General features: G+C 39.7%; 14 protein-coding genes across 21 annotated transcripts; 6 read left to right on the top strand and 8 right to left on the bottom strand.

Moving 5' to 3' along the window:
* Positions 1-43,844: 43,844 nt before the first annotated feature.
* Positions 43,845-53,280, top strand: LOC137296418 (uncharacterized). Its single transcript, XM_067828212.1, has 4 exons — positions 43,845-44,256; positions 49,597-49,717; positions 49,955-50,199; positions 52,545-53,280. The coding sequence occupies exons 1-4, from the start codon at positions 44,187-44,189 to the stop codon at positions 52,598-52,600; spliced, it is 492 nt and encodes a 163-aa protein (XP_067684313.1). The 5' UTR covers positions 43,845-44,186; the 3' UTR covers positions 52,601-53,280.
* A 748-nt stretch (positions 53,281-54,028) lies between these two features.
* LOC137296417 (uncharacterized) lies at positions 54,029-67,287 on the bottom strand. Its single transcript, XM_067828211.1, has 6 exons — positions 67,153-67,287; positions 65,351-65,464; positions 63,124-63,371; positions 61,487-61,619; positions 58,840-60,729; positions 54,029-57,547 (listed from the first exon to the last, which is right to left on the bottom strand). The coding sequence occupies exons 2-6, from the start codon at positions 65,421-65,423 to the stop codon at positions 57,315-57,317; spliced, it is 2,577 nt and encodes an 858-aa protein (XP_067684312.1). The 5' UTR covers positions 65,424-65,464; positions 67,153-67,287; the 3' UTR covers positions 54,029-57,314.
* Positions 67,288-69,991: 2,704 nt separating this feature from the next.
* On the top strand, positions 69,992-82,215 carry LOC137296735 (uncharacterized). 2 transcript variants are annotated; one of them, XM_067828570.1, is made up of 6 exons: positions 69,992-70,067; positions 71,938-72,063; positions 75,010-75,251; positions 76,303-76,438; positions 77,623-77,958; positions 78,999-82,215. In XM_067828570.1, the coding sequence occupies exons 2-6, from the start codon at positions 71,964-71,966 to the stop codon at positions 79,895-79,897; spliced, it is 1,713 nt and encodes a 570-aa protein (XP_067684671.1). In that variant the 5' UTR covers positions 69,992-70,067; positions 71,938-71,963; the 3' UTR covers positions 79,898-82,215. The 2 variants fall into 2 exon arrangements, with proteins under 2 accessions (XP_067684671.1, XP_067684672.1); XM_067828571.1 differs by having other exon boundaries at positions 69,994-70,067; positions 79,002-82,208.
* A 1,544-nt stretch (positions 82,216-83,759) lies between these two features.
* LOC137295784 (DNA-(apurinic or apyrimidinic site) endonuclease 2-like) lies at positions 83,760-92,235 on the bottom strand. The gene is made up of 6 exons (XM_067827326.1): positions 91,904-92,235; positions 91,102-91,185; positions 89,395-89,575; positions 87,967-88,113; positions 87,486-87,555; positions 83,760-85,374 (listed from the first exon to the last, which is right to left on the bottom strand). The coding sequence occupies exons 1-6, from the start codon at positions 92,013-92,015 to the stop codon at positions 84,319-84,321; spliced, it is 1,650 nt and encodes a 549-aa protein (XP_067683427.1). The 5' UTR covers positions 92,016-92,235; the 3' UTR covers positions 83,760-84,318.
* On the top strand, positions 92,179-102,047 carry LOC137295785 (emerin homolog 1-like). 2 transcript variants are annotated; one of them, XM_067827328.1, is made up of 6 exons: positions 92,179-92,306; positions 94,760-94,869; positions 95,359-95,499; positions 95,788-95,806; positions 99,986-100,117; positions 101,128-102,047. In XM_067827328.1, the coding sequence occupies exons 2-6, from the start codon at positions 94,779-94,781 to the stop codon at positions 101,270-101,272; spliced, it is 528 nt and encodes a 175-aa protein (XP_067683429.1). In that variant the 5' UTR covers positions 92,179-92,306; positions 94,760-94,778; the 3' UTR covers positions 101,273-102,047. The 2 variants fall into 2 exon arrangements, with proteins under 2 accessions (XP_067683429.1, XP_067683428.1); XM_067827327.1 differs by having other exon boundaries at positions 92,205-92,306; positions 99,983-100,117.
* A 3,394-nt stretch (positions 102,048-105,441) lies between these two features.
* On the bottom strand, positions 105,442-123,060 carry LOC137295750 (N-acylglucosamine 2-epimerase-like). 5 transcript variants are annotated; one of them, XM_067827281.1, is made up of 12 exons: positions 121,686-121,760; positions 119,088-119,136; positions 118,782-118,843; positions 116,856-116,962; positions 116,126-116,201; positions 114,715-114,790; positions 113,463-113,632; positions 111,845-112,069; positions 108,125-108,206; positions 107,268-107,575; positions 106,473-106,560; positions 105,442-106,192 (listed from the first exon to the last, which is right to left on the bottom strand). In XM_067827281.1, the coding sequence occupies exons 3-12, from the start codon at positions 118,782-118,784 to the stop codon at positions 106,119-106,121; spliced, it is 1,209 nt and encodes a 402-aa protein (XP_067683382.1). In that variant the 5' UTR covers positions 118,785-118,843; positions 119,088-119,136; positions 121,686-121,760; the 3' UTR covers positions 105,442-106,118. The 5 variants fall into 5 exon arrangements, with proteins under 5 accessions (XP_067683382.1, XP_067683381.1, XP_067683383.1 ...); XM_067827280.1 differs by having other exon boundaries at positions 121,663-121,747; XM_067827282.1 differs by lacking the exons at positions 118,782-118,843; positions 119,088-119,136; positions 121,686-121,760 and adding an exon at positions 122,998-123,060.
* LOC137295749 (PX domain-containing protein kinase-like protein) lies at positions 121,922-142,899 on the top strand. The gene is made up of 15 exons (XM_067827279.1): positions 121,922-122,149; positions 126,105-126,293; positions 126,721-126,817; positions 127,565-127,642; positions 127,923-127,996; positions 128,856-128,930; positions 130,512-130,755; positions 131,634-131,758; positions 132,082-132,199; positions 132,878-132,956; positions 133,988-134,114; positions 134,428-134,511; positions 135,033-135,162; positions 136,820-136,866; positions 140,625-142,899. The coding sequence occupies exons 1-14, from the start codon at positions 122,045-122,047 to the stop codon at positions 136,828-136,830; spliced, it is 1,536 nt and encodes a 511-aa protein (XP_067683380.1). The 5' UTR covers positions 121,922-122,044; the 3' UTR covers positions 136,831-136,866; positions 140,625-142,899.
* A 6,397-nt stretch (positions 142,900-149,296) lies between these two features.
* On the bottom strand, positions 149,297-159,700 carry LOC137296891 (uncharacterized). Its single transcript, XM_067828777.1, has 3 exons — positions 159,631-159,700; positions 154,279-154,542; positions 149,297-152,353 (listed from the first exon to the last, which is right to left on the bottom strand). The coding sequence occupies exons 1-3, from the start codon at positions 159,674-159,676 to the stop codon at positions 152,130-152,132; spliced, it is 534 nt and encodes a 177-aa protein (XP_067684878.1). The 5' UTR covers positions 159,677-159,700; the 3' UTR covers positions 149,297-152,129.
* A 3,614-nt stretch (positions 159,701-163,314) lies between these two features.
* On the top strand, positions 163,315-169,796 carry LOC137295686 (polyglutamine-binding protein 1-like). 2 transcript variants are annotated; one of them, XM_067827167.1, is made up of 8 exons: positions 163,315-163,501; positions 163,987-164,185; positions 164,495-164,611; positions 164,874-164,974; positions 165,178-165,257; positions 165,810-165,969; positions 166,609-166,666; positions 169,505-169,796. In XM_067827167.1, exons 1-8 carry the CDS (start codon positions 163,414-163,416, stop codon positions 169,659-169,661), a joined length of 960 nt encoding a protein of 319 aa, XP_067683268.1. In that variant the 5' UTR covers positions 163,315-163,413; the 3' UTR covers positions 169,662-169,796. The 2 variants fall into 2 exon arrangements, with proteins under 2 accessions (XP_067683268.1, XP_067683269.1); XM_067827168.1 differs by having other exon boundaries at positions 163,354-163,501; positions 163,987-164,189; positions 164,499-164,611.
* A 701-nt stretch (positions 169,797-170,497) lies between these two features.
* On the bottom strand, positions 170,498-199,392 carry LOC137297189 (P-selectin-like). Its single transcript, XM_067829203.1, has 7 exons — positions 199,191-199,392; positions 198,700-198,870; positions 197,795-197,965; positions 196,047-196,107; positions 176,526-176,701; positions 175,190-175,227; positions 170,498-170,536 (listed from the first exon to the last, which is right to left on the bottom strand). Exons 1-7 carry the CDS (start codon positions 199,390-199,392, stop codon positions 170,498-170,500), a joined length of 858 nt encoding a protein of 285 aa, XP_067685304.1.
* Positions 199,393-225,912: 26,520 nt separating this feature from the next.
* LOC137296162 (amidase-like) lies at positions 225,913-236,510 on the bottom strand. The gene is made up of 11 exons (XM_067827864.1): positions 236,441-236,510; positions 235,424-235,531; positions 233,793-233,916; positions 233,222-233,394; positions 232,292-232,431; positions 232,015-232,215; positions 231,563-231,637; positions 230,261-230,420; positions 229,011-229,073; positions 227,224-227,511; positions 225,913-226,770 (listed from the first exon to the last, which is right to left on the bottom strand). The coding sequence occupies exons 1-11, from the start codon at positions 236,448-236,450 to the stop codon at positions 226,577-226,579; spliced, it is 1,536 nt and encodes a 511-aa protein (XP_067683965.1). The 5' UTR covers positions 236,451-236,510; the 3' UTR covers positions 225,913-226,576.
* A 3,322-nt stretch (positions 236,511-239,832) lies between these two features.
* LOC137296369 (glutathione hydrolase 1 proenzyme-like) lies at positions 239,833-258,100 on the bottom strand. The gene is made up of 13 exons (XM_067828153.1): positions 257,921-258,100; positions 251,000-251,221; positions 250,390-250,487; positions 249,269-249,385; positions 248,450-248,657; positions 247,471-247,631; positions 246,580-246,726; positions 245,481-245,617; positions 244,052-244,242; positions 243,292-243,391; positions 242,629-242,769; positions 242,265-242,378; positions 239,833-240,965 (listed from the first exon to the last, which is right to left on the bottom strand). Exons 1-13 carry the CDS (start codon positions 257,965-257,967, stop codon positions 240,795-240,797), a joined length of 1,854 nt encoding a protein of 617 aa, XP_067684254.1. The 5' UTR covers positions 257,968-258,100; the 3' UTR covers positions 239,833-240,794.
* Positions 258,101-260,503: 2,403 nt separating this feature from the next.
* Positions 260,504-263,019, top strand: LOC137297188 (citrate transporter CitP-like). The gene is made up of 2 exons (XM_067829202.1): positions 260,504-260,567; positions 260,927-263,019. Exons 1-2 carry the CDS (start codon positions 260,504-260,506, stop codon positions 263,017-263,019), a joined length of 2,157 nt encoding a protein of 718 aa, XP_067685303.1.
* Positions 263,020-279,236: 16,217 nt separating this feature from the next.
* On the bottom strand, positions 279,237-287,872 carry LOC137297187 (kelch-like protein 18). The gene is made up of 9 exons (XM_067829201.1): positions 287,431-287,872; positions 284,979-285,948; positions 284,481-284,592; positions 284,037-284,232; positions 283,438-283,554; positions 281,513-281,693; positions 280,890-281,093; positions 279,833-280,050; positions 279,237-279,400 (listed from the first exon to the last, which is right to left on the bottom strand). The coding sequence occupies exons 1-9, from the start codon at positions 287,870-287,872 to the stop codon at positions 279,237-279,239; spliced, it is 2,604 nt and encodes an 867-aa protein (XP_067685302.1).
* Positions 287,873-288,358: the final 486 nt, after the last annotated feature.

Below are 288,358 nucleotides of genomic sequence, written 5' to 3'. Positions count from 1 at the left end.
CCTAACTAGCTGGTCTGTTGCTACAACAACCATCCTGACTGTACAATCAGGCCCTAGCACGGAACCTACTCCACAGTACCATCGGCGGGGGGCTACGCGAAAGCGGAGACACTGTAGAGCCACCATCAGACAAAACTTATCCCACAGGTCACTCGGAAAAGTAGTGTACTGAAATCCGTGTAGAAGGGGGTGGAGGGACGTAACACCAAATCCAGAATACGCCAGGGTTCCTGCGTCTGAAAGAAATGAGTCGTGCATAGGCATGAGGAATCACGCTTCAAATGCGTTTTCAATAACAATGTAGTGTGGGTGGTTTTAAGCTTTCAGCTATATTCCTACCGGCCGCATCAGAAGTGGGCATCACACATAGTACCTAAGTGGAGAAGGGAACCCTGACATTCGGCATGGCGAGCCAACATTGGACTACATCACCTCTCCATTTACATGCAGGAAATAGTATCTACCTATCCCATCTATATTTACGTTGCTGTAACTGTGAGGGAATGAGTGTGCACAATACATTCAAAAGTCATTATCGTAAACAAACATGTTTTCTTCAAAGTAGAGTAGAGTTTGAAGATGTTACCTGCCTGTTAATCTGTCTTCTTGACAGCTGTTCTGCTCCCAGCACCATTGCGTCCACGGTCCTAAGAGACGAGGTAATGAATATTTCACATCACTGACGCTCAATCACTCATCATTGACACTTACTACACGGTTTACGAATGCGAAAAGGTATGCTGCATTGTGAAAATAACCACTAACCTGGTGTATTCTTGGTCGTCCTCGGAATCGGTCGCGTAGCCCTTTGAAACCTGGCTGAGAGAGTAAGTACATCCGCGATTTGTGCAAGAGTCGGTGCAAGCGACTCCAAGCGTGGGTCGGTCACTCGCTTACAACAAAGAGTGCAGTTGTAGATCACAAAGGGCAAACTAAACATCTTACATAACCTAATCCCAGTTGCCAAACCCGAAACAAAGGGCAACAATTACTGAAAAACACCTCAGTGACAGGCGTCTGCACAGACATTTTTTTCCGATTTAACATGAAGCCATGTAAGATCTGATAACAATTTTCCTTATTATTAAAACACAAGAAAACAAAAAAAAAAACCCAATGAATTCATGAATTTATGTAAGCAAATGTAATTAACACATAAGAAACAGCTAATAAGATACAGGTGTCATGTATTCAAAATTTAAATTACAAGTCAAAACAAAACTGACATAGATGTATTACTGATTCAATACGAATGAAATAACGGTATCTGCGCAGAAATGTCGCACCGAATGCAATAAAGCCGTTGACTGTCCATAGAACTTAGAAATGTAGCTTTTCACTATTTCCTGTCAAATACTAGTATATAGTCCCAAGACCGGTTTAAGAATCACGGTGAGTTTAGTTTCACGCCACACTCAGCAATATTCCAGCGATACGGCGGCGGTCTGTATATAATCAAGTCTGGACCAGACAAGCCAGTGATCAACATCATGAGCATCGATCTGCGCAATTGTTAATCAATGTCAAACAGGTCAGCGAGCCTGACCACCCTATCCTGTTAGTCGCCCCTCACAAGCAGAGTCGCCTTTTGTGGCAAGCGTGGGTTGCTGAAAGCCTATTCACACATAGTACCTAAGGACCTTCACGGATCTTAAGAATCACAAATTGATTTTCCCCCAAATAGACATCTAAAAGTACATTTTATTTCATTGTTAATAACACTGCAGAAACAGAGTTCATCGAAAGTATTCGTGGTGGTTACGGAAAGACGCGAATGGTGACGAATGATGGAGTGCGACGAGACTTCTTGGGGGTTACAGTAAAGGGCGAGTGATGCCGAATGCGCTCGTTGCACCATTTCCTACCTGGGGGGCGATGGGGTAGCCTAATGGTTAAAGCGTTCGCTCGTCACGCCGAAAACCCGGGTTCGATTCACCACATGGCTACAATGTATGAAGCCCATTTTCTTGTGTCCACCGCCGTGATATTGCTGGAATATTGCTAAAAAGCGGTGTAAAACTAAACTCACTCACTCACTCCTACCCGGAATAACACGAGTTGGTCACGAATGTTCTTGGAGGTTACAGAAGGGGGCGTGTGATGACGAATGCATGGCGTGCGCGCTTGCAGAAACGAGTTCGTGTTGTTCCAGATGAGATATTTGACATATTTTAGTCATTTAGTACTTAGTCTCGTCATTCTTGTATTAAGGTCACAATTCACACAACACACATTCGCTTTTTATACTTGAGGAACTGGCAAACTAAGAGTGAGTGGGTGAACACTGCAATTGCATTAGCAATCGTGCAAATTTCTCGGCGCGTGCAAACTACGAGAAAATCAGGATATATGACGGTTTCATTTGTGGAAAGGTTTCCTTCATTACCAAAGTTACATACAGGAATACAAAAGTACGCATGCGCACGCATATCGACAGTAACCCTGTAGGGTTTTCAGAAAGCAAGCCCAGGGCTTCAATACGCCTAATTGTGCTTTTGACAAGCGAACTTCGATACCAGATAGAAGCCCGGGCTTGTACCAGGGATAATCTACAACACTACAATCTCTATTCTACAGTCTCCCTGCTTATACTCAAGTGAATATGTATAACGGTTATATTTCAAGACCACTGTGGGGTAAATCCGAACGTCATTTATCACTTGTATAGGCAGATCGCCATCTCTCTTCAGAAAGAAGTTACTCACTTGGTTCTGTGCTTTAGGTGCATGTCCAGCTATGAGATGACCACATTTTAGGTCTACAGCCTAATGATCTGCATAATTTAGACAGTCACGTTCAGTATTAAAAATGGATATCGAGGATGCGATTCATACAGAGGGGTTATTAAAAGGGACGACAATGTTGTGAGTGAGTTTAGTTTTACGCCGCTTTTACCAATATTCCAGCAATATCACAACGGGGCAACAACAGAAATGGGCATGACATATTGTACCCATGTGGGGAATCGAACCCGGATCTTCAGCGTCACGAGTGAACACTTTAACCACTAGGCTACCCCATCAACCCTGACGACAATGGCAATCGCATGTAAAGGTAAAACGCCGTTTTTGACCCTTTCCATGAATTACTGTCCCTTGGAAACTTCTTAACCTGCCGCACGTACATTATACAGATATCAGGATACATACACGCATGTTTAAGAGCTTTTTCTGTTTAGGATGTTTTGCGATTGTTATCCTTTTATACAGCTTTGACATTCAAAATATAATTGGTTGGCTGATCGTTGCCACACTCGGTAATAGTTCAGTTATATGGCGTCGGTCTGTAAATAACCGAGATACATAATTGGGATACGATGACCACCTGATCCTATTAGTTACCTCTTACGACTGAAGGGTTAAACTGGACCTTCACGGGCTCACTGAAGGCTTAACCGTAGCTTCACGCGCTCAAATTTCTGTAATGTATTCTAGAATTGGCGTATTGTTGTGAATATAATATAATATCAAAATCTACAATATACATGAAACCAGAGAAGACCGACACTGGCAGAGTATAAACACTGATTGAAAGTTTGTCTTGCTAATTAAAATTAAATCAAACATCAGTCTGCTGGACATTGTTTATGATGATTACGTATCAATAGATGACTAATGATCACTTCAACGGGAAGTGACGTCATAGGCGACCCTGCATAGTTACTGCCGATGTTGAAGCTCCAATCTCGACTGATGGATACAAGGTAGGTGAAAAGTCTTGGTACATATGTATAAAGCGAAACATGAGCATAGGGCCATTTATTTTTTGTTTATGCAAGTTAAAGCAGTCATGCTAGGCTACACTTACATCCTGGGGATTTATGTCAAAATAGTAAGCTATCCAAATATCATGTATGGTGGGGTTTTTTTATCCTAAACTTGAAAATGATATCTATATGTCAGATTTATTTTCCCAGAACGCATTATATTTATGAATGAGAATCATTCCTCATTATATGCTTTGATTACATGTTCTAGGTGATTTCCCCCAAACAGGATGTCTCACTTATGAGAAAGTAGTGTAAGTGTTAGAGTTGACGCACTACAATAGTTAGTGAGTTTAATTTTACACCCTTCTCAACAATAGCGAGCCAGGACCCTTATCTCGAAACCTTCCTAGCCCTAAGGATTCTTAACTTTGAGCGTAGTCAATGTGTTAAGAATGGGCTTAAGACGTTCGTAGGGCTACGAACGTTTCGAGAATAGCTAGCCTGATCCCGTTGTTCGCCTTTTAGTGAAAACCACAAGGATAAGACACATCCTGTTTTCCCCGTATCATTTGAGAAATATCGGAAGCTTAAACTTTATTATAAACACCAACTTGCGAGGTAACGCAGAAACGTACTAAAACAAACAAGGCTCTTCGCTCCCGTCTGTGTTTCGAGTGAGTGACTATAGTTTTACGCCGCTTTAGCAACATTCCAGCAATATCACGGCGGGGGACACCAGAAAATGGGCTTCGCACATTGTACCCTCTGTGTTTCGACTGATTGTATAGTGAAATAACAAGATGGTGGATATTGACAGAGACACAATATTATTTGCAAATAATAAAAGCCTGCAAAACAGCACTGAAAACAAGGTGATTTTTCTGCACGGTCTGGCTTTAGCCGCATATGAATTTGAGAGATACCTCAAACACCGAGATGGCAGATATTTGATACATATATGCTGTTTGTAAAGAATATATTTATATTTCTATTGTTGATAGTTTAACACCGCACTCGGCAACATGCAGCTTCGTAATGGTGTTCAGTGATTAACCTGATCAATTAAGCATCTAAAAGTGAGTGTGGTTTCACGACGTTTTTAGCAATATTCTGCAGTGTTGCGGTGGGGGACACCTGAAATTGGCTTCGCACATGTCACAGCTGACCATCTACTATGCTGTTTTCAATGTAACCAACACCTGTAGTTCCTCGCGATGTTGGGTGGACGTGAATAACCCATAGAATAGGGTCATTTGTTGTTTTTGTGAGATGCGTAAAATCCATATAAGTTGCCACATTATTCGTATAAGAAAGAGTGGAAAAACCAAAACAATATGTAGGATTATAGTTTAATTCAAAAGATATATAACAAACTCTCAGTCTGACCTTATTCTGAGTAAGTGTTAGCCTGACCTACAATCGTTCCCCCAGCAGATCAGAGATTAGAGATGCTGAAGCGGGAGGCAGATCGGCAAGCTGCCGAAAAATGGGCTACTCAAGAGAAGCTCTTGATTGCTGAAGCAATGGAAGCTGAGAGATCAGCTGTAACTGCTGCTGTAGAGCACGCCGAGGCTGCTACTGCTGCAGCAGACGCTGGGTATGCCGCCTAGAAGGAGGTCCTGATTTTTGCAGCATTGTAGGCTGAGAGAGTGTCTACATATTCTTCGAAGAACTTTAGGACGCCTGCAGCGTTGATGGTCCATTGATTAGAAGCAGTAGCTCTGAAGAAGGCCTATATTCATGCATCACTGGAGGAGGAGAGAGCAGCTGCAGCTGTTGAAATGGAGAGGATCCAGGCTATTGTAAAATGCAATGCTCAGAATCTGTCTGCAGCTGTTGCCATGCTAATGATGACGACAATGACACTGCAGCTGAAGTTGCAGCCTCCGAAGCCGACTCTGCACTGAACAATCAACAGACATCATAGAGTCAGATACCTTAACATAATACTTTGAGTATCGATGTCAGGGACTTCCCGATCCCGGTAATCGCTTTTTGTGGCGAGCATGGGACGCCTGCAGCGTTAGAGGTCCACAAATTAGAAGCAGTAGCTTTGGAGAACGTCCATATTTATGCAGCTCTGGAGGAGGAAAGAGCAGCCGGGATGGGCAAAGTTCTAGATAGAGAGGTGCTGGATGGGAGGTGGTTGTTGTAGACAAGGGTGGGTGAGGTGTTAGAGAGGGTTGTGTGAGGTGTCAGGGAAGTGGTGTGTGAGGTGCTAGAGAGGTTTTGGGGAAGTCATGTTCGAGGTGCTGGAGAGGGGTTGGTGAAGTGTGAGGAAAGTGGTGAGTGACGTGTTAGGGTATTCGTGGTTGTGGTGCTAAGGATGTGGTGGGTATGGTGTTAGGGAAGTGGCGGGAGATGTGTTAGGGTAGTGGTGGGTGTGGTGCTAAGGATGTAGTCGGTGGGGTGTTAGGAAGTGGTGGGTGTGGTGATAAGGATGTAGTGGGTGGGGTGTTAGGGATGTAGTGGGTGGGGTGTTAGGGAAGTGTGCCCAAACTCCCTAGTGTCACCTTTCTAGTGCTATGTAACAAAGACCCCAGTATCACCTCTCGTGTTGTGTTCCAAACCACCAGTATCGCCTCACTTTTGTTGTGTAACAAAGACCCTAGTATCACCTCTAGTGCTGTGTAACAAAGACCCCAGTATCACCTCTAGTGATGGTTAACAAAGACACCAGTTTCACCTCTAATGATGTGTAACAAATACCCCAGTATCACCTCTCGTGTTGTGTTCCAAAACACCAGTATCGCCACTCTTTTGTTGTGTAACAGAGACCCTAGTATCAGCTCTAGTGATGTGTAACAAAGACCCCAGTATCACCTCTCGTGTTGTGTTCCAAAACACCAGTATCGCCACTCTTTTGTTGTGTAACAGAGACCCGAGTATCAGCTCTAGTGCTGTGTAACAGAGACCCCAGTATCAGCTCTAGTGCTGTGTACCAAAGACCCCAGTATCACCTCTAGTGCTGTGTACCAAAGACCCCAGTATCACCTCTATTCTCCCAGGCACGTCACAGGCGATACCTGTCAGGTTAACAAAGACCCCAGTATCACCTCTAGTGCTGTGTAACAAAGACCCCAGTATCAACTCTATTCTCCCAGGCACGTCACAGGCGATACCTGTCAGGTTAACAAAGACCCCAGTATCACCTCTAGTGCTGTGTACCAAAGACCCCAGTATCAGCTCTAGTGCTGTGTACCAAAGACCCCAGTATCACCTCTATTCTCCCAGGCACGTCACAGGCGATACCTGTCAGGTTAACAAAGACCCCAGTATCACCTCTATTCTCCCAGGCACGTCACAGGCGATACCTGTCAGGTTAACAAAGACCCCAGTATCACCTGTATTCTCCCAGGCACGTCACAGGCGATACCTGTCAGGTTTCAATACATCAGATATGTCACATATGTCATTTTGGGGATGCACCTATTCAGATATTGTTTGTTTGTTTGTTTTGTGTTGTTGTTGTTTTGAGAAATTTGTTTTGTGTTTTTTTCACCTTCTGTGATTATCACATGTGTTGTTTTTATGTTGTTGGTTGGATGTGTGTGGTTGAACACCTCGTAGAATACATGTATGTATGTATGTATTGATGGATGGGTGGATGGATGGATGCGTGGATGGATTTGTGAGTTTTGTTTTCCTCTTTTTCTTTTGCGCTTTAAATCAAAATGTATCGGGTATACTAATCCGTGTATGAAGGACTGTCCACCTACGGGCTTGTGACATGCATGTACACAGAACAAAATTCTTTCCTCTTTAATCTTTAATCAGCGACATGACGACACTAGGGAATGGCTTGGTTCATCGGTTTGTTGTTTAACGCCGCACTCGGCAATACGCCAGCTATCGAACCCGGGAAACACGAAATCTTTAAAAAGGAAATTGATAAATAATATACCCCACAAAATAAGTCTAACGATTTATGCTCTAAGCCTGTCCTTGTCCGCTGCAGATTTGCAGTTCATGTGAGTCTGTTTAATGGACGAAGATGGAACTTTTGTGTAATTGTTTTAAAGCCGTTTCACTGCGAACATTACTTCTTGAACAGAATACCAAAAGAGCCTAAATCATCGAAGGTGTTGGGTAATGTATAACAATAGTCTTGTTTTTCATTACCGCACGATCTAAACTTTCGAACCGACTCTAAGACTGTATTTTTAAAAAAAGCCTGAGAAACTTCAACTTCGACTCTCAAAATGTGCATGAATTTTTCATTTTCTGTCTGAGAACATGTGTAACTTTCCACAGAAATAGAAAGGTTTGGGACATAAAATAAAACAGCCCAACTCATACACAGACAACCCTGTGCCTACTTACGTTTTCGTATATCTAATTTCAAATGAAGTTAACTTTACCCTAAAGGTTAACAAGAAGACAAAGTCATCAATATCACCCGCAATTGCAAAATACTCTTCATGTATATGTCTACTAGTTATCATGATGTCAAATGTTTTGGCAAAGTGAAAGGAGAGTACTGAAACTATTTCATTCAAAATTCCAAAACTACCAAAAGATCGATACCAGTAGACAACAGGCCAATCCGTGCCAAGTTATGTGAAAAAATAGTGAACAGGTTTGAAGTTTTGGTCCGAAAAAGAGCACGCCCACCAAATTCAGTCAAAGTCGACCTTGTTGCCATGGAAATGCAAAAAGTCTTTTATTCAGAATTCCAAATCTACCGGTTTTGAACGGCTTTGAAATTCTGCTCCGGAAAAGACGTGCACAAACGCTCAGACTGACGCGTGGACGGAGTGTATATTAATATCCTCAACAAAACGCATTGCGGGGGATGAAAATGCTACTCCCTACTCCAAAACTAAACTTTCCCTACTCCAAGAGCAAATGTCACAGCTTGGCCCCGTCTCGCAAGCCGTTACAGGCCAAAGAAACGATGGCTCTGAATGCCTACGAAAGAAACATTCGTAACTACCCGTCTCTTTCCGTGACCTATAAGAAGCGCCATCCGGCTTGCGGGAATGACACGAATAGTTACGAATGCGAAAAAAAAAGAAAACATTGCAAATGTTCTGTCATTTTCCATTAGTTGTTATTTTTAGCCAGCCATTTTCGACATTTATCGCGAGTCATTTTTAAAGATATCACACTTACCGTTATACACAAACACACAAACTTACTTCATTTATACTTATATAGTTCAGATATCAGGCAGTATTTTGTTCGCCCACACTTTCCATAAAGATGACAAATGTGAAAATGGGTCGCACAGTGCTTTTATTAGTGCACGATAAAAGGCGGAGGTCTATATTTACTGTTTTTGTAACGCATAACAAAAATTCTCACATTTCGCTAAGTTTTTTTTCAAACCTCCTGCGAATTTGCACTTGAATCTATGTCATCGGCTTGGAAATTCAATATTGTACATTTCTGTGTAATTTCATAGTCATACGTAAATCCAGGACCACGCAATCGTAATTCTCGCTCAACGTTCACTTTTTTAAACCTTAAGAAAATGTGACCAGGGGTTAACTGGTTCCCAGATCTTTCAGTATACAGACAGCTTGACCAATCTGGATGTGACTTCAAATACACGAGCAGCGCGTCTACGTGGCTCCTTCAGCCAGGAGTCAAAAGTTTTCCACCAACGACAGCCGCCGCAGAATAGCGAGTTATGAGGGGATGTATGTTTAGAGGTGCGCTTGTAGCAGTAATTATCAGTCACTTACCTGTGAACATCAGATCGTTGTAATACATTCATTTACTCTCAGATCCTGTCACATTCTGAGGTGCTAACTCAAATATCGGTAGCGAATATCCCACTCATCAATCAAATCATTATTGTTTTGAATTTCTCGCAAGATAATTTTGATATTTTTCCTACACATTTTCAGTTATATAATGCTAGGGCTTTGGGATGGCCACATCATCGTGGGTACGAATGGTAGTCCACTGCATCGTGAACATAGACGTGTGAGGGTGTCACATTATCATACTGAAAAATCCACTGGCCTTGTGCAAAAACCCTTGCAACCACAGACAGACAGACAGACAGACAGATTTTATTCAGTAATATTGGCCAACTGGCCCATGTTACAATTGTTGTTACAACACGTTTGTTGTCACGTGGTAAGAAAGTAGAAAGGGTACATTTAGGCACTGTTTTGAGCATTTTTTGACAGTACACATTTCAAAAATTCTGCTATTGCTTTGACGGTATGTCTATTTTGTGAATTAAGTAAATTTACCATTTGAGATTTACATACATATTTGCCATCGAGAAATCTTAAATACTTTATTCTCAGATCATTAAATTCTGGACATTGCAGTAACATATGAAATTCATCATGTCCTGTGTTACAGTGGTTACACAAAGTGTGCTGTCTTTCTGCATCTTTGTTTCGTCTGGTTGCATTCACATTCAAATTATGCAAGGAGATTCGAAATTTACAAAATACCTTCAGTAACGTCTTATTATGGAACAGGTATGTAATATACGATTCAGTGTAAAATCCTAATTTTACAAGACTATAATTACTCAAAAAATGTGATGCTTGTACATTGCCTTGCCAATTTTGAATGTAAATATCTGTTAATCTTTGCTTGAACATATACAGGAACAATTTCTCGTCTCCAACATTTTGATATACCCATACGTGAGAGTACCCAGAAGCAAACAGTAAAAGACGAATATCTGAAACCCAATTCCTTTTACCTCTGTCGTCTAGATCTTTCAACATGTTATAACACTGATGTGGATACCTATTTGCACTCATTCTAACCAATTTAATCCAGTATTTAACAGCTCTGTATCTACTTAAAACAAACATATTGGTACGACCAATTTCGCCTAGTATAGCCTTATTCGCTGCGAATTTACCAACACACAGAAAACGTTTGAAATAGGATGTCTGCACCTTTTCAATAGAGTCGTGATATTGAAGGCCCCATATTTCCGATGCATACAATAAAATAGGTGCAACTTTACCATCGAAAATGTTACATGCTGATGAAAAAGACAAGAACTTGTTCTTATAAAACAATCTGTATGTGGGGAAAACAGCTTTAGAAGCCTGCAATGCAAGAGTACGACAAGCTGTGGACCAAATCAGCCTGGATGAGAACATGATACCTAAATATTTATAATATGATACAATTTTTAATTTTACACTACCAAATGTCCATTGTTCATTTTTTGCAACTATTCCCCCGTTTCTGAATACGACTATATTTGTCTTATCAAGATTTAACTGGAGTCCCCATTTTAAACAGAATAAATGCAGGACATTTAATTGCCTTTGCAAATTTACAACTGTGTAAGAGAATAAAACCACATCATCAGCAAACAGAAGCAGCATAATATCCATTATATCCTGGGATACAAATATACCGTGGGAACATTTTTCATACAATTCGTGTACTAATTCGTTTATAAAGAAAATGAAAAGAATAGGGCTGAGGATACAGCCTTGACGCACACCACTGGAGGTAGAAAATGACTGTGTTTGACAAGTTCCAATCTTGACAGAAGCTTTAACAGATTTGTACATACTTTCCAAAATCCGGAACATATTACCATGGCAACCTTTACTCAATAGCAAGTACAATAGCTTCTCCCTGTCCACATAGTCAAAGGCTTTCTTGAAATCAACAAAAGCACAGTAAAAACGACCTTTCGGTTTAGACAAATATTTGGTGCATAAAGCTTGCAAAGTAAAAATATTATCAACGGTAGCATAATTCGGTCGGAATCCAGCTTGTGCTTCTGAAATTAAATTATTTATATCTATCCATGTCCTTAAACGCCGCTCCAGAATCGTTGTAAAATGTTTCCCAATACTGTCCAATAGTGAAATGCCTCTGTAATTTGATGGGTTGCTTCTTGATCCAGTCTTATATACGGGAAGAATAATAGCCTGATTCCATGCTTCAGGGAATACACCACTGTCAAATATTTCATTAAAAAGTAAGGTTAAATATGGAATAATGGTTTCTGATGAAATCACATACAATTCTGCCGGTATGCCATCTTCTCCAGGTGACTTTCCTTTTTTTAAGATTTTTAATTTCTTCCTTTATTTCTTCCTCAGTGATATTTTTACTAAGCAGATCATTTGCCCAGGGAGCAAAGGGACAAGTGTCACAAGAATGGCTTTGTATAAATTGTTTAACAGTGAGATCAAATTCTGTTTCTTCTCGTTCCAGAGCAGGATTTAATAGTTCTTTAAAATAGGAAAACCATTCGCCAGGTATAATATCTCCTTGATTGCTCCTAGGGTTCAGTGCTTGTTTAACAATACTCCAAAAAGATTTACAGTCTCCATATTTAGCTGCTAGATTTATCTTGTCGCTTTGGTTCAAATTGTATGCAGTTCTCTTCTGGTCACAGCATTTCCTGAATTTTGATTTGGCAGATACATACTGTTGAAGATTAAAATAAGTCTTGTACTTTCTAAAAAGATTTAACATTTTATATTTCTCCTTCTTCATTTTCCTGCACTCAGAGTCAAACCATGGTGATTGCCCCCTTTCCTGTTGTACGTTTCCTCTTGTTATATTCCTCTCAGTTACATTGAAGTAACAGAACATAATAACATCTAATAATTTCTTAACCGCCATATTTACATTTTCCCCCAACACTGTTACAAAATCAGTTAACATTCGTTGCACTGTTACACTTTTCATTGAATTCATATAGTCATTTACTTCCGTTTGTCTTAAATTCAATTTAGGAATTTTTGTAAGACTGACCTCACTGTATTTGGTTGTATGAGCTACAGCATGGGGAGTATTAATATCACACAGTGTAACAACTAGTGGCATGTGATCAGACTCTGATCTTGATATTACTTCCATGTCTTTCACATTGGCAAATAATTCACTCGAGATGACAAAATAATCAACAACACTGCAGCCAGAATGTGAAAGAAATGTGTAGTTACTAGGTGTATCACTCGGAGCACGGCCATTTACAATATGTATATTAAGTTGCTTACAGGTTTCAAGCAAATAACGACCATAGTTATTGAGAACTGTATCACATGTGGCTCGGGGCTGCGTAATATCATCAGTCTTGTACTGAACACCGCAGGGGAGATAATCTACAGAATCATCAATCAAGTAATCAAGTTCATTACCGGTTCTAGCATTAAAATCCCCACAAAAGATAAACTTGGTTTGTTCGCCATAGTCATATATGATTTGCAGTAAACGACTCTCTAGTATATCAATTCCACTTTCTTCACTGCTCATATATATTGGTGATCCTTCAGGGTGGATGTAGAGAAATCCCAAGATAACAGGGTCTGTAGAAAGGGTTTTGCTGAGTCTGAAGAACAGGCAGTTGTCCCATTGTGAATATATTCTCTCAAGCAATGTTGTAAGCTGATGTTTTATGCATACACACATTCCCCCAGAATACCTTCCACGCAGTGTTAACCGCTTAGCATCACACACATGTATATCGTAACAAGTAAAAATGCTATCTAAAACAGATCTGGAATCGTAACACATGGTTTCTAGCAAGCAGAACATATCAAAGTTTTGGAGAAATGTTACAAAGTCTTGGCAAATTATTTTAGACACAAGTCCATTTACATTCCAGACACATATTTCGTTAGCATCTGATTTTGCCGTATGTTCATGTTGTTTAACATCGAGGCCATGGCCGGTGTCCTATGCGTGCTGTGTCTCTGATTGCGCATACGAATCCTCATTATCATCATTAGGCGGATTGCGTGAATCACTAACGTTCCTGAGCCAGTTTCTTCGTTGTCCTATTTGTCGAAGTCCATCAGCGTCACCGTCCAGCACAAACACCTTGCCATCTATAACAAGTTTGTCATAACTCAGGTAAGCTATCTTACCACTGTCTCGGGCCTGTTTCATGAACGGGAAAAGCTTATATCTGACTTGACGCACTCTCTCAGTGTAATCGTCAGAGACCCTAAACTCTTTCATACCCTTAAAGATTTTACGCGCGTTTTCCATCACTGCGGCCTTGTCCTTAAAGAATGAAAATTTGGCAATTAAGGGTCGACTTCCAGACTTGGAATAAAGTCTGTGTGCTCTTTCAATTGAAATATCATCTGATGTTTCCATTTTTAAAGTGTTTTTCATGAAATCTCTGAGACATCGTTCGCTTTCCTCCCATGACTCCCCGCGTTTATCTGGCAGCCCATGGAATATTAAGTTACATCTCCGGGATTGGGCCTCCATCTTATCATTTCTGAGTTCAAGCTCACTAAGACGTTGTTTTAGTGAAAGATTTTCAGACTGAACTGATTGGAGCCTTTCGTTAAATTCGCTGGTAAACTGGTCAAATTTTGTATTAAGGGAGGTAATTTGAGTTTGAATACCTTTCAATGTTATGGCGAGGTCTGCAAGTGTGACAGAAGTGTCTCTATCAGTATCGGTAGGTACAGAGTATTGCCCTGATACATTTTGTGACGATAGTCTTGTCTGCACTCGGTCCTGTGCAGTGGTCCTGTTGCCAGGTCCCGGGTTGGACTCTACGTCCCCAGCGATGACCAGCAAGGCAAATGTCAACAAACACAGCCTCAAGCCTACCCGTGTACCCCCGGGTAGCCTTATATCGGGGTACGTAGTCCGAGGTGTCTTGACTCGCGGACAAAAACACCCAATTCTCCGTCTCCATATTTCTAATGCCACGCCCATCGCATTCAATCGATACCTGAATGTCTTGTTCAGCTGTCAGTTATCAACAAGGGTGGTCCCGGGTTCTTTATCACACTAGATTTTAACTTTTTCTCGGAGCTGTCTTCACAGTGTCAACATGCCGCCATGATCACGTGACACCTTGCAACCACAGGTCACAAATGTGCCTTTAAAAGTATCTACGTATTCATGTGAATTTATATTGCCTTCAATAGGTACCGAAATGCCAACACCATCGTATGTGATGCAACCCCAAAACATCACACTCGCACGCACTTGTTTGGTAGTATTGACACCGAGGGGCACATGTTTGTCTATTCTCTTAATGTGAACTTTGCTGTCTTTCCTTACACAATCTGTTTCGGAAAGACGGTAGTTTCGTCCGAGAATATCACTTGCCTCCAGTAATACTGAACAGTCCTATGCAGTTTTGAACGACACAATGCACAACGACGAACCCGACTTTGCTTTGATATCTCAATTTTCTTTTTGACAACTCTTCTTTTACATCCACGAAACTTCAAACGTCTTTTAACTTATGAGTTTGATCTTACAGCAGTCTGCGCAATAAATAGTTCACTTATTCTCACTCACCAAAAGTTTTACGGTTACCAGTCCGTCTAAGTTGCCCATCTGCACGGGCGTCACATTTTCGCGGCCGTCCACTTCGAGGTGTGTATTCCTTCAAACCACAGGCTGTGTACATATGAAGGAACTTGGCAATGGTTGATTATTAATTTCTAATATTTCAGAATCTTAGACCATTGACACCATCATTTAACAATTGTATTGCTATTTTTTTCACATCGTCACTCAATTCCTTCCGTCTCGGTGCCATGTTCAAGCAGACGACAAATATGAAGGGGACGTAATTCCGAAACATCCGATGGCGCAAACATACGGTCCTTGCCCAAAATACTAACCCATACAAAAACTGTAATTATTTTCACATTATTCTACGTTACTCTAACTTTGAATACGCAAAGCATAATGAAACCCGATTACGGCGGCTGTTGCAGGGAAGAACTTTTCGACCCTGGGTGTAGCTTTGTCGCAAGGTGGCGCGCTAACGGAGCCGTGAACCAGCTTAGAGCAAATGTGTGCGGCTGGATCGGTTGGCGATGCTGACGTGATGGGTTAGTGAGTGAGTGAGTTTAGTTTTATGGCGGCTATATGGTGGCAGTCTGAATAATCAAGTCTGGACCAGGCAATCCAGTGACCAACAACATGAGCATCGACCTGCGCAATTGGGAACCGATGACACGTTTCAACCAAGTCAGCGAGCCAGACCACCCGATCCCGTTAGTCGCCTCTTACGACAAGCACAGTTGCTTTTTATGGCAAGCATGGGTTGCTGAAGACCTATTCTACGTCTCTACATATCGTTAATGTATGATGAGCCTGTCACTTTGGTAGTTGAAACTCAGAACGAGGACAAATCCAAAATGGCCGCCAAACACCCGTCCTTATAATAAAATATCCATTCTCAGCTTTAAACATGAGTAACGTTCAGCAAACATTCGTAACTACTCGTCTCTTTCCGTGACCTACAAGAAGCCATCTGGCTTGCCGGAATGACACGAGTAGTTACAAATGGTTCAGTTAACAAGTTGGGAATGAAAAAAAGGAAGATACAATTGTAGTAATGTGACGAAAAAAGAGTTATTCAAATTGATAAAATTTTGATATTTGATGCCTTTAAATCATATTTTTGCTGCTGATGATAAGGCTAGGGGACTGCCTCGACCAGACAAACCTGTGACTGATATATGAACATGCAGTCAGAGTGTGGCAGGGGGCTGTTCAGGGGACTGTTTTGCCAAAGCAAAAAAAATTTCAATGTGACCATAAGTCATTTTCAAAATGCTGTCGTTACACCAGAGCTTGCCAGTGTCAACAAACATAGCGGTCACAACTCGGTTTGCTCACAGTGTGACACAGGTTATGGGGAAATCAATAGGTTCAAAACTTTAAAAAAAATATATATGCAAGAACTCCTATCTCTTTCAGAAAACCTTGCATGGTTTGTGTTGCCAAGTTTAATTGGTTAGATAATTTAAAAGGGGAAAGTGAATTGTCATTGGTTCGCTCAACTTCCCAGTGTAGACAACTGACTGGACAAAAAGCCAGCCACGGGAGGTAATAGTTTTATTGGGCCAACCCGCAGTTGTGTCAAGGGTATAGTGGAGACTTAGTGATCCATACACCCTGGAGATATCAAGGATGGCCACAGACCTATCAATGCTCATGATGTTGATCACTGGATTATCAGATCCTGACTTGATCATTTAAAAATCGCCACCATATAGCTGGAATATTGTGGAGATGCTCACATGGGCTAATTTCAGTCCTCAGCTCCCTGAGACTCATGAACTAGAAAGCCGACATATTGGTACAATAAAACAATAAATATATCACAAAAGAATCTGCCTGATAACTGTTAACAAATAAAACAATACACTCATGTCAGATAAGGATAGTTTAATATAGGCGAAATGTACATGCAGAAGTTGTGTCGATCACTATCTGTCAATGAACACAAACGCATCAAGTGTCGCCACCTATATGTACATACCATGTATTCACAGTGATTGATGCATGTCAGCTGCCTTCTGAATAGTGTTGCTACATGTACAAGCAGGTGCACCCAGTACATGGAGCAAGGTGATCGCATGGAACACATGACCACCATCACCCTGTATTACACATCTATACATCCATGAGGGATGTCTACCTAATACCACAGACAAGAGCAGGGACAAGAAACCATGCTGAAAATATATTTTGTGCTCAATACATATAGGGTAGCATAATAGATTCTGAAGCCTGAATGTACTTGACCCTGTTGATTGAGATTGTCAGAAAATCTCAATGCTTTTATACCAGATTAGATCCCGGCCTTGACTTTCTGGTAAAAAATATATGAACAGAAATGTCATAATTGCAATATTCATTTTTTCTCTCAAAATACTAAATGGGTAAAAAGACCCCCAAAACGAAAACAAAGGCTGTAGAAGAAGAGTTTTGAACTAGCTCCTTATGTCTTAGACACCATAAAAATCAGGTTTTCACTAAAGATATTTTGTCTTATTGAAAATGTGTCCAACTGGCACAACTACTTAGGATACAACAGACACAAGTGTCTGCAAACCCCACGCCCAAAGTACAGAAACATGGTTTAGTTCCTTTCTCCTGTCCTCATTTAAGTGCTGTACAGATGGTGAAGGATAACAAACTTTGTGAGAGGCTGGAAGCTAGGTGAGACAGGACATACACAGTAACTGAACACACTTCTAGAGACCTATATCATGGGATTCTGTCTACAACATGAATACTATGGCTTCGAGGATTGATCACTGAATATTGTCTACAAAATGTACAATCAGGTTCACACTGACCGAAAAAAGGATGAAACTCATACATTGTTAGAGATATGTATTTAAAAGCAAAATGAGATTTGTGAATATAGTGAAAAACTCGACTGGAAAGGCAGACTGGTGAATTAAGTCACCTTCCGAACATGAACAAATATACAATGTGTCAAGCTCCTGTTAGGTTCTCAATAATTATCCTTTTTCTTGACATATTTGAAGTACTGAAAGTAATGAAGTAGCATTGAAACAAAATATTTGCAACAACTAAGTTGAAATATATGGCAGTGAAAGAAAAATAAGCCCTGTTTTGGACACATCTCTATCTGAAACAATCTGTTTATACGTGAATAAAACTGTGAAGACTTGTGTGAAATAAGTTCACATTTTCGTAAAATAACAGTATTGTCCGTAAATTCACAACTGAACTTCAACATGACCCTGTGTGTGGACACTACATGATATGAAACATGTCCGTATAGTCTTTAAGTGGTGGAGTGTCAATACCATATATCTTGCGCTCCAAATACAGTTAACAAAGTAGCAAAATATCAAGATATGTAATAGCTTTCATAAAAAACAAAATTTCATTTTCTGTAACAATTTTGAGAAAAAGCTAATTCAAACATCTGACAAATACAAAAACTATATACAAATGGAAGAGTTTGTAGATTACATATCTAGAGAAAGGAACTGAACTCTTTCCTTGCATGTTTGACTAATGCTACTCAAAACAATTTAAGGATCACCTACAATAGGAGTGAGAGTGTGGGTTTTAAATATTTAGCAATATTCCAGCAATATCACATTTCATTGTGAGGAATCGAACCCAGTCCTTTGGGGAGACAAGGGAACACTTCAACAACAAGGCTACCTCCACAGAACTGGAAGGTAATATCCCAAAGCCATGACAGATTACACAAAAGAAAGCAAAAAAAAAGATTAGAAGATTTGGATGTTTTTCTAAGTTCTTTTGACAAGTAGATCAGAGACACTTTATGCTCAAATCCACAACACCTTATCACATGTAACTTTAAAGTTCAGACTGACCTAACTGATCCAACCTCCAAATGATTCTTTAAAGGTGATTTTATTTTTTTGGGTACAAAATAGAATTTCATAAAGTAACGAGCTGATTAGCGAAGACAGCTACAAGGCGATATTTATATGTTTAATGGTATGAAAGAAGCATATCGCTTTCCTAATAATTTGTTTTCAGAATTTACAAAATGATTTCGTGGCAAAGTATAACAATGCAGGAATGTGACAACAGTATGGGATTTCACACTCGTAAGAGCAAATCAGACAACAAGTAGGTCATGAATGACAATATGTACACGTTATGCTAATAAATATGGCAAATATTGTGATTCAACACACAAAAAATGTAACAAATTACGTTATCAAGTTGACTCACACAGGAACATAGGACATTTACTCAAAATATCCCAAAGAATGTGCAAATGTTAAAACAAGATGATGTTTGCACAGCAAATCTTGAGTAGAAAAATATATCAACAACTGACACTGACTATAATACAAACTATCATGTTCTATTGTGTTACCATGGTTACTAGTGGCAATGACAGAGAACAAAATAACATTCTGCAACTATACTACTGATCCAAACAGAAATGATATCTTTTGTTTTCAAAATAGATTCTACAGAAAACTTAAGTAGGCAAGGAAAGATCTTCATGAATGATGCCAGTTAATGTCTCCTAACAAATAACGAAGATACAACTCAACGTTTCATGAGGGTAATCCAACATGTTCTTCAAACATACACTTAAGAGATTTAACAATCAAGTGAGTGTACATTTGTATCATGGAAAGACATAAGTAACCCTATTTAAAGAGGAGTAATACAGAAGATTGTTAATATTTTTAACTATTTCTGTTAACAATATCTTCACTGAATTTCTTGTTTCACAAAGCTGTCATAAGCCTCAGATCTTGTAACTTTTCTACCAGTATGTTTACCATCCTTATGGTAACATAGGAAATATGAATGCTACAGGAAACGTTGTGAGATCTTAGACTTACGAGTACTCTGTGAAATGGGGCCCTCGACATTACAGTTGGGAATTAGAAGTGATGAGACATTAGAACATTTTCATATGGTCATACGAATGGTTCTGCAGACAAATGAACATTATCCATCCTTAATGTTCCATGTAAACTCAAAACCAAAGGGAGATAACTGATTGCTGTAACATTAATACAATACAAACAGGGTGTACAAGACAAAGGAACATAATCTTTCTTCCCTGTTTTAAGCACTGATTGTCTCTTCTCTGCAGGGAATGAATACAAAACTCAGATATGCCATTTTCAGTCAACTATCACCAAAGGTTACCATCATATTCCCCATCATAAACTTCATCAGTTTTAAGAAAAGTGACAAATGGTGGCACTTGATAGAACCATACATCAGAATAAGTTTGAAACAAAATGGTAGCGAATGAACTCAGTTGCAGTCATTGTTAGGGGATGTACAACTTACAAGGGGTTCTGCAACTGTGTCTCCTGTAAGGGTAAGCCTTTTAAATTAAAAAACAGTGAAAACAATACTGCATTTTCTTATATCACCTGGAGATAGCTATCAGCACGAATACACTACACGTCCTGTGCACTGATTCATTAAACAATGTTCCACTTCGATGGCTTTTTCTAAATACAATTGAAATTAACCCCTTCCTGCATAAGGTCTTAGAGTTTCATTACATTTTGTGAGCTGGTTTCTTTTGGCAAGGAATAACGGGTCATTTTTCAAGAAAATACAGTTTTCCATACTTTTTAACACTGCAAAAGTTCATCCCCAAAATGGGACAATATGCAGATGAGTGAACTTAAACAAGGTAATATATTAGGCTTAGGTGGTAGGAGATGAATCTCTTATATCTTAAAATTGACTCTTTAAAAGCGTTAATGGAAAAGAATCAAAGTGGCTTTTATATTAATCAGTGTGTATTAACAAACTGAAACCTGAACATTTTATGGGCATTCTTGATCCTATGAAATGTTTTCTGATGAACTTAAACATCATAGTTGATGAATGTATCCCTAAGGCCTCAGCTGTTTCCTGGTTTCATGAAAACCATGTGTCCGGGGTTATTTTACAGTGATAGATAGGTGCATTTATACACACATCTGGAGGAAGTGAAGGGCCTTGGGTTAGAATTTGTTGGTATGTCATCCTAAATCATGTAAATCTTTATTTCTGTTTCTTACGTAAACCACAATGGATGCCAGTAAGTAGATTATTGGTTTCTAAGTGTCAAACTAATCAATTACAGATCATGCATTCCATGGCTTTACAAAAGCAGCTTGTTAGTGAAATCTGTTAATACTCTGAAGGATCAGTTTGGTCATGTCCAGGTAAAGGATATGGAACAATGATAGGAACGCCATGAAGAAGGGAATTACAGTGACATTCAAAATACTGTCACAAATATCATAAAGGGCTCCTAAACACGATTCTGTAAGTGTTTCTGGAGTTGATACTATATGGTATCAGTTCCTGTATCAGTTCCTGCAGCAGTATCTTGAGCATGCTTAAAAGCTTTTTGAAGCTCATGAATAGAAAGCATTTCATTATAATCTTCCCCAGCAGAGGACTTTGGGATACATTCATCATCTATGATGTTTAGTTCATCAGAAAACATTTTATGGGATCAAGAATGCTCATGAAATGTTCAGGTTTCAATTTGTTAATACACATAGTTGCATACAAAAGTCAGTTTGATTACATTCCATGAAAACTGTTAAATTAAAAGAATCAATTTTAAGATGAAAAAGGTTGATCTCCCACCACCTAAGCCTAATATGGTACCCATTTAAAGTCACTTATCTGCATATCATCCTATTTTGGGGATAACACTTTAGTGGAAACCTGAGTATGGAAAAAATGCAAACCATTTTTCCTTGAATTTTCTGTTTGAACAACGAAACATATTTTAATGAACTTACCTACTTAAAATTGGGACCAATAAAAAAATCATCGGATGTCACACTTTGCGGAATTGGCAGGTGAACTACCTTGCCATTGGAAGTGGTCATGCTTAAAAAAACGTAAACAGATAATGTGAATGGTTCAACCAATACACAATTTGCTCAGGTCCAGGCTGCAAGTATATATCTTCAGCAATGGGAGAGAAATGCTTTATTAAAGTACCGGTACCAATCCCAAAATGGGACGATGAGCATAAATGGGTTAAAAGACATGTAGCAAAACAGAATCCATTCCAAAACTTGATGCAGTAGAATTTACACAATACACTGTCTATTTCCTGTCAAAAACATTTCATATATAATAAACAAGACTGTGACATTAATGTTCTGACTTGATAAGTATCAGTTTTAAAGATTACTTACAAGATGAAGGTTTAAAGTGCTTACTGGAGCTATGAAAAAATGAAAGTAGACCATGTGTGTTTTTTTCAAAGAAAAAGAATCCTATATAACAGTCATCAATGTTATTTAACTGTGTCTATTCTGTGTCATACTAAACAAGCGTCTTGCTTCATCCAATGTCCCAATTACATTTCCTCTAAATTTACTAATGGAAAAAAAAGAAACTGTTACTTAACACTGTGGAAAAATACTTAGAATTCCTCAACTGCATAGAGAGAGAAAACATTCAGTTAATATAAAAGGCACAAACATCATATCCGTTTGCTTATAATAATATCAATGAAACACTACAATTAACTCGTTAAAGTGTAAAACAGTCACAATATCAACAACATCTGTCTTGAACAGTTAACAAAGTGAAAAAGAATTGTAAAATATATGTAAACTATCACGCCGTTCAAGACAAAACAAGTCCAATGCAGTCAACTAAAACATTCATTTGAGAACTCTAGATTCGAATAGAACAGACAAATGTAGATGTGGCTTAATCAGTGGAGACAAAACTAGTATATGTGTGGAAAAGCTCTAAAGAAATGACTGAACCACATTAACAAGTATTTCTTCTCTCAAATTATGTTTCTCACTTGAACCAAAGCTCATGTTCTTTAGTATTACATTCTCAAGCGTTCTGTATTCATCACATTGGTTCATACACCTATAATGTTTGATAGCCATTTGCTGAATCCAATAGTCCTGATTTATACTTCTACAATATTTTGTATAATATACTCATAGAAATTAATAAGGGAACACATAAAAGTACAAGTGTTCTTTTATTTTTTTATAGAATTCCACACAAAGTGAAATACATACCTTGTGGAGACACCTGGAAGAGAATAAAGTAACACTTGTACTTTCATGAGTTCCCTATTTGTTTCTGTGAGTATATATCACAAGCTTCAGTTATATCACAGCATGCCAGCTGATAGTGAGTCAATCCCAAATTGAGGTATTACGTGTTTGAAACTTGAAACTCACAAGCACCAGTTTACTGTTGTAAAGCATCATAATCAGCATGAATCAAATTCGAGATTCAAACTCCAGATTATATTATCCTTGCATGCGGTTAGAGAATAGTGAGTTTAGTTTTATGCTGCGCTCATCAATATTCCAACTATGTGGTCGCAGTCTGTAAATAATCGAGTCTGGCCCAGACAATCCAGTGATCAACAACATGAACATTAATATATGCAACTACCAAAAAGGGAATAACTACTATCAGCAGGTTGTTGTGAGTATCAAAAAACTTATTTTTCATTTCATGTACACTGATACACCAAACATTCTTCACATACGAATGAAGAATGTTTGTAGTTTTAAATACTCAGAACTTCAGAAGCAGGAATTTCTGTTGCCCAGATTTTGTTATTTACAAGTAAACATGGCATAAGTACTGCTGACTGTGACAACAAATCTAAACCATGACCCACAAAAGGAGAACCATCATTGATTCATTTTTGTTGGTCACATAAAAAAATTACTGACCGCCAAGGACACAAGCACATGCTGTTTGAGTGATAGTGAGTTCAGTTTTATGCGGATCCATCAATATCACAGCAAGGGACGCCAGAAATGGGCTTCACATATTGTGCTCATGTGGGGAATCTAACACTGGGCTTCAGGAGGTTGAAATGAATACATACTATTCAAAAGAATTGTTAAGAACACCAGATTCTTTCAAGTTACATCAAGACTACAATGTCTGCAAAACATACAACAGATGGCTTCAAAACACTAAAGGTATTTAAATAACTGGAATTTATACATCACTGAGAAGAAGTTTCAATGTGTAAATGACAAGTGATCACAAACCAATTGTAGAATTAAGATAATTGCTCCTATCACACATGGACTGAGGTGTCTTTTTGAAACTTGGCCACTGTCACTTGCCCATCAAAACAAACTCTGTTGCTAGTATTAAATCCATGACTGATTTTATCTACGTTTCACCTGAATGTCAGTCAAAAAAGAATTTTAAATATAAATCATGTAACGTAAAAAAAAATTCATGTAAGCTGAACAATTACAATAATTCAGCAGGATATATTGTCGAGAACAAATAAGTATTTGAAATGACAAATCTGTTTTCCTGCTATCATACACGAACATGGACTTAATGAGAGAGTATGATACATATATCATCAAAGTAGGTCATTTCAGGTTTTATTGCTGGTAACATGGCAAAACGTCTACATGTACAACTCTAATCTACAACTCCAAACAGGGTGATAAAATATAAAATTCAACACATATTAACAACATGAATAATGTTTAAAACTAGACGGCACCTGAGGTTGCAAACACATACACACTTTTGTGTATTTTCTGTGAACTGAGTGTGTTGACAATACACTTCCGTGTAGACTTTCATACTAAGTTCAACATAATTTCAAAATCTGTTAAGGTAAATTTTCCATTTCTTTCCTCAAAAAGAAAGCATTTCTAAGACAGATAAATCTGAGAGGAATTTAGGACAGCAGACAGATTTTGTCTTAAAGATTGTCAAAGTCTGATCTTATAAACAGATGATTAAAAACATCTCCAAAATAATATCTGAACTCAAAATTCTCTAACAGACTACAATGATTTATATATATTATGGCGATGTTAAGAAGGTGTGTTGTAATTACCTCCAGAAGTAAAACAGCAGTTGGTACTGAGAAACGGTTATAATATCTTTACAAGAGCCTACATGACAAAATGACACCTCTTGGAAAAGGTGCTTAACATAAAATGAAGTTTTGACAAATTGTGACACTGAGCAGACTTTATGATATATAGATGATACTAAATGAGCTTCCGTGTGATACCATTATTCTTTAACAAGTTAATGACTTGATATCAAGGGAGGACAGCAAGTTGGATACTAAATCTTTAAAGAATTTAATAAAAACGATATTTCACGGAAGCGAATTCAGTATTCTGTTTATTACTCGCCAACGTAAATTGACAGAAACTGCGACAAAATTGCCTACAGTATGAGGACTCTCAGCTTTCTGCCAGTCAAGCAAGGTCTAGTAAAAATTGCAACAGCAACCATTTTGACGTCATACATCTAGCAGTGTTATACTAGTGTAATATTGACGTAAATTTTTACACTGCAGTATCTTTAAAGGGCGAGTAATAAAATGTTCATATTTCAGTGAGTGAGTGAGTGAGCGAGTTTAGTTTTACGCCGCTTTTAGCAATATTCCAGCAATATCACGGCGGGTGACACCATGGCCTTCACACATTGTGTGTCCATATTTCAGAGGCTAAGACAAAAACTGTAAATACACTGCACAACTTTCTGCTGTTCAGTGAAGTGATGTTGAGGAAAGGAGGAAAGCAATATTGGTCGTGGTGTTATCAACGGGAGATGGCAGAGGGGAGACAATCTAAATCTAACTAAGGGTTATTTCCCATGGATGACTACTCCATGGATTAACTTACATTAACTTACATATAAATGGGTCCATGGAGGTGTCAGTTCATTAAATATCTCTAAGTATACAAACAAACATACAATAACATATGTACAACAATAAGTTAGCAATTGGAATGAATAACTTAATTAATCTGACCTGTAATAATCATAATCAGAAACAGGAAATGAGCTACTGACAATTGAAACTAAATACAGGATGATTCTAGGAAATATATATGCACAAGCGCTTTCAGGCATATCATTAATTCATTGTTTCTGTACAAAAAATTTACTTGTCAAATCATTTTGATGGGTGAAAGATAATTTGGGGACAACATCATGTTTTCATAATGGGGTGTGTTCATGACGCAGTCATACAACAGCATCTGCTTATGGTCAGAGGAAATGCCAGAATAACTTGGATCAAAAGTGTAAAATTGGTCAGAGTCTCTCACAGGAATAAAGTGCTGACATGACAAGGACTGCGAATTGTCAAGTCAAATTCATGTCCGCCAGCAATGGGACACAACTCTGCGTAAATATCCCTTGCCCCGCCAGGGCCCACATGCACAAAGGGGTTTTAATGCGATGGTTATTCATGTACACATCCATAAAGTAAATTGACCATAAATATGTAATAATGGTGGATATATACTCATTTATAACCCAACAACCCACATACAACCCACAAAGACACTCTACCACAATGCAATATAATACAATGCAACATAAGCGCCACAACACAACGTAATGAAGAATACAATGCAACATAACACAGCCTATACCAACACAACACATGGCCACAACATCGGAAGGTAAATACATAAACCTTGAACGTATGTTTCAGTGGTATTGTCATCGTTTTCTATATCATACATGTGCCTGTAAATCATAAAAAAACATGCATGAATGCCTACATATTCGGAAAATGCGCAACCCCTGATCCTTTAGATTGCACTATAGCCCAATCGTAACTACACAACCCTCTGTAGTTACTGGCTAGGTGTAAACTACTAAACCCGTGACAATAGTGAAGAATAGGAACGAAAAGCCTTGCCACAGAATCGATCTGCTGACAGTTCACAGGGGCTGTGTTGCCACATGTTCTGACTTGATGCTTAACATATCTCCATTGTCTTATTCAGCATATTAGGACATATCTTATAATAGCTTCATTTTGGATCGAATGACTCTACTATGTGATAGGTAAAGTGGTGGTGGTGGCGTCATTGACCAAATGGAGCCGGTATATATCATGTCAGATTTGTGATGTGATTCACGGGATAATCCAGCCCTTTCCTTTGGTACGGTACGACTGAAGTCCCTTAGATTTGACAGGGAGACAAGCAAAATATAACTGAAGCCCTTTCTTGTGGGGAAACATGTTGTACAAAGTCTGCATATTTAAGCGACATTCAAGTATATATATGAGACACAGAATACAAGTCCTTCAGACAGGAATACACTTAACAACCAGGGTCAGGCAATCTATTTTGACATGGCTATTGGTCAGCTCTGACACAAAACCATGGCGGAGTACTTACAAAATACAATGCATTGCGAAGAAAAAGCAACAAAACTTTACTACCAATACACCAAGAACGATTGTTAGTATCCCGTACCGTTTTTCCGTTCGAATAATTTGATAATTACTTCCTCTCCATACACACCCTGACTAATTTCAGTGAAGCGTAACGTGTGTATGTATGAAATGACACCGATCGATATCCACTAGACTTGTCTCGCCCTTCCTCATCATCATGTTTATATGGTCCAAATACATATACGTGTCCTCCTTGTCGTGATATGCTGTGATGCCCTTGCTCTTGCCACAATGTTTTAAACTAACCGTTTACCATGAACCTTAAATATTTCATTGATCATTGACTCCAGATGACCGAAGAAGAGGATTGTGTGACAGGTGTGTGCTTCAGGTGAATGGTCGTCATTTACGCATCCCCATCATTAATGTTTTGCTTGTGTATACTGAAGAGTCAGTCAGGGTGTAACTGTCCTCTGGGACAGATTACAGCTATAATGGAAGGGTTTAGATTATCACATCATTTCCATTACACTCTTACTTCTTCTCGTCGTTTCACATTACCCCCCTGCTTGTTATGTTTCAGGATGGATGAAGGATGTAGATGTTCCACGTCATTATTTTTCGTGATCTCGTCGTTAATTTTGTTTGTTATTCCAGACTGTATACGGTAGTTTTGCTTCTACAGTATGGTTCAAAATTATTGAGAATAGCTAAAGCATTTCATATTATTAAACGAGAACAAATCAGATAAAATTGAATGTATTGTGAAAGTGAACTGACCTTTTCATGTTGTGTAGGTAACAATTTAATATTTTATCAAGTCTCCTTGAGCTTCACGGCACAGTCTAAGACGGGTAGGCATACTTCCTATCAGAGAGGTTAGTGTCTCGTGAGTTATGCTGTCCCAGTATCGGACCACTTCTCTCTTCATGTCTTCAATTTTTGTCAACCCCTTTTGATTCACACATTCCTTCATCATCCCCCAAATGTTCTCAATGGGATTTAAGTCAGGACTATATGCAGGACATGGTAATGCAGTCACATTTTTCTCCTGAAACCACTGCTTGGCATGTTTTGCGGTGTGTTTAGGATCATTATCTTGCTGCAAAATCCAGTCATTTCCATAAAACACATGTGCACTTGGAAGGAGAAAATTATCTAATATGTTAGTGTAGCGTTGACTTGTCAGATTTCCCTCAAACACACACAGCGGGATCGTTCCTAATAAGGGTATCCCTCCCCATAGATGAAACTTTGGGCTGTATTTATGCCGTCGATACAACGGTGCTGACGCAGACTTTGTCCATATTTTCACATTATCGGGATATACCCATATTGAGCTTTCATCAGTAAAAATCACATTTTCCCAGTCAAAGTTTTCATGTGCCAAACACCACTCAACACGCCTGTCTTTATGTTCTTGTTTCATGAGAGGAGAAGGAATTCCAGTCTTTTTCTCCCATCCAAGATCAATCACATTTCTTCTAACTGTAGATTTTGATACAACTGTTGATCCCCTTTCTATCATTTCATACCTGATGTTGGAGATGCTGGCCCTTTGCTTTTTAGACGCTAAAATTCCCAGCCGGACGCGATCTGATAAGTCCAATTTTCTGGGTCTCCCTGCGCCTTTCTGGTGCCCAAAATCCTTTCCCTCTTTAAAATTCTTCCTAATCCTATACACAGTAGAAAGAGGAGTTCCTGTTCTCTCTGCCAGTGTATTTACATCATCAATTCCTTGATTACACAACTCAAAAATCAACCTTCTTTTATCTTCAGCAGACATTGTTGACAGTGCTGAGGAAAATGACGTCTGCTACAAATTCAGGGGAGGTAACTCTAATTGTACTATACTCAGTAGGCCAAGATGAGTTACCTCCCTTATACCATAACTTAGTTTTAAGTATCAGTGAATCAGTTGAGGTGTTAGGATAGCTCAAAGTAAGAAAAAAAATTCTCAATAATTATGAACCAGACTATATGTTTAAACCAACCCACCTCACCAAGTACAGCCTTGCCAGATACCATTTTATCAATGTTTTGAAAACAATTACTCTGGATGTTGTCAACATATGTACGATAAGTGTAACCCTACACTCAGAAATGCTAAAGTCAGAGAAATATTTAGATAATCCTCCAGAAGGACAAGAACAACACATGAACCCTTTCTTTATTTGTAACTTTTAATACTAATATTTAACCCGCCTTTGACCAAATTTGACCAATCTGTTTATCATAATAAGTCATGTATTTCTCGGACATCCACAAATTCTGAATCAATAATTTATGCCTTTTCTTGGCTAACTTCTAAGCTCCATTTCTTATAACAGCATTTTAATATGTCAAATATTATTTGTAGGCCCATCAAAAGGTCGTCAATCAATGTGACATCATATGCAAAGAAACATGAGATACCTTTCATCCAAACATCCAAAGACATATTGACCAAAAGCTAAAGACTTTTGCTATTTGGGAATTTTGTGAACATGAATTTGTTTCCTGTTTCCATGACAACAAGTTTGACTTCATGCTTCATAGTGGTGTGTTTTTCCCCCCGGACCATATCTGTAAAACTGATAGGTGTTCTTGCATTAAACTGTCCGCATACAACGACCAATGGCACCTACTGCTGCTTAGACTGTTAAGAGTTTATGTTTTGTCCGTTTCCATGGCAGCAAGTGTGATGTTCTGCTTTGTAGAATTGTGTTTGTCAGGACCATATCTCGAAAGAGTACTAGGTTATCTTTCATGAAACTGTGCAAATAAATAAATAAATAAATAAATAAATAAATAAATAAATAAATAAATAAATAAATAAATAAATAAATAAATAAATAAATAAATAAATAAATAAATAAATAAATTTTAAAGAAGTTACAATTTCATGTTACTGTTTTGAAAACTATAACTAGTATTGTATGTGGACGAGCATATTGTCATCAAGAGAGACTTGTCACATGATTTGTTCATTCAAATGTGATGGGGCCGGAGAGATTTGTTATCTTCTGGTGACTTTTCATACAATGGTTTAATCATACCCGTCTTCCAACTATCGAATAAAACACGTGACTATTCAATATAGCATTGAATGCTATTTATGGATTGGACAGAATTGAGTTAACACGTTTAAGACGTTCAGATGTATACCACCAATGTCCTGTATAAGGATCTGTCCAGGGCAGAATAGGCCTTCAGCAACCCGTGCTAGCCATAAAAGGCGACTATGCTTGTCGTAAGATGCGACTAACGGGATCGTGTGGTCAGGCTCGCCGACTTAGTTGACACATGTCATCGGTTTCCAATTACGCAGATCGATGCTCATGTTGTTGATCACTGGATTGTCTTGTCTGGACTCGATTATGTACAGACCGCCGCTATATAGCTGGAATATTGCTGAGTGCGGCGTAAAACTAAACTCACTCACCCTGTTTAAGTCCAGTTTTAGTGACGTTATCCACTTTTCTATCTGGAATATTGCTGAGTGCGGCGTAAACCTAAACTCACTCACTCACCCTGTTTAAGCCCAGTTTTAGTGACGTTATCCACTTTTCTATCTCCTCCCTGGTAATACGCACTGATTTATACTCTAAACTGCTGCACGTTGTGCTATCTTCATCATGATGTGTCATACAATCACCGACAGTACCAAACCTAGGACTGGTGCTACGACGAGAAACCTCTTCTCTTTGCAGTATCACATTCGTCATCAAAACATTTATATTGCTCATGCTTAAAACAGATACAGAAAATGTTATAATGATTCTCCGTCTATTGAAGGAGCTCTAGTACGTTTTCTTAATAGCTGTATTGTCTTTGAAATGTATTAATTGTAGACATGCAGTCATGGTGGTAGACGACAGACATTTCAGTTTCAAATCGTGTCCCGTTTCAGTTGCTGTTTCAACTCGTGTTACAACACTATCACTTACAGCTCTAGTCCTACTTGGAGTTCATTTAACCAGTCAAATGCAAGAGATGGAAGATTATCAGTCACTCCTGGAATGAACAAACATATCTATTACAGACTGAAAACCGTTAATTGTTTGTATACTGTCCGTCAAACGCTTAAGCTCTCTCGAAGTATATGTTGTGTGTATATATGTGGTTACATCGAAGATGAATTTTGCCACTAACTTATAGCGGACCCATATAAACATCTTATGCAGATGTATTGCATGGGGACCGTGTATCAACTACGCGAAAAACGAGCATGTGAACATGTGTTCTGGTGTAAAGGTTTCTTAAGAATTCACCAATGTTCACTGAGTTTCATCATTTATTGAACTCATGACAATAATCCTTTCAACGTTACTAATTTGTTTTATAATCCATCCTGTCATTTGTAAACAGTGCTTTTAAACAGAATGGATTTTTTTTAGCAAAATCTAGTTTAGAACAGTTGACTTAAATGAGTGGCTGCAATTACACTAAAGAGTCGTTTGATATATAGTATAGTACATAGTCAACTAAGCTTCGTCCATTATTTGAGCTTATCCGTCTTTGCAAATTGCTCGGCCGTTTTTAGCTTTTCGCAAATTGCACGGCTGTTTTACAAAAGCGAGTAAGTGAGTTAAGTTTTACGCCGCTTTTAGCAATATCTTAGCAATACCACTATGAAGGACACCAGAAATGGGCATCAGACACTGTACTCACTTCCGGAATCGAACCTCGGACGTGACTAGCGAACCACTAGGCTACCCAACTGACCTCATTTACAATGTGTGTTTCTTCCAATAGAGCTGAGCCATAGTTAAAATACTTTAAGTCGGTATTCGATCTAACCCTAGCATTGAGATTCCTTAACATAAATATGGGTATATGGCCCCATTGAGGAATATACCCTGGAGGGTTCATTAGACGCAACTACGCGCAATTTGTGATTGAAACGTTTTCGGCAAGCACAGACAACACCGCGCGCAACAGTTTTCGGTGCACGGTAGCAATTGTTCACATTCCGTATATGGCAAGTTTTCCTTCCAATGGAGCTGAACCATAGTTAAAATACTTAAAGTCAGCAATGGGATGCTATTAGACTCGAAGTTTCAAGTCGATTTCAGGCAAGTCGTAAGGGATAAAATAGGTATTTTCTTGCATCAATAGGAAGCTATAGTGTGTGCATATGCCCCAAAATATCTATATTTAAACCTAAAACTGCCTCCATTACACAACATATCTCTCCAATAAGGACGGAACAGGAGGCCAGTATCTTTCGTTTATTGGCGACCTAGCTTGGTATATTGGCGACTTTAGTGCGTATATTGGCACCCCACTTTCACATACTGGCGCCCTATTACTGACCCTGTCCTAACGCAGAAATCAGAACAATAATACCCCTGTTATTGAAATACAGAAACAAAAACGCAATGTTTTCAACCATTAATTACACGTCAAATGTCACTCTAGCACCGTCACGTTCCACAACAAAGTGTACAGATTTAGCAGCAGTATAACGGGGCTAACAACCCACTGATCTGCAGTCAAATTGCTCTGTATCCGTCGTCATGTTTTGCTGTTTTGTTTTGTTTTTTCTGTTGCTGTAGTTGGATTTTGTTGTTTTGTTGTTGTTTTTTGTTGTTGTTTTTTTTTGTTGTTGTTGTTTTTATTTATTTCATTGGGGGTGTTGAGAAAAAAACGATATGAATTTCATTTTTTTCTTTCAAATTTATGATTTTTAAGCAATAACCATATTACTTTTGGTCAAGTCTATATGGACAACGGGCCCATTCAAACAAAAAGCGGTTTTAAGCAACACGCGAACACGACTCCTACAATGCATTCTTCTCCTGTGGTGTGGTGACGTTAGTTGGCATATCCTTCTATGCATGCCAAACCAGCCTGTGCCAGTGATTACATGGTTCTTAAACTCCTAAAAGCGACATCGGTGGTTAGCTTTACAACGACCAGTTTGGCGTAAGAATTTCTGTCTGACTTGGTTGACACAATCAACATCGGTTCCCAATTGCGGAGATCGATGCTCATGCTGTCATTCACTAGATTGTCTGGTCGAGATTCGACTATTTACAGACCGCAGCCATATAGCTGGAATATTGTTGAATGCGGCGTAAAACTAAACTCATTCACCCCTTTGAGTCCTTACCTCTGTGACAGACTCAGCGTCCTGTTCAGATCATCAGATATACTTAATATTTTACTGCCTGACTGGGATTCACTCCGACCCTTTCATATTGCCAGGAATCTAAAATCCGCACTGCTCATTGCTTTTCTTTTCTGTACTTTTAGTTTTCATCATCATCATCGGTTCATCATCATCTGCTCACCTATTCATTTGGTCAAATTCCCGTTCTAGGTTTTGCGACTCGCACAGAAAATCCTCATCCACACAGTTTTTGCCCCCATGCAGACTGACATAAAAACTGTCACTCGAAATGCTTCCATTCAAAAGCTTCGGAAAATGTACTTTGAGTGACAGACACAAGCAACCCTATTCGCCTGACATGGTTTGTGTTTGTATCCCTCCAATACGCTGCCTCGTGCACAGTAGAACATGTTCTTAACGTGTGTATCGTGCATACCGTGCTACCCAGATATAGGACGCCAATATTGATATTGCTGTGTTCGGGTGCAAGGGTTACAAAACTAGGGCGCCAGTATGCATGATTTTAGGTTTAAGCGCAATAAACAATAAGCCGCGCGAATATTGGCGAGTCTTCGGAGTTTATTCCTTACATAGTATAGGCCAAAATGTTGTCTAAAATATGTGACATTGTGTATTTAATAATGTCCGCTCTGAAGATAATCAAAACACCCGTGGAATCCTCCTCAGAACCAATGTTGCCTTTTGGATACAAAAGTGGTCTGTCTAAATGCCGTAACTCAAGCACGACTGCCCAAGCTGCCCCAATCTCGCTGGCTCGGTTTATCTGCACGTTTGTTGAGGATATTACATGCATGGGGGCTTGCAACGCTAAAAACTGACATCACGGTAGGTACTGTCACTAACGAGGTCTTAGCGCTGTACAAGAGTAAAGGAGTGTAAAGAGGTCAACGAGCCAAGTCTCAGGGCGAATTCAACAATGATCACTCTGTTTATACCATTAAAGGTATGTACACATTTCAAGCCAATAGATTTACATATAAAATGAGACATACGGCAGAAAAGTCGAAGCAGTACTTTGGGCGTTAGGGTCTCCGGAAGCTAAAAAAATCCCATGAGTTCTCGATTCCGAGCCAAAATCCCTGCTCAGAATGTGTAGCGGCAACTCACCTATTTTTCGCACATATTAACCCAACTAGTACATGCTCGAGGGATTTATTCCCTCTGTCATTAGAGGGATCGTACAAAGACACATCCAATCTCAGACAGAGTGGAGACAACTTCAGTATCAGCAACATCTTCAAATGTGTGAACAAACATGATCCAGATATGATAAATGTTCTAAATAACTGAGGATTGCGTCTACATGGTATAAACAATCCGATATGACCTCACCCGAAAGCGTGTCTCTCAACTGCACCTGAATCCGTTGGTTGGCACGGGTGACTGGTGCGTCACGGCTATGTACAGCTGATTTCCACTGATCATAAACAATTGTTTCCTTTCAATTGAGGCTGATATCCAAGTAACTTTGTTTTGTGTATCACACTCTGGTAATTCGTTGTGATTGTTGGCGTATGTTATTCCGTTCTGTTCGCTTTCTCATTACCTGAACAGGTGAGATCACGCCTGACATCTACGTATACTCGCATACGTAATCACTGATGGGCATATTGTGGATTTAGTGGAATATTGTTATGAGTAGGTGTGTATAATTTCAAACACTTCTGTTAGGGCATATTTGTTTTGCTATGTGTTTCACGTCACACTGATCAGTCGGTCGGAAAAACGAAACAAAATTAAACCTTAATAAAGATAAAATATAATAGTTTTTTTATTCACATTTAATGTAATTGTTATGAAATGCGATGATGGAATCAAAATACAATTATTCGTTGTAATTTATGTTGTTGTTGTTTTTGTTTTTTTATTTATTGTGAGGTTTCGTCGACAATAAAATTACAAGGGTCAGTCGGGCGATGGGAAAGAGAACAAAAATATGCGGCCCTTACTTTTAAACGCTTTCAATTTTATGCATTTGAATGCAAGTTAATCGAGTAATGGTCGAATGAAGAAAATTTGTTCAGTACAACCGTGTAGCGGAAGGTTTCTATGCAAAGATACCTCTGCCATGTTAGTCAAAATCGTTGTTTTTAATTAGTGGCTGTTTTGACCGCTGCACGGAAATATCTGTATTCAGGATTGTAGACAATATATGCACTACTGGCTTAGCACTGGTTCCGACAGTGTTTTAATTTGTCCATGTGAGGATAAGCTGGCGTTTTGTCAACAGGATGTCTGATTAACTAGTAATGAAGATGCATGTTTGGCAAGACCTAGTATCATCACTTTTTCATAGTGATTCATGAAACATGCGTACTGTATTTGGAATAGGAAAAATGAATCCGACATCAAAAGATATACTCATGAAAATATATTGGTACGTTTATACCTTTTATGCAAATTGAAAGTTGAGGTTCCCTTACGCTTTTAAGAGAATGGTTTCATGAATATGAAAATGTTAGTCATTGTAATTTTGCAATTTGTAAGTATTCAGAGTTGACTTTCTAATATGAAAATCGGGCATAATCACAGGTACCAAACAGACGTTGGAACATAAAATTTCACTGTCCTCGGAATCATCGGTCTTAAAATACTTTTCCTGGTGAGTATTTAACAAGCCTATTTGAAATATTTATAGCCCAAGGCAAATGCTTCAAGCCCGATTCAAATATTGTCATGAAACGGTTATAATTTGAAGATGAACTAAATGTACCATGATGTATGTATCTATATAGTCCAGGAGAACCTCAAAAGAGGCCTAGAAATAGGATTTCGTAGCCTCCCCAGTACTGATTTGGTTTGACACTTTTTTCAGTCAGTATGATGTATTGGGCTCATGAAAAGTCATGTTATACTCTCAGATTGTGGTATAAGTATTTTTCACATGCCTTTTTATGTGTTGGGGGTCTGTGAACATTTTTATGACATTTGGTTTGCTCAACATCTGAAAGTTAATTATGGATTGTTTTACTACTATCAATCTGATCACTTTCATTTTGACTTTTGTGTATTGCTAAAGGATGTATACTTGTTTTGACATATTTTTGCTTTTGAAAATATTCAAAATGGCCGTCATTTGGGCCGCCCTCTTGAATTGTCATGTCATGCCTTCTCGGCAGTTAAATTCACATAAAGTTTTTGTGTGTCAATTTACATCCAATGTTGATACTTTTGATGTTTTTTCACACTTGTCTCTTCGAGAGTGGTGACTTGAGCACAAAACAAGTAATTTTGTATGGTCATGTCGTGGGAATATAATGTTCTATAGCTTATTCTTTGAGACATGGGATTTTAGCGATTCTCTGACTTTTCATGGAAATGTGTGGTGGTGATTTATTTATTGAAAGTTTACATTATTATTGTAACTAGAATCAGTTTTTTTTGTTTCCTGTTTACTTCTAGAGTGACAGCATGTTATATGGAGTTATTTCATATTACCCAGAATACAAAATGACCAGGCCAGCAGAGGACTAAGTTTGTACAAACAATTCATTTGATGTCAAATATCGAAAAAGAACAAATTTCAATGGTATGGTTTATGAAAGCTACAATGGGGCAACAATCACCTGCCATACAAAAAGACAGGTGCACAATAAATCAGTTCATGCATCGACATAAATCTGTCTGCTGGCATGCTGACCTGTTGCATTTACTCGACGTCAGTTCAACCAATGGACGGGGAGCAGGACTTCTCGACATCAGAAAAGGGATAAGCTGACCATCACAAATGCTCCAACCAGGGCCAACTGGTGAAGGAATCTTCATGACTGGTTGTATCCACACATGCACATGGTAGTTAACGCGCTCAATAAGACGTTTTAGACTGCTGGATGTTGGTGGGAGTTTTGTCAATACTTCATCTACAAGCATCACTAGAGTATTTGGTACATACATAGCATTAGAATCCTGTCCATAAGATGTAAATTAAGACTGTTTCGTGAACATCAAAGTTGTGATCCATTTGTTGTGTCATCCCTGGGGAACCGTGAAGGTCCCGGGGTAGAATAGGCCTTCAGCAACCCATGCCTGCCATAAAAGGTGACTATGCTTGTCGTAAGAGGCGACTAACGGGATCGTGTGGTCAGGTTCGCCGACTTGGTTGACACATGTCATCGGTTACCAATTGCGCAGATCGATGCTCATGTTGTTGATCACTGGATTGTCATGTCCGGACTCGATTATATACAGACCGCCGTCATATAGCTGGAATATTGCTGAGTGCGGCGTAAAACAAAACTCACTCACTAACTCACTCACTCATCCCTGGGCTTTACAGACTTTTGGGGAATCATTGTAGAAGGGGAGATTTTCAGAGGAGAGAATGCTGGTTCGTCATATAGTTAATGGAATGGCAAAATTGCAAATGTGCTGAAAGGGAACTGCTTCAAAATGTGGAGACTTGGCTGATATGCATTGAGATAAATTCGGAATCGAATACGTGTAATGATTATGTAAATTACGATGCTCGTTTGATCGTAAACAGTTGTCAGTATTTCTATCTCAGCTGTGCCCAATCCCCAGACAGTTGGTATTGCGTATAGACTGGGAAGAAATGCGCGTTCACCCTATGTGAACAATGTTTTCAAGCAGTTCAAACCCGTCTTTAGTCAGTTTATATCCGTTCTGAATTAGACATATCACGTTCTTAACACATGCGCTACCCAGCTCTAACTCTTAACTCAACCAGCCCGTATTCAGACACTTCTTCCCGTTCGTACTACATTCTCACTCTGATTCTAGTGTGTGCAGTGGTGTTTAGCAGACATGTCCTGGCTTGATTTCTTTAAGTACCCAGCCAATTCTTATTTCCTTTATCATTTTCATGATGGAAACATCGACATCACCATGCCTCCACAGAAAAATGAGGGTGGACCATGAAAGACATCTTATTTAATGAAGGGGTGGTGCATTCAAGAATTTCATCAAACATGGGTGGGGTGATTCTGAAGAAATTGTAGGACTCATGATCATCAAGGCGGAGATAATGTGTCAGTTGACGAAATGTTCCACAGCTGTTGGCCTCTCAGGTTAAAGCCTCACCCAACAAGTTCTTGTTCGTTTCCTCATTTCATGCTCTACCAACCCATTGCTCTTCTTCCAATAAAAAATGCAGGAAATAAGCATTCAGCAAGTTGACAGCTGCAAATTTGTTCATGTTTCACAGGCAGAAGTTTTTATCCCAAATGGAGAACATGATAAAAACGCATGTCTGTATATCCTACCGTGTCATATCGAAATGCACACAGTGCTGACATAGTAAGACCAGTGTGAGACCCACATAAACGCAGAACCAGTGGAACTTAATGAGAATCCGCTGCGCTCTTTCAGAACCGAGTAGAAATGTGCTATAAACTTTTTAAGAACAATTCATTTGGTTTTAAGAATATTTACACAACATAAGAACATAACGCCATCATGTTTCGTCTGCGAACGGAGCTGAACCGGTGGAAACTGTGTACAAACGTATTGCAACTGATGTCCAATTACATTATGTCTGCACACATCCCCATTAAGTTTGAAGCAGGGCGATTCCGTTCGTCATATGGCAGTCTTGTTTAAGGTGTGTTATCACTCGGTCCCATTTTAGAACATGTAGAACATTGGACAATGGGACTTGTCTTACTGAAGTCATCTATAACTCACCAACTACATTCACACAATTAGGTGATAATCAGGATTTTGTCGGTCATTATACCTTGTGGATAGTTTGAATATAAAACCGTCCCAAATCAGATCTTCATTACACCCGACAGTGTGTTATTAACACACTTTGGAAAAAGGTCAAAACACGCGTGTGTGGTGTGAGAGATTGTCATAGAATGTTCCAGATTGTATACGCATACAAGGCGGCCATCAAATACCAACGTCCAGAATAGTTGGGTGAGTGAGTGAGTGAAGTGTTTTGACAATCAATTTGGTTCGGTCCCCCCGAATGTTAGTTTTAAAGCCTTTCTCAAGGATTCTCACGTTAAGTGAAGTCCTATAGTATTATGTCTTCATTTTGTGCAGTTGGTCCAGTCAACAGAATATGCCCTTCCCTGAAACAAGACCGTTTATGGATGGATGAAAGAATGCAACATCGACTTAACGTCAGAAATATCGTTATTTGCGGTAATGAACAAATTCCTAATCGAGTCGATATCATAAAGTACAGTTCTCACCCGATTCAGTGCTGGAAAAAGTATGAACACCATACCTTTTGATAATCAAGGAACGGATAGTAACGAAAGGTGTCTGCATGAGATTATCAGTGGTCTTGACGTTTTCAATAACTCAAGGACAGCTGATCTTAGTTTTTACACAATATAGGAGTGGTTTCCCTTTGCATATTATGCCGTTGCCGTGAAATCTGCTATGCCCAAATACAATGTATGAAAATTAAAAAGCGTAAAGTAATAAACATATTGTGGATAAGTATTTAACAACACACACGGATTAATATCGTTTTCATATTACTGTGTCATGCATTTGCCACAACACTCCCACAGTCATGTCACCCTTTCGTATCTTTACAAATCTAATGCTTGTGGGATCATATATTTGGAATTTTACTCCAAATAACACCAACCAGATGCCAAACTAAGTTTCATAGACAGCTATTGACAAATCATGGTACATTTAGGTGTTATATCATAAGAAAATTGTATTTACATGTTATCTTTTAATTTTCATGATTATTAGGTCAATAACTCAGACCCAATATTTTTTTAAAAACTGATATTGCTGTGGTTGCAAAATCAGTCTTAGTTCATAAATCAAATTAGAATGTAGAAAAATGGAGAATAGCCCTCTAGGTACGAGTGATTGTACATGTTTTACATTCCACGTTATCATTTCCTTCTTCCACGATACCACTTCCTTCAGAGATTTGTGGGTGTGTCTTGTGGGCATGTGCCTAAAGTATCAAACAGAATCACATGCTGTTCCCCACAACGTGTGAACATCAGGGTTAGAATGGGTCTTCATCCACCAAAGAGGCCACTAACCGTATCGGGTGGTCAAGCTCGTTTTCTTGAGTGAGACAATCATGTCCCCGTATCCCGGTTGCGTAGATGTATGCTCATGTTGTTGATCACTGGATTGTCTGGTCCAGATTCGAATATTTACAGTCCGCGGTCATGTAGCTTGAATCTGTCTGAGTGCGCCGTTAAACAACGAACCAGCCAACCTGCTGCATAGATCGATGCTCATTATGTTGAGCACTAGGTTGCCTGTTTCAGACTCGATCATTTTCAGACCATTGCGAATGTTGTGTATCAAGTGTGCATTTTGTTCTCTTTGTCTACTGAAAATCAGTTAAAAATATACAGTTTAGCTATACGTTCACGAGTAAAATATTACAGGAATATTCTGATACTTTTGAAACAGCTGTAGTTGAAATTTTGTCATTGATGTTCTGGAACGACAGACTGAAATGTTCTAATTAGCAAGGACATGCGTACCTGTCAGTCTTGTTACACTCGAAATATTGTACCTTGGCCTCGGAAGAAGGCCAATGAATGCGACATTACTGGAGAACACAGAGCTGGTGTTAGTAATTGATCGAAAATTACATGTAACGACATTTGGGTGTATGATTATTGTAAAGATGTGTTTCTTTTTCTGGCGAGGGGATTACCGTTATTTCCATCAACCGTTCATGCGAATTAAAATCCTTGCATTAGTCCACAAGTTAGGGATCATGTAATTGGCATCTCCAAAGCTCACATCGACCGACAAGGATTCAGTTCGAAAACCTTGAGGTGAGGTGAGGTGAGGTGAGGTGAGGTGATGAGGAGATGAGGAGATGAGATGGATTTTATAAAGGAGTAACGGCCTTCTAAAAGTCACCTCCCATGATTTTAAATTATACATATATTATACATTATATTTGTAAAAATCGCAATAAATACTTGTATTGCCGCCTGTCACAGAAACACCCGACAGTGAATAGACAGTGAATATCGCGTGTGGTGGAATCGCGTATACCTATTGCTGATGGCCTCCTCTTAAATTTTACCTGACATCTTGCCAGCGACCATGGATTCTGAACCACTATATGACGTCCTTGGTGTCAGTTTCACATGGATATTAGACCTTATCTGTACGGTCCGATTTTACATCTTTTGCAAGACAAACCTGTGAAGATGAAGAATAAGAATAAAACGAAACGGTTGGACTACTTGATATCAAAATATGTTTTAAAATAAACTATTTGATTCATCAGGAAAGTGATACAGTGGTGTACTCTCGATGTTTGTTTATGTTGCCTTACCGACCACCTCAAGGTCGGTAAGTCAGCCAACCTATGTGAATCAACCGATTCGAATCTTGCACTTTGCTCTTTTTCCCTCAGGTCCATCAGAAAACGATATTTATGAGCGAGGTAAGATAAAGGCTTATAGTACATTTTACATGCAGTGACAAAAAAAAGATGCAGTAGAAATGTATATATATTAAATAACCTCACATATGTGATGCAGAGGATTTGAATTTCATAACATGATATATATATATGCAAGATACTTTGTGTTTGATTTTGAGATGGCACGAGGATACAGAACGTGTATACAAATACAATATGTCTGAAGTGTTCCTTCTTGATATTTACATACAATGAGCAAACAAGCAACAGGTACATATTGCACATAGATGTGGTTCTCTGGGTACACTATTCCATAGGTAAACCGGTAAATTGTGATTGTTTGGTACAAAATTGTAACTGCAATATTGTAGGTATAATTGCAATATACAAACAGCAACAAAATGAAACAAGGTAAAATGTATATTTTTTACAAAACTGATTGACAGGCATCAAGCACTTCAGCTGCACCTGCGCCCCTTTAAGACATCATTTTTTTTCATTTCTTATATCTAAGATTATTATTTCGATATTGAGATTATCCAGTGTTATTTTGATATAATTTTTATATTGAAATTATCCCTTTATTTTTGTTAAACCCTCCAATCTACCATTCTCGTTTCCTTGCTTTTTGACAAGGCGACGTCATATTGCTTTTGCAAACACTGAAAGCAAATCTTTCATATTTGTCTATTCAACTTACCACATTTTTCATCGACATAGTTAGCAATATTGCAGCTGCATGGTGTCGGTCTGTAAGTATTCAAGATAGCCATTGATGGACAAGAGCAAGAGGTATCAGCGGGTTTGTGTGGGTAACTTTGATTACGGAGAGTTGGAAATGCAACCGATGTAACTGTCTCGCTCTCCGCATGAGGAGCTGTCAACAGTGTCGCATTACGTATTAAACACTCTGGTTTGAGGAGATACCGAACTCTACCCTGCCCTGCTCCATGACAGTGAGCTATCGGCTTGCAGACTGCACACAAAGGGGAAAACAATGCCTCGTTATGCCTTACGAAGCATGAATAAGACCGAGGACACAGTATCCAAAGGTGGGTCATCAACTATTTCAGACGTTACAGAGGGAATATTATGATTAGCCGACATATGCCTACCCGAAGGTTCGCAGGGCTTAGTGCAAACATGTAGCGATGTCCTGAAATCGGCACGTATATATACTAGGTATATACCTGTGATGCTTCTCTGCGAAGGATCTGGGGAAGGAGGTTGCTCATCACAGGTTCTATTCCACCTCACCCCTCCTCCCCTCCCCTAGGTATAGCGTCCGTGTCCCTCGTCATGATGACCGACTCCGTGGTGTAGTGGTTAGAGCGTCCACCCGAAACGGAATATTGCGATTTCAGTCCCCGGATACGTCATACCAAAAAATATGGTACGTCCCTGTCTGGCGCTCGGCATTAATGGGTACAGCAAGGAGTGGTCAGCTTTTGAGTCAGCATGATGTGTCTAAAACTAAATGGTCGAAAGGTCAGACTCGCTGACTTTGTCGACACAAGCTATCGTATCCAAATTGCGTAGATCGATGCTCATGCTGTTGATCAGAGGATTGTCAGGTCCAGACTCGATTATTTACAGACCGCCGCCATGGAGCTGAAATATTGCTCAGTGCAGCGTTAAACTAAACTCACTCACTCGATCAAGCCCGGAAATGAAAGCAACCCTGCAAACAGCTTTCAAAATGTAACTGGACATCTGTGAGAAAAAGAATCCCCATCCCCGGTAATAATTCAACGCTAGATGATCTTTCTCTCTGCACAATACACGCTTGTGCCATATGCGAGGCTTTGGTTGCAAAATTGTATATATGTGAAGCCATGGTTGCATTAGTGTACATAAGTAGAGCCTTGGTTGCACGAATATACATATTTGTGGCCTTGGCTGCATGAGCTTATTGTGGAATCGTGGTTGCACGAGTGTACATATGTGTGCCCTTGGTTGCATGAGCTTATTGTGGAATCGTGGTTGCACGAGTGTACATATGTAAGATACTGGTTGCATGAGGGTCCATATGTGGAACCGTGGTTTTGAGAAATCGTGGTAGCACGAATGTATATGTGAAGCCTTGGTTGCACAAGCTCTGGGCGAGGTCATGGTTGCACCAATGTATGTGTGAAACCTTGGTTGCATGAGTGTATATGTGAAACATCGGTTGTACGAGCTGTGGGCAAGGTCATGGCTGCACTAGAGTATGTATATGTGATGCTTCGGTTGCAGAGCATCTGGGTGAGATCATGGTTGCACGAGCTCTGGGCTAGGTCATGGTTTGGTGAGTATGTTTCAGTGGAACACAAGCGCGTATACAGGGACTAGACACCCAACACCATATGTTTGCCTTTGTTGTTTGTCATATTCTGTGGTTGCCTGTGGGGTGATAACAGATTGGACAGATAGCTACATCGGCAGGAGCCGAAACGATCTGGATTACACACTGATGGGCAGTTTTCGGACACAGTCAATGATAGCCACTCAGTCACCCGGCTTTTGAATGACCTTCACATCGGCGAATCACCTCACACCCGCAGGTTTAGCTGCGCTTTTGAAAGCCGTCTGTCTACCCTCGTGTCATTGTGTATGGTGCGTTCTAAAACATTTGAATAATTAAGAGTGGAAGATTTTCCAAATGGCTGTATCAAACAGACTGAGCGCATTTCTTCTCCTGTTCGGTCTTATTCTACTGGATCTAGCTGAAGGTAAGGTGGTTAATTTAGCTATGATGCTGTCTGGATAAGTACATATCACAATCTCTTTTCTTTGAGTATACTTCTCTCTTCTTGTCTAGAAATTGCTCATGTAGAGGGGTGTACAAATATGATCACACTGTGCATGGTTGAGGTAAAGCTGGATCTTGGGAAAATGGGAAATGTTTGCTGTTTACTGTTTACTGTTTACTGTTTACGCTTCATTTTTAAACTTCATACTCATAATACGACCATTGTTCGAACGCATCAGTAACCCCCCAAATGATGACATGGATGACGGCAATACACAATGAAATGGGAAGCAGACCAGCTGCATTCGTTTCACAATAACATCGTTGTGTAGTATTTGACAATAGTGGAAAGCTCTCGAGGAAGTTGTCCTCAACGTCAGGTCACCAACGCATCACTGCGTTTCGGAAAAGTGAGCGTTTCTTTGCCGCGAGATATTTACAAGTTTGAGATCGTTTCCGCTTGACTGATGTCCGACATGTAGAGTCACTGTATACCCCGGACTAATCAGTGGGGGAAAAGTGTCAACAACGGGGATTGTTTTGCTCCGGGAGCGAGTAAGATCTACATGGGATTGTTTCCTGTGACCTTTGACCTGTGGTTGAAGGTCGTGGCAAGGGTGGTTGTTGCTGCCAGTCGTGGAGGGCATGGCAGGCATATTGAACTTTAACCTAGCAAAAGCGTCAAAAGAAGGGCATTTAGAAGTAGAATGCCTATGATAGAGAGATGGTGGACGTCAGCTTTTTATTGTGAATAACACGGCGGTTCGATGTATATACTTGCTCTTTCATCAGGTTATTCACAATAAAGAAGTTGAAGTGTTAAATAAATTCTGAAATCCCTAAATAACAGAACCTTAAACAACGTTTAATTTTATAATCACATCTGAACTTGATTATAAATGCGTTGGGTTCCATGTTGGCTTTAACAGGACATATAATGTAATCACTGAATTACAATCACAGCCATTTTGAATACTTACGTTTGAACATGAACAACACCCTATGACATAATGATGAGCATTCTCGTGTGGGCTATCACATGCGAAGTGTGGGTCTGTGATTAGCCCATCTCTGTACAGGTCGTGACTCAATCTGATCACCCCATGACGTATTTGCTCGTGTAGTATGTTGAGTTTCCTAATATTGTAAGAAAAGTACAGTGGAGTTAAGTTATATGGTGTTATTTGCACGATTTTCTTAAATTCTAATGACTCCTGGAGTCAATGCAGATGTCAGTTACATGATCAAACAATAATTTAAGTAAACGAACTAATTTTACACATATTGTGTATTGATCAGCGTATTTTCTACAGTCGGTAGTCATCCGTGGGTGAAATCCTTAAACAATATGACAGTACTATACTTCATTCCCCATCCAAATACTGGCAACCATAAACGATATGAATATCTTACAACAAACAATAGTAACATGACGAGATATTTCTTCACATGTCTAAACACAGAATGGGGGCTACAAGTCGGCTGAAACTAGATCACCATACTAGAGACCATAAGGACTTTTGCTACCTGCATGGGCCGTAGATGAATTTACACCATCCTTCAGATGCCAACGATTGTCGATAAATCTAGCATGAATCAAAATAGCTTACATTCTGCGGTTAAAACTGATAGCTTTAGAGTTACCTAGAAAACATAGTTGTCCAATTATTTCAAACAATTCTATTTCTTTACCCCCAAAAAATCAAATCAATAAATGAAACGATATCTGACACTTTCATAGTAATAGAAAAATTATCTGATATCTGATATATCATTTTCTTCCAGTCATTTATTCATTAATTAGTTTAAATGTGGTAAAACTAATTCCTGGTGCTTTTGAGGTTTATATTTTCGACTAAAATTGATACAGTTAGTATTGGAGTTTGAACATTTAAATCAAATTTCTAAATACCCTCTATTAATTTTATTCAAGCATAAGTGCAGTTGCCTGTCAACAGTAAAAGTGGAAAGCTTTGAAATTATCATGTACTTATTTCATTAAAATGTTCTGTCAAGATGATTGTGATAACTGATTTAGGAGATGCTAACATCCAATTTACCATGTGGGGAATCGAACACTGGTCTTGGGCATCACGGGGGAACACTTTAACCACTAATCTACACTACCGTTCTGATGACGGAGGAACGTCAAATGGGGGTCATCGGTTTTAGTATTTTGAGGAAATGGCCACTTCCACAGAAATCAAGGCGGGCTGACCATTCAAATTTACAATTTGTATTTCCGTAGGTGAATCTATAATGGACAAAAAGCCAGCACGCAAATGTATATGAAAATAGCCCATCGCGGGACCTCCTCTTACTGCTAAATGGCCAGTAACACATTTCAGTAAACATTTCCAACTGAGCAAAAAACCTTAAAACATCGTGTATTTAAACATTACAATCTTCTATCTCGTGATGCTTGTCGGAATATATCATGTGACGGCTGAGGTTATACGACGGTCTTCATGGCGTTATGTTAGTTCTGTTTTGCAACGTACATTCTCCTAACGTGCCGCTGTACCGTCAAGCCCTCGAATGGTATTTCAGCATGCGTCCTCACATTGCACGTGTAGACAACGACTTGTGCATGACACTATGGAACATCACTCTTCCCTGACCATGTCTGTTTTGATGCAACGCCAACCTGCAAAACTGATCGGACATCAGCAAGTGTTGGAACAGATGCAAAACGTTTGCATGTACTGACAGGGACATAGATGCACGAATTGAGAGACTAAAACTGCACCTTGCAACTGGACAAAAAAACTGTGCTGCAGTTTCTAGAAGCAGTTGGACACTTGGTGAAATTACATTTATTCTGTGACTGGATTATCAGTCACTACTGATGATGGTGTATTTGAATGACTTATGTGACTGATCATGGTATTGGTATTTTAACGCATGTTCCCTTCTTGTTGTAACTCCACTGTGGAGGAATACAAAATATATATTTGTGGAAGAGTCTACTTCTCAAAAGGTAGAACAACATTTACGTGATGTGCAGGCAACCCTGCATTTGTTTTGATAAGAGTTACGCAAAATTTTCCACTCCAGGCAATGACATAGTTGCATTGCTCTCTTCTTTCTTTCTTCTTATGTTTAAACCAAATTTAATTATATATACGGTTGACATTCAAAACATGCATATAAACGATACACATTTCTACAATCCAAATAAAAACACAATTAGTGGGATTCTATCTAATGCACAATAATTCATATTTTCCTCAAAACACAGACACAGACACATATGCGTAAATATATTTATAGTTTTTGTTGGTGTGCGAAATGCATTATCCTGTTGTGGATATCACATGTTCCCTAACAAAATCAATGCGTGTACTAAACGTACACATTTTCAACATCACGACAAGAATCTGCTGAGATGACCCCTCTTCCGAGCGTGTGCTCGGGTGTCAATTTCACCTGTCGACAGGCCGTGCAGCTTGATGACATAATACAGGCAGTTAATGTCTGTATCAAATAACGTTCCACTACTCCTTATTTTTCTAGCGTTGTGATATTTTCATATGTAAAAACACATTTTTGGACATATCTCAAAATTAATTCCCTCGGTCTGCATTAGGTAGATGTTTTGTTTGTTATATAGGTAGATGGTAGATGTTTCTTAAAGTGATATTCGTTATTTAAGTAACTGCAATATCTCTGAATTGTAAATAAAAGTTTAACAGAATTTTTCTAGCATTTCGACTGTACTTTAAGTCGTATATTGTCCCCCATAACCATCTGATACTAACATAAATAAACCATGAAAAAAAATCGTAAGAACCAGCAAATCTAGTACCTACTAAACCGTGCCGAAATTCATCCCCTACAACCTCTGGCCAATTTCAGATTCCAACCCTAACGCCCCTCTTACGATCAATCAAGAAATTGCATAACTGAACCGTGTGCAAAATACGCATTACGTCGTAAAGCGCCTGTTAAATTTCCAAACTTATCATCATTGGCATTATTTTTTCAGGGTAGCCTATATGAAAAAGACCACATTCGTGGCGAAGTGATTAGAGCGATAACTGGGAGAGCGGAAGGTCGCGGGTTCAATCTCCGGCCGCGTCGTACCAAAAGAGATTATAAAATTTGCTTAAATCTGGGCTAGTACAAGCAGCCACACGTACTCACTCATCTGAGCGAAATATGCTCAAGTACGACGTTTAACTCCATTTTGCCTCACCTCACCTCACCTATGGTGAAACTGTTGGTCCATGACGGAGTGAGGGAGTTTGGTTTAATGCAACATTCAACAGTATTCATTTATATGGCGGTTTGATGAGGGGGTAAGTTCAAAGCGTCTCGTTCATAAGCGAAGGTATCTGACGTACAGTTCACCAGACGCAATTTATGCTAGGAAAAAACACGACATACGAATGTGTTTTGATGCATCATGATCAAAGAAGCATTTTTACATTAGTCTGTTTCTTTGTACTTCTTGTACCTAGAACACGTTTTTCAACATGTCACGTGTTTCATCTTACAGAATACGAAATGATATAAAGGTAAACCGTGTTGTCCTTGCAAAACATCGAAATAAACACGGTGGTGAAGTACAATCCGCTGACTATTGATTCTGTGCGAGGAGAAGGGGTGGGGAAGGGGGATGCGGGGACAGACGATGCCGGACAATGAGCTTGACATGACGCATACGTCCCAGGAACAATTTGCGAGGAAGATCGTCGGAAGTGTAAACCCAGTCTTGGTGTTGCTCCTGTTGTGCATGCACATCATTTATAGTAACCTACAGTAATACGTAGGTGACACATGTGATCTGTCATTAGACATGAGTAATTTGACACATGAAGATCCGGTAGAAGTGGTCTTGACCAACCCTTGCTTGTCGCAAGAGCATGATCAATACCGTAGATCGATCTTCACACTGATGATGTGTAACACTGCAATAACGTTGAATACAGAGTTTCCCCGTCTCCTTGTGTACTGGAAGGTCGTGGTTTGTTTCAAGATGGTACTTGTTGTTCACGTGGCTGACGCTAGTTTGAATAGAATCTATGTGGCAGTACCGCATTGGCAGTGAAGACTCTTGCATCGTAAGTGTGAACTAGCTCAACTCAATGAAACCGAGAAACTAAGAAATCACAAAAACCTGTAACTAGCAAAAGGCACCAGTACAGCTTCTGGTTGGTATACCTACCAAGTTTTGCAGAAAAATACTGAACGGTTTCTGAGTTATGCTCCGGAAACAAAATGATTACGGACGGACGGACGGACGGACGGACAGACGAGGCGTCGATTACATGCCGGGGGGATAGTAATGTAGATGTTTATGGCTGTGTATTTTCAGAGACGGGGAGTATATTGTGTCGCACAAAGACTAGCGGCACTGAGCTCTCTCACCGTGACCACATCCAATGCGCCAACAGCTGCTGCGGCCCGAGCGATGACCAGTACTGCTGTGTTGTCAGGTGAGTTCCGTGCTACCTGTGCTGTGTCGTCAGGTGAGTCAAGTGCTACATGTGCTGTGTCGCCAGTTGGGTTCCATGCTACCTGATGATGATGATGATGATGATGATGATGATGATGGTGATGGTGGTGGTGATGGTGGTGGTGGTGGTGGTGGTGGTGGTGGTGATGATGATGATGATGATGATGATGATGATGATGATGATGACGATGATGATGACAGTAACTGTTGTTGACAGCAACACCGTGATTCTGGGATGTGCAGTTGGCGGTGCCGTCATGGTGGTCATCACGATAGGCGTCATATGTTACTTCCTGAGTCGAGGACGACATTGTGTCTCCAGTGGGGGTCACAGCGGAGGGTCCTTGTCTGACAGTGAGCCCCGCCCCTTCCGGCGAACGTCGTCCGTGGGAAATGACCTGCAGCAGATTGACCGCATCTTCCTGGAGTATTCTGTCCGACGTCCGTCAGAACTCAGTCTAGGTAGTTCTGCTTCTATCGACTGTAGTATAATGAGTCAAAAATGAAACTTCACATTCTTTCTTCAGATCACCATGAAAGATGGTAAGATGGTTCAGTTGTTATTATTTCATTGCTGAGATCTGTGTGATGTACTCGATACACTGACAGTGCCACAATCAGTTCCATTAGGCTACACCGCCGTTCGCAAACACGGGTATGCAGAATGTCAAGTCACAAGAATAAGAATTCGAAATTTCTCAGTTCAGTATCGTGTATGGTCGCCTCACGCATTCATCACTGCCAAACACCGGCTCCTCATCGACTGCCTGATGCTTGTGAACACGTGGTTGTGGATTCTGCGTCATTGCTCTTGCAAGGCACCGCCAAGTTCCTGGAAATTCTGAGGTTGGTTTCCAAGACCACGAAGCCTTCTCCCTAGCGCACCCCAAACGTGCTCTATTGGATTAAGGTCAGGGGACCTCGATGGATAGGCCATGACATTGATTCCAGCGTTTTGTAGGAAATTTCGTGTCAACAACGCGGTATGCGGCCGAGCATTACCATGTTGGAACTGCAGATCTGGGCCATTAGCCGCCATGAAAGGAACGAGTTCAGGGGTGAGAACCTGGTCGCGGTAAGCAGCAGCTGTGAGGTTTCCACGGATCACCAGAAGTCGGGAACGCAGATAGCACCCCACATCGTGCAACTTCCGCCCCTAACATTGGGCATACCGTTCACAACGTTGTCTCCAAACTCTATGCCTGCCGTCCGCGAATCTAAGGGTAATTCAGGATTCATTGCTAAAGACGACGGAGGTGACGTTGGGCCCACAGCAGACGTTGACGTTGATGAAACGGCGTAAATATTGGTCCACGATATGGATATCGAGAATGGAGACTGGCAGCCCGCAACCGATTTCGAATGGTCTGTGAGGACCGTCGACCTATAAACATCTCAGCCCTGGTTTGCGTAGCCGACAGAAATCTGTTACGTAGGTGACGTAGGACGATTTGACGGTCTTCTGCTCGTGACGTCACACGTGAACGACCCGACCTTGGGCGATCAGAAGTGGTGCCACTTTGTTGTAGACGACCTCGCAAGTCATACACAGTACGATGGCTGCATCCCATTGTTCTTGCGACGTCAATAACTGATCTCCCCGCTTGCAACATGCCAACGGCACGTTCACGTTCTTGAGGCCAATGCAAACACGTGCAAATGAAGAAAACTTCGATGCGAAGATCACGTGATTAACTGCACGTGCAAAACCAAATTTGGCACTAACGTCATTTGCACGATGAATGGATGGGTTTGAGTGGGTTTTGCTAACGTTTTTTCTAGAATCGAAAGATAGGCATCCCATTTCGGATAAATTGATGTATCATCAGAGAAAAATTATTCATTGTGTTTAAAAATTACATTTTGTGAAGTTTCTCTTTTGACTGAGTATAACAGGCAAAGTATAGTCACGGAAGTCGTAGATCAAAGAAGGTTCCAGTCTGTTTCAATAACACTTGTATAGAGCTACTAACGATCCAGGACACCCACAATAATGTTCCCCACAGACATATTTAACATCTCCCACACGTTACCATCCCCAATATACCCGTGAAGGTCCGGGGTACAATAGGCCTTCAGCAACCCATGCTTGCCATAAAAGGTGACTATGCTTGTCGTAAGAGGCGACTACCGGGATCGTGTGGTCAGGCTCGCTGACTTGGTTGACACATGTCATCGGTTCCCATTTGCCCAGATCGGTGCTCATGTAGTTGGTCGCTGGATTGTCTGGTCTAAACTCGATTCCTTATAGACCACCGCCATATGGCTGGAATATTGGCGAGTGCGGAGTAAAACTAAACACACTCACTCACTCACCCATCCCTAGCCACTAACCTCCTATGGGATATATCCTCTCTGGTTTCCCCTCCTTCACTCTTTCCCACCTCCATGACGTGTCATATGTTGTTGCACCCACGGAGTTATCGTCCGTCCTTTAGCTAAATGTGGTTCCTCTTGCACACACCTGTTAGTCTTGTATTGTAGTCTCTGTGTCCCCCGTGACGTTTCCCTCGCACAAAAATATTTATTCTGCATGTCTGATGTTGTAGCCTCTCTGTCCTCCACGACATTTACCCTGAATCCACCTAGTTCTCCCCATGCTTTATGTTGTAGCCTTTCTGTCCTCCAAGACGTTTCCCCTTCACCTACCTAGTTATTCTCCATGTCTAATGTTGCAGCCCCACTGTCTTCCATGACGTTCTCAATGCATCTAGCTAGTTTTCCCCATGTCTTATGTTGTAGCTTTCCTGCCCACCTTGATTTGCACCATGCCCACAGCTACCTCTTCATCATGTCTTTTGTTGCAGCGTCGCTGCCCTCGAGAATATATCACATCCCAGAGCCACGATCAGCCAAACCTTGACAATAGCCACATTTCCAAAGGTTTACAGAGAAGACCCCATGCATCTGCAGAACGGTTCAGCTCTGCCATGCGTCCTGCTGGAGTAGACATCACGATTTTGCAGTGAACCATGATTTATCGCTGCCTTGTTCACAACAAAGACAAAATGATTTTAACTCAGTATTGCCCATGTTTACAACGAAGGCTGAAAGGAACCAAACCTCATGTCATGTCGGGTTTCAACTTTGTTGTTAAATCACCAGATTTGTTACGCAGTTGCGTCCCTTTTGCTATCCCAGAACAATGACAGTGGATGCTAGGTGTGTCATCATTCTAATTTTGCCTATGGGCTGCGGCGTTTTAGGGCATCGTAAAGACTTGCATCCTTTAGGGATATTCTCCCACATGTCAGACTATTATACAAGTGAAAAAACCTTACAAGACGGAGTTTGATCATCGATGCTCAAGCATCTGTCACCACATGGGGAGACAACGTAACATACGATAAATGAAATGATAACGTATGTTTGGTTTGTTCATTGACGGTAAGAGGGCCCAGCAACCCATGCTTGCCATAAGAGGAGACTATGGTCAGTCTCGCTGACTTGGTTGACACATGTCATCTGTTGCCAATTGCGCAGGTCGATACTCATGTTGTTTATCACTGAATTGTCTGATCCAGACTCGATTATTTACAGACCACCGCCATATAGTTGGAATACTGCTGAGTGCGGCGTAAAACTAAACTCACTCATTCCTAGATGACGTAATGGCCGCCCTATCGTCTGGTGACTGATGTGACGCTGGCGGTTTTGTCGTTGTTATCATTCATTTAACTAGCGCACATATCCATGCAGCTATTGTTTGCTCAAGGCGCAGGTATTTGTTTCCCTCGATCATTGGATGTCAACCTCAGCGTCACATCGTATCATCAATCCCAACTCCCTGGGAGTATGCACCGCGTATATTGTGGCTCTCTCATCTTAACGAGGTACCTAATTTACAGCTGGGTGGACTGGGACACATAGTCACAGTGCTTTGCCCAGGTTTACTGCACGTTGCTGTACCCGCAACTAGATGTTGGCGTGTATTCATGAGGCCACCATCTGGTCACATGCCAACGGATTCGTGGGTTCTCTTAAGTGCACAGGATTGTGTACTGTACACTCGGGAACTGTGACAACACGGAAAGAGTCTGCACACAAGGATGTTGTTAGACGTAGTGACATCGTTTTATTATGCCTGAGCATAGCACCCCTTCTTGAAATACCTTGAAAAGACATGCAGTCACAGCACGAGCGAACGTTTTACCCACTTGGCTACCGTCCCTCTGGTCGGAAGGATACTTAGTCAGGTTACAGTATTACATACGATTCTCTAAAACTGGAAGATAATCATTGGTTTCGTATCACATAAGCAACAAGACAACAGCTCACATTTTCATAATTCTTTTTAATTTTTTAATTGCTTTCTTGTCATTTGTTATTATTGCTAAAATCTTATATATACTGATATGCTTGATTCTACTGAGGTAAAAAATATAATATTTACAGTTATAAAACTTGAAATAACGGTGTTGTTTTCAGCTGAAGATGGACAAATTTTGATATGATTGAAATATGATCGAAACTAATGAAACATCTAGACCAGTGAAAACAATACTAAGCTCTGAGCAAATAATAAATTATATACAAACATTCACAATGGGCAATATACAATTGGATAAAATAAGATAATTTTGGAAGTAAGAGAATCTGTACTTCCTCCATAATGAGCAGATGAATGTATCTATAAAATTCATTGGAACTTTTATTATAGGAATTGTACGAGTGTTTTGAATATTAAGACGAGGCATGTATAACACAAGACGGTTATATCTGGCCTAAATACACCGCGGCCTAAGAATAGCCTTGCTGAAAATGAGGAAGGAATGGATGACATGCTGAGCACCAATCCATGCCGCTCGGGTACATTCGTAAACATTCGTCTCTTTCCGTAACTTTCGAGAAGACTCGTCCGGAGGTCGATCAAAATTATTTGCAACAATACGACAAACCAATCAAGTGTTTAACCCAGAGAATCCTTCAGGAGTACGTTTTGATTTTACATGGGTCCTGTATCTAGTATACCCAAGATACTATGCATCAAATCCAATCAAATCCATAGCATATCAATGACTCATTAACCAAAATAGTACCATGAGTTGAAAAATCAGCCAGCTACACTAAAACAGAATACAATAGCATATATGACTACGTGAAAAGAATAGCACGAGGTGGTTGTACACTCCGACGCTCCGTCTATTTACACAACAAGCGCAGCGTAGAGGGAACTTGTTGTTTCCCCTAACCTTCATCAGCTTTGGCAAGATTGACTACAGATCATGTAGCTTTCAAGATATGGATCATTATGGATCATAAAAGCAGAAACACGAAACCCACGGGGTGTGTTTCAAAACAAATATATAAAACATTCAGCTAAAACTACTACTGTACAGCAACGAAACAACGATAAACTACACCTCTAAAAGCTAACTAGATGCTGTGTTATTCTTTTCTTAGGCCCCTAGGGTCCATATCCACAAAGTCTTCGTAATGTTACGAACTGTCGTAACTCTATATCTTATAAATGTGGTAACGCTGTGAACGCTTTGTAAATCAGGGCCCCCTTTCAACCCTTTCACAAAGCACGAAGGTAAGCTAACCTTGGTGCAATGCTAAAGAATTGTTAGTCAAGGTTAACCTTAGTAAAAGTTTTCCTTCGTGAAAGGAGCCCCAGGGCCTGGATTTTCGAACCTCTCTTAGTGCTAAGGTAATCGTAAGTTGTGTCAATGCCTGGCACTATCTTAGCGCTAAGAGAGCTTCGAAAATGTAGGCCCAGGACTCAGCATTCGTTCCGACTTACATATCACGTTCAAGTATGAAACACAAATGTATACGATTGCACGGCAATTTATGTGATGTATGTCAGACCCTTTTACTACGGTAAAGCCCATGACCACGGTTATGTATGATCGTGATGAACTTCATCCGGAGCAAACATAATCGAATCAGGTATGTCCTCAAAGCAACATGAACATACTAACATAGCTACATGTCACAAAAAATACTATCATTTTCTGCACTCTGGCGGTTAACCTGTCAAGATGGTATTAAGCGCACTTGAATCTTCTCATTTGGAACAGTGGTATGGTAACCTTTGAACGTTTGGAGACAGTAGAATATGATTATATAATGAAGCATGTATAAATAATAGCGACAGCAAATTAATACAATCTGTAGAAGCCGTTTCAAGGTTCAAATAGCAAGATATTTTCCAAATTATCTCCTTGAGGTTACATGATATAGCAATTCAAGCATGGAGATTCCAATTTCATCTACAAGTACCAGTTATCGTACTTCCAAACCTGAATTTGTCCTTGAAAGCTAATTGACGTATGGCCTTTTCATCTTGGCTCCTATGAATTCTTCTTAGAACTTCCTGCTATTGTTTATCTAGAATTGGGTAGGTGGCACAAATCTCCCCTAAAAGAACGAAATTGTACCCTTTGGGACGTGCGAAATTGACGATGAATTTCATTCAAGTTTCCTCTGCTTTTTCTTCAAATATATATCCGAAACCATCTCATTAAAATACAAAACGTTAAAACAAAGAGATTTTTTAAAAATGTAAATACATAAGTGACACTGTCTAAAAAAAGTGTGATTATTCTTAACAATATTTCACGTAAAACCATGCCGTCATACTTGATATTCTTATGGTTGTACCTTTGAGCGGAGCCCAAGCCTCAGGCAGGAGTCCGTGTACATGTAAACTGGTACCCATTCTGCGTTGCGTCGACTGTTTGCTACACTCATAGCAGCGATATATGTGTACAGTTACATAACACGGAACCAAGTTCAACACATACTCCTGATTAAGTAACTGGCGGCATGCAATGAAAGCATATCAAAGGGCGTTCTAGCAAAAAATGGAAAGGATTTGAGATCAGGGGACGGACATATCAAATTGCAAACATGAATGACAATGTTGTTCAAGATCACTTGCTGAGGTAAAGCCGTTAGTAAATATAAAATATTCAAGTATGATTTAGTGGGGATTTACTGAGTTTTTAAATATACGTGGTGACTTCTATCAATTGGTATAAACACATAGATCTCTAAGTATCCATGGTGATTACACAAATAAATCAGTCAACCTAACCTATGAAGTGTCCGTACAATATAAATATACAATTTTATGAAGGTTGGTGCAGAATTCTCATCAGAAAAACACTAACGCGGTTTGTACATGGACAGAGAAACATATAGTTAGTTATTTAGTATCACACACGTCAAAAGTATCACACACGTCACGACTGTCAACCCCCGCATGTCCTAACAGTAGCCTTCAACACTGACAGTCAGCTGAGATGGAAGTGAGACTCTTCAAATCAATCTGTTTCTTCACATCGCACTTCAGAAAGCATGTAGCGAAATGTTTTCATTATGACGCCTTGCCCCGCCCCAACTGTTTCATACCACGAGTTATCTCCCTTACCTCGTTTCCTTTCAGAAATGAGTGAACAGTAACGGGTAATGCTGTCTCACAAACTGAGCGATTATCGTGGTTAAAATGTTGAATAAACCAGAACGCAGCAGTTTCTAAATCTCCCATCATGCGTTTAACATGTCCGGACGTAAAACAAATCCAAACATTCCAAGCACACCAACAGTTAACAAAGTCCAAGTTTTCGCTATGCGTATGAATCTTCCAAAGATATTCTGTCCCGAAAGGCTTTGTTCCTACTAGTGGCCTTGTGCACAACTGCTTCCGGGGCACCTGGGTGATGACCTTGACCTAGATAGAAGTCGACATTGGATGCGTCGGGTGTGACGGCCGCAGGGGGTAGGGCTGGCCGTGATGGGGACAGGAAGGCTGGGGTCTCATCTTCTATACCCAGACGATCGGAGTAGTCGTTGTACCCCACTGCAAGATAAGAAGAATCAATACTTTTTATTTCAACATTTCATGGGGAATTGCAAGGCCAAGTACCGTATATGATAAAGCGGTGGGGTATCCTAGTGGAGAAGGCGTTCACTCGGCACGCTGATAACCCGAGTTCGATTCCCGTGATATGGCTGGAATATAGCTACAAGCGGCGTAAAAACATACACACTCATTTCTATCCGATTCATTTAAAACACTTTAAGTCACGGTAGGATTAAAAAAATATTCAATATTTGTTTTCAATTCAGGTTTGAATGAAAGGATTTCTCATTACATCTTATTCAGTGCATCGAAGCAGTTTATTTCCATTCACTTAGTGAGTTGGCACAGAGACTATATAATAGAGGGTTTATTATATGGTCTCTGGTTGGCATGACCGCCACTCTTAGCAGTGCTTTAGCACGACATGTATGTCTAAAGGCCGCAGTAATACAGATGTCTGACGTTCTACATGTTTGTGGAATCAACGAGTTCGGCAACAGTGCTAGCAAAAGAGGAAATATAATCGGTGCAGACAGAGATTCGAGACGCCATTCACAGATTCCTGTCGTGCCCAAAGAGCGCATTTCCTGGACACAGCGAATAAATGACTTGGCTACCTGCGTCTCCTTGGAAAATATTGAGTTTATTATAGTATGCAAATTCATCCTCAGCAGTCGCCACATAGTGCAAAAAGTCACGGTGCGAACATCTCTCAATAACCAGTGTCACCTATAACATTTCTGCATCTGCATAACAGTTCAGTATGCCCTCAAAACTACACACGGGTTACGTCCCTTTTACAGGCTAGAGCGCGTTACGTCCCTTTGACAGGCAACCACGCATTTTTTGTGGGTTCGAGTCCCAGTTCGCTTTTTATTATGTGTCTAGGTTTGTCAAGACCATGTAGTCTCACGCCTACATACAATCATCATTATTACTACAGTTACACCACAGGTACTGCGCTGACGGGTCACAGCTCACTTGGACGGCGAATCTAAAACTCGAAACTCAACACTGATAGGACATTTTGTGAATTCCATGTATCGTCCGGTTGTTTTCGTATGCTTCTACCGTTCTGTGTGTATCATTTATTGTTCTACGTTTATAACTCAGGTAGCCAAGTGGTTAAAGCTTTCGCTCATCACAACGAAGACTCGGATTTGATTCCCCACATGGCTATGGTGTGTGGAGCCTATTTCTGGTGTCCCCAGACATTGCACTGGAATGTTGTTGAAAGCGTAATAATAAAAGCACACATTCACTTAAAAATGTTCCCATTTTTCACTTACTTGGATTTTGGTCAGTAGGTAAATCTCCATGTCCACTACGAGTTGTGATCCGTGTCAGGGTTTTCCTGGTGATCTGTGGATTAGCGTCAGGCGGAGGGTCAGACGGGTCAACAATTGTGTCCCTCCACATCACTTGATTAGTCTGCATCCCAGTGTGAGGATCCACCCCCGACCTCATCACAGCTGACCTCTGGCCTGCACCAGGTTCGGGAGGCGGTCCACCAGCGGCGATCGCTGATATGTCCATGGGATCAATTGGGGCATTCGGCCTATTCTTACGTCCCCGTTTAGGGGTTAGGGCATCTCCAGGGGTGGACGTGTACCCCGGGCCTCCAGGGTGGCCAATCTCCGAGTGGTCATCAGGACCGTTTCTACCACGCCTGTGTTTCCTTTTAGAAGCTTGTGATGGCTCTTGTGACGTTGTCACCATGAAACCCTTCTTCACAGGGCCTTGTGGGGTGTCTTGTACATACCAGGCAGCCTGGCCTGCCATCACTGGTTGTTGGTCACCTGGCATCCCAGTAGCAGGTGCTCCTGGCATAGGTCCCATTTGATAATAGGCATAGGCTTGGCCAGGCATTGGGGCAAATCCGCCCATTGGCATCATGCCATAAGGCATCCCATATTGGTTGGGGTACATGGCATCATAGCTTGGGACACCATAGGCCGTGTACGGGAGACTGGCTGATGGGTCATAAGGGGCCTCAGAGCCTGTCGTTGTAAATACAGGCTCTTGAGCTTCAGGGGGGAGATCAGAGCCGGGGATGTTTCCATCTTTACCACGTTTTTTCTTTCTCTTTTTGGCTGAGGGGGATGCTTTATTGGGATCTGGCATGTTCAGTTCAGGTTCACTTTGTACGTCCATGGAATCAGGATTCTCGCCTTCATTCTCACTATCCGGAAAGAAATGTTTGTCCTTGCTAAGATTCCCCTTTGGTCCTGAAGGAGGTGCAGACTTCAGTAGTGTCTCCGATGCTTCTGCGACGTCATCTTCAGGAGCACCAGGAGCACCATTGGTGTTCTTCTTGTCCCTCTTACTACCTCGTGTGCTGTCTCTGTCGCTAGATCTCAGCTTAGTACCACCAGGAGCGTCTCTGGCAAAGGAGTCATATCCAGGTTGAGCTTGTTCATCCTGGTCTAAGGTTCCTTTCAAGTCTGTCTCCTCACCTTTCTTACTCCCCCTACTCCCTCTCGTACCTTTCTCTCTTTCTAAGGTACCGTGCCCTTCTTCATCTTTACCTTGAGGATCACCTTCACCTACGTAAGATGACCTTTGACCTCCCTGGCCCTTACTTCCTGTGCTGGCACGTTTGCTTCCGTTTCTCTCAAACGTCCCTTCGTCTTTCTTCCATTCAGCAGCGTCGCCGTTCTTATTCATATTCAGCTTAACATTAGTGTCTCTGTCATAAGGTTCGTAGGAATCGTCATAAGCAGAGTCCAACCGCTGATCATTGTTGGTTCTGTACCCTTGACCCTGACCATCAGTGTTTATGCTGTTAAGTTGTCTACCTTCTTGGTTAACGTTTCTTTTCTCATTCTTCTGATAGAAGTTCCGTCCCAGTTTTCTAGGCTGACCTGGTGCGTACTGCCCATTGGTAACACTAGTCCACACACCAGGATCTCTATAGTCAATAGCTGAGCCGAGAGACTCAGATTTCACCAAATGGCCGTCATTCAACTCTCCCATAGACGTAGTCTTAGTGACGGACATGTTGTCTTCCTCTTCGGGATAACCTCTACCGTAATAGTTGCCGATCCTGCCTGACTTGTAGCACCAGAGGATGAGGATGGCAACGACAAACAACGCCACAATGCCGATAACGATGCCAATGATTGCTCCCGGGGACAGCTTGTTGGTGCCTGGCACGTATCCTCCCTCATCAATATCACCTGGAACATGATGAAAAGATCATTCATATCAGTCCATTTTCTTAGCGTGAGTGAGTGAGTTTAGCTTCATGCCGCACTCAGCAATATTCCAGCTATATGGCCGCGGCCTGCAAATAATCGAGTCTGGACCAGACAATTCAGTGATCAACAGCATCCATCAGCGCAACTGGGAGCCAATGACATGTGTCAATCAAGTCAACGAACCTGACCACCCAATGGCGTTAGTCGCCTCTTAGGACAAGCATGGGTTACTACTGCTTGACAAGTATTAGATGAGCCACGACCTGACAAATAACACCAATTTGCATATATGGATCGCACTCCAGTACATTCCATTTAAAACAAGAAGGAAACAGGTTGTCTAAATATTGAAAAGTTCAATTTCCTCACGCGAAACGTGTCGAGATGGTGTTTTGCTGAACTAAATCGCGCTACGAGACACGTGTTAAACAGTAGCGGTATTGATTTCACGGCACGGTCAGCATGTATTGCACGTGCTTAATCGCCAATCTACCTGTACCAACCAAGTGTATTCGTCCAGATTACTTGTCACGCCTGCTTGTCACAAACGCGTTCACTTAGTTGGCTCATCTAATACTTGTCAAGCAGTAAAGGCCAGTTTTCCCTTGAAAACTCCATAAAATCAGTAAATGTACACAACGTGTCTTAACAGATTTATGAATGTCCAACATATAAGGACATATATGACTTGAAACATAGGAAATGTCGCTAAACAAGTGTGACGAACGATACGTACGGTAAGTCCTGATCTTGAAGACGAAGTCATATGCCGTCTGGTAGAGCGTAGAGGGTCTCGTAAACCTGACAGTTGCCTCCCTTCCATCGGTGTACAGCGTGTCCGTGCTCATGCTGTTGCAACCGAGACTCCTCTGAAAACATTCAATAGGTTGGGCTTTAAAGTATAGCAGCGAGAAAAAAAATGAGTGATTTTTCTTACAGGATCGCCGACTTGGTTGATACAACCCACTGTATTCCAATGACGTAGATCGTTGCTTATGCAGGTGAGTATTGGATTGTCTGGTCCAGGCTAGATTATAACAAATAGACCGCTGGAAACGATGAGCCGTTAAACAACAAACAAACCATCCTACCTCTCATGTCAATGTTATTTATGTGTCATAGTTTATATATTTAGTTGTACGTATTTATCAGTTTGAACTAAATGAAATAAATAACGAGTGTATGTTGCTTATACACAAGGTCATAACGGATACCTTGATATCTTGCATCAACTATTCCGCGGCCAACCTCATCAACTAAGTAAGTAAAAACAAATCAACATTACCTTGAACTCTTTAAAATTTTAACGAGTTGTTAAAGAAATATATATCAATTTTAAAATGGCATTACATGCAGTGAACTTCTGAAAAGGAAATCACAACGCTGGATTGTTATCTTTGAAAATGTTGACAACAATGGTGTATTACAGACACATTGAAGATAATGTGAAAATACAAAACTAAATCTTGGCTTTAACTGTGACAGTGTGATCGGAGTCTTTGTATATGATGAGATTTCCGTTTTGAAATGAATCCACAAAGGTAACTAAGTCAGCAATAACAATGAATATTATATTTTCAAAAATAGAAATGTCCTTTTGAGAGAGTTTATGTACATAATATAAACCTAAAGTGTGCTTCTCACTTTATATTAGGTCATCTTTTCTTTTCCCAGAACAACCGCATTTGAGGTTTTTGTTTTGGAGGGACAGGTTTTAGTAAGACAGCTTCCCAGGTTGAACTTTTCCTAACTTTATATGAACATTGACATTCAAATGATACGCGGGTGTTTGAAATCAATTGTAAAATATCGTTCAAGATTTAAGTAGGCAGACTCTCCACCACCGGCCACCGGGCCGACGGAAGTGGTGGGGTTAAATTATCTACTTACAGTTACTGTCATAAAATTGATTTTACGCGCGCTTCAGTCATTGTTACGTAGCTTCATTAAATGATAATCTACATTGTAATTACCCATCATTGACGGTATATATGTTAGAGAAAACACTTCTCCTCGGAGATCGGGGTCGGGAAATCCCTCCCCCTCCGGTTTTACATTGTCTACCAAAACCTCGGAGGCGTGTTTTCTCCGGTACCGATATTTAACCTGTTACCCCTAGGACCTCTAGTATGTTAAGATTTCTAATACTATAACATGCGTACAGTGGTACTATGATCCTGGATGCTTCAAGCTCGATTTGAAGTTTGATAATGAAGAACGGTTTTCACGTCTGAAGATAAATCGTTCAATCGTTCGGTGGGAAAATGAAACATCGACACATAAAACTTTCTGGAGAATGACAACGTTTATCAAACTTAACGAGACAAATGCACTTGCCGATGATATTAAATTTCGACGTGAACGACGACTCACCAGGTATGTCCCGTAGGCTCCTCTGCCGTTGAAGACGTCTACGTGCACCTTGCAGTCCTGGATGTCAATAGCTTCGATTATGATCTGCAAACGATATCTTCCGTCCGATTCAGTGTAGCCAGACGTCAGGTAGACGGTGCACTCTAGTGGGGGGTTAGCAGGGGCGGCGTTAGATCGGCCGTTCAGGACAACGTCCTTGTCGAAGACGGAGATGTCTTGTCCGCACGTGGCGAACCGGTCCATATCATCTGGAATAGTTAATAGTTATATCAAGAAACTACTACTGAAAAACATCACATAGGAAGGGCGCAGGCAACGGTTACTGAAGATCAGTTCTAACTTGGATCTTCACAAGTATATGAAGAAGGTACCACATTAATATAATATTATGATATAAGAAGGGTGTTAGAATCCAAAACTATCTAAATTCTTCCCACAGCTAATATGAAATGTACATATTTGAAAATATATTTTTTTATCCTTCTCTGCATGTGAAAAATACAATGCACAAACACATGTGTAAAAACCTTTATGATCCAGTCACGTCCTGAAAGTTTCAAACGATTGTCAATCCACAACAGGTTTACGTCGCTTTTGGCCATTTTCTAGCAATAACAGGGCTGACTTAAATAAACGAAATCGAACATGGGTCACGAGCGCGACGAGCGAACACAGTAACCACAGTGCCTCCCCACCCTACCTTTCCCAAAGTAGAAGGTCTTTGGGCGGCATTTAAGAGTGATACACATTAAGAGTGAAAATATCTGGATGTCAGCTACCATGATACATTTCAAACGACGTGATCAGTCAGTTCTCAGGTGCAGTTGTGAGGGACATCACAAACGGACTTCGTACGTTGTACACATGGAGGGATCAAACCCAGACCTGACAAATGAGTGGGTGTAGTTTTACGCCATTTGAAGCAATATCATCAGTATCACGGTGGGAGACACTACATGTGGACCTCACGCATTTTAATCATGTGGAGAATCAAAACCGGGTATTCTGCGTGACTCACGAAGACTTTACCCACTAGGCTACGACGTTGCCCCTCATACAACTGAACACTTTGGCCTTAAACAGTCTTCATTAAAAGAGAATTTTAATGTTGGGTTGTCATTGGTTTTTCACCTATTTCATCTAATGAAATAATTCGAAATGTTTGCTACAGGGCGTACATCCCTATCACATTTCCCGTATGTAGCCATCATGTGTCTTATACATCGACCGTTGACATACAGCTCTTGAGGATTTAGGACTTTTAAACACTGTCCGACCTGTGCACAAAATCTTCATCGGGGTATTTGTCTTTAGGAAATGGGAATAGAACACAAATGACGAATACACATCATATTCTGACCTTCACTGATTTGTAGGCACTACAGGCCTGAGTGTGTGAGTGAGTTTTGTTTTACGCCGCACCCAGCAATATTCCAGCTATATGGCGGCGGTCTGTAAAGAATCGAGTCTGGACCAGACAATCCAGTGATCAACAACATGAGCATCGATCTGCGAAATTGGGACCCGATGACATGTGTCAAACAAGTCAGCGAGCCTGACCACCCGATTCCGTTAGTCGCCTCTTACGACAAACATAGTCGCCTTTTATGGCAAGCATGGGTTGCTGAAGGTCTATTCTACCCCGCGACCTTCACGGGTTTGCATGCCTGAGAGAAACACACGTAACGATCCTCTGTAGAATTGGTCGTGCAGCTACCTGTGCTCGTCAGAAAAGGCTACTAAAAAGATGGGTTGGTCGGGGTCGCTGACTTGGCTGAAGCATGTCACGGTATCCTGCTATCCAAGCTGCATATTTCAAGGTAGTGTGCTCATCATGTCAATCACTGGATTGTCATGTCCATTATTTACAGCAACAGCAATCATATAACTTGAATATTGCTGAGTGTGGCGTTTACCAACAAGCAGAGACTGCTGGGTAGCTCCAGGTAGCTCCTCACGTTGAAAACCCGGGTTCGATTCATTTCATATGTACCCTGTTTGGAGACCATTTTGGGTGTCCCTCGCCGTGATAATGCTGAAACATTGCGGTAGGGTAGCCTAGTAGGTAAAGAGTCACGCCGAAAACCGGGTTCGATTCCTCTCATGGGTACAATGTTTGGAGACCGTTTTCCATGTCCCTCGGGGTGAATTGGTTGAAATGTTGCTAAAAGCGGCGTAAAAACCACACAGTCACTCATTAATCGATAAACAAAGAAAACAAACTCACATATTCTGTCCTGGGCTGAAAGCAGGGGAAGTAGGCTGGTCACAGCCAGAACTACAGACCACATTATATCCATTGTGCCACGGGACAATCACTTTGACTGCTTGGTCACAGCATCTGGGAACGAAAGAACACGAATCTAATAGCTGGTAATTGAATGTAATATTTGTAAATATGAGATGCGCCTGCAAGTGTGACCCGTGAAGACCCGGGGTAGAATAGGTAGGTCTTCACTAACCCAAGCTTGCCATTAAAGGCGACAATGTTTGTTGCAAGAGGCGACCAACGGGATCGGGTGGTCAGGCTGGCTGACTTGGTTGACACATGTCATCGGTTCCAATTTGCACAGGTCGATGCTCATGGTGTTGATCACTTGATTGTCTGGACCAGACTCGATTATTTACAGATCGCCGCCATATAGCTGGAATATTGTTGAGTGCGGCGTAAAACAAAACTCACTCGAATGCAGATGATTGCTTGTTGAGTTTGTATATTACACATCAATCTCTCAAGTTTGTTTCGTAATTCAGGCCACGTGGCCAATAGCACAGATTTAAGAAAATAAAATAATTCAGTTTGAGTCACATATCTCTGAGGATCTCATTTTGAATAATTTGCATAAATTGTGCATAGTGCATTAAGAGTGTAGGAGATAATTTTTCAAGCAAAAATTATACCAATGTGATTCTGTAACGAGGGTGGAAAGCTGTTACTTAAATGTGTATATTTCTTATATATTGAAAAAGACATGGTACTTCATATTCTTCCAAATGAAGGTCATAGTTTGTATGTACTGTTTCTGTATGAGGCATATTAAACAATGGTCTTTTACGGATAACGTTGACACGAAAGTTGTCAAGCGACATTTGCAATTTCCACATTGCTATAACTAATCAGTATAACAAACAGTTGTACATGGAAGAAATTGCTGGTCATTGTGTGTTGTTTTATAGAATAGATGGTACATATTATATAGCCAAGGGGGAGAATGCTTATATATCTATGGGTTGTATCTATATCACGTGCCAGTCCACGATGACAACAATGTATGTATGTATGTATGTATGTATGTATGTATGTATGTATGTATGTATGTATGTATGTATGTATGTATGTATGTATGTACGTGTGTGTGTACGTGTGTGTGTGTAGGTAGATAGGTAAGTGTGTATGTATGTACGTGTGTGTGTGTGTGTTATAATTTCAACAGTTATTCTTGTAGAACTTATTTCACAGACAATAGCTCAGTTCCACACAAGATTTTAATAAGTATATAGTTTGACTATAGTTGAAATGACAAGTAGTCGCGTGGCGAAAGTCCCTCTGACTGTGACATAGTCAGAAACCAAATAGAATTCAAATACTGTCAACCTGGCAGCATATCAGATACGAATGTACTTGTGTGCAGCATGTCAGCATGACAGTAACAAAATATTTAAACAGTGGATTACACTGAAAACGGTATTGTTATTGTGAATAAAACATATAACTCTTCTACTGGTAAATTAGGAGACACTGTGGCCAACATCATCACACTGGCCTAATGATGTCTTTTCGATAACTTGTGTAAACTTTGTCAAGATCGATCCAAAGTGGTACAGGTATACAAATTCATCAGTTACAAACACCATTGTTGCAGCACCAAGAGTTCACAGTACAAAGAGGTGAACAGGTGAATAGTATATTTCATGATGATTTCAAAACAAACAATTTAAGATATAAAGTTTGAAGCTTCCTAGAACAAGATCGAGTTGTTAGGATTGCGTTCAGTTACATCTAGAGTGTTAGATTATGGTATACAGTACCTGTATAGTATATGTTATGTAATGATCCTCCTTAGACTCGTGAATATTCACTTCCTCGAAATATTTTCCGACAGTGTCACGGCAGACGCCATATTGGACGGTGACCTGAATTTTTCAATTATCGGAGCCTTACCTGGTTAGGTTATACTAGTCGATAACAGCAATGATAGTGCGCTTTGCGACGCTCATGTCAAGGACTTCACATGTTCAGTATAACTATCTTTTCACCACTAGAGATGTCATAGTGTCGTATTTCAAAATATAATCTAAGGTGAATTTATTAAATTGACTGTGCAGAAACTATCAAGGGTTCGAATCCTGATTGTGTTTCTAAGATGGTCAGCACCGAGGCGCAGAGCAAGCCAATTTTTCCTGTAAGCCCGATGGGGTGTAAAGTTTTATATTTAGGTAGTTTCGATTTACCTTTTTAGCAACAAACATGTGCAAGTCCGGGCTCTTTTTTATAATGGTAGGCACGCCCTGGCTGAACCGTGGATTCTCCAAGTGTGTTGTAAACATGTGAAACCTGCTTCACGTTCGAGCTTTCCTCGACACTCTGTGATATATCAGAAACTCTGTTCAAACGGGCGTCAAACCCAAGTCACTCACTCTCACCCATCAAAACTGAGGTTGAATGTTCCAAGTTACAATTATTTCATATGGACATAAAATACACAAAATTTAAGTCAATACTTAAATGTTTAGAAACAACAACACAGGTGTCTGGCAGACAGCCGTGTATGGCAAAACTGTGGGAGTAATGTTCGAGTACCAATAAACCCAGTGTCACTGTGTTTCCTGGTGTTATCGAGGTTCACGAGAGACAGGCGTTGTTTATGGCTGAAGTTTACTGGTTTACAACCTGGCGTATTGTGGCCCTAACGTGTGAGTCATTATCACAGTGTTACAGCACCAAAGTGCTTCGCCCCTATGTGTTTACCTTGAAGGTGAACTTCTTTGAGACACATTTAGAAGTTGAGAACATAGCTTTCATAGCCATAACGAAGTTGTTCATCCATATATTGTCATCCTTCCTTGAAGGTGAAGTTTGGTTTTCACGCAAACCCCGGTACGTACTTTTGGAAAGTGGTTGGTAGAACAGAGTGACTTAACTTATTGCGGATGTGTGTGCGTGCGTAAGTGTGTGCATGTGTGTATATGTGTTTGTGTGCTTTGTACAGGTATGTGAAGTCTTTCAGCACACATCCTGCCTCTAGAGTGCAAACCCAGAGGGTTTCAAACCCAGGTTAGAATATTGGCCCTCAGTGATTCATGCTTGTCATAAGAGGCGACTAACGGGATCAGGTGGTCAGGCTCGCTGACGTGGTTGACACATGTCATCGGTTCCCAGCTGCGCAGGTCGATTCTCATGCTCTGTCGATCACTGAGTTGTCTAGTCCAAACTCGATTATCTACAGACCGCCGCCATATAGCTGGAATATCTGAGAACGGCGTAAAATTGCTGAATATTGTTTCAAGGCGGCATAATTGGCTACATTCCAGTCGTAAACAAATTGTTTCTAAAGCAGACAGAAAGAGCAACGATCAATATCATCACTTTAACCCATGGCACTCATGCGGCCAGCCGATCCTCATCTTGATTGCATTTATGCGGAAGGTTTTAGGACATTCGTGGACACTTTAGCGTAAATAATTTATAAATAGTACACTAGTCTGACTTAATCTCAATACATCTGATCGCCATGTAACACTGGTTGTACTGACGACTTTGAGCTAGTTTGGATAGAAGACCCAAATTAGGCTGGCGCACAGAGTAATCGCGATTCTATTTAAATGGTTGTAGGCCACAATGTGGAGCGCAGTACGCATATAAAGGCATCAAACTTATAACACTAGAAATAGTGTGATAAAATTATGCTGTAATAAAAGTCATAATTTTAAGGAAATTTGTTAAATGGTAATTTGACTTTAAATCTACAAATGACATGTGTTCTTAAGTTTTTCGTTGTATCTTTCAGAACGTGTTATTTTGAAGAGTGGGAGTTGCGCTAAGTGAGTGAGTTTATTTTTAGACCACTTTTAACCATGTTCCAGCAATATCACGGCTGGGACACCAGAAACTTCCGGATTTTCAGTTGGAATCGGACCCGTCTCTTCGGCATGGAAAGCGAACACTTTACCCACTAAGATACCCCCAAGACCCCAGTTTTATATAGTATCGGGATTCTGGGATGAGGACATCACTCAGCGTGAAAAAAACACAACAGATGATGTACGCGGGATGGTTGGGTGACATGCTTTGGCGTTGACAGTTATACATGTGCATGTGTCTGCAAGCCCGAGTGTGCGTTGAGTGTGCATGTGTATGTGTTGGGGAAGTAGGGTGAGGTGTAACCTTTTCACCCGTCAACGTAGAAAAAAAAACACAGCTGGTTAAGAAATCGTATAAAAGTCACGCGCTAATTATACATTTACAAATGAGAATTAAGGAAAACCACAGTATACATTTGTTTCGAATTATAAAACATACCGTACAAAGTATGCTGTGCAGGTCAGTTCGAACACGATGTGGTTGCCTACCAGTCTTCCCATCCCTCAGGTAGACATGACATTCTCTTTGGCTTTTCATTAATCTCTTGTGTAGTCTTTGTCTAAAATCACCTGTGTTGCTTTGGGTTAAATGGAGCATTGTGTTTCTAAAGATCGAACTAGATGAATTATTGCATTTATTTTCTTCCTTAGTATTGAGATGTTTATGTTCAGAGGTGCGCAATGAAACACGATGTGTACAATGCTTCCCGTATGCAGCGATCGCATTTCACTTACTCACCTGAGTTTTATCGACTAGAGTCACCTGTTGTGTCTCACCTAGGGAGCTATAAATAGAAAATACAAATGGCGTCCGGATAGGAAGTGGTTGACACCTTGAATATATCGAGGACGTATTAGGAAAGGTAAGAAATTCTAAACGGTATCTACCAGACGCCGATATAGCCATCAAGTAATTAAGGATACAGATAAGAGTTCCACCTATAACCCCTTCTTGGAATGTTTTCAATTAACATGATTATTTCTAGGGTTTAGGTTTAGGTTTTAGATTTGACATTATGTTAGGTTTAGGGTTAGTATTAATGTTAGGTTTAGGGTAGACTTTCAATAAAACCATTTATTCCTAGACATAGAATGGTTTAGAAAAAAAACGGGGCCTACGGGCGGAAATCTTTCATAGTGAGATACTAAATCAATACATGTTAACAGATATATCTTCACTCTGGTTTAAGTCTTTGTCATTTGACTCTCACCTTATTGAATGCTTCAAAGTACATGACAAAACCTTCACAATGTTCATTCATGCCTTTGTATTTGCAAATGTACACAAGCCGTAGTATTAGTCGATTCACCTGTTTATTATGTTCATAGTGAGTGAATTTAGTGTCACGGCACCATTGTCACACTCAGCAATATATTCCAGCTTTATGGGGCAGTCTGTAAACAATTGAGTCTGAACCAGGCAATCCAGTGAAATACAGCATAGGCATCGATCTACTCAATTGGGATACAATGACATGTTACTGTTGACCAAGGTAGTGATTCTGAACCGCTGATCCCATCAGTTCGCTCCTGCGACAAGCATGGGTAACTGAAGATCTTTTCTAATTCTTATCTGGATTTTCACGGGTCTCTCATGTTTATAGCTTCAGAGTAGTGGGGTAACCCAGTGATCACATCATTGATATCTTGTTCGCTCAAGACCCAAGTTCAATTTCCAACATTTGGGCTGCTTATAATGTGTAACGCCCATTTATGATACCCTACCCTCTTAGGGTAGTTCATCATTGTGTGCAGCCAATTATTGGTGTACCTGCCAATATTAATATTCCTGGAATATTGCTAAAAGCAGCTTAGAACTAAACTCACTCATATCTTCTCATATTTGGCTGTCATGATATGACTAAACTACTGAAACTGAGGGCAGCATATCATTATCATTTACCATAGGATTCATCAGGATTGCTGTAGCACATAGCAAATCTGCAATTCTGAAAACTTGGGAATCCAAATTTGCATCAAATTTCAGAATATGTGCAAACAATAAATGGGTGGAAATACATCATTCCCCCATGTCCCAGTCCAGTGTTTGTTTTTTTCTGTGGGGAAAACAAATTTGTACATGACGCTGTACTAGTGTCCAGCTGAGTTTCCATTATCACACCTTTCCCTTGAGACTCATATCATGCTCTCAGACAATACTGACACATCTTGCATATGTCAAAATTTCCCTTGCACATTTTATGGGTGCAGGGGTGCACCTTTAGTCCTGACCCTCCTTTAGTCCTGACCATTGAAAACAGGTGAAAATGTGTGCACTCCCTGTTTCCCTGTTCCGCACCTTTGTAAAAAGCTGTATCTGGCTCTGGTGCTGTTCTTAGACCCTGGTGACTCAAGGTTTTCTGTCTCCTTGCTTTTAGCAGTATTCAAGCAATATCGCTGTTGGGGAAACCAGAAATGGGTTTTACACATTGTACCAATGTGGGGAATTGAACCCGAACCTTCCTCATGTCTAGCCAAGTCCTTAGGCACTATACTACCTCACCACATCTTGGGGTTGGATGGTCTAAGTACAGAGCGACTTTGATTAGCTTGGACCATGGGGTTACAGTTAATTTACTCATTATTTTGAAGACCTGGGTTTGACTTCCCATGTGGGTACAATGTGTGAAGCCCATTTCTGGTGATCCCTACCATGATATTGCTTGAATATTGCTAAACACACTACCTTCCTCACTTTGCTTAGGTGGCAAAATATCTGTTTCTGTTGTACAGGCATGTCGTAAGAAAGATCCCGAGTCATGGATGCCCTGTGGAGTGTGCTGCTCATCCTTCTGGTGACCCAAGTGGGCATGGTCAGGCCTCAAGGCTCTGGTCCAGAAGCTACACAAAACTTTAAGTGTGAGTATACGGTGTTGGAAGTTGTGTGAAAAGTTTTTAAAAAATGCCACATAATTTAGTCGTTAGGCCTCAAGATAATCCACAATTCTAATTCTTTCTGAGGTACAGTCTCATCAGGAATAATCTCTTGCTCAGATAAGAGTTTCCAACATAATAATACCATTATTTACCCAATTTTAGTGGCAGAGTTAATTCTTCCCATGTCAGAATGGTGTAGCCATAGTTGCCCACAGGCTTTCCAGTTTTATTGCAGCAATCTGTAAATTATCAAGTCCGGACAAGACAATCCAGTGATCACCTGCATGAACATCTATCTAGTCAATTGTGAAGCAATAATATGTGTCAACCAAGTCAGTAGTCTGACAACCCGGTGCGGTTAGTCACCTCTTACAACAGGCATTGATGGGCTGCTGAAGATCAATTCTAACCCAACTCTCGATAGACTTAAGTTGCTGTTGGCATCCTGTTGTAACGTAATCACTTTATAGAAAGCCTGGGTGTACTTAATTTCACATTGGTCAAAGAAGCCTTAATAGCTGATGATGATATAAATCTTTACATCCAAACCAAACCAGGTTGCACCAGGTCCTACAAATTTATCAGAGATGAAACTTCGGCAGGTGTGGTTCCAGTGTCACATAAACTTACACAGAGTCACATTTGCATATAGTAAGGGGTCATTTTGAAAAACCTGAGTGTAAGAAATGAAATCTACTTGCCCATGGTGCAACCTTAGGTAAGAACCTTGATGCACCAGACACAAACAGGTTGCACCTGCAGCTCAGTATATAATTATACATAGTGCTGGGATTTTACTATCGATTATTAGAACATTATAACAAAATTATTCTGAAACTGACATCATTAGTATTTATTGCCTCATAAAATTTCATTCTGTCACTGTCCATGTAGTCATTGCAATCACTGCTTCAATCCTGTGCCTCATCAGTTTGTTTTCCAGCTGAGGCCTGTGTTCTCTGAATATTCTACTTGGCATAAATACAAAATTGCATTTTGCAGCTTTAGATTGCACTTGTGCAAGTTCGAAATGCTTAAATCAAGCCCTGATTCATGTTATGAAATTAATGCACTGATTCAGATTCATATTCAATCATACCAATGTCAGTATTGGTTATTGCATAATGATTTTTAATCTTTGAAAAACAAATTCTTTGGGCTTTTTCATGGCAATTTTTTCATTAGTTACATGACCAGCTTCAACAAAAGCCACTCACCGACAGATTATGCATGATTGAAAGTAACAGATAGTCTAATTGGTTATCAGACCACTGACAGCTAATCAGAATAATATTTTTTGACATGATTTGCTCGAGCTTGTTTATTTTTAGAAATAAGTTTCCTTAAGACAACACAAGTAATCAGCAAGATGGGATGACTGTGTGTAAATGTTTCACATTCAGAATGTATCCACACAAGATATGATTATAGTTTATTCCAGTTGGTTTTCAAGTCTTACTACATTTGTACACAGTTTATCTGTTGCTTGTAGACACAATGTAGAAGGATCCACACTGTGTGATGATGTCAGTTCTGGAAGAGCATGCTAAAAGCCACAGGGATTTGTGAAGTGCAGCTGTTTGGTATATAAGCTGAAGAAGTATTGCATTTGGTCAAAGATGTATACTGAAAGGCGAAAAAACATTGTTGAAGAGAGTGTGGACGTCCAGTGGCTTGTTGTCATTGATCTCTTGTTTATAAACCCAGCCATGGCAGCTGCGTTCAGAAAACAAGTGAACAATTGTCATTTAAGCTGGCAATTTATGCCTCAATGCATAATGTATACTGGGAAATTTTCAGGTATCTAATTTTCGAGGGTAGTAATGCAACCTTGAAAATATTATATCCATGAATTTTTCCTAACTTCAAACATTTGGGTTAGATTTCCTGTCGATAAGCATTTCAACTTCTGGCAACCAATGACTTTGACATTCACATTAACTCTGTAATGCCTACTTACAACTAATCTGAACGTCCAGTGAGCCTCGAGGCCCTGAAAAAAAAACTCAGCAGAAATGTGGTGTCGAGACTATGTAATTGTAATTATTGGTACAGAATAATATGCACTACAAAAAAAGTAGGTAATTCAATCAGTGTCTTACAATTACACTTGAAGTCAAACCAACAGTCGGGACACAAGATGTCACTCTCTGACCAAACTGACTGAGTCTGCAATAGTTAGCTGTTAAGAAAACAATATCATCTGAGAAAAAATTGGTGTCATGTTCAAACTCTGCTGACAGAGTGTTTCATGGGTTATTTATCATAACAAAGGATCAAAGTTTGTTTCCATTGCCAGTATTGCTGCCATAGACTGGTATACCAAGAGTTATAACAGTCTGACGGCAGTTATCACTGGCTACTCAATGAGTATTGGTTCGGTGAGTGATGTTTCTGGCAGTTTCTTCTAACCTCGAAATTAAATTTGTCTAAAATATTTATATACTTTAGGTCCCCAAACCTCAAAATTTAAATCACCTCGAAAGCTATGGGGATCTCAAACCTCAAAATTTTAGTACCTTGAAAATTTTCGAGTATATGGTACATGATGCACAGGCATCTTGATTTCAGTGTTGTTATTGTGTGAACTGTTCCGTTTTCACAAACATAAACATTTCTAACCTCAATCTCAAACAATACTTTAGCAAGGAAAACAGGCTATACGATCACGATTCATGTATTCGTCAAATACTCCACTGATACCTTATAGTCATTACCAATATAGTTTCTTTTGTCCTCCAGTATATATTGTGTAGACCAGGAAAGGTTAATACGAAACAAATTTGTTATATGCACTGTTGTTGAATGTCGACATAAATATTATGCTGCATTTATCATGGGATGCACATGTTAATGTTCTATGCAAACCTTAGTGGCTCCTGACTGGGCATCCCTTCTGAAAGCTGTCATTTTGCTGTATGCTTGCAGTTTTCATGGACAGTACTAAAGACTGCAATGGTCCAGTGTACAATGTGTTCGACAAGCAGGCAGTAATAAAAGGTCAGAGTTCATCACCCATACAATCAAGTCTTCTATCATGTACAATAAGGTTGAACACAGAGAACAACTTCGAGAAGACAACATTCCGGGTGACTGTCAACGCCATGAAGATTGATGATTGTGATGTCACTTTGGCAATATATGATGGAGAACCAGGACAGCCATTGATAGTAAGTTACCACAGTTACATGCAAACGCTGATACACTGTTTTACAGGAAGTGTATGGCTTTTGACCAGGCAAATAAATATGAACACCTGATGTGTGAGCTCAGATGACTGTGAGCAGATTTGCGTTAAATATGCAAAATATATTCCCATAATTCAACTTCATCAACATTCTGCCTATCTTTGTAAGGTCTCTTGATTTACTTTAGGGACCATTCATTATTTATGGCTAGAGGGGGTGAAGTTGACGTACGTTTATGGAGAAGCAAGTTCAGTGTGAATGACCCTCTTGAAAATGTATGTACAAAGTATGTGATCATGAACAAAATTCAATGACACTTCCTAGTACATATGTAGAAAATTGATGACACCCTAACTTTGTCAGAATAAATGTGATCCCCCTCCTTAAAATCATCACTACCAGCCAGGGTGGTGGGGTAGCCTAGTGGTATAGTATTTGCTTGTATAATCAAAGACCCAGGTTCAACGTTTCCGCACATGGGCACAGTGTGTGAAGCCCATTTCTGATGTCCCCTGTCCAGAGTGGCATAAAATCAGCATAAAATCAGCTCTCTTAGTCTCTCATAAATTATGAATGGTGACTTCTGCACTGTATACTCAACACTGAGTTGTGCTTTACTTAATGGTTTTGTTTTTAACATGAAAAGTACTCAACCAAAATACGAAAGTTGCTGTTTTTTCTTAAAGGTTTGCTGTCAGACAACATATATTGGCAAGCTTACTGCGTGGAGCTTAACTTTTTATTCTTCATATAATTCAGAAGAAGTCCATTAAAATAGACGTACGTTTATGTATTATGTGACAAAAAGAAAACTGTATATTTGGTGTCATCAATTACACAATTTTCATACTGATAATCATTAAAAAATTTCTCATCACCATATTTCCAATTATGAATCTGTTTATATCAGCTCTAGTTATCAAGTACCTGTTTTCACACAGAATCTGTATGGATGCAGGGTGATCGTAACTCATGGTTTCGGGCTTATACATAATTATAGCGTTGCCTTTAGCATGTGTTTTTCAATCCTCAGGATTCCTATGACTGTAACAAAGGAAAAGGTCGCACAGAAATGTTCACTACTGGAAAGAAAGTGTCCATTGTGTTAACCAGACGTGATGAACGAAACACCAGATACGACATTGAGTTGATAATTAAACCACTTGTTGGTAAGTGTGATGTTGCCATTCCCACTGTATATTTTATTTCCAACCAATCAGATGGCCTGAGTCTGTTTGTGTGGATCTGCTCAGTTCACTTGAATGTCAAAGTCACTTATGGCCGACAAGTGAGTATGATTGCCAGCGATTTGGGTGACTAGCTTACTGTCAAGAAAATTACATGTAGACGTTGCAATAAGTTTTCCAACCCACGGACTGCCACAGCTGATCGAATCCAGCCCAAAGCTGGTGCTGTCAACATGGTTGGAATTAATAAACAAATTTAAAAGGTGAGTTTTCGCCGTATTGGGTGATCCGTGATTTTGGCATGAAATTGCGGAGGTAGCTGTTTTCAATGATTTGTGGTGTATAACGTTTAAAATAATGATCCGATTGTGACCATTTATAGCTCATTTTGTGGGGAAATCATCTGGCTCTCGATCCATTGGCCTTGACGAGGCCTTAAAAATATTTTACACGGTGATGTGTAACTTTGATCAAAGAGGGGGTGGTTTCTTCGTTACATCCGTTTCCTTTCATATAGTAGTAGGGTAGGTTCTATACACCTAGCGCCTAGTAAGCAGCAAGAGTAGTATGGTCCCCAGGGAGTTGAGATTGAAAATATTATGTTCAATTGTGATGAACATCCAGTGATTGTGGGAAAGAGCAAATCACCTTTGAGCAACTGAATACAACAATACAATACAACTAGATATTTGTATAGATGTAGATGTAGTTGCATTTTTTTACCTTTCCACGTGATACAAGCTGAGTGGTAATGTAACTAGAGACACTGTGTTCTTCATAATAAAGAGGTTGACATCTATAACAATTCTCTGGTTGGGGGTGGTGTGGCCTAGTGCTTTAAGTATTTGCTAATTAAACTGGAAACAAAGGGTTTGATTTCCCTCATAGGTACAATGTATGAAGCCTGTTTCTTGTGTCACTTGCAGTGATATTGCTGGAATATTGCTAAAGGCAACGTAAAACAAAATGCAATCACTGTCATTAGAGACGACAAAATCAGTGCCCGTGATCGGTACCTGGCTGACTGATGTTTATGGTATCAACCACCAGTTTGCCTGGCCAGGGTATAGACATTGACATGCCAGTTTAATATTGCATGTGTATTCACTATTATTATGTAACCATGGCAACACAACATTCACCCTATTTAACTATGTTTATTTCAGCTGGGCAGGATCCAGGTTATGAGAACGACTTTGGTGAAGATTACGGCTACTACAACCGGCTTGTCCCAAACATGGTCATTTACATCATCGTAGCAGTCTTGTTCTTCATCATTATCGTAATCATCATTATCGTGGCTATTGTGTGTCACAGAAAGCACAAAGGCCTGAACAAGCCAGCTGAGCGCTACAACATCTCGTACATTAACACTGGCTCTGTCCGTGGGCCAGCCAGCACCAACACCAGGAACTGGGTGAGCACATCACGGACGTCACTTCAGCGGGATCAGAACCGTAAACACAGACACCACAGTGATGACGATAGTGTCTTTAATGAAGGTTGGTTAAAATCGATGTGTTTGATAAATTGGTTGGCAGGGCCTAATTGATCAGCCATAAGCCTTTGATCAGCAATAACTTTGTTAGTCAGTTAGTCATGGATCATCAGTTAGTCATGGATCATCAGTTAGTCTAGGATCAGCAGTAAGTCTAGGATCAGCAGTAAATCTAGGATCAGCAGTAAGTCTAGGATCAGCAGTAAATATTTGATCAGCAGTAAGTCTTTTATCAGCAGTAAGTTTTGGATCAGCAGTAAATCTTGGATCAGCAGTAAATCTTTATGAGCAGTAAGTCTTTCATCAGCAGTAAGTCTTGGATCAGCAATAAGTCTTGGAGCAGCAGTAAGTCTTGGATCAGCAATAAGTCTTGGTTCAGCATTCAGAAGTTGGAAAATATCAAAATCTGCTTGAAGCAGGGGAAAAAAGTAGCTCTGTAATGTCACTGTGTGACCTAGAAAGATGATGAATTTTCAGAAAGTATTTTGGTGGGATATTGATAATGTGCTTCACATTTAGCACTGGTGTGGTGAATCAAACTTGGTCCTCATGTGTGATAATCAGTAAACATTTTACCTACTGGGTAACAATACAAGGAGGGCTAGGTGTTTATGTTGATCATGAAGATCATTTCACTTTGGCAGTACACATGGTTTTATTCATCTAATTCAAAGGACCACATGTGCGTCCATTTGTATCAATCCCAACATGCCCACGTGAGTGCTGAGTCACTTCACACTTGTTGATGTTGACAGGAAAAGAATTATGCAAGGGATGTAACTCTTAAAGATAAAGTAGCAAATGTTTTTTCAAATGTTTTGATCTTGACCAAATAAGAACAGCTGGTCACAGTTATAAAGTTGGATACAAATTTTGTGTTTTGGTCAAGAATAGTCAAACAGTATTGTTCTTCACCTTGAGTCATGATTCAGAGTGTTAGTGTGGCTCACACAATTTTTTTGTTTACATTATCAAACTTTTTTTTATACTATATATTAAAATCATCTTACTGTTTATATTTTGTGTCCTCTTTTTAACTTTCAGCAGATTCAATGCCAAGAAAGAAGAGGTATGAAGCTGATCAGTCTTTCGACACATACCAGTCTCGGGGTAGAAACAACCGACCTGATAGACTTCGACAGGACAAGTACAGAAACCCTTCATATGAAGATGAGCATCCACCGGAGAGAATCATACAGCGAGAGATAATACCTCGTGTCAAATCCAAGCCTCAGAGGTATGAGCCAGAGGAGGAAGAAGAGGCGGAATCAATCGGAGTTGGACCTGATGAAGAAGAAGAAGATCAGGTAGAGGAACAAGAGACAGAAGATGAAGAAGAAGCATCTGAGGAGGAGGAAGAAGATGAGGAAGATGAAGAAGAAGAGGAAGAAGATGGTGATGACCAGGAGGATGCTGCTGAACCTTCACAGCCTCAGCCTGACAACTTGCCTGAACATCCACCTCCACGTCTTGGTCATCCTTCAATGTCTGGGATTCCTCAACCCATGGCAAGACATCCTCATGATCAACCCCATTCCTTCCCAGGAGATCCTCGCCACATGCCAGTGAACCCTCAACAAATGGCTGGACCCTACGGTCCACGTTTCATGATGTATCCAGGTCAGCCTGGACCTCAGTTCATGCCCATGGCGCCAGGGCCGGGCCACTTCCAGCCCATTCAGGGCCACCCAAATATGCCTCCGCCAACATATCCAGGTGATGCCAGACCACAGCCAAAGAAGCCTTATGAAGTGAAGCCTAGTGATCCCCCTATCTACTCCTATTTGGTTCAGAGAGGCTACCAGCCAGTTGATGGAAGGGACTCCCCAGTGAGTGTTTCCACCAATGCCAGTGCATGTTCTGACACCCACCTCATTCAGCCAGAAGACTCAGACATGTCTGCCCATAATTTGGCGTCTGGGGTTGAGTTTATGAGGCGATGATAAACTGATTAGTAAATTGTATGTAATGATGTATAAATTAGTATTAAAGGATCACAGAATAGGAAATGCGTGAATGTTAATGATATACAAAAACAGTCTATCAGTATGTGATATGGCCAGATTTTGAATCGAATACCTTCCCTTTAATTATTAAGTTGGTTGTACTGGCAGGATAACATATTCCTCACATCTTTGTCTTGCAAACATATGTTGATTGCCCCAAATTCAAGGGATCTGTTCATGAGCATGTCACTGTTGTTGAAATATTGAATGATCAGTTGCCTTGTATATCTTTAAACAGTGTAGTTAGCCTTTGCTTACATACAATATTTTCAATCTGATTACCATTGATGTACAGTGACAAACTCCCTCCCTCATCAGCTCATATTTTTCTATATTCAGGCCACCGTGTTTTCCCTATTTCCTGAGTAGAACGCAAATTATAGGCACGCAATATGACAGAGCTCAGACAAGGAACAATTGACATTAATAATCTTGATATTTTCATCAAGTAACGTTTAAACCCTCATGACCCAGAGGAATACCAACGGGGATACAATTATTCACCTCTGTCATGGGTGAAGAACTGTTTTATGCCTGGAGACTTTGTTTGTTCTTTGTTTAATGCCACTTGTTGCAATATTCCAACTATATTGCAGTGGTCTGTAAGTACTGAAGTCTTGGCTAGACAACCCAGTGATCAACAGTATGAGCATAATACCCAGAGATGTTGTGGTTCCAGATGCTGTCGCAACAGAACCTGAAACTTAACTGTAATAATGTAGCGCTTCTAATGTTTTATGCCAACCCAAAACATTTGAGGAAAATATAGTGGAGTATACCTTGCAAGTTTGCTTTGGTGAAGTTAAGTAGTTTGCTGACATTTTTTATTTAAAAAAACCCACACTTTTGACATATTTCATATTTTTTTATACCCTGCCATGACACTGAAAGCAATGCATGTACATTTGTATTTCAATAACAACTCTGGACAAATGACAGTAATATTGTTAGTTACGTATTTCAAGAGGCATCAGTGTTTCCTATCATGTGGAGGTTTGTATCCCCACTGGTGAGGCCTATCTTAGTGTTTCCAGTGGGAGTTTTGTAGAATGCAATATAAAGTCATGAAATTACTGTGCAAACTCAGGAAGTGTCCCACTGTATTCTCATGTACAGTCTCTTTCATGTGTGTATTGAAATAGTGGCCTCATTGTATCATTGATTTCATAATTTCAAAAGAATTTTGACACTGAATGTTGTTAAAGTGTCTTGAGAAAGAAAAGTACATTCCCCAAGCTGTATATACCCTACCATGTTCTTCAGCTCTAGTTGTTACGGAGGTGGCAGGGCCAAGTGGTTAAAGCTTTCACTCATCACACTGGAGACCGGGTTCAATTCCCCACATGGGTACATTGTGTGAAGCCCATTTCTGGTGTCCCTGCCTTGATATATCTGGAATATTGCTAAAAGCAACATAAACCCCAACTCGCACAGCTCTGGTAGCAGCATGTTAGGAACAGTGGGGGGTAGTTGAACCACTTGCTCACTACACCTAAGACCCAGTGAATCTGTTGGATTTATAGGGGAAAATAGTGGTGAGAATTATACGAATGAATCACTGAAAATCAGTGGTGACACCTGGTGTTCAAAAGAAATACTTAAGTTTAAGTGAAACTTGAATTGATTCCAACTTTAGATCACACTAAGTTTGATGTAGCCATTGGTGTGACCTTGAAGAAAAAACTCATGATGCAAGCTTTATTCCCAGGGCCTCCTTTTACAAAGCACTAGGGTGATCATAAGTCACCAATGTAACCATAATGCAGTGTTAAAGAACGGGAGTCAAGGTTAACCTTCGTAAAGGTTTGCTTCGTTAAAAGAACTCCCAGACCATTAACCTCCATGCTCAAAGATAACATTTCAATTAGTTCTGTCTCATGAATTCCACATTAGCTGATGAACCTATTTTGTACATTTATGGTGTCATGAACAGGACAGTTCTTGTGCATAAGGGACTGTGTTTGATTTCTATTAATGTCAAGCATTCATTGATCATTGTTATGAATTTATTCGCTCGCTCACACATCACATATGGACATGTAGTAATTTGTACAAGGTAGTGATAGATCATTTTTCCACTGAAACATCAGATCATGTTGTTTGTTAGTGAGGTATCTGTACAAACTTTAACATGGTATTTCATGACCTTTATGAAAGAGATTTCTACCCAACCAACATTGATTTTTGTATCATGATTGACGTTATGCCATATTGTTTGTACAATTTGTAAATAAAAAAAAATCTTGTATATGTCAGCCTTATTGTTTTTTAAACTGAAACAGGTTTTCAGAGAATTTACAAAACCTAGCTTGTAAGTGTCAGAGGATGTTTTCAAATACAGTCAGCATTGTGTCAAATATATCATGACAGCCTGTCAGACTGTCAACCAGAATCATCCCCTGGGGCACTCAACCAAGGTCATGTTCCAGAAAGAGTAGCACGTTATTTTTGGATTAAACTTACAATGAAGTACAGATTCTAGTACTTTTGCTGGGTTGAGTCAGACACTGAATTGCCAACAAAGTCAGCAATGCAAACCCCATTCCACAAAGAGACTTTGGTGCCTTGATTTTCATGCTTACAATTGTTATAGTAATAGTTTGCTTGTAATGGTCAAGGGTCAAGAGTCAAACATAACTGCATGGTCATGTCCATTGGTTTGGAAACAAAGAATTAATATCTGTAGACCTTGGGGCCTAGGCATCTTCTCTGTGAGAACATCTCTGAGGTGCTGGAAAGGAAATGAAATATTGCAGTTCCTCTGTACATTTGGGTAAATAGGCAGTGCTTGGTGTTTAATGCAATATTTGTGATAACATTGGTACAGTCTGTTTGGCTCGAAAGAGGATCGATGGATTGCAATCTCACTCAAAGCCTAAACACAAAAAGCATGGTTTAACAAATTATCATTGAAATATTGGCACAGGTGACTGTTTGTTACGAGTAGGAATGCAGGGAAAGGGACAGCCATGAGTTCAAGAGGCATGTGGACATGTGCTGACAAGCTTATTGATTCATTTTACCTGTGGTGTGCCATCTTCATCCTTTCTCACTTGGCTGCCACTTTTCCTGCACTCCTCCCTCGTTACAAATTGTGAATCTTTTCATTAAACAACAAATCATTTCAAAATGTTTTGACATTGTGGTATACATTATATATATCATAAACTGAGATACATGTAACATTCTTTGACAGAATTTAGAAACTGGTTTAAATTCTGGTCCAACTTTCCATATTTGAAGAGAGGTTTAAATTGCTGCACCCTTCAAAACATTTCTGGGGTGGTGGGGTTTCCAAGTGATTGAAGGTTGCTCATCAAGCCGAAGACCTGAGTTCGATTCTCCAGTCCATTTTTGGTGTCCCACGCTGATATAGGCGAAATATTGGTAAAAGCAGCGTAAAACTCACTCACTCAAAACATTTGAAAGATTACCAATTTTTATTAATGATACCAGTGATTATTGAAGTAAGGTGTCAAGATGGTTCACTGGCTGACTTGAAAAAGTTCACAGTAAAAGTAGTGATATGTAGGATCACATTTACACAAAGTATACAAAGTATCATAGTTTCAAAGTCATCAACACTGTGGATGTTAAGAAAGATAACTTTGGAATTCAATTTACACATTTCACTCACACCAATGTAGTGATAAAGAAGTACCAAATCCATAGTTCCCAGACATGTCAATAACCTCAAAAATACCACAGCTTACAGCCATTCAACAAGAATAAAATTTTGAGAATTGATCATTTTCTATGATTAGCAAAACGTATATATTCTATAACACATTAACTCAAATGTCTCTGTGCAAATTTATTCTCTCAAGTTTCTAATATACGTGTGGCAATGTCTTTGGAAAATAGCATTTCTGTGATGTTTGTAAAAAAAATGCGCTTGTCATTCAATGTAAAGATACATGGATAATGAAATATAAAAAAAACTAATTCTCTTCACTCTGTCATCTAGGTGAATTGGAACACAAATTTGAAAGTTTGTGATTCGTTTATGATCAAACACCCCTCTCTATGTGTTCATTCTGAAAAACATGCAGAAAGGGTGTCAGTATGATACAAGTGTATGAAATAAGGCCAGTATGACTGCCGAGGCGGGCTAGATTTCTGACGGACAGCCTAAATTTACGGCTAGCCAGTCCAATGGTCTGGTGAAAATTTTAGATCTTCTTTTCATCTGGGTAAATTAACTAGATGTGGTCTTGTTAAATCCTTTTTGGGCTGGTAACATTTTGAATTTACCTGCCCTGATGCCTTCCTGAGTTTTTGGCGTATTTCATACTCTGATAATGCCCACAAAATTCCTGATAAGAATCACATGTATAGTTATTGGTGTCAGTTAGGCATCATGGCTTCTTTTTTTTATTCTTGTCCAACCATTCAAAATGTTCACATCTTGCCTCTGGGTTGCCACTGTGACCCTCAGCTCGAGCACACACATAAAATTGTCTGAACTTGTTCGGACCATCTTTCTTCACCATCCGAATCACACACGCTTCCTTATGGCCCTTGCATAATGGTGGCTTGCCCAGCCCCCCCAGAAGACCTTTCCATGCAGCGCTGGAAGACTTCACTGTTTCAGGTTTTTTGTCCGTGGTCTTGACCACTTTCTCAGAAGTTTCAGCAAGCTTCTTGTCAACTGTCTTGTCTTGGATCTTCTCCCCATTTGTTATATGGGAAGATTTTTCCTCAGCATTTGACTTTTGTTTCACAGATTCTGGTTTGGTATTGGCAGTCGGTTTTTTTCTGAAGAAACTCATCAAGTTTGCTTGCTTTCCTTCTTCAGAAGACTTCTTTGATTCAAGTTTAGGTTTCTTCCCTACAGGTTTCCTGGAATCCTCCACCAATGGTCTCTTCTTGTCGGTGTTGGCTTCAACACTTTTGTTCGATTCTTGTGAGCTCTGAGAGCTGGTCAGTTCAATGACTTCCTCAGAAGCATTTGTTGATTCCTTCTTTGCAGCTTTGACAAAGAATGATGATAGCTTTTGCTGCTTTCCTGCAAACTCAGGCATGTACTTTGTGCACAGTGATGGAGCTTTAATTGCTGGCACACCATCTAGACTGAATTCTGCCTTCACAGGGCAATGGTCTGAACCCTGCACATCCACCATCTGGACACAAGTCTTCAGGCTGCTTTTAATCAGTTCTGCATCTCCAAGGATGTAATCAAGCCGGGTGCCATAGTTGTTGACTCTTGATGATGTCAGGGTGCACCAGCAGGTGAAGGCATCTTTTTGGTCAGGGTAAAAGTACCGAAAAGAGTCTATAAACTGGCCAGTTTTTGTATCTGGGGTTGAAATCTGAAGCAGCTCTTGTTCATCCTTGGCTTCCAGTGATGAATCTTGACCTTCACTCCATAAGAACCTGTTCAGCCACTGACGGTCAAGTCGAAGGTTAAAGTCCTGAGATGAATAAACAGCAAACTTCAAACACAATGTTGGAAATATGATAAAGTTTATTATTGCATACACTCATGTCCTGTTTGTTTTATAATACCAACTTATGACCATACACATGGGAGCAACACTACCTCACTGATAAATGTACATGCTCTCCTATCTCACTCATTAATGCACTCACTCTCCTACCTCACTCTCACTGATATATCACACTCTCACTGATATATCACCAATCATACCTCATATATTACCTCTCATATCTAACCTATATATCATTCCTCATATCACACCTATATATTGCATTCTCATATCTCATTTATGTACCACCCCACCGTCCTCTCACTTATGTATCACCCAGCATATCTCACCTATATATCACACTCTCATATCTCAAATATATATCATTCCTCATCTATATGTCACCCCTCATATCTCACCTATATATTGCATTCTCATATCTCATTTATGTACCACCCCACCGTCCTCTCACTTATGTATCACCCAGCATATCTCACCTATATATCACACTATCATATCTCACTTACTTACCACCCCTCTGTCCTCTCACTTACATATCACCCCTCACACCTCACTTATACATCACCCCTCATATTTCACCTACATATCAACCCCTCAAATATCACCTATATATCGCTCCCCTCGAGTTTTGCATTGTCTACCAAAACCTCGCAGGCATGTTTTCTCCTATACATCACCCCTCATATCTCACCTATATATCACACTCTCATAGCTCACCTATATATCACAATGTCATATCTCACAAATCACCCCTCACATCTCACTTATGTATCACCCCTCATATCTCACTCATATATCACACTCTCATATCTCACCTACACATCACTCCTCATATCTCATGTATATATCACACTCTCATATCTTGCCTATATATCACTCCTCATATCTCACCAATGCATCGCCCTCTAACATTTCACTTACATATCACCTCTCATATCTCACCTATACATCAAACTTCATATCAGTCAAGTAAACTTAGTCTCAGTGTATTTCGTTACACTACACCACTGAGTCTAACAAAACTTAGTAGAAGGTTGCGTTAGGTAACCTTTGAGCGACAAATGGCCGTCCAATCAAATGCGAGACGGTTAAACAGATTTAACTGATCAGACAACGGCTACTATTTAGGGATCGGAGGGACTTTCAAAATATTCAGGTCACTGACAGAGATCTCTCCACAAACTAAAAGCTGCATATATCACAGTTATTTAACCTGCAGTATATACACATTGGGGTTTCTGGTGACATGGTTACCATTAGCTAATATTTCCGCAAGATAACATCCTTGAATATTGCCAAAAACACTGTTTTCAGCGACTGTTTACTCACCATTGTCATGGTTGTACGTACGCCGTATGCATCACCCAGAAGCAAGCGTACGCTAAAAAGCATTCAGAATAATTCAGGTACGAACCTTTTTGAGATAAAAAGTTCAAAAGGTATATGCGAATGTGCACTTGTAAGCTGTGTTCTGATTGGTCAGTCTCAAAGGTTACCTGATGCGACCTCCCATTTTGTTAGAGTCAGTAGTGGAGTGTAACGAAAAGTACTAAGGATAAGTTTACTTAGACTGACCTTCATATCTCACCTATGTATCACCCCCTCATATCTCACCTATACATCACCGCACATATCTCACCTATGTATCACCCCTCATATCTCACCTACACATCACCCCTCATATCTCATCTATATGTCACCCTTCGTATCTCAATCCATATATCACACTCTCATATCTCACCATTGTACCTCCCCTCATATCTCACCTATACATTATATTTCTATCATCCCTCATATTTCACCTCCATATCATCCCTCATATCTCACGTACATAGCACCCAACTGAATAACCAAATAAATACACCCCAACACACCTCACTTCAGCGGAAGAATATGATCCTTAATGATTACAAAGAGGATGACTTTTTCGTGATGGATGTGATTTTTTTCTAATTTAAATGCAATTATGAGAAATCCTGTCTTTTCACCATTGCTGCAAATCATCATAGAGATAAGTTGAAACAGAGACAATAAAACAAGCTGAAACTAACACCTGGTGTCTAACCCCAACTCACCTCACTGTCTGGGTTACAGTGGTCAATCATCCGATGGGAGATGTTGATGTCCCCAAGAACAATCACGTAACTACAACACAAACCAATCTTAATGTTATCTGAAAATTCTGACATGCTGAGTCATGAAAATGGTCTGTTGAAAACAGCTGGATTTTGTTGGCTTCCATCACTGATAAAAATTATTTTTCCTTTTCTTGCAAAGAGCCATTCTTTGTTACTTCATTGAAAGAATTCAATAATACACCCTTCCTGTGACTCATTTTGGGATCATGGAACAATGTACAGTCAAGTCTCATTAATCCATCATCGTCTATTGCACAGCAAATTGTTGTGGGTGTCGGACTAAATAAATAAGACAATGTTAATTTGTTACCAACACAAGTGTCGGATAAAGCTGATTGTCAGATAAATGGAGGTCATATTAACGAGATTTGACTGTATCTTATACAAAGGAGGTCTCGTCTGAAACAGTATCACATACCTTCCTTGCGTGAGGAGAGCCTCGGCCCTGGTCTGAAGCAGTGTCAGGAACCGCAGCTTAAACTCTTTCCTGTCTTCTCTCTCACAGTCCACTCGTGGCACATACACATTGATGATTGCCAAATCTTTCACTTCACCATCTGAATTCCTGCACAGATAAATGTCCATACCATCTGGAGGAATAAAGTAACAGGTAGGGAATTCAAACCATCCCTCAATCTTCAACATTTACGTTACTGTTGTACAGGTGCTTTAACACAGCCATACTAATATCATGGCATCATTTTGACAAGTGCTATCACTCCCGCCATCACTTCGGTCTCTAATGTCTCTCAGCACAGTATTTCTCTTGCTCATGACTGGAGGGCAATATTAACCATAATTCCCAATCTGGTCAGAAAAAAAGACCATGGCTCCAAGGCATCTATAATCACCTGATTGATATGTCATACCCATCGCATTCAATGGCTCTCAGGCATCTATTGTAAACTAATGGATACATCATATCAATAGTGTTTGATGGAACAAGGTAAGGAGACATCATAACATGCTGACAATGTCTCAACCTACAGAGGTTAGTCCTGTCGTATCTTCCTACACAACATCTGTTCCAATACGGATATAGTTCCTCACTCCTGTATGATCCCCCAGCGACCTTTCTCCCTTCTGTCCAATCTGATCACATTACATTAACTTAGATCCAATGTGGCAGAGTTAGCTGATTAATGTGCGGACATATTCTGTATTTCATGTTTAACTAAAAAACAAAAACTAGCGCAATAGAGAATGCAGGAATCAATCCACAAGATGTCTTTGTTGATGTGACACTTAATACATTTAATGGCTAACTTGTCCACTGTCAACAAAGAGGCTGTAGACATCAGTGATCCACCATTTCATGCCCAGGTTTTGTCTAGAGAAAACATACGCACATCATGCTGGGGAAGGGGTTCTAGTTTCCCTGAAGCATACTGAAATTTCTGAGGCTTTGAGATCTCTTCTCACCTTTGAAACAGCGTTGGTAATTGCGCAACTAAATCTGACCACAACTGATCATGAATCCAGAACATTCGTACCATGAAAGAGACGTATTAGAACAGAGGTTGTGTAGGAAGTTATGACAGAAGTAACCTCTGAAGAGAATGGCTATAACAGTGACAGAGTGAGGATGGTTTTCTGCTGCTTTTAGCTATATTCCATCAATATCACAGCAGGTAATACCAGAAAAGGGCTTCACATACCTGTGTTTCAGACATGATGTGCAAATGCTTTAACTACTAGGCTACCCCAGTACTGTTCTCATACTATAGTGAGGCAGATATAATACAGATGGAATACTGCTGATTCAGCAATTACATTCACTTACTTATCACACATGGTAAACTAACTGCAGATGACTACTGGGCGTGTGTTGTGATTGTTTATCTACCTTACAGTGTGCTGAGTAATGATGGCTCGGCCTTCAGCATCCAGGGACTCGAGTTCTTCTTTACCGAAATAGCCAAGGTTGCCACAGCAACCAACATCTCCTTTCCCACTGGCCAGGACCCCACTGAGTCCTTCTTCTGCCTTGACAGGAGTGTAAGATTCACGACAGTACGTGGCCACACCTACAACACAACTCATGCTGGAACTTACAAGACCTTGCTTGTTTAACACTGCACTCAGAAATATTCCAGGTACATGATGGGGGGGGAACATCTTTGAGTGCCATTTAGAAGTTGGTGTGATGGACAAGAAGGAGGCGAGTTCTAGTGATATACAACTTCTTTAAAGGTCACATGCAACGTAAAACACAAATTTGCAGATTCTGATACCTTTTGGTGTGCACTTACTGAAACAAATCATCAAAAATGCTGATTCAACCTATTAAGTTGAAAAATAAATGCGATAAAAAAAGCCTGCGAAATTGGAGTTCAAATAATTCACTAAATTTCCCCCAGCACTGGGGAGAAAAGTGTTTTCAACATCTGTGCTGCACTGCGCCCATAACGCATGCGCATTGAATAGGTTCACGGAGCTAGTTCACCATCTTTACTGAGATGATTTCTGATTGGATCGAACATAAATTCAGAGAACATGTATTTACAAAACCCAACATCTCTATATACATTCTTTACGGTTAACAGCTTCTTCTAGTGTATATGATTTTGTCTGACAACAGTATATGAATCCATACTGAAATGACGCATCAAAGTACAATAAAAGAAGTTGTTAACCATAAAAAATCTTACTTTCTTGTGACTCGCCAAACTTCTAAAATACTCATCAAACGGGTCTTTTTGTACATACAATGAACCCTCAGCATATCAACAAATGAACCAGCCAATCGGAAGCCGTCGTTCAATTGCGTGCACACCACCTGCTATGACTGGGTTCGGTCTCCCAAGGGCTTCGTTTCCAAGGAAGTAAACCCAGGTACATAATATTGCACTTTGAATCATGACAGTACGCTTAAAATTGTGTTTATTTGGGTTTTTTTACAAGCAGCAATGTATACTATATGTCATGAATAAGGGATAATTGTGTTTTAGTTATGTTTGATTTTTTGGTTGCATGTGACCTTTAATATTAACATGAACAATGTCACGCAAACTAACATCGCTCATATCAATGTTAAAAAGTTGTATACATCTATCCATAAAACTCTCCTACTTGTATATGACAGGCAGGGATTGGGAAAGGCAGGGGCACTTTTGAATCGCGATTGTACGCTTACAATTTTGTTTTTTCGTTTTTTAACAAGTAGCAATGTATAGTAAATGTCATGAATAAGTGATGATTGTGTTTTAATTATGTTTGATTTTTTGGCTGCATGTGACCTTTAAGTGTTATCATTTTGTTAACAGCATCAGCAGTTTCTTATTCACAGTAGCTAATTATTGCTACTATATTCAACTCTCAGTAGCAGATTAACATTTTGTTTGGACAACTAATAAGTTCTCAAATTCACAAAGTTGAAGAAAATATTCTTTTGATCATAACAAATAGTTTAAGGATGACAGGCTATTAATGTGCTCATTACACAACATAACAAGATCAGGGTATCCCTCAGTTATGGAATTTTGGCCTATCAGTATCAGACAATAACCACATAGCAGTATATATCTCCAGTTTTGCCATCAGGTCAACATACCAGAATATCCTGTTTTCTTACGACTGAAGCTGAAGTAGGAGTTGTAGCCTTCAATGACAGCTACTGGCTCTTCCAGCATGTCCCCTGCAACATTACACGATGTCTGTACTTACAATATATCACAGTCACACCGTGTCTCTAGAAACTGAAACATCAGTCACATTCTGTCTCTAGTCACTGAAACACCAGTCACACCCTGTCTGTAGTCACTGAAACATAAGCAACACAGTGTCTCGTCACTGAAACATCAGTCACATCCTGTCTGTAGTCAATGAAACATGTCACACCATGTCTGTAGTCACTAAAACATCAGTTACACAATGTCCCTAGTCACCAACACACCAGTCACACTCTGTCTCTAGTCACTGAAACATCAGTCACATCCTGTCTCTAGTCACTAACACAAAAGTCACACAGTGTCTCTAGTCACTGAAACATCAGTCACTAGTCACTGAAACATCAGTCACATCCTGTCTCTAGTCACTGAAACATAAGTCACACAGTGTCTCTTGTGACTGAAACATACGTCACAAGCTGTCTCTAGTCACTAAAACACCAGTCACATCCTGTCTCTAGTCACTGAAACATAAGTCACACCATGTCTCTAGTCACTAAAATATCAGTCACATCCAGTCCCTGAAGCATATAACTCGTCCTCTCCTCTCAGCTACGTCACAATGCCTGTATTCAGCATCACTGCCAAAAGTAAAGGGCTACGGCTGTCATGCAGCCATGTCGTCACACAGTTAATCAAATTATATAATGTTATGTATGAACTGAAAAAGGTGATAAATTAACTCACGTGTCACTTTAGTTTCTTGAAAGCAAAGAATGTCAGCGTCCAGAGATTCGATATCCTCCTTGACTGATGGGCGAGTTCTGATGCCGTTTACGTTCCATGTTAGTATCTTCATGATATTCAATATATTTTCGATTTCTGCTCGCTTTCACACAAAATGTTCAGACAAATGACATGTGGTTTGTTTTCTTCCGGTTCCACGTTCTTTCCTTTGCATTATAACACACTTACGTTGATTGGTTAGGGCAAAGGTCGGTGCTTCCTTCAATCCAACCGGTGTTTCTGTTTCATAATGTAAAGGTCGCGCATACGATCGCGCCATTTCTAAATGTGACCTGGAAGTAAATCGCTTCAGAACCTACGTAATAATCCGAAGATTCGCAAACAAGTATTGATATAATCGACGGTTTGTATCCATTATTTAAATGATGGGGTCAAACTGTTATAACATAGTTGATTTATCAGTTCTCATATGTGTGTTTTCATAAAGGTGTATAACGTGCCAAATGGACATTGTAATCTGTTTCACGTGAAATTTATGACTAAAATTTAGGATTTGCAAACAAACTTTTGGAATGAAGTGAAAGCGAAAGTATGTTCGACAAAGCAAGTCTTCGTTCTTTTCTGTTATCTTCTTGTTTTCATTAATCACTCAGTGTCAAAATTAAACTGTATTTAAAACACCCACATATGCACCCATTACACATCATTCATCACCACTGTGTGGTATGCGATAAGACAACGTGATGGACACATTTTTTTCTCTATATTTAGCCCATGAATCAGTAGCCGTTTTCGACAAACGATTTTGGTGACGTTTCGCTGTGACGCCGGTTTAGCTATAACCCTTTCCAAATTAGTGTCCCATATTTGACTTGACAATATTTTCGGACTTGTATTCAGATAAAGACATAAACATGCCTCTTGTCACTTATTAGTCTCAGCTATATTTTGCACACAGCCACAAGAACTTAAGTATATTTGAAAGTGTCCAATTTTGACAATTGAAAAAAAGTGTGTTATGAAACATTCGCAAAGGTTTATCACTTGTAGTGTTTGCAATACTCTTCTGCTTGCAAAACGTTCCAGATTTACGACCAGGACATGTCAGTATTACCTGGATATGTAGTCAGTATCACCTGGGTATGTAGTCAGTATCACCTGGATATGTAGTCAGTATCACCTGGATATGTAATCAGTATCACCTGGATATGTAGTCAGTATCACCCTGATATGAGCATCACTTAGATGTGTAGAGTAATGTCAGCTTGTTGCGATAGTTTATTAGTTATGTAGACATTATGACCTGGAATACTGTAAATTTGGACATTTTTCAAGCAGCAAAGTACTGCAAAAACTGCAAGCGATACTCACTTGTTAGTTTCATGACATGGTTATATTTCCTTACTATCTAACTACCAATATAGTGTCATGGTGTGAAACGTTTCAGATTTTGTGAACTGACTATGACCTAAATATGTAGTCTGTATCACCTGGATATATTGTCACTGTTACCTGGATATGTAGGCAGTATCACTATCTCCAGGGTATGTAATGACTATCACCTGCATGTATAGGCAGTATTACCTGGATATGAAGTCAGTGTCATCTAGATATGTAGTCAATATCACCTGGATATATTGTCACTATCACTTATATTTGTGGTCAGTGTCACTTGAATATGTAGGTAGTATCACCTGGATATGTAGGCACTGTCACCTGCATGTGTTCTCAGTATCATCTAGATCATTCATGTAGGAAGTATCACTATCACCAGGGTATGCAATAAGTATCACCTGGATATGCAGTCACTATTGTCTAGATATGTAGTCAGTGTCACCTGGATGTGTAATCAGTATCACCTAGATATTTAGTCTATATCACCTGGATATGTAGCCAGTATCACATGAATATATTCATTTCACTCTATCTGTGCCAGTAGTTGGGGTCAAGGAATCAGTGTCAGGCAGAGGAGCATTTGGCATGTTGACAGGCATAGTTGGGTTTAGTCTGTCGTACTGACCATGAAGCAAATATATCCAAGAAAGCCCACATAGATCTAGAAAATGTAGCAAGTCTAGATTTCCTTATCTTCAGGGTCTGTACCAATCTGCTGAATCCATAGCCAGCACATGGCTAGTAATTATCAGTTGATCTCAATCTGTCATGGGATGAAAATGAAGAAAGTGTCAGGGCTCCATTTCATTATGTTATTTTTTTATTATGAACTTTTTTTCAGTAATATATGTTCATTTCAGAGACTAGTTGTTAGTCTATGTTGGACTAGATTTTCATTCACTTATCAAATTAACACTTGACAGAATTGGACAACAAAAACTATTAGTGAATATTTTTGCATACATGTACTATTCAATTCAATAATATAATATTCAACCAAAGTTCAAACTAGGTCTGTGTTGTTCAGACTCAAAGACATCCTGATTGTTTTCATCAAACGTCTTGTGGGGTGGTGGGGTAGCCTAGTGGTCATGCTGAGAGCCTGTGTTTGATTCCCACAGGAGTACAATGTATGAAGCACATGTCTCGTGTCCCAGCTGTGATGTTCCTGGAATATTGCTATTTGTAATAAAATGTAACTTATTTAATAACTTTCAATATCTGTTTGCATATATTATCATAGAAACCTTAGAATTAACTCTCATTAAGTTGGCTGAAGGTGTGCACATTATTTTTACCTCTACACCATGAACACAGTAGTCAGTGTCAGAGTAAAAAAAAAAGGTCATGTAATTTAATGTCATTGTTTAGTAAATATATTTTAAATACCTAAATATCTAAAGGCTGTTGTTGGAAATTCAGACAACTGATTTCCATCTTATTGGTATTGCCTTATTTCAGTCCTCCAGCTCCTACCAGAATGGCGCCAACTGACAGTATTTCAAGCCTGTCTGATCGAGAACTTAGTGAAAGGCTTCTTGGATATGGCGTGAAAGTTGGCCCAATTGTCAGTAAGTATTAATTGGCAATCAACATTGGTTTCTGATCACTACCCTGCTGGCTTGCTGCTCTTGATAAGAAATAACACTCTTTTGAAAAGAAGGAGTTAAGAAAATTCCCACATTTTCCAGGAGAAATTTTTTGTTGTATTCATTTGCAAATAATTTCTGTATCTAATTTTAGATTGATGATTTGCTTTTCTACTGTTAAGTAAAAAGAATGCATCTGATTATGAGATTTTCATTGAATCATAATATCATAAGTAAAATCTTCTTTGTATCATGGCAGTTGGAATATTGTAGACAAGATCCATAAAAGCGTGAAAGGCCTCAAACTTTAAAGGCTTACTTTTGTTAAGTCTTGGTTTGACTTCACAGGGCTAATTTATGCCTTGGAAATTACAAATATAAAGTCTTGAAAAGGTGATGAATTTAGTGCTCGATGTCTGTATGCACCTTGTTCCATCTTATACAAGCAATTTTTCATCTTTCCCCGTATAGAATCCACTAGAGGACTTTATGAGAAAAAGCTTCGCAACTTTGAGCTGGGCTATGTGAGTAAGCCAAAATATGAGGAAGTTCCTGATGATGATGACGACGAAGATGAAGAAGAGGATGAGGAAGAAGTGGAAAAGTATGAAGGTGAGAATGAAAATGGAGCATCTCAAACCTGTGACAGTCAGGTAGCAAATTAAAAAATGTGTTAAGATATAGAATAAAATTTTTCATTCGAATAATCGTACACATTTTTTTTTTTTTTTCAATTCTGTGAGACTTGTTATTTCCACCAACCTTCAACATGTATGTGTATGGGACATTGCAATGTTTCACTTCTGTGAGAGAACATGCTTAACTAACAATTTAAAAGATTTGTAGCTCATCATTTGCTTGTGAATGAATTCTGACATTGTGATAAATGGTTTATTTCAGAAAAACAAGCCCCAGTCAGGTGAGTTGACAGTGAGAATATGGCTCACACACAAGTTACAAAAATATATCACATACTGACATACATGTTGTAATATTTTGTTCCGGTTACCACAGTTTGGGGGCAGTGGGGTTGCCTAGTGGTTAAGGTGTTCGCTCATCCCAGGACAGGTTTGATTTCCGCCATTGGCACAATACCATGGTGATATTGCTGGAATATTGATAAGAGCAGCATAAAACTAAACTCACTCATTCATAACAGTTTTAGTACTAAGGCAGAGGATGTTTCATTATCAGCAAGATTATATGTGGTTCTTTGTGCTGACACTTACTGACTCCGTATCTAGTTGATACTGACAACATCCTTGTGATACCGCATCGAACTATTGATGGATTGCAATTGTTAATCTCCGATAGCAATTAATCAGTGGTTGAAAGGAAAAAGTATTGATGCATTGATAGTATGTGTGACTGCCGATAGTTTGTAATTGACTTCTGTTTGTAAATGCACATTGCAAAATACAGGAAGTACCAGATTCATCTACCCTAGTTTCCAGTTTAACAAACACGGTGGCAATATGGCATGCAATCTTTGTGTTTGAAATTTTGAATAACAATAAGTTATTAACTGTTTACTTGATCTGAGTTTCAAATTTCTTGTCAATTTATCAAAGGGACTGAAAAAACTTCAACTTGTTGCATTCAGAATCTTTCGGGTCCAAACCTTTCTGAGGTAAAAGTTCAAAAAGTTTGTGTGAATATCTACTTTCGCGATTTGGTAAGCTGTGTTCTGATTGGTCAGTCTCAAAGGTTACCTGACGTGACCTCCCATAAGGTTTTGTTAGACTCAGTAGTGGAGTGTATCGAAAGGTACTGAGGATAAATTTACTTACTTTACTGTCAGCAATACAGGATTGCATACTAACACTGACATCACCAGGGAATACAGGAATACACATCTAGGTGTCAAAGTTAGACAGGATTGCATATGTAGATGTCAAGATTTAGCAGGATTACATATCCATTTGTCGAGGGAAAACAGAATTATATATGTAGGTGTCAAGAGTTTTTCAGGATTACATATCCAAGTGCCAAAGTATGTGTGATACTGATTACATATCTGTGTTATATAGATGAGATGTCAAGGTGATATTGACTACATACCCAGGTGTTACTGACAATATATTCAGGTGATACCGACTATATATCCAGGTGATACTGACTATATATCCAGGTGATGCTGACTACATGTTCAAGTGATACTGACTACATGGTCAGGTGATACTGATTACATATCTAGGTGATCCTAATCACATATCCAGGTGATACTAATCACATATCCAGATGTTACTGATCACATATCCTGATGATACTGACTACATGTCCCGGTGATACCGATTGCATATTGAGGTGATCCTAATCACATATCCAGATGATACTGATCACATATCCAGGTGATACTGATCACATATCCAGGTGATACTGACTATATATCCAGGTGATACTGATTTCATATCTAGGTGATCCTAATCACATATCCAGGTGATACTGATCAAATATCCAGGTGATACTGACTACATGTCCGGGTGATACTGACTACATATCCAGGTGATACTGATCACATATCCAGGTGATACTGACTACATATCCAGGTCATACTGATCACATATCCAGGTGATACTGACTACATATCCAGGTGATACTGATCACATATCCAGGTGATACTGATCACATATCCAGGTGATACTGATCACATATCCAGGTGATACTGACTACATATCCAGGTCATACTGATCACATATCCAGGTGATACTGACTACATATCCAGGTGATACTGACTACATATCCAGGTGATACTCACTACATACCCAGGTGATACTCACTACATATCCAGGTAATACTGATATGGGGAAACCAAAAGATGTTTCAAAACGAGACTGAATGAACACTATGCTGACATCACACACAACAGAGACAAACCTGTTGCAATTCACTTCAACTCTGAAAAACATGGCAAATCCGATCTCACTTTCGAGATAATCGCACAACTCAGAGAGGACCCTGAGCTTGTTAGCACCACCCAAAAGAGGAGATCACTCGAACTTAGGTGGATATTTAGACTCCACACGTTCGCCCCGCAAGGCCTCAATGACAAGATAGTTGGCTAAGGTATCCCCCTAGTCTTATTTATCTAGACAGTATGTATAGGTCATACTGACTACATAGCGAGGTGATGCTGACTAGCTATTCAGGTAGTATTGATTACATATTCAGGTGATGCTGACAGTATGTCCAGGTGATACTGATTACATATCCAGGTTATGCTGTTTACAAATTCAGATGGAACTTACAGCATATCTAGGTGATACTGATTACATATTCAGGTGATTGTAAATAAATATCCAGGTGATACTGATAAAACATCCAGGTGATACTGATAAAACATCCAGGTGATACTGACTAGATATCCAGGTGATACTGACTAGATATCCAGGTGATACTGATAAAACATCCAGGTGATACTGATAAAACATCCAGGTGATACTGACTACATATCCAGGTGATACTGATAAAACATCCAGGTGATACTGATAAAACATCCAGGTGATACTGACTAGATATCCAGGTGATACTGACTAGATATCCAGGTGATACTGATAAAACATCCAGGTGATACTGACGATAGGTCTAGGTTATACTGATTACATATCCAGGTGATACTGTTTACAAAGCTCAGATGAAACTCATTGCATATCCAGGTGATACTGACAGCATATCCAGATAATATTGACACTGTTTATAGGTTATACTGATAACAGATCCAGGTGATGCGGATTTCATATCCAGGTGATACTGATTCCATATCCAGGTGATACTGACATACATAACAGGTGACTAAAAAGTGGCAGCCGTGGGAAATCACTGGTTGAATTGATACCCAGAATTCTCGGCTGATTTTGAGTTACCGTTGAACAGATTGGGAGGTCTGACACGTTGACATGACCTTGTGCAAAGACTGTTGATCATTGTTCTTAGTATGACCACTGGATTGTGAGGACCCGGTGCAATTACATACAGTTTAGTGTTGTCCTTTAGCCTGATGGGGAGGGTAGCCCAGTGGTTAAATCATTCACTCAGCCCTCCAAAAACCTGGTTTCAATTCCCACATTGGCACATCACACAAACACACATACGCACAGATGGATGTTATAATCAGGGTTGTTATATTGGTCAAATCCCAGTTTTGATGAAAAATATATTGCATGTATTTGTTCCAAATTTGCCCACCTGAGATAATTAAATTGTGATGAATTCTGTATAAATTCCATTGCTTAGTTAGCACAGTCTCATAATCAACCCATGTGTTCCAGTTTTTGCATTATTAAACTTTTGACCTAAGTGCTTGTCATTACTCTTAAATCCTTTCAAATTCTATTTTTGTGATGTGAACATATTCTCAAGAATTGACAGTCAGATTTTGTTGGTCTGTTCTGTGTTTATTCTTGTGATATGAATTTGAACCAACAATATAATGAGGGAAAATAATACAGGAACACATGAAAGGACATTTTAGTGTTCCTACGTCACTAATCTGTGTGTTGTATACCATTTGTTATGCTATTGATGTAATCAAAACATGGGCACATCAAGGTTGTGTGCACACATGCAGCTCAAACTTAATTTATGTCACACTTGATGGGAACTGGTATAGGTCCTTGCACATTCTTGTTGCCTCTTCAGCTTTCTTGGTTGTAATGAATGTCTTGATGAAGATGTCTGTAATGAAAATTTGTCTGTGTTAAAGAACAGGAGTTAAGGTTAATAGATAGAGGTGTCTGATGATAGTCAACTTCAGGAACCATTAGAAATGAGAACAATTGGAAAGGATATCACATGGTCTTGACAAGGTGGACAACTCCTCAGTCTCCCCATGATGCAACCCTGAGCCAAAGCCAAGAGAAATAGCAAGGCTTTGATATTGGCCAGTCCACTCTATCTGACTTTTGATAGTGGTTGTAATAAGTGATATGCTGTATCAGGCATTCAGGCCAAATGAACTGGTGTTTGTGATTGGTTGATTTGGGGCTGAACAGTATGGACCTGGATATTGTTTTTAGAATTTCAGATAAACATTATCATTTAAGTACTTTCCATTTTTTTTTCAGAAACTTTTCATTATATTTTGATTGTTCGCCAGCAGGTCAACAAGGAATGAGCCACGGCGGAGAGCACCTCTGCAGGCTACGCCACCAAGGGGAAAACCTGTACACTTTGAGGAACAAGTGACCACCGCAGCATCACGTCCAGCTCGTGCTGCACCACCTCCAACAACGTATGTTACCTTTAAATCACCGAAATGGTCATGGGGAACAAACTGTTTTTAACTATTTCAAGAAAACCTTGTGAATACAGTTCATATTTAACCTCCTGAACAATCTACCCATGAAGATCCAGGTTAGAATTGATCTACAAGAACCCATGCTTGTCGCAGTAGGTGACTAATGGGTGGTCAGACTGGCTGACTTGTTTGACACGTCATCGTATCCCAATTTTGGAGATCGATGTCCATACTGTTCATCACTGGATTGTCTGGTCTAGACTGAATTATTTACAGATCACCACCATTGCTGAGTGCGCTATAAAACTAGTCTCAGTGACTCCTGAACAAACTGAAATTGCAAGTAAAATACTGATATATGTTAACTGTATGCATATTAAATCACTGCTATTAATTATACTTCCATTATACTTCTATTATACAATAGACAGCCTCCATGGTGTAGTGGTTAGAGTGTCCGCCTGGAGAGCAGAAAGTCATGGGTTCAAACCCTGACCATGTCACACCAAAATATGTAAATATATATATCTTATGATCCCTGCCTGGCACTTAATGGGTACAGCAAGGATCGGTTGGCACTGAGTCAATATAATCTGTCTGTGTGGGGTATTCATGCTTAACTGTGACATGGTATCTCAGTGAGCTAGCATTGTAAAACTAGCTTCAGGTTATGCTAGCACAAGCAGCCACACATACACACACAAATAATCTGATGTACAACGTTAAACCCAATTTCACCTCATGCATGACAGAATTTCAAGGAAAAGGTTCATGTGTAGTTCTTTGTTGTGTAATTTTCATTTGATAGATTGGTTGAATGTGGATTTCATTAAATTAGATTCTACATGAAACCATATATTTGTATATTCTATTAGTGGCAGAAATGTGGAAAATGTTTAAACTTTCAACACATGCTCTCATAAGTAAAGTTTAATATATTAATCATGTCAATTGCAAGTTACAAGAGAAATGAAGTTGAATATCACCTAAATTTTTCGTTTCAGAAAACCAAAGTCCAAGGGATTCCCAATATGGATAATTGTGTTTGTCATCTTGATTCTTGTTGCTGTTGGATACCTGGTGCTTCAGAACATGGAATCGGCAGGAGAAAGTAATATCCCTAACCAGATAGAGACGGAAACAGTGTAATCTGCCTGAGACAGTAATCTTGGCACTGCAGTCACCCCATTCAGTGTCAGTGTCGTGACTTTAACTTCACACAAGTCGATCATAGCTGTACAGACACATGTGACTGGATATTCAGTTTGTCACTTTATTATGGTGTTGGTAAAAATCTACAGTTAAATAACCAATTATGTAATACCTTTCGTCAGAACATATTTGGCTGTACAAGCTAATCAAATGTTTATTGCACATTTTCTGATCAATGCACCTTGTGTACAATGTTCTACCATGCTATGTCAACTGTCATGTTGCTTGAACAATAATAAAAAAATACTGAGGCGTTCACAGCAGATATTTGAATGAAACATTTTTGACGATCCTGAGCGTCAAGACAGACCAATAGAGCGATACTTTTAGATACTTTGCAAATAGTGATGCTATATGACTACTCAATTATAATGTCTTAATTCTCTGTCGGTTCCAAGAAATTAATTTCATAGGTACAGGCTTGATAAAGATGGTTTGTTCTTATGACAGCAAAAAAACTTCAAAATTAGATGGCATGACAGTAAAAGTCAATGTACGTTACCCTGCAGGTGGTGAGAGTCAACAAGCTGGTATATAGTAATGACTTGTTCAGTTTGGCCGTCACAAATGGCCCAAGTTTTGTGTGATATGTATCGGTTCAGGAGGAGGCCATATTGTAACAACATCAGAGACTGCTTCTCGAATATGCCCCAGTTTATCATGTTTATTATGTACATGTTTACAACACAATAAAGACGACAATTTACCTGTCTGGGTTTATCTATCTTGCATTGTTTGCAGTAGACTTTTAGCTGGCAAATAACAAAGCATTGCAACTCTCGCTTATTGCAGAGTGACACTTCTCGATATTCTCACAGTGTTATCCACTTACAAGTGATGGCATGAACTGCAAAGAACAAGATGTTATCCATTAAATCATATGTCTTGTTATTGACTGGCTTACATATAAGGTTCTGATTAACATTTAACTGGTTAATGCCTGATGCTGATTGCAGATACATGTATTTGGAAGTTTGAATAACGACACTTTTTAAGTACAGACATTTTCTTTAATGCAGTAGATGCTATGTTTTGGAGTAGATCTTTTCACTGTTATCAAGTCATTGACAGTGTTGATATCTACACTGAAATATTGCATCTATTGCAGTAAGGCAACTGTCTACCTATTATGTGTTCCTCTTCATCATACTTGCTTCTAAATGCCAAGGAAATTTGGAAATATGCTTGGAGTTTGCATCTTCTGTGATTGTCTATTTTGTGCATTTACAACTGGTGCTACCTGAAACTGCAAACTGCAAACTCATATCTACGTACACTTAGAGCATGTTAATATTTTGCTTGTCAAGGATCAGAGACTTCAACTTATAAAGAATGTTCAGTGACTGGCTTAGAGCAGTGACAGTTGACTACAGAAATGGTGACTGAATGACATCCTGTTCATACCGTTATTATGATGAATCAAGGGGATGGGGGTACAAGACATACAGGGGGTCTCTTACCTTGTTCGTAAATTTTAGGGTTGTCATTCACTTAGCACATGCTCCTTCCAGTCCTGGCACATTTTGTAGGATTTTTAATCATTAAATACGTTTGTATGCTCACATAGCAAATTGTACACTAACAATGTAGTTCACAATGTAGTTCAACTTTTAGTATTAACCATCATCGTGAACGTCCTTGTTTGTTTATTAATGCTATCACCATGTATATTCTTACATGCTTACGCATGGCAGACCAAGCCATTGACAAACACCCAGGGTCCAAAATCCAAAATTTATCCTTTCAGCAAATGTTTATGGAGAAATAGCCTTCCATCCCCTGAATAAGCAGGTCAACTAAAGAAGCCAAGTATGTGTATTGTATATCATGGTACATAGAGCCATGCAGTCATTAATATTGCTGGGAGGAGTCAGGTTATATTCCTTAAGAGATTGTACACTTCTACACATTAAAATACATATTTAGCCACCATAAATACACCTTGAAGGCAAGTGATGTGGGCAGGTCTGTTCTCAATAAAAATCATCACACTCTAGCCATCAATTATGACAGTCCCTGAGATACAATGATTTTAAATCCTCAAGACCTACATGTACCTTGAAATTTAGCAGTAGGTGCCACCCAATGATGGACCATGCAAGTATGTTTCATTTCTTTAAACTAAACATGGCATCATGTAAACAGAAAAACAGCTTGATGGCCACAGAAGGATTAGTAACGGCTGGAAACTTGAACATGTCTCTCATAATCTGAATACATCACAATGGGAGTCCATGTCAACACGACACTAGTGTTAATTGCCCATTATAGCTTGTTCCAAATTCACGCTTATCTACTTTAGTATCTAGCAGTTTTCTGGAGGCTGTGGCTCCAGGGATTTATGTGGAACTGATCACATGACAATATTTAGAGCAAGTCTGACACACATGATGGTTGTTTATAGTTTCATTATTGATATTTGTGATTTGGACTTTGAAAGTTGGCTTTATTTTATGGATAGTTTTGTAGGCTAGTGGTTAAAGTGTTTGTCACGCCATAGGCCCAAGTTTGATACCCTACATGTGTACAATTTGTGCAGGCCATATCTGGTGTCCCCTGCCATGATATTGCTAAAAGCGGAGTAAAACTCACTAATGGACCATTTTTAGTAAACAGACAAAAAGAAATTCACAGATTTGCTCTCAAAGGAGCTAGTACTAGACTAAGGGCAATAAATGAACATCAGCTAACAACAACGGTTTGGCTGGTTGTCACTTTAAGATGTTGATAGGATGATTGTGTATGTTGTTTATATTCACCAACTTTTGTTTATATTTTTTACATGTTATTGGCGCAGTGGGGTAGCTTAGTGGTTAATGTGTTTGCTCAGCGACCCGGGTTTGATTCCTCCCACAAAAAACGTTTTGTGTCCCCAGCTGTGATATTGCTTGAATATTGCGACATAAAAGTAAACTCACTCTCTCAATTCTATGTTATCATGCTTCCATGTCAAATGAAGCAAGATTGTGTATCATCCTCTCTGTGTGAGTTAATAATGGTTATAAGGGGAAACAGGTTTTAATGGTCAAGTCACAGTTTTCTGGTCTCTCCTGGATACTGGAGGTTACACTGCTGCCCTACTGATTGCAAGAGCACAAACCTCTTACTTCAGTATATGGAGTGATATGTATGTATTCCACATACAATTGTAGGACATAACCAATACATTTTATGAGAACATATATACCACAGTAATAATAGTAATAAAATAATGCTTATCATCCTAAGTGTCCATTTTACTTGTTATAGTGTATTTGCTTAAAATGTCGTCCAGCTGAACATTTACATCACCTTGGTAGCAAGTTTAAGCCAGAATGTCCACAATATATAATGTTTTAATGTATATTTTTATTTTGTGTCCCAATGAGTTGAAAACCTTTTTTTTTTCTTTTTTCTTTTTTTTGTGACATTAGTTAGATCTTGCTGAAAATGAGTATTGTGCTGCTTTTGAAAACAGTTCTCAAAAGCACTGAGTATTTCATCATGAAACAGCTGTAGATAGTTCAAAGGTGAAATGTACTTCCAATGATTTTGATAATAACTGAACACCAGTAATATTATATCACTGACCTGAAGAAATGGCATTTAACCTAAAGTTTGGTATAAGAAACCAAACTCCATATCGTCATCAGACGAAGTGGAAATGTCATCTCTTGTCAAGGACTAGTAAAGTTTTACAGAGCTGCAGAAAGAAAATACAACTAGCCTAGAGATTTCTTTTGTTTTTGAATTAATTAATTCCTGTTTATCTGTTTATACTCACTGTGGTGTTTGTTGTTAGTTTCATAACAATGATAGTTTTATTACAAATATTGCAATTACTAATGGTGAATTAGTTATGCTGAGCAATAAAACCACTTTGTCTGCAGAAAGTGTGTTGATGTTTTGTGGACATTCCATGTTGTGTGAAAAGGTCCAGGATTGGATTGTAATAATGACACTACTTAACTGGCACGGTGGGGTAGCCATGTTAAAGCGTTCGCTTTTCATGCCGAAGGCCTGGGTTTTGATTCCCCACATGGGTACAATGTGTGAAGCCCATTTCTCATGTCCAAGGCTGTGATATTGTTGGAATATTGCTAAAAACGACATAAAACCCAACTCACTCACTTGTGTACCTTTAATTGGTTGAACAAGCACCTCTCCCTGAATTCAATGTGTAAGAGGCACAAAGGGCTCTATCACATGCAAAACACTGAATTCCATACACATACAAATTAAGAATGGATACACACAATTCACATTGTCAGTCCTGACACAGATTAAGAAGAATTGCTGTTTTTGAGTGAGTAAACTTTTGAAAAATGTAGATTCAGTGTTGCATATGATAATACACTGCTTATATCCTGGTAATAGTCGCTTAAACTTCAAGCCTCATCAGAATATGCAATCACATCAGTGAAAATCACGACAGTCCATGAAAACGGGATCCATATCACCAGGGAAGCAACAAGGCTGCAGGATTGAGGGATATCTGCTGTTTTGTCAACATTTCCGCAAACTGAAAAGCCAATGCCCCAAATTTCATGCAAATAAGTCACACTTTGCCAGCGTTGTGTGAGATAAAAGTAATAGTGTAAGATTGACATGTATCTTGAACAGAAACAGTCAGCACCAATCATTGTAATATCCTGAGGTATCTATGATCAAAGTCAAAAGTTCTGATTGCTTCCTTCAAATGATCACATGTATAATCATGTTACTGCCTTTTCCAGGAGTGCGGAAATAGGGTAAAATATTGTTAAAAAATGCAAGGCACCGATGTCTTGGATCTTGGGAGATGCTACTTTTCGGATGCGATGATGTCCTTCAAAAGCTGCATGCACATCAGTTGGCATCGCGGGACATGGAAAAAGCCTGAAAACAGACCACAATCTGCTGAGGACCAGTTGTGCTAGCATGGTGATGTATGGAGTTGTCTCCCTTAGACATGCCTACAGTTGCTAGGTTTGTTAGCACCATACTTCTTTCTGTGGGTTTCTCCAAAGTTGTAAACGTTTGAGATATAACATATGGTGAGTACACATGTCACATAATGCTTCAATACAAAGAAAATCACCAGGCAAATCCTTCTCTTGCTGTTAATTTCTTAATGTATAAATTTAAACACACCTTTGACACAATCATACCAACGTACCCTTCCATGGTCCTCCTTTGAAGTTCAGCTTTACCTCCCCTCGTCTGTTCAGGTAGCCGAACCAGTCTCCATAGCAATGATCAACAAACTGTAATCAGATGATACAGACTGCATTCAACAATGTTGTGACTTCAGTGAATGATCCCTGCAAAAATAATCTAGAAGTGAAAACTTGGAATGTCACTTCAAGATACTGATTGAACAATACCAGATAAAACAATTACAGACCACCAGTTCTGGATTACAATTGCACATACAATTTCAAAACAAACTAAAATGCCACTTAGTTCAAATTTGAACTTTGTATTACGATGGTATTCAACGCAACTATAAATGATACAAAAACTCAGTTTTAAAACTCTTACATTATATGAAAATATTAAGAACATCTTCCCCCTTAAAACATGATCCACAGTTTCCAAGTGCCATTTTCTGACTAGTTGTGTTTGAAAATCTGCTCAAGTTACCATAAAAACCTCTTCCTATTCATTGGTCTTCAGCAACCCATACTTGCATGAGGCAACTAATGGGATCAGGCGGTCAGGCTCGGTGACTTGGTTGACATGTCATCATGTTCCAACTGAGGAGATTGATGCTCATGCTGTCAATCACTAAATTGTCTACAGACTCGATTATTTACAGACCACCACCATAGAGCTAGAATACTAGCGGGCATTACGAAAGAGTAAGGAAGTTTTCCCTTGAGAAATGTCCTTGGACCCATGGCCATTTCCTTCGGCAAAACATCCTTACTTTTCCACAATGCCCGCAGGTCACGTTTTATCCTATACTTACGTGCGAGTAGCTGTACTTAAAGACTCTCTGAAACTTGTGCAGATGTTCTTCATCCCTCGTAGCCTTGTAAGCCATCAGGAAGGCTATCATAGCCTCATTGTGAGGCCACCATAGCTTCATGTCCCACTCCAGTTGTGTTGGAGACAAGCCATCAACATCCAGGAAGTAGAACAGCCCTCCGTACAACTCATCCCAGCCTGTTTGGAATGGCCTGACAATAAACTTGTCAATGGCTGTTTTCTGGAGAGTTGTATCCCCTGATTTTAGTGCCCGTTGAAGGAGGAACCAACCAGCTTCAATCGCATGACCTGGATCAGTGAGTAAGGGATTAAATGTTGTTAAACATTGCAGTCAGCAATTCTTCTCAGCAAGCGAGTGGATTTACATGTCTTCTAGCACTATTCAAGCAACATCACGACACCAAAAATGAGTTCACACTTTGTACACATATGGGGAATCAAACTTGTGTCTTCAATGTGAGAGGAGAATGTTTTAACCACTAGGTTACACCACCACCCCCATCAATATTTTCAGACCATATTACAACATAAATACTGGACCAAACACACCAGTGTTTGTTTCTTGTCTAATGATAAAATATTTCATCAATATTTCAGCTGTATGACAGCAGTCTGAACAAAAAAACAATCATTGACACAGAGTGCAATGTTCCATGCCATCAGTTTATGTTTGTTTGTCTGTTGTTTAACGCCGCTCTCAGCAATATTCCAGCTGTATGGAGGCAGTCTGAAAACTGTCAATCCCATAAGTTTAAAAGACACATGCCATCAACCAAGTGACAGTGCCTCTCCATTTTATCATTCATCACAGAATACTATGTCACCACCCTTGCCTACCTGGCACCATAAGACGGCCATTGCTTCCTGCAAGCTCCTCTCCATCAACAGACACATTCTCAAGGATGATGCTGCCCCCTCTCTGAAACAGTAATGTGACCACAGAGTTCATGCCCAAATATGGCAAACATTCTCTTATTCCTTTAATGAGGTTTGCCAGTTTTCAAATAATATAATTATTTACCAGTGTAAATAAGAGTGATTGAGCAAGTATAGTTTTAAGCCAGTTCTGGCAATATCGGAAGGAGGACCCCAGAAATGGGCTTCACACATTGTACCCATGTGGGGAATGAAACATGGGTCTTGGCTTGACAAGTGAACACTTGAACTACTTGGCTATGCAAATGCCCCAGTGAAAATAAGAGCAAAATAACCAACTTCATTCAGGGTAACATGAAACTTGTGATGTTTTAGGCTTAGTCTGTCATTACTATATCACAAGACGACAAAGTACCAATAATAAAGAATGTAGATTCTCACTCTATTTTCAAGCTATATTACTAACTCATCAACTTCTTGTTTCAAGTGACATTTTTCAAACCATAGTATGACCAGTATGCTGGTAAAGGGTTCTATTTACAATGATAAGCACATTCAATATAGAGGTCCCTAAATGATGTTGATGTGGTCCAGCTCACTAAGGTGCCTCAGTCTGCTCATCCTCAATATCTCCAGGGTATACGTTCCGATAAGTCTCCACTATATCCTGGACGCATCTACGACTCTGCCCGATAAATTTATTACCTCCCTTTGCTGGCTCCGCCTTCTCACAGTAGCCAATCAGCTAGGCCGCCGTTATAACCGAGCTTGCCAGTGTCAGCAAAGGTAGCGGTCGCAACTGCGAAGGTTTGCTCGCAGTGCGACTCAGATTTTAAGGAAATCATACAAGCAAATTGACAGGTCCGAAACTTTAAAACAACATATGCAAGAACTCCTTCTGCCTCTTCTAAATAACCTCTGCATTGTTTCTGTTGTCAAGCTTAATCGGTTAGATAATTCAAAAAACGAAAGTGAGTTGTGATTGGTTCGCTCAACTTCCCAGCGTAGACACCTGATTGGATCAAAAGACAGTCAAGGGAGGTAATAAATTTATCTGGCAGAGCCGTAGATGCGTCCAGGGTATAGTGGAGACTTATCGGAACGTATACTCTGGAGATATCGAGGATGCAGTCTGCTGTGCTGAGTTGTGTCACTTGGTGTGCCAATAACCTACAGTCATAGGTTGGAATCCTCATTCACCAGCAAGTTTCTAGTTTTGAGTCTCAAAGTGGTAAACAGCCACAATATACATTCTAGCACAACACTGTGTGATGCTCAATACTGATTGGCCGACAGCTCATCAAAACCGTACTTGATTGACAGTTTAAGGACCGCCAATAAAACTGATTGATTCAAGAATACAATGAACTCATTAACCTGTTTGTAAACAAAAATGTCAGACATCTGCGATTTCCAACTCAGTAGCATCTACCATGTTTTTGCAGTAGGAGGCGTATGGTTTGAAGAAGAGGTTCCTGACCCTCATCCCATTGAATAAACTTCAAAGCAAAGAAATTCGTCAGTCACTCACAAGTGGCAGAATTCCTTGCCATTCTTCTGGTTGGATATAGATCTATGACCACACATATCTAGTGACTACACACATCGGCCCACATGTCCTCATACCTATCCACTCCCATCCCAGCCATAATACCTAGCCTTCCACTTCAACTGTCCATGTTTCCCCACATAAAAGCTGGCATGTGAGTGAGGACTTTTCCAAATTGGGAATAGTAACATGATCATCAACAATTACTTCCATGAAAAAAAGAGTTCACAGCTTGAATTAAGGAACATCAATTGTCAGACAGTAGGGAACATTTAGCAGTCACAAATCAACAATAAAGGAGCACAAAATTGGAAACAGAGTAACTTTATTTTCTAATTTTCACAGGCCTCAAGCCAGCAGGACATGTCTGTCTGTTTGTTTGTTTACTCAGCAACATTATACGGAGGTGGTGTGTAAATAATGAAAATCTAGACCAGACAATCCACTGATTAACACAGCTGGGATGTTAGCATGAAGATGCTCTGGTTATGACAAGTGTAAATATATAATATATATACTGAACATCATTGAAAACGCACCACCTGTAAATTTTGAAATAAGGCAATAGAATCTTTTGGAAATGGAAAATTAATGGTGGGAATTTTGATAATAACACACTAGATCGTAAATAACGCTCTACAGTAAAAAACGGATCGTTCAAACACATCATCGAACACATCACATGAAAACAAGAAAATTCATGCACATCACACACGAAGGGCACAAATTGCATGCAGAAAGCATGCTGTTCAGGGGTATATATGACCTTCGGCACAAAACCGTTCTCATTTTCGCAGTACTTTCGTAAGTAAAGTTTTTTCGCCATGTCACCAGAGGAACGAGAACAGGCCTTGGGTATGTTGCAGGTCGGCGCTTCAAGCAGAAACATTGCACGACGATTTCGGTGTCATCATTCGACCATTCTGAGGCTTGCTAACAGATACCAACAAACAGGAACCAGCAGGGACCGGCAACGCCCAGGTCAGGCACGTGTTACCACCCCTCGTCAAGATCGAGACATTGTACGGCGCCATATTCGGGATCGAACCTTGCCCGCTGCCAGAACCGCCAACTCTGTCCAGGGTCGACATGGTTTGATCAGCGCTTCCACCGTCCGACGCCGTCTCCGTGCGGCAGGGTTACGTTGTCGACGCCCTTACGTTGGACCCATCCTGACTGACAGGCATCGCCGTGAACGCCGACAATGGGCTGAACAGCATCGTGTGTGGTTGTTACGACGTTGGCATGGTGTGGTGTTCTCCGACGAGTCGCGTTTTCACTTGCGAAATGCTGACGGGCGTCTACGGGTATGGCGTCGACGGGGTGAACGTTATCATCAGGATTGTGTTGTGCAAACCGATCGGTCGGGTGGAGGCAGCATTATGGTGTGGGGAGGGATAAGTTATCACCACAGAACCGCTCTGATTGTTTGTCTTGGCAGAGTGAATGCCGTTTACTACCGTGACAACATTCTTCAGAACAACGTCGTTCCCTTCTTTCACCAGCATCAAGATCTGCACACATTTCAACATGACAATGCACGAGCCCACACTGCACGTGTTTCGATACAGTATCTGGCTAACAACAACATTCCTCTACTTCATTGGCCTGCATTGTCACCAGATTTGTCACCCATCGAACACTTGTGGGATTACATCGGCCAACGCCTCGCACGTCGTCAGCAGATCAACAACCTTGGGGAACTCGACAATGCCTTGCAGCAAGAGTGGAATGCAGTGCCTCAGGACTTTATTCAGAGACTTATCCGTTCAATGAGGAGACGTTGCACAGCTTGTGTTGCTGCTAACGGGGGTCATACACGCTACTGACTTTCCATTTTGACCCCATCTTTATTTCATTGTCAGCTGCATTAAATCTTCACTGTTTTGCTTGATTGTTTTTTGCTTCTTTTCTTTATCAAACATTGGTCTACACAAATATGTAAAATTTACATAGATTGCTCACTTCTGCTCTTAGAAATCCACAATTTTAGGGATGGTGCGTTTTCAATGATGTTCAGTATATAAATATAAGTATGTGGATATGACAGAAATGCTGTATGGAATGCTGAATACTCAGTCTAATGTAAATTCATTATAGGTTACAAGTCATCAGTTTTTTGTGAGGTTCACCTGAATGTGTTTGTTGACCTCCTTCAGACACCAGGTGGCACTGTCCTTGTATGTGTCAGCAAGGGTTGGGTCCATTGTCTCCATCTGCTCAATGAGGCATAAGAGCATCATGGGATTGGCAAGACTACAGTATGGTTTGTTGCCAGGCAACTGGGTTTTCCCAAGCTGCGAGTCATCCTTCTGCACCCAGAACAAGATCTTGTCCATCATTGCCAATGCTTCCTCCTGCAATACATGTGTGGGGCAGATTTTTTTAAAAACTACACATCAGTAAGTTAAATAATATGTATGAAAAAAGATTTTAGATGTATTTTTACATGAAGTTTTCTAACACATTGTCAAAATGCTTCCTCCTTGCTTTCCAATCTGTACATCCACTCTCCTGCCTAGAAGTACCTCAGCCACATGACGTTGACTTGTGACATTTTGTCAAAATTGTCATATCTTGCACAGTCCATTCAATACATTGTGTATATTTCTTAACTCTTTTATTTTTGACAAGTCTACACATCTACTTAAATATCTCTTATAGAATTGTTTAGTGACTTTTCATATTTCATTGCCAGAGGGGTGATGATGATTTTCATGGGGTCGCCCATATTGTTCTTGGCATGTAGGGAGGTCAGCAATTTTGTACTTAAAAAATATTTTAAAATTATGGAGGCAATTTCATTGATTTTGTACATGACAAGCAGGAGTGGGGCTCATACTTTGTACACAATCTTTTTCTGGGTGGTGGTGTCATTCACCTCGTACATACTTCAGCATACAACTTATCATTATCATCCCCCCAAAGCCATGAATTATGAACAGTCCCTTCGTCTCACTAAGAAATTATCTGAAAACATGTAGTACTCAGGATTGGGTCCAGAGTTGGTGGGGGGTGTTGTGCATAAACCACGCCCCAAACACCCAATAGCTACCTATAAATTTCCCCTGGGGAGTATTTCCCCCTCACCCTTTGACTTCATGATTTACCTGCACCCATCATTTCTTAAATCCTGGATCCACCCTTTGTACCAGAGCTCCAGATAAGGAGCGTATTTGCGTAGTTTACTCAATAAAAATCACATTTACTCAATTAATTACAAATCTGGGCATGCAACAAAAACAAAAGAATCGCTTAAACCCCATCTGGTCTGTAACACCTTGTGTACTTTACTCAAATAAATAAACTGGCTTGTGTATGATTCGTCATGGCACACAAACTCTACAACAGCATTAGCTAATGGTAAGTGATACTTATATATACATATACTATTACAGCCATAGCCACTGTCCGGGGTTACTGTAATAGTCACATGAATTCCATGTTGAGTATTTAGAAATGGCTGCCAAATGTAAGGCAATATGACAATTACTAAAAACTTTTAGTCTATTAGGATGCATTTATATTTACATGTTTAGAAGAGTTAAGTACCCAAGAAGGATAAGAAACTCTGTGTTAAAGTACTCAGTTCCTTTTACAAGTGGGAGTATACAAAATGCAAGTTACTCCAAAAAAAAATGCAATTACTCTTACACAAAGAGACATCTGAGTAAATACCCAATTGCTTGAAAAACTATCTGGAGCTGTGTTGTACCATTTTCATTTGCATAGCCTATTTTCACCACTCACCCTATACATAGTCTCTCCAGTAGCTCGTGCCAGTTCAGACATTGCCATGAGATAGAAACACTCGGAGAAGATAGTCCGCTGTATTTTGATTGGCTGACCATCTCTGGTCATACTGAGGCAGCACTTCATGGTGTCAGGGTTCTTCATATGCTGCTTCAGAAAGTCTGCCCCTTTATCCAGACCAGACAATCAGAAGAAATCAGACTATTCAGTTCCAGGAATGCATGAATAATGTTGATTATCATCTTGTAACCTCGAGATTTTTAGAGATTTAAGGCCAGACCAGTTTTGTTTTTTTTGTTTTTATGATCCGTCTGTTGTGTTTCTTCAAGAATAAGAAAAAAGACAAAAGTGAATTTTCCCTGCTCAAAAAATGTCCCATTGTTTTTATTGGCCAAAAAAGTAAACTAAAAATAATTTTTTTTTAGATTGTTTATTGCCCCATATACACCTAATAAATTGCCCAAAGTAAAATACTTTGAGTACTTAAATGGAATATTACTTTGATTGGTGATTTTATTTTTAGTTTTTCCCGACTTGCCTATGGGGTTTCTCAAGACAAAAATCCGTAAAACAAGAAAAAAAAAAACTGGTCTGGCCTAAACAATCGATCATTACATCTAAGCAGTCAGCGACCATAAATACCATATATGGTCTCTGGCACAACATTACCATGTTGTCAGGTGTCCAGTAGTCAAAGGGAACCCTATCTAAATTAATTGACTTTCAGTAAGCTGGGCAGAACTGGTGAGTGAGTGAGCTAGTTCTACACCCTTTTTATCAATATTTCAGCAAGATCATGGCAGGAAACTCCAAAAAGAGCTTCACACATTGTACCCATGTTTGGAATCGAACCTGGGTTTTTCACAACACAAGCAATCACTCACCATCCGGCCTTAACTATATGTTAAACCTCAGAAGTAGGTGTGTGATTCTCCTCAAGGAGATCTGTGACATTACCGATTTTCAGTGATCTTTTCATATTATTTTCAATTATATTTTGCCTATTTGTTTGGAAAGAAAGCATAAGTGTACATGCACATTTCATGTCAGCCCACAGTAAAATATGTACCTGAAGGAGTGATGAATTAAGTTTTGCTCCACTTTCAGCAATATTGTGGCCAGCAATATCACAATGGGGGACACCAAGAATGGACTGCACAAATTGTGCCCATGTGGAGATTCAAAGCCTGGGGTCAACCACTTGGCTACCCCACCCCTTCAAATGAACCTGAATGACACTAGGAAGTACCTTTTATTGCAGCTTGCAAAATCTGTGGTTTCCTGTACTTCTCAAGGTCATTGTAGAGCCGAGCATACATCCACACCTGCAGATTCATTAATTTACCCACTGTATCACATGGTTTTACTGCTTTTAGTACTACTATAATGTCAAATGAGCTAAAGTGCAACAAGGAGTGTATGTATAACAGTCATATATAGAACAGGTAATTACCATATTTCTGAAACTATACAAGTTACCATGTGTTGAAGGGTTTGATACAGAGATTTATCATTTATCAAGGAGTTAAATATCAAACGAGAACGAAGTTTGATTGAATTTGTGTTAGTTTATTGTGGATGGCTTATCCCATATGTTATTTCTCTGAATCACCAACTCTCTGATAAATAGAGAGAGAATATATGTATACACTCTTGTGGTCAGTGATGACCATGACTTGAGCTGCACCAAAGTGACGCCTCAACGGTACTTACTTGCCCCAGTGGCACGGATAGAGTGATATTTTTACACTGTGGATAGATTGCAACTATTGCTTAGCGATGGCATGGGTTTCCGAAGAGTATTGACTCCAACGGGAATGTTGTGATAGCAAATTGTGTCATAAAGTGGTTATGCAAACAAGGGAGATAACTCTTGATGATATGTTGGTCCATTTTAACATATACTGAGCTATACTCTTCAAACAAAGTAGGAGAACCTGAACTTTGAAGTCTGGTGGAAAGAAAACCCATTAAGGAACGTCACAATGACATTCATCTTGTGTATGCAGCATCATTTCATGTTATCACCACATGCAAACACAATGCCGCCGGGAAGCATGTGCGTGACGTGGGAGCCTCCTAACACGTGCATGGTATGTCATTATGAATCTTGATGTTTTCCAGGCAGGTCGAAAAATCACTGTAGACCATATTTGTCCGATAATGTTTTTGCATCTGTGCATGGTTAGGGTTTTCAGGGTCAAATAACACACTACTGACTGAAAATATGTAAACCTGAAATTTTCATGCCATGCTCCAGTCAACTAACAAGGGGGATAACTGAATGAATAGCTTTGCTTTGAATGAAATCCATGTGGGGATGCATTCTCAAAACATCCATCATTATTGTATCAACATTGATTCAATCCCATATATCTCCTAGATTTGACAATCATACATTGAAAGTACAGTTTCCCTACTTTTTTTGAAGAGTAAAGAAAGGCATACCTACGGCATGTGAGGGGTTATGACCAAGGGATAGTCAACATTGCTGTGCAAGTCTAGATAATAAATCTTTAGAATTGCCAATATGCTCATGTGAATACCAGAAAGTGACCACACAAGGTCATTATGCCATTACACCTAATTGAACAAAGTAATCAAAATACTAATTGCATATACAGTTCTACAACACAAATGAATAACACACCTGGCATTACCTGTCTACACTCCAGCCAGGTGTATTTAGTTTCATCAAACACACGGCCATCCGGACCGAGACAGATGAAGAAGCCCCTAAATTAAGTAATGACAACTTCTTCAATACATGCAAAACATCATCTTAGGTCTACGTTACTCTCAATATCATGTACTACATTACTCGCAACATCCAAAACATCATCTACACCATTTTCCTCAACATCAACTACAACATTACTCTCAACATCTTAACCATCAACTAAAAACATAACACTTAACATCATGAACATCATGTACAATGTTACTGTCAGTTTCATGCTGTACATTACTCTTAACACCATGAACAACATCATGTACAATATTACTCTCAACATCATGTACAACATTACTCTTAACACCATAAACAACATCATGAACATCAACTACAACATCAGCGCCTCGATTTCAATGTCATGAACATTATATCAGCTAGAACACATGGTCAGGCTTGCTGAGTTGGTCGACACGTCATCAATTCCCAACTGCCCAGATCAATGCTCACGCTGTTGATCTGGTCCAGACTCAATTATTTACAGACCACCGCCATATAGCTGGAATATTGCTGAGCGAGGTGTAAAACTAAACTCTCTCACTCGTCTACAACATTATACTCAATATAAAGGAAACTTTCTCTGTTCTGGTGGGGTAAGACTTATTCTCGGAGTTGACAGTCAACAGTATTTCCATCACTACAAATATGTATATACAAACCCAAATTCATCGTCATGAGAGTTTTCCAGCCAAAATTTAAGTGTACGATCCAAGTCCTTCTCAATATCTTCCAGAAATGATGGCAGTTTTTCTTTAATTGACATAGTCTGAAAAGATGCATTTCATCAATTAGGTAGTTTCACAAAACAAATCCAATTGGAGCCCAGAACAATCTCTATTTTCCAGAAAAAGCAATCTAGACCTTACAGTAATATCTAGGATGGACACAGTGAGGAATTCCAGCTATTTTCCTGCGACTTTCTAAGGTGTTGGATTAGCCTAGTGGTTAGGTCTTTGCTCATCACACCGAAGACTTATGTTCGATTCCCTACATGGGTATAGTATATTAAGCCCATTGCTGTTGTCCCATGATATTGCTGGAATATTGCTAAAAGTGGTGTAAAACTACACTCACTCACGGTGGCTTTCCAGGTCAGAATAGTTCTCCAGGACTGCTGTTGGTCAGAAGTGATTATTTATCGGTCAAAGGTCAGGACACAGTGGTTGATTGCATGTCCTGATAACTAACAGCCTGGATCAGTGATCTCAACAACTGGATCATGTAATTATGTTAGAATTGGGTCATATGCAAGCCGCATCACGCAGTTATGACGTTCCTCAGTGGTGTTCAACAGCAAAATAAGTAAAATAAACAAGCAGTTAAACATTCCAGCACTCAACACTTGGATATGTCACCAAAATTGCAACCTGACACTGACACATTCCTGACAGTATATGATGATGATTATTATTATGCAACATTCACACAACATTCATACTGAATCTTAGAACCTTAACATCTTTCTAAGGACTTAAGCAAAATTTACTCTGAGTAGACACACATAATACAGTTAGAGAGTTTTGTTTTAATGTCGCTTGGAACATAGTGTAATGGTTAAAGTGTTCTCTCATCACATCGAAGACTTGGGTTCAAAACTGGGTGTTCTGTATCATGAGTGAATGTTTTAATCACTATGCTTCTCTACCTCCCCACATTTACTGGAATGAGTAAGTGACTCCGGTTTTACTCCACTCTCAGCCATATTCAACTAATATCATGGCAGGGGACACCAGAATTGGGCTTTACTGACATTGTACGAAACCCACTTTGTACAAACTGAATCAAACCCAGGTCATCGGTATAACAAGTGAACACTTAGGTCACATGGCTACTCCATAGTGCCGCAACCATGTTTCACTAAACATGGGATTTGAACCTAAGGATCGCAGGTTGTTGGCATCAGAGAAGTAAATGTACATTCAAATGTGCAACCTAATAAGATTTGCCTCAGATGAAATAACACCCCAAGGCACTGGGCAAAATCATCCATTGACAAAGACATCAATTTAACACTAAAGCAAAGTTCATCGATATGTCAACATTTGTTGAAGACACTTGGGGCTATACAGAAGCATATTGTGTCTTTGATCAGATGATAAATACCATTAGAGACTGGTAGAGTGAGTCCAGCAAATGTTCAAATCTGTGATAAACGAGTTACACCTTCTTGAACCTAACATCAAGGCCACGGTAGAGATAACATGACCTCACAGATGTAATCTACTTAACACTTTATCCTTTTACCAATGCAGAGCTCAAAGGTTAGGCCTAAATAAATTCATATGAAATTGCTGAGGGGAGTAATTGTACATGATTGTGCCACAATTATTACCCATATTTTTTAGAGTTTAAAATTTCACTATTGTTAAAGGCATCAGACTTATATCTAATTACTAAATGAAACTGTTGTACATGAATATATTTTGGGTGTTTAAAATTTCACTATTCATAAAAGCATGATTATGCAATAATTATTAATCACTTATTTTTTTTTTAATTTCACTTATTCTTAAAAGTGAGTGACAGATTCTTAACATTTTCACACAACACAGTTAGTTTTCACCCTCAAATGAATCAACACTTACCATAATAATGTTACCAGTCTTCTGATGATGCAGCTGTCAGTAGTGGGATCCTAGATTAGTACCTTTATTGTTTAAAAATAAAACTAAAGTAATGATGATTAATTTTATTCATTGACTATCAATCTTTAGAAGGCCTCAGGCCTATAGTACATTTATATACACAACATTTACAACTGAGCAGCAGAAAAGCATACGTGGAATATTTACAATTACAAGTTTAAAGTAGATTTTCTTGTATAAATGCAAAATAGATATACATTTTTGGTTCTGTAATTCAATAGTGTTTTTACTTAATAACATAGTCACCTTTGTTTCCTTTGGATGAGCACAATAGTATTATGCTAGATATTTCTTTCTAAGGTTTCCATAGGCGGGACATATGAAAAGAAAATGGTATTCATCTTCTACAACATTATCATTACAGAGGTTGAAAATTCTATGGTTAGGAGGAATATTAATATAACGACCAGTTTTAACAAACAACTCTTGCGATGAGCAGCGAAAACGAGATAAAGCCACATGGAATTTCTCTACAGTGATTTTTGATAAATAATAGTCTTTGCATATTTCAGACTTACAATGTTTATTATACAGACATTTCGAGGATAGATAGATTGATTCAAGCCATGTTTGTTGATAGATGTCTTTCATTCTTTGGGTCAATGACGTAATGAAATAGTTTTCGCGCTGGGCGTTTTGATTATTCCAAACATAACCATATCCTATTTTGAATAAAAAGTCACTTACATTAGTGACCCATTTTTTCCCATTTTTGTCATATATCATCATCATATTATAACATTTCTTAGGAGATCTATGACATGGCATTTTTAACAAACGTAACCAGTACTTTATAACTTTGATAGTAGAATATATGTGTAACAGAAATCTGCCACACTCGCTGTACACCATAGTGCTACATATGTTAGATTTCACGCCGAGGTATTTTTTGCATGCATATAGATGGACTTTTTCTATAGCTTCATAATCATCCAGACCCCATATTTCTGATCCAGATATCAGTATTGGGTTTACTTTTAAGTATCAAATATTTCGAAGAATGTGTTGTATGATATTTCCCCCAAAATGTCAAGATTTCTAATAATGTTTATCAAAACCTTAAGGGCTTGTTATGATGCCTGTTTTGTGTGGGTAGTCCAAGAAAGATGGTTAGAAAAATAGACTCCAAGATATTTATATAAGTTTGTAGTTTCTAGTTTTTCGCCTTTGTAAGTCCATTTCTCCCTTTTTGAAAGTTTTCCACCATTGTTAAAAACAATGATCTTTGTTTTACTCCTATTAACTGCCAAATTCCATTCATCAGAATAGATTTCAAGTTGATCAATTTGTTAAAATAAGACAATATCATCAGCGAAGAGTAACAGGAATAATTGGATTAAGTCGGGGTGTAAATGGATCCCATTTGTACAGTTATCACATATTTGCACAGCTTATTCATTGATCAAAAATGTAAACAGAAATGGGCTTAAAATACAGCCTTGTCTGACACCTAAATGGTAAATAAAAGTTTCTGAGACTTCGTTATTGTTTCTTACACACACTTTGACATTTTCATACATACTAGTACCTAGACGTTTATTCATTGTTTGGCTAAGTCCATGAGTTTGCAAAAGGCCCCATAATTTATTTCTCTTGATAGAATCAAATGAGTTAGCAAAATCAAGAAATAGGGCATACAATTTTCCACCTCTTGAATTCAAACATTTTTGGACAATGGATTGAAGTATGAATGTATCATCAGTTGTGGTGTAGCCGGGCTGTCTGAATCCAGCTTGGCCCTCATATACTTTATCCATAGTGTCAACCCACTTAATCAATCTTTCGTTTATGATATATGTAAAAAGTTAGTCAATGTTTCGACTATCACAAATACACCATGATAATGTTGTTAGTATGTGTTTAAATCTGCATGTTTAAGGCAGATGCATTTTTCAGATGAGGTATTGTGCCAAATTCTGAGATAATTAACCATGGGTGTATAATATTATTTGAACAGAGACAATCGGTAAATAGTCTCTGAATTGAAAAATGAAATGTTCAAAATCATGCAAAATGCTAAAATCTCATTTTTCATTCTTATATATATTAACAAATTAATTTGTGTGTTGGGTAAAGATGGGAGAATCTGCACCAAATCATGAAATGATTTTTGTTAATTGTATATACTACAAACAAAACATATGGGAACAACCTAAAATTGTGAAGTGATGTATCAACTTATAAACATGGTGAGGTCATTTATACCATCAGGTAAAATTTATATGCATCTTTAGTGTGCTTTAAATGTCTCATTTCACTCAAACTTAACAAATGTTGAATCAGTTGCTTTACTGCATGTTAAAAGTGCTCATTAAGCACACAAAACGTTGCATTTAGCTTTAATTTGACCTAGCTCAGCATGTTTAAGTGAATATAAGACGAATAATATTTTATGGTGTTCCCATACTTTTTGCTCTTAGTTTATATCAAAATACTGAAATGAACGGTCACCTAATAAACGTTTATGTTAGAGTTTATAATTACTTCTTTAAAATATGGCATCTAATTCACAGCAAGCATTTCATGCAGTTAAGTCTTTAAGTGTCAATGTAATCTATGATGATTCCCCCAATAGCCCACACTCTGCCTATAAGTATATACAAGGTATATAGATCTACATCTTAGATATTTATGACTACAATGTGTAGTCACATCGTAAGCACTTGGTACATTTGCATTATATATGGTCTTAGACTTTGGCCATGATAAACCTAAAAAATAAAATCACTTTTATGAATAATGCGTGCTAAACAGTTGCCATTTGATTTATTCAAACGCCCATTCAAACTAAGGATTAATCTTCAAAACAGGTTCAATTTGCCTCGTTAAATTTTGTGCGATAACCATGTACAAGTACTGTCAAACACTCCGAACACGTGTTCGAATGCAAAGTTGTTTGGGCAAGTGACTACTCATTGTCGTAAAATGATAATTGTTTTCAACGATACTCAAAATTTCTTTGAAGCATATTGTGTTTCTTTATACGTTTGGCTATGAATCTGTGTGTGATCTGTTGCAAACTGTGATTGACAGATAGGCGTCGGTGATATAAAACTAGGTCGCAAAACCAATCGTAAATCAGTTTTCCCAGCCTCATTTCTGGCAAAATGGCACCGCCCCTTCTAAACGAAAACAAGAAATGACTTCCTGACTGCTCCGCAATTCAGTTCAACTTAATGTTTTAAATGTCTCCTTAGACCAAAATGGCCGATTTATTTGAGAAGAAGACTTCTGCAAGGGTGTCTTTGGATGACACGCAGCTTTTATCGTGTATGATAGAGACAGCTCAGAAAAATGGCGACCATATCGTGAGTAGAGAACAGCAGATCAGCTAGTCATGAATCAAGACTGCAAGAGGGAGAATGTCCGTGCATGTCCTTTCTTTAAATTGTCATATTTTTTCTGAAAACGTTTGATTTTTGAAGATTTGCTGGATACATGAAATTCCAATTTGTGCTTGAACAAGAGCCGAGAGTGAGATCAATGAAATATGTAAATTCTAATAAAACATATTCAGTTGGCAACACAATTATAACTTTTGAGGTGAGATGTAAATCTCTGTTTTCTGTATAATTAGTTGATTTAAATATTTTTTCACAGTAAACATAAAACAATGATATGAGCAGATTTTAGTACATATTGTATCACTTCAATGATCTGTGGCTTTGCTGTAGCCTTGTAGTCAAAACACCGAAACCTGGGATTGATACCCGACATGGGTTCAGTATGTGAAGACAGTTTCGGGTGGTCCCCATCCTGATCTTGTCTTGCATGGAATATTGCTAAAATCTGCATAAAACCAAATTAACTCACACACTTCTTTGAAGAGTTCCTTGTACCCTTTCCCCCTGGATCATTGGATAAGAATCTTTGATGAACATGTTCCAAATCAGCACCAAAAATGATTTTAATGCATGTCTTCCCGAAATATATCAAAGATGGAACCAATGGTTATGTTTTCATGTCCAAGCAATCACAGATCTGAAATATTAAACCCATGTCTCATACACATCATGATCTTGTCATTTATGTTGCATGAGAAAATGCCTCATAGAGCAAACGTGAAGTTGAAGTATTGGATCAGGAATATTTGTGGTAAAAACGATGATCATTTTGCCATTCACTTATTACTGAATGCAGCCTGCAGTTGACTCACCTCTTGTTTGCTAATTGCCAGTCAGAAAGTCATATGTTTGAGTTCATCTAAATTCCAGGAATTGTTGGTATTCAAGTAATGCAATAATTAAGGTCTGACTCACACACTCTTGAACACAAATACATAAGGCTAAATAGAAAAGTGAAATGTTTCTTGGGCAACAGCTTGTCAGTTTTATTTGTGCATGTAACAATTTTATGTTGCCATTTGAACAGTCTAAGTAAACTAAGTCTCAGTGTATTTTGTTACACTCCACCACTGTGTCTAACAAAACCAAGTAGGAGGTCGCGTCAGGTAACCTTTGAGCGACCAATGACCATCCAATCAAACGCGAGACGGTTAAGTAGATTTAATCAACCAGACAATGGCAACTATTTAGGGATCGGAGGGACTTTCAAAATATCCAGGTCACTGACACAGATCTCTCCACAAACAAAAATCCGCATATGATACAGTTATTTGACCTGCAGTATATACGCTTTGGGGTTTCTGTTGAAATGGCTACTATTAGCTAATATTTCCGTAACATAACATCCTTGAATATAACCAAAAACACGATTTTCAGCGACTGTTTACTCACTGTTGTCATGGTTGTAAGTACGCCGTGTGCATCACCCGGAAGCAAGCGTACGCTAAATAGCATTTGGAATGGTTCGGGTACGAACCTTTTCGAGAGAAAAAGTTCAAAAGGTATGTGCGAATGTGCACTTTTGTGATTTTGTAAAGCTGTGTTCTGATTGGTCAGTCTCAAAGGTTACCTGACGCAACCTCCCATAAGGTTTTGTTAGACTCAGTAGTGGAGTGTAACGAAAAGTACTGAGGATGAGTTTACTTAGACTGCCATTTGCAAAAAGTATTTTTGACTTTGCTGCGTCCCAATCATCCATTTGTCCCCCCTAAAAATGAGTGTCTGTAAGAACGAGTATGACTGAATCTAGAACTCATTAACACATGCTAAACTTTCCAAGGTATATTTCTGAGAGGGAAAAAAAGTACAAGTGTGTTTCTCCCTCATCACTTTTGAAAAAAATGTGCTTGAGAAACATTTAATTTTTTATGCTACCTAACCATAATAAAAAAAGAGGACTGTTTGTTAATAAGTGATGGCCAGCTGTTGCCTCGGCAAATGTCAAAGTCACCGTCATACATGGTATGCAAGGGAGTCAATATTAATATCATTTAACAATGAGCAAAACATCTGGCTCATTATTTTTTAATGGTGTTTGCTGTCGAAAACACTCATGTGATGATATAGCTGATTATTTGACATGTTATTCCCCATCTGTTCATAATAATCCGGGCTCGGTGGGGTAGCCTAGTGGTTAAAGTGTTCGCCCGCCACTCCATAGATCCAAGTTTGATTCCCCACGAGTACAATGTGCGAAGCCCATTTCTTGCGTGCCCCTGCCATGATATTGCTGGAATATTGCTCAAAGCAGCTTAAACCTAAACTCACTCATAATGATCAGAATGGAAGTCAAGTTATCGAATGTGGCACATGGTAACATTATTCTTGAATAAAGGTTTTTCTTTGTCTTTTAGCTATTTTATAAAAAGAAGAATGCTTTCAAAAACTTGCACAGTGATACTGGCCACCAGCTGTTTGCTGGCTATCATGGTTGTCCAGTTTATGTCAGAGAGTGCTTTACCCACCTTAGTGTCAAGGAAGCTTCACACAGCAAAATTAAGTTATCAATTCGTGTTTACTTGTGTAAGTTTATGCAGGGCTCCAGATAATTTTTCAACATCAGGAATACATACTCCTTATGTTTTTCTATATAGGAGTACTGGAAGAACCTAAGTATGCATTTAGTAGTAACTAGTATCAAATGGAATTTAATGGCAGGGGCGGATACAGGTTTTTGAGAAAGGGGGATACGCACTCTTGAGAAAAGGGGTTTCAGTGATTCTTTAATAAACTTTCAGGACTAGGGGATGTATGCGGACCCCTGCACCCCATCTGGATCTGCCAATGAATGGCGTATCAGTAACCTTGTGTTTCATTTCATATATGCACAACCGGTGAAGGTCTGGGGAAGAATAGGCCTTACGCAACCCATGCTTGCCATAAAAGGCGACTATGTTTGTTGTAAGAGGAGACTAACGAGATTGGGCAGTCATCCTGGTTGACTTGGTTGACACATGTCATCAGTGCCCATTTGCACAGATTGATGTTCATGCTGATGATCACTAGATTGTCTGGCCCAGACTTTATTACTTACAGACCGCCACCATGTAAGGGGAATATTGCTGAAGGTGGCATACAACTAAACTCAATCATTCATAAATCAACAGTCATATATGCATCACAACATTGCTTCTCTTGTGGTCAATAAACAATAAAACATTACTTTTTCAGATAGGTATCTCACCATTGCTGTGGTATTTATCTACTATATTAATATTTTTGACATTTTGGTTTTGTCAAACAGAATTTCCATTTAATCGAAAATGTGTTGGCTGCTTGTATTACAACCAGTCAGACACCACCCCACGACAGAAGATGGGAATAGGCCTTCAGCAACCTGTGTTTGTTTTGAAGGGCAACAAACAGGGTCTGGTGGTCAGGGTGTCTGACTTTCTTGTCATTGTTTCCTAGTGAAAGCAGACTGATTCTCAACCAGCAAACCTGACAAACATATATTGTTACATAGTTCTGTTTGCATACTCTCAAAGGTCAGTGGCATTTTTACCAGATGGACACTAAAATGTCATCCAGAGGAGGAACAGAATGGATACCAATTCTGTTTAATGTTTACAGTTTGTAAAACAAGCTAGTTTGCAAACTGGCTTCTCAGTGTTCACACAAACAATATGTTTGTAGAAGTATACTGGCAAACTGAAGTTTATCATGTGAAGCAAACTTTCCATTGCAATTAGCTCCGATACCAAGAGCTCGACAACTGGCCTATTCAATGCTAGCTCTTGCACTCCTGGGCAATTCATTACTGAATTTTGCAGTAGTGGCCATTTCAGTACTGGCTTTTGCTATACTGGCCATTTCAATACTGATTTTGCAGGACTGGCCATTTCAATATTGGCATTTACAATTCTAGTCTTCAATGTCTTGTCTGTCTGCTCTTGACACCTACTGTCTTGTATTCCAGGAGTACATTCTCCGAGTCCAAAGAGGACCCCTGAAAGAGAATTCCTGGCAAATGATGAAACGCTACAGTGATTTTGATAATCTCGAGTCTCAACTACGTCTGTCGAACGTAGAACTTCCTCTTCCACCGAAGAAAGTGTTTGGGAACTTTGAAAGAGAGTTCATCGCAGTTAGGCAGAGGGGACTAGAGGTATGCTCAGCAGATTTGAAACTGGCATATAACATGCTAGTAGATCAAACTCTGGCCTGTAAATTATGAACTAGTTCACATGCCATTTTGGCTTGCTAAATCCAACAGGAACTAATATTTTTTTATGCACCCAGCACATTGTCAAACGTAGGATGATCAAGAATAGATGACTCTTGTTTCCACTGTGCATCCACTGCACAAAATTATTGATAAACTTTAGTATTACCAAGTTCATGGCTAGGAAATACTTTTGACTTCTCATCTGATCAGCTAATTACATGGCAGCTGACACTTCTGACATGTCCAAGATGTTGAGGGAAGCTGCATATTCTACAACCTAAGGTTAGAAAGTGGTAATGCTCTTTAAAGCTCTTGAACAAGGTGTGCTGCTCTGTTTAAGCTGTACAGTTCTCATGTCTGATTGCAGCAATTCCTGGCGATAGTGTTGGGGAGTCACCTGCTGTCCAGCAGCATCGCTGTGAAGAGGTTCCTAGACCCCAACAACTACCAGCTCAATCACCTCGGTAACATCTTCACCCTCATCCTCATCATTACATCCTCAGAATAATCAGGATGAGAAATATTTCACTGATTCTTAGTGTAGTTATTGTTTGCCCATGGTTATCATGTTTGTAGAAATAGTGAGAATTTTGTGTCATCATTGTCACAGATGAAACCAACCATACAGAAAGGAATGATTACAACCTTGTATTGACCTGGGACAGTCTTGTGACATATGTGTTTGTTTGGCATGCTGAAAATTGGGGATATGATATTCCACATTGGTTGGGGCAGTGGGGTAGTCTAGTGCTAAAAGTGTTCACTTGTCATGTCGAGTGCCTGGGCTTGATTCCCAACATGGGACCCATTTCTGGTATCCCCAACTATGATGTTGTGTAAATACTGCTAAAAGGAGGCATGAATCACTCTCATTTCACTCATTCATTCACTCACTCACTCACTCACTCACCCACTCCCTCACTCATTGAGTCGCTCACTCATTCACTCACTCACCCACCCACCCATTCACCCATTCACCCATTGACCCACTCATTCAGTCACTCCCCCACTCACTCTTTCACTCACATGCACACTCGCATGCAGTCACTCTCTCATTGTCACATGGCTTCAGAATTACCCATAGTTTACTCCAGCCTTCTGTAACATTCAGTGCCACTTAGGACCATATACTCTATTTTTCTCTGATTCCACAGACTGATATAGCCTCTTTTTTCTAAATGTTGCATGTGTTTTTTCCTTGTCTTTTTCAGAGGTTGCTCTTCAACATGTCTCCATGATATTCCGTTCTGAACCCAACTGGGATGTTGTAGAGCCATATCCCGATGCAGGTAAATAATTAGCACAATCATCAAATATGACAGGAGTGTTTTTGTCTATATAGAGTACGTGTTGGATTTATCTCGCTCGCTCCCTCACTGACTCACTCACTGACTGACTCACTCACTGACTCACTCACTCACTGACTCACTCACTCACTCACTCACTCACTCACTCACTCTCTCACTCTCTCACTCACTCACTCACTCACTCACTCACTGGCATTGCATGGAAGAATGGGACATTAAACCTGACTGACTTTCCTCATTTTTATTGCCTCACTTGTTCCAGGCTGGAGGATTCGGAAAAGCTACATCTTGGTGAAGCCACTCAGTCAACCCAAACAGAGGCAGATGCTCTCATGGGTACGTCTACAGATATCAAGTTCTACTGTACCGAGACGGTCACTTTTCTCTGTCTATTCCCAGCAGCCAGTACATAAGCCACATGCATCTAGCATGAGATGATTCGTCACATGTTGCACAGTAAATTTAATACGTTTGAAATAGCTAGAATATTAGTCATGAAAATACATGAGTCATGAATAAGCATGGGTCATCATGAGCTGAAAATAAGGCTGTACATTTATTTTTGTCTTTTAGTCAGGAGAGCAAAAACGTATCAGTGATGTGTTGTTTTTCTTACATTACAAATACTGACTAACTGACTGAGTTTGGTTTTATGTCACTTTTAGCAGTGAGTGATGTTCTAATAAACAATGGTGCTGGGGTAGCCAAATGGTTAAAGCATTTGATCGTCATGCCAAAGATCCAGGTTCTATTCCCCACATGGGCACAAAGTGTGAAGCCCTTGTCTGGTATCCCCACTGTCATTTTTCTGGAATATTGCTGAAAGTAGCATAAAAGTAAATTCACTCACTCTTACAAACAAATTTAGCCCAAACTACATGATTGCCATATCTGTAGGGATGTCATCCTGAAAAATGTTCAAATGTATGAATTACTTTTTAGTGAGACACTGCAGTTGTTGAATGCCAGCGTGACCAACCAAGAGCCATTTGATCACGGAAATTATTTGTCAGGCAAACCAATGTCCCAAGTTAATGTCCCAGCTACCAGTATTTACAAACTTGATGTTTTGAAAATCATGAAGGTCCCCTGTGTCCTGTTACTGTTGCCTGAACAAGACTAGCTTGTACTAAGTGCCACTGCTACTTGATATATAATATTTGTTTATACCTTGTGTTTTGGCTATGTTCTACAGAGTGACTATGGCCCAGACAGCACAATAGGGGAAAAGGAACTGTCAGCATTGATGAAAGTTTTAACTTCCATTCAGGTAAGGCTATATTTAAATGAATGCTGACCATGAGTACCCTGGAACAGGAGTGCCAGATACCAGGTGGCCTTCAAAAATATATTACTTCTCCTTTTCATAACTTCTTTGAGTATGAAGTAAGGATATGATATATGGAAGAACACCTTCTGTATATCAACAGGAGGGATGATTCAGTGTAGAGTCTAACACAGTTAAAACTGTTTCTTCCGCTCTTGGATGACATACAACAGATTGAAGATGAGTTGAAAAGTTTTGACAAGTGCATATCGAAGGGCGTCACATGTACATAACACAGAATGTTTCTATTATATCATTTGGTGTTTGGCTTAGCAGTCATATTGTTCCTGTTTTTAGCTGTCTGGTTTAGTGAGGTGATAACAGTTTCTGTCTCGGCACTTTAGCTGTTTGGTTTTATGAGGTGATAACAGTTCCTGTTTCAGCACTATAGCTGTTTGGTTTAGTGAGGTGATAACAGTTCCTGTCTCAGCACTTTAGCTGTTTCCTTTAGTGAAGATATCGCAGGTCCTGTCTGCACTATAGCGGTTTGGTTTAATGAAGTGATAACAGTTCCTGTCTCAGCACTTTAGCTGTTTGGTTTAGTGAAGATATCGCAGGCCCTGTCTTGGCACATTTGCTCTTTGGTTTAGCCAGCTCATTTCCTATCTTGGCACATGTGGTGTTCAGTGTCTGAAATAAAAAAAAAATTGGGTGTGGTGGGGAAGGGGTGTCACATTTATTCTAACAATTTATGGAGTTGATATGTGACATAGTGAAACATCCGCTAAACTAATTTGGCCTAAGTACAGTTCCATAGGAAACATAGACAAAGGTCTTTACTGAGGAGCGATTAGTGCAGAAATATGCAGTGTAGATTTTTGATAATCCCTTTGTTGAATTAACCTGTGGAAGTACACAGCATGTCATAACAATTCACAAATAATTTTCAGTCCTGTCGATCTTTTGGTGGTCACGGCCCCTATATATTTTGAGACTCTTAATATGAGGCTTTTCTATGGGTATCAGGTATCATACTCTTTTACATTTCTCAACATAACTTTATGAAAGTACGGCACATAAGATGTTAATCAATAGATGAGACACATTCAACACTTTTTAAAAAGCACAAAACATCTTTGACTTGAGGTGACCCATTGTAACAGAAGGCAGCACATATATTTCATGTCAGTGTAGTTGACGGTTTGTCATCATACCTGATTGAGCGACCTAATTGCTATCTATCATCTGATCTATTGCTTTCAGCAGCTATTTGTATTTTTTCAAAGTTCTGCGCAATTTTATAAGTAAAACATGCTTTTCTGTATATCCTTTACACGTCCCACTGAATGCCTAGTTAGGCCGAAACAAGTTATTTTGAATGTGTAAATTTTTGGGAGTACAGTGAGTAAAAGCCAAATTTCTGATAGTACTTTAGTTAGTTAGTTAGTTGCTGTCTCTGCTCTTTGTTTTAGTTAAGTTATAGTAGTCCTTTCCCAGATATTTTGTAGCAGAACATTTGTATTGAAACTCTTTGACCTGTTTACGTGACCTGTTTATGTGACCTGTTTATGTATCCTCTTACAGCATCCATACATACATCCGACAATATTTGCCACAGCCAATGAGAATGGAGGAATGGTGATTCGTCAGTTCAGTGATAATGGCAGTCTAAGAGATATGATTTGCAAGTGCAAGCCTAAAGGACACTTTTTAAAAAAATATGGCAACCCAAAGAATTTATTGGCTCTTAACATGGGGACGATAAAAACATTTGGAAAACAAATATTGGAGGCTTTAAAATTTTTACAAGACAAGGGATTTCCTTATGGTAAGTATGCTTCTTATTGTTTTGGGGTGTTTAACATCATTGAACAGAATGAAGCTTCTCGTCAGTATGACTTTATATTCCCACTATGTCTCAGAGACTCATATTGAGTTAACCTATGCAAACCTGCGAATCCATTTGTCTATATTTCTCGCTATTTCAAATTACCTCCCCTTGATTTTCATGAATCTGATTAGCGCTGTACTCATGGAACTACCAGAATAAATATTAGAAAGCCGCCTTAATGTTGGGTTTGCTATATGAACAACATGGCAGGCATATTTAATGATTAAGATAGAGTTTATTTCAAACTGAGCATAGGAAAATTGACATGCATGGGAAACATTTATCATGAAATGACTTTGATGGAAGGGATATCTTCATGTTGACTTAAACTGACAGCACCTTGTTTTCTTGAACTCTTACGTTTCCTGTTTCCTTTTTTTCTTTATCTGATTGGCCCATGAAATGTTCAGGAAGATCAGGGGCAGGTAATTTATGGCATTCTCTATTACCACCAGGAAATGATGACTTCTTGTGAATATTTTGCCAACATGTGAAACTTGTTTTAAAATACCGCTGACATTGCTATGAGATAGCTTGTGGCAAATTCAACCAGAATAGATACTATGAGTATACTCCTTGTGGTAGTCAGTGCGTTAATCCTGTGTATATTCATCTCTCAGTTTTAGTGGATCTGTTAGAAACACCATCAACAGTATTGTTTCTAGTCGGAATGAGTGAGATGATTTGATGCATTTATCACACGTATTCTAACAATATACTCTTGTATTTTAGACAGGTTGTTCAAAGGCTAGACCAAGCATCTGTTCCCTTAGGAAATGTTCGTGTTTGCCATTAGGGTGTGTCATGTGTTGTAGGTCACCTCCATGCCGGCAACATCATCATAAATGGCAGCACTTGTCAGCTGCTTGAGCTTGAGAACTGGCTCCTCGGCCTGCCCTCGTATCACCGACCCTTCTTCACTCAGTTCAAGAAGATCCAGGTATGTTGCCTTGCTGTGTTTCCAGGAAGATCCCAGGCAGAATTTCTGTCCTTGGGAACCATGGCTGTCGGACAGAGGATTGATTTGTTTGTTGTTTAATGTAGCACTATATTCAATATTCTAGCTATATGGTGGCAGTCTGTAAGTAATCAAGCATAGGTTGTTAAAGATCAGGTCTAACACAGATCTTCACTGGTGTCAATTCCCAGCTCCCCGGGAGGAGTCGGGCAAAGACATTTGGACATCTTTATGAGTGCCTCCAGTAAAGCTAATTTTGTACCAGATCATGATGTTGTCTTACTTCTATTTATTGTTTTTTTCAGACCACAGAAGCGATGGATGTGTACTGCTTTGGACATCTGTTGTACGAGATGGCATTTGGTAGACAACTGAATACAGCAGCTTGTGATGCCTTCCCACCTGACTGCCCAGCACAGATACGTGAGTCAGGAAAACATTGTCTTTAAACACCTATTAAATATCTAGCAAACAGAAAGCACATTTAATATCACAGGGATCAATTTAGTGCATTATTACCTGCACTGATGCAACCCAATATTTCAATACCGAAATGTTACTATTCATACACACGGCTATGACAGCTCTTGTAAACAGGGATCAGCTGAGTCGCTGTTGTGAATGTTCCATGGGTATTACAGAAATATGTTTATGTAGACTGAAACCTCTGACATTTTAAACACAAAGTTGCTACTGGAACTTGGTTGGTGCAACTAAGTCTGTATCTCAGGTTGCACCTGTTACAAGTAGATTAGCATCTCTTTAATCAAACCCTGGTATCATATGTTCAAGAGTGGCTGTGTTTGGAATCTCGCTGCTGTGATTGGTGGTGGGGCAGCCTTGTGGTAAAAGCATCTTCTCGTCACTGGAGACCCAGATTCAATTCCCCACATGGACACAATGTCTGAATCCCATTTCTGGTGTCCCTTGTCGTGATGTTGCTGGAACATGCTAAAAGTGGCATTAAACCATACTCACTCACTCACTCACTCACTTTCTGCCATATTAGCGTACTCGAGTACATACACTGGACCTTGGATTGATACAAGTTTCCTCCATATTAGTTTGTGGAAATCTTTCGGAACTTCCTTCTTCTTTCAGGATCTGTGCTAGAATCTATATTGACGACTGAGGCCTGCAAGAACGGGCTACCAAGTGTAACGGACCTCATGTCTCATCCGTTAGTAGCACCCTTAATACTGGAATCCTCAAGAGTATGGCCACTTAATGATATACCAACAAAGAATGCATTCTGTGTTGCTGATTTTTTACAGGAACAGAGGAATGATTCTGTGTGTCTCTTGTTAACACAGGCACCATACAATGTAGCCCATTGATCACAGGAATTCAGGCACACTTAGCATAAGAACACAATCACCATATTTCAGTGTTAGTTCTATAGCTGAGTTATTGTTATATCTTCGAAGTAACGTAAGCCATCCGTCCATCCATTTTTCCGTCCTGAAACTTTGTATGGAGCATATCTCTGAAAGTTTACATGCCAGATTCACCAAACTTCTCACATCTACTTCTTTACCCTTTGCTGCCATAAAAGGCGACTCAGCTTGTCGTAACAGGCGACTAACGGGATCGTGTGGTCAGGCTCGCTGACTTGGTTGACACATGTCATCGGTTCCCAATTGCGCAGATCGATGTTCATGTTGTTGATCACTGGATTGTCTGGTCCAGACTCGATTATTTACAGACCGCCGCCATATAGCTGGAATATTGCTGAGTGCGGCGTAAAACTAAACTCACTCACTCACTTTACCCTTTGCTATTTTTAAGTTTACCAGAATTTCAATTTTTGCTGAAACATGACTTCGTGCAAAATGTGTTGAATAGTTATCTTGTCCTGAAGCTGTAATGCTAGATTCAATGATTAATGTAATCACGAAATGGCAAAACTGTTGTCTAAGATGCATATGAAGTTTGAGGGAGTAGATAAAATTATCATGCGAGCCACTAATTCTTTCACATAAGTATCATTATCATGTCATTTCCATGTCGCAAAGTAGGGAACAGGGTTATGTCAGCTGTAGCCACTTCTACATTTGTTGAAATGCAGTAATATCTCAGGGCATGTTCAGGCCTAGGACAAAAACATGTGGCCTTTGTGTCAGAGATAAGGATATAAATAGATGCCAATTTTCACCACCTAGTTGTGGATGTTGTAAGAGGGACAACCAGACATCGATGGTTTAATTTCAGACTGTTTGCTGATGTAACTCTGGGTGTTATGGAGAAGCCACAGCTAAAGGTTCCAAGCAAACTGAAGGAGTTTGTGCGGTCAGCACGGGACCAGTTTGAACAACGGCTCAAAGAGGAACAAAAACTGGTAAGGAAATTCCAACATGCTAAGATAGAAGATTCAGCAGTTATTAGTGCAGACGTGGAATCAATGCTTGGGAATCAATATTACTTCTGTTTCTGTTCATGACCAAAGAGGAACTAAATGGCTGAAAGAAACAAGTGAATGAATGATCATCAAGCCCCGGCACCCCTCTTTCAGCTAGATGCCCCAAATAGGAAAACTTATCACTCATGTCAGATATTTAATGTATTAAGACTTTGGAAGTCACTTGATCCCAGCCACATGAGAAAATCAGTTTCAGGGGACTTATACAGTTATGTTTATGCTCTGCTTCCAGATTTCAAAAGTGAAGCGTATTTCAAAAGCTAAAGAATTCCATATGTCAGAGGATGAGAAGAAAAAGAGGCGAAAATCGAGGAAGGTGAGACAGTGTTGCAGATTTCTTGTGAACATGATCACAGGGAGACACGCTGGGATACTGGTAACCAAGGCAACGTCATGCTCTCTGTGTAGAAACTGTTGTAAAGCAAACTGAAGGTTGTCAGTATTTAAGAGTCATGCTAAGCTCTGTTGAGTCAGAAGATCTGATGAATCAACAGTACTGAATTCTTTGACCAGTGATATATGATGCGGATTAAGGTCCTAGGGTTTACCAGAAAACTATATTTCTCTTGGTTTTTCAGCACCATGCTTGTAGATTCACCAGAATAGTACACATTTGAGACTTCCTTTACTTTGGGCTTCTCTTTCTCAAACACCCCACCCTTTGTAAACTGACATTCCCAGGATATAACTGAAATCCCCTTCAAAGTGACATTAAACCCAACCCCTTAAAATACACCTGCTCAACAGTTTTTTGTATTTCAACTAAGGGATAGACTGAGAGAGAGAGAGCACTGTTAAATTTCAAATAAATTGTAAATCATTTTTTCATTTTAACAGAAAGCTCTTGAGAATGGTGATGCTGAACCAACTTCTCCTACGTCACCGACATCACCAACATCACCAACATCGTCGTCATTCCCTGCTCCTACATCACCTCCTGCAGCTAGTCCAATGTCCACAGGTGGAGGTGGGTATAGAGTTATCTCCCCTTGCACTGTCTGTGTGATTTTCTTTCTACCCTTCTTTCTGTCAGATTTTCTGTAGACACTGGGGATTAATTATTTCTTGTAGTGAAACTGTCCAATGCCTCTTATTGCTTATTTAACATGTCTGAACCTGTGCTGTTAAGGAACTGTCATGGGATAGCATCCTACCCAAATAGTTTGTTTGAGTTTAATTAACTTTGTCATGTCTGGGTAGCATGACGATAGTTGAATTTCTATGAACACATTCGTAGTATTAGGTGCCATTTTTCATTAAAGAATGTCCAAATCTGTGCAACACAGGCATCATATTTCTTTTCTCTAAGACAAGAACTTGCCTATCTATTTCAAAACAAAGTTTCAAAACAAAATTTTTATGGGATATCACCACTTTGAATAATTGAGATATGAATCAAGATATGAATTGAAATTTATTGAAAGTTTCTGTATTATATTTTCTTATATTTGTGCAAAATGATGGCAACATCTGTGTTTAACTGTGACAAGTGTTCTCAGAAAGTGTGAATGATTGTTGTGCTGTGTATTAAACATTTAATGGCACAAGCAATATATAAAGTGATTTTCTTTGCAGGTAATACTTTGACAGTCACATGATATCAGATGTTCAGTAGGGAGGGGACAGTTATAAAAATCTATTTATTCATTTAGTAGAACCGTCGCTGCGTTAAATGTTTTGTGCTTGTTGATAGTGCGCATTGTTTACAAACAGATATCCCTATCCTAGAGTGAGGTGCCAACTTGTGTTAGAAAATGGTTGTTGACATGAAGATAGGGGATAAATTGTTGCAGCCGGTAGTTTGACTAAGTGTTGCGTCGTAGTAGTTGCTTGGTGCATCGTCTTCTGTTACACCATCACCCACATCAAGTCACCATCCGCATCCATCATGGTACACTGCTTTGTGATCATGTCCAGTAAATCCTCCCCATGCCACAATGATAACAGTGGCTTTTATCTCATGATGACTGTCTCACTTGTGTGTCACCAACATAGATAAAAAGTTATGTTTTTTCCTAAAAGCAAACAATTTTATTCATGTTCTACCTAGGCCATGTGTAAACTAAAGAAATGATCCAAGATGTCCACATTTCAGATGTTGATGCTGAGGCCGTGTCTAAAATTGTCATGTTTCATCAGCTATTACCAAATCCTACAACTAAAGCTTTGTCCAAACGGCCATTACAACAGCTAGTTTTAAGACGAGGTCTTGTTCAAAATTACTGTTTCAGTTGATGGTGTTGTTGTTTCATCTAATGGTGTTGTATTCATAAGAAGTGTCCTGACAAGCCTCTAGTGATCCTCTACTATGGAAAGGTTCTAGGTTTCAATATCATGTACTTTCATTGCTGCCTTGTGCTTGAGGTATCAATTTACCCTGTGTACTCGCCTTACTCTTAGAATTCAGTTCTGTTGATTTTTATCTGTATGGGGATTGTCTGGCAGCCTAGTGGTTAAGGCATTCACTCCTCATCCTATTTTAAGAAAGGATATGGAACAGACAAATGAGCCTCCAAAGAAAATCACTTTACAAGTGCTCAAAACTCAACAGTTTTGCATGTGAAAGGGGCAAATAACTCTCATTCCGTGGCCAATTCGATGATCAGTATTTCTTTCCCCCACAGGCGACAACTAGCTGAGAGCTGACAGAGATCATTATTCACAGTGTTAGGTATAAACTGTCTGTCTCATGTGGGTGCATGCTGAATGTCTCGTACTACTTCTCTACAACTATCTATTTCAGTTTCCGCTTCTTTTGCAACGTCTGTTGGCAATGGCAACCCAAGCTTATTAGTCTCTGTGGATAGATGTTGTGCATTTGTTTTGTGCAGACCAATAACCACATGTGTTAATGCTATTCTGTGCATATGACCCTAGTTAGTTACATTTTCCCTGCAGACATTGTTTTGTAATGCAAATGTTTATAGACAAGGATTTTAGTACGGATCTATTTCAGGTCGAGAAACGAACAGTATATACGCATGAAAATCTTCTCAATAGCACGCATACTGATAATGATTGAAACGATCTGCTGCTATTGTGCTTGGTGTCTTCAAGTTATGTGTAAATGTTGCTATGACAGGTGTTGTTTGTGTTGTAAATTGTCATATATAATATGTTCCAATGTGTCTATATATGAATGTTTTGATACCAAACAAAGTCAAATAATGTCACCAACAGACATACTTTGGATGAATCTTTATTCTCTTAACTTTTGTTTAAATTGTCAGATATATATATTCCAACAAGTCTATATGAATGTTTTGATACCAGACAATATCAGACAATGTTGCTAACGGACATGCTTTGGATGAATCTTTGTTCTTTTCACTTTTGTTTTAATTATCAGACATATATATTCCAACCTGTCTGCATGAATGTTTGGATGCCAAACAAGATGGGACCATGTTGCCAACAGACAAGCTTTGGATCAATCTTTGTACTCTTCATCTTCCTGTCTCTCAGTACTTCGTTGTTGGCAACATCTGTTGTCGGGAGATTGGTGTAGCATATAGTCTCAGAATATCATAGGTGGAAACTTAAAGAGATAGGAATATTATCACTATACACATAGCTACATAACTATGGCTTGTAATGATACCTACTGCTTACCTCATCTGCCATCTATTTTTTGCCTAATTAACCATAATATCAGTATACCAGAGAGAGAAGATGGTGTTCTAATGATAATTATATGACAATGATATGTAAACAATCGAAACTGTCTTGAGGATAATCGATGAAATTATTGTACAGGGTCTAGATTATTGAAATGGTCTTTGCTGAAATTAATCTTTACAAATTACAGTCAAAGATAACCTGTCTCAAGCAGACACAGTGTTTACCTGCAATAAAAGACCGCCAAGCCCTTTTCTAAATTGTCAGTGTTTTTTGTGCTGTGTCATTCTCATGTCTGCTAAAGGTAAAGACAACATATACATTTTCTAAACAATCTTAAAACTGTCCCAGATCATACAAAGCTCTTGAAACAAAAACTCACTTGAGTTGCAGATTAAAGAAGCAAGGTGTTAAGAAAAAAACCTATAGGGAGAAGTAGCATGGGGTTCATGATCACTGCGGCTCATTTTCAAAGTTTGGACTTTATTAACACTCAGCTAAATAATTCACAATGATATCTGTGATATCAATGCTAGCATTCAATATTCAAAATACATGTTCAAATCAGGACAACCATGGCTCTGTTGAAGTTTGATTGGCTGAATGTATGATGGTTATGAAGTATAAGTTTGGTCCTTATATATTTCTTCATTTTTTCGTATAGTTCAGTCGTGTTGAGCCTCAGATAACTTTAAGTATTTGTGTCCATCAATCCATCTTTAACACAACAATGTTTAAGTGTATGTTAATAAGTCCCATACAGATTATTGTTTAAATGTTGAAAACACATCAATAAAGAAATCTGGACAAAAATAATTCATTTTTTTTTTCACTGAATGTGACTGAAAGGTTTGCTGTTAATTTTTAATGAAGTATGATATCTAATGAAATAAATCTGTATGGCTATCTCAGCAGTTACGTATGTTTAATAAAAGCAAGACAATATCTAATCACAAATATTTTTCTTTCAGTAAATAAGCTAGTCTTGGTGTTTGAGTATTTTTGTTAACTTTTTTAAATGCATATTTCAAGATTTTAGCAAATGTATTGCCTTAGTTATCTTGAGGACAATATATTTATAAGATTTTTTAAAAAATTATCTTTCTTAATGTAAAGACTATAATTTCAAAAATTTAAGCCCAGAGATTCAAGTCTCACAGTGTGCATGTACAGATTCTCAATTTCTTTGGCCATCTCGACACTGTCAAATAACCTTTTCACTCTCCTGAAATATTCTTCTCATGAACTAGTCTTACAAAAGGTCATAACACTTTACTAACAACTAATTATCATACCTGTGTGACTGTCAAAAGAGGTGTTCATATCAAGTTAATACAACTAGACTATTTTAAGTAGTTATATATTCATAATCAAATCATTTAACACTGCTTCATATAACAATAATATACAGCATTACATCGATTATATGGGAATTTTTACAACACTGTATTAGAAACACATCTCAAGGTTCCTACGTTATATAAATGTTCAGTATAGTAGCCAGGATGTAGAAACACTCACTTGTTTCCATATACTGATACATACACCTACTTTATAGTCTTGAAACTATCTGGATGGTACTGTGGAGTAAGTTAGTAACTACTAAGGGTTTGGTTCTGTTCCCCATCCTTACAATGTTTGTTTTTTAAGAGAATAAAATAAATAATAACCTTTGATTTAATACAACTAAACACAGCAATGTTTCAGCAATAACTGACCGCTTCAAAATTTGAAAACAGAAACAGTTCAATTGCTAATTGTTTTAATACTAAGATACTTTCTATATTCTTCATTTATTTACCCTTTTTTGCCAGATAATGGTTGGGGATGATGGTAAACACATCTCTTATGCTCTTTTGGGGCTGATTTTTGGTTATTTCATGTTGCCATGTCTGTCTCAAAGCTGCAACAATATTACAGTCTGTGACATATTTTTACCACTTCTAGACGGTCTCAGGGGCAGTGGGGTAGCCTGATGGTTAATGTGTTCCCTCATCACAACAAATACCAGGGTTCAATTCCTCACATGGATAATATTTCTGGTGTGATATTGCTGGAATATTGCTAGAATTGGTGCAAAAACTTGACTCAATGATTCCAGTCAGTCTCAAAGCTGTCAAAATGCATTCTGCATGATTGAAGGTGTTTCATTCCACTGAATATGTGATAGGTTCCTCTCATTTAAGTGCAGATACAGATTGTGTCTTTGTTTGTGAACTGTTTTTAGAATGTTAAGCCCATTTCTGGTGTCCCCTGCCTTGATACAGTTGAAATGTTGCTAAAAGCGATGTGAGACCATACTCACTCACTCCAATATGATAATACTGGGTCCTTTGGATAGACAAGTATGTGCATAGTGTATGTTACATCTGTCATTGACAACTGACGTGTCCATGTTAGGTATTTAATGTACTGAATGACCCGTATTTACTTTTAGGTTTAACTGTGGGAAACTAGTTCTGACTGGATATCCTATGGGGTGATTCTACCATGTTGGTGTGTTGACCGATATCTTAAAAGCAATGGTGTTACTATTACATGTGCTTGTGAGGATGTGGGGTACTTCAAGGTTCAAGCATACACTCGTCATGCTGAAGACCCATGTTCCATTCCCCACTTGGATGCAATGTGTGTACCACTTGTCTGGTATGCCTGACTGTGGTATTTCTGGAATATTGCTAAAAAAGCATAATACCATACTCTCTCAAGCACATCAGGATGTGGAAAACTGATGCTGATGTGTTGAACAACGCGCCACTTTTAACATTTTGTTTTCAATTTTTACTAATTTATTACTTTTTCTCTTTTCAGCACCTCCTCCCCCTCCTCCACCCCCACCATCTTCTGGTGCCCCTCCCCCACCTCCCCCACCAGCACCTGCTCCCCCACCCGCTTCCAGTGCCTCTCCCCCAGCGGCATCAGGAGGGCGTGGTGCACTACTTAGTTCCATCACCAGCTTCAGCAAGGGCGGACTAAAGAAGACAAAAACTGTGGACAAGAGCAAACCTAGATTGTGATTCTTCAGTCAGTCTTGATAACTGCTTGACCGGCATTCTAGGAGAAAGTCAGAAACCATGGTTCCAACTTTTTGAATGACCACTTCTTGTTTATTGCATAAATTCTTTCAGTGCAAATGTCACTCTATTCAATAAATGAGAAGTTGTTGTCGATAAAGTTGTAATCTTTGCAATTAGTATCTGTTGTGATCATCCAGTCAGGTGTCATGCTGTAGTTGTGACCAGCCAATGAGATGGCGGCTTGGTTGTGACCAGCCAATCAGAAGAAAGACATAAAGTTGACAGTTTGTGCCAATACTCAACTTATTTCAGAATGATTTATTACTGTATACATTGTTGAACATGTTTTACAGTTATTGTGCTTTTATTTTGTATTTTGTTGACTATTGAAACATTTGGGGAGGTGTCGCACATGTGATAATAAAGAACAAATCATATCCAGAAATTACATATCCAAATATATGACTACATTTATCAAAACATTAATTCATCTTCATAATATTCATGTTTCCTGTATTTGCTATGAGAAGAATCACCAGGCACTCAGTAAATTTGGTATACTATGTCTAAACCATACACAACTAGTTGAATTTGTTTTCTGAGATTGACAAACAGTTTTGAGAATGGTTTCTGGACAACTGCTCAGTAAAATATGGACTGGCGTGTAATTTGTTGCTGTGAGTCATGGCATTAACAAATTACTTACAGACTGATCTGAAAGTTGGTCGGGACTCTTACAGGAACAAGGCACTTAATACTGTATCGTTGCGATAATTGTTTGTTATTTACTGAACACACCATCTTGTAATGGCATCTAATGTATTTATTCCATAAGCACCAACTCATCAATAATTAAAGAATTTTAAATATAGATTGATGCAAGGATTGGGAAAGGCAGGGACCATCAGAGCTATTTTGCACATTCTTAAAACAACACTTCGTGGTCTGTTGACCACAAGGAAAAATGAGTGTCACCCAAAGTTGACTCTTCTGTTTGAAAGAGGAAAAGAGATATACAGAGGAAGGATGTAGGTACAGCAAAATGGTAGACACAACAATTTGATTACATTTGAGCGTGTTAAGTCATTTAAAAAATTAACCACAACTAAAATATTAACATTCATTTGCCATTGCTTTATGTCTAAATAAATAGTGGAATTTATTGCCAGTATTTTCACATTGGTTCGATAGGCGATGAAGGAATCTTGTGTCATAGTCTACCCATCTGTAAATATTTCTATAACAACAGTCAATCAAGATCACTATTGTCATGGACAGACGGTTTCATTATAAGAGTAGGGGTGTATTTTTTCATCCTAATTAGTGAGGTTTGTATTTGTTTACAATTGGGGACAGTGGCCCGTTGTAAATTGAGAAAATGGCTAATAATCCTGAAAATGGCTCATTGTCAAAGTTCCCAATCCCTGTTGATGCGATATAAAGAATGTTTTTGTTGTTTAGTCCTTCACTGAAATAATACTGCATCTCAAGAATTTTGTTCTGTCCATTTTGCAATTTTTATGACAGAGGTAACATTTAGATGCAATACAGTAGAGAAGAAATGAGATTTTGATTGGTTGATTGAAATGTTTAGTTTCCAGCTGTAGAGGAGACAGACTTTGCACTAAAAGAATTCCATGTTGAAAATTAAATTGTTTGAAATACAGCTAAATGATTGTGAGATGTGACTATGTTTTCCTTTGTTTCACACTATCGTGTTCACAGATGTATGATATCGAATGAAAAAATGAAAAATAATTTCACCTTCATTGAAGAAAGGTGACCTGTTGTTTAAGTATGTGAATTTCTGTCCAGAGTTGTGTCCCTTGACCCTCCAGTATCCGATGTCCATGGGTTCAAATCCTTGGCTCTGATTCTTGATTTGTTATGGGTTACAACATTGTGATAAGTGTTTCAGACAACTCTGACTCACTCATATATTGACATGCAGCATGAACAAGATTTGTTTTGTGTTATTGTTAGTCCTGTTTTTGTGTAAATTGTCCACACATTAAAGGGAGAGTTGTCTTTTCTTGTGTAAGGTAACGGTCTTGAATGTTTCCTATTACTGAAAAGAAGGGAGAAAAGGAGAAGAAACTGCTTGTTGACCTCATAATTTTGAAGACTTCTGATGAGAAACCATGTTATTGACGCCATACCAGTCTAATGTTGTTAACATTCCTGAAGATTTGGAGGATCAAATATTGAATTAACCCTGTGATGTGTGCATGACTCTGTTCTTCTGTGAATGCTGGAATTAATGTATTGGTCATGTAAATAGTTACATGGTGTGTTGTTAAAGAGCCACATCCACTCAAAATGTGAGAGCTTGTTAAATGTTGTTTTATCTGTTTCCCTCGACAGATGTGAAGGACTGTTTCGATGCATGATACCATAGTGATACTTGCATTATAAACAGGGAATGATAAGCCATTCTGCACTTCTCTGTGTGATATAAAAGTATGTCAGTGGGATGTAAATGATACGCCATAGCTTTTGTGCAGCTCTTTCTCTTTCACTTTTATGATGTCCCTCCAAGGGAACTATGTTACAAGAGATGGCAGTCTGGTCAAGTGTGTGGACTCACTCACACACTCACCCACTCATTTACTCACTCACTCACTCACTTTTTAGATAGTGTGTAAGATAAGTGTGTGCTTATGTGCCATATATTAGCTTTTATATTGTATGAATCAAAACGGTGCTTATGATTTTGGTCCTTAATACATTTCCCTCTTTGGCATGCATGACTGGATATTGCATACCCAAAATTCTAAACTTGTTTAATAGTCATCTCTTGCTTGCCTCATTTTGTCAGTCAGTCATCATTTTGAAAGTTTGAAATTGAAATTGGAATAAAATTGGAATAAAAATGTTTAACAACAGCTTCTGAAAAAGGCATAATGGTGTGCTTTGAATGGAAGAATGGCCTGTTTTCTCCACTAATTACTGCTAATTGATTTTTTGTTGAGAAATCTTGCAGGTGTTTTCCACTATATGTATTATGCTTGGGTTTGAATCTTTGACGGGCATTTGGAAGTGGAAAGCATAAGAAAAGCCAGATTTATGGATTTCAACTTCAAGTTTTGCTTTTCTTGTGCTAGAAGCATAAAAATGATATCATGCAAGTAATGCATACAGCTGTCTTTGACCTGGAAATAGCACCGTATCAGCCCGTAGAAAAAATTAAATCAGTTCTTGATGCCATACCTTACTGATTATGATCACCATGCTGGCAAACAAGGCTAAGTTGAGCACTGATCTGACAGCCAATCCGCATGTAAGTGTTCCGCCAACTGGCGCTTGCCATTGAATGTAAAGGGGCGCCAGCTTGTCCATGATCAAGGACCCGTGAAGGTCCCGGGGTAGAATAGGCTTTCAGCAACCCATGCTTGCCATAAAAGGCGACTCAGCTTGTCGTAAGAGGCGACTAACGGGATCGGGTGGTCAGGCTTGCTGACTTGGTTGACGCATGTCATCGGTTCCCAATTGCGCAGATCGATGCTCATGTTGTTGATCACTGGATTGTCTGGTCCAGACTCGATTATTTACAGATCGCCGCCATATAGCTGGAATATTGCTGAGTGCGGCGTAAAACTAAACTCACTCACTCACTCACTCCATGATCAAGCGTGATCACGCGGGACTCTTGTGAGCAAAGCATGTGCAGCTGTGTATGGAATCAGTTTCATTCTCATGTATAGCATGTACATATGTGTCACTCCTATCACCAACTTAGCACAGAATTTTACTTTGTACATGCATGTAGTCTGATTGGATATGTAAACAGATCGGCTCAAAACAAACTGTTTTACCATATAGGTTCATGGGGTGTCATAACAGAATGGATATAAATGTGCTCTGAGTTACTGAGGATGATGCATATTTAGCTGTAGAAACAGTCAAGATGACCTATCCTTATTTCCAGAATGTCTTTTTTATGGAACTATCTATAACAAGGGATTTGAGTCACATGTATGTGTCAGGGATTTTACTTTTGCTAAAAAACTCCATTCTAAGAGGATGTGGAATCAGAAGAGGATATAGGTGTTTTGAATGTACTTGTGTTGTGTTACTGCTGGCGTACATTATATCTGACTTTCTGAGTTATTCCCCTTTGCAATGTCTGGATCTGCTTGGAGTGGATTCAGTTCCAAGATACTCGTACCTAGAATTTATAGAGGGCCAAAGGACCTGCTTCACTCTTCATGTGTAACTCACAGAAATTACTGATTTCAGGGAATACTGAAAGCTGAAGTAAAGGTTCCAAGAACTGATATTCATGAAGATCAGCTGTTCATAATTGTGAAGCATTGACAATGTCTTACAACAGTTATAGCACTACAACCATGTATTTACACCAAGCCCTAGAAACCTTTCATTAAATCCTTGTAGTGTTTAGTTGATAGTAATGCTTTCAGATGGCAATCAAGTATGTGACAAAATAATATATCACTTTGTAAAATGGTATATTTTTCTGTGGTAATTCTAAAGTTGATAATAAGATTGATTGTAGTTTCTTGTTGGTTATACAGTGTGTTGGCAGTCAGAGAGCCATCATGACTCATAGTAAATGCTCAGTCTATCGACCACTGACTTAATCGTGGACCGTTTTTATCCCCAGACCACTGTAATATTTCTGACAAGTTGTATTGAGATTTTACTCAACACTTTAACTCATTATGATGTGCAATGTTGACATTGAAGCTCGTGTATGTGACACGATACATACAGATGGTATATTATTTAACTCCACACTTAGCAATAACCAGCTCCGTGGTGGCGGTCTGTAAATAATCGAGTATTAAGAAGACAATCCGGTGATCAGCATGCCTGTCGATCACAGCTGTGATGCGATGATGTGTCAACCAAGTCAGCAAGTCTTACCACCCGATCCCATTAATTGCCTCTTACTACAAGCATGGGTTACTGAATTCCCATTACAACCAAGGTTCTGCATGGTGCATACAGATATGTATTGGTATGTCAGGGAAATATCTACAAAAAATGTGCTCACTATTATATCTTTCTTTATTTGGCATAAATATGTAGACAGTGAAGGAAACCAATAATTTCAGATTTTATTTATGTTATTTTTTCGTCAATATGTCTCTACTTATATCAGAATAAGAATTTACTTTATCTTTATGTTTTGTTACAAGTGACAGCACTTAGTCATTCTAGTAATACAAAATGTATATTTTTGAGCTGGCATCTTTTTTCTTTGGTCAGTCATATCTGTAAACATTAGAAAAGCTTCCAATAATGGTATCTACTTCCTGAACAAAATAATTCTTTTATTTTATGGTCAGCTATGGCAGTGTTTTAGGACTGCCATGGCATGTTGGCAGTACCTACATTATATATATTGGGTGAAGTTAATCAGAACTATGTTGAACAAGACCCTGTTTATCTGGGTGTAGTTATCATTGACACCTTATTTTAATAGACTCCTATCAGTCTGTCCATGTAAAACCCAACATTGCTTGCCACAGCTGTCTTACACTGAAACAAGCATGGCCATATCAAATACCATGCCTTAACATGTTGTCACAGACAACATAAACTGGAAACTCATACACTGGAAAATCTGTAATTGCAGTTAAAGAATATCTATGGACCTTTGCTGCAGATTTGGAGCTGAATATCTTCCTCCTATAAATTCTTATACTATTTCATTCTTGAAATTTGTTGTTTTACACTGTTTCAAGAAGCTGTGTTTACAGCAGCAAGTCATGATGTTATGTTAATTACGTTATTAAGGTATTAATTTTGTGTAATACATTTGTCTTTTACTTTAAACATGGCACAGAGTTTAAGACTTCAGTGTTTGATATATATATATGTATAATATATATACATATGGAAATTAATTAAGCAACACCAAATTCAAAGACACATAAAAACTTAACAAAGTTTAACGAAGTAATTTTGATGATTGATTATTCAATTTTGATGTATTGACATACAGCATGAGCTTTTCATGGGTTGATATGACGCGCGTGAAGCTTGCACAGCGCACGTGCATTGCTTTAACCTCAACTTTCGAAAAATGCACTTTTTCCCTGGGGTGTTTACAAGCGCAGGTTGTCGATTGCATTCGGTTTTTCATTCATTTCAATGTCATGGCACGTAGGAAATTATCAGAGGCCACTCGTTGGCAAATAATCGGCATGAGGAATGCTGGTATGTCTCTAAGACAAATCGGGACTCAAATCGGACGACATCATTCCATAATTTAAAAACTTTTGAAAAAATACCGGGCCACTAATGAAGTTAAAGACCTGCCTAGACCAGGAAGACCCAGGAAGACCACAGTCCGGGAGGACAGAGCTTTACTGAGACTTGTACGGCGCAGGTCCTTCGACTCGAGCTCTCGGTTGAGACAGGAGTGGCTTCCAGGGAGACCCATCTCGAACAGGACTGTTCGGAATCGTCTGAAAGCTGCAGGATACCGGGCAAGGAGGCCAATCAAGCGACCCAGACTGTCTCCAGCCCATAAGGCAGCCCGACTGGCCTGGTGTAATGACCGTTTGCACTGGAACATTGCCTCTTGGAGGAAGGTCCATTTCTCAGATGAGAGCCGGTTCTTGCTGCACATGGTGGACGGTCGTACTCGGGTCTGGAGGCAGAGGAACACAGCAATGGCTCCACGGAACATCCAGGAGACTGTGGCCTTTGGGGGAGGTTCCGTTATGGTATGGGGGTGCATTTCCATGAACTGCAAGTTGGATATCATTACCATCCGTGGCAACCTTAACGGTGTTCGTTACCAACAGGAGGTTCTTGACAGGGCTGTGGTACCTCATTTTGAGAACCATCCTCTGGCAACGAGACCCATATTTATGGACGACAATGCTAGACCTCACAGGGCGCATGCTGTAAATGATTTTTTGCGGCAAAATGCAATTGACAGAATTCCATGGCCTGCCATGAGCCCTGACCTCAACCCCATTGAACATTTGTGGGACTTTATTGGCCGTCGTGTGAGGCAGAGAGACCCACCAGTCCATAATCTCAACGAATTGACGGCTGCCCTGCATGAGGAGTGGAACAGGATCCCCCAGAATCAGATCCGGAGACTCATCCAAGGAATGAGGAGGCGTCTGGAATCGGTGGTGCGTGCGCAGGGAGGACACACTAGATATTGATGAAAGTCGGTGTGCAGACTCTCAGATGACTGTTCTTTCTTTCCATGTGACATTTGTGTTAATACACCTGACAACAACGTCTGTGGATGAATAGTAAATTGTGTCCATTTTTTCATGAATTTAAGACAGTTTTAAGAATTTGGATTTCGTTGCAATAAAGCAAAGTCTTGATACTTTTTCCCTTTAAGTTGTTTGTCAGAGATCGTCTGTTGAATAAAAAAGTGTCAAACTATATCAACCCGGCATATTTTGATTGTCAGAACACTTCAAAGTTGCTCCAATAGAAAAAATTGGGGTGTTGCTTGATTAATTTCCAGGTGTATATATGGATGTGAAACACTTGATTACACAATATCATCTGTATTGTTGACAACAAAATAAAAAAGGTATTTTGTGTTCAGTTGTCTTTTTCTGTTTTCCATTCAGCCATATGACACGCACAGAGTAATATGAAAGTATATGTATCCTTTTATATAGTACTAATACCGTTAATGTATCCTTTAATATAGGAAGGTCCGGGTAGAATAGGCCTTCAGAAACCCATGTGTGCCATAAACGGGTGGCCAGACTCTATGTTTTGGTTGACATGTCATCAGTTCCCAACTGTGCAGATTGATGCTCATGCTGTTGATCACTGGATTTTCTGTTCCAGACTCGATTGTTTACAGACGCTGCCATATAGCTGGAATATTGCTGAGTGTGGCCTAAAACTAAACTCATCCACTACTTTATAATAAGGTTATTATTTCACTTGAAGGAGATTGCCTTGCTATAACAAACCAGAACCTTAATACAGCTATAACTATTATGGAACTGAATTTCATTTTCTATGTTTACAGCAAAGTCTACCATTTATTGAAAGTTGCAAGTTTTAGTGTGTTTGCTGGAACACTAGTAATTGAATGATTTTGGATCTATCCACAGTGATCCTAAATGACTGACAGTCCACTGACGGGATATAAATTATATTTGTCTGAGTAAACAAATGGTGGATTTCATTTTCATTTTAAATGGCGGCAGTCTGTAGATAATCGATTCTAAACCAGGCAATCAAGTGATCAACAGCATGAGCATCCACCTACGGAACTCGAATACGATGACGTGTCAGCTAAGTCAGCAAGTATGACTCACTGACTGATCAGAAATGGTAATTACGACACCAATGTCAGTGGTTGTTTCTCTCAAAGAAGCATGTTGTTTTTGTGGTTGCTGTTGTTTTGATGATGATGATGATGATGATGAAGAGAGAGATATACATGTAGACACTCTCATGTAAACACTTTATGTATCATATAGAAATCACATTAAAACAGAATTCCATGAAAAAGAGTGTTTAATTCAAAATTTTACAATGTACACGTTTCAAGAACGATCGTCGGACACGATGGTTAAGATCTACCATTAATCTGTATTAATTAGATCAGTCGTTTAGCAGTTCCAAAATTTAACATATCTAAACATGTATGAAACATATTGTATTTGTTTCTCCGGTGATCCAGGATTTTGAATATAGTAATCTGAAACATTTAGGAGATGTTAAGTCCTTTCAGCTGTATATCAACACTCTGTTGTCATAACACCATCGAAACAAAAACAATACACAAATATTTTTTGTTTGAAATATTTTAAGCGAACATTATGTTGACTGGACGGATTCATTTTCTTTCAAGTTTAAAACAATTCTCTCGATGTTGTGTGACATGCTTCATCATCATCAATTCTAATGCATGTACAAATCTTTCTAGATGTAACACACACCTACGTACTAGTATATAACAAAGTTACACAATAACAATAAAACGATAATCACAAGTTAAACGTCATCATAAATATCACAGAATATGTTCACATTAAAAGTTGTAAATCCACCAATGCACACAAACATGAAAACAGTAAGTGACAGATACACTGCAGCAGTAGAGATGTAGTCGGTGTCGGCAAGGTTGTGTTGCTTGGGGATGTTCACGGTGAGTGTGTGTGTGTGTGTGCGTGCGTGTGTGTGCGTGCAACGCGCACTTGTGGTGTGTGTGTCCACATGTGTGTCGCGATGAACGTGCATGTGTGTGTGCGCGCGTTTGTCATGGCTTAACCTGCAAAATATTTTTGTGTTTCGACATAAGACAATCGAGGATGTGTCATCCGGGTATTTATACGCGTGGTTGTTGTCCCATCGATAATTATCTATGACATTGTACCGTGGTTCGTGGGTCGCCCAGACTCTAGAGAATCAAATAACTCCAACCCGAGGCAAACTCAAGTCTACCATGTTTAGGCAAATCTGGATCGCGCCAGTTCAAATTAACCATTGTTTCCTTTTCCATTATGTCCGTGTGATTTCTTTTATATTTCGTCAAATATTTTCAAATACGATAATTGCCTTTCTTTGACTTTATTCTAATTTGAAACCCATTGTTACACCAGGAACATCCTCGATATCTCCAGGGCATTCGTTCCGATGTCAGCACGTATACTCTGAAAATATTTAGGATGCACCTGGAATTACCGTTGCAGCCATATTACTACCCCAGAATTTCGCATCCTGCACCTCTTGCCATCTCATTGCCACACTGTCTTCCTCGCCACCCTGATTCCTTACGTTATCTCTTTTAGCAATATCCCAGCAATATTTCGGCTGAGGAAACTAGAAATGGGCTTCAACACTGTACCCATGTGGGAATAGAAAGCGGAGTGACGAGCGAACACCTTAAGCACCAGGTTACCCACATCACGGCACACCTATAGTTACCCAAGCCCAAAATGAAAATGCATTATATTCATTGACTTTCCAGTTACGATCATCCGCAAGAAGTTGACCGACGGTAATCATGATATATCGGTTATATCCAATATTTCACCCGACGCTGAAATAGCATTCATCAACCCAGAATTTCAGCGGTACCCCATTATCATCACACTTTGGAACACAGGCTGCCGATATCAGTACCGACCTACAGGTATCATCAGGCCTATGTTTACTTACGTACGATCACTGCATGGTTGCACGCTGCCTCTTTCTACAAAACATGTAGAATTCTCTAAAGACCAACTGTAGATGTACTGCTTTGTTCCAGAGGAAGAATCAATACAATAGTTATTCTGAAGATAAATATTTGACAAGCCTAGATAAGACCAAAGCTCAACTGGATCGAATGCCGTGAATTGAACGAACAGGATATCTGTGAACAATTAACCAGCGGGCTTAAGCACTGTTGTATGGGGTAAGGCCATGGGAAACGCTGAAGTAAGAGTGAACGTCACATTTCAAACATATTCTTGAGGCTACTATGTAAAGTTAAGAACAAACATAACAGCAGTTTCCAAGTCATATATAGAAAAGAGTTGACATTGTACTATATATACAAACGAATAAAATATAATTATCCAATCTAAAAGCAAGAAAAATGTACATAATCTCATAAAAATATACATCTGAAGGCCCCCGTAAGCAAAGACACCTGAAATATATTGTAATTCCAAATACAGCAGCTTCATGTATCAGCAATTTGTCTGAAAGGACAATAGATTTCTTTCATTTTCAAGGTCCTATTTTGAATGTGTATAAATTTAAGCGTCTTCACCAAATAGTATTTTCAAAATCATGCAGTTACGTAACTCCTTGGTATCTAAGCCAATTTCTTCCCCATAAAATTAAAACAAGAGTTTACATAATTATTCAGATACGGATTATTTGTTATCCAAATTATTTTCGATTTTGGGAATAAATTTGAATTTGATTCTCGAATGCCATGCAATGTAAAATGGCATGCCCTCGTTGGTATCTGCGCCAATTTTCTCCCATAAAATTAAATGATGAATTTATTTTACACATTACCCACATTTAGGTCGGTTCTTTTCCGAAATAATGTTCGATATTGGAAATAAAACATTTGACTCTTGAATGCCATGCAAGGTAAAATGGCATCTACCAATCCCCATAAGATTGAAACATAAATTTATTTTACACTTTATCTACATTTTGGAATTTTTTTTCCAAATTATTCTCGATATTGGGGATAAGAATATTGGACTCTTGAATACAATGCAAGGTAAAATGTGATCAAAATTGACGTTCGCCTGTAAATCCGAAATCCAAAACATCTAGTTGACATCTTGTTCATGACGATGGTCGAAGATAGTGGTCTTGGACTTCAGTTTGAAGAGTAGGGGGGTGGAGGGACTGTCCCGGAACATGCTGGGGGCTGGACTTTATCCGCTTGGTCACCATACAGAAGCTGTTGATCGGGAGGGACGTACATCGGAGGGGGGTAGTTAGGGTGTGGCTGGTACCTCGGGGGTGGGCGTGGAATCGGTCCCTTGTAGCTGTCCTGGTAGTAATCCACGTAGGGGTGGCCCGGGTAGGCTGGAGGGCCTTCTGCAAAAATGTCATACCGTGAGTCATAGGTCTTTAGTAGCCTTGCCCAGTGTCATATGACGTAAGCAGGATAGCATTGTGCGAGGACACATCTTGCCCTTATGAACTGGTGAGTAAGTGAGTTTAGTTTTACACCGCTTTTAACCAATATACTAATGATATCACGGCGAAGGACACCAGAAATGGGATTCACGCAATATACCCATTTGGGGAATTGAATGCGGGTCTCCGGCGTGAAAGGCGAACACTTTAACCACACGGCCACCGCCGCCCGCTTATGTACAAGCTGATGGATGTCATATGATCCCATTGGTTTGCTTCACTGCAAATTTACATCTGGAAAAAAAGTATTACAACACCAGGATTTGGAACTCCGTTGTTACATATGCCAGTGGTGTTATATGCTTATGGCAGAACCTGTTATTGTGAGATAAAAAGAGTATTGACAATAAATAGATACAATGATTGCATGAATCTTGTTACTGTTTCATTCGAGTATGGTCATGTCAAAACGACAGTACAAAACTCATAAGACAAGTGACAATATAACTATGGTCACAGCAACAAGGTACTGTCGGTCAGATGTCACTAAGTACTCACATCTGACATGAATCTCAATATCTGATGTAGCCACCGTTTCTAGCAACAACTGCAGCAATTGACAAAACAAGGCGTTGGATTAGCCTTTGCGGCAATTGATTCCATTCCTCGTGGAGAGCAACCTCAAGTTCTGCAAGATTTTGAACTTGAGGTCGCCTTTGTCGTATTCTACGACCTCAAATGTCCCACAGCCCAGACGATGAGCTTTGTGAGCAGCCGTGCGTCAGGACGTATAACAGGCGTGCTGCTTTCAAGCGTTTCCGGACGGTTCTGTCTGAAAATCGTCGATTGAGCATCCGTTCTCGTTTTCAGACGCTACTCGATGCAAACGGATAACGTCGCGCATGCCTCAGGAGGGTGCTGCCCTCCGTGTCAGACGTGCATGGAGGCCTGCCTCAGCGTCTTCTGGCCTTCACATTATTTATTTCCCAGTGCAAAGGCGGCTGATGGTTGATGGATGATGACCAATTTGAACAGCAATCTGGCGACATTCCAGCGTTTTTTATGCCGACTGTCTGCCATCTCTTTGTAGCTGGGAATCGTGGAGAACCCATTAGGTTCCCTTATGTGTCCCAGAATGTTGTGCTCCTTTAAATCAACACTGAACTGATTCAGTTTGGAAAGTGTCTTTTTATATGGCTCTCGGTGCATGAATTTAACATGTATTTTTTCAAAATATATATTCCTTGGTTAAGTGTGTTTGAGCAATGCAGCTGATGGCGAAGATTGAAACGTATGCATTTTATCTTACATCATTAACAAGATGGAAGTCATTCCAGCCTACAACTATTCTGGTGTTGCAATACTTCTTCCAGATGTATATGTTACATTTTCATGTCATCTTGGTTCGCATGTCAGTTAACCTACTTAATTCAGACGCATGGTTCTTGCGACATCGATTGTTAAGTCTAACAGTCAATCAGAGCTTCATACCATCCTCCATGGCGACGATATCTAAAACATGGTGGCCAGTCCCAGTCGTTACGACAAAGTTTGATCGAATTTCATATTTAAAGTGTCGCTGAAACTCCTCGAATGACCTACGAGCAATTTTTCGTCAAAATGGCGTTACACATATGTATACCATAAAAAAGCAGGGGATATTCCATTTTGCCAACCTACTACTAGCCAAAGTCAATGCATATGAGAAAACAATATATATCCATGCTGATGAAATATTTCCAAAGGAATTGACTAATTTGGCACATTTTTCGCCCTCACATCTCCATGGTCTGTTTCCTCCATTTCTTCACCAATTACATTTAATCTTGTAAATCCAATATCCCCTACTTTTTTGGAACGGTATATGTTTGTCTGACACTTACTGGCTTGTGACACAATGGTGACCTGTTCGTTCTGTCTGGGCTGGAGGCGGCGTCTGTTGCGCGTCTGCTGTTTGATGCAGCAGACGATGATTGCGATGATGGTGGCAACGAGAATGACGCACCCGATGCCGATGCCGACTATCATGGAGAGAGGGTCACAACATTTCTGGTCATTGGTACTGCCACAACATCCATACTCGCAGTTGTAGGAATGTCCCTTTATCTTGGAGTAGCACGACTCTTCGCCAAGACCAAAAACCAGGTCTGAAAGCGAAAGATGAATTTTATAGTTATAAAAGAAAATTACGCCCAAAAGTACTCATAACTACCAAATTACTTCATTTGAATGATATATCTTTTCTTGTATATTACATAATAAAATAAAAAAATGAAGAGGACGAAGAAGCTAAAAACTAGTTTGTTTGTAATGTTCAGCGTAACACGGTAAGACCGTAACACTGTGAGGCTGTAATACTCGTAGTTTTGTGACACCAGCTTTGCTGTCATTGTTGTTAGAATATTACAAAACGAGATTATAGTCATTCACCCTCCAATGTAATTCTGTTCTTATATTATAGATAATGTATATTTTGTACCAAGTCCGACTGTATTTGAGTCTGTATTTGAAAGACGTCAGCTGAGACGATGTAATTCAAATTGACATTCTGGGACCAATGGTCTGCATGTTGAAAGTAACTATTACAAAGGTTTGGGGTGTAGGGGTGTCCCGGTACGCTGGAGGGCCTTCTGCAAAACATGCCATGTTAATTATTGTGTCTTTAGTGGCCTATTTAGCAATAGTCCAACAATATCACGGCGGGGCACACCACAAATATCATTGTACACATCTGGCGAATGGAACCCCGATCTTTGGTGTTACGAGCGCTTTATCCACTACACTACCCATCCGCCCTGTAAGTTAGATAGGAAAAAAGAATAATCGCATTGTTTATTCTTTTGGCCAATTCCATTATGATAATTAAACAGTTTAATTTTGCTTTTAAGTATATACCATGCACGACAATGGCAATGTCAGTGACAATTCGTTGCCTTGCCTTCTACACCTTACAACATGTTTTGTTCCTAGGAACCTTTTACAATCACCATGATACAGCTCTCTGTTTTTGAACTCTGTTTCATTAACACCTTGCAGAGAAACACAATGTACCCGCAATAGTACCACACAGAGCCCCGGAACAAATGGGATACAGGTTGCTTAGCGATGTCACAGTCGTGACTGGGGCTTAATGTACGGCATTGTGTCCATATAACAAGCATGAAATGTATGTGGATGTTATGACAAAGTCTTGCCTTTGTCAGCGTCGACGTACTATGAATAATGAAACAGGACACAAAGTTCAGTCAACTGGAGATCAACATGCGACTTAGTGAGACTGACTCATTTATACTGCATGTCAATATACTGCTCTGTATGCAGTTAAAAAAGGAATGAGTTTAGTTTCACGTCGCACTCAACAATATTGCAGCTATATAGCGGCGGCTTGTAAATAATGGAGTCTGGATCAGCCAGTCCAGTGATCAACAGCATGAGCTACAGAGTCTCGCCGTCAGATCCCGTTAGTCTTACGACAAGCATGGGTTACTGAAGATCAGTTCTAACCCGGGTCGTCATGGGTCCGCTTTTAGAAATATTACAGCAATATCATGTGAGGGACACCAGAAAAGGGCTTTGCGCAGATCATAAGACTGAGCCATATGTGTGCACTTTGCCAAAACTCTGGGGAATGGATGTCACAGTGAACTGAGAGTTACCTCCTTTAGTTGCCGCCATCTGTAGTGGTTATCTGTATACCCATGGAAAAATTTAAGGGAACGCATGTGTTTTAGGGCAATTCAAAATTTCTGTTTACCAACTTCAGCGCCGAGTATTATCGTGAAAAAAAAGTTCACTCAAACTCACCATAATGCTTTCCATGCACGTGCACTACATGCTCCTGAAGTTACATGCACTTAGATTTACACGTTACATGTATGTGCACTGTCAAATACAACGGTTAAAAACATTGTTAACATGGCGAGACAGTACTTAACTTTTGCACAGAAATGTTAGGCAATTGACACGGTTAGTGCTGGAAGCTCATTACGACATTTCACAAGTCCGTTAGCGTGATATCCAGACTTTGGAATCGCTATAGAGTGACTGGTGACGTCAAAATGAGGCGTGGTCGGGGACGGAAAAAGAAAACCACCCCACGGGATGACCATACCCTACGCCTTATTGCTCTGCGAGACAGGTTCAAATCCTCCTCCAAAATCAATACGGAATTCAGGCGAAGAACAAACGTCAGAATTTGTTGACATACAGTGCGTAATCGTCTTAAATCGGCTCGTCTAAAAAGTCGCCGTCCATTGGTTGGAATCAACATGACTGAGCAACACAAGCGCTTGAGACTGCAGTGTGCACGGAACCATTTAGGAAGAACCGTACGTCAATGGAGAAACAGCATGTTTAGTGATGAGAGCAGGTACACACTAGACCATAATGACGGTCGAATTCGAGTTTGGAGACGCGTTGGGGAACATCACAGTGCCTGCACCATCAAACAGCATGATCGTTATGGAGGGGGCTCTGTTATGGTGTGGGACGAGTTTACCTTTAACCACAAAACAGATCTCGTGCGTGTTGATTGCAGGATAACAGATCTTGAATCCGATTGTGATCCCCTTTGAGCGTACAGCAGGTCGAATGTTCGAGTTCCAGCATGACAATGCGCGCCCTCACATCGCTCATGTTTGTTGGGACAGACTGAGGGCGGCAGGTGTCCGGGTGTTGCAATGGCCAGCTAAAAGTCCTGACCTTAACCCCGTCGAACATCTTTGGGATGTTCTTGGCCGCAATGTTCGGGACAGACCTGTTCCACCCAACAATTTGGATGAACCTTTCGTGGGTCTCCAGGAAGAATGGTGTAGAATTCCGGTTGGTACCATCCGTACACTCATTCACGATGATGCCAAGCAGTTCTTCAGAGACATGGCCGACACACCCGATATTGATTTTCATCACTTGACATAAGCCTTTTCATCTGTATGAACTTTTCTCTTACTGATTCAAAGATTAAGAGTCAGAGCTATACCCTTAAGTCTTTCCTTGAATGTATATTAGACTGACCGTGATTCGTGTAAGTACCATCATGTGCCAGGCGTACCTAAAAGAATGTACCAAACAGACCTCACAATGTACACACTTGACTGTTACTACAATGAACAGCTACATCATGCAAACAAGAAGGACAATTAGATATGTATTTGTCAAACACTAGTTGACCTGTATATGTTAGTGAGTCTGTCAGTGAGTTGGCTTGAAAGCCGTCTTCTGACAGCATTCGTGTGTCATGGTGTTGACACTATTTGGGCTTATGAGGAACGGGAACGATCTTTAATATTTTCCTGACAGGAATAGGCGACATTTCACAGGGCACAAAATGGCTCGATGCTAAATATCCACCAGCCCCTTGTCGACCAGTGAGTGGGTGCGTATGATGAGGTTCAGTGCTGATTGAACATTATTCCAGCTGTTTCACTGTCAGTGTCAGACATCTATTTGTTGGGTTAAACTCTAGAGCACACATGTGAAGAGGCACAAGCCGAGATTCGAACCAATCATAGGCTCCAGGCGTCCGCATGTATAAGAACGCATAAGATAAGAACGTCACATCACTTATGAAATGGGTGATGACGTCACATCACTTGTGACTTGAATATGGACGTCAGACCCATTGTGACATGCATAAGGACGTCATATCCCTTGTGACATGCACAAAGACGACATCACCCGTGACGTGCATCATGCCCCTTGTGAAGTACATATGGACGCCTTTTGTGGAATATATAAGGAAATTACATCTCTTTTGGCTATATAACAAACTTCAAAATACATATTGGAAATATCCTTGTATAACAATTTTATCTCAGTGACGTAATGTACCCGTTGGATAATTTAGCCCTCCCCGGTGATTTTGCCTTTTGATCCAAAATTAACATAGAATGTATTGCATGTATTATGTTACTAGTTTAACTATTGTAAACTAGTTTTACTTGAGGAGTTTATTTGCACTTTCGCGAAACATTCGTATTTTATATAATAATAGCCAAACATCGATGTCGCACTAAAATGGAAATTTACATGTTTTGGAGTGTCACATTTGTAAATGACGGAAAAATTTCTGATAATAATATGAGCATTATGAGACGGTGTCTTTTAGTCGCATTTAGAAGTTGTTATAGATGACCAAGATATTTTATGGATCAATCTTCTTTAATCTTTTCTAGAAAAAAAATTAATCCATAAAATATGTTGATTATGAGACGGGTTCAAATGTATGACAACTAATCTTTTACGATCAGTTGACCATTGCCCTTACAGGCGTGTGGATGGGTCTGGAATGTTCAAGTACAAACTAATGGCTAAATGTGAGGGAAAAAGGATCGAATTTTCCTGGTTCAAGTAGCAAGTCGCTGACTAATGGTGCTTTGTTTACCGTGTGTTCCAACTGACTTTATCTTCATTTTCAAAGACAACGGCTTGGTTAACAAACATTCATATGTGCAAACACCGAAATAATTCAGCCGAAATTAATAAAATAATCGCTTTTGACATTTAAAAAGTTCATATTGATTGCTGCTATTCCTAAAAGAAGCAAGTCTCCCAATTAAATCTTTGTTTAAAGTTCTCATTTACACAGTGTTCAGTGATGACATCAATGGCAATAGCATCTTACTGTGCTAATTCTGTTAATTATATTCATCCGGTGGGCCCAAAACATTTTCCTTATTCGTTACGAAACGTCAGGTTACACACGTGTGTGGTAATGTCAGTTTACACGTGTGTGTGATAACGTCAAGTCACAAGTTTGTTTGATAATGTCAAGTTACATGTGTGAGCGATAATGTCAGTTACATGCGTAGTGAAACGTTTATCATGTCGGTAACAAACATGTTTTATAAACACGTATCGATGTCAAGTAACTTCAAAGGGCAGAGTGCTGTCATCAGTAATCTTGTTTTGGGTGACCTCTCACATGTACCGTTTATATTGATAAAATATGCGATGCTGTCTGATGCCAAAATATATCTCTTGCAGGAAAGTATAAATATCACTTAATTACTATAATATTTAAGCACAGAGGCTTCGACCTTCGATTGTTTGTGTCGCTGGCTACTTCACTCAGGCATCCGGGTATGCCAGTCGATTGCGCCGGGTACCCAGCGTTTACCCCCTAATCCGTGGACCTACCCCATCACTTCGCCTTGAATACATGATAATTACTGTCCGACATATTTCTCGAAATATATATACGACATATTTTTATCACATGTGTTTCAAGACCTTACCTTGCATATAGAATAATAGGAATGTTATGATCCAAGATGTCACCATTTTGTTCCTGAGCAAAATGTCCGTCAGTGCCGGAAGTGACGAAGATGGCTTTGTTAGCTATAGAAGATACCATTGTTGCGCGGCAACAAATAAACACGCCACGGTTTACAATCGATGATAAAATTATGCGTCTCCGTGCCTGAAGGGAGGCGAAATCCATATCCCTTGAGTGTGTTGCCTGCTCTAACGCTGACGCCAATAGTCTCCATTGTCCGGGAAGATTCCTGGTACTAAAGTCAATAAATGGTTTGTGTCGCACACCGTAAATACAAGCAGCCTGTATGTGCCGCACAATGACCGACACCATATAAGATACAAAGGTTTGATAGATGAAACGTCTGAGACAGGACGTGTGCCTAAATAATTAATGTAGTTGGGAGTGTGGCCGCATATATTCCCATGACGAAATGTGTTAAGAAGGTGTTTGGTCGTGAACGTGAGAATTATAAATTATTTAGAAACATGGAAAGAACGTCTTCCACAAAACGTTTCTCTTTTTACATTCTCCAATTTCGATTTTTCCTCCTTTCGATAAAGATTTCGTTAAACACAAGCTGAAAGGTGACGCCACAACTTCGGTTTCGATTCCTTCATCGTTGAAGCATCGGTTTAAAAAGTCGCATAGCTGTACAGAGTTATCTTCCTTGATTCTACCAGGATTCGTTTGGAGAAGGTTCGAATCCAAGATCGGCTTGCATACAGTACTTGGTTTGTCAGCAGTGTCTCATCCGTGACCCACTCGTGGTATTCCGGGAGGTTAGGAAAGGCGCTGACGAATGTCCACTGACACCTTAAACGTTTAAACGTTGTTTGGCTAAAGTCTTCGAAAAGTTCACTTTAGATATCTATTTAATTGTTTTAGGGACAACAATCCACTTACAAACTTACAGTTTGGTTCATGCAAAAGGATTCCACCACTCTTCAGCTGGCCTTCTTATATATGATACTACTGCATTTTATTATCGATGGGGGGTAAGGAAAAAAAGAGCAGTATTCTGTGACATAAGCAAAACCTTCGATAAAGTCTGGAACAAAGGCATCACGCCCAATCTGACTTCAAAGATGTTATCTATTATTATAGTTCCGACATAAGACTGGCTATCTTTGTGATCTTGTATAACCTTGTGTTAGAGGAGCCGGCCGTTTCAACCTCAGAAACCCTGACAAGTTGGTTCAAGTGCAAAACAGCAAACTATTCTGCATGTGTATATTCTGGACAATATAAAGTTCGGAATTCCCACTCTGTTGAACTTGTCGAAAGCAAATCATTGGATCATTTCAAAAGGAGTGACAGGGTGAGTTTAGTTTTACGCCACACTCAGCAATATTCCAGCAATATGGCGGTGGTCTGTAAATAATCGAGTCTGGACCAGACAATCCAGTGATCAACAACATGAACATCGATCTGCGCAATTGGGAACCGATGACATGTGTCAACCAAGTCAGCGAGCCTGACCACCCGATTCGTTAGTCGCCCCTTACAACAAGCATAGTCGCCTTTTATGGCAAGCATGGGTTGCTGAAAGCTTATTCTACCCCGGGACCTTCGCGGGTCATTTCAAAAGGAATGATCATATAATATTACTCTTGGCTGTTGTGCCCACAGATGTCAAAGGTTTAATTGGCCCTAGTTGTAGCTACCACAACGAAGACTCTGTCACATTCTTTTTGTCCCTGTGAAAATTGTATAATTACATTATAAAATATCGATATTAGAGGTGTGAGTGAGTTTAGTTTTACGCCGCTTTTTTTGGAAATATTCCAACAATATCACGGCGTATATATGAATCGAACCCGGACCTTTGGCGTGACGAGCGAACTCTTTTACGTCCATTGTGGAATTCAATTTAACAAGTATTTATTACGCGCTTAGTTTAGTTGAGTATATATAAAACAACGGCCAGGAAAGGTATGCCTTTACAATGATAGTTATGTGGGCAAAGTCTTTTCTCAGGAGCGTCAAGAAGCCGGGGTGTGCTGACAATCTGACAGGGGTGAGCAGACAGTGAAGAGTCTTATTTTCAGCATGACACATAGCTATAGGCCCGTGCAAAAAGAATTCGGCAACGTGACGTCATGTCCATAGACGTACAGCATAAATACTTTCCATGAAGTGATTTTATGATGGATTTGTGTAATGATCTCTACTCGGTGCACTACACTGAATTCCAGTTCAATTTTCAGACCAGTATTAATTAATGACATCACATTTACAGCTAACATATAATTCCACAATGCACAATCCCATAGGCCGACATGTTAATTGAGTTCACGGCACTGTACGTATGTTGATTAAAGTGCTGTCGTTCGATAAATAAGCAACGGAAAATTTAACAGAAATTATTTGATTGTAGGTAAGATGATACCTCGGTTCCAAATTACCTAGACCGATGTGCATGCTGTTGATCACTAGGTTGATTGGTCCGGACTCGATAATTTCCAAACCGCCGCCATACAGCATTGCTAAGTGCGGCGTTGAAACACACAAACTAAACATACAGATTCTGTTTTGATATATACACTGGCCCATTGATCACCAAACCCTCTTTACGGATGTGAATCGGGTACAAAACGAAGCTATGGTTATGAATGGGTACAGGGTATTGATCATGATCGGCTAATCAAGGATGGCACTCGGATACAGAACGACAACAATGAATAATGAATACTAGTGTCCCGAGAAAACGTTTAAATTTTTCAGTGGGCATATGATCTCATAAATAATGAAACGATCTTTCTTGTACATCTCGACTTCCAAAATGAAACAATGAGTTGACCCAGAAAACTGTATACAGATGCATTCGTTTTACAAAATGTAACAAAAACATGCTATACACTTGATAATAGTACTAAAAAAATAAGAGATCACATGAAAGAACAATTAAGTGTTCCTTTGTGTGTTTCCAGGATTCTTCACAAGCAATGTATCGCATAGTACATGAAAGACCAGAAAAAATAAGTGATCCCTTAATGTATTTTTCCTAGTATATTTAATGGTTATCAAAAGACAATAATGCCAAGTATTGCAATGGTTGTAAATAGAATGACAATACATAATTGTGACTCTGTAGTTTTTCAGTGACAGAATAAAATACAAAAGTAGTTATGGTGGCAATAAAGATTGAATTGACCATCTGATCATCATTTATAGACAGTTCTAATTATTTCCGTTAGTGTGGTTTGAATACTGACAAGCTAGTTTCCCTCTCCGTGAACATCGGGCAAATGTAAAACTTCGTTCTTTTTCGAGACAGAAATCGGGTCCGTCACCCGGAATGCCACGCGCACTCATACTCAGCAGCTGTAAAGAAAACTTTTTTGACCTACAGTACGCTTCTCCTCGTTGTCCAACTAAAACAACGTTGTAAAACTAAACTCATTCACTCACTCACTCTCCTCGTTGTAGGCGACTGCGGCCGCGGTAAGACGAGGGGATGGGTACAAGTCTGTCTCATAACATACGCATGGATTTGGACCTGTTCTAACCGATTACACAAGATTTGATATTTTTTATACATCTGTGTCTCTATGTAGGCTTCCTGTTTATAGGAATCTCTTCTTGAAACGTTGAAAGACCGAAACCTCTACATGCATCTGGTCTGTTTTCGTAGCGGTATTCAAAGGGGAGTAACCAGGCCAAACCAGCACGCTTATGCCCCTTTGTATTCCCGACACGGCGCAAAGATTGTGTTTGTTGAGAAATTGTGCATGTTGTAGGTATTTAATTCTTCATAGCCATGCCGCTTCCAGCTGCTCTCGCAGCGAGGCTTGCAAAACGAGGGATTGTAAAGGAAGTGGCAAAGAAGCCCGAACCCAAACAACCTGGTGAGTGAATTTATTGTGAATTTCTGTCATTGTAACGTTTGAACAAGTGTCGTAGTGTGCATTATTGAACATATTGTATATTGTAACCACGGTATCAAGTTGGATTTGAAATCATGAACACCGTGTCTGGTGACCGGAATTTGACCAAGTTAATCTTTATCATGCCCATGTTTAGTTCATATGAATAAACTCGTATTCCAGCCAAGGCCTACATCGAGTTGTCGAGCACACCTTGGTATAGTGCGAAGTCGTCTAGTTATATGCTGGACTAGCCCATGTTACGATGTTTCATGTATCTAGTGGAATAGTAATTGTAAGATTCCCTTCGAGTTCGATGATAATTCATTTGAGAAGTTTATCGAAGGATATAAATTCTTTAATGAGTGATGTGCTGTGAAATTGAAACAGAATTACACACTCACCTTGTCCATCATTTATATAATGTTAGTGTAAAGGTATTAGATGTTCATTTGTTTGCTCAATAGAGGAGGTTGAGGAAGTGTTTGCTGAGGATTATGATGAGCCAGCTAAACCTGAGCCTGAAGATCAGACATTGCCAACAAAAGCAGTAGAAGACTATGCTCAGCCTGGAGTGCTCCCCTTGAGTTCCGAACCCTTATTGTATGAGACTATAGCATGCCCAAACAAATCCAACCCCTACCATCAATGTGAAGCCTACTGCAGGTACGTACCCTTCATTGTTGTTCTTTGGTTTAGCAAAGGCTGTAAGGATGCAGTGACAGATGTACATTTGACAGAAATGCCACTGTCATTCTTTCAGAAACAATAAGTTCTACCCTGTTCATATCATCACCAAACCTGAAACAAAACCTAAATCTTCATCATTAGTAATTGTATCCTGCATTTTTCATATCCGTTTTTACATGCAGATCATCCGATTTGTTCACAGAATTCTTAAAATCTGGACTCATGAGGAATGTTAGTTGAGAGTTCTTGAGTTAGCTGATCAGGTATGTGTTTTCCTTCCCACAGAAAGAGATATGGCCTGAGAGAGTTCAAGACAGACCCAGTGATGCTGAAGCGAAGAGAGCGACATCTACGGAAATACCCACTTCCAGAAGGTTGGCAGGAAGTTGCTGATCCCAACACGTATGTGGTTATTGTCTTATTATCAAAACAACATTACACTGTATAATTTATTTAAACAACATATAAACTCATACAGTAATTAAACACCTTTTTAGAGTGATTTGCTTACATGTGTCATGTGTTTCAGTGTGTGCTACTGCTGTGATGTGGCTAAATATTGGTATATCTCTTGCTCTTACACCAAAATGCCATTTCTAGGTGCTTGTGTCATATTCATAGTATGACATGGGCACTCCTATAATATCCTCTATGTGTGATTCAGGGGCCGCTACTACTACTGGAACCTAGTGACTGACCAGGTCGCCTGGCTGTCCCCTTCTCATCCCAAGGCCCAGATCACACTGCCAGCTGAAAAGCTGCAAGGTACCTACTACACAGCTGTCTAGATTTACTTAGATTTGACAATAAATGAACATTAAGAGATGACTTAAAGCATGATAAGATGTTCAATCCTCTATCTATACTGTTTGGTGATGGAATATTTCTATGTGCTTGTTGAGATCAACTCGAATCAGATTCATTGTTTCCTGCTTGGTTTTCACGACAGTGTGTGATGTTTGTTACAGCTGTGTTGGGGAAGGTAGGGGGAATGCTGGACGTGGACGAGCACAGTGATGAAGAGGATATGGACACTGGCAAAGGGATGGTGAGTGGACTGGGACCTCCTTCCAAAATGTGACTCATGGAGGACCTTGCCCTCTTGCCACAATAAGATTCATGGATTGGGGCTTTCTTCCATGGTAAGTCTCATGGACTTGGGCCTCCTTCCACAGTGAGACTCATGGAGCAGGGTCTCCTTCCTCAGTGAGACTCATGGAGCAGGGCCTCCTTCCTCAGTGAGACTCATGGAGTGGGGCCTCCTCCCACAATGAGTCTCATGGACCAGGGCTTCCTTCCACGGTGACTCATGGACAGGGGGCTTCTGACTAGGAATTCCTTCCACAAGGAACCCCAGGGATCAGCTAGTGGACCAGAGACCTCGTTCCACAGTTGCACCTTCCCAGATCTGTGGGACTGTTTAAAGATACAACTGACTAGATGGCTTTGTTTCATGCAGGATTTGCAAAATTTTATTCACCTGACTTGACTACTGTTCTGTCCTTGTTTGAATATATAAACTGTTTGCAAAATATGATGTTCTCCTGCCAACAGTTGTACATTTAGTGATACTATGAGCTTATTTGGGACTTTCTTGCAGAGTGATGACAGCACTTCAGACTCAGAGGAGGAAGTAGAGCAGAGACGACGTCGTGACAGGCGACATGACAGGGAACGTGACTGGGACCGTGACAGGGACCGCAGTCGGGACCGAGACAGAGATCGGGATCGAGACAGGAGACGTCGAGATGATAGAAAGGGTCAGTGCACTTGACCAGGTTGATGGGCAATACAGTTATGGTCATGTTATGGTGATGTTTTAAAGCAACTGTTCATGATGCAGTTGGTATTTTGTTGAAACCACTCATGATTGTGTCAGTATTTTGTTGAGACCGAAGCCTATTTTTCATGATGGTGTCAGTATTTTGTTGAGACCAGTTGTTCATGATGCACTCGGTATTTTGTTGAAACCACTCATGATTGTGTCAGTATTTTGTTGAGACCGAAGCCTATTTTTCATGATGGAGTCAGTATTTTGTTGAAACTAATTGGTCATGATTGTGTCAGTGTATTGGTGAAACTATTTGTTCATGATGCAGCCAGTATTTTGTGGAAACCAATTGTTTGGAACCATGTCAGTGCACTGTTGAAACTAACTGATCATGATGCAGTCAGTATTTTGTTGAAACCAGTTGTTCTTCAGATTATGTAGGGGCAGTTGAGTAGCCTCGTGGTTTACCCACATGGGTAAAATGTGAGAAGCTCGTTTCTGGTGTCCCCAGCTGGGATATTGCTGGAATATTGCTAAAAGCAGTCACTCACTCTTAAACTTCTACCAGTTTTGGACATGCAGCTGACTGACCATGACAATCCAAATTTACATGTAACTGTATTTTCAGGTCGAGGAAGAGATGGCCTTGACCCCATGGATCCTGCATCTTATTCAGACATTCCTCGGTAAGCAGAACTCTGTATTTCATATGTAGATGGGCACAGTGGAAAAGCCAAGCGGTTGAAATAGCCGTTCACCATCACACCAAAAGCCCAGGTTCAATTCCACACATGAGCACAATATGTCAAATGCTAGTCTGGTATCCCCTGCACTGTTGTGAGATTGGTAAAAGTCTGTAAAACCATACCCAACAATGTGTAGATGAAAAAGAGATTTCATGGGGATCTCTGTACACCTTGAAAAAAATTACATTTACACTAAACCTTCTAAACATTATTAGTCAATGGATTCGTTGTTTTCTGTGAAACAATCTATCTTGATTCCTTTTTGTAGTTTGGGCTGCTAGTCTTGAAGTTATACTTCAGCTACTGATGTTAGAATAAGTGGCACAGTAATAACAATCAGATATTGCATGGTAACAAAATGTGACAATGATTAGACTTGTTTAGATAAAGCAAGGTAACATCTGCCTTCAGATTAATCATTTTATAACCCTGTACACATGTTCAAGAAATATTTAGAAATTATGCATGAAGCTTATTCTGGCATTAGTAATTAAATCGGGAATGTTTGCAAACACACTTCTCGGAGAAGAAAACAAGGCCGCAACAGAAAATTGCTTGCCAGTTATCACAGACAAAGGAATATGCACTAAACATAGAATTACACAGAAGTCCTTGAATGGCCAATAAATTACAGTACACACCCATGTCTTGCTTGTAACATGTGTGTGGATAACTAGAAGTATAGGTAAAAGGGTAAAAAGTCTTATATCACCCAAGAATATTGCGTAGTGCTGCAGTAAAGAACAAACCAACCACACAACCTGTATTTTCAGCTGTGCTTGGTGGCATGTCAAAATGAGTTATTGTTCATTCACAAATGATGACAAAGCAATATGTTCATGTGGCACATGTGTACATGGTCATCAACATCACCGTCAGGTCCCGGCTAGCTCTGATGCTGACAACGTCAACCACTCATCTGCATACTCATGTCTAGCGTGTGTGGAGGTGGAATGATTATTCATTGCATCATAGGAGCTGACACTCTATAGTGATTGTTTACTTGTTTACTTGTAATGCATGTCCCGTGAAGGTACCAAGGTAGAATAGGCCTTCAGCAACCCATACTTGCCACAAGAGGAAACTGTGTTTGTCGTAAGAGGCAACTAAGGGGATCGGATGGTCAGGCTCGATCATTAGGTTGACACATGTCATCGGTTCCTAATTGCGCAGATCGATGCTCATGTTGTTGATCAGTGGATTGTCTGGTCCAAACTCGATTATTTACAGACTGCCACCATATAGCTGGAATATTGCTGAGTGTGGCATAAAACTAAAGTCACTCACTCACTCACTCGTAATACATCTGTGGAAATGTGGATGAGTTATACATTTGCCCCATGTATCCACCCATTTATCATGTTGAATGTAATTTGTGCGATTAAATTTGAATCTTTTGTGGATACAACCACTGGTCAACATTAGGCATAATTGTCAGAATGTCATTGCACAAATCAAGTTTAGTGTTACAATATTGTAAGTCTATGCTAGGTGTGGGAGTTCTGATCACTTGAGTGCTAGGAGACCCTTCATAATTTATGGTTAAGGGATACTGGGTGTTATCCAATATAGCTTTGTTAGATATTGGTGTAAATTACTAAAGAAGGAATGACAACAATGTTGTAACTGGGTTACAAATGTTAGATCTTTGCAATTTAATTGTAGTTATTCTTTTGTCTGGATTGCGGAAGACTTTGGGGATGGTGGGTTTTTTCTGTTTTCAAACAAAGATTACAAGATATGTATTATCAAAACTGGTATTTCGTTTTCATCCTTTTTTTGTGTCATTAGCATTCAACTATACAACCAGTGAAATATTTAACATCATTAAAAAATAAGGATTTGATATGAGACAGGTGCAAGTTTAGACTTTCCTTACTAAATTTTAATGTCATATTTTCCAGAAGAGATAAAGAAGATGATATTGATCTAATTGAACTGTAATTTTTGTATTTATTTTTCATTTGAAGATGAATTTCATGTGTTATTAGTTTGTGATAGATATACAGATCTGAGAGAGAAATATCTTCCAAATATTACGAACCGTGAAGGTCCAGGGAAAAATAGGCCTTCATGCAACCCATGCTAGCCATCAGTTCCCAATTGCGCAGATCAGTGCTCATGTTGTTGGTCACTGGATTGTCTGGTCCAGACCCGATTATTTACAGACCGCGTCCATATAGCTGGAATATTGCTGAGTGCTGGGTAAAACTGAACTCACTCACTCCAAATATTAAACATGTCCATAAAAGCAATGTGTTAATGGTAATTTTAGTAAACTCTCAAAATCCTTGATATAAATGGAGTTGCCACTTGTAGTGATGGGACTACAGTTCCTCAGTTCCTGAATTATGGCTTCTGCATCCTCTGCCACCTTGATCTTCAGTAACCCATGCTTGTTGTAAGAGGCAACTACCACGATCAGGTGGTCAGGCTTGCTGACTTGGTTGACACATGTCATCATATCCCACTTGTGTAGTTCAGTGATAATATTGATGATCGCAATATTGGCTGATCCAAATTCAATTGTTTACAAACATTGCCACATTACTTGAAATTTGCTAAGCATATCGGAAAACAAAACTCACTCATGTACATGTGATCATATCCCAAATATGCATACATACTGATGCTGATGCAGTTGATCACTGTATTACCTGGTCCAGACTAGATTATTTATAGATGGCCGCCATATTGCTGTAATACTGCCAAGTGGCATAAACAACAAACAAATTCATGTGGTCAGGGTCTGTTTTCACTCTTGTACATCTGTTGTAGAGGGGGCTGGTCTGATGGACTTGATCAACGAGGTAAAGCCAAGACAGGCGTGGATGTGACAGCATCAGGACCTCTCTTCCAACAGCGACCCTACCCCAGCCCTGGGGATGTACTCCGAGCCAACAGGGCCATTGCAGACAAGAAGGCTGATACATGACTTCTCATCATCTGAAGACAAAACCAGCTGAGCAGAAACACAATGATCATTGCAACATATGATGACAACAATGTAGAAATTTGCTGGAAGTTTTATGTTATGTATTATGACAATAAAATAGATGTGTACAACAAAGTGGCTGTGTCTTTTAACATCAAACACTTTATTGGTGGAAAATAAGACCAAAGACTTGATGATTATTGAGCCAGTTTATGTCGGGTCCTATTCAAAATGGCCACACGACAAAATGGCCACAAAACTTCCAAGTTAAAATGGCCACGACCCCCTAGTCAAAATGGCTATACTAAAAAGCCAGAATGGCCGCACAAAACACTCAAAATGACCATACATTTTTATTATGTTAAACCTCATAACATTTGTATTATTTTAAATTAAAGTGTAAAAATGAGAAGAAGTTGAATAAAAAAGTTGATGTTTATTACACAAAAACAAATTATTTTAAACAAATAACAAATATGTATGTTCTTTATTCGTGTTCAAGAACCTTTTTTACTGTTTAATTTTACTGTGTATCAGTTTCTTCAAGTCAAAATCTATATCTTCTAGTAGTTGAGTCAGCTACTGAGTCTAGTCAAAAACTTGGTCATTCCAATAGTCCTTCTGAGTGAGTGAGTGAGTTTAGTTTTACGCTGCACTCGGCAATATTACAGCTCTATGGCGACGGCCTGTAAATAATCGAGTCTGGACCAGACAATCCAGTGATCAACAACATGAGCATCGATCTGCGCAATTGGGAACCGATGACATGTGTCAACCAAGTCAGCAAGCCTGACCTCCCGATCCAGTTAGTCGCCTCTTACGACAAGCATAGTCGCCTAGTCCTTCTGAAGATTGGCCGTTGCTGCTTCCTTAACCTGAAAAGTATGAACACAATTACAATAGACACAAGGATTAACAATTATCTGCTAGTTAACAAGGCACGTCTTCACATATTAATCAAGGTTTCACAATGTATGTTATCATATTTTGATTAGTAATTTGACGAGCAAGTTAAAAGGATAAGTGAACTGATCTCCTGAAGACTAAAATGAAAATAAATTTAATAAATATTGCATAATACATTATATTCTTTATGCTACATTTACAATACATTACAACGTATTTATACAGTAATAAAGAACTACAATGAATTAACATTATTTACTGGATAATATATATGATTATTTAGTGTATTTGAGAACAGGGGTAATACCTTGTTTGACATTGATGTATCCACTAGACTCCATTAGTAGAGGTTTCTCCTTCTGTGAGCCGGTCTCCGGAAGGGTGAACTTCTCTTCCACCTCAGTGAAAATCACAAAGTATCAGCTAGGAAAGTACTTCGATAATAAACACCCACTTTTCTGTGATATACCTTCTTTTGTCAGTTTTACGCTTTCGTATAACATAATACAAGTGTTATGAGTATTGAAAAATAATAAAATGATGTATGGCCATTTTGACCTTTTTGAGGTGCTATTTTGACTTTTGCTATGGCCTTTTTGACTAGGGGTTGTGGCCATTTTGACTTATATGTGTGGACATTTTGATTATTTTTCTATGGCCACCCTTTATTTTTTTGTGTGGCCATTTTGACTAGGGGCTGTGGCCATTTTGTCGTGTGGCCATTTTGACCTGTTCCCGTTTATGTCACCTCGTGTGTTATTTACCAAAGCAAAGTCAAGACTTCAGTATTTCCTTGAATAAACTGATGCAATTACATGGCAAAACATTAATAAAATCGCTTTGCTATGTAAATTTTCAGTACTATTGTTAGGGCTGTAACGATGCATCGAACTGTAGATGGATTGCAATTGTTGAGTCAAAGATAGCAATTAATCCATGATAGAAACAAAAGACGGTAAGATTGCTGCTGATGTTCCTCCTAAAAATTAATGATTAGGAAAGATTTCTTGTAGTGGCTTTTTTAGAAGTTGGACATATCTTTCAGTATGTTCAGATACAATGAATGAAACACGACTAACATAGGCGCCTTTTGTGGCAAGCACGCTGACGACCGATTTGATTCCGGATCTTCACGAATCCATTTGGGGAAATGACTTCAAATGAGACAATTCATGGAGTGAGTGAGTGAGTTTAGTTTTACGCCGCACGCAGCAATATTCCAGCTATATGGCGGCGGTCTGTAAATAATCGAGTCTGGACCAGACAATCCAGTGATCAACAACATGAGCATCGATCTGCGCATTTGGGAACCGATGACGTTTGTCAACCAAGTCAGCGAGCCTGACCATCCGTTCCCAGACAATTCACGGAGAAAAAACAAAACAAAAAAACTATTGCAATAGTATTGCAATAGTTGGTCGTAATAGACTATCGCTATCCCAATAGCTGGTGGCGTTATCACGCCTTTCTATAGCGACCCCACTCATTATGCTTGCCACTGAGGTAGTAATTCTGTACAACAATGTTTATGTCATTGTGAACTTTTCCTTTTCCTGTTTGTTACAAATCTGTTGTTTCCATTCAGCGCGTCACATGTTCTGAGAAGGCATTCAGTTGCCAATAATACAGTCAAAAGCCCTGTCGTGAGAAGGGTCGTGTCTTTAAAGCAAGCCTTGTGCCTCGGGAACAGACATTGCCTGGTTTAGTTTATCCGTGTGGTATTGGTTAAGCGATTGGGCTTAATTTCAGCGAACACCTGAACACCTGTCTGTATGACTAGCGCTGATGATCCTTTATGACAAACATGACCGGGGACACATTCTGCTAGCTAAAGAGATTTCTTAGCAGAATATTTATCTCTTTAGCTTACAGATTGTGTAAGACGTGTATGTTCTGGCTCTGAATACGGGCGGTGGGTAGTCTAGTGGTTAATGCGCTCGTTCACGACGTCCAGATCTATATAGTTGTAACAAGGCGTGAAATAAAGGTGGTTCATTGATTGAAGAGCACACTCACTGGCGAATGTTCAGTTCGATACAATAAAGGGTACGGCGAGCCTGACCACCCGATCCCGTTAGTGGCCTCTTACGACAAGCAGAGTCACCTTTTATGGCAAGCATGGGTTGCTGAAGGCCTATTCTACCCCGGACCTTTACCGGTCGTTTGTGTCAAGGGATCTCAGCTTGTACTTATAACAAAGTCTTTCTGAAACAACGTATTCTAGTGATGGGAATAGATCTGTATGAAACTAACACTACCACCACTGGAAACGGACAGTAAACTGGTTTACAGATCTAAAGTTTTATCCATGAAAGAGAAGAAAAATAACAAGTTACATTGTTTATTTGCAAAATAGTATTCCACAAACATCTTCATAAACTTCGATAAAATAGTTATAATCCATAATTTAAACCAAAAAAAAGCAAACAAAAAAAACCCCGTTTCTTCGGATATAATTAAGATGTACCACTCTTGACCCGAATGGCTAGTGATGTCTTTAAACAGTATGCACAACGTTATCTAGATAGATAAATCTCCACAGTATAACATATACAGCCAGCGTTGACCTATGGGACATTGTAAAATCCTTAACACATACACATTGTTTCACTAATAAAATATGAACACACAACGTACACACGTATGAATACCATACATATAGCTATACCTACAAAGCACCATGCATATACCACACACACATACACCATCAAATGTACCATAATAAATACCAACATATACACACATTCACAAGCATAGACACTTACATACATAAATGCGCACACCCAACCATACATACAATCATATGCACATACGTACGCATAGAACCGATACAAAGCTACACAGACCCTAGGTGACCTTCCTCGGGTCACCATCCGTCATCACACATTTCGGTCGACACCAGCGATATCACTTTTTGTCAACCCCTTTACCTTTCGATAACTTAATAAGGTCAGTAGTCTTGAGAGCCAGTGCAATCTCTTCACTCAGTTTTTATGTCTGACCCTGTTTGTATTACTTGTAATTAATATTGACAAATACATTATATTCCTTATATTTGACTTGCGTTTCTTTTGCCTGTCACGCATGCGCAGCCCCCCCCCCCCCCACAAGAACACACACACACACAGAGAGAGAGAGAGAGAGAGAGAGAGAGAGAGAGAGAGAGAGAGAGAATCTCACCCAAGTGTCGACTGATGTCAAATACATCAACACGAGTTGATATAGTAACATATATATCCGAGGCTTGCCGATGATGTTTTACCTTTACCAATGAGTGTTGATATAACTGATACCAGTAGACACGAGGATGAGATTCTTTTTCATCCAAAATCATTCTTCATTGGTTTCAATGAAAATTCTACCATGACTTCAGTAAATACTAGATTGTGACTGGTTAATCAAAGTCATTCAGAGGTATATAATCACGTTATATACCTCTGATTTTCCAACATTTTATGTATTTATATAAAATCAGAATAACACGGTTATGGTAGAACGCTACGCGTTCGGTTTTAAAACAAATTTAGAGCTATTATAACTTCGTTATATACCTCTGATTTTACAACACAGTATGTTTATCTCCTAATATAAATGTACATCTCTGTACACAGCACTGGCATTAGATTTGCAGTGCAACGATGCCATAGCATCGTGACGTCATCAAGTTCATGACGTCATAGCATTGTGCAAAATCTACTGTCAAAGCGATAGCTCCTGGTAGATATATAGAGAATACTAAACGACCTTCCGTGTAATACCATTTTTATTAAACGAGTTAATGATTTGGTATCTTTATTCTTCAACAAGTTTAATAAAAATGGTATTTCACGGAAGCGAGTTTATTATTCTGTTTATTAGTCGCTAACATAAATTGACAGAAACTGCCGCGAAATTTCCTACAGTGTGAGGACTCTCAGCTTTCCGCGAGTCAAGCAAGGTCTAGTAAAATCGCGACATCGGCATTAGCATTGTGACGTCACAACTTTGAACCATTTTGACGCCATAAGTCAAGCGGTATTTCACTAGTGGAATATTGAAGTGAAAATATTACACTGCAGTATCTTCAACGGGCGAGTAATAACGTCGGATCTCACACAAGCGATTTCTCCTGTGGAACAGTTTTGGAGGATAAATATATATGCTTGCACACATATTACACAATGTCATGTCAGTTCTGTCTCGAGAATACTACGCTGCTGAAAAGAAATCATGACATCTGCCCATTCAGAATTCAACATAGCATACTTCACTCATATCAGAACACACAGAGAACACACGCCTGTTGAATAGGCTACCTGGCTGTTCCACCAGCAAATTTCTTTCCTCGTCTTGAAACAGGTGACAACAAAACAATGTACGTTATTGAACAGCTCTTGTTTGTATTTATTGTTATTTTGTCTCCAAAATAATAAGACAAATCATCAGTTTGCCTGTCGATTTTATGTGACTGTGAAAATCCTGGTTTTGCTGCGTATATTAGGTTTCATGTTAGTGTGCAATCGGTTCCAAATGGAATCAAACGGACTGTAGTGGAACTGTGAAAGGTACCGGCTGTCACAGATGTCCGAAACGTTGAAAGGTACACAGGCAAGAAATGGTCCTATCCTTCATTCAGGACCTACCTTTGCCAGCACTGCCATCACATGCGCAAATTCGAAATCTGGAACATTTAATCACGTTTCTTATAATGGTTGATAAGCAAAACAAAATACTCTGTTCTAGTATATACAGAGAGCTCAATTTCAGACCCGCTTAATATATGGTGAGTTGATACTTTATGTAAGCATTCCTTCTCATCGTTCCTTTGTTCTTTTTGTATTTTGTAATGTGTCAACAACTGTAAAACAACTGTTTTTGTCGATTAATATATATTTAAGCACATTTTTCGTCTCATGGATGAGACTCAAACCTGAATTATATTAATATTTTATCTGACACATAAATGATGTTTTCTGATTGGCTGAGCGCTCTTCTATTATTTTCAATGGATCCCGCTTACTCGCAAGTGAGTAACATTTCTATGTGCTCTGTACCCTTCTGGGAATGCCGAGCTCATTTGGTACTTGCTGGTAGTAATTCTTTATCTCGAATAACATTGAACCACGTATGATGTACGGAAATTACAGATGATTTGCGAATGCAAATCGATGGCAGGTCCCGCGTGGACTAGTGAACAACAGTCTTATATAATGTCCTCTACAGGGCAAAATGGACTTTTGATCTGGGTAAAGGGAGACTATGCTACTTCATGGCGTTATGTACTTATCACGTCCATGCAGTCACATAGCAAAGTCCATGCAGTCACATAGCAAAGTGACAACATTTTGTCAGCACTGGACTTTGTTTGTTTGTTTGTTTGACGCAACACCGACAATACTCCAGCTATATGAAGGCGAGCTGGAAATAATAGTAAGACAAGACAAGAAAATCCAGTGATGGCGATATATCCACTTTAGTGGAGAGTAATCGGAACGTATAGCCTGAAGTTATCGAGGATGGACAAGTTATCATGAGTACCCATCCATTCACACGGAATACGATGATGTGAATCAATCAAGTCTGCAAGTCTGGCCACCCGATCACGGTTATCGCCTTTTACTGTAAGGGCGCGTGAAGATCCGGGCTAACATTTATCCTCAGTAACCCATGCTTGTAGTAAGAGGAGACTAAGTGGATTGTGTGGCCAGGCTCGATGACTTGGTTGACACATTTCATCGTACCCCACTTGCGTAGATCGATGATCATGCGCTTAATCACGGGATTGTCTGTCCCAAACTTGATTGTTTACAGACCGCCGACATATAGTGCGACGTAAAACCGAATTCACTCACTCTTACAATAAGCGTGGTTTGCTGATGGTCAATTCTATCATTTTGTTAACTACTGGGTTCACAAGAAATTCACACACTGTGTCAAACACCCCCCACCCCCCACCACCACCCCATCCGTGATATTCACCTCCAGACAATGTAGCAGTCGTGCTTTTACTGAACATTATGGCTGGGAGATCGACATTCTTCTCCCAACTACAGGGATTATAGTCAGCTTTATCTTTAATCAACATCCAGCCTGTATCTCCAGGACAACTCTTGAAGAAGTTGTTTATGTAGAATCGCCGGTCAGTGCCGTCGTGTCTGAAAGTATACATTAGAAACATAAACAATACAAATGACATCATCCTCACGTTGATCATCCGCAACTGTACACACAAACAACGTTACAGAGTGTATGCTCTCTTGTGCACATATAGCCTTGCACTACAATCATAACAGACTTGTAGACATGGAATCACAGTAATTATAAACTTGTACACATTGTATCACAGTCATTATGGACTTGTACACATAGTATGACAGTCATTATGGACTTGCAGACATTGTATCAGTCATAGACTTGTACACATTGTATCGTAATCATTATAGACCTGTACACGTCGTATCACAATCATTTCAGAGTTGTACACATTGTATCGCAATCATTTCAGAGTTGTACACATTGTATCGCAATCATTTTAGAGTTGTAAACATTGTGTCTCAATCATTTCAGAGTTGTAAACATTGTGTCTCAATCATTTCAGAGTTGTAAACATTGTGTCTCAATCATTTCAGAGTTGTAAACATTGTGTCTCAATCATTATGGACCTTATGCATAGGTGACAACATACACCCTGGTCTAACACCTCAAGAAAATGAAAACATTTCTGTAAACTGATATGGTGTCATCTCACATATGCTTTCACATTACGATAAATACTTTGAAACAATCTATATAGTTTGCCATGAATACCTTTTCGAAGTAACTGAAAGAGAAGCCTGCTTCTATCGACATAATCGAAAACCTCTATGAAGTCTGTGCCCTGAAGACAGTGTAAAGGCCCGCTGTTTATTGTGATCCCACTCGAAACGATCGCGGGTGAGGGACGGCGTCCGTATTGAAAATACTGCATGTGGCATGTCCTTTTCCGTTAGCCCAGGAAACAAATCGGCATATGATCTGACAGAACCTCAGTGATGACATGAAATGACTGCACGTAATGGAATATGTCTGTCGATATAAAACAGTAATCAATTACGCTGTTTCCCAGTGCACCAACGAACGTGAATTCACCAACTTTGTTCCCACCAGATCTTCAATTGGTTACATGTAAATCCAATTTTGAGCATAAATCCAGAAATTGTTTGCCGTAATAATCGACGACTAAATCCTTGGATGTTCTTTCGATTTGAAAAGGATTAACACTGGAACAGGTTTCTTCAAGCGGTGTATACTTATCACTGTCAAAGATCTTGTCTTCATCTTTTTCGGTTGTTGGAATATACACTAGACTTAAGACGAGTTTTTATTGGCTATTAAACAAGTACGAGATGTAAAAGCAAATACGGTCCGTCCAATTATCATGAATTCTGTGAATTAAGGACGAAATACCCTCTTTAACATAAACAGCAATATCACCACTATACCGCCAGCTGTGTGAGGCTCTATCTTGGACACACTGCAAACACTCAAAGCCTGGTACTAGACTGCCGAAACCATCCTGATTCCCAGCCCATGTTTCTATAATGCAAATGTATTTGACATACTGACCGATTCCTCAATGGCACTAAATGCATTTGTAACCTTAGACTATAATCCGTTTACATTCCAACATGTGAAATTAAGAGAGCTATTGTTTACGTTGCTTACAAGATATTGATGGAAGGTTTCAAAATTTGCAGATTTATCATCATTATATGGCTGATAATTACCTACAGGTATTTAAGTCGTTGTTCTAGTCGTCGGTCTTGTAGATGTTGAGTGGTAGTTATTTGTTGATGGGAGACTGCGGCCTGTTGATTTCCGACTGTTGTTCGTTGTTTAAAGATTATAACCTGTTCATTCCTCCATAATAAATGGTCCTAGTCAGATGTCGAGCCTCGCCTGCATGTTCTCTAAGTGTACTCGTCTCCTGCACTTTTGGTTCGATGTCTCTGCTCGTCACGTCCCCTCAGTCCATTGTCCAAAGTTTTCTTCTGTTCCTGTGGTGAAGGTCCGGGGTAGAATAGGTCTTCAGCAACCCATGTTTACCATACAAGGCGACTATGCTTGTCGTAAGAGGCGACTATTGGGATCGTGTGGTCAGGCATGCTTACCTTTCTGGCACATGTCATCGGTTCCCATGTTGTTGATCACTGGATTGTCTGGTCCAGACTCGATGGTTTACAGACCGCCGCCATATAGCTGTAATATTGCTTGGCGGCGTAAAACGCAACTCACTCACTCATTCTTGTGGCCGATTCTGTCGTATATCGTGGGTGTGCCATCATCTGACGTCGACAACTTTTCAGTCTTCATGTCGTAAGAGAAGATTTGGCCGTCTACCACCAGCTTGTAAGACAAATAACACTGTTTGCCTTCATTCCTATCCATTCATGAATTCCCAGAGACGTGATCTCAAGTCTCTCACTTGTTTTGTGAAGTCATCACTCACTTTAAAGTTGGTTTCCTTCCGGCCTTCTCTGGCACGTCCCTTCTCTCTTTATCTTAGTAGAAAGAAAATTATGAGATCCGGCCTTCTTTCAGTACGTAGTCTATGCACCCGTTCAATGTATATGTCTTGTGCGTAAGTAAAGTTTTACTTATAGTCCATAAACATTCTTTTCTTCTTTTCTTTATTTTATAAACATATTTTATTCACAGAGAAAGGGATTAGGAACAAGTTCTCCAACTTAGAATACCCTCTCCTTGGTATGTACATAGATAGTATAGATTCCTGAGATGACCAATGTGGCCAAATTGGTAGTAGAAGTGAGAAAGAGATAGAGCTATACAGAATAACACAGAAATGCTATACAAATCGTTTTGTCTCACTGACGAATGATTGCATTAACTTGACTACATTTGTATTTTCGCATGAAGATAGGTCTGCACGTCCCTCTAACAAAAGTTTGAGGTCAACTGAAATACCCGCTGATAAACAAATGCGCTGAACAGATAACATAGAACTCTCTGTTGTTTGTACAATGAACATTCAAACAGATAGTGATACGAATCCTCAATAAAACACCACATGCTCAAATGGGATCAGTTTTCAGCCCAACACTGTACAAATCAGAGTTCGGACAACTAACAATACGGCAACTTGGTATGAATAATGTCTATTTTTCTTTTACCGCACGAATAATACTGAGGTGCATACTCATGACTGACAGTGATAGATGATTTAAAATTAGACCACACATTTTGAATTACGAACTGTGGTTGGTAAATTGTTCCAAGAGCATATTGTAGATGGAAAAAAGGATTCTTTTAAATGCTTAAGTCTTGGAGTAAGAATCGATATATTTAGGGAATTGTGTAAAGTATATTTAGATTTGGAACCAACATTCAAAGGAAGCAGTTCTTTTAGATATGAAGGAGCCATTTCATGTTGAATTTTATACATCAAACGTAGCCTTTGTTTCCACATCCAGTTTCAAAGTAAAAAGCTTCCCGAGATGTATATATTGGTAGACCTGTAGATTCTCGCTGCTTGTAACTGAACCTGTTCTAGCTTATTTATTTTTAAGAGAGTACATCCGTCCCAGACCTCACATGCGTATTCAAGATGCGGCCGAATAAACATGGTATAGATCTTATTGAGAGTACCCCTACACAATACAGATTTCAAAACTCGCAGGGAATTAACCATTTTTGAAACCTTTGTATCATACTTTGAATATGGCCAGCCCATTTTCCGTTCCGTGTAAGATTAACTCCAAGATCTTTGTGATTATCAACGAATTTAATTTCAACACCATTACAGTAAAGATGTGGTACATCGATATAATTTTTTTATCGAGAATAGGACAGCTTCCGTCTTTTCTGGATTGTAATTAATTAGCAATCTTTTACCCCAAGTATTTAACTTACTTAAATTAGCATTTAGAGTCATTTCAATAATCCTGTTACCTGGTGAAGAGTAACCCAAAGACCAGTCATCACCAAATCAACGTGTGAAGCAATTTAATTCATCAGCTATGTCCTTAATGTAAACTTTGAATAAGAAAGGACCAAGCACTGAGCCCTGTGGGACACCAGCGCTTAGCGTCCTCAGCTTGGAAACTGACCCATTGACAAATACACTCAGACTGCGATTACTTATGTAAGTAGCTAACCATCCCAGCAGTTGTCCGCTTACGCCATACCTTTCAAACTTTAACAGTAATCCTCTATGCCAGACACGATCAAACGCTTTTGATATATCGCAAAATACCATACAAAAATTTTCTTTTTTTATCCAGTGATATGCAAACCCGGTTGTAAATTTCAATTAACCGATATACAGTGGAATGTCCTGGTTGAAAACAAGATTGATATTTATACAGGAGTTTGTTAGCATGAAAATAATTAAAGAGGTGTTTGAAGACAATTCGCTCAAACACTTTCCAACACAACTTATAAGGGATATCGGCCTACAGTTAGAAGCTAAAGATGGATCACCTTTCTTGAAAAGAGGCATGACACTGGCAACCTTCCACTCAGATGGGTACATGCATGTTTGTAAGGACATATTGAACAACATACATCGGCGTTACTTGAGTATACAACGTGTTTCAGCAGTTGATGACTTATTCTGTCACGACCGGATGCCCTTTTCACATGTAAACATTTAAAGACATCTTCAATTTCATATCTGGATACAATTAGGATGTAAAGAATCTCGCTTGTTCGCTTACCGGAATATGGTAGACATGCGTTGATTTCATCCACTGTTGAAATAGCTTGGAAATACTCGTTCAGTCTTTCAGTTTTTGCACAATCCGAGGAACAAGTCGGACCTTCATGATCATCATTAGATTTAAGAGGGGGTATGCAGGTATATGTACCAGACTGTTTCACTAGAAGACGTAGAAGCTATTAATATGAACTTTTGCTTTCAACATATGAATCCAGAAAAGAACTGTCTAGTTTAGCGAAAACGTTTTCTTTAGCATAATATTTCATATTATTAACGTTTTGTCGTTGCTTTTTATAATTTTGTAATATCCGATAACAACATTGTTCCTTCTGTTTTTCAGCGAAACCGGTCCCTTTTCTTGCACTCTCGTCTTAGATTTGAATCGAACCATGGCTTGTCATTTAGCCTTTAGTGACCTTCTTTGTAGGGATACATGGTTTGAGAAACATATTCAATTTCTGGTAAAATATTTCGCAAGCGTGATTTACATACTGGCAATTTACTAACAATCCATTCCAATCTGTGTCTTTGATAAGTGCATTCAAGGATGTATAATCACCTGGATTGTAACTCTGGTTCCAGCTTTTGTTTGAACCATCCTCCAGCCCGTAGAAAATCAGGTCGTTGCGTCGGGACTGCGCTTCGCTCTTCTCTAACCTGTCGCGTACTTGTTCGTTTTCCTCTTGTTTCCGCATTGTCTCTTCCCATGGACTATCTTGCTCTTGTTTTAACTCCTTCATAACTGCTGACAATTTGTCACACTTTGCAATTATGTCCTCCGTGGTTTTCTCATTTAAGTCTCCTTTTGACTGAATGTCCATTAAAATACATTTATTGTTAGCATCTTCCTGTCTCTGTAGACCCGTGAAGGTCCCGGGGTAGAATAGGCCTTCAGCAACCCATGCTTGCCATAAAAGGTGACTATGCTTGTCGTAAGAGGCGACTAACGGGATCGGGTGGTCAGACTAGCTGACTTGGTTGACACATGTCATCGGTTCCCCATTGCGCAGATCGATGCTCATGTTATTGATCACTGGATTGTCTGGTCCAGACTCGATTATTTACAGACCGTCGCCATATAGCTGTAATATTGCTGAGTGCGACGTAAAACTAAACTCACTCACTCACTCCTGTCTCTGTTAACGTTCAAGCGTCCTTAAACCAAATGTTGACAAGCGTGTTTGTCATGTTTCACGTGCGCCCGGGTTGGGTTCCACATTGCTACGAACGAACAACAACTCGCAGCTAGCACAAAAACTTGAAACTGACGCTTAATAAGTCCCCCATGAATGGAAATGCGTTTTACAAATGTTCTGGGTACCTTCCTAATATGGTTAAACAACAAATTCGGGCTCTCCACGTTTCAATGCCGACTCACATATCGAAACTTTGCAGAGCTCCCACAACACACAACTGCCAGCCGTCATGCCAGGTGGCGTACCTTATTATCACTGTCATACATTGCTATACAATCTGTACAACTCTGTTATAACTACGATACAATGTGTACAAGTCTATAATGATTGTGATACAATGTGTACAAGACTATAATGACTGTGATACAATGTGTACAAGTCTATAATGACTGCGATACAATGTGTACAAGATTATAATGACTGTGGTACAATGTATACAAGACTATAATGACTGTGATACAATATGCAGAACTCTATAATGAGCGTGCTACAATGATGGTAGAGGCGTGTATGAAGATGAGAAACACGTTTTACGGATTGACAACTTGTCTACTGCATCAGATTAAAAAAAAGACGTTTCAGTGTAAATGCTAACATCGTTATTGTCGCGGCGTTGGCATCTCCACCGAAACGTTTTGTATTTTCACCTGGTGCAATTAAGAATTTGTTAACCCCAAACCACCTTTTCCTCCACAACATCCAGAGGAATATTGCACCATGTTTACATATTTGGGGAATTGCTGTGCCTGCGCATCTGTTGTCGATATTCTGTATTTTCATAACGTAACGAAGCCACGCTGACCTTTGTCTTAGACTTAGACAGGCTGGAAACACAGACACGAAGTGAACACATGATGAACACATGATGAACGCAGGATGAACACACAATAAAGACACAATGAACATAGGATGCCTACCAAAATCTTTCAATCCTAACAGTGAACACATGTTAGCTAAACAAATCTATGTGTTTTAGGATTTAGGATTTTAGGATGTTTCTAAACTGTTCCTAAATGGGGTGGTAGTAAGCATAGTGCACATTACATATGTGACATTGTACACTACAGAAAAATCAAAACAGGCTTTTGGACTTTACAATAAATATGTTAGAAATTTAATGTCTTTTACAAGAAATAGGCTCGCGTCTCACCCATGGATAGAGAAGTAATTCGTCTCTGATGTGGAGGTGAGATCTGTCCAGGAGGAGCTTATCAATTGACTTTTTGAGAACCAGTTGTTCCATGTAGTTCCTTGGCCATTGAACAGAACCTCTGCTTTCACATGGTTCGATTCAAGAATTACGACTTTGACCTGAAAAAGCCATGAAATGTATACATAATGTTCAGAAATGTTGTACTGGTAAATGTCTCTGCTGCCACTACTACTACTACTACTACTACTACTACTACTACTACTACTACTACTACTACTACTACTACTACTACTACTACTACTACTACTACAACCACTGTTACTACAACTGATGCCGCTGTTGCAAATTATGCAACTACTACTGTGAGGTGACGCGGATTCTGTCCTGGGCCCATTTGCACAAAACGATCTTAGAGCTACAATTATTGTAAATCCTTGAGATCACGACCTTAGGCTTCGGCTACAATCGCCATCCACTTGCACAAATTGATTGTAGGCTAAGATCATTGTAAGTTACAATCAAAACTTACAATTGGTCGGAACCAATTGTAAGGAGCTAAGATCATTGTAGTCAGTAGCAAAATGGCGTCTAAGTTGGTGTCAGTTTCACGCAAATAATTAGCTTTACGTTTGGGGATTGCTTTCATATTGCATAAAACTATGATTTACCTCGACACTTCAGCGACACGGAGAATGCAACATCGATTTAACGTCAGAAATATCGTTATTTGCGGTTGTGAACAACATCATTATCGAGTCGATATCATAGAGTACAATTCTTACCCGATTCAGTGTTGGAAAATGTATGAACACCATAACTTTTTGATAAACTAGGAAAGGATAGTAACGAAAGGTGTCTGCATGCGATTAACAGTGGCCATGACCTTTTCAATAACTCAAGGGCAGCTAATCTTAGTTTTTACGCAAGATGGGAGTGGTTTCCCTTTGCATATTATGCCGTTGCCGTAAAATCTGACCCGTGAAGGTCCCGGGGTAGAATAGGCCTTCAGCAACCCATGCTTAATCGCCATAAAAGGTGACTATGCTTGTCGTAAGAGGCGACTAACGGGATCGGGTGGTCAGACTAGCTGACTTGGTTGACACATGTCATCGGTTCCCAATTGCGCAGATCGATGCTCATGTTGTTGATCACTGGATTGTCTGGTCCAGACTCGATTATTTACAGGCCGTCGCCATATAGCTGGAATATTGCTGCGTGCGACGTAAAACTAAACTCACTGACTCACTCCCGTAAAATCTTCCATGCCCAAATACAATGCATGTTCTGTTGTGACAGAACAGATCTCCACATGTTTCTTTTCGGTTAATGATTATGTCTTAGTTTATCATTGAAATAATCTACAGTTGGATAACGTGCAAAATTATGTTTTTTCTACTTGTAAAAATTGAATCTGACAAGAGACAAGAGTTGTAATCTATGCATTTTAAATATGATACAAGTATTCTTCAAACGGGAAAAATACACTTGCTGGGGTATGTGAAATTTGCATAAAACGTTTTTTAACAAAACGAAAAAATAATTATCAACAAAATAGCATAAAGTAGTTAATATACTGTGGATGAACATTCAACAACACAACACACACGAAATTATAACGTTTTCATATTTCCCAGTCATGAATTTGGATTTTACTCCAAATAACACCTACGAGATGCTAAACTATGTTCAACTGACAGCCACTGACAAATCATGGTACATTTAGGTGTTATATCATAAGGAAATTTTATTTATGTGTTTTCTTTTAATTTCATGATTATTAGGTCAATAACTCAAGATCCAATTTGTTAACATATTTGTTTGTATTTCAATACTTGCATAAAACATGATAGTTCTGTGGTTGCAGTGTCACATGTTTACTTCATAAAAAATTAGAATGTAGAAAAATTAGAGAAAAAACCCTGAGGTACGAGTGATTATACATGTTACCTTCCACGTTATCGCTTCCTTCTTCAACGTTATCATTTCCTTCAAAGATTTGTGGGTTGGGGTTTGGGTTTTTTTTTTGTTGTTGTTGTTGTTGTTTTGTTTTGGTCTTTTTTTTTCCTTTTTTTTTTGTTTTGTTTTGTTTTCATGAAAAATCTGCAAGGTGCGATTAAGGAAGGGATGTCATTTGCGTGCAGTAACCAGTTTCACTTTTTATTTGCGCTGCATGCTATGCGCACTAGAAGACAACTGTAGACAAGAGTCGAGTTTAAGAAATGTCTACCTCCAACGTGGAAGAGTTCGATCTTAGTTAAGATTGCGATCTTAAATCCATGCTGTCTTAAGATCGTGTTTGTGCAAGTGGATTAGAGCAATTGTACGGTGATTGTAAACTTGATTGTAGGGACCTAAGATTGATTGTAAGTAAGATTCCTCTGTGATTAGGTGATAATAGAGCCATGCAGCTTCCATACTTTTTTTAATGGACAAAAAGGTGAGGCCAATTGGTCGGTAAGAGCTTTCTTGTCAAATTTCCACTTTTAAGAAACCTATCCATTTTGATAGATTGACTTGTAAATGTTAAGCAGGGTTTTTAGAAGTTCTTAGGAGAAATGCTTTATTATTTAACGGGAAGCGAGATCTCGTAGCACAGAACACATAGTTTGGTGTGAAGTAGCTTACCTTGTTGATTGGTTGTTATTTAAGAAGAGTATGAGGTTATGTTATCTCGTTTTGATCTTCCATGTCGTTTACACCCCGGAACAATGGTTTGCAGTAAAATTGCCCAAAGATGGTGGTATATATGCCCAATGGGCTTAATTTGTTTATTTTTCCAGTGGTATATGTTAACGATATTAATTATGTATTTTCATTTGTTAGTTGGATAGCACTGGTTTCTTGATTAGGTGTACTTATTTGTGGCTATGGCCTCGAGATTTGACTGATGTATATCGGAGTGACGCATAGCAATTGTCTTATTGGTTTTCCTTTGACAATATTATTGTAATTATTTGTCACTATTATCACATTGTTGTATCTAGGGTTAACCCAATACAATATTCTCTTATTCTCTCAATTGCTTATCGCTTGTCTGCTTAGAACCTCTTGATGGTAATAAAAGAATAGAGAGGCCACCGTTCCATTTCAACTTTAGCAGATCTTCACGTTTCTATTAATGATGTATACGGAACCAAAATCATCCCACTATAAGTATATTATGCTGTTTCTAGCATTCTCTTTTGCCGGAAGTAACTTGGTATAATTAATGGTGCATTATCTACTCATTTGCATGTCAGACTTGCGCAGTGATCTCAAATCATCTTAACCCTTTTACTGTATAAGAAAGTTATTTACTTTGATAACTTGTTTCTTTTAACACCAGTTTTACATCACTGCATATCATACCACCCCGCTGCTTGTCAACTTATGCAAGATGTACAGTATACATTTGATGTGGTGTTCAAGTTGAATCTGATAACAATACTTAAACACAACCAAGTATTTTCAGTTTAGGGTAATTTCATGATCTTTCACATTTCATTTCACTGTGAAGGTTTTAGGGTTGTGGTCTGTCGCAAGATATAAATAACAGTTCATCACTTTGGTTTATTGTGGTGATGATCGGACTGTAGTGAGCAAATATTTAATAGTTCCTCAATTTTCAGTGATTGTAATAGCCATCGCGCTGTGGTAGAATTTAATTCTCAATATACCTGATTGTGATGGCTATTGCAGTTGTGGTTGGCAAATATAGGATACATTCTCAGTTCTTGATTACAATGGTATATAATTGTGGGAGACAAACGCTGATTAGTTTCTCAATTCAGTTGATGGTGATGATTAATGGATTATAGCAGGCAAATGATTAACAGTTTCTAAATTTAGTTGATAGTGACGATTATTGGATTGCGGTAGGCAAATATTCAACAGTTTCTCAATTTAGTTGATCGTGGTGATTATATGATTATGATGGGCAAATGATTGACTGTCTCACAATTTTGATTGTAATGGTTTGGGTGTTGCCGGCAAATATACTCTTCGAAAAAAAGTTGGGGAACGTGAAATTTGAAGCCCAGTAGAAAGAAAACCCATTGAGGAACGTGCACAACGTGGGAGCCTCCTATACATGCATAGGGTGTCATTATGAATCTTGGCAGGTCGATAAATCACTGTAGACCATTTTTTTTCCGATAATTGTCTTGCATCTGTGCATAGTCAGGGTTTTCAGGGTCAAATCACACACTGCTGACTGAAAATTGTAAACCTGAAATTTTCATGTCATACTCCAGTCACCTAACAAGGGGGATAACTGAACGAACAGCTTTGCTTTGAATGAAATCCATGTGGGGATGTATTCTCAAAACATCTATTACTATTGTATCAACACTGATTTAATTCCATATATTTCCCAATTTTGACAATCATACATTGAAAGTACAGTTCCCCTACTTTTTGGAAGAGTATATATTCTCAACGTAGTTGATTGTGAGCATTATTGGGTTATGGTATGTAAATTAGTATTAGTTTCTTAATTGTATTTCATTTGGATGGTAATGGTGTTGCGGTTAGCAAATATGTGATAGTTTCTCAGATTAGTTGACTGTGTCGATTATGGGGTTATAGTCTACCTGATAGGCAGGTCTTACCTGCTGGATGTTTGTAGAGCTCCAAGTGGCCTGTGTAACGAGTTTACTTTTGAAATGTGTGTCACATTCTAGCGCGGTATCAAGGGAAACGCAACCCGGTTGTAAGTCTTCTGGTATGACCGGGTGATCGTGATAGATTGTCTCATTACGCCAAACGTCATACACGGAGATGCCATTGCCCGCTTCCACACGAAACAGAAGAATCCAGTCACCCAAAGTCACTATATCTGAAACATATATATCCTTCATAGGTGCAGTGTGACAGAGATAAGTCATGGTAAGCCTCTAAATACTAGTATGTGGACCTCGCCTTTGCAATGTCTAGCTTGCATCACAAAAACATTGTCACTGGACTCCCCATTGTTCTTGGTTTTTTAACATCCTGAACTCTTGACGCAGATCAGGAGAGTTCCCGGGTTCTCCACCGGGAGCACAGTCCTTTTGGCACTCTGGGCAATGCAGAAGGCGTATTACTGCCGTGTTGCAACTACTAGTGAGTGTAACCACTACAGGTCCGGTGGTCTGGCGATCTAATATTATTTTAGTCTACTCGTCTACTGACGATTACAGAATGATGAAAGTTTCCTTTTCCGTTTCGGAAATAGAACCCACTATTGAAACCATACAAGTTTAAACTTACTTTTTCTGCAAAAAGGAAGTCTTTCCCATTGTCCTTGTTCATTACACTCTACCAAGGTTTCGCCATTGTACATGAAGGTATCGTTGACGCACGTGACCTTGACCCTTGAACCGTGTATCGTACCGTTGTATGAGAGGACGGCGTTTTCCACAGTCGGTGTCCCACAATCCGCCACTGTTAAAATTGATAAGTTTTCTTAGAAGGATACTTTGAATGACTGCGGCATCGCTGTCATCGATGACGAGGAGTGATTGAGTGAAATCTAGAAAAAGAGCATCATGAAGATCGATCTGCACAACTGGGATACGATGACGTGTCCACCAAGTCAGCAAGCCTGACCACCCGATCCCTTTAGTCGCCCTTTACGACAAGATTAGGTAACGATCGGGAGGATCGAGCCAACGGAAAGCAAACACGTGTAACGATTTGATAGGGATGCATAAACACATTTTGATAACACAATCGGCGTCGTACAGACAAATCAGCAGGTATTTCTGCTGTACGGCGTCGGGCTATGAAAACTTACTTTTGGAGTCAAAGTGAGTGCATCGCGGGTGTTATCTTCTGGGCAGGACTTCAGCAATCCAATCATATATTGATAAAAGCTACTTTATCCATCACCCCCAAATTTATGAGATTAATCAAAACTCTTTTGCCTTAAAACAGTAACATACTTTGTGAATACGGAAACGATTTTCTCGTGTTTAGTGAATCAAGTACATAAGATTGTATTATATTACATATATTGATATTATACACTGACTGGTTAAACTGGATAGTCACATTTAAAGCATTTTACCGGACTAATATGTGTTTTCCTTTTTACGTGACAAGACAACGTACTTGAAATAATCCAACAAGACTCGGGTGGAACTGGGTGTTAATTGCACATTAAAACAATATGTAGTTTTTTACGCCTGCATAAAGCTCGTTGAGTCTGCGCATTGACTTAAAGTAATGTAGACATACGTGTTTACTTTCATTTTGTCTCTGTGAGTGAGTGAATGAGTGAGTGAATGAGTGAGTATGGTTTTATGGTTTTAGCAACATTCCACAATATCATGGTGCGTAACGCTATGGGCTTCAGAAATTTTACTCTTGTGGAGAATGGAACCCGAGGTTTCAGTGTGCCGGTCGGACTCTTTAACCATTATGCTAACTCATCACTCCTTCATGTTATCTTAACTATCAGCAAACACAGAATAATTATTGATCTTGTGTAGGCTGTATGTAAACATAGTTAAGTATTCTTAGTTATGACTTCTGAAAGGTACTGATGAAGGTTGCCCTAGGGATGAAATTGAGTTAACATCTTACCACATGACCCTGAGTATGTTTCCCAGGTCCCATCGTTAGAGCAGGAAATAGTGTTGTTCGCGCCACTAAAGCTGTATCCCGTGTTGCATGTCAGATGGCACAGCGAGCCGTACGTTGTGTTGCTGATACAGTTATTGACGCCATTGGTAATCGCCACAGGGGAACCACAATCAACAACTGAAAGAAAATTTTTTTTGAACACAAGGATCTTCATCCATCTCTGAAAGACATTCAGAAGTTGAAGAGGATAACTTGCTTGAACCTGCACAGAAACGCTCTCAGCAGAAATCTAAATGTTCTTCATCCATGCACCGCATGGGCGGATCCAAAGGGGAGTTCAGGGGGTTCGTTGGCATAACATGCACGAAACTGGATTTTGGCAAGAAAAGAACGTGCCATCGTGTGGTGTCGGACATGCTGTTTGTGCCATGAAGGGCATCCCCTGACAGGTATTGGGCAGTGTGGTACCTGAATTGTCATGGCATACATAAATGTGAAATGCTGTTTAGAAAAGCGTACAACCAAACTCATCGTATCATGCAAGTCTCAACTGGAATGGAAGAAAGCATCTTTGTGAACAGGATATTCATTTTTTTGGAGAGGTATTTCGGTCGTATCGGCACTATTTCATCCATTGTGTGACCAAGACAAGTTTTACATTTCGGATACAGTACGTTAGGTTACTGAAGTCTGTAGATAAAGAACAGTAAACACGAATCGAATATCACAAATATAGATGTGAAACTGGCATGTAACTCTAAATCTGCGTTACTACTGAATTTAACGCTAAATAAAAATGGGCTACAGGTTGCCACCAACTGAATGTAGATAACCACACAAGATCCCGAGATGGACTTACACTACCACTTTATCAAAGGATGTGAAACGAAGTCGAAAATAATACCTAGGAACATTTATAGCGTTGCCATTAAACATTAATTCCCGGTATTTTTCTGGTTTATACATTTGACAAAACTGAATGCAATTAGATTCACATTTTGAAAATTTAGATCCTTTTTCTAAATATTGTTTTCCGCTCACATAATTGCAGTGGCCTGTCTGCACTATGCATGTTTTTGATCCGACAGAAGATGATACCATGAAAAGCTAGGCCTAAATTTACTTTGGTTATCTTGGGACTGACATACCTTGTTCGGAAAGGCAATAATTTTACAATATGCTTCTGGTTGATTTTGAAAAAGCGTCTGATACTCTTACAAAAGAGTTTGTCAACCGAGTTTTACATATTTTTGAATTTGGCCCTGAAATGATAAGATGGATAATTATATAACTATTAAACAACACCTAGTGTCATCCAGCATGGTAATCTATCTGACTTCTTTTTTACAAATGAAAGGGGATGTAGACAGGGTGACCAATCTTTTCCCTTTTGCTGCTGACATTCTTGGTTACGTGATAAGAAATGTTACAAACACCACAGGCATCACTGAATACAATGAACATAAACTGGATCAATATGCTGACGATACTGAACTATTTTGTGATGGAACTGGTGAGAGTTTGTACTATTGACACAACTAATACTTGTTACAAAATGTCAGCTTTGAAAATTAATTTGGATAAATCAAAAGAAATCTGGATTGGTTCAAAAGCTAAATCTATTGATATAGCATGTAATGATCTGAAAATTGAATGGGTAACTGATGAATTGGATGTACTAGAATTTAAATTTACAGCAGATCTTGAAGACGTATGGGTAATCAACACCAGTGAAAGACTGGAAGAAATTAATATGCTCTTATCACCTTTGAGTAAAAGAAATTGAACACTTATTGGTAACATGACACTAAAAATACTCTAGCAGTCTCCAAATTGGTTCATATTTTCAATTCTGTGCCCAACCCAAATATCACTTTCCTTGAAAAAGATTTTTTTTCCAAAATTGTTTGGAATGACAAGAATGATAAAAGAAGGAGGGATGTAATTAAAAAGACAGCTTTGAAAAAGGAGGCTTGAGAATGATTGATACAAAAAGCATTATGTACGCCTTGAATTTGTCTAGTTTAAGACGGTATTTCAAAAGATGTGATGGAGGATAATCCATGCAAAATATCTTTCAATTTAGGAGTAAATTCTCAAACATACATTAAGTTTGAAAATCCTTTTGTCAGGATGTACTTAAAAGCAAAGCAACTATTTCACAAAAAATTATTTTGAACAAATTAACATCAATGAAATTTTATCCTAACAATAATGTTTTAATCAGAAAGCTATTCTGCAATTTATTAAACTCCATAAAGAACTGAGCAGATAAAGGGATGTTAAATATTAGGGATATATTGTAACTTGATTATTGTCAGTAAAGTCTTCAAAAGAAATATATGGTATCAAAGGTACTTTTGTAGATTATCGATATTTACTACATACATTTGCCGACTATTGGAAAAATATCAATAACCACTGTCATATACTAGCAGTCAGAGATTTAAATATTAGCCAGTAGCCAGTATCTAGCTATAGTTAAAACATCTAAAGGGGGCAAGGCTTTTTATGATAGAAACACTAACGAGTATGTCTCGCACGAACAATGGGACGTTGTCTTAAAATGACCTCTTCAAATTTGAACCGACAACCAAAATTCATGTAACCGATAGCCGGTTTAAGTTAATGTAGCTTATTGCACATCCCTCTTCTTTTGTATTAGATCTCTGATGTAACATTATAGATATTGCTTGACAAGAGTTACATGAGCCAGCGCAGAGAACGCGTTTGTGACAAGCAGGCGGGGCAAGTAATGTGGACGATTACACTTGGTTGCTACAGGTAGATTGGCGATTAAGCACGTACAACACATGCGGACCGTAGCGTGAAATCAATACCGATACCGTTAAACACGTATTTGATAGAGCGATTTAGTTTAGCAAAACACCATCACGACATGATTCGCGTGAGGAAATTGAACTTTTCAATATTTAGACGAAACCCTCTTGTTTCAAATGGATGGCGTTCCCATATATGTAAACTGGGGTCATATGTCAGCTCGTGACTTATCTAATACTTGTCAAGCAGTAGGTTTCTAGTCTATGTAGAGGGTGGGATTTGGTGTCACAGGTTTCAAAGCATGTGTACCTGCAGCATCACTTAATTGTCCCCGGAAAAAAACCCAACTTGGCTTGGTAACCCACAAAAATCGTTCGTAGTATAATTCGATAATTCAACAATGATAATTTCAGTTTAAGTTGGATGTCTAGAAGTCTCTGATAGTCGGTGTACTTGCAGCCTGTTTATTTTTACATTTTACAGCTGTTAATATGGTATTAGCCTCTGCCGTAAAAATCGAGCTGCCATCTATTAGTCGTTAAGAACTTGTTCTAGATCCAGTGAGAGTGTCGCCACCCGTAGATCCATCTGTGAAGAAGTATCACAAGCGTTTCTTACTTCATTATATTACTGTTATTAAAAATACCCTGGATTATTACAGATTTCTGTAGGTTTGTTAATTAGGAGATAAACATACTGTAGTGGAAAATCAGAGGTGTATAACGAACTTATATTAGCTCTAAATTTAATTTTAAATTGAACGCGTAGGAGGTATATGATGTGATTTTGTCACATGACTTTGATGAACCAATCACAATCCAGTATTTACTGAAGTCATGGTAGAACGACGTGACAGCCAAGACACAGGGCTTCCGATCCAGAGTAAAATCAAAACCCTGGGGTCGATGTACGAAACATGACAATTGCCCGCAGCGTGAAAAGCGGCCGTACATCGAGTTACATCGGGCTCGAAGGCGTCCCGACGTCGAACCTGTTGATGACAGGTCATTTCTGATGACACCACCAGATTGCCCTGGAACCCAGTTTTACGTCGATGTTCAACATGTGAATGGGCCGTGCATGGTCAGCGCCCATGCGGCCGTTAAGTAACGGCACCCAACGTGTCTTGTCCCTTGATATAGGCCCAACTGATATATACTGCTTGAGGAGGGTTTCCTCCCTACACCGAGTTTGATATATTCTATTTATCAATTGCTTTCAAATACATATTCTTTTAAATATTTGATATGTGGTCGAAAAGTCAAACGTAAGCCGAAATTGACACCCAGGAACTTGACTTCTTTCACAGCATTAATAGGGTTTCTCTTCCCTTATTTGCAGGTTTATATTTTGGACAAAAGTGAATGCAAGTAGTTTTGCATTTTGAAACATTAAAATTTATTTGTAAACACCCTTTATAAACTATATGTAAACGTAATTGCAGATGCCTATAGTATGCATGTTTTTGATACGACAGAAAAAATGTTTACATCATTCAAAAATAGGGATTGATCAATTGAATCATTTGTTGAACTTGATGCTTAATATATGGACAGACAAACACATGTATGTGGGACCCTCTGGTCCTGGCTATAATGATCTGACAGGGGTTTACCCCACACGAGATCCGTGAACATCCGGGTAGGAATGGGTCTCAAGCAATCTATGCTCATCGCATGAGGCGACTAACGGCATCGGGCGGTCAGGTTCGCATGTCATCGGTTGCCATTGGGGTAGATTGATGCTCATACTGTTGATCACCAGATTGTCTGGTTCAGACTCAATTATTTACAGAGCGCAGCCATAGAACTGGAACATTGTCAAATTTAAACAACAACCAAGCATCCATCACCACATGGGGACTGGATGGAAATTGCCTGTCAGTTCCAAAGTCATTAGATCTTCTAAAATACCGTTTGTGTGAAATGGTATTTTTTCTTCAAAAGAGATAGACTCTTCATATCTTTTATTAATGTTGGCATCTTTGACAAATGATACAAAACGCACTAAATGGTCCAAAATGTACTAAATCATCAATGGCTCCTCCCTTTCTAAAGCCACCACATTGTATATATGTTATTAGCTTCTTAAGTGCCAAACTAATCAATTATTTACCATCCGTTCCATTTTGCAAACGCAGTCAAATGTAAGTGTTTGATATTTGAAGGATCGATATGATCACTTCTTGGGTTTTGGTATCGAGACAATTATAACATTTCCCCGATGTACAAATGACTTTAAATGTTTTAAAAGGGTTTTAAGTTAGGGTCTGGTTAATGCTTCAGGAGTTGACCGTATATGCTGTATGCTTTTCTCTAGGGTAATACCGTCTCTTTGTAGCAGTGCCTCCCGAACCTATTGACCTACATCAGACCGTATTCCTGGAGAGAGGATTTTACGACGTATTTATGTAACAGCCACGTTAAATGTACTAAAAATCATTCTATTTTACTGTGACGATCGAAAGGCTCGAAAAACTAAATGGCGTCTCAATTTGATTTTTAAAATAAGAGAAACATATTCTGACAAGCTTGAGACTGCTATGATTAATGGAAATGTTTGTTTACGTTGCGTGTGCAAACGATGAAATCAATGTATTTTCGTGAAAGTAAGATAATAGTAATTTTCTTTTCTTGGTGTTTTTTGCCATTTTGCATTGGAGGTACATAATTAGATGAGAAATAATGTTCAGCTAATGTTTTGTAGCAATATCTCATTTATTATATCTCATCTGACTTTAAGATGGTGACTGCTAGATCTTGACCTCTTACCCTGAATTTCATGGAATTACATACGCTATACATCGGCATACGTGAATGATACTTCTTACATTGTTTCACCAAGATTGGCGTTTGCTTTGCTTGACACAGGCAAAAGAGTGGAGCTTGTGTCAGTTTGCTCCAAGAGCAGAGCGGATATGGAATGAATAAAATTTAATACTGTTCAGAAAAGCATTGAACTACACTCAGTGTAGCGTTTGCGTGACACTACCTTCACACGATCCCGATATTGAATGCCAGGTGCCATCAGCTCTGCAGGTTATAGTGTTGTTGGTGCCGTGAAAAGTGTAGCCCGTGTTGCAGAGCAGATGACTCTCCGAACCATACGTTGTGGAGCTGTAGTTGAAGGATCCAAAGGGTGTAGCTGCCGGTGAACCACAGTTCACAGCTAGAAGAAACACAACCATTTTCTTTGGAGTAGGATGGGATATTATGATCAAGTGAAGGATGAGGTCAAGTACCCACTTTGTAGCCATAAATACAGGGTTTGCCGCGGAGACTTTGCAGAAATTTATTCCTTTCCCAAATCAAAAATGCTAAAACAAATTCACAATTTTGAATTGTACTTGATAATATTCGTATTTTATTTGAAATGTCAAACTGTTTTGATACTTGGAAGGTACGAAGTGCATCAAACAATTAAGAAAACGGGTAAACAGGAGCGCGGTGTGCGAGCTGGCTAAAGCGCCAGGCTAGTGATGCAGCGAGGTTGAGGTGTCGGGATCAAGCCCACCCGTGACCGGGTGTAAAAACCTGGGAGTCAACTTTGTGTGCAGACTCTTTCCGTGTTGTCACAACCAGAACCCACGAATCCGTTGGTATATGACCAGATGGTTGCCACAAGAATACGTGCATACACCTAGTTGCGAGTACAGCAACGTGCAGTAAACTTGGACAAAGTCCTGTGACTATGTGTCCCAGTCCACCCAGCTGTGAATTGGGTACTTCGTTAGGATGAGAGAGCCATAGTAAACCTGGTGCGCCTAGTGGCAGCAAGAGTTGTATACTCCCCATGGTGCTGAGATTGATAATACGATGTGACACTGAGACGGACATCCAATGATCGAGGGAAACAAATACCAGCGTCTTGAGCAAAGCAATAGTTGCATGGATATGTGCGCCACATAAATAATAGTAATAATAACCAACACCTTGTCAGTGGATGCCCTTCCTTGGCACAAACAGCATATCTTAAAAGACATGATGGCATGGCTCGCTGATTTTACTATCGTCTCCGCCATGCCTGTGGCTTTGACCCCGAAGTCCATCCATGGTACGACCCTGAATATGTCCAGGGCGTCCTAGAAAATGATGCTTTTAAACTTCTCTGGAATAGGCCAATATGCAGTCTCAGACGAATTCCAGCCAACAAACCTGATCTTGTCCTTTTTGATAAAACCAATGAAATTATTCATATCATTGAATTTTCTGTCCCTTTTGACAGCAATGTGATTGGCAAGATTCAGGAAAAGCATGATAAATATGCGGACCTCGCCTTTGAAATGTCTCGCTTGCATCCCAAGTACACTGTCGTCAGGCTCCCCATTGTTCTCGGTGCCCTTGGTTTGGTACCTCCTGATCTCTTAGCGCAGATCAGGAGAGTGCCCGGGTTCTCCACCGGGAGCACAGCCCTTCTGACAATCTGGGTAATGCAGAAGGCTGCAGTGTTGGGGAGCCTTCATATTCTCCGGAAAGTTCTCGGTAGGTTCGACTAGGCAGTGTTTCCTGGGAGAAGTCCCATTTGCTGTCTGGGCTGCGTGTAGAGGGGGCGAGGGCCCTGAGCTGATGATGAGCTTTACTAGCCGGACTGTGCCAGGATCACCCGAACCATTTCTGCTGCATTTCAATTCTAATCTGTAAAACATAATAATCATAACTATGTGTCTTTTCTATAGCTCAATACACGTTAAATGTCACCTGGTTTGTCTATAGGAGTTTGTTGTCAGCAGAGTATTGCTGGACAACTATATTTATTGACATAATTCGATATATACTAGTATATTGGGGAGAGTGGAGTTAATCATCCAACTAACAACACAAACAAAACAGAACATTTGACAGATTGACAGGGTTACCTTCACATGACGCAGTCACATTTTCCCACGTGCCATCGGCTCTGCAGGTGATGGTCTCGTTTAAGCCTGTGAAGCCAGAATTGCAAATCAGATAGCACAGAGAACCGTACGTGGTGCTGTTGTAGAGGCTGATGCCGTTGTGGACAAGTGCAGGAGTGCCACAATCCACAGCTGAAACACGTGATTTTAGTTGAAGTTAATATTTGGTGTCATTACAGAAAAATTCGATAGGGGGATTGGTTGTTCTCCACTCAAACAAACGCGTTCACAATACTCAGAAGCGTTTTGTGGACATGTAAGGTACATTGTTGATCCCCAGTGACAAGCTTTTTGTGAAAGATTGTTCAACCAGGCCAGGTCTCGACGTGAATTACCGGACAAGGAACCATTTGGAAAGAGTATTATTTTTAAGTTGCATCGAATGAGTGAGGGAATCAGAAAGATTACTTTTATGTCTTTTTTTGTCAATATTCCAGCAATATCACGACGGGTTACACCAGAAATGAGCACATTGTACTCATGTGGGAAATCGAATCGGGTCATCGGTGTGATAGGTGAACGTATTAACCACTAGGCTACTCCATCGCTCCTTGGTGCTGAGATTTTCGATGCATTCCTTGTTAATGTAATAGGTGCTGAAAATTGTCCATGTTTTCATGTTCTCTACTATGCGAACACAAATAATATCAACAATATGCTTGTCGTAGGAAACAACTAACGGGATCGGGTGGTCTGGCTAGCTGAATTAGTTGAAACATACCATTGTATCCCAGTTTCGTCATCTACAACACCACAGTTTCGTAAATCGATGTTCATGATATTGATCACTAGACTGTGTGATCCAGACTCGAGTATTTAAAAGATAACACAAAAACAGAATTCTTTACAGATTGCCCTCGGGTTACCTTCACATGACGCAGTCACATTTTCCCACGTGCCATCAGCTCTGCAGGTGATGGTCTCGTTTAAGCCTGTGAAGCCAGGATTGCAAACCAGATAGCACAGAGAACCGTACGTGGTGCTGTTGTAGAGGCTGATGCCGTTGTGGACAGGTCCAGGAATGCCACAATCCACAGCTGAAACATTTTTTTTACAATTCCCGCCGTGATCAATAAACCCCACAGTCCCTTGTGACAATAAAGTCGTCCCTTTCGGTGGCTGAATGAAGAGAGAGGACCACAAAAACAATAGAAACTGTAATATCAACACTGTCTACACTCTGCGAAATACATCCTACTGACACTTGAGTGCATACCCAATTAACCATCACCAGCCATGCTGTTCCATTACCCATAAGATGAAATACCTTTTCGCTCCTTTAAGGCATCTTCCCTATGTTATCAGCATACACCAGCAACTTGTTATTTAAGACAAGGCTACAACATTCTATTCTTACCCTGACATGACCCCAGCAGGACGTCCCATGTACCGTTTGCTGTACAGGAAATAGTGTCGTTGACGTCAGAGAGGTTGAATCCGGGGTTGCAGACAATCTGACCTTGCGAGCTATAGGTTGTGGTGTTGTAGATGACGTTGCCGTTAGGTACGACATCAGGGGGGCCACAGTCCACGACTGAAAGTATGCAGCCTGCTTTCATCACCAAAAGTAATTTTATTCCCGTTTAACGCCTGTCCGTGGACTACATCATCGTTACATACAAGGACACAATAAGTGACCACTCGTCACATTCTATGACTAGCACAAGACAAAGATTGGGATTGCTTATTATTTATACCAAGTGGATATTTTGTGAATACATGTAGACTATGGTTGACATTAGTTTTAACAACTTCTAGGGCACGTGATTCAGATTAGGGTATAAACTGCTACTTTGATATCTGTTTAGAAGCAGGTTCTACCAACAAATCTAAGGGGTGGTTATTGACCGAAGTACTTAAGGTCATATATATTCATACTGATTTGTTTGTCGTGCTGTTCTCACACAACACTGTTTAGGTACACGTCGCGTAAGGTCAGTAATCAGTTCAGTTCAACATTGTAACCTTTTCGCCATTTTGTCCGCGACGGTATTAAACCTCCTAAGAAAGGTGTCATGGAAACATCTTGTCATTTGACAAGAGGTGACGTCATAAATTTTAAATGATTATATCCTTGATGGCGGGCCTAACCTGTCAATAGAGTTCGATGAGGAGAGCATCCGCTTTATAGCAGGCAAACCTGTCTAGGAAATGATTGTTTGGGGGCGATTGGAGAGGAAACTACCACAAAATCATTCAGCAAAATGGAAGCAATCGATTTTTTAAGGATTGCGATGATCTGTACAATGCTAAATATGTATGCCAGCTGGACTAGAATAAAATCGCAATTCACAATACTTTTTCTGTTGGATTATATTGTTTGTACTTTTGCAAATGCTTATCATATAAATATATGCATTAGTTTTATAGGAGTCATAATATTGTCTTCATTGGGCTTACATAGATGTAAGAACTACGAAAAGACAAATTTTATCTGTAGTGGACCCAGCTTACAAGGAACACTTCAAGGACGATATCAAGATCACCCATATCAACTCTCAATAATTCTGAAATCACTGAAACCAAAATTGTGTCCGATCCCGATGAGTATGCTTACTAACGACAATTCATTCCGGTTCCGAGTTCATACTGTACTTATTACAGTACACACAATGTATTGCTAAGGACTGAACTGGTTAAATATTTCAGTATGAATCTTTCTCTACCATATTTCGATGAAGATTCTAAATCATTATCGGTATGGATTGGCTGAATTGGGGCAAAGGACACGTGAACAAATGATCAGTTATACTACCAGCTAATGGTGTTGTCACATCACCATGGAGACACTTGAAACCCTCCGCTGTGCGCACGCATCGTCTATCTTGTCCACAATCTGCGCAGCCTTTTACCTTGTCCTCCTGCATGGAAACCAAATTATTTATACGTGTAAATCGATTATTGATCTAAAATGGCTTATTAAAATAGAAACGACAAAACCATTTCATAAGAGCCAACGTTCACCTCACTGTTAACGTTCAAAACACGGAACCAAAAGCGGTATAGCACACCTATGAAATAAACGTAAAGTAAAGGAAATGCATACTACGACCGGATTTCCGACCTTTGGATACGTAATATCAAAACGCAGCAATGAAATAGCCATATGCACAAGGACCTTTCCATGTATGCTATGACCGGATTTGCAGACAGTTCCAAACATGACTTGAAACTTAATGCCTCAGGAAATGCTTGATTATCGAGATTTCCGATGCATTCCCTGTTATTGTAATATGTGCTGAATGTTTTCCATGTTTTCTTGGGTAATATGAATATTTCCTCAGGCGGAGAAACATTTGAAATTTTCTAAATTTCGAAATGTTTTATGCATTAGAAACCTATGCATCATTCCCTACATCAAAGGTATTGTGTGCTTACATTTACGGTATTATAACAAGGTGATCACAGAATATTCATCTGTATGTGAAGCAGTGGGTTCACTTTGTTCTATTTTCACAAATCAGTAGCCTTTGACATAAAGGTTCGTACGACCTCATTAAACCCCTATCGATAAGGGTCTGCCTAAGCAAAACAACTTTTCGAGTAGGCACCAGGCACAAGAATCCGTTATCGCTATGTAGGTATAACATAGACATTATATTGCGTATGTGTGTGTAGACATAGCGATAACGGGTTCCCGTGTGACCATCGTAGTCCCTTCCTTGGTCAGTTCTTTAAAAAAGAACTTGAGTGGGAGTAAAGAGATCTAGACATGTTGGCATTGCAATTGGGGTTTGATATATTTTTCATACGTAGTTGCAGCAGAATAAGAAAATGTTCTACGGCCAAATTATTTAGTCAGGACATAGGGACAACAAGGAGCCGTTTGTTCTCTGATCCAAGAGACTTCGGTATGGAGGAGGCTGCACAGATAGTGAGGATATGTGTTTAGATTCAGATTCAACCAAGCTCTATTTCAACATATGCGCGGAAACGTTGTACACATTCCATAATGGAGGAATACGATGTGTTTGAGGAGATGCTAAACACCAGAATCACCAGTCAGCCGGATTACAATGACGGGGGATGAAGGTGGGGATGGGGTGTGGTTTGCGGTGTACCACAGAGGAAGATAACTGATGATAAATACATCACACATACCACTATTTGTTACGCTTTGGTTGACGCAAACTCTATCTGTGCTCAATGATTGGCGGGGTTAGAAAGACGATATATGTGGGTCACAGTAGGCGATGATGCTGAACCTGTCTATGGACATCAGCATTATTTTCAAGAGTTTTAATGTCATCCAAATGTCCAATGTTGTTGATACACATGTGCCTCAGAGTATTCCCATTTACTCTTTTTTACATGAGAAATCTACGTTCCTGTTAATGATGACGTCAATTGTGATGATAATTCTTTTGTTTTGTCTCAAGATTACATTATAAATAAACTATTTCATTTGTTTATGCGTTCACCATCAGACAAAGTGTTTCGGTTCTTACTGTTGTTTCACACCCTTCAAAGAATAAACTTGACATGCTGTGTTGCGTTTATTCACGGAGTGCATATAACTGATTAAAACATTTTTAAAAAATTGTTACATTGTTAGAGTAGCGCATACTCATTATGATCATAATAACTAACGAAAAAAATAATGGCAGCTTTTTTAATGTTCCCATCAATACAAGCTTGGAGGATATGTATACATGTAATAATATGTGAGTATGCAATGCTGGAACATTAAAAATATATGTAGGTATATTGCACATGGTAGTTCAGCGGTTAACTTTGGTCATTCTAAATCAAATAGTGGGAATAGAGGAGACCATTATTTAGACTTCATCGAAAACATTAGTTCTTTGGGAAATGAATTTTCCCACCATGTACACGTCTTTTATAATCTTTATGAAGTTTTCTAAGTTGTGTATTATTTTTTTAGGGTGCAAATATAAATGTATCTTTCAGCAGAAAGTATCATGTCATAAAGTAGTGGGTTAACATTTAGAGTACCAAACCAAATGTGAAATTTTGTCAGTTGTAGTTCTTGTATGTAATGTGAATGAGTGTGAGTGTCGCCCTCCACACGGCAACCAGCCTATTTATATATATAACTAAGTCATTTCCCGAAAGTTTGGGCACAAACGAACATCGTCAACACAGTAGAATGCCCTCGAATAAGTCTCCCGGAAGTAGACACATAGAAAACTAGGAGCAGATAAATTCCTGAAAACCAGAATGCTAAAAGTGTTGACCAGCTATTAAAACGAAATGTGACCCATCATATTTAATATTCAAAACACTAAACATTGTGACCCAATAATAATGATTATTACTGAATTAATAACAAAAATATACAGAAAATACACACTCGTAACAATCCAAATTTAAGTTCATTCCTATTTTTTTTTGTTTCCTCACATTCCAAATATGTATGACAAATGTTTTCATCCGCTTCGTTACAGAAAGCACATTTAAAATTGTCAATCAATTTCATCTTGAAAAGTTCTCATTTGGTATAAATAATTCCATGCTAAAATTAAAATTTAAATTTAAAAGTTTGACATCTTTTACATTTTTCCTACACAGACAAAAGATCAAGGGCCACTCAAAATCAATATCTTTGAATATATTTTCCCATTTATGGCAATTGTGTGGTAAAATACTATCAGATATCAATTTATCATAAAACGTTTTTGAACCTTTAGCTGAAGTCATGAAATCCCTTTGTAGAGAGTTTATATTTGTATAAAATATGTATACATATATCTGTAGCCTTTTAAGGTCGTTTTCCATGATTCAGGTCAAATATATCGAAGATATTCAAGATCTAAATATGTAACCCTTATTCCATATGTATTTCTCAGATCTTCAGAGCAGTTCATCATACAAGTCCTTAATAGTTAAAATTCCTTGTTGGCCCACTGTCGGACAAAGTGGTTTGGGTTTTTGAAGTTATGATTGAGCCATATTGGTTGAGATAACATTTCATTTATGCTATTATCTTCAATGATGTTTTTAGTACAATAGCTATTCTATGCTTTCAAGACATCTATCCAACACGGATTTTCGATTTTAACAACATTATGCAAGTTAGAGCCATCCATACTTTAGTATATCTTTAAATTGAAAGTTACATGGATTTCTTACATTTGCTTTTCTGATATATAGTCTGAGTATGGAGAATTTCATGGCATCTGCAAAAGTTTTGACATCAATCATGCGTAACCCCCTACTTTATAATCTCTTTTTCAAAACGCTCCGTTTGATTATATTAATTTTATTATCCCACATAAATCTGAAAAATATTCTTTCAAGGGAAGTAATACATTCATCTGGTGGGCTAGGTAAGGTATTAAAGATATGTAGCAGCTTTGAAAGAGCTAATGCTTTAATAACAGTAATTTTGCCAAGCAATGTCAGTTTCCCTTTTCGCCATAACGCTAGTAATCTTTTAGTATCTTCTGGTCTTTTCTTGTGTTGATAACCCACAGATCATTTGTGTCAGAAGTAAATTTAATTCCTAAAACTTCAAATTCTTTTCTTTGCCATTCTATATTCAGGTCTTCACAAAGTATGTCTCTGCTTCCACCGTTTTTAATCCTGACATATTGTAGAAGGTATTAATTGTATTAATCGCTGCGTATAGACTATCCTCCGTTTTTAATCCTGACATATTGTAGAAGGTATTAATTGTATTAATCGCTGCGTATAGACTATCCTCCGTTTTTAATCCTGACATATTGTAGAAGGTATTAATTGTATTAATCGCTGCGTATAGACTATCCTCCGTTTTTAATCCTGACATATTGTAGAAGGTATTAATTGTAATAATCGCTGCGTATAGACTATCCTCCGTTTTTAATCCTGACATATTGTAGAAGGTATTAATTGTAATAATCGCTGCGTATAGACTATCCTCCGTTTTTAATCCTGACATATTGTAGAAGGTATTAATTGTATTAATCGCTGCGTATAGACTATCCTCCGTTTTTAATCCTGACATATTGTAGAAGGTATTAATTGTAATAATTGCTGCGTATAGACTATCCTCCGAGTCATCCAAAAACAATTCTGTATCATCAACATACTGGCCTAATTTATATTCTTGCTCATCAGTTACAATACCCCTTATTCAATCATTTTGTATTAACGACAGCTTGACCAGTACTCATAAAACGTGTCGATATTTATATTATATAGTTAGTCCATAATAGTCGCTTTGTTCTCTTTGGGTTTCTTTGAATTCTGGCACTTTCTTTTGTGATCGTCCAGTGAAAATATAAAGCTTTGCTATTAATGTGATGATGTTAAGTGGGCTATTATTTTTTCGGTGAAGCTATGGAAATAATTTCTTTTGATATATTTCATATATAAGCTTCTGATAACATCTAATCTTTCAGATCACTCCAAATTTATAAAATGGCATTCACAGAATAAATGGAATGTAGATTCCTCTTCTGCTGAACAATGGCTGCATAAATCGCTTTCAACGTTTTATTCCCCCACTGGCTATATCACAAATGATTTGAGATCGTTGTATCTTGGCAGGTTTATTACTCCAAATGAAAATAAAACATTTCCTTTGAGATTTGAGAGTAACACTGCCAAGTAGATTTAAAAGTGACGAAAACAGATGATTAAGTTATGGAAGTCTACGTGATTTAAGAAGTGTTTTATGTTAAGTCAGGAGTTGACCATATTGCCATTAATGTTTCACACTACTGTCTAAATTTGCTTTCATTATTCATGTCGGTCGTTTCATTTAAATCCAAAGAAAACGCAATCACAGGCAGTTTAAAAGGTTCTTCTTTCCAGTCAAGGTTTCATTCTTGATATAGTGTTAGTTTTGATAATTTCATTGAACCTATCAAATTACCTTTTTATCTGTGTTTACTGTTAAACCAGAGAAAAGAGCAAAAGAAGTTAAAGTTTGAAGTACGACCTCATCCAGACCCATGGGGTGTCCAAGTTGTGTCATCCGCATACTGGGAAAGAAGATATTCCAAAATTCTTTTTGAAGGATATAGGTGTCCTTTTATGGAAATCAATCAAATATGCTCTTGAAAATAGTAGGATACCGGAATTTCAACGGCAGGGTATAAAAACATGCTTTCCTAAAGAAGGACGTGATCAACATTATTTTTTAAAAATAGGCGACCGAATGTAGACTACAATACTGTCGCGAGCGCTATTGCATGCAGAATGAAAGAAGTACGACCAGAAATAATGCGGAGTATCCGAACTGGCTTTCTGAAAGATAGATTTATTCATCAGAGTATAGATGAGAATCATATATGATCTGCTAGATTATTGCGAATTAAATGAAATACCCGGTCTAACGGGTATAGACGACTTTGAACAAGTGTTTGACACTATTGAATAGAATGTTATAGATAAAGCTTCAGAAAAGGTATAGACAGACATGGTGTAACGTATACAATATTCCAGCGAATTTTACTCTTGATTGAACAGAAATTAGTCTTGCTGAATCAGTATCTGTATTACAGCAATCAAGAACACTGTCCACATATCATGATCATGTGGCCAGGACGCTAGTCTCGGAGATTTTACATTTTTAAGCCATTCGGGTAAAAGTGTAATTGACTATGCCATTGGTCCACCTGTAGTCTGTTCCATGTGTAAACAATTTGACATTGTATCTAGGTCAGATTGCGACCATCTACCGTTGTCGTGTCAATTTCAGTTACGTCACTGCCACGTTTAGCCCGTGCAGTATCAAGACGTCTCTCCTCGGGCCGAACACCGGTTTGTTTTGTATGAAATCAAAGTCGAAATATTTAGAGAACGGTTACTGTCCAATGATACTATAAACGATTTTGATGTTTTTGTGACTGAAAATATTACTGAAGCTGTGGACATATTTGTAAATTTGATATGTAAAGCTGCCACCTGTATGAAGCGAAGTAATTCTGTAGTCAATACCCAAGATCAACCGTGGTTTGATATGGAATACCGCTATTACCGCTCTGAGAGGTAGATGATATTAAAGGTATTCAGAAAGAGTAGACTTGAGAAGGATTTAGAAACAAATTTTCTTCTGATGTGAGAGAAAAAAATGCCTGTGTCAGGACAAGATAGTGAGATTGCTAACTGACAATCTGTTTAATAGTAAATATTTTCGGAATATATTTAAACGATTTTCAGGATCGGTGGTACTCCATCCTAACATATCTTTGCAAGAGTGGTATGAGTATTACAGTAACATGTACAAGGACGCGGCAAGTTACATGGGTGATTATCAGCCTTCGAATAGTAATGTTACAACTATTCTGGATTTTCCCATAACAGCAGATGAGGTTACCAAAGCTACAAATACTCTCAAATGCCCTAAATCTGCTGGTGATGATAAGTTAATCGCTGAATTCTTTAAATATTCTTCTGACATTCTTGTTTCGTATTTAACAGTTTTATTCAACGGTGTGTTTCCTGCTCAGTGGTCGGTCGGTATTATTGTCCCTATTCACAAAAGGGAGATTGAGATTCAGTTTCAAATTATAGAGGAATTACTATCCTCAGTGTATTAAGTAAATCAGTTATTAACGACCGGCTCAATTTTGGAGTGAAGCTTATGTTAAAATATCTTAAGCAGAGGCAGGGCTTCGAATAGGATACTCAACTGTCGACAATATTTTCATTCTCCGCTCTATTAAACAGAGGATTCTAGCAAAAAAAGGGTTAACTGTATGCTTTCTTCGTCGACTTCTCGAAAGCATTTGATTTGGGTAATATATCGAAATTATGGTTAGTTTTGCAACAGAAAGGATTATCACCCAAGATGTTAGGTTGCATTAAATCCATCTATAGTAATATTGGAGTTCGTCAAGGCTGTGTCTTGAGCCCTTTCTTGCTTTCTATTTTTATAAATGATCTAGCCGATAGTATTGAAACGTTGTGCTAAAAGGTATCCAGTTTCACTCAGAATTAACCCTGTTGTTTCTACTTCTATTTGTGGATGATGTTATTCTATTCTCTGACACCATTCATGGGCTACAAAAACGTAATGTCCTTGAACAGCATTGCAAGGAATATCAGCTACATGTCAACTTAGATAAATCCAAAATTGTTGTGTTTAGAAACGGTGGCACCCTTACTAAGCACGAAAAATGGTATTTAGGAGGTACGTTGATTGTTTGTCGTCATATAGATATCTTGGAATAGTCGCTTCACAAACAGAAGGCAGAAGCACTTTGAGAACTCTTTTTCACAATCCAAAAAGACTTTGTTTGGTATTATGAAAAGTTCATCAAAGTTTGAACATATAAAATGTGATGTGTTCTTTAGAAATTTTGACACTAAAGTAATGCCTATTTTGCCTTATGGTGCAGAAGTATGGGGTCTAGACTGTGACAGTAATTCAACCATTGAAACAGTTCATACCCTAGCCCGTCAACATTATCTCGGTGTTAAACTGTGTACTCCCAACCACGTATGTGGCGATGTCCCATGTATATCTTTGCATACAAACGCTGTATTGTGCTTGGTACAAACTGTTTAACATGCCTTCTACACGTTTTCTTAAGAAATGTTACAATTCACTACTGTTAGATGATTCAAATGGTAAAAGTAACTGGACATCAAAACTCAAACACGTATTGTATACAATGGGTTTTGGGTACGTATGGGAAAATCAATTCATACCCAATGTAAACCTTTTCATTTCTGAGTTCACAGCTAGAGCCCGAAACATATATTTACTAAAATGGCATTTCTCGCTGGCCCTAAAACGTTTTTATATTCTCAATTTAAACCTCTTTTTGGTATTGAGCCATATCTGCACTGCATAGCTATCAAGAAATCCCGTATTGCTATAGCGTAGTTCACACCAATTGAATATAGAAATGGGTAGATATACAAAAACACCGAAAAGCTTAAGATTGTGTGAAAAGTGTTCCTGTAGCTACTTGGAAAATGAGTATAATTTCTTGTTGATATGCACTGCTTACGATGACCTACGTAACAGTTTTATTCCCGCTGATGTTTTCACTCATCCAACCGTGTGTAAATTCCACCGACTAATGTGTAATGTTACTCCTATGGTCTTACGAAATGTTGCCATGTTTATATTTTACGCTAATAATCGGCGTCACCGCAGCTTGAAGGCTGCAAATGTATCTGTATCACGGGCCGATAGCCTACAATCACATGAATAAAGAAAGAAATATCCTTGTGCAGTGGTCGAATCCTTCAACCTTTCAATATCTTTGATACTATTTTTGATACATATTTAAGTGCAATGACGGCAATGAACTTTGCTATACGATTTGAAAAGGCAAGAAAAGATATTTTCTCACTGGCAAAAAAATGTCTCACCCTCAGAGGCAACGTCACTATTCTGAAATCACAACATTACCTACATTCGCACATCTCTTCAGTCCAGACAAAGAATGCTTCAAAAGATTAAACTCTGTTTTATCAATTTGTAAGGTATGGTAAAACGGATAAAGTAAAGAGAGCATTGCTTAGAAACGGTTACGAAAACCGTGGACTGAAAACGGTGAAAGTGAAAAGTGATAAATATATGAAAATAATTTGGATCAAAGGATTTCTATAATCGGAAGGTCCATAGCAATCTTTAGTTAGAGAATATAATTACAGTGTACTGAGAAATATATAATATTTTGGCAAAATGTTATTTTCAGTTACATCTATATATATATATATAGCAAGTGAAATATTAACAACCATCAATGAATGCAGGAATAATCGCATTTTAAGTTTTATAAAACTACATGATTTTAAAGAATTCCTTAAATGTCGTGGAAGTGACCTGGAAAACATCGATGAACTTTACACAGATGCAGGAGTGCTAATTGATTTCAACATGCTTGAAAAATACTAAAATTCCTAAAATTCCAGAGGAATTTATGACAAGTTGGAAAATGACCTTACACATGTAATTGAAAAACAATGTAAAACTGATATGTTGAAAGGACGAATGTCGTCAAAACACGCGTACGGTATGTTCATCTACCAAACATTATGTGATAAGGGTATAACCACATTAGACAAAATTCTACGTATATGGGAATCCTAATTAGATGTGCCAATCTCGACAGATTTATGTTGTTGTTTTTTTCTATTATGAACAACTGTTCCATTAATAATAAGACAAGAAACTTTTGGTATGAAATTCTTCATCGCATCTTAACAACACAAATTGTTCTTCATAATATATGGATATCTGACAGCGGTCCTTGCTTTTTGGCACCGAGGAACCAGCAACTCTTGAACACCTTTTCTATGATTGCAGGAAAACTCAAAATCTGATATGACAGTTTCGAGTATTGCTTGAAGAAACAACCAGGGCGAAATTAATAATGTCAAAATACATTATCCTACTTGAAGACCCCAAGCCAAGTATTCTGTTCAACTATCTGTATAACAACCTCAAATGTATATTTATACGTGTAAAAATAAAGAGACAAATTAGCATTTACCTGGGTTGATAAGAAAATATAAAGTAAACTTACAGCCTAACAAATATAAGCAAACAGCCACCGACACACCACGTCACTCGTCTTCTTCCACCTCATTTCATCTACTCTTCCCCCAGTCTCCTGATCTCCTCTTCCTGTTTTCACACGTTCACCTATTGTATTTATCCTCTGCTCTAATTTCTCATTATAACATGTAAGACAAACGGAAGCCTTCATTGTTGTGTTTCTGTTTACGCGAGTGCACAAGATGGCTTCAAAGTCAAAGTCAGTAGTTGGTACAGAGTCCCCACTGGCAGCATTTACTGTTCGGTACCGTATCGGCTTGTAGCTGACCTGATAACCTGCCGTTTACTGTTCGGTACCGTATCGGCTTGTAGCTGACCTCATAACCTACCATATACTGCTTCCTCCATATGCCAATTCATGAGATTATAATAGAAACCAGGTATATACACATCATGTACAGAAACATAGAGGACAGGATGGAATGAACATATTTTAACCAAAGAAAAATATCGTTTCTAATCATTGCTTCGCTATACCCATGAGTTTATATATTCTAATTAAGATCTGACTGAAAAAAACTATAGTGTTATACGACATGGAGTCTCATTGTCTTACAGCGGTGGTGGGGTAAACAAGTGTCGTCTTCTGGGAAATTGTATGTGCTGATATTGTCAGATTGTTTATGCTAATTTACTAAACGGGTATCTTAGTACAAGCTAGTATACATCCACAAAAGTGAAAGACATAAATGTTTAAGCAAGTGGGAGCGACTCGACATTTGAAGCCCTGCCTTTATTTGATCCACTTAACGTAACAATAGAAACAATGACAGTAATACATCATAAGGTACATTTTCTCTGCCAAGGCTTTTGTGGAAATGACAGTTGCTTTGTACTGTACACCTAGCACAAATATCGATTAAGCCCGTATCCTTAGAACTGGATGCTTGGGAACATGAGTGTTCTTGTGTAAATCTCTCTCTCTCTCTCTCTCTCTCTCTCTCTCTCTCTCTCACACACACACACACACACACACACACACACACATATATTGGTGTGTGTGTGTGGAGAAAGAGAGAGAGAGAGAGAGAGAGAGAGTGCATGATCTCCTTGCTTGGGTAGAGATGTTCCATATTGACAGTATCTAATGGGACTTGTAACCTATCAATTTCAGATTACGTTGAACCAATTATGTTTTAACTGCAGAGGTATACACTCAGGGTAGGGACAAACTGCTGTATCCGGGTCGAGTTGAAAGGAATGTTTAGTTGCACAAGCCTTACTTAATGTTTCTCTTCTACTTTGCATTCATTTGCCAAACGTTGCCAAATTTCATCTCAGGAAAATATTATCGCGTTTGGATTAAACAATCCAACGATTGTCTTCACGGTCCACATTGAACCTGGATCGCAATGTACCACACCGGCGTTTTTACATACCTGGCAGTGTTTCTGTAGATAATTCTTCGCCTTTGAATTAGAATTATATATCCTTTGTTGAAACGTGTTCAGATCACAGTGTTTGTTGTGGTAATCATAGTTCCCAGATACGCAGTGTGGGTCTCGACGACAGGCGGTATCACATTGAAACATGTTTTTCACCTGCAATCGGTTCGATGGATAAAGGGTTGGTTCAATTGAAGCTTTCAGGGAAAGTTTGGCACCGCACTCAAAACCTACACAGAAAGTAATAACAGATGTGAATATTCCAAAACCGAACCTGTTCTTGAGATTCATTATGAAAAGGATAGTCTTGTCTGTAAAGTCCACCGTTTCTCTATTCCGTGACCATGTTAAATGTTGGAAGGGACGGTGCCATTCCTGTTTTATCCTGGTATTCACTGTAGGTTGGGCAGTATTTTCCTAGTATACCCTACCCTACTTGAGGCTTGCAGCTAATCTTTTGTCTCACAGTCGATGATTAAAGGACTGAATGCCACACGGAAAGATCTTTTGAACCAACTCCAAGCAATGTATGAGCCTCTCATAATTGGAAGTACACATGATAAGAATCATCACTAATGTGGAACCAGCTTGCAACACTTCAGCGATCAGGAAAGGGGCCTGGATAGGCTTGTTGAAAAGACAAATCAATATTTTGCTTTATATTTGAAACATATCAATGATTCAATGACTCTGTCTCACAGAGGCGAGTTCATTAGATGTGCATTTGAGTGTCCTTTTGGCAACGTAGTGGCAGCAAAGTCCATCTTAAAGTGTCAATATATTTGACCCAGTACGTTTTAGGGTACCATTACACTATTGATGTGATAAGTAGATTCAATATCTCACGTATAGCCGTATCACCCTACCTTTCAAAATAAGGACACAATCTATCTCAAAGGTATCGCCCAACAGGAGAAGTAGAGTAAACAGATATTAAAGAGAATCTAGGGTGTAGAGTTAAGCCCGACGTGGAATGGTCGAAGCCTTTAGTGTGTTGTGAATCCACTAGAAGTCTCTGATCTGAGCCTGGAGTCTGAGTTTAGGGCCAAGGAGGGACCTCTTATCTGAGATTGAAATGTGTGTTGTGGACTCAGTAGCAGACTGATTTGAACCTAGAGTCTGAGTTTAAGACCCAGTAGAAGGCTCTTACTTGAGCCTTGAGTGTGTTTTGGACCCAGTGGAAGGCTCTGATCTGAGCCTTGAGTTTGAGTTAAGGTCCAAGTTGAAGGCCCTTATCTGAGCATGGAGTGCGTGTTTTGAACCCACTAGAAGGCTCTGATCTCTCTCTCTCTCTCTCTCTCTCTCTCTCTCTGTGTGTGTGTGTGTGTGTGTGTGACTTGGTTGACATATGCCATCGCATTCCAACTGCGTAGTTCGATGCTCATGCTGTTGATCAATGGATTGGCTGGCACACACTCGATTACTTGCATATTGCAGTAATAGTGCTCAGTGCAGCCTAAAATTTATACCCACTCTCTTTGTTTGTCTCATGCGTCTTTCATATTCAGTTTATCAGTACGTGTGTCGTACGTCATGTTCCTACGGACGGGAGATAACACAGAATTATTGTACACTACCGTCAAAAGAAACGATATCAAGCCAAAATTGGTGATATCATAAAACAACAAACGAGCATTGTATAAAAAGATAGTGCATTGTAATAACAGCAGTATAGACAGCATGTTGACAGTAATTTCATTCAAGTAACAACATAAAGGGATAGTGCATTGTAATAACAACAGTATATACAACATGTTGACAGTAATTTCATTCAAGTAACAACAATAACAAGCCTATGAAGGCACTGTAAAATAAGGAAATGAAATAAGGAAAATGAAGTGTCCAGTTTTCGATCACAGCTGTACACTTGATGCAAAGCTCGACCACACAAGTGTTTCAGTATCGGGTGTGTCTACCGCGGGCATCAATGCAAGCCCTGACTCGACGACGCACTGAGAAGGTCAGGTGTCGTATAACCTGAGCAGGGATCCTGTGCCATTCCTCTTGGAGAGCTTGGACAAACTGACGTCGGTTGCCAGGAACAATGGCTCCAGCACGGAAATGGCGGTCCAAATGGTCCTACAAGAGTTCAGTGGGTGAAATGTCAGGTGATCTGGCAGGCCATGGAAACACACTGACGTTTTTTTCTACGCAGAAAATCAGTAGTAACACATGATGTGTGGGGACGGGCGTTGTCATGATGGAACAGTATCCGGTTACGGAGTTGACGTAGGAATGGTAACACAACTGGAGGAGGAATTTGATCGATGTGTCGTTGAGCTGTGAGATTACCATCCACTACTACGAGATCTGTCTTAGTATCGTTATAAATGCCGCCCCAAACCATGACTCCGTCGCCACCAAACGGTTCCACCTCCTGGACACAGCAACGTTGCACATGTTCTCCACGACAACATCACTCTCTGCCACTGACGAACTCTACATGGCCATTGGAGACGTTGACGTCGATGTTGAAGCGTGAACCTCATATTACGGAAGGGCCTGTAGGCGCGGATACCATGCTCTCCGAGTCCTTGTGCTGCTGTTCTTCGACTGATAGGGTGTCCAAGCCCAGTCGCTGCTGATGACGTCACAGGTAGGAAATGGTTTCGGAGATAAAGGATTCGTAAGTAGCAGTCTTCGTTGGGGGTTGTGACGCGCGGCCGTCCACTTCTGGGCCTGTCTACTGTCTGCCCTGTTTGCCTGAAGCGATTCATCAGCCTCGTGATGCTTAGACGGGAACAACAAAAGGTCCCTGCAACATGTGCATGAGCGGCACCCATCTGAACCATTCCCAATGGCTCTCTCTCTTGATTCCTTCGATAATTGGGGCATGGTCGCTGTACTTGTCTTGAAGATCTGATACTGACGAAGGATCATGTGCAGTTTTATACCCCAAAGATGCACGTGCTTCGTGCGATTCGTGCACGAGATTTTTGTGCTTCTTGACAATCTGCAGTTATAGAGTTCGCCCAAACAACAATTTTCATGACAAATATTGAGGAAGCGTTGTGGGGATTGTGTTAAGCTCAGAAGTACCTGCATAAAATGAGTTCGAGTCCAAAATTGTGGATTTTAATTTGGTATCGTTTCTTTTGCCCGGTAGTTTATGTTAAATTACCCAGGAAATAATATAAGCGATGTGATTAATGTTTTAAGTCTAATAATCAGTGTCTTCGGGCTATAAATTTTACTGGAAGAGAAATGCAGTCAGACAACAACGGTATCAAACATGCTAATAGTACTCTTTAAAATACGTCTGAAATATAAATTACGGCAACAATCGAATGTGCGCTTTCGGATAACGCGTGAATTGTATCAATATCAGATACAGCCTGTCAGTGCTGTTCGTGTAGAATCGGAACAAAGACTAATCTGTTAGAAGCTTTTCATACTAGTATATATACAATGTGATAACCAGGATACAACAGGAATGACACCGTGTCCACCTGTTCTGTGCCACTGCGTGCACACTACTCATGTAATTTGTTATTTACATACCACCCATGTGTTTTGTTGTTTACAAGCTTCTGGTGTGTATTTTCGTTTACAAACTACTGATGTGTTTTGTTGTTTACAAACTCAAACGTTACTGCGTGGAGGGTGTTTGTCATCCTCACTTATCCTTTTCTTAGTTGGTAAATATGATCCTTCTAGGATAAAACGAACAATAACTAAATAACTAAACATCTAGTGAGAGGAATAAAATACGACACGAATCCCCTACTGACATCTACAAAAAATATATCATTAACTATTAACATAGTTTATTATCAGTTAATATAAACTTTGGATACAAAAATGTGGCGGATTTAGAAGATTCAGAAGCTCACTTTTTCACGATAGTTTGTGTGTGGAAATGGTAAACAGTGCCGTCAAGGAACCATCAAGCACCATCAAGTGGACTAAATATGAAATAGTGGATATTGTAAATGGTGACATCAAGGAACCAGTGGACAAAATGCATAATAGTGGATGTGGTGAACGGTATCATCAAGGAAACAGTGGACTAAATGCAAAATAGTGGATGTGGTGAACGGTATCATCAAGGACGCTGTAGACTAAATACAAAATAGAGGGAATGGTAAACAGTACCATCAGGGAAACAGTGGACTAAATGCAAAATAGTGGATGTGGTAAACGGTATCATCAAGGAAAATGCAGACTAAATACAAAGTGGAAACGACTGATTAGTTAAACCAGTATTTAGAACAGACAAACACTCATCTATTAATCCATTTCTGAAGATCAGTGGTAACGATGTTAGGAGTTATAGAGTTAAAAGAGATCTTTAATAATCCACCATATCAGTAGAAAACGATTACTCATGCAGTAAGCTTATATCTTCACCTTTCCATTTAATGTCAAATGCCAGATTCTAGCATCTCATATTTCCGGGGCAGACTATAATGGTTGCTATCACTGAAAGCCTCTCACCATGAATTAGTAACTAGAAAGTCTTTGGACGCGACCGTTCCTGAGCATTTCACTGATATTAAGAGACAAATGAACAGACAGACTCGGATATGTTGTCAAATGATTTTGTTAGTCCATTAACAGCCTAACGTCATGCTCCATTTGTCGGAAATCTGTTTGTTCTGACTAAAGTGTTTTCCACAACATTCACAGTCAAGAGAATACTCAATCGTTCTCCATAAAATGACATCCCTCAAAATGTGGTACCGTAATTGTACCAAAAATATAATAACCCATATTATGCATTATGTATCAGCTTTAATGCTATCCAGAGCATACACACTTTTAAATAATGTGTTTCTAAGTGCATATGTTCTGTTACCTCATGATAGAAGAATTTACATGAAAGGCTTTCCAGATAGTGGAATGTCGAAATTCATGAACTCGCAGCAAGAACCCACTCGAAATAATTAAAGAGTGAAAAAGTAACAATTTTTACACTTGAAATGTCAAGAAATATCAGAATCGGATCCAGGAGAAGTTTCCTGGTTGTTTCGAACATCTTTCCATTCATCATGATCGCTCTTTCCCTCAAAATATCTTCATCAGGTAGCATGTGTCCTTCCATGGGTTTTTGGCTAGTCATGATGCTGCCTAATGAACGCCACTTCCGTGATGCAACTCTGTACCTTGTGAGTTAGAGATAACTCATGCTCATATAGTAATACTTGTTACGGTGAATAATTTGCCATGACAAAAGGTGTAAGAAATCCCCTCAGAACTAGCAAATATAACACTGAGAAGTCTGAAATTTTCAATGATTTTGTATTGAGCTGAAACAAAGGCAAGATATAAGATTCACAATAGAGGCATCATGTGCAATACAACTGGGTCAAATCTAAAGTAATGGGTCTCAGTAATAATGGAGAATAGTAAACGATGTTCCCTGTAACACCATATTTATACAACTAGTGGATGATATAAATAGACATTGACGCATATGTTGAAACATCCATAGAGATTCGGGGAAATGAGGCTTCGTAAAGGAAAGTAGAACGTTACAGGAAAGATATCCCTGACAGAAGAGTTACTTGAAATATATAAATTCATAATAAATTCAGCTGAATTTTCCAAAAAATGTCGACCTACATTATCACAGATACAGAATTAAGACTAACTTGTAACAATAAATGTCAATACGTTTTATGGACAATATGTGCAATGAAAAAACTGAAGGTAAGTCACCATATTTGGGACAGTACTTTTGTTACCTGCATGAACCCAAGCTGGCTTTACATCAACCCTTCAGTCGTTGGTGATTGGGTGCATGAGTTAGTTGAATTTTACCCTACACTCAGCAATATTGCAGCCATATGGCAACGGTCTGTAAACAGTAGAGTCTGGACCAGACGACCCATTGATCAATGTCATGAGCATCAAACTACGCAATTTTTGTTAACGCCATATCTCACGAACTGTATCCAACATCTTCACACTTGGTGACAACCTACAATGGGGGATTACGCAGACACTAGTAGATTTTGTGACCTTGACCTTATTCTTAAGTTTGCCACGACTCTCTGAACACACGAGATAGCCCAAACAACTACACAGGTAGAACTCTTGAACTGTTTTGGTGAGATTTTTACACCAATTATAGAAAAAACGTTTAAGAATCTGGTTATATATTTATGAAATAATTTCTGAATCTCAAGCTGGATTTCGACAAGACAGTAAATAATTTACAGGTCTTTTGCACAAATATCGGAGTAAGCACTGAGGAAGATTTCACTGCGCATTTATAGATTTAAAAAAGGCCTTTGACGTCTTTGACAGAGGAAAATTGTTACGTCGCCTTGTTAAAATGGATGTCATGGTAAAATCTTTGAAATACATGATTGTCTTTTCCCGTAAAAGCAACTGTAAACGTTGGTAATTCTAAGTCAGCCTCTTCCAGTGCATCATCTGGAGTTAAACAAGGGTGTATTATAAGCCCCGTTGTATTATTTATACTCTTTGTCAATGAACATGCACACGAAATTTATAAAGCCTGCAATTATGGTATAGCTGTTAACCTGAGTATTGACGACTTAATTTTGTTATTATTTGCAGATCATGTTGTTTTATTTTCGTTTTCCACTGTTGTCATGTTTTTAATATTGTTCGAAATGGGGACTGGGTGTAAACATAGACAAATGAATAATAATTGTTTTCAAAAATGGGTGTGTACTTTCTTAGCATGAAAACTTTAATTATAATTACAATTAAATCTTGAAACTGTGACATGTCACAAGTGCCTGGGTATTGTGTTTTCCTCAAGATTAAATATTGACAAAAACCTGTGAAACGTTGGCTATGCAAGCACGTAAAACAATGCAGCCAACGTTCATTTTGTTGAATAACAAGAGACATACTGATTATCAGTCTGCCTGTAAATTATTTCATTCTAAAATATCTCCTATTCTAACATATGGGTAAAAAATATTAGGGGTAAAGTATCAAGTAGTTATAGAAAGAACATACATCTATAAACTTGAAAATAGAAACTTAATCAGATTATTGTGTAAATTTCGAATATCTTTTCATGATTTCAGGGGAAACCAACAACGTAAAAAGAAAGCCAGTGATGATTCCGATGTAGAATCTATTTGTTTGCCATGTTATGTGAATATTGGAGAACACAAATACCATGTTTTCATATCCGTAATAGATATTTTCTGTTTCCGTAATGAATGCTTCTTGTCCATCAAAAAATATTCTAAAACTAAATTAACATTGCAACAAATATTTAGCACACTTGATGTAAATATATTACGTTTGACATCTATGTATCTGCTGAAAATATTTAATTTAACATGTTCTTAATATAATTTTAGTCATGTGACTACTACTGTATACCTTACAATACAATTGTATTGCGGTTCATGTGGCCTAACATACGTAATAAACTTGCCTTGTTAACGCGATATATCATGCATTTTTGGACCCAGTGTGTTCAAATTTGGTGACAGAATACATTGGGGCATTACGCAGGCACCCAATGATTTGGATGACCTTGCCTTATCTTCAAGGTCACCACGACACTTGACCACTTTTAAAACAGATGTAAACGATATATCTAATAAAACAGTGCAAAACCAGTGATTTCAGGCATCTTGTATATGACCAAAAAATAAAAAAGTAGTAAATAGGTTATGAATATTTCGTTCTTCTTGATATGCGTCGCCCTTTGGTTATTTATGCGTTTGGTGTGTTACGTGCCGAGGACAGTATTTTTCATATCTGTGTGCATGAAACTGACTTTCTTGTTTCCGATGTTTAACATCGCACATACAATCAATTGTTAGATTTATGCTTAATTTTCACAAATATGAAATTATTATATATTACCATGAGAAATATAGTATTATTGTTTCATCTAAATTGCAGGTTTTGTTCTATAAATGTAAAATATCTATATGTATAATCCTAACTTAGGTTATGCGAGAGCACTTTGGTGTTTTCCTAGACCCAGATTTTCGAAGCGCTCTTAGATAGTTGTAAGCGTCATACATTAACCTTAACAACTATCTTCTCGCTAAGAGAGCTTTGAAAATCTTGGTCCCTGGTGAGGTTTCACGCGCTCTCGTTTTCACACTTCGTTGACACGTGATCGTCCAGCTGTACGAAACAATACTTTTAGCGAAATGAAATATGTATACGCATCCTTTTTCCGCCAACTACACTTCATTTAGAGGCGTGAGTAGACGCCATATGATACTGTCGCTGTGACTGGTGCGGACTGAAGTTATAATATCGGGGAGACACGCGATTTCACTGCAGTTATTTTCTATCACTAACCTTTCGAGTTAAATTAATAAACTAGATTGCAAAGTCCAAAATGCAAAAAAAAAACATGTGTTATTACGCTGGGGCATACCATTTGTCTGACTGTCTGATGTGTGGACTCTTATCATACCCTGATGCATACCAGACGACACTGACCACACACACACACACACACACACACACACACACACACACACACACACACACACACACACACACACACACGCCACACACACACGCCACACACACACGCCACACACACACACGCCCCCCCCCCCCCCCACACACACACACACACACACCACACACACAATATGAGTCCCTTGCGCTTGAAAAAGTCAAACATTCAAGCAGAACACGTTCGACAGCAGACAAGTCAAAGTCAAGTCAAAAGAGTTTATTTGTAACGAGGCCAAGGGCCCATAGATACGATATACCATATATATAGTTGACAAGAGAATACAGGTGAAGTCTAGAGTGTTTCTAAATACATATTTCTTTTTATATATGCATGGTACATATAATACCGTACACGTTTGATTAAATTCTCCTGAGATGTACATAAAAGACTTACAAATTTATGGATAGAAGGAAATTTCTAAATGTGTTCCGGAAGAAAAGTTATTCTGATCATTTCATTGTACAAGTGGCATATAAGTGTGAAATTATGCTCGTCCTCTACAGCCGTCTTACAAATGGGACATAGACGTAAACCCGGTTCGACTGATTACCACCTACCTTCGTTATAGCGTAATGGCAAGACATTCATCTAAATTTGACGTAAGTAGAGCGCACCTTATTTCCTGATATGATATGCAGGTATCTTTCTGGTTCAAATATGAATTTATATTCTGTGTACATCACATATCTAGAGCTGTTATTCAAAGTGGAAGTCCAGCTTTGAGAAAATGCATCTATCAACGCAGTTTTAAACAACTGTACAAATGAATTTTGTTTCACCAACAGTTTGGCTAATCCAGATATACCCAAAGCCATGAGGAAACAGTGTATATTTTACGAACGGTACCCTACTCTTTTTGCCAATGTCATCAAAATATCTTAACATATTATACGCTTTCCTGAGCAGTCTACAATCGCTCATTCTGAACAATTTTAGCAAATTGCGTAAAAGCCGTATGTAAGCATTTATATATATTGTGTAGCGACCACATTCGCCATACGCAATAGCATTGAGAGTTTGTTGTCCCACCCTAAAAAGTCGTTTGCAGGCTAGACGGTGTACCCTTTCCAATAATTGGTATTGCTTCACTCCCCAAACCTCACAACCATATAATAATATCGGCATTACCTGAGAATCAAAGATGTTTAAATATGTTTTCGGGTCAATCACTCCAATCTTGTTTAGTTTGACAATGATTTGCATCAATGCTCTCTTCTCTCGGCTTGCCAGGTCTGAGATGTACGGAAGCGTATTAGGGCCACGTTGAAAAATTGTTTTGGTGTCACTATCTCCTACGTAGGTCATACTACCTCCCACGTAGGAGATAGTAAGCCCTACTTATCTCCTACGTAGGAGATAGTAAGTCCTGCGTAGGAGATACAGTAACTAAGATGTATACGACTTCGTATCTCCTACGTAGGACATACTATCTGCCACGTAGTACTTAATATACTCTTTAAAAAAGTAGGGGATCTTCTTTTTTTTTATTTACTATTAAACATATATAGGAGATTCATCAAAGTCAATCAATGTTGATATGATGTTATTGAATGTTTTGAGAGTGCATCACCATTTGCACTTCCTTACAACCATAGTTATTTGGAATGTATTTTGAAAGATGATTGGTGGATGGCATGTAACTTGCATGCATACGATTTTCATTTTAAAAACAACAACACTAGAAACAAACACTAACAAATGTGTGATGCAAGATGAGTGTCAAGATTAATGTTCTAATTGATTTCTCGACCTTCTTGAAAAATCGTCAAAATCAAGAATGGGACCCAGTGCGCGTTATGGGGCTACTGCGTTGTGCACGTGCATATCATGCGTTGTGTGTAGGGGTGGTAACAGAGGGAAATGGTGGTGCGTTCATAAGATGTCTGTCCTTGAAACTTTTGTTAACATTTACACTTCCTATCCAAATTGAAAGTTCAGGTTCCCCTACTTATTTTGAAGACTATATATCCTTTAAAAGGTTCGGATTATTTGAAGTATTGAGAAATGTTTGGTTATGCAAGACGTTAGATAGTAGAAATGCACGGCCATGTTTATTTATGACACTAACGCAGTGTTACTACACAGTGGTATTGTGTGTGCGTGTGTGTATGCGTGTGTGCGTCTGTGTGTTTGTGTGTGTGTGAGAGAGAGAGAGAGAGAGAGTGTGTGTGTGTGTGTGTGTGTGTGTTACGTTTGGGTGACGTGGACCTTGATCTAATTGCAGTTATGGGTATACACACACGCACTCACGCACGCACACACACACAGGAAGTGGAAACAGTCTCTGACATGAAATTCTCGTTATGACACGTCCTCCGAGAGTTTTTCTTGTCTTCATATGAGGGTAGGTTGGATCAAATATAACGCTCGTTTGCGGTTTGTTTTTTTCGTAATCGTTTACAAGTTGGCTTGACTGGAGTGGAAAAGTGTTGAATGCGGCGTAAAGCAATACGGATTCAAAAGAAGGCAAAAGATTGTCATTATAGTTGTTTGCATAAGTATAAGGATATAAGTACACATAGATTGCCACCGATAGACACGTCTGTGCACGCAGATTATGGCTAATGCGCAACGACCTCTGAAATATCCAGCGCATAATAGAAAAATGTAACTTCAACGCGCAACAATAGGGCACACTGAACGCGAGACAGTACAGTACAATAGTCGGTCCAACACACAAGAATTTGCCATTTTTCACCGAGTTTACTCATTTGTTGAACGCATGACAATAATCTTGTCATCGTTACGAATTTGTTTTGTTATACATCAGTTCATGTGTGAACAGTACCTTTAAACAGCAATATTTTGCAAAATCTATTTTCGAACAGTTGATTGAAGTATGCAACTACATTTACACTAGTGAGCCTAAACGTTTGATGGGTAGTATATCTGAACACAAGAGTCAAATGGTGAAGGAAACAGTAGACTCTTAGAGTAAATGAAACACATGATAGTAGACTCCAATGGTAAATATAACACATAACTGTAGACAGTAAACGTAAATGAAACACATGGCTGTAAACTCTGAAACAGTGACTGAAACAGTCAAAAAGGAAATGGTTTCCGTGTCTGGGGGAACTAAGTTGACCATTTCAGATGAACGTATATTAAAATATATCGAGCATCTCCAACAGGAGATACCAAGTCCTACTTTGGAGATACTAAGTCCTACGTAGGTGATAATAAGTCCTACGTAGGTGATAGTAAGTCCTACGTATAAGATACTAAGTCCTACGTAGGAGATAGATGTATTTAAGTTACTTGAAAACGAGACACCTAAATATTTGTAACTATTTACAGTGGCACTTTTGCTTCCTTTATAAAACCATTTATCCTTATTCGAAAGAAGAAGAAAGAAAGCTTGTACAGACCTGTAGATCGCTTTGAGTGTGCTGACAGCATTTTCCCATCTTGCCCGTTCTGTTTACGGCAAAACCAAAGTTTATTTCTTTTAACGTAATCAAACGCCTTTCTGAAATCAATGAAAGCGACATAAAACTTTTTTCCGTTTTTTCATAAAGTATTTTTCGACAATAGAATATAGAGTGAATATGTGAGTCAAGCGCCCAAAGTCAAGACAACGAACCAGAGAAGAGTTGCTCAGTTGCTGTTCAACACAAGCAAATGCGGTTTAGACAGCACTGGCCCGAGCAGCGAAAACGGGACCTACGAGGAGACAAATGCACACAGGCCGTCCTCCAGATAGGCCCTGAGAGTTCCGTGACAAAGCCCAAGGCCCTGACTGTGGATGAAAGTTACTTTTGTCGCAGACTCCACTGCCGACAGTGGAGCCATGATCCAGCCAAAAGCGAACCAATGATTAGAACAAGTAAACTGATATGTTTCATAATTAATTTATTAAACTAAAAGGTTTTGAGATTCTAATTTGCATAAACTTTGTAAGGGATATAAAATTCATGAATGTCAAACAGCTTACATATATAAATTACCTACTAAACACTTGTACATCACCCATGCACACAATTTAACCATATAATGATACCTATATTCCTAACAACAGCTTTATATACATATTATGCATTATAAAGAAATGCATACGTACATACAGACACACAAACACAGACCGACAGACACACACAGTTACACACACAGACGCGCGCGCGCACACACACACAAACATACCCCCACACACACATTGCACTCACCTGCTATCTGCACATTCCACTAGTAAGTAACTCACATACACGTAAATACAATTTTAGGTTAAATTTTAAAAAAAACAAAACGCTAAACTGTTTCGCGGGCATCGGCGCGACACTTGTAACTGAGCGCATAACAATAACAAAAACAAAATTGACATGGCCGCGTCATCACCCATTTGTCCACTATAAGAATGAGTGTTGGAGGTCGTCCCACTTGTCCGGCCATGTAAACCGATGTAATCCAGATTAAATGTTGTGCTTGGGTTGCTAGCCCGTTATAGTCAGTTTCAGTGAGCTCAGTTTAGTTGTCAGTCAACTGATAAGGTGATATGTTTTTTTTCCCTTAAGGTGGGATGTGAGCAAGTAATGGGTTTGCTTTATGTCATTGCAGTTATGGCAAGTGCACCAAGTTCCAGCTTTTCGTTCCTAACCTACAATTCATTAACACGTGCTAAACTTCCCAGGCTGTATATCTGAGAGAAACAAAAATAAAACTGTGTTCCTCGCTCATCACATTTTTTTATGAAATATGTTAAAAAAGGTCCTACCGCTCTCGTCACTTTTGAACAAAAGATGTGCCCGAGAAACGTTCAATGTTTTGTGCAGCCTTAGTTGTGAAGGTCTGATGAGGTAACGGCTCTCTTTCGTTCATGCTTGTTGACCGGAACATACACCCATCAGCAAATGGCAAGGAACGTTTTTCAAGAACGTTACAAAGTTCTATCTTGCAAACCAATATTATGGTGATTTGAGAAGGGAGAATCCATGATTGTTTTTTTTCCAGTTGGCAGTGTAGAAATAGAAACCCCAAACCTCAACGTCGTTTAATACAAAAAGTTCAAGCGATACTAAGCCCTCAAATGTTATCACGAGTCCCTACGTACATAGCCTGGCCGTATATTAGGAAGACAAATACATGTCACAAAACACGTAAAATCAACCCCCAGATTTGTTGAGCGTGTGTTCGTTTATTTCAACAGCTCTGTAAACGTCAAATCTGGCAGCCAAATGATAGTACATTTCAAACGTTGATCACATGGCCCCTTATGAAATGTTCATTTCCTAGCGTAAGTAAATTTCGTGATATACTATAGAAACGTAGTCTGCACACACGAACGCGCGCGCGCGTACACACACACACATGCACACACACATACCTACTCATGCACACACACCTATGGCATCTGAAGAAATGACGTGTTTTTACAGTGCTAGACACCAAATTGGCATCAAAAACTACTCTCGAAAAATCAATGCAGAACATACCATATGTACAAAACAATGCCTGAAATGTGCCTACATGTGCCAAATGGCACGTACGCTGCTGGGTCCAGATTTGATTAATTACAGACTGCCACCAACTAGGCGAAATATTGCTGAGCGTGGCATTAAAACCATGGACAAATACGCATGCATTATACAACATAACACGTGCATACTGCATGTCATTTCCGGTATGACCTACGTGGTGGCCATGTGTAAGGTTGATAGGAACTGCATGAACGAGGCTTATATATGTCTCACTATATCTGGGATCATTGATGCGAAATTCAGTTTCAAAAGCATTGTACTTGGCGTACTGTAAAACACATAAACATTGCTGTCTTGGGCTTATAATGTAAGTAAACGCTTTCAACTGATTACCAGTATATCTTTATTGTTAAAGATGGAGAGTTTCAATAATCAGAACGGCACCACTGTAGTATCAAAAGTCCCAAACTCCGTGATTATAGATGTTTCAAAACTGTATTATTTCTTTAACAATATACTTGACCTTTAAGAGTGAGTGAGTGAGTGAGTGAGTTCAGCAATATTCCACCTATATGGTGGTGGTGTGTATTATCTTCGATGGAAAGTGATATCTGTTCATCTGTGCAAGGGTTCAAATCGCCACATGGTAACAATGTGTCAAGTCCATTTCTGGTGTGCCCCTCTGCGGCACTGATTGTACATTGCTGAACGCGGCGTAAAACTAAACTCACTCACTCATCTATACATGTAATGGGCTGGACGCCAGTGGTATGAAGTAAACCATTGATCGATTGATCACCAACACCATTAACGTTGCTCAATTAGAACAGAATTGCTCTTACTTTATATAAGCTCTGTACTGGAAACGAAATACTACTACACTGCAAACTGCAAAGCAAGAAAGCGAATATTACAATGTTGGAACAGTTACAAAAACAAAATCCGCTTGTTTGACAGACATGGGTTAGATTATATACAGAATCTGATGACACTCCGTCGATATTCTGCCTACGTATGTAAAATAATGAAGAATTATGGCATAACATATTTTCACTTCATATCTCTTATTTTCTCGTATGATCTCGCCACTTGGAGGACTGTTGTCTCGTCAAAGTGGCGTCCAACTATCTGCATGCCCACAGGAAGTCCTTCACTGAAGCCGGCGTTGATGGAGAGAGCTGGATGTCCGGTGCTATTGAAGGGAGCAACGTTCTTCTCCACACGCTGTGCAGCTTTTAGTATATCTGGAACAGGGCGAAGTGATGAGTAGGGTCTCGCTTCATTTCGTATACATACATATACTGGGTTTTTAAAATAATTTCAAAAGGTGTAAGATGCTAATACTGTACGTTAAATATATTGCTCCTTTTTAAAGCGACAAATTTTCACATATGTAAAACAGCACCACTGGAAATATTTGACCTGGACATATTTGAGTTTAGGACCATACAAACCAGAGACTGATATAATGAGCAATGTTCAAAGCTAACAGGCGACTGGGTTTGATCCCCACACGGGAACACCGACATCCCACTGGATGTCTACCTTTGTGATGTTGCTTATTGCTCAAAGGAATGCAAACTATAGTCCACTCGCTCACTTACTCTCACTCACTCACTCAGTCTACAAATGAAATCATCTATCATTTCTCCTTTAAATTAGTCAGCGAAGAAAGTTGCACCGTTTGAGGAACTCACCTGAGAGTCTGGCTTTGGCAAGCGGCAACTTGGACGCCTTGCAAGACATGGTTGGCATCACGAGGACGTCGTACTGCTCCAGAACCTGGTCATATGCCTTGGTGAGGACCATGGTCATGTTCTGCCCCATGGCATAGAACTTGTTCTGATAGTGTCTATCAAGGTACTCGGCAGTGAGACACATCATCTTCACGTCACCTGATAGGTCCTGGGGGCGGGTTTGGAGACCCCGGCAGGTCGCCTCTCGTAGAGATAGGGGGTAGAAACCCTTCCAGAACATGCCCGTACCTGGATCATATAGTTACCTAGTTAACCTGGTCACTTTAATGATAGGGTTTCCTGCATCATATGGTTACCCGGATCATATGGTTAACTGCATGGAATGGTTACCTGGATCATATAGTTACCTAGTTAACCTGGTCACTTTAATGATAGGGTTTCCTGCATCATATGGTTACCCGGATCATATGGTTAACTGCATGGAATGGTTACCTGGATCATATAGTTACCTGGATGGTATGGCCACCTGGATAATACCCTTACTTAGATACAATGGTTACCTGGATAATAAATGTGGTTCCCTGGATCATATGATTACGTGCATAATGTGATTACTTTGATCATGGGGCTATCTGGATGATCTGATGAGTAAAAGTAGTCAAAACCACTAGAAACAAACATTGTCACTAAGATGACATAATCCCCCCAAATCATCAAATTGGAAAAAAAACGTAATGAAAATGAAGGTAGTAGTTTAAGACGATGTTAAATGCGCCTTCCCAAGATGAAGCTTGGTGATGAATAAGAAAATCCAGTGACCAGTTCTTGAGATATCGTGTTGACGAGTTTAACATGCAGGCGAACATGATGAAATCATCAAAGTGTCTCTATGACATTTAACTGAAGGAAATTAACTGAAGGTCACCAAAATCGACTGGGCTCTGCAGCTTCCCGGGAATAAGCTTTCTGTTGAATATGAAGAAAAATTTTGGAATGGTACTTCAGATATCTCGCTGACAAGGGTAAAAGGTTAAAGTCCTCTTGTGACCTTAGCTTGAAATGAAGGCAAAGGTCACCAATCCTGACTGAGATCTGTCTTTTACTATGATGAACCTAGGTACCAAATATGAAAAGAATCCAGTGAATGGTTCTTAAAATATTCCATTTCGCTCGTACGTACGAACGGACGGACGAACGGACGGAGCCTAATAATATATCCTCAGCTGCGCGCTGAACGCGCGGCGGGGGATAACAAGCTGATATAGCAACCGTTGCTACAGCGGAGCAGAGTGGGCAGTGTTGTTTTCATGTTTGGTTTAGTCATATAACGTCAATGAATGAGTGAGTGAGTTTAGTTTAACGCTCAGCAATATTACAGCTATATGGCGTACCTGACCACCCGATCCCTTTAGTCGCCTCTTACGACAAGCATAGTCGCCTTTTATGGCAAGCATTGTTGGCTGATGACCTATTCTACCCCGGGTAGACCTTCACGGGTCCGTCTATCATGACGTTAGGCATATGAAATGTTTACGCATGCATCTTATTATATACAAACACGGTTGTGTAGAGAGGTGAGGGGTTACTTAAACACTTCGGGTTATAGACCTCTCGAGACGATCAAGAATTACCCATAGAGCAAACTTCTACTTCCATATAACCAGATGGTGTTGTATGCCTGTTGTTGTATAATGGTTGGTGTATAATTGTGGTTGTATAATTGTTATTATATAAACGGTAAAATTGTCTGGTTTTATGCAGTTACTGTATTCGTAGACAGTCCTCACCGTTTCCCTGGATCATAAACTTGTATTCTCCGTACATCATCGCAGGAGTCCGTATGATCGTTCCTACAGAAGGAAGGTATACGTTATACACGGTATGTACAGTTTCAGTGATATAGGCTGTATGTTAGTACAGTGGTGCCATTCTCATTCCAACCAATCAGTAGCTCCTCTCACAAAGCAACCTCTACTGAGGTTAACCTTAACTCCCAAGTCTAAGGTAACCTTAGAGCAGTGCTAAAGAATGGGAATTAATGTTAACCTCAGTAAAGGTTGCTTTGTGACAGGAGACCCTGTAAAGCTTTACTAGGGATATACTGGAGTTCAGTTGAATGTATTTTTATAATAAGCTACACTCTGATTTTATATGTGTTGTTACACCAACTACCATGCTTTTGAAACTGAATTTTACATTAATATTACCGGATATGGTGTATCAGGAACCTTGATGGCTTACTCAAACTTACACATGACAATTCCACATACGAATTGTTACATCTGTTTGTGTGTGTGTGTGTGTGGAGGGGGGGGGGGGGGAGGAGTGCGTGCGTGCTTGTGTGAATGTGTGTGTCATCCTATCTGAAACAGCAAACACCTTTTGAGGAACATGACTGATTCCCGAATCAAGTGGAAAGTGTAGATGTACAGTTCTTCAGCAACACAAAGGAACCGTACCCCAACATTTACTTGCGCCAGGATTCCTCGCTGGATTGTCTGGTCCAGACTCAATTATTTACAGACAGCCGCCATATAGCTGGAATATTGCTGAGCGTAGAGTAAGACTAAACTCATTCATTCACTTACGCTAGGAAATTAACGTTTCATCAGTTTTAAACAAAGTTTGAAATATACGTATAATTTGGCTGCCAGGTTTGACCATGTTTAAGGAAGTGCTGACGTGAAGGAGCACACACTCAACACTCAAGTATTTACATGTATTTCATAAGTGTGTAAATCTGGCCTTTATTTTCACATGTTTATTGACATTTGAACATATTAAGACGGTATTGTTTTATATTGTTTTGCTAATATATGGCTAGACTTTGTACGTTGGTACATGTGATAGACAGCGATCAAAGGCTTAGTAACATTGGGTTTGTATCTAAAGCGATATGACGTTACTGTAGAGGTCTGTTGGAATACATTTGGTTACTTTGGGGTTCTATCCTGTTGATTGGTAAAACATGGCCTCTCTCTTCTCGAACTACCCTAGTAGGTTTAACGTAACCCAGATTTGTTCGTGAACGTCTCACCATCCAGATGTATGGGCAGCGATACTTCCTCCACCTCCGCCCCTGCCTCCTTCAGTCTATCCACTTCTCTTCTCACTATCTCCACCACGTCTGGCTCCGCACACACATCAAAGCCTTCCTTCAACACCCCGATCTTCTTACCCGAGATGCCGGCATCAATCTGAATAACACAAATGAATAAGGAGGATCATTATAAAGTATATGACTTAAATATTGCCGATGGTACAATATATGTACACTCACTCAGTGACTCATCACACAGAGGATGGTATTGTAACATCCTGATGTATGGCATTGATGCGACTGCCTGTTGTCGAGGTAGGAATGGTGGAAATAGTTGTGGGGTATCGACGGTTCGCTACACATTCTTCGCGCCTGTTATGTTAACCACCAACATATGAAATTCTCGAAACACACGGTGTTTGCGTGAATATAGTTTCAGCACAGTGAGTCACAACACAACACAAACAAGAAGGGAAGTTGTTAAAATGTTCAACATGAATTTAATGTCAACACAGTCGCTACAAAATACAAAACACAAAACAGACAGGCCGTTGTTAAAATGTTCAACATGAATATAGTGTCGACACAGTCACAACAAAATACAAAACACAAAACAGGGAGGCAGTTGTTAAAATGTTCAACATGAATATAGTGTCGACACAGTCACAACAAAATACAAAACACAAAACAGACAGGCAGTTGTTAAAATGTTCAACACGAATATAGTGTCGACACAGTCACTATAAAACACAAAACAGGGAGGCAGTTGTTAAAATGTTCAACATGAATATAGTGTCGACACAGTCACTATAAAACACAAAACAGGGAGGCAGTTGTGAAAATGTTCAACATGAATAAAGTGTCAACACCGTCACTACTACCGTCTTTAGCATGTCAACTAATCCACATATGAATGAATGTATGTTGTGTTACACCGCAGACAGACGTAACGCAGCTTAACACTCAGAAACATCAACCGTTGCTATTCAGAGTGACTGAGTGAGTTTAGTTTTACGCCGCACTTAGCAATATTCCAGCTATATGGAGGCGGTCTGTAAATAATCGAGTCTGGACCAGACAATCCATTGACCATAACATAAGCATCGATCTGCGTAATTGGAAACCGATGACACGTGTCAACCAAGTCAGCAAGCCTGGCCACTCGATCCCGATAATCGCCTCTTACGACAAGCATAGGGGCCTGTTACCATTCTGAGCTATGAAGCACCTCAGTCAGCTCTTGTGTTCACCTTGGGACATTATTCCTTATGATTCTTTGATATCCTGTCTACCTCTTACCAGTTTTGAATACTCGGGAACAACTGTGTTTGGTCTTTGCCGAGGGTCTCTGCCGTCATCATATCCCGCAATAACCTGAACAATGAACACCGTTTTTGTAAAACTGTATGTCACGTTTACCTAGGCAGGTGACGATTCCTAGTTTTGTTCCCTGACCTAAGAGAATGCATTAAAAGCGGATCCAAGTCTAGACGACTGGGAAGTGTAGATGCCTTATATATATGTAGACAGACAGATAGATAGATAGATAGATAGATAGATAGATAGATAGATAGATAGATAGATAGATAGATAGATAGATAGATAGATAGATAAAAAGTGTTTTGTAAATCCGGATAAAATATAGATAATACTCATACAGATATTAATATATATATATGATATATATATAACTATCTATTGTATATCTTTATATGTTGCAAATATGACCGCCGTCATGATTCTTAACCTACCTCTAGCAACAGAGCGCAGTCGGCTACAGTTTTCGTCATGGGACCGAGGTGATCCAGAGTTGTCTCCATTGGCATAGCTCCGGTATAAGGGACCAGACCAAATGTGGGCTTTAATCCCACAATGCCACACCAGCTGGATGGCATCCGGATGGACCCTCCTTGGTCTCCGCCAAGCGCCATGTCGACCTCACCTGATGCAACCTGCAAAATATCAAATCACTTATGACGGCGGCCAAGTGGAAGGTGTTGTCAGAGAAGACACTGGTTCCACACTTACCAGAGCCCCGCAGCCAGAGCTGGACCCCCCGGTAGACCTAGTCTCGTCAAGTGGGTTCCTCACAGGTCCAGCGTCACAGGTGAAACTTGATGCACTCCCACAAAGGTGTTCGCAGTTGGCTTTTCCGGCAATGGTTGCACCTATGTACGTAACAGAGACTTCTCGGTTACTTAGTCACATGCACATAACGAGTGACAGAGTATAGTTTGACGCCGCTTTCAGCAACATTCCGACAATATCACGGCTGGGGACACCAGAAATCGGATTCACACGTTGTGGTCATTTGAACCCGGGTATTAGGCGTGACAAGCGAACACTATAACCACTTGGTTACCCAACAGCACCCACGGGCACATAAGATACGCCATGTGACACAACTGAACTTGTGTTCCGCGTTTCATATTGTCTTATAAACTTCTGTTGTCTGAAAACCCTTCAAAAGTAACCCTAGCGCTGTAGGAGCAATGAGTAGCCTAGAGGTTAGAGCGTTCATTACGTCACGCTGAAGGTGTGAAACCCATTTTTGTTGTCCCCGCCGTGATATATTGCTGTAATATTGTTAAAAGCGGAATAAAATCATACTTAGTCACTCTACATCTAAAGTCTAACCAGTGTCAGATTCTTCTCAGACACGCACTTCGGATAAGGAATTCTGTCATATATCTGAATGAGTCTCGAAGCTCTGTCATATAGTTACACAAGGTATTACTGACCTCAAAATCATAATATATAATTACATTTTGTCTTCTTGGAATCCTGCATTGGTGTTTGACTTTAGTGTCAGAATCCTCAGAATTTTGGTCAATAATTATTCATTGCTATCAATATTCATAGAAGGTTTTCGGTTTCATCACTGGCACTCTGGAGAATAAGTGGTATTCCTGACACTCTGGACAGTAAGCAGTTTTCGTAAAACCAGTATCTAATTACCTGCATCTAGGATTCTGGTGACGGCAGTAGCGTCGAACTCGGGAGTGTATCCTTCCAGGATTTTACTTCCGTTCATCATCGGAACCCCGGCCACGGCAATGTTGTCCTTGATGGCGAATGTTTTACCTGCTAATTTCCCCGTGTCGGCGCCTTTGATGTCACAACGCCAGTACCTGAAACATTGTCACTGTTGGTGATAGTCTCTACTCCTACTGTGTGTCAGAATGTTGACAGAATGTTGTTAATAAACTGTAGTAAATGACCATTTCAGATATTTACCCCAAAATGAATTCATTCAGTTAAAAAACGAATTATACTCCCGACTGTTTAACAAGAAGAATCTGACTGTCACAAACGTACTTTTGTTAACAATATCGAAACAAACAGTAAACTGACATCTCTAAACATAAAGTGAATGAATTTAGCAGAACTATATCACATTCCAGCTCCGTTCCCTCTCACTCAGTTATGACTCTGCTACCCTCCAGAATACAAATTTGTTGAACCTAGGACCCTAAAGGTACGCTAGATCAAACAACTCTTTAACACTACTAAGATGTGAAATAGTCACCAGGCGTTGTATGGATTGTTCTGGTCTGGCTTCCATCCCGGGGTCCGGGGGTACTTCACCGGAAGTGACGGTTGCTTCAGCTGTGAAAGTCTCTGGAGCGCAGCTGCAACTTCCTGGAATTCCTCTACAACAATGCGACATAGATCCGTGACAGCAATGACAATTTTTGTCTTTACTAAAGAGACACATTTTAGCATGAATAAATGTACATTCCTAACGCATTAACCATCTGTGTCTGTTTTTCTGAGAGTCATTGTACTAAATTACAGTAAAATGTGTGAGTCTAGTTTTACGCCGCTTTTAGCAATCTTCAGTATCACGGCGGGGTCACCAGAAATGAAAGCTACCGTAAATGTGATAATACGCATGGAGGAAATAGTCCAATATTTTCAGTAAAACGATCCTGTCTTATCTGCTCAACAGCTAGCTTGATCGTACGTTGCCGTTTCAAACAGTGAGTGATTGAAACCGAGTCTGTACACTACACTTATTGATCTTGCCGTTATGATACCTGTTTGCAATCTCTCTCTTTTGATCTTTCCTTTTTAACACTAATGACACCTGTAATTTCACACAATGATTTTACCTGCATCACTGACAGAACAACCTGTAATTTCCCTCTGTGGTTTTCACTGCAATTACCCATGTCTAATTTACTTTTACCCAACTGCTGTACACACTTACCTGTAACTACCCACGTCTATTTTACCTTCACCCAACTGCTGTACACACTTACCTGTAACTACCCACGTCTACTTTACCTTTATCCAGCTGCTGTACACAATTACCTGTAACTACCCACGTCTGTTTTACTTTTATCCAGCTGGGTACACACTTACCTGTAACTACCCACGTCTATTTACTTTTACTCAACTGCTGTACACACTTACCTGGAACTACCCACGTCTATTTTACCTTCACCCAACTGCTGTACACACTTACCTGTAACTACCCACGTCTATTTTACTTTTACCCAACTGCTGTACACACTTACCTGTAACTACCCACGTCTATTTTACTTTTATCCAGCTGCTGTACACAATTACCTGTAACTACCCACGTCTATTTTACCTTCACTCAACTACTGTACACAATTACCTGTAACTACCCACGTCTATTTTACCTTTATCCAACTGCTGTACACACTTACCTGTAACTACCCACGTCTATTTTACTTTTACCCAACTGCTGTACACACTTACCTGTAACTACCCACGTCTATTTTACCTTTATCCAGCTGCTGTACACACTTACCTGTAACTACCCACGTCTATTTTACTTTTACCCAACTGCTGTACACACTTACCTGTAACTACCCACGTCTATTTTACTTTTATCCAACTGCTGTACACACTTACCTGTAACTACCCACGTCTATTTTACCTTTATCCAGCTGCTGTACACACTTACCTGGAACTACCCACGTCTACGTATACCCACGTGCTTTTATGCAGCTTCGTGCATTTATTCAGCTTCTGAATACACCTAATTACTCACGTCTATTTTTACCTTTATTCAGGTGGAGAGTACACCGTCCTCTCATTACTGCTTTATATCGTATCTTTACCCAGGTGTTGAATACACCTTCCTGTAACTGTCCACGTCTGTACTTTCACATTAATTTCACCCACCTCTCACAGCCTGAAGATCTTCGTCGGTGCATTGTAGCCTCATCTCCTCGGACAGCCTGGTCAGCTCGGCCAGTGACGGACACGCCACGACCGGAGACTGGTAGAGACCTTTGGTCATAAATAACTTCAGCCTTTGAATTATAATATCCCACAAAGGGAATAGTATACATGGTTTTCATGCGTCTAATCAACAATGAAAGCTGTGTTTCTTTGTTTGTTGTTTAACGCCGCACTTAGGAATATCTCAGCTATATAGCAGCTGTGTGTAAATCATCTAGTCTGGACCAGATCATCCAGTGCACATCATGAACATATTTCTAAGCAATTGAAATACGGTGACACGAGTCCCTATTTATGGAACACCCTATGCACCCAATTCATGTCCAAATCAAAGAGAGAGGGAGAGAGACGGAGGGAGAGAGAGGGAGAGGGGGGGAGGGGTCGCGGAGAGAGGGAGGCAGTGGCAGTTCATGACCTCCATGTTTGAGTAGTGATGTTTCCATGTTGACAGTATCTAATGGGGTTTGTAACCGATCAATTTCAATTACGTTCAGTCAGTTATGTTTTGTAGAGATATATACTCGGGGTAGGGACAAGTTGCTGTCACCTCATTTCTCTGTATCCGGATCATGAGAACGGATTAAAAGGAATGTTTAGCTGCACAAGCCTTACTTAATGTTTATCTTCTACTTTGCATTCATTTGCCAAACTTCTTGCAAAATTACATCTCGGGAAAATGTTTTCGCGAAAGCCACTAAATCCACTTTGCATGCATTCTTCTTATTCATGCAGGGCAATGACGAAGCAATTCTCTAATCATACAGCCACCTATATTCAGGCCGAGCACACTGCACATCGCTATGTAAGCGCGATACATACATCCCTAACAGGCATTTCTGTTTTTCTTATTACACGACACGAGTCCTCTAATTAACATTCACAAGCAATGCACTTAATAAAGGCTATGTTAGTCATGAGATACACTTGTCCGAACTGAACAATCACACTGATGCATACCTTCCGCCATAGTGAAGTCCCTCTGTCCTGTAATGTGAAGGCCGGTAACCCTTATTCGGCGAATACGATACGACGCACAGGTCAAGGTTACAGAGTGAGATAGTATAGTATAGTATTACTCAACATAGTTAATATAGTCGATAGTGTCTTGACATAGTCGCATCCGACGATAAAATAAATATCTTACATTTGTGGATTGTTGGCTATACTTATTTGCTTGTTATTGTTATTTGCCGCAATAATTATATGGTCCAGCTATATGACGCCAGTCTGTAAATAATCGAGGTCTGCACCAGGCAATCTAGTCATCAACATCATGAGCATCAAACTACGTGTGTAGACATAAGGAGACGTTCAGTACCTGGTGACACAATTCTTCGCCATTCCTCCTGCAACGAGTTGGCATGTTCTGAAAGTATCCGATGTTGATCAAGTTCGTCCCATAGATGCTTAATTGGGTTCAGATGAGGCGATTTGGAAGGCCAGGAAAGGACATCAATAGACGTATGCACAGGTGAGATAGGCACCTGTTAGTACAGTAACGAGTTGGCATGTTCTGAAAGTATCCGATGTTGATCAAGTTCGTCCCATAGATGCTTAATTGGGTTCAGATGAGGCGATTTGGAAGGCCAGGAAAGGACATCAATAGACGTATGCACAGGTGAGATAGGCACCTGTTAGTACAGTAACGAGTTGGCATGTTCTGAAAGTATCCGATGTTGATCAAGTTCGTCCCATAGATGCTTAATTGGGTTCAGATGAGGCGATTTGGAAGGCCAGGAAAGGACATCAATAGACGTATGCACAGGTGAGATAGGCACCTGTTACAGGAGCTGTGTGGTGTCGTTGAAATAGCTCCCTCTGGCGGTTAAAAAGTGAAGTCGCAGGATTTGGTCGATGTAGCGATTTGCTGCAATAGGACTGGTCTGAACCACCACCAGCTCTGACCTACTCGTGTAGGATATCTCCTCCCACACCATGGCGCTTGCATCAGCCAATTACGAACAAGCACCACCTGTCGAACGCAGGTCAGCGCAAAATGTTCGGTAGACACGTTGTCTCCAAATCCCGTCGTTGCAGGAGGTACGCGATTCAGCGCTGAACCAAACGCGTGACCAGTTCATCAGGTCCTCATGGTGTCTGTACCCTATTGTACCACTGGACATATCATTGTCGATGTCGTGTCAGGACGGGACCAACGTCTGGACGATATTCTCGAATTCCTACTTATACCTAACACGATTTGGTTGGAAATTCTTCGAAGAACTTGGTCATGTCATGCAGTGTCCGTTGCTGTACCGAATCAGTCACGTAGATGAAACACCCGGATGAATCGGTCGTGACCAGGAGTGGTCACTCTTGGTCTTCCACTTCTGTGGCGATCTTGTGCCGAAAAGAAGCGGGTATATCGATGCCATACTAGCAATATGGTGCTGCGGTGCATGCTGAAGCGTCTTGCACCGGCAGAGTGGGACCATTTTGCTTCCAAACATCCAATGACATGTAAAACAGTTCAAGACAAAATTACATGTGGGTTGCTGAAGATCAGTTCTAACCCGGATCTTCGCGGGTAGATTTCCGCTGAAACACAGATTGAGCATATATTTTGTGAACAAGGCGTCAGACTTCGGATCAGAAGTTCCCAGAACGGGACTAGGAAGTCCAGTTTTATGGCCGCCACCTTTGTAATATGCTGAGATACACACATATACTGATAAAAAAAAGTTATGCGTCACCCAGTACATTATAGGTTCTCTGGAGGAAATCTTGCAGAAAAAACAACTATTCACAATTTGATTCAATAATTTTAGTTTAAAAACAAAACCACTGGGGAATGTATATTTTACTATTAACAGGATGTATGCGCCTTTGGAAACGAGCATCCTGTTTTTCTCAAAAGTGAAAACAAGATAAGATTCTTATGTGGTCTCATGATTGTCAGTTTTGACGACTGAAACTTAAGTTCAATAGTGTTGTATAAGCGGAATAGGAATATTAGTTATTTTGCTTTAAAAAGTGCCATCATATCTTTACCAATAGTTCTTGTAATTGTGAGTACAAATGACTATGATCTCCCTAAATCAGTTACCAAATGAACCTTCTCTAAATATGGATTGCTCCTCCCAGTTACTTTAGTCAAGCATTTCCCCAGCTTCACATCATGTATTTTGAAATAGGCTGGCACTTAACTTTTATCCTCGGTATATTTGAGCAAATAAAGCATCAGCACCCTGCCATGCAGCTTCTGTTGATAGAAGTAATGATATGGTTCCTGTGTAGGGTCATCATCTACCTTGGTGTTGATGTGCGTGGTCTTCCTTACACTGGACCATGCTTGCCATAAAAGGTGACTAGTTTGTCGTAAGAGGCGACTAACGGGATTGGGTGGTCAGGCTGGCTTGGTTGACACGTCATCGGTTCCCAATTGTGCAGATCGATGCTCATGTTGTTGATCACTGGATTGTTTGGTCGAGACTCGATTATTTACAGACTGTCACCATATAGCTGGAATATTGCTGAGTGCGGCGTAGAACTAAACTCACTCACTCACTCCTTACACTGGAACCATACAAAGTACAACACTGCCACCGTATACCAATGGTTACAATACTATCACTCGATACGACCTAGCTTAACAGTGTCAAGCAAGTTGTCGTTGCATCAGTGCCCTTTACAGGAATTACAGATAACTGACCTCATTTATATAATGTATCGGACTGGTTTATCACATTTCAGCAATAACGCGGCGGGGGAATGTCCTCGGCGTGACGAGGGAACGTTGTAAACACAACGCCCACCGTTCGTTTATCACATGAAAACTATCATTCAAAAAGCACCTGCACAAGATTATCTCACCTAACGTGAGACCAGGCCGCTGCAGTTTGCTTCCATATTTACGTACCTTTCTGTACCAACACCCATTCGGTGCCGGTTCGTATCCAATTTTTTAATTGTTAGCATCATAAACCTACTTCGACATCTCGGGTTTCCCAAAAGCGACTAAGATAAAGGGTCTGTGCACAAGAAGTACCCAGAATTTCTCACGTCTCACAAGCTCAAATCATTTTTTTCAGTATTTCAATTAATTATGTAATTCTTTCCAAGTCCCATGGTTCACGTCTAACAGACAAAAACATCACTTCTGACGCGGGGACACCAGATATGAACTTCACACAGTGTATCCATGTGAGGAATCGAACCCGGGTCTCCGGTGTAACCAGCGAACGCTGTAACCCCTTGACTACTCCACCGTTCCTATTTACAGTCAGTGTCAGTTAGTGAAAGGAGGGTGTATGTTGAATGGTAATGAATGCTGGACGGACGACGAGCAAACAGCCACTAGGTTAGTTTCAGTGGCAAGGTTAACTAAACACTTAAAACTAAAATACAAATAAAACCATATTGATTTAATCAACATGAGCATATACCATAGAGCGACATCGTCATAAAACCATAATGATGAGGAAGAAAGTCTTTCTTTTCTCATAAACTTATTAGAATAGTTGAATATATTACATCAAAATAGTATCATTAGTTTTGGACACTTACCCCGTAACATGCCTGGATATATGGAAAGCAACATAGAATTCTTACATGGGATGTGTACATGATTACGTAAACTCCCTTTCATTAAACTCGGTATATTACATATGAAGGATAAACAACCATATACCATTATTCCATATTACCTGTTTAGTAGAGTTTGAATGTTAGTGTGCAGTGGCATTGGGACTAAAATGGTAGCGATACACCGAGAGGTGGAATCTATGGAATACTGTAAGCTACATTCTCGCGATCTCGCATTCTTGCGTTCTCGACCTTTGGAAGCAAGCCTATAAAGCCAAAAGTGCGAGAATGTGAGATCGCGAGAACGCGAGATTCTCGCACTTTTGGCTTTTTAGGCTTGCTTCCAAAGGTCGAGAACGCGAGAATGCGAGATCGCGAGAATGTCCCTTACAGTATTCCATAGGAATCAGATTTCTCGATTTCTCGAATAGTACATCATTACTGGAGTACAGGTGTTTCATTAAGGAAAACCTGTTTCTCATTCGTAACGTGGACAGACAAACCATGTCCTGTACAATCTATGACGATCATGGTTACTTGTGTCTCAGTCTATCCTGGTAGGTAGAAATAACAGTAAATACAAGAAACGACTTTACCAACCCCTCACAAACATTTGCTCTTCTACCAATACCTCAGTACCAGAAATTCCAACACTATCGTTTCTTAGATAATGGCGGCACAGCACCCCCAATCACAATAATGTCCCTATCCACAATATGAGGCGTCCCCATCACAAGCCGCCGCTATCAGAAAGCGTCCCGGTTAGGTGTCCCGTCAGGTATGCCCATCAAGAGGCGTCCGTGTACAACAAGCTGGCTTTCCCTTTCTTTCTCTCATCAGAGAAGGCGTGCAGCTGGCGAGTAACTGGGTCGCGATATATCGCCTGCAGCACCGCCATGTACGTTGTTCGTGGTTGCAGCCCATGGCCGTATTTGTTGTGGAGTATGTCCAGGATACCCTTGGGAAGAGAAGATAATTAGCAACACTAGGTGACTGAACCACTACGAACCACCACTCTTCCACCCTAAAGACAAAGTTTGGTTTTTTAGAAAAAAATGGTGAAATTGGAAATGTAAACGTTTAAGCTATAAAATTTCACACATACCTCTCTGTGTCAAAGATTATTGGGATTGAAGGCATGTAGTTACGTATTTACCTCTGTAACAGTGGTGCATCAGCAGAGCAAAATTCACTCACACCAAGTTCTTAACTACTGTGAATGTCATTTTAGAAGTTGGGATGTACAACATTGACAAAGTTTATGGATAACCTCCTGTATTTCGTGGGTACGACGTTCAGATTTGGATTCTTGTACAGTTGTCGACAACAGCACGATAATCTGTATCGAAATGTACGAAAAGACTGGGTCGCAAATAAATGTCAGACTGAGTACATATAGTACATATAGTACATATAGTACATATAGCACATATAGTACATATAGTACATATAGTACATATAGCACATATAGTACATATAGTACATATAACACATATAGTACATATAGTACATATAGCACATATAGTACATATAGCACATATAGTATATATAGTACATATAACACATATAGCACATATAGTACATATAGTACATATAACACATATAGTACATATAGCACATATAGTACATATAACACATATAGTACATATAGCACATATAGTACATATAACACATATAGTACATATAGCATATATAGTACATATAGTACATATAGTACATATAGCACATATAGTACATATAACACATATAGCACATATAGTACATATAGTACATATAACACATATAGTACATATAGCACATATAGTATGTAGTATCTCGACAATGTTACAAATTGCATGACAGGTAGTGAATGCATTCCAGCAACTGCTAACAAACAGTCAACCATGGAATATGTCACCACTCGCGCTGTAGCATTACTAACTGCCCCGAACAGTCAGCGTTGAACTAATTCTTCTACCCAAAAACATCAGACAAATGCTCAGTTTGGGGAAGCAGTCAGAGCTTTTGCTGGCCATGCAAGGACTATGAGTGAGTGCGTTTTACATCGGTTTCAGCACTATTCCAACAATATCACGTCGGAGAAACCAGAAATCGGTTTCACACATTGTGCCCATTCGGGAATCGAACCCGGGTCCTCGGTGTGACGAGCCGACGCTTTCACCACTCAGCTACCTCACAGCCCCCGAAATATACACATATTGAACTGCAGTCACCATGAGCGAGTTAGGCCTTTAAGCCGATGTTGAGTTGGACTAACCTGGTTGAATCCCGGCTCCCACTTGACTTTATCCGGGAACAGCTGATGATGGAATCGTTTATGCCTCACTGCGTCCTCCACAGACTGCTTCAACCAGAGGATCCTGGTGGCAACCTGGGAACAAGCCACCGTGACCCTTACACTCACACAAGTAAAACGGTGACTAAATACAAGTCAAAACCAGCACACACGCTGTATAGTTTGAACATTGTGGAGTGCAGTGTTAAAGAGTAGACAAACAACTTACAGACATTGTCTGACAATGTGAAGGTGACGCAAGGGCATATTAGGTACCCGCGTGAAGGACAAACTGTCTTGTTGCCACGTGAAAGGCATTAATTGTGTTTTCTGTTTCCCGACATACCTGAGCATTGACTGTGGAGATCCTGGCCCCTCCGGAAGATCCAATAATAAGTCTTGGATCTCCTGCTCCGTCCACAAATATCGCTGGCGCCATTGACGACAGTGGTTGTTTCCCCGGTTCGATGTAGTTGGGGGGAACTGCCTGAACAAGACCAAACATTTAAATCTGCAGGAAACACTATGGTTCCTAAATCACCGCGCATGCTCAATTATGATGTGATCGTTATTCTCAGACCCGATCATTTATACACGCAAGAAGACTTGTGAAAATACGGGTTAGAATTGTTCATCAGTAACCCGAGCTTGCCGTCTGAGACGACCAACGTGGTCAGTTTCGCTGACTTGGTTGACACATTTGTGCTAGTCAGCCGTGTTAGCTATGCCTGGAAGTTACTAGCCCACATTGTTATCAGGCCGTGATATGGTGTGACTTAAAAATGTAATTTAACTAAACACGTTGAGGAGAGAGTGATACATTTACAAAATGACCCCGTGAAAATTAACTTGACAATCGGGCCGATGACTGTGGAGATTTACTGTAACGACTAGAATTTTACTAGCCACGAGGTAGCCGGCTAGCCAGTCGTTATTTCTCACAAAGTACACACCATACGCCTTTATATGGTGTTAATAGGGACGGTTTGAAGGTTAAGGATCTTCTCACCTTCAAATCGTCGAGGTAAGAAACGTTGGGAATGGAGAAGTCCGCCATCTCGTTGTTGAGGATGATTCCAGTAGAAGGTGACAAGAGCAGGGAACCGAAGCTACAACAGCAGGGGCGGATATACCTTTTTGAGAAAGCGGGTTGCACACTATTGAGGAAATGGGGGTGCACTTCATTTTCACCCGAGTTTCAGGAATTAGATAAGCGGTAATGTCGAGATCTTCAGGCAGTGAGGAATCAAACTGGAGCAAAATCTCACGTTGATAAGAGTGAGAGATGTGTGTACACTGTACAAAGAGTATCGTAAAACAAAAACAGATTCCTGAAAGGCATCCAGTGCTGCATCGATTGTTTCATGAAGGTTCGACAAGTTTACAGTCTGTTTGCGGTGAAATGTGCCGATGAATTTCACTTTAAACCAAACAGTAAATCAAATAAAGTGAAATTAGGACTGCAAAACTATATAATTTTTCCTTGCCAACTGATCATGACCGTTGAAATCTCAGTATTTTATTCAGCTTAGGATAAAAGTTGTGTAACAAACGATCAGGATAAAAGTTGTGTAACAAACGATCAGGATAAAAGTTGTGTAACAAACGATCAGCTAAACTTCACTTCTCTTACCGCTGCCCTGCGGTATAGTGGAACTTTCGAAGAAGAAGAATTAAATATTTTGAAACGCTTGTAACGTCACCTAGTTGCATGCTGCCAGTGTATGTTTATACTGCGGTCCAGCATCTCGTACAGCAAGTGGACTTACTAGTAGTTGATGGTACTGCATACTGCCACGGCGTCGCCGTTAGGGGCCAGGACGTTTATCTGTGCTGTACCATGCTCGTCCCATGGTTGGCCGGTGATGTCGGTGTAGTAGCTTGTGTTGTGGGTGCGTCTCAGGTCGATCTTCTGGCGCAGGGATGCTGCATAGGCAGGGGACGTCATCTTCTTAATGAGCTGTAGGAGGCAGGGTGAGTGAGTTTGGGTTAAAGCCGCCCGTTAAAGTATTTCAGTCTCGTTTCTTTGTGTCAGCTTCAATGTGGAATATGTATCTTAAGTGATGCAGGTGCCTTAAGTGATACAGGTGTCCTAACTGATGCGGTGTCCTGAGTGATGCAGGTGTCCTAAGTGATGCAGGTACCCTAAGTGGCGCAGGTGCCCTAAGTGATGAAGGTGTGTTAAGTGATGCAGATGTCCCAAAGAGATGCAGGTGTCCCAAATGATGCAGGTGCTCTAGGTGATGCAGACGGTTATGTAGCCTAGTGGTTAGAGCGGCGTTCGCTCGTCACACATGGGTACAATGTCCATTTCTGGTATCATCCGTGATATTGCTGGAATATTTAAACTCACTGACTCAGTTATTAGGTTTCGACCTTGGTGAAACCTACGAACACGGCATTTACTGACAAACATAGGGACAACCAGAGTGAACCTGAAGTTGAACAACCGGTCATGTGTCTGGGTTTCTTTGGCAATTCTTGCGGACATAAAGTTTAATTTCATATATTAATATTATTTGTGTTTTATCCGTTCATCACATCATAGAAAACGTTTATATCAAGCAACGTTTATAACAAAACGAGCACCTTTTGAATCACTAGACACCATTGTCAATAAAATGTTATAATTACTTAGAAAATCCTAAAAAAACATTATATTTGTGGACATACGTTCAATAAATTTAAAAGTTTCTTAAAGTAATATAACCATTTGTACTAATATGATTTAATGGAATCGCTGTTCATTAACCAGTTTTTTTATATTGTAATATATCTCCAGGACTGAATAGTACACATCATTGAAACCACGCACATTTTGCAATGGTACCTGCGTCGATTCATCTATTAACGTTTGTGTAAAGGTTAAAATATTGTGTACTACATTAAATATGTAAATATATGTATCTCTGGCATCCGGAACTTAAGCTAACAGATATTTCAGTGCCAGGTAATAACAGATTCTCAGACAGACAACCCAATGGCTGACAACACGAGCACCATTATCAACAAAGATGTAAATATATACATGTGTCTACAAAACAGGAACTTGCAATGCAGTTATACCATTTGCTAACTCGCCATAAGTAAGAACAAGCTGTAATACATTTTCGACCATTATTCTATACTATAGCATTACAACTTTATTTAAACTAATTAAATCATCCACAGTTATGGCCGTGAATGTACGTGTCTCACATCGTGTATCTGTACGAAGTGGGGATCCCCTAGTTTCAGTCTATCTGCATAAACAAACTTGAAAGTCTCTATTATCTTGTGGTACGTGGCCGCCTCAGCTTCCGGGGTCTCAATATCAGCTGGGGTGAGGTTAAAACCTGGAATTGAAACAAACAGCGAAAGAGGAATAAAGATGGTAAGTCCATCGTCCACTGGAAAGTTGACCATGCGCCGTAAAATCGTTACAAAGAAATGTGTCATGTTAATCAGTCTTGCACCGTATACCATTATATCTTACGCGCTGTATTACTTGTAAAAAGTATGCATTAAAGGTGTTCCATCTGTTGAAGATGACTTTCACTTCCTTCTGTTATGTCCTTGCAATAAGACATGTCGAGAACCTTTTGTAGCACACTGTTATAATAATAATCCATTCCATGACACATTTGTGTGTGATTATTGTCAACAACATATTCTGTTCGTATGAAGAAGATGTCATTGTGCCTCAAGAGAAACCTTTCATGTTAAGCAGTCTTGCATTGTATACATGAATACATCTTGCTCACTGTATGATGGTCTTTCGTACCTTAACACAATGGGCCTCAAATGCTAAATGCAAATTGTCACTTGTCACTATACATCGCGGTTTCACTAAACATCTATAACTTGTAAGATTGGTTACATTTGCATGGAGTAATTGCGTATTGCGGCAACAACAGACACATTTGGAATTTCAAAGGACAACCAAAACACTCTGCAAACACAAAAAACCAAAACGCTGCAAACACTCCTCAGTCTAGTTAGATACATGTATAGGCATCATAGAGCTAACCACCCATGGGGATGAAACCCCCTAGGTCAGTGTAACATCAGTACAGGCTTCGCTACCTTCTTGTGTCTCCGGGATGAGATCATACAGACCAGTTTAATATCAGAGTAGACTATGAGAGATCGGACAGGTCTGTTCCATACCAGTATAAACTATGCTACCTTCTAGAATTTTTAGGATGAGATCACATACAGACCAGTTTAATGGCAGTGAAGGCTACGCTACCTTCTAGTATCTCCAGGATGAGATCATACATACAGACCAGTTTAATATCAGTGTAGGCTACGCTACCTTCCAGTATCTCCAGGATAAGCCCCATCACTGGCCCCCCGCTAGGTGCTCCTGGGACATACATGGTCAAGTCGCCATACTTGTACTCCAGGGGGTGCTCATGTCTGGTCAAGTTCCCTTCAAAGTCGGCTTTGGTCAAAAGTCCACCTGGAAATAGGACGTTATGTGACACTAGAGAAGGTTAGTAGAAAGACAGTCTAAGTAAACTTAACCTCAGTACTCTTCGTTACACTCTACTGCTGAGTCTAACAAAACCTTATGGGAGGTCGCGTCAGGTAACCTTTGAGACTGACCAATCAGAACACAGCTTACCAAATCGCAAAAGTGGACATTCGCACATACCTTTTGAACATTTTATCTCGAAAGGATTTGTACCACAACAAATCCGAATGCTACTTAGCGTACGCTCGCTTCAGGATGATGCACACCCTGCACGCTACAACCATGACAACGACGAGTAAATAGTCGCTGAAAATAGTCTTTTGGGCAATATTCAAGGATGTCATCTCGGAAATATTAGCTAACCATGTCAACAGAAACCCAAAAGCTTATACACTGCAGGTCAAATAACTGTCTTATACGCGGATTTTTGTTTGTGGAGAGATCTGTGTCAGTGACCTGAATATTGTGTAAGTCCGTGTAAGTAAGTAGTAGCCGTTGTCTGATTGGTTAAATCTATCTGACCGTCTCGCTATTGATTGGACTGTCATAGGCCGCTCAAAGGTTACCCGACGCGACCTTCTACTAGGGTTTGTTAGACTCAGTGGAGGAGTGTAACGAATAAGTTTACTTAGACTGGTAGAGAGAGACCGTAATGCTGAAATAGTTCCGATTATTACCATTATAAACGTTGCAGTTCTGCCGTATTCAACAAAGTGAAAAAGGATGTACCAAACTGTTTGATTTCCTGCAGCAAGCGTTCGGCAACCTCCCCCTTGTACAGATAGTCGGGACCGTGCCTGGCAATACCGCTCAACGTTTTAGCAAGGGCGGGTAACTTCACTTCATCACCTTCCAGTTTGAGGCCACCGTGCTCATTACAATAGGACTTGCTGGAAAAGTGAAGAAATTATATTTTCAATAGGACAAACTGGAAAAAAGTATGGTTTAGCACCGCTTACAGCAACATTACAACAATATCACGGCGGGGAACACCGGCAATGAGCTTCACATGTTCTACCCATGTGGGAAATCGAACCTTGGTCTTTGGCGCGACGAGCGAAAGCATTGACCATTAGGCTATCAAGCACCTCTTGTATTGATCAAGAAGGACCTTCGTTGAAGGATTCACTCTTGACGTATACAATAACGACATGAACTACTGCTCAGTGATTGGTCAGTCATAGCTTTCCAATAAAATCACATTAGCACAAAATCTTTCATCTGGCAGATCCTGACATGTAAAGTATACAACATTTTTGACACTTTAAGCAACTCTCCAAATCAAAATTTGTCAAACATATATTCTGTTGGTCAATAGTATTGCGCGGTATGATGGAGGGGCGGCCATGTAGCCAATATGGTTAAAGCCAGCGTTCGCTCATATGGGTTCAATGCGTGAAGCCCATTTCTGGTGTCCCCAGACGTGATATTGCTGAAAAAATGCTAACACCGGCGTAAAACTAAACTCACTCAGTTTGATGGATACACCCGCACGCACGAAAGCGCGCCCGCACGCACACACACACACACACACACACACACACACACACACACACACACACACACACACACACACACACACACACACACACACACGGATCCTCCTATGTATATGAAACACTTTCGCTTTGCTATACACGAAGTACTGTATACATACTGTGTTTACACAGAGTTAAATGAATGGTCAAATCAAATATTTACGGCCTACCAGAGTTGAGGGAACTCCGCCTTTAAAGTCACGTTAAATCTCTTGGTCATCAGCTGTAGTGCCCTCGCAGATGAGTTGGACAGGGGGTGGCCGTCCCTCGCCATCTTGATAGCAGGTTCAAACAGCGTGGCCCAGGGTAGCTTGCCATACTTTTGATGCGCATCCCAATACGCCATGACTTCCGCTGGGACTGCTATTGATAAGGGACCTGCAAATGCACGCGAAGTTTTACATACTGAACGGCATATTCGTATAATGCAATGCTGAGTTACCTCCCTTACCCCACGCTGATCCCATGTTCGAATTTTATAATACCCTTGAACGATTTTGGTTTTGTGAACTCTGTATAATTGCCCGTCGGTATACACAGTGGAAGATGTGTCTTCAGTCCTTCAACTAGCTTACTTGCCATGCTGCAACTGTTCGATACGGAGTTATGTATAAGATACGTCCTGGACGCAATCTGTCCTTGAGGATAGTAACGACTACCCAACATTAGGTAGCCTGGCGGGCGTTTGGCAAACATGGACGTTACTACCCATGGTTGTTGTTTTTTTTTTGTTTTGGTTTGGTTCTTTTTTATATTTTTTATTTGTGTGCGAAGTTTTTTGGGTTTGTTTTACATTTTTTGTGTGCTTTTTTTCTTTTGGGGGGTGGGAGTGGGAGTGTTTAGTACTTTTCGGATAGGTCTATTTAAAACGAAACGAAAGACGGGATCGTAGATCCAAAGCTTCTTCGTACATGAAGGATAACACATTGCACTGTCTGAGTAGTCTCCCTTCTGTGCTCATGGACATTATGTCCAACTCAAGTACTGACCTTGCCGGAACGACTTGTTGATGAACTTATCTAGAGAGGCTGCCATGGGAGCGAACTCTCGACCGTTGATGAATTCCGCTTTTCGAGGCGATTTTTGATAAATCATGATGAAGCACCCTGAAATGAAAGGTGAAAGAAATATGCTGACTAAGGCATTCGTTATCTTGTCTAAGAGCAGATTTCCAGGTCATTCTAACTCATTTTTAGAAACAAGCATAAAATTTTGCTTCACTGTTCCGAATAGGTTTATTCTTGAAATATATACACCGCGTACGTCTTTCCATGCCTACGCTTCCTTCGCTGCCCCCTGTGCCTACATCCCACATCGCACCTCCCCACAATCTGCATCTCGTTGCCTACTATGCCTACATCCCACATCGCACCTCCCCACAACCTGCATCTCGTTGCCTACTATGCCTACATCTCACATCGCATCTCACCACAACCTGCATCTCGTTGCCTACTATGCCTACATCCCACATCGCACCTCCCCACAACCTGCATCTCGCTGCCCACTATGCCTACATCCCTCATCGCACCTCCCCACAACCTGCATCTCGTTGCCTACTATGCCTACATCCCACATCGCACCTCCCCACAACCTGCATCTCGTTGCCTACTATGCCTACATCCCACATCGCACCTCCCCACAACCTGCATCTCGTTGCCTACTATGCCTACATCCCACATCGCAACTCCCCATAATCTGCATCTCGTTGCCTACTATGCCCGCTTTCCGAATTGCACCTCCGTCGATGCCAGCACAGGGTATCAGGCATGCTCCAATGCCTACAAAACTTTACGGAGAACAGTACACCACGTGTCTTACCTCCCCTTATGCATACAAAGTTATCATACTATTTGAGGCCTTTAGAACATCACGTGTCCTGCCTCCTCCTGCGCCTACTAATCTTTACTACTATTAAAGGCTTATAATACATCTGTATTACGCCTACTATCATATGTTGTGTACAGCCTACAGTACATCCCGTGTCTCACCTCCTGTTTTGCGTACCATCATAATTATGTTGTGTACAGCCTACGGTACATCCCCTGCCTTACCTCACATTGTGCCTACTATCATATGTTGTGTACAGCGTACAGTACATCCCGTGCCTCACCTCCCCCTATGCCCATACTGTGGGGCTGGCGGACTCCATCACACAACAGCGAAGCAATGGCGGCATCTACAGCTGATCCACCTTCTTTCAGAATATCCCTGAAGTGGCAGGCGTAGATTTGGTTTAGAAATAGTCCTCAGAACATTCATTAGTCAACGCGTAATAATGTCAGGCTGAATATGACTCCCTCATGCAATTAATTTTATCAAAAATCCAAAGTTTGATTGACCCTAGGCTGACTTCATGTTATTTTCTTCAGGAATACTTTCATTCAAGGGTCGTTCTCAAGCCCTAAGCCAGTGGAGTGGGTGAGTGAATTGTGTTTGGGTTTAGCAATATTCCAGCCATATCACGGTGGCTGCACCAGAAATGGGCTTCACGCACAGTGGGGAATCGTGACGGCGGACGAGCTTAACCACAAGGCTACCCCGCCGCCCCTAAGCTAGTGAGCAATCATGTTTAGAATTCAAGACAGTAAAGACAACGATTCAGAATGTCAAGTAGCATTAAAATATATATAATATTCATGTTTCAATGAGCTAACATAATCAACATTCACCTGACGATGTCTGGCGAAGTCTCACGAAGAATGACGAAGACTCGTGCCTACCTGCCTACCCGGGAACATGCAGGGTGATCTGCTGCGACTGCTCCGATTGCTAACCGCTGGCCTTGACCCGACTTCAGACCAAAGCCCAAACTGAGGCCAAGGGCAAGGACGAAGACTAGCAGAACTACCGCCATGATGATAATACTGTTCCTCCCGCCACATCGACAGGCTGTCTTTGTGGGACTTGTCATGGTATTTGAAGCATTGCCGTCTTTCATCAAACTGACAAAAGCAACATAAAATAATCAATTAACATATGGATACGTGTTACGGAAAAATATTTCTTCCGCTCTCTTCCTGGCTGAGGCTTTGTTAGGCATGTGAAATACACGAACAAAATACGGTTGGCATAATCCATGCAACCAGTTTGTTGGTGCTCACTACGCTGATTTTCTATTCACTTTCCAAGTTCATCATTTCCAGGAACTGCTTGGATCGTTTTTTCAGGACTGACCAAACTTCCAATACTCTTTGTTCAAGTTGTCACTTACAAGATTATCTAATCTAATCTACTCGATTATTTACAGACCGCAGCCATAAAGCTGGAAATATGCTGAGTGCGGTGTTAATACTTCTTTTGGTTTCATAGAGTTATACAAACAAAAAACACTGTGAAGATCCGTTTCTGAGCACAGTGTTGTTTGAGTTATAATAGTAACAACATAACGACGTTTAATGTTGTTACGTCAGAATCGCCTACCTCTCTCGAACTGTTGGGAAATGATCCTGGGCCTTCAGCGTCACGAGCGAACGATTCAACTTCGAGGCTATCCACCGCCCCACATATACTATGAACATTTTACATTGCCAGATTGTGTGAAGACAAGACCAGTACAAACGTGATTACGATTTCATGAAATTCCATTTCAGGTGGCATGACGATGAGTGATACAGGAAAAGGTAATTAGGTTTTTATTCACATCACAATTTCCCCGTGATGAACATTTACTCTCTTTTATGAGAAGTACAGTTACCTCTCACCTCTGGTTTATTTGTTGATGAAGTGACATATTAGGATTGGTTCAGACATGTGCCTCCGAGAACCTGCGATTGTATGATTGTCCCACAGTCCCTGAACCACATCATTTATTCTACTGCCTAGCCCCCCATTCAATTCTACATGTTTTACCGAAAAATGCTCATAGTAATACAATAAAATACAATGAAAAGGAACCCTGAGACACTCTTCATTTTCAGAAGCTCTGGAAATCTTGCCACATAATCTAGACTTGCGTGGGCTTTCTTGGATATGTTTGTTTCATGGTCTCTACGACAGACTGCAGGGAATATAAGATACAGATAAACTGTTCAGTGGACGTGAAAATATCAGTATCAGATAGTCAAAACAGAACATTTTCACACAATAACCCTAGACCAGGAACCGAAAGAAATCATCTTTGTGTTTTAGTTACAATTATATCATTAACCACTGCCACAGTGACGCTGCATTTTTAACCTGATGGAATAACTTTTCATTTCAGAGAATAGTTGGTAGTCTTACTCTCAAATCACATAATAGAAACCTTTGAACTTGGAGACACGTTCAAATTCTTAGATAAGTTTACTGGCCTTTCAGATAGATCTGGCACCTTGGCCATCATCCTTTCAAGTAACATTGTGGGTAGTCTGCCTCACGGTCCCTGAATCATACGAGGGGTATTAAAACGTTCTACTTATCACCAAGACGTTTTCAGGGTAGTAACTTTATTTGGATTTCTTGTCCATGAGACGTCCCTACAGAGTCACCATCCATAGTGACACAATTCTTGCAGCATTTCTTGACCTTCTGCAGACCGCTTAAATAGACCCCCTATTTGAAAGGGAAACCACTAACGCTCCGCCTCTTCAATGACCTCACTGGTATCATCAAAATGGAGTCCATATTTTGGCTCATCTGTCAGGGACATATGATCGGTTTGAAAATATATATTTCTTTTCCATCTCAAAGAGTATCATAAGACGAGCTGTCTTCACCAAAAACAGATGCATCTCCTCTTGTTTCCCTCGGGCAGTTCAACCTTTCAATTGCGTAAACAAATGCTACCACTATGCCTCAAACATCTGCAAGCATGGGGGTACTCGTGTTTAGGCTCCAACTACAAGAAGACTGAATAAAGTGAAGTTTACATCACTGACCGGTAACTAGGAAGTGGCCCATGTCTGTGAATTATCAAATCTTTACAATGTAACGAGTATTCGTGAGTTTTAACCAACTTGGAACTTTTTCCCGCCCTCTCCGACGGGATTCCTCTTTAATACAGTTCATAAAGTTACTTCCTCGTTATGCCGCGAGAATGGGAGACGCCTCGAAAAGTCAGCGGCAGGCGACCATGTTATTCATCGGGCTCAAGAGCGATTATACACCTGATGGATCAAGCAGTTGATAGATGCAGATGCTGGGGGGGGGGGGGGGGGGATCTCTTCATTTAAAAACAAGAATAATTACGAAAAGAACTGTTTGTATTTTTTTTGAACCGATAAGTACCGCGAGAATAGGAAACGCTAGTTTACATTAACTAGATACGGATGACTGATTTTACCTCATCATGGCGAGAATTAGAATTTGTTAATATCCGGTCGTATTATTTTCCGTATAGCCTATCCCTCTCTGCAATGTTAAAATACTAAAGCCCTAAATGAAGCTAGTCTGAATCTCTGGTCTCCCTTGGGCTCTTTCTTCCATTTTAGAAAGGTGTGTTTGTTACAATTAAAATTAATCATATATATGTATGTGTATATTCTGAGACTAAATGTTAGTCTACATTGTGGATAGCAGGTGTCCAAACACGTAGGGGCTTGTCTGAGCCACATGGAGTGATGACAGCAGCACTCTGGTGAGACTCCGTGGAAATGGGGCAGGGCTTAACAGGAAGGCCAGTAAATATGCCTGTCGCTTAAACCGTTATCAGATGGTTGCATGATGAGAGTTGATGTTGACAGCAGCACGTGCAGCCCCAATGCAGATGTTTCTAGTCTATCAATCTCCCATCTCACTAGGACCCCGTTATTTGTTACTATCAGAATGATATATATTCAGAGACTAAGCGTTAGTGGATTGTGGATACAAATCCGAGATTTTAATTGCCAGATACAACATTTCAGCAGCCAATTAGCTACATTGAAAAATAACAACATTCTTCTGCAACTTATGATTATTGATAAGGAGCCACATTGCCTCCAGGCTAGACTAATGTTTAGTCTCTAAATATGTATAACAGTTTGATTGCAACAAATAAACCTATTCAAATGAAAAAGGAGGGAGACCAGAAATCCCGAACTTGGGAAATCTAGGCTTGCTTTATTTAGGGCTTTGGCATTGAAGGAAAGGCTAGGCTGCAGGAAAATTTTCGTTTTACAGCGACTTCACAGTGATACAGACCGCCTGTAGTCTGTCGTACAGACCCTGAAGTATATATATCCAAGAAAGCCCACGCAAGTCTAGAAAATGTGGCAAGTCTAGATTTCCTTAGCTTCTGAAAATGAAGACAGTTTCAGGGCTCCATTTCATTATACCATTTTTTTGTCACTATGAACGTTTTTTCAGTAAAATATGTTCATTTCAGAGACTAACTGTTAGTCTAGACCGTCTGCATCTCACCTGGTGTCTGTGGACAACTCCAAGGGAGAGAAATCAGGATAACTTTAGTGCATTCAATTAATACATAATACACTAGACATAATAGGTTAGGGACACTGGTATTTTCATGACTGATATTTTATCAATGTGTTAATGAGTAGATAGATCATTATTCCTAATTTCAAAATTTACATATATCCCTAACTATTTTTGTTTTGCATACATTCTTTCCGTACATGGATTGTTGTTTTGCTTTTTCATTGATGAGAACACGTGTCTTCATTAAACAACTGAAAAATAACCCAAACCATCTGACATTAGAAATATGTTTTGATATATTTACATCGTTATGGTTTATCATAAAAGCATGTTTTTCAATAATGTTATTTTATCAAATTTGTGTCAAAATAATTGTCTGCACTATAGCCCATATGCTCAGGGTCAAGATTCAGCATAGAAGAAATAACAGCATCAGTGTAGAGGTATAAGAGGGGTTTAGTCTATACACTTGTGTAGGCTGGGACCAGTGTGCGAAATATCCAGTGGCCCGCTAGCCCGTGGCTATTAAATATCCAGTCGGACCAGCATATTTCTACAGTCATTGGCCTTGCTGGCAAGTAGTGGAGCCATTTTGTAAATATATCACGCTCTCCGTCTTTTTAAGTTATAACTCACTTTCAAATCACCCAAGAGTATGGTCTGAAGAAATGTAATTATCATATTAGCAGCTTAGTGATGAAACATGAGCCATATCTTCTTCGCGTATAGTTTTTTTTTGTTTTGTTTTTCATTTTTTCCCATGGTTTCTACATTAAACTCGGGCTAGTGAATTATTTTGTGGGCTAGTAACTTTCAGGCGTAGTCAGCCCAACCGGCTAACAAAATTTGATAACTATTTCGCACACTGACGTGTAGGTATCTCAAAGGTACAGGTAGCGTACTCATCCTAGCACCCAAACGTCTGGCACTGAAGACATCCCGCAATTACAGCCGGGATGTAGAAAAAAGACTCTCTATAGCAAAGTTTGGAAAATAATTGGTAACTCCAACCAGGCAGCACCTGCCCCAGCGGGTTGAACATACCATTGGGGGATGGGGAGATCGGGGGTGGGGAAGATAGAGGAATTGGGGGATGGAGAGACAGGGAGAGGGAGAGGCGCGTCATCCATCGCAGACTTGACATCCTGTATCTGATTACAGCAATACAGCATCTTATCGGCAGTGCTTGTGCTTTGTTTTCAAAGAGGCGTTTAATTGCCCCTGAAGGGCAGCTTTGTGACTCCCGGTTCGTCTTTGACAGGCCTTCTGTTCCTCCACGGTGGAACAATTGGCGGTTGTTTAAAGCCAAGACAAACATCGTTTCTTGCCGCAGATACCCAAAGCAGATTTTCCAAACTCACTTTCTCAATGTTGTTAGATCTAGTGGTTACTTCACTATTGCAAACTTGAAAAATGCGTTTTATAGAAATATTAGGATATCATGAAATATTTAACTTTGATGATTCTTCTGTTAGTTTCACTCGATCGTTTTCTTACGTTAACCATATTGCTACCCGTTCATTTTCAAATCCGTCCAAATATGACAACACAATCGCAGATTTAAACAACATACACAAATAAGGAAGTGTTGACAGGTGTGGAAAGGAAAGTTCCCAAAAAGAGACTCTTGTGAACGCTGGGCTGTATGTGGGATGAGGTTACATTAATCCTGCATTCCCCGTTATACCATTAATAACCCTCCTATTCGGTGGTTCTCAAGTCTCACTGGACAGTCCGGACCGCGGGAGTGTATGCACTGCAGGTCAGACATCAGGAAGGTCTTGCAACTGGATGCCTATACTAACGCTTAGTCTCTGAATATATACTCCTCAAAAACAGTAGGGGGTCTTCATTTTTTTTACGATTAAAGATATTTAGAAGATTTATCGGAATCAGTCAATGTCGATATGATATTATTGAATGTTTTGAGAGTGCGTCGCCATTTGCACTTCCTTACAACCATAGTCATTTGGAATGTAGTCGCTTTTGAAAGATGATTGGTGTATGGCATGTAATTTACATGTTTGCTAGTTTAAAACAAACGACTAGAAACAAACAGTAACAAATGTGTGATGCAAGATGAGTGTAAAAAATTAATGTTCTAAGTGATTTCTCGACCTTCGTGAAAAAACGTCAAAATCAAGAATGGGACCCCATGCACTTGCGTGGGGCTACTGTTTTGTGCACATGCATGTCATGCTTTGTGTTTAGGGGTGGTAATAGAGGGAAATGGTGGTACGTTCATAAGACGTCTGTCCTTGAAACGTTTCTTAACGTTTACACTTCCTATCCAAACGGAAATTTCATTATCCCATACATTTTTTGAAGAGTATATATAATTTTGATCGTAACAAATAATCCTATTTAAAGTGGGAAGGGACCCCTGACTGTGAGACAGACTAAGGGTTAGGCAGAAAACAATGCAGTTAAGGGATTGTGAGACAGATCCGTGGGAGCCTGATAGCCTGGCGGTCTGTCTCGAGTATGATAAAAACATGTCGGAAGGTATTCATATTAGTCAAATACCTACTGTGACATAGTGTTTAATCAAACACTGATATACGTACAGAGGATATCATTTATATAATCAGGACACTTGATAATGCGAAACTGTGCAGTCCGGATTAAAATGATTCACTATGACGTTATGTGGAAGCATATAAGAACTTTCATCATTTCTACACAAATAGACAAATATTGGTCAGTGAATAGTCACAGGTTTGTCAAATAAATAAAAATAAAAATTCTGGGCCAATGTTTGCAGCTTCAGCTGAGACTTTGGGCCTGACACATTATATTACAAAACTGGCATCTTACGTGTGAACTTTGTGTATTCTAAGGAGCAATTTACACAGGAAGGCTTGACATCAACTGAAAACATAATACTGCAACGAGGGTCTCGTTTTTTACTTAAGAATGTCATATTTCTATCAAACATTTATTTATTTATTTATTTATTTATTTATTTATTTATTTATTTATTTATTTATTTATTTAAGCGACGTATTTTGAACTGCTAGTTTATTATGATGCTCATTTTATTATAAAATCTACATTCTAGATCTAGACATGCATTACAAAAGGCTTGGGAAACATAACGACATGAACTATTTATATCAACCTGCCTATCATTATCATAGAGTACATGTCAAGTGTCCATACAGTAACAAAACAACCAAAGATTGTCTCACGCTGTGTCCGTTCCACATGCTTGTGTATTTCAGACGAAAGAAACACTTCGACGACAGCAATGCATGATTTCGAAAATGAAAAAAAATTGCAACCAGACAAAACTCATCACTTACCCATCACCCACGCCCTCTTCATCACCTGGTACTGCATCAGTAGGCATAGTAGGTATCACTACGTCAGAAACACTATTAGTATGCAATGTCAATACTTGTCCAACACAACCTCTGACCTTGGTATTCCCCCAAAGGTTAAATGCACTTGATTCCTTGTGGGTGTTGCCGAAATTGTACTGAACTGACAAAGATTCCGTTTTTATCGTCCTGCTGGCTTGTTGAGCTGCGTCCTGAGCGGTTTAAGGTCCCAATACAATTTAAGGTACATATTCTGAACCAGGGCTAGTCTGTTTTCATAGCTTGCCCTTATCGAGTGTATCCACGGAGGAACTGTAGAGATGGTTCGGCTACCTCTGCAACGAGGGGCAGGACGATTGAGGTGCTGATGGATTTAAGCCATGCGTACCTTATCAGAAGGACGGAACCGCTTCAGATATAAATAATATAGTGTCCTTTTCGAAAGTTCGTATAAACAAAGAAAGTGGTTGGCTAGAGAGCTCTTCTCTTTGAAAATATCTTCTGGGTCCATCACAGCGTTCCCTGCTACACACAAACGGTATTTTATAACAGCTACTACTAGTGTTCTATGAATTCATGAATGATTCAGGGAATATAGGGCAATCACTATAATGACAGTTATATGAAAGTGACCCGTGAAGGTCCCGGGGTAGAATAGGTCTTCAGCAAACCATGTTGACTTAAAAGGCGACTTTATTAATTACTTGTCGTATGAGGTGACTAACAGGATCAGGTGGTCAGGTTCCCAATTGCCCAGATCGGTGCTCATGTAGTTGGTCGCTGGATTGTCTGGTCCAGGTTCGATTATTTACAGATTGCCGCCATAAAGCTGGAATAATGCTCAGTGTGGCGTAAAACTAAACTCACTCACTCACTACATCGATGCGTACGTGTTAGTGCCACGGTGTAAAATTCCTTAACGGTAGCTGATTTGAATCATCTTCGTGGATGTAAGTATCTTCTGTCTAAATGATTCATACATCCACAAAGGTGATACTTGCATCAATGTATCCGATGCATAAGAGTTTTAATTCTACCTGGGTACAACTGTCCATGTTGTTTAACGCCGCACTCAGCAACAATCTGCGGGGCTATACGACTGGGGTTATTGGTCACTGAGTTTAACTTTGAGGAGTGTTACATGATCAGATAGTCTTGCTCTCAGGGTGTACTGAATGTAGAACCCATGGATGTATTGTGATTGTATCCTGAAGAGGCAAATCTGAGGACACCAGACTGTCATATATTATTATTTTGTTAGAAATAATCCATTAAGCTATTATTTTTTGTCTTAGAGACGTGTGCAGGTCTAGGGATCAGAGTTAGGCTTGCTGACTCGCATGCTGCAAGTCTCCATATCACATTCAAGTTGGTCGATGCAGCTGGTATTCGTCACTAGATCATCTGGTCCAGATTCGGTTACTTACAGATCACCGCCATGGAACCTGGATGAAAAAAATAACAAAGAGATTCCATGTGTCACAGACTAAATCATTGTAATAAGTTTAAAACAAAACAGCAACAACAAAAAACAAAAGAACAAAACAAAACCCAAACAAACAAACAAACAAAGAAACCTCATTTATTCAAAGGATCTATTTGTTTTGTTTTTTGTTCGTTTGTTTCTTGTTGGTCTTTTGGGGTTATTTTCTTATGTGTCCAAAGTGCACCGAAATTCTATCCGCTTTGTCTATTTAATGTACTCAACAAACATTAGCTTATCCCCTCTTATCATTACCCCCATCCGGTCAGGACCCTTAATACTCAACCCTATCAGGGAGAGAATATATGGTATAGATTATCCCGGACACTATCAATTGATGTCATTTAACACCTCCCTGTGTAGGCGAATCTTACGTATGCACACGTCCATGGGTCAGTGACCATGCACACCGTGGCGTAATGGCCCGGTATATATAACCTGACTGATATGGTCAGCCAGGGAGACCAGTCAGGGACGGGCCCATATCATCGGTAGAGGCGGACGGATTGTGCCGCTAGTTAGGACGTCGGTAGACTAACAGCTAGTCTCTGAAATGAACACATTTTACTGCGAAAACGTTCATAGTGAAAAAAAATAATATAATGAAATGGAGCCCTGAGACTTTCTTCATTTTCAGCCTGAAGCTAAGGAAATCTAGACTTGCCACATTTTCTAGACTTGCGTGGGCTTTCTTGGATATATTTACTTCAGGGTCCGTACGACAGACTAAGGTGTCGGCCAAAGCTGTCGACTCACCATCGACTACGTCGACGATTAAGAATCGCCGACTACTGCCTTTGCGTGTAAGTGACAGAGCGGGTCTCCACGTCGGGAGCATTGGCTACCCTGTGTTCTCTGTCAGATGATTACCATATTATGCGTAGATTTCCACCATCCTGAACTACCATCCGAGAGAAGCCCCGACTAATGCTCTTGGACCAAAGTATCTCTTGTATTGCGTATGGGCAGAGACCGTATACTGATATGGTCTCTGGTATGGGGCTTGAATATGTGTGTGTGTGTGCGTATGTGTGAAAATGTGTCGCTTAGGATTTTATTTCAGCAATACCATGACTTGAGAAATGTCGGTGAGGAATGTAAAGAAACAGCAATGCTACACGTTACATGTTGTACGGACACGGTCAGGTGATCGAAACTTGAGTTTATCAGACACTGCCGGGGTAAACGTTTCAGAGAAGTTGATAGTCGAAGCTCCCATAAAATATGCAATGTTCAACATGATGAATGCTCACGTTCTTTATATTATGTTAACTCCACATGCTTATTATACACGGTGATTGATTCCAAGTCAAGGTTACAGAAGCAGTGGGATTAGGTAAAGTAGTGATTTGTACTATGATTAATTGTAATACTGGTATCGGCTGTACACTAAATTGCCATTGTAGTGGATGTACTTTAACCAGTTGTAGTAGTGGTTGTATTGGATCTAGCTGTAGTACTGGTTCTATTGAGTCTAGCTGTAGTACTGGTTGTACTTGGTCTAGCTGTAGCAGCGGTTGTACTGGGTCTAGCTGTAGTAGCGGGTGTACTGGGTCTAGCTGTAGTACTGGTTGTACTGGGTCTAGCTGTAGTACTGGATGTACTGGGTCTAGCTGTAGTACTGGTTGTACTGGGTCTAGCTGTAGTACTGGTTGTACTGGGTCTAGCTGTAGTACTGGTTGTATTGAGTCTAGCTGTAGTACTGGTTGTACTGGGTCTAGCTGTAGTACTGGATGTACTGGGTCTAGCTGTAGTACTGGTTGTACTGGGTCTAGCTGTAGTACTGGTTGTACTGGGTCTAGCTGTAGTACTGGTTGTGCTGAGTCTAGCTGTAGTACTGGTTGTATTGAGTCTAGCTGTAGTACTGGTTGTATTGAGTCTAGCTGTAGTACTGGTTGTACTGGGTCTAGCTGTAGTACTGGTTGTACTGGGTCTAGCTGTAGTAGTGGTTGTACTGGGTCTAGCTGTAGTACTGGTTGTACTGGGTCTAGCTGTAGTACTGGTTGTGCTGAGTCTAGCTGTAGTACTGGTTGTATTGAGTCTAGCTGTAGTACTGGTTGTATTGAGTCTAGCTGTAGTACTGGTTGTACTTGGTCTAGCTGTAGTACTGGTTGTACTGGGTCTAGCTGTAGTACTGGTTGTACTGGGTCTAGCTGTAGTACTGGTTGTACTGGGTCTAGCTGTAGTACTGGTTGTGCTGAGTCTAGCTGTAATACTGGTTGTATTGAGTCTAGCTGTAGTAGTGGTTGTACTGGGTCTAGCTGTAGTAGTGGTTGTACTGGGTCTAGCTGTAGTACTGGTTGTACTGGGTCTAGCTGTAGTACTGGTTGTATTGAGTCTAGCTGTAGTACTGGTTGTATTGAGTCTAGCTGTAGTACTGGTTGTATTGAGTCTAGCTGTAGTACTGGTTGTACTGGGTCTAGCTGTAGTACTGGTTGTGCTGAGTCTAGCTGTAGTAGCGGGTGTACTGAGTCTAGCTGTAGTAGCGGGTGTACTGAGTCTAGCTGTAGTACTGGTTGTACTGGGTCTAGCTGTAGTACTGGTTGTGCTGAGTCTAGCTGTAGTAGCGGGTGTACTGAGTCTAGCTGTAGTAGCGGGTGTACTGAGTCTAGCTGTAGTACTGGTTGTATTGAGTCTAGCTGTAGTAGTGGTTGTACTGGGTCTAGCTGTAGTACTGGTTGTATTGAGTCTAGCTGTAGTAGCGGGTGTACTGGGTCTAGCTGTAGTACTGGTTGTATTGAGTCTAGCTGTAGTACTGGTTGTACTGGGTCTAGCTGTAGTACTGGTTGTACTGGGTCTAACTGTAGTACTGGTTGTATTGAGTCTAGCTGTAGTACTGGTTGTATTGAGTCTAGCTGTAGTAGCGGTTGTACTGGGTCTAGCTGTAGTACTGGTTGTACTGGGTCTAGCTGTAGTACTGGTTGTGCTGAGTCTAGCTGTAGTACTGGTTGTATTGAGTCTAGCTGTAGTACTGGTTGTACTGGGTCTAGCTGTAGTACTGGATGTACTGGGTCTAGCTGTAGTAGTGGTTGTACTGGGTCTAGCTGTAGTACTGGTTGTATTGAGTCTAGCTGTAGTAGTGGTTGTGCTGGGTCTAGCTGTAGTACTGGTTGTACTGGGTCTAGCTGTAGTACTGGTTGTACTCTGTCTAGCTGTAGTAGTGGTTGTACTGGGTCTAGCTGTAGTAGTGGTTGTGCTGGGTCTAGCTGTAGTACTGGTTGTATTGAGTCTAGCTGTAGTAGTGGTTGTGCTGGGTCTAGCTGTAGAACTGGTTGTACTGGGTCTAGCTGTTGTACTGGTTGTACTCTGTCTAGTTGTAGTACTGGCTGTATTGAGTCTGGCTGCAGAACTGGGTCTAGCTGTAGTAGCGGGTGTATTGAGTCTAGCTGTAGTACTGGTTGTACTGGGTCTAGCTGTAGTAGTGGTTGTACTGGGTCTAGCTGTAGTAGCGGGTGTACTGGGTCTAGCTGTAGTAGCGGGTGTACTGGGTCTAGCTGTAGTAGTGGTTGTAGGAGGTCTAGTTGTAGTACTGGTTGTACTGGGTCTACCAGTGGTAGTGGTTGTACTGGGACCAGCTGTAGTAACGGTGATACTGTGACTGCCTCTATCAGTTGCACTGTAACAAGATGTAGCAGTAGTTGAACTGGGTCTAGCTGTAGTAGTGTCTGAGGTGGGTCTATCTGTCTATGTTATTTTGAGCCGGTTACCAATTTGTAAATCCCATGAGCACGGGTAAGGTGTTGGTTAACCCAGAAACACAGTCAAGGCATACCGGAGTTCGACCCCACATTGATCCAGTACTGCGTGGCCAAGGGACAGAGAATTGTGGCGACTTGTACGATTGGGCTAACTGTTCCCCAACTATGAGTATGGATAGAATGAACGAGCGGGTACTAAGACAATTCAGTACGATTAACTCCAAGATAACCCAGCACAACACTAAAACAAAACACGTATGTCCTTGAACGAATTTTAAAATACTCTCCGCATTTATTCATTCAATACGCGAAGGCCTCCCTAACATTTGTATATACGGTTCCTTGCAGAATTTATGTTATCTCAAGTCCGCCTGTGGTATTTATGATGGTACGATAGCCCGTCACAGAAGTGCGGATAGTCTCCGATAGGCATGAAGCTTTTTAAGTCGTATCGGACTACAGCTGACACTGTTTCAGGCTGTGGTGACTATTATATTGACTCCCCGGGTAGAACCTCTCAGATTGTAATCTCCGACACAGCTGCATACACACATTTCACAGCAGTGCTTTGACTAAGCAAATATGCTCTGTGCTATGAACAATGCGTCTGTGACGGGATCTTATATATTCATGGACAGTCGTTCAACGGAATTTTGAATTCGTAACTTGATAAAAAACATGTTTTTTGACATGTTTGTTGGTAGTGGTGAAATAAACATTTTAAACTTTGCTGACAGAAATAGTCTGAACACGTGTATAATGTATTCACACGGAAACTGATCGAGGTTGTGATGGATTGATAGTGGATGACTTAATAAAAATGGCCTAACCTTCATTTCGCTAGGTGAGTAAGTATGGGTTTCTTCGCCGCTATCAGCAATATTCCAGTAATATCACGTTGGAGGACATCCGAAATGAACTTCACACGTTGTACACATGTGGGGAATCGAAACCGGGTCTTCGGCGTGACGATCGAACGGTTTAACCATTGGGCAAATCCGCTGCCCTCATTTCACTAGGACGTCCGGTAGAAAGTTCATTGGCAGTAATATTACAGTAGAAGGTAGTGGCTAGCGGCGACAATATCCTCATTAAATAACTACTGTATATATATTTGGCTATACTACAACTGCCGTTTAAACTAAACCCCATCACGTATGTTACAACTTGTGTTACCACTAGTTCTTCTTCTCTATTACTACTGCCACAACGGCTACTACTGCTGTGTGAAGCCCATGGCTGGTGTCCATGTCTTGATATTGCTGGGATATTGCTGGGATATTGCTAAAAGCGGCGTAAAACTAAACTACTACTGCTACTATGCTACTACTGCTGCTACTACTACTAATACTGCTGCTGCTGCTACTACTATTACTACTACTGCTGCTGCTACTGCTGCTACTACCACTTCTACTGATGCTAGCTATTATTCCTACTGCCGATATTCTGGATTATTCTACTACTTCTGTCACCATTACTCACTGCTACAATTACTCCTGCTGCTACAACCACTACTACTACTGCTGCTAGCTACCATTATTTTGCGTCTCGGTACATGGTACCCGAACCACATGGTTTTCCCTCCACCCGGCTCCTACTGTAATTACACAGCCTTTAATGAAGAAAGCACACATTTGGAACCATCCATCAAACCGGGGCCCCTTTTCAGATTAATTTCTTGTTATATTAAACTAATTACCTTTTCAGAGATCACTCCTGCTAATGCTACTGTCACCGTTACTACGATATCTGCATACGTTGCCTGGCAACGTTTTTGCATCTGTTACTACGAGTACTAGATCAAATACTTCGTCTTCTGCCACCGACACACTGCTGAGGCGCTGATATCATGGGCACCACGAGAGGGATTATTATCAGGGTCGGCCTAATAGTATTCAAGTCATTGCATCTCCACAAGAAATTTCAGAGTTTTTTTCTTCTAGGAACGAAACGATGGAACAGAAATTACCCTGTAATTGGTGATTGGTATGTTGATCACAATAGCCACGTCGCCAGGGAAAGGTAATTTTAGGTGATTGATAATGTACGGAAGAACATAAAGGAAATTAGGTTTTGTCCTTGAAATTTCAAGATACTAGCTAACATAATTAGATCCCTCGGAATATACTTTAGTGTATCATGTGTTGCTAGTTGTTTACATTATTGTCATTTCACAACATTTACACCATGAAGTTTCAATTTGGCATCATTCCATTTTAAGTAGAATCTTTAAAAATTCAACTACTAACTTTTAATTTCTCTTGAAATACATCATTGGTCCAGCTGCCATATATAAGCTTGCAGATTGAACCAACAAGTGCCGGTACTCTTCTTGGAGCAACTCTTTTAAAATGAAACATTCTAAATGACATATTATGATATAGACGATTTTCTGCACAACAAAAAGGTGGAATGAAAAAAGATAAGTAAAACAATTAACTTTTCTTTTCAATTCAAATGCCTGGATATTGGAACTGATTATCGTGAAATGGCTTAAAATATTTGTTAAAATAACAAATGGCCCAAAAGGCTCCAACATAAGTGAATGAGAGAGAATGGTTTTACTCCGCTTTTAGCAATATTCCATCAATATCACGGGGACACTAGAAATGGGCTTCACACACTGTACCCCTGTGGGAGTCGAACCCGGTTCTTTGTCGTGAGGAGCAAACGCTTCAACCAGTAGACCACACGACCGCCCCAAGTGAAAATGAGCTCGATTTTGTCCTGTATGAATCGTATTCTTGCTCCTATATAAACGTCCAATCACACTTTTGTGTAAAGTATGGAATAGAACTTGGAAAACAGGCGTGAAATTTAGAATGGGAAAATCACGGAAAGGACACATCTCACACCAAACAATTTGTTCTGAGCATACTCGCTACCATCTACGCGTCACTGACGCCCTTTCTCGAGGATGAAGAGGCAAATCACCAAGAGATGATCACGCATACAGCCGCACCCTTTGGTGCGGGTTCAGCTTGCGTCTCCTATGTCTGAAAGTCTCATTTCAGCACTTGAGACACTCTGTCGTTAACGTTATCTACAGTAAGTACTTGGTACCATCCTCGCGCACAATGTGATAACCATTCCTTTGCATGTTAACGCTAGACCTCACCGTTCCCTAGGCGTCATCGCCATTTTGAAGGACAACGCCATCGAAACATTGTCATGGTTGCAAGGAGCCTCGATATGAATCCCACTGATCATCTTAGGGACCTTCTTGGTCTTCAAGTTCGAACCAGAAACCCCCCCTGCTCAAAATGTACAGGTACTGGCGCTCGTAATCCAGGAGGAACGGCACATGTTCCGAGTTCGATGCAGAATGTGGAGAAGAATGTCAAGTTTTATCAGTGAAGGCTTACAGCAGGACTTGTTGTGGAACAGGAATGGTTGTTACAGCCACAACAATCATTTCATAGAACTGTGTTACAGTCAGCTATTCATGGCGACCAAATTCTGTATTGTTGATATTCACGTTTTTCTATATGCCTCTCAGTTTGCATTAAATTGTTTCCAAATTTCAATTTCAGTATCAGTAGCCTACTGCAGCAAGTCAAGATTCCCTCGGGTTCTAAAATGGTCCATCTGACTCAGCTTCGTTTCTGTTAGACTAACAACTAGTCTCTCAAATGAACGTAACTGAAAATGGTTCGTGGTGACAGAAGCTCAAATGAAATGAAAAGGAGCCCCGAAACTTTCTTCATTTTCTGAAGCTGTGGAAATCTAGACTTGGGTGGACTTGTTTAGTTCTGTTTGCTTCAGAGTCTGAATGACAGACTACTTTTCTGTTTAAATGGGTTTGTTTGTTAGTATCAAAAAGACATTTATTCAGAAAGTAAGCGTTGTCTCGAGTTGAAGTAGTCGTAATGGTGGTAGCAGTTGTAGTAGCAGTGGGAGGAAGAGGATGACAGGGGGCATGCAGTAGCAGCTCCGATTTATAATCCCTCACCTGAGATGATCACTCAGCACTGTAAACGCCATGGCAAAGGCTTAAAACAATTATCAACTAATCCTGGTGTTTGCATTCACAGTGACTTAAGCGACGAACTGAGCCGTCCAGGGGGCCTGAAATACGAACCTCTGGGTCAATATATCGCGCCACGGGCTCAAGGTGATGTTAGCAAGATTGATTGAAATACGCAGCAGAAATATAATATGTAGGTTTTTGTCCCTGCCAGAGGCGCAGAGCAGCCCTGCTTGTCCCAGAAGTCGCACCACCGTGAGCGCCCACGTCGTTGAATTCAAGTTCAGCTGCCGGTATAACACTCCGAAACAGGCTTGATATTCACCAGGTGGGGAGTATATAGCACTCTACGCGGGTTTAAGTAGCACTCCACTTCACGAGAGACTACAGGGCGTGTTCTGTAAACTATACACATGTCATATGCTCGTACACCACAGTACATACACGTTGTAGCTAGTCCTAGGGATTTTATTGTAACTATTTGTGGACTTGAAATAGTGTTTTGTTGTTATTTTCTAAAGGAACCTTTAAAGTGCATGGTGCAAGTTTGACACGGTTTGATTTCAAGGGAGGCTGAATTCATGTTGTTTTCAGGACAGGCTTTCAGTATACGCAGTTCATTATGATCACAACGCCCTGTAATTAGACCAGGGGTTGATATCATGAGCAGAAAACTACGTTATCACAGTAACATCACATCAAGGACACATTGATGCCAAACGAACCTACCTTGATATGTTTTCGTTGTTATTGGCTGATCCATTTAAATTGTTTTGATAATATTAGTATCTCAGCTATACTTTATTAGGGGGATTCAGTACAGAAAAGTGCTTTAATTATACTTCACCGACAGCTAATTCAGTTTTGATGAGAAATATACTGTCAAATTGGTCTCAATGTGCATTTAGCTTAAATACATGCATAACCCATCCTGCAGATATTAAAAGTTGAAACGTCAAGTTAAATGGTGAACTAAAGCCGTTCTTGGTTTCATCATGAAAAACGATATATAGTTCCTCCCTTTGAGTGTCCAGAAAAGACCAAAACGAATGTAACATTTTTAGGGATCTTTTAAATCATGTGTTTGTTGCATGTGTTGATAAGGTTGTCGTGCAGTGGAGGAGGCTAGATGTTATAGCGTGCGCTCGTCACGCCGAAGACCCGGGTTCGATTCCCCACATGGGTACAGTGTGCAAAGCCCATTCCTGGTGTCCCCCGAAGTGGTGTGCTGGAATATTGTTAAAAAAGGGCGTAAAACCGAACTCGCTCACTCACTGTAAGGTTGTCTGTCCAAACTGATCTTCAGCAGCCATGTCTAATCACCCTTAAGAGGAACAGACCAGATTGAAAATTGCAGTTATCAAGGCCGTCAAGGTTTGAAACCTTTTCGATGTTCTTACGTTCAAAGATGCAGCAACTTAATTAGTTGCCTAGCAACCATTGTCAGAAACAATTTATGGTCCTATGCGTCGGGTAATGGTATACCTTAATCACTGAGAGACGCTAAATACTGCTGTTTTACTCATTATCGTAAAAAAAAAACTAGCTCAGCGTTAAGTAACTAGTGATTATAGAAAAAAATAGATCTTATCATTTGCGTTGTTCACTGTATCGTGTAAGTGTGGTTACCAAAGGTCATCGCTTCCATGTCTACCTGTGAGTAATTACCTTGAGACTATACAGGTTGACGAAATTGCACCTGCAGCACGCCATACTGCCATAAACCGTCACCAGCAATGTCAGATATGTCGCAACAGTAACACTCGTGCAAGTAGGAGTCAGAGGTCACGCGTTAATGTTAGTGAGACAGGTGAGACAACTCTGACGAACTGCTCTTCTTCCTGAGTGAATGTGACCACAAATTTCAACGACCCTACACCCACATAAGAACCAAAGGCATTGAGTAACCATTCATAAGGCGATATGTTTTCAACATGTCTATCTTCAAAACTACATAAACCTCATGCTTCACTATGATCAGCCACACCCGTGGTCTTGCGCCCCAGGAAAATGGATAACGAGTTCTACACGATCTCCTTGAGCTCTACTCCAACATATGCATCTAATAGTATTTAAATATTTCTTACATTATACCCACTATCATTAAGACCACCTTTAGAACTGTATTGTCGCATAGTCCGTTTATTTGCAATAAGGGACTGTCTAATTGTCCCGCCAAAACCTATGAATAAATCTGGAATATCTCAGAGTGCGATGTCAAAAGAAGTAACTTTTCGTTTCGAAGTTGGCGCAGTAAGGAAGGAAACATTATATGAATGAATAACTTCTTTATCTCTGTGAGAGCGGCGTTTTGGTGTAGGTTCTAACGTGCTTGATAACGGTATTGGAACCTACACCTGCATCTCCCTCTCAGAGCAAAAATGAAGTTGTTCATCCATATATTGTTATCCTTCGTTAAAAAATCTCTGTTCTAGGAAGATGAGTGAGTGAGTGAGTGAGTGAGTGAGTGAGAGAGTGAGTGAGAGTATTCTTAAAATAAATACTCCAATATCATGGCAGGATAACACCAGAAATGGTCTTCACACAGCATCCATGTCGGGATTAGGAACCTGTGATTTTAACCCGGCCACGAAACGCATCTGCGGGACGAGTACTCGGCTTAATACGGGACATAGTATAGTACACCGCATTATTTCGTTCTGCCAAGCAGTTGTAACGTTATCGTTATCGTTAACGGAGATTGTTTGTACGGTGTTAGGGGCGGTGGGGTAGCCCAGCGGTTACACTGTTAACTCATCACGCCGAAGGTCCAGGTTCGATTCCCCACATGGGTACAACGTGGGAAGCTCATTTATGGTGTTCCTATTGCTAAAAGCGGAGTAAAACTGTACTCACTCTCACTCATGGATTTTCTGAGACTTGGACTGAAGCAATCGATTTGGGTTTAAGTCCGCTTTGAACAGTGTTTCAGATACAGCGTGGCGTTATCTTTTCTTGGGTGGAAAACCCGCAGTAATGGAAATCTCTGAGGCTTTCCACTTTGATGAAACAACATAGACCAACAGATAGAAACATAGGTTAGGAATCGAGAACAGAACATACCATCACAGGTTTCAGGCGACCTTAGTACTTCCTGTGACAAATGACGAACGCTTTCTGACGGTCACGCAAATAGGAACCAGAAATGGTTCTTGAAAGTACACGTAACCGGACATCTGGTGCCGGAAGTAAACTGGGCCCCTGGCATATCTCAAGTTGGCCTGCGCAAAGGTAGCCGGGAACCAGCTGCATGAGTACCGAAAGTAACGGTGCGCGAGGTTGAGAGGCCCTATTAAACTTGAAATGATACATTCCATAAGATATAAGTTTTCAATTTAATGTCAATGTGTACTTATCCTACCACAATATACGATGAGAAAAACAAAGGTGAAAATATCCCTGATACAATACCCTCTTAAAACATTTCGTCCTGACAAATTTTGGATAATTGGGACCAGTGGTGTAACCCTTATATGACATATCATACCAGCTGGTCCTAATTACACGTGTTCGGGTGTTAAACAAATGTCTACCAGGAATATACAATGACAGATAACATTGTGGCAGGAGACAAAGCTTCTTTAACCACGTGTCCAGCAGGCATCTGTTAACCCCAATAAGTTCTATTAACAGTCCGCTCTGTCCACATGTAACACAGGTGTATTCGAAACGCCAAAAACACAGTAACACAGGCACCATCACCGACGTATAACGCTGACGACATCACACATTGCTGAATAACACATTATTGTAGGCACTGTACATAGCTGCAAAGTGACCCCCATGTCGAGTAACAGATAGGTCCCTGAAGTGTCTTGTCCAAACATAACTGGGAATGTAGTAGGTTGGATTATCTAGCTGATAAGTCTAAAAAATATATATACTTTATGTAACAAAACAATGTGAACACACAGTCACCTTAAAAACATCAGTAGTCTAATTCAGCTTCGACGTTAAGCAGGGAACTTCCGTTTACAAACGGAAGTCCATCCTCGGGATTCACGGTGGGTTTCAAGAACACGTGACTCAAACTCGGGTAGGTTTTATGAATTATTACGGAAGGCTTCTTTCGTTCTAAAGATTTTGATTTGTCGAAATGTTCCAAACTCCTGGTAGGACTTTCGTTTCCCAGCCCATGGGACATTGTCTCTTTGAGTCCCAGAACGCTCTGAGCAGCTCGGCTTCCTTTCCGTACACTCCCTAGGTTGTGACATGCGTATATATGTCGCTTGGCGTGGTCTTCTATCTCCTTCTCCATCTGAGACGGAAATAGTGTCCGTCGGCCACTATCAATCCCCAAAAATGTATCACTAACCTGCTTTTTGAAACCAAAGTCACACCCAAGAAGTGAAGAAAATCCGGAAGGAGGTGGAGTGATGTTTTCCAGTTTTCCAGACCGTGGCGATATTGGAGGGAGAGAAAGTCTGGAGGAACAGGCAACCCTCTCGTCTCGGTCCTTCCCCGTCTCGCCTCTCCGAACAATTCCACCGGACTCAGTGGACTGGGACGTCACACCCTCAAATCTGTATTTGGTCCCTAAGAGACCCAGCTCAAGCAGTGTCTTGTCTCTAGCGATTTCCCTGGAGGGTTTTCTGATCCTACGGTACTTTCTACGAGTCTGGAACTCTTGTACAAGCTTTTGTTCCGGCATATTTACATCTCCAGTCCTACTGACCTTCTCCTCTGGCGCGTCTGTATCGAGGGCTAGAACAGTGACAGCAATGTTTTTGCTCCGAGTTACATTGTTTTCTAGCCTTGTGTCGCCACCCGGGAACCGACCCCACTCTTTGCGAGGTCGTGAACCCATTCTAAACGTCATGGCTTAATGAAACAATACCCACTGGGCAAGCTCAATTCCTCCAATGAATTCCGATTGCTCTTTGGATTAGGAGAGTCTTTCTCATCTCCGATACCAAGTTATGCATGTACACATCGATGACACACTAATACTATTCCAGCAAACCTACACGAGTGATCTCAATATGCACAGAGATCTCCTGGTGAGGTTATTGTCTGAGGGGGATCAGTTGTCGTCTGCTCGAACTGGCAACAGACGACAAGCGCAGACGACACCTATATCACGTGACTGAAGCCTCGTTGTGAGATATCCTTCGATAAAAGCTGGTGTCCAAAGTTAGTCGATACGGGTACAGTACATTATGAAGTGTGTCGTCTGCTAGCATACCTAAAACGTTTTCAAGCAAATCTATTGATCCTTGAAAGCCTTCAACGTATACAACCTTACTAATACCCTGCATTACACGAAGCTAATTGTGTCCAATCTCAAAGTTTGAACGTGATGGTGTTTAACCTGTGTAACAATACAAACTTAGGTTGTTTATTTATGGCCCAAATGCAGTAAATATTGATGAATCCATTGATGATTTATACGAATTGAAACAACCACTGTTGGACTCACTCTACCGTTAAAGTGTGGTTTAGGAATTATTACAGCATGTATTGAGTTAAGGTCAAGAGACTTCCCACGCATAATATAATAGGAGCGTTGCCAGAAAGCTCATTGATTATATTAGGACATAAATGTGCACCGCGTACGAAAATACTCTGATAGCTGCAGTTATGTGTACCATATACATAATCAGAGTTTTATGAGAATGTTATGAAGAGGTACATAGTTGGCAATGGCGGCGCTGGTAAATAATGACGGAAGCCTATTGCTCAGTGTCTTGAATGTATTTTGGTCAAACCTACTAACATGACATCGATTATACGTATAAAGGGGATGCCGTACAGTGTAAAGAATTTGACAATACACTTCTTATAGGTAGAGCGCCTCAGTCGTCTACAAGATAAAAGTGTCTACCCGACGAGTTTCGTATAGATTCGATAGCGTTTATGTACCCTTTGTATTACCTCTATCGGTGATGAATACCATGCAGTTTTAGAATGCCCCTATTTCTTTGATTCCAGAAACCAGCTTGTTAAACCTTACTTTTACAAAACACCATTTTGCCAATTGTTTCAAAATGAAAAAAACCCGTTGGTCAACTACGAAATCTGTGTACTTTTTTAACACTGTCATGTCCAGATACAAGTCACTGGAAAAGAGAATTATAAACTCACTTTTTCTGTAATATGTACATGAATATTTAGATGTAAGACCTCTGTGTAAAGGAAGATACTATATGCTGCTATTTATTATGTGTATGTTAAATGTCTTATACTCAGACTACCTGCCCTGTCACCAATATGTATAATTATAATCATTGTGATATTCATATACCGTTGTCTTATCTCCTGCAAAGCAATAAAGTTCTGTTCTGTGAAATGATATTACAACATACTCCTTCGACATTACGGGTGCGCGAGTCGCACGTACGTAAGCACACACACACACACACACACACACACACACACACACACACACACACACACACACACACACACACACACACACACACACACACACACACACACACACACATGCACCAAGCTGTGTGAGGGTAATAATATTCAACTTAACTTCTAAGGCCATCCATAGTTCCATGTTACTCTCATCTCAAACCTCAGACTGTAAGAGAGTGAGTGAGCGAAATATGTTTTTTTTTTATAATATAGAATAAATAAAATTTTAGCAAGGCTAATTAAAAAGGCACCACAAACACGAGACAACGGCCTTGTTTAGGGCCAGAACATGTAACGATTTGTTTATACATCAGGCCTCACTGACCTCCCAGTATGTAACACAAGCTATATAAACTATGGGGGCTTTAAGCTTTCGATTTTGGACGATTCTGGTAAACCTGCGTTTAACCTAGTTTGTAAACAACTTGTATATAAGTATTGTAAATACAAACGTACCACGGAAGATTAAACATCTAGACGTTTAGTTGGGATGAATTCATCAAACACTTATTACACGGGTATAACACCACTAGGACGTTCACTGCATAGCGGTTTCTTTAAATCGAGTTCCTCCTCTTTTAATTATCAATTTATATGTATTTCAATTTATATATACTTCAATTTATATGACTTATTTAAGACATAGTTTGATATCTTACAGCTGTCGATTACCGTTTTATAACATGATATACGAGACGTTAAATCGAGGCTTTTGATGTTGTTTCATTCCATAAAGGGCAAGACGTGTCCTATGCTCTCGATCAGGCATTTTATCTCCGTACACGAGTCACTCAAGACGTGCAGTAAAAACCACAAGACATGGCTGCTTCACTACATGAACTCGATATCCTCACAGGCAGGTTTTGCAATAGAAGCATAGCCCCAGTAAATAGCCAGTCATGGGTTACTTGTTTATCAAACGCTACTCAGTTACAAGAATTATTTTTGCGTTGAGTTCGGTAATCCAACACGCGACTGACATGGACTTACCCGTCGCCACCCAACAGAGCGTTGTCCGCAAAAGCAGGACTAATGCTAGTTACAGGGGAGTAGTATTTGTCAGTTTGGCGGATTAGCCTGTTACATGGTGACACGCATTTAGTTTCGTGATATTAGTTACATGACACGTCAATTTCCAAGACCGATTCAAAGCATGATATCAAAATCATATTTGATACATAGTTTTACCTATAGACGTCTGGATTTGGCAAAACCCGTTTCAACGTGGTGTTATACGGTGAGATAAAATATGAGCTTCAAAGTACCTAAATCTCTTTGAGGTAAGCACGGTGAAAATGAACAATGTCTGTGGGTTAATGATTTACACTATAGTTCAAACTGATATGAAACAATATGAACGCTTGGAAATCCTTTCATACACGTTCACACTGTACAGAAAAACGTATCGACGCTATCTTTGAGAACGATTGGCACCAGACCTAAAATTCGTAATTTTAGCATGAGAAAATATAAACTGCTGTGAACCGGAAACAAACTTACGATGTATTGAACGGGTCATAATTGAGTGTCCTGGCGGTGTTATACCCAGGGTCAATTATTCGTTATTTGAAAATATAAAACCAAAATTCAACAAAACCAGAAAAATGGCAAAATAGTTCCTTTTCAGAATGACTGCCATATATATGTTCAACCAAACAAAGAACTAGTACTCTTCCAAAACGTTTTTTGTTCAGTTTGAAAACCAAAGGTCGAATCCATGATATCGCTAAGAAAAGAACCACGCACATTGAGCCTCCGTAATAACGATTCATGCTTAGTTTTATTTCATTTTGGAACAAAAAACAAGGCAGATCCAGATCTAGTTCCATACCGAATTTACACAGTGACGTCCGAAATTGATTTCAGAAAAATATAAACTAGATCTGAATATTTAACGCCAGTATGACCAATACAACAGAAAATAATTCTAAAACGGAGAGATTGTCTGGTGTTATCTTCAACACGCCAAATTCGCTGAACAAACATAGATGGAGGAGTTATCTCCCATGTACAAATTGGTAGTTTCTGCGAGACCTCCCTTGCATTTTAATCCAGGGCTCATATACACAAAACAGTCTTAGTGCTACGATGCTCGTATGGTCCCCATTGAAGCCATATCTTACGTTTTGTGTACTAGAACAGGGAATACCCTGGTCTAAGTCTCATAATATCTTAAAGGCAATAAAATGTAATTGATACACTGTCGTAACTATATTCCACTGATATCCGTCCTCCTCCCCCGGGACGTTATACCCAGACGACCAAGGTGCCTGGACATGGGTCACAACTGTCCGTGGTCGCATGCCCTCCATCCCAAGAAAGCCACGCTATGCTGGACGTCCCTGTGGAGAACGTGGTCAGTAGATATAGGGGGTGTATTTTGCTGGTCAGAATGCTCCGAGTAGCGGAGATTGTGCGTCCCTCCGCCTGCATTGTGAAATGTATGAGTGAGTTGAGGGTGCTGTCCACACCCAGTGATACACCATTTACAGTAGAAAGGCAGTAGTGTCAGCCGTGGTCGTCTGGAAGACACATTTGATGTATATGTAGATTACAATGTTTGTGTCGTGGTAAATGCTGGAAGGTTCTTAACAGTATATATAATGATTATCCAATTTCGGTTATCCTATACACGTTGCGCAGGATCCAGTACCACTGTAGCAGGTGAGGGTTTACATGCACATAAAAGGCATTTCTTGAAACCCGTTGTGTGGTATGATAATTTCATTGTATCATATATGCAGTAAATTACTAATTCAAGCTTTATACGGTCGAACATGATGCGAATTGTTCCACTTAAAAACGTGACTCTTTACGCTCTTTAGAATTTCAGTGGTGGATTGTTATTAAATTGCGAGAGTCGTGTCCATTGGTTTGTTAACACGATGGTCGTTGTCCTCCCGCGAAGATTGACATCATGGCACTCCCTTGCAGACTAAAGATAAAATAATTGCCAGTAATCAACAAGTAAGTTTCTTCGGTTTAATAATAAGCTGATGGCCTAAAATGAGTAATACTATCAGTGAATATGTTCAAATTTCATTTGTCGTGATATATTCCTGAATACACGGCGAAATCTCGCATCTTTGCTTACACGTGATCTTCTGAATCGGAACTACTATTTTCACTGGGAGGGAAAACTGGGCGTCGTGCTCCCGTGGTACAACTCTATTATGTAATAATATGTATATTTATACACTGATTTGCCACACCTGGGAAATGTCCGTGCTATAAATGTGACATCATTGCAAACATGTACTAAACGGAAATGATTATCTTGACGTCGCGCGTGAACAACAGGTTTGTAAAAAATCTTGAGTATTGTCCTGCTCTAAAGCGCGTATACCGCGTCTCGATGATGATTACAATGTCTGGCAGCCAGGTTCCGAACCTTTCCTATTTGCGACATACTCATTGATCGTAGACGTCAATTTGCAGTTGTTAACTAGCATTTTGTACCTTTAAACATAAATGGGTTTTGAGTGCCTGTCAGCTAAACACTCTGTGTGTGCTGTTCACACGAAAACACTCCACTTGTATGAAATATTATCAAAACAGTTTAAGTGAAAATAGTGAATCGCTACTTGTCTTCATGAAGATATATTGAAAGGTGCACTAGTCCATTTAGAACAAATGTATTGCAGTAATTTACATTTAGATTAGTGTATTTTCCGTTAGTAAAATAATCATTGTCATCCTCTCTAGAGTAAAAGATCGATCACGGTCATGTTCTCTGAAACATTAAACTTGCTTTCACGCCTGGGTTATGTACAGATACTTACATATTACGTATCACTGTACATAGCAGTGGCTATGATTCTTTGGCCTTGAGGGTTTCGTAAGGTCAGTTAACGATTTTATTAAAACAAAATTGATAACTGGTGTTGTTGTTTTTTAAGTCAGGGCTTCAGATTTAATATCATTAACACGTGTTCTATAACATTAGCAAATGTGCGGACACCTTGCTAGGAACATGTTCATCTGGTTGAAGGACAAACAGACACTACATCCGTATTTAGAAAAAGAAAGAGTTTTAGACTATGTCCTAAGGAAAACTTTATTTACAAAATATTCTAGTAAAGCTGTTGTAAAATATAATATGTAAAGTATGCAATACAACGGACTGTACAAATAACGTACAAAGAATTTGGACGACCTACATATAATATGTACATTGTACACTCGCGTGGTCGCACAAGGTTTCAGTAAGCATTTGGTGCCTTAGGGTCCCGTTCCCCAAAGTGATCGTAACATTACGACGATCGTAACGCCAATTCTTTAACATACACTTACGAGCCCACGATCGTAAACCTATGTAAACTAAGGGAGTAACATCTCTTTACGGAACCTTCCACAGTGCAGTCTTAGTGACTAGGTGACCGTGACTTCCAAACCATAAGCGTAGACATACCCCTATAATCCCAGTAGACCATATACTAGATTTTCGAAGCTCTCTTAACGCTAAGATAGTCGTAAGTGCCATACGTTAACATTAACTTACGACTATCTTAGCGCTAAGAGAGCTTCGGTGATCTGGGCCCAGAAACCTGGTGTGAACAAGCAAAATGGGTGATATGAAATCACACGGCTAGCATTGCTTTGTGGAACGGCCTTGGTGACGAATTGAAATAAGTGAGGTAAATCAACGAATTGGTTTGTAATAGTCATGGCAATGCACATATTTCATTTCAATCCTAGTTACATCGCTGGCCAAACAGTTCAAGCATACATCCTGAGGTGTTATCATAGCCACAATGCAGGAAAGAAAAGGCAATACAAAAATCCATTCTAACAATCGATGCCAGGTGTAATCTGTTCCTAGATACAAAGGTCATATTTGACTCCTGACACCCATATATCAACACTTAATCTCCAATTATCAACCGTACAATATAATCAAAGATACAATAAAGCATTTTGTGTAGAATAATTACGTGTTTTGAAAAGCATGAAAACGAAAAAGATCATTAAACATATTCCAAACTCCATAATTTCCGGTCGATGAACAGTTACACTATCACTGTATCGGATCACGCAATACAAAGTTAAAAGTTACTCACAAACTTAAGGCGCCAGATATTCAAACGGCGTTAAAGGAACATCAGTTCGCAAACAAATCAGAATCAAAACTGCGATCATGCATATAATAATGTAACAAACATACCCAACACGACAGTATACCTGACTTCAGTAATCAAACAAATCACACTTCAGTAATCAAACAAATCACACTTCAGTAATCAAACAAATCACACACCATTGCCAGGATGTTTGCACATATCGACAGAAGAAAAGGAACTGAATCACTTGCTTGCTATTGAAATATGAAAACAACTTTAAAAGAAAAATTCATTGGCTGGAATAGGGGGATATAATCACATGGTACATAGACGCTCATCCCTTCTATCATTACGGACAATTACCTCTGTGAAACTGATTTTCAAGGTGGGAGAACGATCAAAAGATCACATCCATAAAATTATATAAAAATCATATATATAATTCACATGCCTGGGCAAAAAGCCGACTTGTAAATTTAAAAACAAATATAAAAACGTGTAATCAGAAGAAATATCGGTATACATTCTCCATCTTACAGTGTTCCCTGGAATAGATTTAGATGATTGTTTCAACTGTTTAATGTTATTTATCTGCTGTTCGGGAAACAACTGCCCTCGAGTACCAGAAGCTGAAACTTGTCTCTGCAGATATCAAAACCCTGAAATATATTGTTCCAATTCAATGACATTTGCACAACGTTAAACTGCAACTACAGTTGATTCCTTATTTGGAAACCGGAAGAGCCACGCATCCTAGCCACTTGGCCGGATATGGGAGATCTTGGATAGAGGTGTCCCAGCATTCCGTGCGGGCGTCGTAACACTCGATGGACTGCAGTGGCTGGTCATCTATGGTGGACACCCCGCCGATCAGGTAGATCTTGCTTCCTGTAAAGTATTACAGATGAATAGGATAAATACACCCCACGATAGTTGATTTATGTCTAACGAAAACGTTAATAATGCCAATGACAATGACAATGCCAATGCCAAGACCAGGTTTGGTGGTTTCCCTTAGAAAGCCCAGCAAGCCTGGTGTTATGGACGGGCTTATGCTTATACGTGGTCTGAGAACACATGGATGTCCCTATTTCTCGCAAGGGAGGCACAGGAACTCTGATACTGGAATAACCTTTATGTATCACCAAGACATTTTATGGATAAATCTTTAGTCGAAGCGCACATAAAATACCATTTAAAGGTTTCTGGTTCCACCAAATGATAAGGCCGTTGCAAAAAGTACAGATAACACAGCACCTGTACGCCAAGTGTCAATGAGATTTATCTGATAGACTAATATTAAATATATGACTGACTGACCGATGACAGCGGCGCCAGCGTTGTGCCTCGGCTTGATGAAGTCCGTCTTGTACTGCCAGCGGTCAGCTTCTATGCTGTAGGACATCATACTGGCAGTACTCTGCAGGGGGTCTTTGATGTTTGATCTTGTAGCCCCTCCACAAAGGTATAGATGCTGACCGACAGATACTAGGTTGCAGTAGCACCGACCTCGATCAAGAGAAGACAACGTTTTCCACCTGAAGCACAACAATTAGGGAAACAATAGGAAATAGTATAATTATTATATACTCTGGACATCTATGGATACCGATATTTCATGTTCTGTTACACCAGATACTGGACACTGTCAGCACACACTTGTTGAAGTGAGTCTTTTCACAATCCATTTGTCAGCACTGTACAGTGGGCTCGATTGGTAACTTCAATAAAATTTGATTGTTTGTGTTGTTTGTTTGGGTCTCAGATGGATAATACAGCGCACCCCACCCATTGCACCAGTCTTAATACAGGCTTTGGCATCCTGTGCCACTAGATTCCGATGTCAATATAGTTAATATACGTACCAGTATATTTAGGCATTCCACAAACCTGTGGTGATTTTAGTAAGTAATGGAAACACGAGGTGACATGGACTGATTAATTAATTAGACAACTGACGGTGCATTTGTGAGAAACGATTCATGGCGTCCCGAGACAGATACTATTCCTGATTTTCTCATTGATCTACAACCATCACGGAACAGTTTCCCCAACAAAGCTCGCCTCACTCCTAAAAAAAGAGGACATATAAGAAATCTTAAGACTCATCACAATGTTATGGTTTCTTGTGTCGGCGAGGTCGTAAGACCGTCAATGATCTTACAATAGTATTTAAATGGGACAATTCTAACGCCAAATCCTGAACCTAGACCCTCAATTTATTATTAAAAGTAAGTAAGATTTCTCTTTGTAGCGCCATATACCGTATCGTCAGTACAGGATCATACACATAAAACACATTAGTTGAAATAAGAAATTACCTGAAACTGTTAAATCGCTAGCATGGTTAACAGTATATAAGAGCACCGAAACTTACGTATTCAGCTTTGGATCATAACACTCAAATGTGCTGAGAACGGGCATGTTGGAGCGTTTATCAGCTGGCGGTCCAAGCCCTCCTGCCACGTAGATCCGGCCTTCATGGATGCACGCTCCGAATCCACACCGGGCAGAGCCCATGTTAGCAGTGTTGTGCCAGGAGTCGGTCTTAGGGTTGTAGCACTCCACGGTGGAGAGTACTCTAAAGACGGAAATATCAGTCTTTGTCACTAGGCATTCCGGACACGGAAAAGGACAAGACGAAGAAGAGAAAATGACTTTTAAGAACTCATTTCCAAAATTTGCTGCAGGCTCATTGCTAACAGTAATATAATGTGACAGTGAAGGAATGTATTTACAGACAGGTTTCAGTTTTGGTAATATCAATGAGCACAGGAATGACTCTGGTTCATACGGCCGTTCGGGGTGAATTCTTGACCACAAATGAGTTTGTCTGTTCAGGGTTGCACATGATTGTGTCAGTATCCGTAGAATCTTAATCTCAAATTAGGCCAAATTGTGGTCTCTACTTTGCCTGCATCATGCCTGTGTTCAGGGTTTTACCGTCAAATTATACACTAAACATTTAAACATGATAAACGTCAATCCATAAGTCCGTACTTGTTCTTATCGGTCTGTCCACCTATAGCATATAACATCCCGAACAGCGAAATGGCGGAGTGGTACATCCGGGCGGTTTTCAGAGGCGCTGTCTTGGACCATTCTCCACTGGCAGGGTCAAATGCGAAGCACGTGTTGGTAGGAACAGGGGCCTTCTTAGACTTCTTAGGGTCACTGCCACCTAGACGCAAAGGTGGTAGGAAACTTCAGAGAAATGCAAGGCAAATTTGGATGGATGTATATGTATCAATGTAAATTAGTCGTTAGTGACGAAGTGTATGTTTTGATTTCTGCTATCAGAAACTGTATTTTATTACACATGTTGTCAACGTATGGGTACATACTAATCTCGTACGTCACACGAGTGTCGTATCGCGTTGACCTGTGTCGTACCGACTTGACCTGAGATTCTAACGATTTCACTGGATACCCGATGACTTCTCATTTAGGTCACGTTCCTTTTCATTCATTACAAACACGTGAATTCATTCATTCTACAACTTATTGGCATTGAGGCAATGTAAACACTGCGAACGTTGTCATGTCGCTGTCTAATAATAAGTCCATTTGAGACACATCCGTCGAAAAACAGAAACAGAATGTTTCCACCCATGATGTTAGCCCACAGAAGGAACTGCAAACGAAGTATCAGATGCTACTGAGTAGTTTACGTTAGCAGCCTGTACGAAACGTCGACATCTGGTGGCGTAATTTACGTCATTACAGTGTGACGTCATGCAATAATGGGCTGGGTATAGAGTTTCGAAGCTCTCTTAGCGCTAAGATAGTCGAGAATGTAACACATTATACTGACTTACGGCTATCGCAGCACTACGAAATCTAGGCCATGCAGTACAAAACTCTTCCGCAACATCTTTATGAAACCGGTTTCGGCGTGAAACCACAATAACAACAAATATACGTTCTTTTGTCAATTTAATGCATGTAAGATATGGGTAGTAAACAAAATACTACGCTTGTTGGTCTCATTTCATTCGAATTATACGAAACTCGTGGCTCTTGCTCGGTCAGATACCATTGAACGGACACTCGTTTCGAATAATTCGTATGTAATGAGACCTCGTGTGGTAGTCTTTATCTATTACTCGCCTGTGGAAGATATTGCAGTGTAATATTCTTACGGCAATATTACAATAGTGTAATACCGCTAGAGATGACGTCATACTGATTACAGTTACGACATAATGCCTCTATCGCATTATGTATTAGACCTTGCTGGAATCGGGGACAGTTAAGTCATCGTACTGTAGGCACTTTCCATCAGTTTATGATTCTAGATAAGAGTCACAAACATAAATTAAATTCCCTCCTGTGAATTATATCTTCGATCTCTGCATTAGCATGTCATGCATAAAATCAGAGGTATATAACATGAGTCTATACCTCGGAATGACTTTGATTAACCTATCACAATCCGCTGAATTTCCAATCCAATTTACTGAAGTCATGGTAGAATTAGGATATAAACGTACCGTATTGGAAAATCAGGGATATATAACAAAACTATAACAGCTCCAACTTTTTTATTTATAACCTCACGCTAAGCGTTCGCCATAAAGATCAAATTTAGAAGCATAATATTTTCGTTATTTACCTCTGATTTTCCAACACGGTATGTTTATCTTCAAATTCTACCATATCCATGTTGTTAATATTTAAAAACTATACATAGTGTGATGGAAAATCAGATTATACACCTCTTAATGACTTTGGCTGACCAATCACAATCCAGTATTTACTGACGTCATGGTAGTATATATTCAACATTTAATTGAAATCTGCCAGTCGGTAATGGAATCTTGACTCAGTGATCTACCTTTGATATAAGCTGAAGGTAGAACAAGTATTCTCCAGTCATGTTCGGATTATATTATCTTGACTTTCATAAACACCATTCCTCTCACCAATCAGATAGAGTTTTCCGAACAACATGGCTACGGCATGGTGCTGTCTGGCTTCCGGTAGCCCCGTGTAGTACTTCCACTGGTTCTCCGTTGTGCTGTATCGTTCAATGTCCTTGGCTTGAACTACAAAAAATGGTATAAGGGACTGTATAAATTATTTCTTTCGCGATTGGCTGGTAGGTGTCCAGTTTTGCACTAGGGGTTTCAGACAAATGGGCATTCGGCGTAACTGATATTTGCAAGGCAACTGAAAGGATAGGATGGTTAGGCTTGGTGACTTCGTTGATGGTGTGTCATGGTACCCCATGGTACCGAGGGACATTGCTCTACTGCACTGGTTGTAGCGCAGATGTGACTATCTAGACAGCAGAAATGTTATGCAATCATGAAACGGAAATCAAGGAACAATTACCATTGTTATGATAGGTTTGCTATCAGAAGAAAAGGTCCATTATACTGAAGAAAAGGATTATATTAAAATATGGTAGATAATCATCAATTTCGGACTATTTCCGTGTATCGATAACTGTGTCACGAATGTGATAGGGCGTTTGAGCGACCTGACACGCACACATGTTGAGAGCTTCATGTATCCTTACCGTCCTTATCTTTGGCGCCTTTGTGGAACCCGCCAATGGCGAGGATGTCCCCGGGTCTGGGAGACACCTGTGACCCGATAGACGTGTTGTCTGCGTGGGCCGCTGGTAACGGTTTGGCAGGTGTATTGTCCGGTTGGGGCTCTTGGACTGGGGGCAAGTGAGTGAACTCTGCTGGGGGCTCATCTTCTAAGATACTCTGCAGAATAACAAGTAAGGATACTGATACAACCATATACATTTTGAGGATATGTAAAAGTACATTAGCAAAAATAGCAACAAAAACATTGAACACGAATGTGATTCTTGGGGTTTTAGGTAACTGGAGAAAATGAGACCGTTGGTAAGTAAGAGTATAGTAAGAGTTTGCTAGGCCCCTTATCGTTTTCAGGTATAGATCGAATTGATGAGGTTTGATTTACCGAGGTTTCACATCAGTAAAACTACCTTGAAAGTTTCGTGAGACTGAGGCACATAGTTGTCCAGCATACACATGCGAGGCTTAGGCTTGACCAGATTAAGCGGGTCAGACCGACCTAGTTCACCTGCAGTAATAATCCTGTAAAAGATAAATACTCTATATTTTGATATATGCAAAATTGTAACAGTGGGGTAGGGAGCGTGAAAAGGTAGAATAAAATTGGATGCGTCGACTGAGCATGATAAGTTTCTATGCTAAGGTCCTGGTTGCATGTTTTAGCGTTCCTTTATATTTATATACTCTCAAAGAAAATACAACCCTTGAGAAGTTAAACTGGCGCTACCGCGTTATTATTACAGGATGATATACAAAACAAAGAAAGGTAAGTGGATGACTGTTGATACAAACACGGAAGTAAAGTTGACGTAGTTCATGATGGTGAAAAGCAAGAACGTCGGAAAAGTGCTTTTGTTCAACGTGTGGTGGCGTGATTTTTAATTTTTTTAAAGGGTAAGTGTACTTACCAGTTTGCTGCAAGTATCATTTCCCGACAGGCTGCTGACTTCCGGAGCATGTCTGTGACCTCGAAGCACTGGAAGAGTTCGCTCTGCGACATAAGACCAAAGCGAACACACTTCATCACTTTCAAGAGATAATTATGTCTTTCCGTGATGTGGAAAGCGATCCACTTAAGCCCAGCCCAGAACACATCCATCTCAGTGTTGATGTATAGGTAGTCATCGCTAAGAATCTGACACACCAGGTCAAGGCTAAAGTTAAGAAACTGCTCAACGTCGAACACATCACAGAAGTTCTCCTTAACTAACATATAGGCATGCTTGAAGACGACAGATTCGCGGGAGATTGTTTTGTTGGCTAAGATGTGCACTGCCTGGTCACTGCCTATACATTCCACGTACTCTGTACATATCTGCCGTATTTCGCGGATGTGGAATCTGTCGCCAACCGCCAGAATGTCTGCGACGTTTTCAGGGGAGACAATCATCTGCCCTGTGTAGACATATCTGAGGAAGGCCTGGAAAGCATACGGATTAACGCCTGGCAGATTTACTTCCACTGGCAGCTTGGTTTTTTCGGTATGTTTCATGAACATTTCCGCGAAGTATTTACTGTGGCATGCCAGGGCTACTCTGTGTGCAGCAAATGTCTGTGCACCGACGTGGATCAGAACATCCACCATTTTGTTTTCGACGTGAAGGGATCGAAGGTACTCCCCTAATAAGGCGTAGTGGTGGAGTTTGTCTACTGGCAGGCGACTGAAATTCTTAAGAATGTCTTCCATTGTGTAATTCAACATTCCACTCCGCTCTGCGTCGCCGATTTGTCGGATCAAATCGTTCAGATCATCATCCGCCGTCAGTGAACGCAGGGTGAGGTTATCGTTGAGGATCAGAAGACGGCCTTGCGACTGGGAGAGATTGGCAAGACGTGAAGAGTTAGATCTCACATTTTTTATTGTTTTATTGTCGCCATCTGCCACACAAAAGAAAAGTGACATTAGATTAATTAACTGTGCATGACAGAGACCATAGGACACATTCATCAACAACAGCATAGGAAGCACATAACTACAGATTCAGGACAATGACAATGAAACTATATTTCTTTTAACACTGACTGAGATAACATTTATCTTCAGAACATTTATCAGAACAATGTATCTAGCCATCAACTTACGGGAGCACCTTTAGAATACAGCACCACAACTTCTCGTGAGGACGCCTGTTAGGGTTAGATTAACCTAGCCTAACTTAACCCTAACCTAAACCTAACCCTTACCTAACCCTAATCAACTGCAATTACGTAAAAGAGCATCATGACATTAGCACCACAACTTCTCGTGACTTTTGTTTAAAATCGCAAACGCACAAAAAATGCATTTTCAAATGTCTGCATCTCATGAATTCATTGAAGTTGCACAGCATCAAATGACTAATGACTGGTTGGTCTACCTTTAGAGTATAGCACCAGAAACCTTAAAACACGTAATGATACTCTTTTACGTAATTGTAGGCGGTTAGAGTTAGGGTTAGGGTTAGGTTAGAGTTAGGCTAGGTTAATATAACCCTAACGTCCTCACGAGAAGTTGTGCTGTATTCGGGACCATGTATTTGTAAAGGTGCTCCAACTATGCAAAGAGCTCTAAAAACAGTTCGCTACAATAAACTTGGGGTAGGGGTTGTTGGGTTTTTCTTTCAAAAACATTTCTTTTATGACGCCGAGAGACGTTTACATCCGCTTCACTGACTACTACGGGCATAAAGTGTCGGTGCATTATGTCCGAAGCATAACTCATCTGCTCCATATCTAAATTAGCCAGGTGGCCAACTTTGGCCTATTGTAGGTGTGTTTCTTCTGTTTTTTTTCAATTTAACACATCCGTTTAATGCGTGAGTTACCAATTGTGAAACATTCATTGTCGGGGGGATTTCTGTTCCCTTAAAAGACAAAGGCTATCTGTTTCCCTGTGCTTTGTCACAACATTCGTTCGATTACCATTGAGGAAGCGTAGACAGTCGAAATGAATTACATTATTTTCAAATCAAATACATTTTGGTGTTTTATATATTGTTCCAAAGGGAAACTGCATTTGAAAGCGGACATATTTCATGAATAGGTTACTTGCCAGCGTAGCTGCATGAATGAAACAATACGGGTGTGTTTGTGATACCTCGTCAGCTTACATTAGGGAAGGTGTTCCAGGGAAGATGTGTTAAAATGCCATTATTATTTAACAGAGAGACTACTGCGCTGATTAAGTTAAACATACTTTTTTCATTGAGGGACCGTCATTGTTTGGAATGGAGCCCTGTTGTACATGCTTACACAGGGCCCCGGGGTGTCCGTATTTATGAAGTATTGCTGTAAACATTATTCATGTAACACTGAAGGTTTGAAAATACACCCTTGACTCATGGTCATAATACCTATAAAATGAAATACAACAATACAGACCTTTTCCAACACCGTCTTGATAGACTGTCATCTTGTTTACTACCTCTTCTTTTTCTTCTGGTACAGGTGCATGATACTTTACTGCAACAAAGCCACTGTCTCCCAAAGAGTCCTCAAAGTATGGTTTAGGGGAGCTTCGCTCTGCTTTTGGTGTTGAAGTTTTGGGTGTCGCATTATCCGAGGTTTCAAAATTTCCGCTGTTGTTTCTTAACGTTTCACGGACATATTTTAAAAATGATGAATTGCTTGTCTGTTGACCTATCTCAGATATCTGATCGTAATCTGATTCATTTAGCTCAGTTGTTGCTCTGGAGATTGCATCTTCACCATACCCTGAAGGCCGTTTATGTTTTTTCTCCCATTCTGCTTGAGGGTCAAAATCACCACTGACCGAGGATACAGAATCCCATAACTGCCCCACGACAGGGACTAAACGATCCATAATGTTGATGTGAGAAAACAGAAGTATGAGAGCTGTTTACCGAATGACGTTCACGGTCGCTAGGTACAAACAAACGACATGATCGATGACGTCATAACGAATCAAATTGCGTCGCGCGTTGTGACGTCATTGTCTGTCCCAGTTTGGTCTCTTAGCTGGACCTCCTTTCACAAAGTATTAAGGTGATTGTCAGTCACAAAGATGACCTTAGTGCAATGTTAAAGAATGGAAGTTAAGGTTTACCTTAGTAGAGTCTTCCTCGTGAAAGGAGACACGTGAAAGGACAAAAATAAAATTACCAGCACTGTCGTCTTACCGTTACTGTTCGAGATAGCAGAAAGAGAGACCTTGAATTTGTTCACAGCTGCTAGTCTCAGATTCTATAGACTAAGTGTCGCGATATCTATGCCTCGAAGAGATGTAGAAAAAAGAAATTGTGCCAGAAATAATACATTGCAGCTGAAGGCATTTACTCTTTTCTTTTAT

The sequence above is a fragment of the Haliotis asinina genome, chromosome 9, assembly GCF_037392515.1.
Source record: "Haliotis asinina isolate JCU_RB_2024 chromosome 9, JCU_Hal_asi_v2, whole genome shotgun sequence".
Lineage (NCBI taxonomy): Eukaryota > Metazoa > Mollusca > Gastropoda > Lepetellida > Haliotidae > Haliotis > Haliotis asinina.
Note: the sequence above shows the minus strand (reverse complement) of the source record. Positions and strands in the feature narration are given on the sequence as shown.

What these genes read in the sequence shown, in the direction of transcription:
- LOC137296418 (XM_067828212.1), top strand. Translation starts at nt 44,187, where the DNA reads ATGGCTGTATCAAACAGACTGAGCGCATTTCTTCTCCTGTTCGGTCTT. An exon ending in TCTACTGGATCTAGCTGAAG is followed by an intron (nt 44,257 to 49,596) that starts GTAAGGTGGTTA and finishes GTGTATTTTCAG; the next exon opens with AGACGGGGAGTATATTGTGT. An exon ending in TCCGTCAGAACTCAGTCTAG is followed by an intron (nt 50,200 to 52,544) that starts GTAGTTCTGCTT and finishes CTTTTGTTGCAG; the next exon opens with CGTCGCTGCCCTCGAGAATA.
- LOC137296417 (XM_067828211.1), bottom strand. Translation starts at nt 65,423, where the DNA reads ATGGATATAATGTGGTCTGTAGTTCTGGCTGTGACCAGCCTACTTCCC. An exon ending in GAGCCTACGGGACATACCTG is followed by an intron (nt 61,620 to 63,123) that starts GTGAGTCGTCGT and finishes GAATGTTTTCAG; the next exon opens with AGGAGTCTCGGTTGCAACAG. An exon ending in CTTCAAGATCAGGACTTACC is followed by an intron (nt 60,730 to 61,486) that starts GTACGTATCGTT and finishes ATCATGTTCCAG; the next exon opens with GTGATATTGATGAGGGAGGA.
- LOC137296735 (XM_067828570.1), top strand. Translation starts at nt 71,964, where the DNA reads ATGGATGCCCTGTGGAGTGTGCTGCTCATCCTTCTGGTGACCCAAGTG. An exon ending in AGCTACACAAAACTTTAAGT is followed by an intron (nt 72,064 to 75,009) that starts GTGAGTATACGG and finishes GTATGCTTGCAG; the next exon opens with TTTTCATGGACAGTACTAAA. An exon ending in AACCAGGACAGCCATTGATA is followed by an intron (nt 75,252 to 76,302) that starts GTAAGTTACCAC and finishes TTCAATCCTCAG; the next exon opens with GATTCCTATGACTGTAACAA.
- LOC137295784 (XM_067827326.1), bottom strand. Translation starts at nt 92,015, where the DNA reads ATGAAGATACTAACATGGAACGTAAACGGCATCAGAACTCGCCCATCA. An exon ending in TCAAGAAACTAAAGTGACAC is followed by an intron (nt 91,186 to 91,903) that starts GTGAGTTAATTT and finishes GTAATGTTGCAG; the next exon opens with GGGACATGCTGGAAGAGCCA. An exon ending in ACTGTAACCCAGACAGTGAG is followed by an intron (nt 85,375 to 87,485) that starts GTGAGTTGGGGT and finishes TATTCATCTCAG; the next exon opens with GACTTTAACCTTCGACTTGA.
- LOC137295785 (XM_067827327.1), top strand. Translation starts at nt 94,779, where the DNA reads ATGGCGCCAACTGACAGTATTTCAAGCCTGTCTGATCGAGAACTTAGT. An exon ending in GAAAGTTGGCCCAATTGTCA is followed by an intron (nt 94,870 to 95,358) that starts GTAAGTATTAAT and finishes TTCCCCGTATAG; the next exon opens with AATCCACTAGAGGACTTTAT. An exon ending in GCTGCACCACCTCCAACAAC is followed by an intron (nt 100,118 to 101,127) that starts GTATGTTACCTT and finishes TTTTCGTTTCAG; the next exon opens with AAAACCAAAGTCCAAGGGAT.
- LOC137295750 (XM_067827281.1), bottom strand. An exon ending in CTGGAGAGACTATGTATAGG is followed by an intron (nt 112,070 to 113,462) that starts GTGAGTGGTGAA and finishes CATGTATTGCAG; the next exon opens with GAGGAAGCATTGGCAATGAT. An exon ending in CAAAGGAGGACCATGGAAGG is followed by an intron (nt 106,193 to 106,472) that starts GTACGTTGGTAT and finishes GTCTGTTTTCAG; the next exon opens with GCTTTTTCCATGTCCCGCGA.
- LOC137295749 (XM_067827279.1), top strand. Translation starts at nt 122,045, where the DNA reads ATGGCCGATTTATTTGAGAAGAAGACTTCTGCAAGGGTGTCTTTGGAT. An exon ending in AGAAAAATGGCGACCATATC is followed by an intron (nt 122,150 to 126,104) that starts GTGAGTAGAGAA and finishes CTTGTATTCCAG; the next exon opens with GAGTACATTCTCCGAGTCCA. An exon ending in TTAGGCAGAGGGGACTAGAG is followed by an intron (nt 126,294 to 126,720) that starts GTATGCTCAGCA and finishes GTCTGATTGCAG; the next exon opens with CAATTCCTGGCGATAGTGTT.
- LOC137296891 (XM_067828777.1), bottom strand. Translation starts at nt 159,676, where the DNA reads ATGGTGACATCTTGGATCATAACATTCCTATTATTCTATATGCAAG. An exon ending in CCTATTATTCTATATGCAAG is followed by an intron (nt 154,543 to 159,630) that starts GTAAGGTCTTGA and finishes TTTCGCTTTCAG; the next exon opens with ACCTGGTTTTTGGTCTTGGC. An exon ending in CACCATTGTGTCACAAGCCA is followed by an intron (nt 152,354 to 154,278) that starts GTAAGTGTCAGA and finishes ACATTTTTGCAG; the next exon opens with AAGGCCCTCCAGCCTACCCG.
- LOC137295686 (XM_067827167.1), top strand. Translation starts at nt 163,414, where the DNA reads ATGCCGCTTCCAGCTGCTCTCGCAGCGAGGCTTGCAAAACGAGGGATT. An exon ending in GAAGTTGCTGATCCCAACAC is followed by an intron (nt 164,612 to 164,873) that starts GTATGTGGTTAT and finishes TGTGTGATTCAG; the next exon opens with GGGCCGCTACTACTACTGGA. An exon ending in TCTTATTCAGACATTCCTCG is followed by an intron (nt 166,667 to 169,504) that starts GTAAGCAGAACT and finishes CATCTGTTGTAG; the next exon opens with AGGGGGCTGGTCTGATGGAC.
- LOC137297189 (XM_067829203.1), bottom strand. Translation starts at nt 199,392, where the DNA reads ATGAAAGCAGGCTGCATACTTTCAGTCGTGGACTGTGGCCCCCCTGAT. An exon ending in TGTGACTGCGTCATGTGAAG is followed by an intron (nt 196,108 to 197,794) that starts GTAACCCTGTCA and finishes TGTTTCTTCTAG; the next exon opens with CTGTGAACTGTGGTTCACCG. An exon ending in TGATGGCAGTGCTGGCAAAG is followed by an intron (nt 170,537 to 175,189) that starts GTAGGTCCTGAA and finishes CATACTTTTCAG; the next exon opens with GTTAAGGAAGCAGCAACGGC.
- LOC137296162 (XM_067827864.1), bottom strand. An exon ending in AGATCTTCAGGCTGTGAGAG is followed by an intron (nt 233,917 to 235,423) that starts GTGGGTGAAATT and finishes GCATTGTTGTAG; the next exon opens with AGGAATTCCAGGAAGTTGCA. An exon ending in GTTTATGATCCAGGGAAACG is followed by an intron (nt 227,512 to 229,010) that starts GTGAGGACTGTC and finishes TATATGATCCAG; the next exon opens with GTACGGGCATGTTCTGGAAG.
- LOC137296369 (XM_067828153.1), bottom strand. Translation starts at nt 257,967, where the DNA reads ATGCCTACTGATGCAGTACCAGGTGATGAAGAGGGCGTGGGTGATGG. An exon ending in GAAGAGGGCGTGGGTGATGG is followed by an intron (nt 251,222 to 257,920) that starts GTAAGTGATGAG and finishes TGCTTTTGTCAG; the next exon opens with TTTGATGAAAGACGGCAATG. An exon ending in CTTACCTCGACGATTTGAAG is followed by an intron (nt 242,770 to 243,291) that starts GTGAGAAGATCC and finishes GGTCTTGTTCAG; the next exon opens with GCAGTTCCCCCCAACTACAT.
- LOC137297188 (XM_067829202.1), top strand. Translation starts at nt 260,504, where the DNA reads ATGTCGGTGAGGAATGTAAAGAAACAGCAATGCTACACGTTACATGTT. An exon ending in TGTTGTACGGACACGGTCAG is followed by an intron (nt 260,568 to 260,926) that starts GTGATCGAAACT and finishes TACTTGGTCTAG; the next exon opens with CTGTAGCAGCGGTTGTACTG.
- LOC137297187 (XM_067829201.1), bottom strand. Translation starts at nt 287,872, where the DNA reads ATGGATCGTTTAGTCCCTGTCGTGGGGCAGTTATGGGATTCTGTATCC. An exon ending in TCAAGACGGTGTTGGAAAAG is followed by an intron (nt 285,949 to 287,430) that starts GTCTGTATTGTT and finishes TTTGTGTGGCAG; the next exon opens with ATGGCGACAATAAAACAATA. An exon ending in ATGATACTTGCAGCAAACTG is followed by an intron (nt 284,593 to 284,978) that starts GTAAGTACACTT and finishes TATCTTTTACAG; the next exon opens with GATTATTACTGCAGGTGAAC.